Source organism: Oryctolagus cuniculus, chromosome 11, assembly GCF_051225735.1.
Source record: "Oryctolagus cuniculus isolate XC-2025 breed Fujian yellow rabbit chromosome 11, ASM5122573v1, whole genome shotgun sequence".
NCBI lineage: Eukaryota > Metazoa > Chordata > Mammalia > Lagomorpha > Leporidae > Oryctolagus > Oryctolagus cuniculus.
This window is the reverse complement of record NC_142877.1, coordinates 37,813,392-38,057,184: the sequence shown is the minus strand read 5'-3', so window position 1 is coordinate 38,057,184 and position 243,793 is coordinate 37,813,392. Positions and strand designations below refer to the sequence as shown.

The window sequence follows — 243,793 nt, the reverse complement described above, 5'->3', positions numbered from 1 at the left end:
TGCTCTCCAATGAAATTCTTAATGCAGGCCGGTGCCGCGGCTCACTAGGCTAATCCTCCACCTGCGACGCTGGCACACTGGGTTCTAGTCCCGGTCGGGGCACCGGATTCTGTCCCAGTTGCTCCTCTTCCAGTCCAGCTCTCTGCTGTGGCCTGGGAAGGCAGTGGAGGATGGCCCAAGTGCTTGGGCCCTGCACCCGCATGGGAGACCAGGAGAAAGCACCTGGCTCCTGGCTTTGGATTGGCACAGCACCGGCCGTAGTGGCCATTTGGTGGGTGAACCAACGGAGGGAAGACCTTTCTCTCTGTCTCTCTCTCTCACTGTCTAACTCTGCCTGTCAAAAAAAAAAAAAAAAAAAAAAAAAAAAGAAATTCTTAATGCAAATCTCTAACTCAGTCTCTTTTCAGGGTAACCTAAACTAATTTAACATGAAACCATTGATTATTTTTATACTGTCAATTATTTTTATGCTATGAATTTCACAGTTAGAATGAAGTAGAGCTGGTCATCTCACTTGTGTCAGTGAAATATATACAACACACACACTTAGCCCATACATCACAACACCATTAGACAATGTCCTACAATAATTCTCTAGAACACACCTCCCTAGATACACACTCCTCTTAATTTCTTAAATAGTACATAGCTGGGTAGAGTGTGCTGGGCAACTTGACTTTAAATACATTGTTCTTACTGTTTTGAAATCAGAAAAAATTGCAAAGAATTCATCAAGTGCTGTTATAATGGTTATTAATACAATTATTATTATTGCTATAAATCAAAGTATATATTTAAGAGGGTCAAGGTTTCATCATCAGAACTTGTATTTTCAAATCAGAGTGAGTAGTTTATAACAATTGCTATCTTTGAAGAAAAACAGAACATTGCATGTTGAGAGAACTGTCAAGACTTTCACTCCATTGAGGAGCTTTTTGTTGGGATCAATAAATAATCAGAGGTTAAAGGGCTTTTTTTTAAGGGTTGGAAGATAAAAGAAAAAAAGATGAACAAGATAAGAAAATGAAAAAGGCCATCTTGTAAGGAGTGATACAGAAGAGAATTGGAGAAGGAGTAATTTTGCCAAATGAGTGGCAAATTATTCCTCAACATGTAGTACATTTTTATTGAAAGAGAAGTTACTTGGAAAATGGGAGGAAAACGTCATTAAGGAAAAAGGTTGGCCATGGAATAAATTCATTTTACTTTACTAATAATTATCCGCAGAGAACCAGGACAAGGTTCCTGTTTTTAGAGCTGACAGATCTGTCAAGTGAAAGCCCCAATAATGGCTCTCAGATTTTGACTGGGTTACAAGCACCTGAGCAGGCTGGTTTAAATGTAGATTCCTGGGCACTACAGCTATTACAAATCTGGAGGTCTGATGTGGGACCCAGTGGTTGACATTTAAACAAGTTTACTAGCAAAATCTGAACCTGTGGTCTATCAAACCAAATCATGCTAAAAGGCAAGATGGGGGAATGTCCATGACACCCTTGTTTTATGTTAAGGTTAGGAAGGAGCCGATGTCATTTCCTTATTATACAAATGGATCTTCCTTACAAATATCAGTCTGGGAGTCTGGAACCTTTGCCTTCTCATTTCCTGAAGGTCATTTTCTAGAACAACATCTTTTATTTGTCAATAAACCATTCAGATTCTCATGTATATACTTTTATACTCTTGATTCCCCTGTAGAGGAAAAATCTGTGTGTGTGTGTGTAGGTGTGTGCATGTTTGTATGTGTGTGAACGTCTGTGTGTGTATGTGTGTGCTGGACTGTAAACAGTGTGTGCCTTTGTAAACAGGAGGTTTGGGGGCATATAACATTGTAGTTCTGTTAGAGGATTCTCTTTCCCAACAGACCTAAACAAAGAGAAATTTTTGTCTCCAATATAGCTTCTCATTAATCTCTATAGAATTGAAGTTACAGTCTTATCAACCTTGCAGTAGAGGAATTCCTGATAAAAACTTTAAAAATGCATTATTCACAATCATGTTCCTAACCTACCTTGTTCTGTACAATATACTTCTATTACTAGCCCTAGTCTGGGTCTCCCCCAGTGTACCCAAGAAGCATTCCATTTTAATTACATTTGTTTTATTAAAGGTATATTCAACATAGACTCTCTTAGAGAAATAGGGATTTTGTCTTGGATCTTGATGAAAAGGGAATAACCTGCTTCCTGCCCTCCATTTTGAGGGGGTAATTAGCTTCCCATGATGGATTAGACTTAAGCTTCTCCATGAAAGTTATGGTGGACATTTATGTGCAGGAATACACCCACTTAGGGGCTTAAAATCCAAGGGGACTGTGAACTGTGTTTGAAGATCACAGACAGATCTATATAGGAAGAGGGATGTTTGTTGCTTCCTGACTTTGGGAAAGACCTACATATCCCACTGTCTTTTTTTTTTTTTTTATTTTTTTACTATCTGTGTCCTTAATAGGACTGGAGATAGTCATGCATTTTGGACAACTCACTAGAAACAATTTCATTTAAATGCACATATTCAAAAGACCTACATAGTCTTCCTTTCTTTGCATATTTGTATGACATACATGTATGTTCTTTGCACAACTAATGCTGCACCAATTCACTGAGAAGAGTTAATTTCGTTATTCAAGTCAATCCAGATGCAATTGCATCCTGAGAACTCAGTTCTTTTCATCTTTCACTAACAATACTTCTTATTACCCTTAACCATTCCCGAGGATCTTTGTCACCATGATGCACTTTTAAACTGATGTACCCACTGAGGGTTATAACTTTCCCATGGATAGCGTTCCCTGCTGATCCCTCTTTTCTTGAACATGCTTTGAGCATCTGAGCACATTGCTCTATCCAGTGCTGGCAATGCAGTAGAGTTTCTATCTCAGTGCACAGCATGAAAGCTTGGGTCCATCTGTGTCACACAAAACCAAACCTCTCTTGAAGTGATTTGTTTACAGTGTCATTTGATGGAGTGGAATGTCCTGTAACTCATTCGAACTGTTACAGAAGCTTGGCTAAAAGGTCACCACTGCTCTTTAGAGTTTCCAAATCTGGGCACCATCTGGGAGCTTGTTAAAGATAAGGGTTCCCACTGGCTTTTTCCATACCCACCAGATTTACTTAGCAAAGGGCTACTTTTTCAGAGAACTTTGTGTCCACATTGACAGAGAGAGGAGAGAAGTAAGACAGAGAGAGAGAGAGAGAGAAATTATTTGCATAAAAGTTTACTTTGTGCTAAATTTGAGTGTGTGTGCCAAGTGATGGTACTATTTAATAACCAGTCTTGGAAAAGACAAAATTTGCTTTTCCATGTCCTTGAATCAATACATCCTTCAAATGCCGTCTTCAGAGTTAGTTCTAAATCAAATTCAATTTCACCTTTTTTTTTTTTTCAGAAATCCGTAAGAAACTGGCAATGTATTCCTGAAAGTCATAAAGGTTGTGCATGCTAAACATTCACTCTGTGTGACACCAATAATGCTCAAGTTGTTTTGACTTTAGAATTTTAGTCTAGACCTAGAGCCGGCTCCTGCTTGCTTTCTGCCCTTGAATTTTCCAAACCTCAAAAGCTCAGCTGTAAAACTATAGGAGACCAGCAAGAGGTAAAGGGAAGTTTCCTTCCAAGACATGGCTAGATGCTGCTAGCCAATTCTGGTCTTTCCCATGAAACATTAACTATGTCTTTGGACACTTGTCCTTGGAAAAAGTTCAAATGTGGCAAAATGTAGAACCAATGTTTCTTTACCTCCTTGCCTGGTTCCTCTCATGATATGGATGAGTTCTAGCTGGAACTTTTATGGGTGGAACACAGAAGTCAGGCACCTTCCACCACCCTCACATCTGTAGGTGAAGTGAGTAAACACATAGTGAGATAACAAAATTAAAACTCAAAAATCTCTCGTTTGGCTGGATCCGCTGAAAGGATCTGGACCAACGAGGCTTCACTGTAGCAGCTAAAACATAGGCTCATTGCCACTAAAAAATATCCTAAGAAGTGTACATGTGTGTGTAGGCATGTGTGTGCATGTGTCTGTGTGTATTTCTGGCAGAAGGCTTGAGAGAGGAGAAACTTAAATCTGGAGCCATATTTGTTTCTGAGGTCCCGAGTTAGAGACATTAAAAACACAGCAGTGTCTCCCTCATTTCAATCAAACTAGTCCTTAGGAAGGAGGAGAAATCCATTTAGACTGCTTCTGAAGCAAGGAGGGAGATCTTTCTGGCAAAGTCTTCATGTTCCATTCAGGACCAGGAAACTCAATCGTCGAGTTCAAAGCTTGTCTCGTCGTAGAGTTCAGGGCGCGCTGAATGCCTGTGCCGGGAATATTTCACTTGCAGGAGATCACCGATTTCATCAGTGGCTTCCAAAACCTGTAATGAGATTGACTTCCGTCAGTTATCTTGAAACCTAAGTAGCTCTGCTTTGTAGAGTGCAGATAAATAGCAAGCCTCACAGAGACCCTCAGTTTATTTTGCCAGCTTCTTGGGCTTTAACAAAAAGGATCAAGATCCATATCATTAAGCTGTGGTTTCTAAGCCCTACAGGAATGTTAGATGCTAACTCATTTTACTTAATGATCGAACTCCACATTATGAACGTGTGTTTAATCGTGGGCAGTTTGAGCTGTGGGATACCAGCATCTGACCCATGCCTACCTATCCTTCAAGGCTTTATTTTAAAATTTAATGACTTAGATATATCCTTGTGGAAGAAAAAAAGGAAAGGTTGCAGAATGCATTTGAAGTTTTGTCTTCATGACACAGCAAAGCAACCTGGCCAAGAACAAAGTGGAACACTGTGGGAGCTGCTCAGCCTCCATCCTCCCAGGCTCTACCCTCCCACACCTGTGTTTCATGTTCTAATAGGGCTTCAGCTCACGAAGGGCCACAAATTCACCTGCTTCACTTCTTTTACTTCAGTGGGTAAATATATTTCCACTTTTACCGATGAAATGGCTGAGAGTCAGAAGGTGAAAAAGTATGTCTTTTGTTTTTTGTATATCACCAATTCTATGGTACTGGGCAGATTTTTTAAAATGTTTCTGAGTCTGTTTTTCTTAACTGGTTAAATGAAGAGAAAGACAGTTATTAAGATCTAAAACTTCAAAAAAAGTTACTGACAGTTGTCAATATTGGAATGAGTGACTACTGGAGTTTAGGAAACTTCCTTTTGGGAAATCTTTCACATTTGTATCCATTGAGATATCTCTGGGGTGGGTGTCCTGGGTGTAGCCAGCTGAGCCACTGTTTAGGACTCTCCTATCCCATATCAGAGAGAAAGTTCAAATTTCAGCTCCTTTGTTCCTGACCCAGCTTCCTACTAATGCACCTGGGGAGGCAGCAAATATTGGCCAAGTATTTGAGTTCACGCCACCCATGCGGGAGACCCAGATGGAATTCTGGCTCCTGGCTTCAGCCTGGCCATGGCCCTGGCTTTTGAGGATATTTTAGGGAATAAACCAGAAAAAGGAAAATTCCCTATCATTTTCTCTCTCTGTCTCTGCCTTTTCAATGAATAAATAGAAAATTATTTTAAAAGAAAAATATATCCACCAACATGTTGAAGGTAATTTATTTCTTGGTGGTGAGACTGAGGATGTTTAAAATGATTTTCCGGGGGTGGGGAGGCTGGCCCTGTGGCATAGTGGGTGGAGCTGCCACCTGCAGTGCCAGCATCCCTTGTGGGCGCCTGTTCGAGTCTGGCCGTTCCACTTCTGATCCCACTCTCTGCTATGGCCAGGGAGAGCAGTAGAAGATGGCCCAAATCCTCAGGCCCCTGCACCCCTGTGGGAGACTGGGGAGGCTCCAGGCTCCTGGCTTTGGATCGGCACAGCGTTGGCTGTTGCAGCCATCTGGGGAGTGAATCAGCAGAGAGAAAACTTCTCTCTTTCTCTGCCTCTGCCTCTCTATAACTATGCCTTTCAAATAAATAGATAAAACTTTTTAAAAATGATCTTCCTGGTTTTTCTAGATTTTTCTATGCACATCCAAGTCCTAAGGAAAAAAAATACACAGTTACCCTTTAAATGTCATCTATCTGGGATAATTTCTATTGATGGTTGTGGAAGGTGGGTTATGGAACAGCTCAGTGGGGTCTGTAGTGGAGTACAACCCCTGGGATCATGGGTGAGACAATTCAAGGGGAGTGCAGGAGGAAAGTATTAGGATTTCTAGTCATTTTTTAGGTTAAAATTTTAAACTTTTTAATTCCTGTTTTATAATCGACATAATGTAATAGTTCATGGTAAAGAAAGACTACCCAGTACACACCTATACTCAAAGTTAGAGTTCCTTAGCTGACTGCCATTTGGGGGAGCGGCGTTCTTTCTTTCTTTCTTTTTTTTTTCAAAGATTTTATTTATTTATTTGAAAGGTAGAGTTACAGACAGAAAGAGGGAGGGACAGCGAGAAAGGTCTTCCTTCCGCTGATTCACTCTCCCAAATGGCCACAATGGCCAGAGCTGTGCTGATCCAAATCCAGGAGCCAGGAGCTTCTTCTGGTCTCCCACATGTGTGCAGGGGCCCAAGAACTTGAGCCGTGTTCCACTGCTTTCCCAGGTCATCAGCAGGGGGCTGGATTGGAAGAGGGGCAGCCAGGACTAGAACCGGTGCCCATATGGGATGCGGGTGCCACAGGTAAAGGATTAACCTATTGTGCCACAGCAAAACCCCGCCCCCCACCCAAAGCAGGGTTCTGAGTTGGCTGGTGTCACTCAGCAGGTGCAGTTAACTGACTTGTATATTTACAATTTTTACCCACAGGGTGGACGCATTAAGGTGAGTTTAGAGCTGTCATTGGTAAGGGATAAGCCTTTAATTAAAAAGGGAAGATCTGAAATCATTTTATGTCTGTCTTGTTCCAAACATAGGCATTGCATGCATTTGTCTAGTGTTGTTTACATTTTGTGAGCATTTATGTGCAGTTGCTATCTTAGTGCCTTGGCTGTTCAGCTGGGTCATTGTTTCTCTTTCTCTTATGTATATAGTAAGGAGCTGTTCAGATTGTTTTTACTGAATGGGGTGCATGATCTCAAAAGTTTAGAAGCATCTATCTAGATGATGCCTTGGTGTTCCTTTCAAACCTGGTTTTTTGCAGTAACTAAGAACTTGTGAAGAGAATCACAAGGTCGGATAGCTACAGAATTGTGTATATGTGAGTATCTCAATATTCCTTGGCTCACCAGAAATACAACCTTAATCCATCTTCCTATCCTCTCTGGTCATCTGTGGTAGCTTGCTCCCTGGTCACCCCCTCTGCTCATTCTTGCCTGCAGGCCCCCTCTTCATCACCTTCTTCCATTGATGTACAAACATGTTCAAGTCTTCATCCATTTCCATGGAGTTTTTCTAAACTTGACTTTTTTTATAAACAAACATTTTGTATTTCCTTCCTTGTAATCCTTCTTACCATCAAGTCACTCCATTGAAAAGAAATGACATTTAAATGAATGTACTAGAAATAAATGCCATAACTAAAAATAAAGAAGGATATGAAGAACAATAGAGTTCATTCAGCTGACTTCCCATCTCAATACCTAGAGTAAGCTCCGTTGTTAATGTGCCATTCAGCAAATTTTTGTTGTGTACCTATTATGCAGTAACACTGGTTTAAGTACTATAGTTATAATGGTTAAGAAGAAAGACACAGTCACACTCTGGGTGTGTGTAGTTCAGATTCAAACTACCTTCTTCACTGTTTTATTCTTTGTATTCTTATTTTTCTTCCCTGCATTTTCCTAAAACTGCCCAATGTGAGAACATCAAGCTTCTACTAATGGCTAATCCAATACTGTCTTTTCACCTCTCACCCTACTTAAATTTTCTGCAGGTTTTTTTTTGGGGGGGGGTCACATTTAGATCTCCCCCCTGTTCCTCTTCACTGTATCTTTTTAAAAATTTTTTTAAAGATTTTTATTTATTTATTTGACAGGTAGAGTTACAGATAGTGAGAGAGAGAGAGACAGAGAGAAAAGTCTTCCATTGGTTCACTCCCCAAATGGCTGCTACAGCCGGCACTGCGCTGATCCAAAGCCAGGAGCCAGGTGCTTCTTCCTGGTCTCTCATGTGGGTGCAGGGCCCAAGTACTTGGACCATCCTCCATTGCCCTCCCAGGCTACAGCAGAGAGCTGGACTGGAAGAGTAGCAACCAGGACTAGAACCCAGCACCCATTTGGGATGCCAGGGCCACAGGTGGAGGATTAACCAAGTGAGCTACGGGGCCGACCCCCCTCTTCACTGTATTTAGCACCACATCAGTCCAGGCTTTCTTGGATCATTCTAGCCTCCTCTAAGTCTAATTCCCTGACTGTGATCCCTATATATACCCAGATACGTGGGCACCACACAGATGTCTGACCTTGGCCTGATCCTTCTCACTGAACAATTATATATCTTCTGCCACCAGCTTTTGGGCCGGCGCCGTGGCTCACTAGGCTAATCCTCCGCCTTGCGGCGCCGGCACACCAGGTTCTAGTCCTGGTCGGGGTGCCGAATTCTGTCCCGGTTGCCCCTCTTCCAGGCCAGCTCTCTGCTGTGGCCAGGGAGTGCAGTGGAGGATGGCCCAGGTGCTTGGGCCCTGCACCCCATGGGAGACCAGGAGAAGCACCTGGCTCCTGCCTTCGGATCAGCACGCCGGCCGCGGCGGCCATTGGAGGGTAAACCAACAGCAAAGGAAGACCTTTCTCTCTCTCTCTCTCTCTCTCTCACTGTCCACTCTGCCTGTCAAAAAAAAAAAAAAAAAAAAAGTAATATCTTCTGCCACCAGCTTTAATGGCCCCTCATTTCCCTAAACTGTAGTACCTCTTGCCATGTACACTCTCGGGGCTTTAGAATCCAATTTTCTCTGATTAGTGGTCCATAGACAACTAATCTCACTAGGTCTAGAACTATGCTCATTTTATTTCTCCATTACCATTGCAAATTTGCTGTTCCTTACTGTGTAGCTTGTCTGTTTAACTGCTTTACCATCCTGCATACCTCAAGGTATCTTATGGTCCTTCTCACATGTTCCCCACATCCAATCATGTGCTAACTCTAGGCAGCGCTGTGCACTTGTAATGAATGCTCATAGGTCCATTTCTTTAGTTCCTGCTGCCATTGGCTTTGTTATCCCTTATTTTGTTCAAATAGCTCCATTTTATGTCCCCTCCTCTTGCCTCTTTTCTCTGAACACATTTGTCATATTAACTTCATAGTTATGCAGCACCACTAGTCAAAAAAACCTTGAATGCTACTCCACAGTCTCTATCAAAAAACCTGCCTCAAAAGTTACCTCTTCTGTGAATCTCCTCCATTATAATAACTCATTCCTGTCTTCATGTTCCCAAAGTTTTCCATATTTCTTTAAAATTTTTATTAATAATAATTGTACATATTTATGGGCTACAATGTGACCTTTCAATACATGTGTACAGTATACGGTGATCCAAACAGGTAATGACCACCTCCCTTTCTTTGACATTACTTTGTAACTGGAGACTTGGAGCTTTGTTCTTCTCTTTGTTTTTGCAATACACACTAGGTTGTTGTGAACTATCATCTCCCCAACTGTATTCCTTTTTCAAGATTAATTTACTGCGTGTGGTATTATCATTATTTGCTTGCTTATTATTTCCCTTCCTTAGTCTTTTTCCGGTAGAGTTTGCACATAGCAGACACTCATTAGCATTTGCAATTAACCCCAAACTGATTGGGATGACTTAGTTCTCTGATGTGACTCACTCATATAAAAGTGAAGTCAAGGGACAATGAGATGCAGATTTTAAATCATTTCCATCACTTTTAAGTCTGTCTGATAAAATATAGGTCTGTCTTGGTTTTCCAACATGTTGCTAAGCAGGGCTAGATTTTATGGTAGATTTAGTAGGTATGAAAAATATAAGGATAACAGGCAGCTAATGCTAAAATAGCATGCAAGATCAATTTTTACATTTAAGAACAAGTAAATAGCAGGAAATTTGGCTACTATAGAACCAAAATAATACCTTGACTCAGATTTTTGTTAAAATAATTTCATTTTTCTGTTGAATTAGTCCCATTTTTGGGCATTGTGGAGGTACCCTTGCTTTTTAGCAGTGAGTTTCCCTAGTGGTTTTCTAAATCACCCAAGAGAAACTTCAAAAGCCCCAGGCTGGCTTAATAAATAGACTGAGAATCCAAGGGAGCAGGACTAGAGATTCCGTTGGGCTAGGCCGTACTCACCTTGTCTAACATCTCCCGGGTATGTGCTGCTGAAATACAAAACCGAGCCCGAGCTTCTGCCAGGGGAGTGGCTGGAAATCCAACGACAACCACTGCAATTTTCTTCTCTAACATATGCCTTGCAAAAGCCCTTAGGGAAAAGCAAAAAAAATGTTAAAAAGGAGATTGGCTGAGAAAAGACAAAATTATCCTGTCTGCAGAAAAGGAATATTACTAATGACTTTTTCTTTTTTCATAAGTAGAAGAAGATTGGAGTTAAATTTCTGTCAAATAAAATTGACAGAGAAATGGTCAGTCACTTGATACTGCTTGTTATTGGGTGTGATATTATGGGTCCTGACACACTCATTAGATAATTGTGGGTACTGAGTCTTTGACATGGAGCAGAATTGCTGATGTATGTGGTATGTGACTGTTGCTTAACAAGGCTGCTTTGATGTGAAATCCTTCATCATCAGGGTTCCTAGGACTAACAACCAACAGCTATACAATGCAGTTACATAAGAAAGAGTACATATTAAGTGCAAACCTACATATTTTCATAAAAATTAGTATCAACAATGTGCAAATGTCAAGAGGTCTATATTTAGTGACTATAATTTTAAAAAATTATATTATCTTAGAGGACAGAGAGACAGGGAGATCCCAAATGCCTCTGGTTCACTCCCCAAATGCCTTTAACACCTGAGCCTGGGCAAGGCTGAAGTTGGGAGCCAGAACTTGATCCAGGTTTCCCACATGAGTGGCAGGGACCTAATTACTTGAGTCATCACCACTGCCTCTCAGTGTCTACATTAGCAGGAACCTGGAGTCAGGAGCCATAGCTAAGTATAAACCAGGTACTCCAGTGTGGGATGCAGGGTTCCCAACTGGCATCTTAATTGCAAGGCTAAATGCCCATGTCAGTGACTATAATTTGAATATCAAGATCAGAAAATTCAACGCCAAACCAATATACTACTCTAGAGCCAAAGATTATATTTTCCATCAAACTAGATATAAGAAATAGCAAATCAGATCTAAGAAATAGATGTACTAAATAGCAGTTATTTTTTATGTGTGACTGAACCAGGTAATTTCAGGAATAATAAGCCCATTGGCTAGGTTAAAGGGGAATGTGGCAGAGGGAGACAGGAAAAAAAGTTTACACCCATAGAGAACTTAGTAGGAAGACACAACATGTGGGATACAAGTCATATAATTATAGAGCTCTTCAGCACAGTATACAACTTTTGTAAGCTACAGTTCCTTCTTTTTGTTATTCTGGACTCTGTTTTTCAGAGTAACACCAGTAACAATTCTAGAATATCAAACTCAAAGTCTATAAATGTCTTTGCTAAAAGTCAAAGTGAAACAACAGACACCACAGAAATAAAAACAATCATCAGGAATTACTACAAAGAGCTGTATGCCAACAAATTCTGAAACCTAGAAGAAATGGATAGATTCCTGGAAACATATAACCTACCAAAATTGAGTCATGAAAACATAGAACACATAAACAGACCAATAACCAAGATGGAGATTGAATTAGTAATAAAGACCCTCCCAACAAAGAAAAGCCTAGGTCCTGACAGCCTCACTGCTGCATTCTACCAGATATTTAAAGAAAAACTAATTCTAATTTTTCTCAAGCTATTCAAAACAATTGAAAGTGAGGATATCCTCCCAAACTCCCACAAAGCCAGCATTACCTTAATTCCTAAGCCAGAAAAAGAAAAAAACAGAAAAAGAGAATTATAGACCAATTTCCCTGATGAACATAGATGCAAAAATCTTCAATAAAATACTAGCTAATCAAATCCAACAACACATCAGGGAGATCACTCATGGGACCAAGTGGGGTTTTATCTCTGGTATGTAGGGATGGTTGAACATTTGCAAATCAAAACATGTGATACGACACATTAACAAACTGAGGTAAAAAAACCATATGATTATTTCATTAGAGTCAGAGAAAGCATTTGATAAAATTCAACATCCTTTTATGATGAAACTTTAAGCAACTTGGGTATACAAGGAACATTTCTCAAAACGATCAAGGCAATTTATAACAGCCAGCATCCTACTGAATGGGGAAAAACTGGAAGCATTCCCATTAAGATCCAGAACAAGGATGCCCACTCTCACCGTTGCTATTTTACTTAGTCCTGGAAGTTTTAGCCAGAGCTGTTAGGCAAGACAACAAAATCAAAGGGATACAAATTTGGAAGAAGGAAGTCAAACTATCCCTATTTGCTGATCACATGATTCTACATTTAGGGGACACAAAAGACTCCACGAATAGACTATTGAAACTCATTAAAGAGTTTGGTAAAGTAGCAGGATATAAACTCAACACACAAAAATCAATAGCCTTTTATACACAGAAATACTATAGCTGAGAAAGAACTTCAAAAATCAATTCCATTCACAATATCTACAAAAAATTTTAAATACCTTGAAACAACTTTAACCTACAACATTAAAATTCTCTATGATGAAAATAATTACAAAACATTAAAGAAAGAAATGGAAGAAGGCATTTAAGAAGTGGAAAAATCTTCCATGTTCATGGATAGGAAGAATCAAAAATGTCCATACTACCAAAAGCAATTTATAGATTCAATGCAATCACAATAAAAATACCAACAACATTCTTCTCAGACCTAGAAAAATGATGCTAAAATTCATATGGAAACCAAGTGACCCCGAATTGCTAAAGCATTCTTAAACAACACAAACAAAGCTGGAGGAATCACAATATCAGATCTCAAGATATACTACAGGCAGTTATAATCAAAACAGCCTGGTACTGGCACAAAAACAGGCATGTATACCAATGGTACAGAATAGAAACTCCAGAAATCAATCCATGTATCTACAACCAACTTATCCTTGGCAAAGAAGCTAAAATTAATACCTAGAGCCAAGACCGTCTCTTCAACACATGGTGCTAGGAGAACTGGATCTCTGCATGCAGAAGTATGAAGCATGACCATTACCTTACACTTTACATAAAAATCCACTCAAAATGGACCAAAGACCTAAATCTAAGATGTGATACCATCAAATTCCTAGAAAACTTTGGGGAAACCCTATAAGACACTGGCATAGGGAAAGACTTCTTGGTAAAGTCCCCAGAAGCACAGGCAGCCAAAGCCAAAATTAACAAATAAATTACATCAAATTGAGAAGATTCTGCACTGCAAAAGAAACACTCAGCAAAGTGAAGAGGCAATTGACAGAATGGGAGAAAATATTTGCAAACTCTGCAGCTGATAAAGGATTAATTTCCAGAATCTATAAAGAGCTCAAGAAACTCAACAACTACAAAACGAACAACTCAGTTAAGAAATGGGCAAAGGATCTAAACAGACATTTTTCAAGAGAGGAAATTCAAATGGCCAACAGACACAAGAAAAAATGCTCAGGATCACTAGCCACCAGGGAAATGTGAATAAAAACCATAAGGAGGTTGCACCTTACACTGTTAGAATGGCTCTCATACAGAAATCAACAAACAACAAATGTTGGTGAGGATGTGGAGAAAAGGGTACCCTAATCCACTGTTGGTGAGAATATAAACTGGTACAGCCACTGTGGAAGACAGTATGGAGATACCTCAGAAAGCTGAATATAGACTTACCATATGACCCAGCCATCCCACTCCTGTGAATTTATCCAAAGGAAATGAAATCAGCATATGAGAAAGTGATTTGCACTCCATGTTCATTTCAGCTCAATTTACAATAGCTAAGAAATGAAATCAACCCAGATGTCCATCAACTGAAGACTGGATAAAGAAATTATGGTATATATACACAATGGAACACTAAACAGATTTTAAAAAATGAAATCCTGTCATTTGCAGCAAAATGGATGCAATTGGAAACCATTATACTTAGTGAAATAAGCCAGTCACAAAAAGAAAATACCATTGGGTCTCTCTGATCTGTGGTAACTAATAGAGTACCTAAAAGGTAATCTGCTGGAGTGAAACTGATGCCTTGAGATGCAATGATTTTGAACAGCCCTTGTCCTGACTGTTGAGGAACAATGTTTGTTTGTTTTGTTCTTTTTTTCTTTTATCTTCATACTATTCAGTGAACTCTCTACTTAGTGTAGGGTTAATCTTATGAGTATAAAATTAACTGAAAATAGATCTTTGTGAATAAGAATGGAAAAGGGAGAGAGAGGAGGAAGAAGGGTAGGAGTATGGGTGAGCAGGAAGTATGGGGGGAAAGAATCACCATGTTCCCAAATTTGTGTATATTAAATGCATGAAATTTGTATTCCTTAAATAAAATAAAATAAACATGTACTGAATGCCTGAGAATATGACAGGAACAGTTGTATTCAATGTTCAGCGATGAATAAGATTGATAAATTCAGTGTCTCAGGGGAAAAAAAGGGTCAAGATGAGATAAAAAGGCATGTACCCCCAAGGGAGTCCTCCCCTACCTTGTTTGGGCTCTGTTGCTCTCTGTAGGAAGCCTTAATTACGGAGTGGCTGCACCCGTAAGTGAAGTCAGTGCCTCAGATCTGCCCTCAGCATTAAGAGGTTGATGGTGTATTATTTTAGGTTCCAAGCTGGCAGCACTGGGGAAACCTTCCAGTCATAATTCAGAAGGAACTCTTGAGCCAGATGTGGAGAGTATGCATTCCTGTCCATCCATCTGTCTTTTGCCCTCTGCCTGTTGATTGCCTCTTGCAGAATGTAGGTTATCACATGAAGCACAGGGGACTGCAAGACTTACAGAAACACACGGCTTCTCTTACACACGACACCCCCCACCCCCCAGCTTGGGCAAGGCAAGATCTGCCCTTTGATTTGCACTGGGATGGCTACGCGGAGATGAAGCATTCTAACCGAGAAAGCTTGAAAACAGAGGCTGTTCTTTCTCTTTCTTGATCACCCTATGGAAGGCTGCCCACGGAACTGCACAGGATGAGAGCTCCTAATTGTCTGAGAAACAAGTCAAGTGCTTTTATTGCTAGAGGACAAACCACCTGACCCATGCTCTCAGACCCATTTCGGGGGCTCCTAGTGGACTATTTTCCCTGTCTGCATGCTTGTCTTTGTACCAAAGGAAGCAAGTTTTGCCAGAGCATAGAGCATAACCTATGACTCTGTTGATTTGTTTAGGCAAATCTGAGATGAAACTGGTGCACTGTTGAATTTAAAACTTACACTACTAAAACTAGCATTTTTAAGTGAATGTATATGATCGCACTGGGCATTTTATATAATGAGTCTCTAGGTTTGTACTCCCCAGAGAAAATTAGAGCTGGCATAGGCTGAAAGAAACTAAACTATGTGAAATAATAATAATAATTAGCATTGAATTGCAAACAGCACCACTCCATCTCATGTATCACCCTCTTCCAAGTACATGGCTGTGAAAGGAAAATGCAATCCCTGTACCAAGTATTACATACAATAATACTTGGTGATTTGAGTGCATATTTTATGGGTGAAGTTACATTATTCTGAACTCCATAGAAGACTCCAGTAGTAGAGTTGTAACAGGACTTTGTGCAACAGGATAACTGACTAGAGATTTTATTTTCATTCTACTTAGGTGGAAATATGAAGAAATGGCAGTTCATTAATAAAATTGAAGATTTTTAAATGAGCAAATGAAAGAAGTGCTTTTACTCTGGCTTATACAATCTACTCTCTGTTTTCAAAAGCTTTTCTACAAGTAAACTTTCAATGGGAGAAACATGGAAAGAAACAAAGCCAAGCAGCCAGGTAAGGTCTTGTTAGCACCTCTTACCAGCAACAGTTGACATGTCTTTTTCTTAACTAACCTTTTCTCAGTTTCCTAACATTTTCTCAGTTGTCTAAACTCAAACAATTAGATTTTTTTTTTTTATCACAGTGATTGATGCCTTTACAATCACTAAGGATAACATCAAAGAGAGTTAAATTTATACTGTGTTGCTTCAATGAGATGTGCATTTTTTTCCTATGGACCAAAAGTTGAAAGACTTTGCTGTGTGTTCAAAAGAGTGGTTTAGGAGGCAAATGGAACTGGCTTTAAATTCTGGGCTCTTCTGCTTAAAATCTGTGTGAATCTTAGAAAGCAGTTTTCTGTTTCTTAGAAACTGGCTTGCTGGGACCTTTATGAGTCTCAGAATCCTTATTTATAACCAGAGATAAGCACACTACCCTCAGTGTGTGACCAGTAGGCTCTAGCAACCTCATGTCACATACAATCAGAATGCTAGTCTTGTGGCACAGCAGTTTAAGTCTCCACTTGTGACATATGCATCCCATATTCGAGTGTGGGTTTGAGTCCTGGCTGCTCTGCTTCCAATCTAGCTCCCGGTTAATGTATCTGGTGAAGCAGCAGATGATGACCCAGATACCTAGGCCCTTCCCACTGATAGGGGAGACCCAGATGGAGTTACCGCCCCCTACCTTCAGCCTGGCCTCTGCTGCCTGGCCTTCCTGCTGCCCCTACTCCAGTATTGTACATTTTCACCTTGAACAGTTTAATTTTTGGTGTCTTTTTTGGTTTAGTGATAAAGTGTCTAAGATTCAAATCTTTTTTCAGGAGGTAGCATTTCCCCAGCCACTTTGAATTAACATTGATTTCCTTTTGTGCCTTCCAAAATCAGATGGTGAAAGATTTTAGATTATCTTCTACTTGGAATCACCATTGTCACCCCTCCCTGCCATTGGCACGGAGTAGTACATTGTGCAACATTTCTGTAGCACACTATCTTCTTGGACACCCCAAGCACTGTTTTCTTGACTTAGAGTCACAAATAAAGGGCCCGCTTGTGTAATTGCAAGGCATGCTAAGAAACCTCACGTAGGTTTTAGCTGCCTGTTATTTTGTTGTGGTGAAATGACACTAAAGAATGCTCCAAAGAATAAGTCTTTTGAGAACTTATAACTCAGTCTTACCCCCTTGAGTTCTCAACCACAAAGACACAAACCTCTTTTACTGGCACACTTATCTACTTTAAATACTCCACCTAACTATTCTGATAGTTAGACAGTCAAACCAAACATTTCAGCAGAAGTGTTATGTTGGGAGTAAGTTAAGACTTCTAGAATCTGAAAAATATTGTGTTTAATATTTCTTCTTACACTGTGTTGGGCAGAAAACCAAATATATATTTACATTTAGAAAGAACTCTAGTTAATTTTCTTAAAAAATAACAGAAATAATTAGTCTCTAGCAATTGGAAAAATGGCTCATATGTAAAATTGTGCTATAATGGGAAAGTCATTTTTTCTCTTTTTGCAGTTGTTGCTAAGGCTCAATTTCAGAGTTTCAGTGTTGCAATCCAATGTAAAACAATTCAAAATTGGTCTTATAATAGCGATATTAAAATTTGGTGTTAAGAGCACAAGATTTTGAGTGCACCTAAGTTTATCTTTTCCATCTTAGTTTTACTACTGTTTGCCATGTATGACTTTGGGAAAGTTGTTTAATTGCCGAAAGCCTCAGTTTCTCCATGATTAAAATGAGGATTCTCTACTCTGAGGATGGCCATGAAAGTTCAGTGCAAGAAAGCACAGAGAGATGGTCTTCAGAAGTTCTCCCTGAGAAAGATCTTTGATCTAAAGAAGGCTGAAAGCCATCCTTAATTTACAGTTGAGGCTGGAGATAAGTGTTCATGTGCACAGAGGCTGAGAGAGGTTGGCCTTAGCCCCTAGATTCTCCCCTATAAGCCTTGCTGAAAGGTCCTACTGATGGGCTGGCAGGTGGCATCTGACAAACTGTGTAAGTGAATTCAAAACTTGAACAACCAGTTCAAAGTGCATAATCTGAAATCCATGCTGAAAACCTCATAGTATCAAAAGCATCATCCTGGTCAGGTCACCTTGGTTTAGGTGTGATTCTGAGAGTCCTTGGATACTTACGCCACTTTACCAGGCATGTAAAGGAGCACAGGAACAACAGGAGAGTGATCATTGCCATAGATAATGAATCCCATTTCCCGCAGTCTCTGTCTGAAGTATTTCGTATTTTTTGCAAGTTGCTGTACTCTCTGCAGCCCTGAAAGGAGAAAGGCATGAAATCCATCAATTCCCACCAGCAGCAGGGAGTTAAAGGTCAGGGTAACTTGGTAAATATAGCTAAGTCTCTCTATAGGCTTACACATTAGCTTGTCAGGGGTCAAAATTGGGTGGGGAAATATCTCCTGATGAGCAGGTGTAGGCACTAATATCTATTACTACCTTGAGTCCAGGAAGCAGGATAAACTTGGTGCTGTGAGCAAATAAAGCAAGGCTAGGCTGCAGGGCCGATGGCAGGCCGTGGAGGAACCTAGTGCGTATAGGCTCTGTGCTGTTTTAAATGCATTACTTCAGGAGAAGGGAGTGTTACACAAAAAGTCTCTCTCTCTCTGTCTTCTCTCTCTCTGTCTTCTCTCTCTCCCTCTCTCTCTCTCTCTCTCCCTCTCTCTCTCTCACACACACACACACACACAGAGACTGCAGCTGTTGATAGGTGGTTTTTACTCAAGTTGAGATAGCCCATTAAATGAACCCTCACTACGTCTCTAATCAAAGGATACTTCATCCAACTTGAATTTGAGGAAGTAGTTGGACGTAGGTATACCTGAGGCCAGGGATGAATTGTGAAGCTTTGGGTGGTGGTAGAGTCTTAGACTCAAGGGAATAGCAGGGCTTCTTCTTTCCTCAACTGGAGAAAAAGGTTGACATTAGCATAGTACCTGTGTCCATATCAAGACTATCGGTGTTTCAGCTCAGAAGTTTATCCTCTTTCTTGAGTGTGTGCAGAAGTTACAATCACGAGATCACAAAGGGAATTAGAAAGCAGAAATTATCCTGGGAGTACCTGTTCTGAGTAAATCAGCCAGCACCAGACAGTGTTTTCTCAGTAATCATGAGTAGGATTGGATATTGAAGGTCCCTAGAAATCAACATTTGCATTTAACATACAGTTGCTCTTAAGCAGAAATGTGCAACTGTCTTCTTATGGTTTTCTTTAGCTGATCTGTGTTCTTGTTGGTCTGCTGTTTGTTGAAACAGACATCCTAATGTAGAGGTTTTTTGTAGTATTTTGAATACCATTCATGTATGTTTGTAATTCTCTGTGTAAGTAAGATGAAAGAGTAAAAATTTTAGTGACTACATCAATTGTGCTCATCTAGTCCTTAGAGAAATGGCCTGGGATTGTCCCTTCACAAAGTGCTGAGCGGTGGGCATCTTCTGGTCAGAATATTTCTCCTAGGGAACAATATTTGAGTAGAGTTGGCCTTTCCTCTTTTCTACAAGGGTAGCATGAGACCACCTTCAATTGAACAATTGAATACTCTATCGCCTGATTATTGATTCAGTGAAGCTTCACAGCCTGGTGCTAGTAGAGTTTTGCTTCCAAATTCACTGAGGAAAAAATGTAAAGATGAGATAATCCTCAAGCTACCTCTTTGCTACCGCAAGAAGGAAGTCAGTTCATGAATGATGTTGACTCAAATGAATGCCAAGGCACAAGACAGTGAAAGTCCTGAATGGCATCATTTGAATCCTTGGGTACAGCCAATGTAGGTTGGGCTATTCTTTGGACTTTACTGTTGTGTGAAGCAATAAATTTCTTTTTCTACCACCTGCAATTAGTGGCCATTAATTGGGTCAGATGGCCTTTGAATGCCAACAATAATATCAACAACAGTGACTATAGCTCACACAGATGTAATGCCATCACTGTTCAGTGACATTTAGTGACTTACTTAATCTTCACAACAGTTATATTGAAGCAGGTGCTATAATTCTATGTTATACAAGAGGAAAAACCAAGTCATCCACTCAAGTTCATTTAGGTCTCAAGTAGTTGAGTTCAGATTCAACCCATGCACTTGAGTTCTAAGATCTGTGCTATGAGCCCCTATGCTAGGATCTGTGCTAATAGCCCTTAAGCTATTACATAGCTTCACTATGTAATGCATGGTGGATATCTCTTCTCAACCTCAACAAAACTTTAATCTCTGCTATCTATTTAGATTGTAATTATACCATTTTGGTTCTGGTAGAGGTAGTTGAGAGGTTGAAGGTGGAGCAAGCTGTTAACAGCATCATATTGTGAGCAGTAGAGTAGAGCATCAAGGATTAGAATGCAGGGCCTGCCAATAGGGAGACAAGATGAACCCCTTTTACTTTGGGTGGAGAACCTGAAGGGTTGCATGCAAACAGTAAGAGTGAGTCAGTAGATAGGCTTCAAGGGATACTTTTTTATCCAATCATCTGATATACTTTCAGTAGGCTCTGTCACTATTGAAATAATTCAGATATTACTTCAAGACTTTTGTTTGTTTTGTTTGTTTATATTTGCTCATCTGGGCTAAATGGACTTAACCACTGCATCTTAATTGTGTTCCCAATATATGCAGGGGAATGTAGATTTAGTTTAATGGAATACCAAGCAAGGAGCAGGCTGTTACATGCCCTGATCATTCATTCTTGTTTCCTGTTACTCTCTTGACTCAATCTAGTTTCTCCAAGAAGAGCCCTATCCAACTGTGCCAGCACCCCCACAAGAAAGTTTTGATGGGGAAAACATCTGGCTTATTGTCCTTCTTCAAGGAAACTGATAGCTCCTAGACTGACTATCCTAGATACAGCCAATGAATGGAGGATGCTCCTGACTCAAAGTCCATTTGGGTGTTGCCCAGGGAGCCATGTGTTGCTCTGTTATAGAAACTTTGACAAAAAAAAAGATCATAAAAATGAATTAAACTAATCAGATCCTCTTTCTAGTAGAGTGCAGATGTGAAAAATTTAGAAACATCTAACAATTGATAGTATAAGTAGAAACTGAAAGAAATGTTTTTGACAGAATCTATGATACGGAGTAAACCATTAGTTGGTAGAAGCTATGGCAACCTATGAAGAAGAGAAGTGGCCAGTTCAAGGTTGTTCAGCAGCACTAGGAAGAGAAGATATAGCAGAAGAAATGTTTACCTCCTAGTGGGAGAGACAGACTTTAACCAAATAATTACACAAATTCATAGGACATTGCAACTCTGATGAACAGCAAAGGCATATTATTTGCTGTCATGAATGTTCACTTTAGGACCAAATCTGAGAATCAATAAATGATGAGTGGATGAGCAAGTATTAGCCAGGCAAAAAGCCAGAGGAGAGCATGCCATGTGTAGGAAACAGTCCTGTGGTCTGAAGGAGAATAGAGTGGTTGAGAACCAGACAAGGTGTGATTGATGCATGGAAGGCAACACAAGGCTGGAAGGATAGGTAGATTGTCTAAAAAGGAGGGGAGGGTATATATGTGAGAAAAACTATAGGGATTGAAGAATCCAACATTAGTGATTGTGAAGAAAAGGATAACCCCAAAAGGGAGATGCAATATGGTTGGTCAGGGAGGGAGAAGATACATCAAGATATTAAACAGTGTTCCCTGGATATATCAATGTTAACAGTCATTGATAATCTTCACCTTGGGGTCCTTGGACAGGACTCTGGCTTTAAATTATCAGGTAGTTGTAAGTATGGTTTACTTCAATGCATTTGTTGTTTGTTTTCTCATACACATCCTTAAAAAGACAAAAAAACACCCATGATTATAGGTTGCAATGTGAATGTAAGAGATCTTGCAGAGGGGTGGAACCACCTGTATACATTTTTTTGCACAGACAGCCTCTTTGGTGCTTTAAAAAATAATGGCTTGTAACATGCTGAAGGATATCCCTTGGATTTATACAGCCTATGGGAAGGACAAAACTAGATATTAGGAAGGAGGAGATTTGCCTTCATTTCATGACAAAATTCATACATTCATTGAAACTGTGTTGAGAAAGAACGAACAAGTAGGGAGACCATGTGGATGGAGGAAAAAGAAAAGAGGGCTACGTTAAGACTTTCCTAAAGACAATAGGAAGGAAGGCACAGATATACATCCAGGTCACCAAAATGCATTCCATATGGCCTGTCCCCTCATGTGTTTGGCTCTTTTGTTGATTGTTAACTGCACAAAGAACACACGACTTCTTCAGGCTCAGCCCAATGATTCCTAAATGTTCCCCCTCAAAGACTAGAAGGATTTTCTGGTATGGAAATGCATGAGTGACTTAAATTGATTTTCCCTGTGGCATTATCTTTGCACTTGCTTATAATAACTCATCTATCACTGGACTGCCCTAGCTACTTAATTGTCCCCGTCTGTCCCTTTTGCCTTGATTAACCCACATAACTGGATCATCAGCTTATGTTACCACTTCACTGCCTCTAGATCCATTGAGACTTGACCAAAATGATCATAATATGGATTCCAAGGTTGTCTGGTGAGAACTGAATGTTTTATTTTTGCTCCTTTCTTTCTCTGAACTGTGTAGAACAGTGTGGCTGACACACCATTATAGCACACTTGGTGATCACTATGTTTTTTCATATAGGTCACTGTAAATCCCTTTGAGATCTTCTGGGTTGGCCAAGATACAGCTCCTTCCAATTACTCTATTGCTCACTCTTTAAAATTGGAAACATTCTCATACTCTCGGAGGGCCTGGGGCAGAGGGGAATTTGTACATATAAAATGCTACTCATCTAGACAGGATGTGGGTGATTTTATTAATTATGTTGTTCTTTGAGATGCTTTGTAAAAGTAGAAGGAATATTTGGCACCATATGTTCTTTCATAGAGGGCTGGCCGTGCCAGGCTGGTACTTGGGCGCTTCAGAGATTGGGCACTATAACCACATCCACTTTGACACTCACCGTCCCTGAATGTTTGATCGTCTCCTGCATATGGTGTAGAAGGCAGAAAAGGTCCTTACTGAGATAAATTAGTGAGCCAGTCTCTCCTGTAGGCTTCTGGAGGGTTCACAGAAGTGTGTATTTTGCTGTATTCTGAGTTCCCTGGGAAGGCTGTTGAGTGGAGTTAAATGGATTGGGAGTCAAATCTCACCTGGACAACTTAAAGCCTGAAGTCTGAAATTTTATCTGCAAAACACTGATGATGAATAAGCTTATCTCATGGAAAAACTGGGACAAATAGAGGTAACTGCAGGAAATGCGCTTGACTCTATCTGGCATCTAGGAGGTACTCTGAAGGTTAAATTCCCTTTTCTGTAGGGAAGTCACTCTTAGCAGCCTCGCTGATGCCTTGGAATTGTCTAGTGAGCCTGACAAAGTCCCATACTCAGGCTGTACCCCAGACCAGTTGAATCAGGATCTTTGGGAACAGATCTGGGTACAAATTTGTGTTTATACACAGTGCAACCAAGCAGACTTGGATACTCAGAGATAACCACCATTTCTAGTCCATACCTAAGGCCATGAATTTCCTGTGTTTGGTACCTAATTAGGTCCAGGCTGAACCATGCTCTCTGGTTAGATGTGGAAAATAAGAAACGGACATATGTGGTAACCTCTTCTGTGGTATGAGTGCATCCCAGCCCTTACTGAGTGCTTGAGTTCTCATTCAGGTAGCAAATTTTTGGGGGTGACCCGCTGCTGGACACCTATTTGGTCCAAAGTATTCACTCAGCTGGAGGTCAACAGCACCCCCACCATCAATCTCACCCTTTTCACAAGGGTGGACGAAATCATGGGTGAACCCACCCCAGCTGACAGCCTAACTGTTGCTGTTGCGTCTCTGAGGGCTGGAGAGATGGGCGAGGTTAACGGAGGCCACAAACACTTTAACCTTCCCTCCAATGCTGTTAAAACAAAAACAGCTGGGGCAGAGGAAGGAAAACAAATAAAACACAAAGAATCTTACTACAAAGCCTTGCAGTCCCCTAATAAAAACAATGGTCTGTGGCGTTTCCAAAAATATGTTTGGGACAACTCAGTCTCCCAGAGGGCCAGAAGTGGAAACTACTGGAATGCCCTATCTTAAAGAGGGGATATTTTCTTCTCTGTCCATTGGCATGCAAAAGAAAAGAAAAAAGAAAATAAAGAGAAAGAAAAAAAAAGAAAGTTATTTCCCCCCGTAAGATTAAGCAAAGGAGATAGATTTGACAAGCTTGTGGGCCAATACCAGTGTCACTTTCTATTTTCTGCAGACCCTGCAAGCTCACTTTCTCACAGAGGAGACGTGAATGTGCCCAGATGCCACGAGGTGACTAACTTTATTACTCCCCAGGCTTAAAACTCTAAGAATTGAAGTACACATGCTCACTCCCTTCTTAAATTATTTAGCACATCACCACTCTTAGAATACAGACTGGACAATCTCAAACAAACTTTTAGGGAGTACTGCAATTCCTTTAAAAAAAATGTGGTTCTTTTCATTTGAAATGGCTAGTCTCCTGCCACAAAACACATCGCACAATTTAAGAAGCAGAGCAGGCATGAGGGAACCTCAAAAGGTTCATGGAAATTGGAATTAAACAGTAAGTCTGTTTTGATGCAAAATGTTTTTGAAATCCATGCATACAAGTGGCCTTCACAGAGTTCATGGAAAATATTACGAAAATCTATTCGTGGATTCCATTTTTTTTTTTTTGTACTCAAATAAACTTATCACTTAATTTCTTTTTCCCCACCAACCTTTTGAAGTTCCATCACATTGCTGAAAAATTAACCCAGGAAAGATCTAACTGATACCAAAGAATGCCTGAAGTGGTCAAGGAATAACTAACACCCCTTCTTCATCCTTCTTCTCTGTCCGCTCGTGTACCCTTGGCTTTCCCCCCTGGCATGGTGAGGGGCTAGGGGGATACTGGGGAGACACCTTGGAGTAGCAGGGACCCAGCGTCTGTTATTGTAAGCACTGGACACCAGACGGGACATTTTGTTTCAGCACACTTGGGGGCAGAGAGATCTCAGTAAAGATCAAGAGGCCGCAGAGCCGAGAGAATCCTAAGAATCACATTAGCAGTGACAAGCTTCCCAGTGGGTGGAGGAAGCAGTGTTTGGAGTGGTTTACTGAGAGAAACACACATTTTTATCAGGCGCTGAAGCGCTCCCTTTTGATGTACACATTCCAAGGTTACAGCATGTTTTATAGTCACATACACATGTTCTGAGGGCTCTCCGGGCTGCTCAGTCATGCTCCTGTGGAATGCACGCAGGAGCAGGCTGAACATCAGGGTTGGGTGACTTTCTGCACGGCCCGATTTCAAGGGCCCTGGGAAGACACGCCTGCCCCCACCTCCCCACCAGCTGCTCAGATACAACATGTAGGATTTAATCTACCACGAGAGATGTTAATGGACGTCTCTTGCATGCCTACTATGTCCTAGGAAGTGGATTTATGAGCCCTCTTCACAGATGAGGAGACTGGGCATAGAGTTCATTAAAGAATTACCCTACTGGCCCAGGAATTGGCTATGCCTATGAGACTATCCAAGTCTCCTGTATGGAAAAGCTGGTAAACTCATTCGTGAGGAGGCACAAATTCCATGGTTCATACATTTCACAAATGAAAAGCACTCACTAAGTGCAGCAGCCAGGCCAGCTGCTACGGTGGGAGGAGAAACTGAAATCATTCTGGGACTGTTTGGAAAGAAATGGTCTACTAGAAAACAGGGAAGATATCAAATACTATGCAATTGAAAAGAAGTGCCTTAAGACAAATACAGGCATTTCCATAATGCTGCTTCATAAATATTTATAGAATGCATGATATGAATTAATGTTAATTTGCATTTAAATAGAGACCAATATCTTAGTCATTAGTTGTAGAATTTTAAATGAGGCAAAATTGAGAGGTAAGGGGGCCTTCTGGGAACCCTTGCAAATCATTCTTTTAAAATTTTAAAAAAAAAATTGATCTGAGAGGCAGACAGAGCAGTCTCACATCTACTGATTCACTTCCCAAATGCCCACAACAGCTGGGGTTGGGTCAGGTCAAAGCCAGGGGGCAGGAACTCAATCTGGTTCTCACACGTTGGTGGCAGGGACCCAACCACTTGAGTCATTACCTGCTGCCTCCCAGGGTCTGCATTAGAAGAAAGCTGAAATCAAGAACAGAACTGAGACTAGAACCCAGGCACTCTGATTTGAGATGTTGGTGTCTTAACTGGTATCTTTATTTCTAGACCAAATGCCTGCCCCAAATCATAAGCCGAGGGACACACCAGAATCCTGTGGAAAAGAATTTTCTTTTGCATTTTTATTTTTTAGAATACACATAGCCTCCCTCTACACTGGAAGGAATGGGGTTAACCTTTATAGAGACTTTCTGGGAATTGTGGGGTGTACCCCCAGTTAAGAACCACTGCTCAAAATCATGCATTACACTGCAGTTTTTAATTCTCCATAAATAACGGTTGCTCATAATTGAGGACACGAGAGAAGAAACAAAGAAACAAAGAAGTTATGTGTTTAGCCAATCAGTCTGCCTCCTTTCCTATGAGGATGAGCAAGTCGCTCATCATCTCTGAGCCTCCATTCACTGACCTGTTGAATGGAGATGACAGTAATGCCTACTCTACCTGCTTCCAGGACTTTGGGGAGGATGATTAATTTGACATCTGCCTATTTAATACCTACGCCACGCAGGGGGCTGTTCTGTTCAGTGGAGAATTAAACACTGAGTGTATGCGCTATTTTCTGAGGGGTATATAAACTGGAAATATGAATAGAATCTTAACAGAAGGTAGGAAATTGAGCACCTCGGGGAAGAAGTGCTCTGAGAGTTTGGAGCAGAGACCCAGAGGTGGTAAATTAACATCCTGGGCACACAAGTTTGGTGAGGTTTCTAGAATGGTTAAAATACAGTCACAATAGTCAGACCATTGGGAACTGCAGATGCCAACCTGAGAGTCAGGACTTTTTGGTGACTAACAGAATCCATGGCAGCATCATAAGCAGAAAATGATACATTCCAAGAGTGATTAGAAAGAGGAAGCTTGTAGTGTATAGGGCATGGATTATGGTGAGGGAAAGAAACTGGAGGTTGCCAGACAAATTGGACAGCCAGGGTGGTGGCCAACTCCTGAAGTGAAGGAAGGGGATGTGTATCAACATCTGTTCTCATCTGAGGCAAAGCAGGTGGCAAAGGGCAGGTCCTGGACTGAGTAATAGGATCAATGGGATCCCCTGAAAGGACTCTGAGAAACCATGCAAATGAAGGTGGCCACCCAGATGGAAGCGCCACCCAAAGCAGCTATTCCTCTAACTTCCATAATTAAAACTTCTGGTTTCCATAGCATTTGCTAGAAAGGGATGCGCTGAAGAAGCCTCAAAGAGTTGCATGAGGGGAAAAATTGACCAAGAGGTCCTGTACCTTGGCCTTACTCCCATGACAGCTGCCTCACAGCCAAGGGCTCTGGGATTGTCAACCCAGTGTTCTGAGTTCAAAACCAACTCTGTGATTTTGAGCAAAGTACTTCATTTTTCTATAACAAATTCTTCACCAGTAGAATGGGAATAGTAACACTGATACTCATCATATTAATGTTCATTTTATATTCTTATGAGCATTTATTTTGAAGCAGTTGCTAGCATATAATAAATTGTGTGTTGCAATATATGTTTTACATAATAGACTTCCATACACATCTGGAAAAATTCTATGGCTCAAAAACATTGAAAACTATTAATCTGAACCAAAGACTGTACTAACCTGGAATTGCTCTCCCAGTCTTATCCCTTGAGAGCAATGTAACCGATCTATAGCACCTATAGCCTTTCTGGCTATTTCTGGGTCCCCCTTAGTATTTTTGGTGCCCCTGGCATGTCCTTCAATATCCTTTTATTTATCAGAATTAAGTGTTTATCAGAATCATTTTCATTCTTAATGCTTAAATTGAAACAGATGTTCACTGAGACTCTATTAAAGTCTTCCTGTCTTATGAAGGAAATCTCAGAGACATTAACCAGTAGTTAGAGCTAACAGGTGAGCCCTTAGAGGGGTGTGGGCTTTTCCTGAAGGAAGAGGGGAGGAGAGGAGAGGGGAGGGCAGGGGAGGGGAGTGTAGGGGAGGGGAGGGGAGGAAAAGAGAGATTTGATGATGAGGAGATTCCATTGGCTTTGAAGATGTAAGGGAACAGAAAATGAGGAATGCAGCAGCCTCTAGGAGCTGACAGCTGCCAAGGAATTGGGGACCTCAGTCATATGACCCCAAAGAACTGAATTCTTTCGCAATCATGTCCTTGGAAAAAGCACTTGAACTCCAGATGAGAGGGCAGCTGCTGACCCCTTGATTTCAGCTTTATGTGAACCTAAGCCAAAAAACAAACAAACCAAAAAAAAAAAAAAAACAACACCCCAATCAACAAACAAACAAACAAAAAAACAAAAAACAAACCCAAATGGTACCTGGGCTCCTGAACTAAGAAAACAGGTAGTAAATAAGCATTGTGTTAAGCTCCTAGATTTGTTATGCTGAAACGGAAAGCTAGCACATTTTCTCTAGCCCAGACACACATGCTGGGCTTCCTCAGGCACAAATCCACCTGCTTAATCTTCTCCAGCTGTGTCTGGTGAGGTAGCTGGCTTTCTCAACAAAATTCTCTGTATCAGAGTAGGGCTTAGGGGGTTTTGTGGGCTCACTGAAAATGAGTGCATGATGGGAAAAACAGAGACGGAGGTGGAACACCAGTTTCCTTTTCACCCTGAAGATGCAGTTGTGCTGAACCAACGTGAAATTCCATGTGTGTCGCATCACGACTCCTCATCTCAGTTCCATCCACACACGTGGGGAGACAAATGTGAAGAGGAAGCTTCAATGGGCTTCTCGGTGTAACAGGATATCTTGTTTGTGGGCAGCTGGAAGGAAGTGGCTACACTATCCTTTTGCCCCAGTACCATTTCAAAGACAGAGTCGTTTTACACCCTTGCTAGGGAAATATTTTTAAGGACTCAAAGCAAGTGCAGAATTTACTGAACTTCCATGAAATTCTACCCTTGGCTACTTGTTAATGTGAAATGAAGGAAGGGGTGGAACATTCTGGAAGCATTTGCCCAGCATTTCTGCACCATCAAGCAAACTTCTTCTTGTTGGCTAATTTTGCAGTTATTAGACCCAAGCTGTCCTACATGTATATAAGCAGCAATAGGGCAAGAAGGCAATGCCTGTCACCTTGATTGCTAACCCTGACCTTGGGTCTATGCACACAAAAAGACCAGGTAGAACTTTTTTTTCCCCCCAGCACAGGTGATTAATCATGGAGGGAGGCAGGCCCTAGTTGAAAGCCAGTGGAGCATAGCACCTGACATCTGTTTTGTATTAGCTATTGCTGAAATGCCAGTGGCCTGAAACCATTTAGAAAACGTGGCTTTGCGTGCCCTCTATTTCTTTCTTGGCCTTTTTCTGTGTCTCCAGCTGGTAACTGAGTGGCAAATATATTTAGGAAGCAGCAGCTACTTCCTCCCTTAACAAAGCCAGGAGCTTTCAATGCCAAGGCCCTCAGACAGTGCATTTTGGGTAGAATACTCTGTCAATGCCTCTTAAATTCATTGAGGGGCCGCAGAGGGACAGAATTAACAGCATGTCAAGGCTGAGTTTGACAGCAAGAAAAAAAAATTGTAGGAAGCCAGTTTTGCATTCACTGATTTCTCCACCAAAGTAGACACTGAGAAATGTGAGAAGACCTTTCAGAACAGTTTAATTATGTTTTCGCTCCCATCACAGTCCTTTTGCATTTCATTGTCTTCCTTGAAGAAAAGACAGAATTCCAAAGGAAGAGTGAAACTTGGGAGTAATAGCTGCTAACTGAGCTTGGTGATATGGATGTTTAAGTGCAGTTTTCAGCCTGCAAACAGCATGCACTGAAAAAAAAAAAAAAAGCACCTTACTTGAGAAGTTTGTGAGTGTATCTCATCCTGTCATCCAATATACTCCTTTCTTTCACTCCTCGATGCCCTAAATCTTCCCACTTAGTCACTGCTGTTTTTTAAAGCTATCAAACTCAAGTGTAAAAATATGTGTGCCCTGTTCCAGGGACCAAAGCAAAGGTGCAAGGTCACAGCTGGAAAGAGCTGGTGCCATTTTCCCCAAGTCCATGTTGAGTTAGGTGCAGAGCCAGTACCTAACCCGTGAATCTCATGATACACTTTCACAAATGGTCAGAATGGATGAAATAAATCCATGAAAAGGATTTTAAATTGAGGTATGGCTGTCTTTTCAGTACACATACACTGGAAGCATATTTCAAACATCACTCTTTTTTCTCTGTAGAAGACAAAGAAAAATAACTTAAGTAAAAAAAAAATTAATGAAGTTAGATAAAAGACCTTGGTGTTTTACTCGTCTTTCTCCTAATAACTGAATGAAAATCAGAAAAAAAATTTAAAAATATCCCAGATATGGGATGGAATTGTCTAGAGTGAACAGCTTTTGGTGCTTCCAAAGTAGATGAAGTGCTTAAAGTGGTGTTGATCAGGATTTTATTTTCATATCAACTCAATCTATATATGAAACATTTGGCTTTATTTCTCTATCATGGCTCAGAATTCCGTCTTCTCTTTTGTCTACTTATCCCAGTCTGTCAAGGGCTGGGTGCTAATGTGATAAACATCACAATTTAGATACCTGTTCAAGCCTGTTATCTTCCTTGTAGTATACAGTCCCAAAAGAACTCTAGGGCAGTGGAGTAAGAGTCAGGGATGACTCAAAATAAACCTATGCAATTCAGATAATTAGCCTAAATGTCCATGTCTTAAATAGCAACTTATAATTTTATGATAATGATGCTATTTTTGTCTTATCACATACCCTCTTCCAGAAATAATATCCTTGGGGTGGGTTTTTGGTATAGCAGTTTAACTGCTACTTAGGATGCCCACATCCCATACTGGGGTGTCTAGATTTGAGTCGCAGATCTGCTTCTGAGTCTGGCTTCCTGCAAATGTGTACATGGGAGGCAGCAGATGGAGACTCAAGTAATACCTGCCACCCCCATCGAGGACCCAAATTGAGTTCCCAGCTCTTGTCAGGCATTTGGGGAGTGAACCAGCAGATGGGAGAGCTCTGTCCTTCTCTGTTTCTCTGCCTTTCAAATACATATAAATGAGTAAAAATGCAAAAACCACCAACACCAGTGTTCTTAATTTCTGTAAGTTACTGTTTCCAAAATATACATTCCCCCTCTCCTGGCCCAGCTTCCAGAGCTGTTCCAATACTGTGTTATTTAACTTTCTTCTGCAGAAGTATTGCCTTCAGAGTCCATTCTCTGCCTCCAGAAAGGACATAGCACTGAGGGATTTCACAGCACAGTAATGATATTGACATCAATACCTGCCAGGTGTTGGGACTGAGTTCTATGAAAAAGGGACCAGAAGTGGTTGAGTAAAAGCCAGACTGGTAGCCCCGAGAGTCCCTATAAAAGGAAAGAGACCCATCTTCAGTCCTTTAGACTTTATTTTTCTTTTGTTCTTAGGTACTATTATCCTATTTTCAGGTCAAGAGTTCATTTACTGGGCCTATAGAAAGAGATTGGGAAACTGTCTAAATAGTCCACCGTATCTTCCCACTGTAACTGTCCACATGCAAGTCTGAGGAAAGAATGTCCTGGATGGAGGTCACCTATTCATCAGCCTCATTTCCTCCTCCTAGGCGGATGCTTAAGTTCATTTTCCAGACTGCTTTGTGGTTAGGCGTAGTCATGCGGAATGTGGGTAGAAATGTAAGGCGCCTTTCTTGTCACGGCCCCTGAAAGCATCCCACACATGGTTCTCCTTGCTCCCTACCCCCTTGTCAGCAAACTAGGAAGGCAAATGGGGAGCCACTAACTGGAAGGAGGCTGGGTTCCTGGAAGAGAACTCTCTGACCATCAGAACCACCAGGTTTTCGGACTTTATTTGAGGGAAAAGTAAATTTCTATTGGATAAACTACTGATAGATTGTGATTTGTCTGTTACAGCAGTTAATATACCTTAACTAATATGAATGGTAAGGATTAGGATACTATGAAAAACTTCCAAGGATTCAAAATCTGAAGCCCTTCTTCCTTAATTGGCTGTATGGTGTAATTGGCTGTATGGTGTGAGAGAAAACCCAAATTTTCTGTGGGAGTTTTTAAGTTTCCTCAACCTCTCATTACTAGTCGCCAAGCAATGTCATGAAAACATGGAGTTTCTTGATTGAAAAACATCTTAAGTGCAAATCATCATTAAGATGGGGGAGGAGAAGGAGGGTGGATGGAAAATGCCATTTTGGACGCTTAAGAGTCAGCCTGCTCTTCTCTATTTTAGAATGTACTTCAACTTGGACACAGCAATGGCTGGTGCCCAGCCCCTGCTGATTACTGTGCATAAAAAAGTCAAATGCATGATGAGTTTTAGATGGTGTCTCCATAAGAAACCTTAAGTGAGGGATGCAGCTAACTGCTTGGATAATTAAAGGAAAAACTCCATTTTTGCTTTGCTATATTCCGCGTTGGCTTGAACTACCTAGGCTTATCTTACCCTATATCTGATGATGTCTAGACAAATTCTTACTAAAGGTAATGTAAAATTATTCATTTATCCAACAAATAAGAAAGGGACTCTAGATGTTGGCCCACAAAGAGTCATTCATGCAATATTTGAACCAAAATAACTCTATAGGCAACCTCTAAAGAAATGATGTTGTAATTGTTTATAAATTATGAATAGATTCCACAGTTTGTTCATGAAATCTACTTAATCCCAAATACAGTATTCAGTGCCCACTCACTCCCATATATCATACTTAAGGCACAAATAATGAATCACTATCTATTTGTAGGGTAGGTTAGATGTGTATGTGACTAGGCAGGTTAGATGTGTATGTGACTAACATAATAAGAGCAAGAAACTGCAGGATACTTGAGGAGAAAAGGGTTATTTTTTAGCTGAGGCCATCAAGATCAGGCTTACAAGGATTAACAGGGATTCAAGACATAAAGAGTAGGTATAGTGTGTTGTAAGGAGAGATCAGAGTCTTTCAGATAGAGGAAAAACCATGAGTATGCATGGGGAAATACAACTTCCTGAGGAATGCTTGCTGGGATGTGGCCCCGCTGAATGGTGTCATTTATTCAGCTGACATGTAGTATTTGAGGTTGGGGACAGTTTATCTTCCCTTATGGTACTTCTATTCTCCTAGGGGTGACAGACAATAACGAAGGAATCAAATGAGTATTCTCAGTAGTAATAAATGCTATCAAGAAAGCAATGCAGGATAAGGGAGGAAACAGAGTGACTTACAGGGAAGAGGACATTGTTTTAGAAAGGGTGGTTGGGGCCCGGCGCCGTGGCTCACTAGGCTAATCCTCCGCCTTGCGGCGCCAGCACACCCGGTCGGGGCGCCGGATTCTGTCCCGGTTGCCCCTCTTCCAGGCCAGCTCTCTGCTGTGGCCCGGGAATGCAGTGGAGGATGGCCCAAGTGCTTGGGCCCTGCACCCCATGGGAGACCAGGATAAGTACCTGGCTCCTGCCATCGGATCAGCGTGGCGGTGCACCAGCCACGGCGGCCATTGGAAGGTGAACCAATGGCAAAAAGGAAGACCTTTCTCTCTGTCTCTCTCTCTCACTGTCCACTCTGCCTGTCAAAAAAAAAAAAAAAAAAAAAAAAAAAAAAAAAAAAAAAGGGTGGTTGGGAGAGGTCTCTAGGGCTTCTAGAAGGGCCACTCCAGCATGCTGTTCTGAGTCCAGATGTCCTCTGGGTCCCAAGTTTGGGCTCTGAGCCTATCTGAGCCCAGGACCACCTGTGTTTGTTTTCAGAAGCAAGAAAGGCCTGTGTGGATGAGGGGTGGAAAATGAGGAAGGCTGCACGTCTCTGGGGAATCAGAGATGGCCTGATTGCTTTCTTCCAATTTTGTAGAGAGATACTTTTTCTTTTATGAAGAAAATTTTATCAGTTTCAATTTTTGACTTCTCTGTTTTTAGCGACCTGGATTTCTTCAATCTCACTCCAGTGTTCGGTGTGTTTTGCGACAGCTAACATTAATATATAACAACACAGATTTTTTTCCTGTTGTATAGACACCACTTATCTCTGGCCCCTTAGATGTTCTCAGTGACAAGACTCAGGAGGTTTCAAATGAAGAGACAAAAGACCCAGTCTTAATTTTAGAATAGGCAAAATCACCATAAAATATGATACTGCATAACCAAATATTTATTATGTAGTTATCCCATGGTATCCAGAAGGGATTGGTTCCAAGACTTACTTAGACACCAAAATCTACAGATGCTCAAGTCCCTGTATATAAATGACCAAGTGTTTTCATATAATCTAGGAATATTCTCACATATATTTAAAATTACTCCTAGATTACTTATAATACCTATGTAAATGTAAATACTGGTTGTACTATATTGGTTAGGGAGTAATGACAAGAAACAAATCTTATGTGTTCAGTACAGATGAAATTTTTTTAAAACCGATTATTTTTAATCACAGTTGAATCTGTGGATGTAGAACCCACAGAGAAGGAGGACTTATTTTGATGCAAAACAGGTGTTTTTTTATAATGTATGGACAGTGTATAACATGAAAATCCATGCAGTGATTTTAAAAAAATGCAACAAGGTAAACTCATACTTTCAATTCTGTTTTTCAATGAGCATTTTGAAGTATCCTTGTGTATTATAACACTGTTATATAACCACGTGCAAATTTAAAATCCATCAGTGCTTGGTTCAGAAACAGAGAGCCTTCTCCCAGAGAGCAGCACTCAAAGGAAAAGAGAAGAGCGCCCCGTTCACTTTGGGCCCGGTGAGTGATGTGAGAGTAGAACTCTATGGCAGAGGTAACCACTTCCCTACTAGTGGAATGTTTTGAATACTTCCCAAGTCACCAGAAAAATAAAACATCACAAAAACTTAAGTATGGGGAGGCCTCTTGGGTGGGGGGCATTTCTATTTGGTTTTTCCTCTCCAGACTTGGTCTGAAGTTGATTTTGATTTCTAATGGGCAATGGAAACACGGCCTGAAGAGGAATTCCTTGTACCAGCACAGTCGTGGTGGTGGGAGTCCTTGGCTCTAATTTACAGACTCAGTTTCCCCATCTTTTTCTTTGTATTTTTTTTAAAAGACGTATTTATTTTTATTTGAACGGCAGAAAGAAGAAAGGGGGAGAGATGAGAAAGAGATATTCCATCCACTGGTTCATGACCCAAACCTGACGCCAAGAGTCAGAAATTCCATCCGGGTCTCCCACATGAGTGGCAGTGGTCCAAGCACTTGGACCAGACCGCCATCTACTGCCTTGCCAGGTGCATTAGCAGGGAGCCTGATCAGAAGCAGAGCAGCTGGGACTCAGACTGGTGCTCCAATATGGGGGTGGCTTAACTCGCTGTGCCACAGTGCATCTTCCCTCCAGTCCTTTTCTTACTTGCTTTCTGAACTCAGATTGACAAAAAAAATGTGAGTTTTCATACTCTACTATGCTTGTTTTTTTTTTTTTTTTTTTTGCCTATATATTGCAAGTAGGAAACTGAGGAAATTATCTGGATAATAGCTAAGTTTGAGTGATGATATTATGACTTATGTCCTCTTTTTGCAGCAATAATACCTGACTACTACATCAAAAAGCATGAAGTTCTACAGAGAAAACTTCACATTGTCATTCTGTCGGATAAACTCTTGTATTTTTGAGGCTCTTGTATAGCTAATTGTTTTATTTCCAAGGAAACTATGCATTGGAGCATGTTCTTTTTTATCTTCAGTTTAGCCCTACCTACATAATATCTAGGCGTACCCCCTCACGACCAAGTAACTCTTTTTTTTTTTTTTGACAGGCAGAGTGGACGGTGAGAGAGAGAGACAGAGAGAAAGGTCTTCCTTTGCTGTTGGTTCACCCTCCAATGGCCGCCGCGGCCGGCGTGCTGCAGCCGGTGTGCTGCAGCCGGCGCACCGCGCTGATCTGAAGGCAGGAGCCAGGTACTTATCCTGATCTCCCATGGGGTGCAGGGCCCAAGGACTTGGGCCATCCTCCACTGCACTCCCTGGCCACAGCAGAGAGCTGGCCTGGAAGAGTGGCAACCGGGACAGAATCCGGCGCCCCGACCGGGACTAGAACCCGGTGTGCCGGCACCACAAGGTGGAGGATTAGCCTAGTGAGCTGCAGCGCCAGCCCCAAGTAACTCTTTTTAAGAGCAGGGAGGCATAGGTGTGACTTTGAAGAAAAATAATCCTATTTTTCCTACACTTTTTCCTAAATTTATCAGAGGAGAATTTATTAGCAGTGATGTAAATATATGAAATCTGACCTCATACACTAGAAACTGAAATTCCATATATATTTTCGCATATAAGTAAATTCCCACTTCTGTCTCCTTTTCTATTGGCCACTTGATTACAAAAAGTCAAATGTTTCTGTGCGTGTTATAGTGATAAGTGTTTTTGTGACTCAAAGCTGGCAATTATCCCACCAGCCTAGCATTGAAGTAGCAGATGGGAGAAGGTTGATTAAATCACAAACATTATGAGTTTTTCTATAACTATTTTTTGTTAAATAAGGAAGGAGGTATCCAACGGAGTAATCCAAACTAAGTACTGGCCTGTTAATCAGAGTCATTCCAACTATTCCTGTCTCTGGTGTAGGTTGGTACTTAAAAGAAGAGTTAATTTCACATGTTTGACAATATAACTGCTCTATCACCCTGATAAGTAACTGAAAGTATAACAAGAATCCTAGTATTTGATACTAAAATGCTAAATCAATAGATGAAACTGATCAATAGATATTTCAGATTGAACTGATCATCTTTTTTAATAAAAAAAGTTGGCATCTGTTCAATACCATGCTTTCAAATTCTAACAATCATATAAGGAAGATGGGTAGCCCAAAAGGGGTGATAATTACAGTACAAAGTCATGCAGATCCCACATAATTATAGGGAAAGCCATCCCTTCCAAGTTATGAATATGAAATGTTTTGTCATCAGTTATTCTTAGAAAACACTTAGCATTGTTGCCCATGGGGATCTTCTTTCTCACCAAATTGATTCTATGTATTAAAAATGCACTGTAGAAATGGAGAATTTCAGTAATTATTATGAATACCACCTTGTCTATCTCAAGAGACATGAGTTAATACAGAAATGGCAATGTCTCTGTGAAATGCTGTCTTAGACTATTTTTATTACCACAGTGAAATCCTGAGGCTGGGTCCTTTATAAAGAAAAGAGGTTCATTTAGCTCACAGTTATAGAGGTTTGAGGGTACGGTGCTGGCACTGGGTCAGCTCTGGTGAGGACCTCATGGTGATAGCATCACAATGTTGAGAGTGTGCAAGTGAGTGGTCACATGGCAAGACAGTAGCCAAGGAGTGGGGAGGACCAGTTTTGTTTTTTTGTAGCAGTTCATAATTTTGAGGATAGTGGAATCCCACAAGATCTACTTTCATTAGCAAGACCTAATGGCCTTCCAGTACATGCCATCTCTTAAATGTTCCACCACCTCTTAATATTGCCACAATACAGAGCAACCATCTAACACATAAATTCTTAGGGGGATAAATCACAACCAAACCATAGTAGCTGCCTACCATCAAATCAAATGACTTAGTCAGTATTTGCAATCATGAATCCTTAATGGCTTTACATGAAAGCATGGAGTCAAGGGAGAGTCTGTTGGAAGACACAGATCCTTCATGAGGGCAAGAATTCTTTGCTATCCTTTATTCCAAGGTAGGTAGGCACAGGTATTGGGAAGAATAGGTGAGGTAATGTTGACTGAGTAAACAGAGTTGATATTTTGATTTAAACAGGCTGAAAGAAATGGATCAAAAAATGCTTCATGATTTTCTTTTGGGAGATTTTCTTTTTATCTGCCTTTTCTTCTTCCTAATTCTTCCTGATTTTCTGCTGTGTCCTCTCCCTCTGCCTGAATTTTCCAGAATTCCATCCCTTGTTTTCTCGACTTTTCCTTCTGAGAAAATGCTGTCACCCACATCCTTTCCTTTATGTAGGAACATGGTTCTTAAAGTTGAGCCTGCACCAGAACCACCTGGAGTGATGGTTAAGACAGCTTGCTGACCGCTGCCCTAGAGTGTGTGATTCAGAAATGCTTTCTGCATTTCTGGTGAGCCCCAAGTGAAGCTGTGGACTACCATTGCCCTCTCAGCAGGCACTCCCGTCTTCATGAAACAAGCAGTGATGACAGGACATGTGGGCAGGTTTTCCCAACACAGGTGACAGTATATGAAGCACAGAAATGTAATGAACAAGACTGCACACCAACATAGGCAAGAATTACAAGGAAGAGGCTGAACTTGGTGGGCAAGTTCAATTGCTCATCTGGCTAACAGTAAGTGTTCAGAGAGTCTGTTCAAGTCTATCAATGAAAAGATGGCTCTGAATAGATATTTTTATCAGCATCTGTGTCATGGCACAACTGGGTCTCCACATGATTCTTTTCAATTCAGCTTGAACATACGTGTTGAAAAACTATCATGTCAGGCACTGTGCTGATGATATAAAGATGATATGATAGGACAGTTTCTAGCCATAAGAAATCCACAGTCCATTAGTACCTGGTAGGAGGGATAGGATGGCTGCGCAGTTATTATAAAGCAGTGGTTCTCGAAGGGTAAAGGCTGGGCCAGCAGCGTCGCTGTCACCTGGGAGTTTGCTAGAACTGCGGGGAGTGTTTCATGCAGAACTCTCTGGGCGGTGGGGTCAACAAGCTGCTTTAACCCTCCCTCCAGGTGAATCAGATGCAGGTTCAGGTGTGAGAGGCACGTCTCCAGACAAAGCAAAGGAAACAGGTGAGGGAACTCGGGCAGAGGGAGATGTTAAGAGAACAGAAGATGGAATTCTGGCCAATAGAGATGGGAAAAGAGGCCAAGCTGAAAAGAAGAGGAAGAAAAAGGACAATAAAAGAAGCATGACAAGAGCAAAGAGCATCCCCACAACTAGGGGAAGACCACTTTCGAAGAGAACAAATGACGCAGAGAGGCCAATTGCAATCCAGAAGGAGAGTAGGTTTAGAGTGATCTTTGAGGGGGCAGGGCCTGCAGAGCCAAAGATCAGAGGTCAAGCTGAAGGAGCTGAAAACTGATTGTGGGGGGGAGAAGGGGCAGAGAAGGAAGCAGGAAGGGGTAAGACTCGGTCACTGTTCGGAGAGGAAGAAGGCTTAAGGGAAGGCTTTTTAGTATGAGGGGAACTGATAAATTCATGGTTGAGTAAAGGGGCTGGTGGGTCTAGAAGGCGGAAAAGAGGAAAAGAAAGCCCAAGGAGTAAAGGAGATGAGACTTGTTTATTTGTTGAGATAAGAAAGGCAGAGAGGAGAATTCTTTCCATAAATATTTATTGAGAACCTATGCACTGGTCTCAGTTCTCCCGGGGTTTACATTCTAGTGAGGAAACAGACAATAAGCAGATACATAATTTGTTAGGTGCCCCTAAATGCTATAGAGATGAAAGACAGTCCTGGAAAATTAGAGGGACAAGGAATGTGCACTATTTAGGATAGGGCTACTCCCCTAATGCGGTTGATTTTGAGCGGAGATGTGAGGGAAGGGCGGGGGCGGGGGTCACACAGATGTTGGTCTCTACTGCTGCTTTGGAGGAACCAAGTGCAAAGGCCTCTCCATGGGAGCTGCCCTCTGTACTCTAGGAGTGCAGGCTGCCAGCTGGGTGCATCAAACAAAGGTAAGTGTGGAGGAGCACGTTCCAGAGGACTTCAGGGGCCACAGACTGAACTTTGTGCTGAGCAAGCAGAGAAACTGTTGGAGAGTTCTGAGTCAAGGAGTAATATGGTTTGAGTTATGACTTTTCTGCCCCCCTTTCCCCCCTAAACATTTACTTAAGTTAAAGACAGAGCAGCAGAGTGACGGATAGACTCTTCCATTCACTTATTCACTCTCCAAATGGCTGAAACAAACAGGGCTAGGCCATGCTGAAGCCACGAGCCAGGAACTCCATTCAGGTCTCCCATGTAGATGGCAGGGTCCCTGGTATTTGGGCTGTTTTCTGCTGTTTTTCTAGGCACATTAGCAGGGAGCTGAATCAGAAGCAAAACAGAACTCAAACTGGCGCTCACATATGGGATGCTGGCATCCCAGGCACTGTGCCGCAATGCCAGTCCCTCTCCCTTTTTCCTTAAAGATAATTTTGGCTTCTGTGTGGAGAACAAGCCTCAGAAAGGGAGGGGCAGAAGTGGGGAGAATATTTGGGAAACTACTCCAGCAATCCAGCTGTGAGGTGAGCAAGGGAGGGGTGAAGTGTGAGGAGTGACGAGAATACGGGCATTTGAAGGGCCTTCAAAAGTTCATGGGAAAGTGGACTTGAAAGTATGACTTGACTTTGGTGCAAAAAAACATTTCTTGGGGCCTGGTGCCGTGGCTCACTTGGTTAATCCTCCGCCTACGGCGCCGGCATCCCATATGGGTACCAGGTTCTAGTCCCGGCTGCTCCTCTTCCAGTCCAGCTCTCTGCTGTGGCCCAGGAAGGCAGTGGAGGATGGCCCAAGTCCTTGGGCGCCTGCACCCATGTGGGAGACCAGGAAAAAGCACCTAGCTCCTGGCTTCGGATCGGTGCAGCACCTAGCGGCCATTTGGGGGGTGAACCAACAGAGGGAAGACCTTTCTGTCTCTCTCTCTCTCTTTTTGACAGGCAGAGTGGACAGTGAGAGAGAGAGAGAGAGAGAGAAAGGTCTTCCTTTGCCATTGGTTCACCCTCCAATGGCCACCGCGGCCGGCGCGCTGTGGCCGGCGCACCGCACTGATGCGAAGGCAGGAGCCAGGTGCTTATCCTGGTCTCCCATGGGGTGCAGGGCCCAAGCACTTGGGCCATCCTCTACTGCACTCCCTGGCCACAGCAGAGAGCTGGCCTGGAAGAGGGGCAACCGGGACAGAATCTGGCGCCCCGATCAGGACTAGAACCCTGTGTGCCGGCACCACAAGGCAGAGGATTAGCCTAGTGAGCCGCGGCGCCGGCCAGACCTCTCTCTCTCTCTCTCTCTCTCTCTCTCGCTGTCTCTATCTGTCAAATAAATAAATAAATAAAATCTTTAAAAAAAACATTTCTTTTCATATTACATGGAGTATGCATATTATGAAAAAACTATGCATGGGTTTCAAATTTTATTTTTGCACATAAATAAACATTTTTAATTCCATTTTTCTATGAACTATTTGAAGTACCCTCATATGTCAGAGGAATAGGCTGCAGGATTTATGGATGGAGTAGGTGCCAAGTCACAGAGAAAGGAAGAATCCCAGGGTGGGTAAAAGCTATTACAAATGTGGGGAAGGGAAGAAAGCAGACACATAAAAAATAATGGAATTTCATTGACCACTTATATCAAGCAACATGCTTAGCTCATTATCTACACTCCATCATTTAATCATCTGACAATATCAGTTGACAGTGGAGGAACTGAGACTAAAGGAGGACGAGTATCCTGCCAGTAATGGAGCAAATGGTGGGCTGGGCACAGACCACACTCCCACAGTCATCCATGCTATACAACCGTGGTTTTCTCTGAGAAGTGAAAGGTGCCCCAGGGTTGGGGAAAAGGGTGCAGAGAAGTAAGGTCAAGGTTGCAAGGTGAAAAATAATTTGACTAATTGAAAAATGTGCACCAGTGATTTAAACCAAATAATAAGACAACTGTTGACAATACTTTCTTAAGGGAGTCAATGTAGATTGGGGCTCCACTGCCTGCACCATGTCTAGATGGAGGAAATGACTGAGATGCAATCTTTCTGGACCTCTCCGAAAGTAACCACAATCGCTGAAAGATCTTGGTCCCCAGGCCTATGAGATAAACATCCCCATGATCTCAATTAGCTGAAATCGAGCAGGCCGGCAAGATGGAACTTGAATCATGACATATTCATTAAGCCAAGCACTGAGTTTGACACTCAGAGGAACACCAAATTAACTCAAGACACATTTCTTGCCCTTAAGGGGCTTACCGCATGGTTTGGCTGGGGGACCACCCACTATCCATTAGGCTGGAGAAACCAAATCTCCACTTTGGGCTATTTCACTGCACAGAGTGACAGGCCAGGAGTTTAAAAGGGCCTCGGTGCATATGGAATGCACGCCCGGCCTGCAGCCCCTCAGCCTGTGTGCATTAACTGTACCAGAAGCCTGGCTGCAGAGCGAAGGTGGCTGTTTGTGCATAAACATTGTCATTTCACTGGGAATGCTATTTCATCTTTGAACCCTGGCATCAAAGGGACACTGACCTTATTCCTGTAGCTTGCTTTTCTTTGAAGCGTATGGCTTTGCAATGCAGATTAAAGCGAAGACATTCATCAAGGAACAGATCTGGCCAACCGCTCCCCAAATTCAACCCGAAACAAAGCCTTGAAAGGCTCCGATCACAGTTGCAGTGGAGTGGGCCAAAGATGAAGGCTTGGAGCCGGGCTTCTCTTTTCTCAGATCCTGTAAGTCAGCTCCAGCATAACACAGTGCATCCCTTTGAGCTTTGGACAACTTTAACCCAAGAGTCAGTCTATCTCTGCGGAAAGGGCTAGCTCATGCAATATTCCCAACCTGTCCGTTTTACTTAAAGCAGTCATTGTTGTAAATGAGGCCAGCATGATCATTCACTGTGCGCCTTTGAATTCTTCAAAAGACATGTCAGGCAGAACCACCTGAAACTTGGCTCATGAGTCTCGATTTTCTATTCTACTATTTCCCTTTGTTCATTTAGTTGAAAGGAAACTCTCCTATCTTTCTCCCTGGTTCATCTCCTTCGGTTCTGAGAAAACAAACCATGTTTCTGATTTTTCTTCCCTCTCTTAAGATGGCAAGAGGAGTGAAGTGAAAAACTTCAACTGCAAGGTTAAAAGAAAAGGATCAAGTAATTAATTATAAAGCTGAGAGAAAAAACCAGGAGAAATAGCGCTTACCTCAGGGGAAGATGAGAGATGGCATTGATGATAAATGACTGGAAGGACAAATGATCATATCTTTAAATGCAATTTTTCTATTGATCTTCAATCGTGATCACATAAGCAGAACAAATCCTGTCTGTGATGAATGCATAAACCATTCCAGAGGAGGGAAGAGAATGATTGCAAAGCTGCATACATGTAAATCAATGGATCTTGATAACAAAGGCTCCAAAGTGTTTAAGGAATTCTCAAAAAATCCTTACTAAGAAATAGGCTACTTTTTGGAATAACTTTTTCCTAGTCACTCATCTTTAAAATAAGACCAAAGAGTCATTCAGGTCATTATGATATAATAAATCACAAATAGGTGATTTTCCATTAAGAAGTCCTTAAAGATCAGGGCATAATTCACACAGCCCTGTAAGAAGCCTGTGGTTCCACAACAGTATCTTTACACCACCTGACAACTCGCACAGGGATGGACACAGCTCTTTATTGTCGTTTAAAGTGCTGGAAGATAACTGCTTATCCAATATCCATAGCCTTTAACTTACTACCTCTTTTTGACACGGCTGTATGAGCAGTTCCAGACAGTGGACTGTGAGCAAGGTGATAAATATCATTTCTAGGTTGACCCTCCCTTTCTTTCCTCCTTAGTGACCATGGGGACCATGTTCTGAGAAGGCCTACCCTAAAGCTTGGAGCAGCCCAAGTCACTGCCCCTATGAACAAGAACTGTGCCAGGAGTTGGCTGATTTGTATAAGATTTGGTGCAAGCCAGAAATAAATCTTGGTTCTCATAAGCCATTGAGATTTTCAGGGTTTGTTAATGTGGCATAACCTAGATTATCCTGACTAATCCAGATATTTGGAGGATATCTAGTCCTATTTCACTTCTGTCATAAGAATCCTTCTTACAGCATCCTGAGATGTGGTCAAAGTCTCCTTTGAGAGGCAGGTGTTTGGCCTGGAGGTTAAGAAACCACTTAGGACACCCATATCTTATATCAGAGCATCTGGGTTTGAGTTCTGGCGCTGGTCCTGATTCCAGCTTCCTGCCAATGCACACTCTGGGAGTGAGCAGGTGATGGCTCAGGAATTGGGTTTCTATTACCCACATGGGAAACCTGGATTAAATTCTGGAATTAGCCCGGCCTGGTCCAGCCTTGGCTGTTGAGGTCATTTAAGGGGTAAAGCAGCAAATAGGAGCTCTCTGCCTGTATTTTTTTTCTCTCTGTCTCTCTTTGCTGCTTAAATAAATAAATTTGGAAAGATTCTTCAGGAATAATGGCAAATATCAGGAGCAACAATTATATTATATCAAACTTACTAAAAATCCTTTCCAGACAGAACTTTAAATACCTCACAAGGATGAATTCCCCTAATTTTTTTTTTTTTTTTTTTTTTTTTTTTTGGACAGGCAGAGTGGACAGAGAAAGAGACAGAGAGAAAGGTCTTTGTTTTCCATTGGTTCACCCCTCAATGGCTGCTGCAGCCGGCGCGCTGTGGCCGGCACGCTGTGGCCGGCGCACCGCACTGATCCATAGCCAGGAGCCAGGTGCTTCTCCTGGTCTCCCTTGTGGGTGCAGGGCCCAAGCACTTGGCCCATCCTCCACTGCACTCCCGGGCCACAGCAGAGAGCTGGCCTGGAAGAGGAGCAACCAGGACAGAATCCGGTGCCCCGACTGGGACTAGAACCTGGTGTGCCGGTGCTGCAGGCAGAGGATTAGCCTAGTGAGCCTCGGCGCCAGCCAATTCCCCTAATTCTTACAAAAACCTGACTCATAAATATTATTTTCCTTATTTAATAGCTGGTGCAACTGCAACACACAGATGTTCCATCACTTCCTTGGGGTCGAACAGGTAAGTCACTGGCCTAAGACCACACAATATGTAAGTATAACCCAGGGGTTGAACCCATGTGGCCACCTTCCACCTGTACCATGAGGCCTTTCTAGACTGGATTGTGATTTCCTTTTTACAAAGATCATTCAGTCAGAGTCATAAGATCTTTGAAGGCTGCATTTTATATGGAGGGAAAAAAATCAACCTGCTGTCCATCTTCCTGCTTTTGTGAAGAAGCAAGATCTATCTTAGTGGTGAGGAAGGTCTTAAACAAGTGTCATGGGGGGCCCCGGGGCCCCGTAGAAGACCCCAGGTGCTGTTCATAAGTGAAGGAAGGCACCACTTCCACCAGACCAGTCTCACTATTACCTGCTTTATATATTTTGTGGATTGATTATCCCTTATCCAAATTGGTTGGGACAAGAAGTGTTTTGGATTTTTGGAACATTTGTATATCTACAATGAGATACTCTGGGATGGGGCCCAAATTTTAACATGGCATTAATTTGTTTTATATTTTCCTTGTACATGGAGTCTGAAGGTAATTAATACGATAATTTTAGGACAACCATGTTTTGATTGTGAGCCATCACATGAGGTCAGATGTGGAATTTTCCACTTGTGTCATGTTGGTGCTCCAGAAATTAAAGATTTTTGGAGCATTTCAAGTTTCAGATTTTTAAGTTAGGGATACTCAACCTATAGTCAGTTTCTGGTAAAATTTGAATAAAGTTTTTGCTGCTTTTATAGTATTGAAAAATGCTGGATAGGCTCATATATCTACTGAAAAAGTAGGCTTGGAAGGTTGCCCTAAACAGTGTAGGGCATCATACAAACTGGGCTATGAGGTGGGTCACATGGATTGTATTGCTGAAAAGCTGGTTCTGGGGTGGGTATAATTTGCTGCTCCATAAAAGCACTCACCAGCTTGCCTGGCTGCGGAAACTGCCTTATTCATCACTGTCTCCCCAGTGGCATGTGCCATGTGGGAGAAGCTCTATAAAGCATGTGTGAACGAAAGTAGAAGAGTTACAAGGGGCTTTGATGAAACAGTTTCTCAAGAAGTAGTTCTAATTCATTTGGGTTGAGCAAAGTCACACACTTTAGTTGAGGTGATCCAATGGCAAATAATGGCTGGAAAGTTATTGTGTGTGTTTTCCCCAGATACCCTCAAATGGCCAGTGGGTTGTAAAAGGATGTTAAAAAGTTGAATATTAAATGGACTGTCTTGGTGTCAGGGAAACACAAGTGACAACCCCAAGCAAACTAAAGCAAACACACACTCACATCCATAATATACACAATACATACACACATATAAATACATACACACATACATACATATACATGCATACACACACCTATAAATATACACATAGAAATACACACATAAATCATACACACATACACAAACATATACACACAAAATATTTACTTCATTTCAACATAAGTAATCACACAAAATTATCTAAATTTGCTGATCACATTAGGAGATGAATTAGAAAGTTTTCTTCCCTTTAACAAAGCATTTGTGTGTTTGTGTGTGTGTGTTTGTGCTGACAACAGTTCTGATACATTTATCATATTGCTTGTGTTACTTTAGACAAAGGTATGAATTTGAGAAGGGGGAAGATTGACAGAGTCGGGGAGGGGAGTCACAAGTGCTCTGTGGTTGTAGATGCTCTTACCTTGCGTGGTCCCATCCAGTCCCATGATGAGTTTCATTGCTCTGATGATTTGCTCTGCCACTGGAGGGCTCATGGATGTAGCATAAACAGCACTATGTGAGTGGACCCGTATGTAATCCACAAGTTCCTTAAGCAAAGATGGGGGAGACCCAAAAAGAAGGCAAATAAATCTCAGTATCAGAGGTGAGCATCACATCTAGTCTTGCCTCCACCCATCAAGCAAAAGACATTTTATTTTTGAAGCTCAAAAGATGCATGTGACTTTAATGGGCATTACCAAAGTGCTTCTATTTGCTACCCCTTTAATCTCAGTCTCACCCTCAAAAATCTAGAAGCTATACAAAAGTGGGATACTGCACATTTGGAGCCGAAGTCTGTAAAGCAAAACCAGATTGTGAAGCAAAAATGATTCCCAAGACGTCTGTTGAATTCTACTATGTGAGAGAACTGACTTGGTATTGAGGAGTGTCCAAAGACTATAGGATATGGTTCTTGCCTTTGAGAATATTACGATTGTTCCCATGGAAATGTAGTGCTAGGAAAAGTAACAGTACATACAATAGGGCTACCAGATGCAGAGGATTCAGAGAGGACACTGCTGGCTGGAGCAGAGAGGGAAGCTTCCAAGGAGGAGATGGGATCGATTACATCTTGAAAACAGAGTTTAGAAAATGTGAGGGGAGGGAGTGCAAAAGGAAAAGCTGAACAAAGGTATGAAGGCAATAGCAGAAGGTAGATTGTTAACAAATGGCTGCATTTCCTTTATTTCCTATACCGTACATCTTTGCAATCCAACTTTGCAGCAACTTCCAAAAGATAGATGAATTGGACTGGTCACGTGTCTTTCCTTAACCAACAGAACGTTGTTCTGAACAACTTTGTGGGAGTTCACATGGGAGGGAAGAGAGAAACAAGCCATAGGCTAGTTTCTGGCATCTACAGTCCATGTATATAATTAAAATTAAGTTGCTGCCTAATCTTTTTTTTTTTTGGTGAATATAATAAAAACAGCTGGGCAGGTTTTGCCATATTTGAAGAATATGAAGGTGCTTCAAAAAGCTCATGGAGAGACTGGCATTGTGGCACAGCTGGTTAAGCTGCTGCTTGTGATGTTGGCATCCCATGTCAGAGTGCCAGTTTGGTTCTCTGCTGCTCCACTTCTGATCCAGCTTCCTGCTAATGCACCTGGGAAGGCAATGGAAGATAGCCAAAATCCTCAGGTCCCTGCCACCCATGTGGGAAACCTGTATGGAGTTCCTGACTTCTGGCTTTAGCCTGGCCCAACCCTGGCTATGGTGTGCATTTGAGGAGAGGCCCAGTGGATAGAGGATTCTCTCTCTCTCCCCCACCTCTCTCCCTCTCTCCCTCTCCACCTCCCCCCCACCGTGTGTGTGTGACTGCCTTTTAATTAATAAATCTTTTTAAAAAGTTCACGGAAAATGGATTAAAAAGTGTTTATTTTGATGGAAAATCCTTTGAAATCCATGCACACTTTTTTCATAATACACACTTCTCATGAACTTTTGGAAGATCCCTTGGATGTGCAGGATGCTGGCCTCATTTAGGGTATCGGCCATGTGGCTGGCAATCGGGAAGTTCACTTTGGAGGATCCAGGGCACCTGAACAGGAGAGCAGCAGTCACTTTCCAGAGCAGCTGCAGCCAGGCTGCCCTTCACATCTCAGTGTTCTGCCCCAATGGGCAGCAACAAGGATTTTCTTTCTCTGTAGAGAGTGAACACCTCCCCACAGGATGCTGGGGGAACCAAGGAGAAGTGGGGTGTGATAGACTCATGTGGACCTGTGTCAGGAAAGGAGTGTTTGACGACAGTGATCTCGCCAAGAGGATGAGGGGACTTAGATGTAAAGGAGGGGAAAGTCATGGACCTGTGCTAAAATCAGGAATAAGGATGGCATCTTATGGGCACACACCACAGGAGTAGTTGGGAGTCGAAGGGGAAACGTGTGCCTCTGAGATGAAGGAAGTATAATGCAGGAGTACCAGCACAGGCTCCTGAACCCAAATATTTTGGGATCAAATCCTGGCTTCGTGATTTACATGGGCAAGTGACTAAATCTGTGCCTGAGTTTTCTTCTTTGCTGAGAGATGACAGTAATGCCTACCTCAGAGTCTATGAGGATAAAATGAGTTAATGCATCAGTGGTGCTTCAAAAGGAGTCTGACATACAGTGAATACATGATGTGGTTGGTTATTATTGCGAATAGATGGCCAGTTCAAAGACTGTTGGACAAGTGGGAGGACCCCTTGGCCTGTCTTTATTCCAGCTCTCTCACCTTGCAGAAGGCAATGTTCTAGAGTTATTTTCTAGATGTTACATTCTAGACTTATGCAATTAAATGTGTTCTAGATCATGCAATTAAACACTGGTAGACCCAGACATCAAGCCAGGATTTTCAGCCCAGTTCCTCCTCCATCCTCACTGGGGTGGTGGCAGTAAGAGTGAAAAGGAAGGATAAGAGAGGGATTTTAAAGAGAGGAGTATGTGATGGCAGATGGAACTTTGAAGAGAGAATGAGACTAGAAGCTAATGCCATAACTGATATTCATCGTCTGCTTGAGGTTCCATTTTAAGAACTTTGCACATCAAGGTCTGCAATAACTCTATGAGGTAGGTCCTATTTTTGTCCCTATCTCATAGATGGAATAAATGAGTCACAGAGAGGTTCAGAAAATTATCCTGGAAAAGTGATGGGACAAGGATTTGGACCCAAAGTATCTGGCTCTAGAGTTCCCACCTTTATCACCACACCACAAGGGTGAGGGAGTTCTGATTGGCCAGAGGCCAATTCAACTTTTACTTACCCTGTGGTACTTTTTCTGATTCACAGTCTTCCTCTTTTTTGGGGGGGTGGGGTGTTGGGGAAAATTACTCAATATGCTGTATATACTCAAGTCTGTACAGTACTAAAGCACAGATGGAATCGTGTCAGTTCCCAAATGGTTCATGTCCTTGAGAGCAGGTGTGGTGTTACACGTTTCCCTTAAAAATCCATAGTGGAGAATTGGCGGGGGGCGGGGGGGGGGGGGGCATGGTGCATACTGGTGGCCTCATGGAAAGCAGACAGGGTTCAGAGACAGAGGAAGATGGTGAGGGTCCTTGAAGTGTATGGGAGGTGGTATACAAAGCTGCATTCTTGGAAACAAATGTAACAGTATTCTCTGAGCTTGGGGGCACTGCTGACAAACAGCTGGCAAGGGAACAAGGCAAAGTTACTTTGACCCCTGACTGAAAGGGCTCTTCCCAATGTTTCAGACCCCCAATTTTCCTTCAGAAATGGAGAGATCCCATAAAGTCAAGTCATGAGCATTCTTGTTTTAAATACATGCTCAGTGGTTCAGTATCACCCCTTTTTAACATCAGGACTGTCTTGTTCACAATTGTATTTCTTTTGGACTGAGTTTGCTCTCCCTGAAAAATCAGTTTGCTGACTGGGGGTAATACTGGGGGTAATTTGCTTGTGTGGTTCAGAAAGGAGAGCTCTTGAGTAACTTCTGGGGACCGGCAAGGAAAGCCTTGATTCTCGGTTACTGAGTGCCTTCCTTTATGTCCCCACTGGGTGCGATAAGTCGTGAGTTAAGAGCTGGCTTTGGTCTTTTGCAGGGTGAGTCTGGGTTGTGTCTTCCTTCAGGGTAGGTTAGAGGTCTCCTCAGACTGAGGTTTCCAAGTCCATGTTTAAGTTCAAAACTTGGATTATTTTCTTTACCCACAGTCCTGGAGTTGAGGGCAAGGGTGGGTTTTGGACAGGAAACCAGACAGGAGGCTCTTAGCATAAACATCTTGGTGCTCATTCTGTGACCCCCTGTTTACTTCAAAGGGCTGTTAAACACAGCCAGGGCCGAGCTCACAAGGCAGAGCTGGCTTCTGCCAGGGGCCTGCCTGTGCCTGGTGTGCAGACTCTGGGAGCTCACGCTCACCCCAAACTTGGCTGCGCTATCCCCCTTCCTTCCTTGAGCGTTCCAGCCCTGGAAACTATCAGTCAGGAGGGTTTTCCTTTGCTTCATTCATCTGCAAGTCTCTGGTCAGCCTGTCGAGGCTGTGGAAGCCAATGGTTAGCACCAGACAGGCAAGAGAAATCAGAATCCATGCCTGGAGAAAAAAGTGGGGTCTCCGGGGTCAGGCACAGCTCCCCAGCAACTAATGAATACAAATGAAAACAAGTGTAGGGCCATCAGCTTAGGCTTTCTTCAGAGAAGCCATTCATGGCATGGGGCTCCCTTGGGTGGAGGGGTCATTAGCTAACGTTTCATCTGAAAGATTTTGGAAGGACAGAATCCTCCAGGTGGGGTTCTTCACGGAGCACCTGTCGCAGCTCTAAGCTCAAAGTGAGCAAAATAGAGAGTACGAGACCGTGAGAGCACGCAAGAGAGCCCCGGCTTCCCAGTTCACTCCCCAAATGCCAGCAAACCAGGACTGGAAGTCAGAAACCCAGGAACCCCACTAGCTGAATCATCACTGCTCCCTCCCAGGGTCTGCAGTGGCAGGAGGCTGGCGTCAGGAGCCAGACACTACCATGTGTGGGCCTGGTAACTGCTGGGCTAAGCGCCCACTCCGTGTGCTCACTCTCCAGAGACTATATATATTAGCATTTTCTCCTAGGTGGGGAAAGAAAGCCAGACAGAAGCTCTCATTAGCTGAGATGAATTTGTCAGACATTTCTATGAGGGGAAGGCTGAGGCCAAAACAAAACCTCTGCTCTCTGGTAGCGTCTTAGCATCAAGTTGATGCTTTTCCCCTTTGTTTCTCAATGTTTCCCTCTCACTTGACTCTTCCAGATGGTAATGTATATAGCTCTGACCTTGGCCCACTGCATAAAGATTTCTAGAGCCTCTGGGACACTGTTATTGGGAATATGGTTCATCTATATCAATATTAACATTGTCTTTTAGAAAGGAAGGGTCAGGTGTTTTTTTGGTTTTCTTGGTTTTTGGATTCAAGTGATTGTTTTTAAATCTTGATTTACTAAGAACCCCATTTTCAGAAAAATGTTAAGTCTGAGTGTGTGCACTGTAACATTTTTATGGTGAATTTTGTTGCTATGTGTCTGGTGGTTTAGAATCCTGGATATTTTGCAATAACCCCCAAATTAAGATATACAAAAACATTTCAAAAAAGTCTGTGGAGAATGGAATTAAGAGATAAAGTTTATTTTCCATGTACTTTTTAAAACATCTCATATACTGCAAAATATCTTGGAAGACTGTGTGTATGAAATGCTCTAATTATTTAAACAGATAAGGATGAAGATTTTTTTAAAACTAAAATATTTTTATTTGCCAAATCCTATGTGCTTTCAGTTTAAAAAGCATAGCTTAAACCAAACCCAGAGTGAAAATTCTTCACAAAGTTATCCTCAGTTCAGGAGAATACATTGTATCATTTAAACTGAAGATACACATAATTAAAATTAACACAATTAAGAGAAATTAAAGGTACCTGGGAGCAGATACATAAGTTTTATTACATAATGGGTTCCTTGGCTCATTAGGCTGGGGAGAAACCAGTTTATCTCGGCTTTATGATCTCACCAAAACCATTCCAGCCACGTGTGTATCTATCTGACTGCTTTTTAAATCATAATGGGTGACACAGACAAGCAACTTCTCCAGCGCCCTCCTATCTCTTACTCACCCTTCACATCTTAAAAAGCGCTCTATTTTCAAAGTTTCGGATCTTGCTGCTTTTGGGCTTTCTTGCTCAGTATAGGCTAACAGGGCTCTGCCTAACACCCTTTTGCTTTCTGCCATCTAGTGGTAAGTTCAGAGTTTGCACTGTACTATGGAGAGAGAGGACCAGAGACTAGGAGGAGGAGTGGAAAAGGAAGGAACGAGTGATGCAGCCCTCTGCACCCAAATATCAGAATGAGTATTTTAAGGAACAATAAAATGAACAGACGTCCATACTTCTTCTGCATCCTGATTAATGTAAATAATCATCATTTTCGCAATTGCTCAGTATGTATCCTAAATGCATAGGAGTGATGCTGCCAAGAACGCCTATACTTTTAAAATCCTCCAGCTAACTTCAAGAGGGAGACTACGCGGGAGAACTACAGGGTGTCATTTCTTACTTCGGCTCGTCACCGGGCTTTGTGTAAAGTGTGTATCAATTGAAGGAACTCCAAGGAGAAAACTGTGACATCTACCAAATTTGACAGCATTTCAAGGATCTGCTTGCTCCAGTTTATTCAGGTGCCTTTCACTCTGGAAGCAGAGTTATGCCTGGTTAAAATGTTTGAGCTCAGAGCTCTGCTAAAGTAATCACCAAACCTCAAGCTCACAAAACATTGCAGTCTCGGTAAGAGGAGCTCCTAAATTTGAGGCCCTCTGATCCCACTGCTGTGAGCGCTGCGAGGGGAGCATTGAACCTTTCACCGGGTTTAGCTGACATGTGTAGGATCCTGGGCATGCTCTAGGTTTTCCGCATCACCCAGCTAATTCCCACAGGCCAGTGGAAGGAGGCTGAAAACGGAACGCTGGGAGCCTGGGATAAAGCAGTGCTTAGTGAGGGGTAAAGTCCACTTAAAACACTGAGTATTTTCAGCATCATAGCAGGGCGAGTGGCCAAGATGAAATCTGTTGTTTTAAATCACGGGCTTTGAATGACAGGACTGTTTTCTGCTGCACTCCTTGATCTGTCTAACTGGTTTACCAGGAGTTTTATTCCTTCTGATCACAATGGGCAAGGAATGGAGAAGTTTAGATAAGCCATTGGTGCCACCTGTGTGCACTGGTTTGCGGCCTGCTCTTCCATCTGGGGTGAGCCAGCACCACTGTCACACGATCTCTTTGGGGTGGATATAGGGTTGTATGAGATTGCTGTCAAGGTTTGGATAAGGCTGTCATATAATGGGGAGACATCTGGCCCCCTGATGCTCAAATCCGAGTTTGAATATCAGACTTTCCCTTTCCCATCCTCCTTCTCCTCCCCTGTCATCTCCATGTCTCCCCCTTCTCATTCTTCTTTTGAAAGATTTGTTTATTTATTTGAAAGGTGAGTGGGGGGAGAGAAAGAAAGAAGGAGAGAGAAAGAGAGGAGAAGGGGGGAGGGAGAGAGAGGGAGGGAGGGGAAGAGAAGGAGGGGGGGAGAGGGGGGAGAGAGAGAGAGAAATATCTTATATATCTTATATCTGCTGGTTCCACTCCCCAGATGGCCACAATAGCCGGGGCTGGGCCAGGTTGAAGCCAGGAGCCAGGAGTGCCATCTGAATCTCCCACCTGGGTAACAGGAGCGCAGTGTCTGCTTCCCAGGTGCATTAGCAGAGAACTTGATGAGAAGCAGATAGCTAGGACTTGACTCAGTACTCTGATAGGGGATGTGGGTGACCCAAGGGGCTGCTTAATCCACTGGGCCACAACCCTCTCCCATCCAGCCCCTCTTCTTTTAAAATGTCTTCCGAACATTTATTGTTTTATATTCACAAACCCATTGGTGGTACTAACACTTGAATAACAGAGCTAGCACTCATTTAAAAAGTCTAATTTCATCACATAAAATCTTTTAGGTATATAGATAAGATTAGAGAGTGGGAAGATTTGACCTATGGCTTACCCAACACTATGGAAAGAACTGTTTTTGCAGAGTATCTTAGAAGTACAATGGGTATTTCAAAAAGTTCATGAAAAAATGGATTAAAAGGTAAATTTATTGTGGTACAAAAACTGACATTCACACATAATTTTTTTTAAATAATATACATCTTCCATGAATATATTAAGATCCTTTTTATATATGGTTTTCAACTTTTTTTGCACAAAATAAACTTCTCTTTTAATTCCACTTTCCATGAGAGTGCCCACAAATGCCACTGATCCTGCCATTGTTCCGATGAAAACTCTCAAAACTCATAGCTTATAGCCTAACATAAGGTCAGCCTCCTTAACACCTGGCCTTTGCCTACTGTTACTATTACCTGCTTTGCGTTCTTCACAAAACACAAACTACTTGCAGATCTGTCTTGTAACATCCCCTAATCACTTCTGTGGCTGAGTATACATTATTCCTCTCTGAGGAATAATCCACTCTCCCATCACTTGTCGGCAAGGCTGACATTCATTCTGGAGACATCCCAGAAACTCCCCTAGTGAGTCGGTTATGCCTCTCCTTTGTACTGAATCTTGGGTAAGCTTTGGCATCTTATTATAAAGTGAGCACTCACTCCATGCTGCTCTCCACAATTAGAGAGTGAGCTCCGTGAAGTCCTTGGCCTCACCTGGGTGTGGATCCATTGTTACTCAGCTGCAGGGCTGAGTCAAGGTGAGGTGAACTGAGCTGAAGCTTCCCCGGAGTTCATAGCGGCCAGCAGATTTTAAAGACACTAGGAGTCTCTTACCTTCTTTCCAGCTATGTAACCTCCTGCGGCTCCAAAGCTTTTGGTGAACGTGCCCATGAGCACATCAACATCTCCAGGGTCTATTCCAAAGAATTCGGAAACGCCCCGGCCGGTTGGGCCCACTGACCCAATACTGTGAGCTTCATCTACGTAGAGGTAAGCTTTGTATTTCTTCTTTAGGGCCACGATCTGGGGAAGCCGCACAATGGAACCTTCCATGCTATGGCAGAAGCAGAAATGCTCGTAACTAATGAATACTCTCCTGGGGTGCTCTGTCAATCTCCCAGTACATGCACTGGGATTCTAGGTCCTCTGCTAGTTTTTTTATTAAATTGCTCTTCAGTGATCATATGTTTTCCCTGATCCAAGGTAACTAATAGAGTAACTAACATGTAATATATTGGAGTGAAATGGACATTTTGAGATTTGATGACTGTTTACAGCCCTTGTCTCTTCTGCTGAGGAGCTGTGTGTTTTTTCTTCCTACTATTTGTTGAACCCTCTTACTTAGCGTAGGGTTAACAGTCGATCATTAAGCAAGCTGAAAGTAGATCTTTATAAAAATTAAGAGTGGGAATGGGAGAGGGAAGAGAAGGGCTGGAGGGTGGGCAGGAGGGAGGTTAGGGTAGGAAGTTTCACTGTATTTCTAAATCTGTATACATGAAATACATGAAACTTACATTTTTCCATTTATGCATGAATTGTCAAATATTAAAAAGGAGGAATTGAAAACACACAAATATTAAAAGAAGGAATTAAAAACACACGAAAGAAAATTAGTTAGGACCTCAGAGTATTAACTAAGGCACAGTAAAAAGTCCTAAGGACCTCTTATTCAATACCTATTGAAAGTCAAAGGCTAATTTGAGGCACCTGGTGTTGTCTCCGCTTTCTACTCTTGGGGCAGTGAAACAAAGTTGAGCAACTATTTATGAAAACACAGATTTCTGGGTCTGTCCCCCAGAGTTTCTGATTGAGCAGGTCAGTGTTGAAATAGTACATTTTTTCCAGACTCCCCAGAGTTTCTGATCCCCATCATCAGGGACAGCACTTTGAGGACTGCTCCTGTAGATGAACCCTTTTGCATTAACCCATAGTGTAAGTTGCCAAACACTTCAAGTCCTGTCTCAGGGGAAAAATACAAAGTCAATAAATAAGTAAAATTAATAATATTTTATGGCACCTCTGGAAGTCAGCGGCTTTAAAATAACTGTTGGGGGTGGCGCTGTGGCACAGCGGGTTAAGGCCCCAACCTGCAGCTCCGGCATCACATACAGGCACCGGTTCAAGTCCATTTCCAATGCAGCTCTCTGTTATGGCCTGAGAAAGCAGTAGAAGATGGCCCAAGCCCTTAGGCCCCTGCACCCACGTGGGAGACCTGGAAGAAGCTCCTGGCTCCTGGTTTCAGATCAGCTCAGCTCTGGCCGTTGTGGCCATTTAGGGCTGTGAACCAGAGGATGGAAGACCTTTCTCTTTCTGTCTCTATTTCTCCCTGTAACCCTCTCTTTCAAATAAAATAAATCTTAATGCTTAAAAATATATATATATAAAAAAAAACCCCTGTCATCTCTCATCAGTTCTCAGGACACTTTGTAAGCTGTGTTCATAGTACACACAGTTTTGACTGCACTGGCAGGCAAGTACTATGAAAACACAGACTCACACACTCACCAGGCAAAGGAACTTGTCAAACGATTCAAGCTACCCTTCAATTTAGGTCATAAACTAATCAATTGAATCAGGCAGCTGAACTTCTTCCTAATTAGTTTATTAGGTTAATTTTCTTAATATAAGCTTCAAGGTTAGACTGATTCAGTAAAAAAGTAATATTTCCTGCCTCAGTTTTCTCATGTGTAAAAAAAGTATGATAAGGGAACCCTCCTCACAGGGCCTTTATAACAGTGACTGGAAATCATGAATGTAAAGTGACTGGTCCATAATTTAGCACTTGGGGAATTGTTATTCTTAGGATACAGCACTCAGAGAAATTGGTTGCAGTGAGGCCTAACCTGGAAATCAGGGAGCCCTCAACTGTGCTGTGCGTTGTGTCTTTCAGAATGAGGCATGTGGGTAGCATTGTGGGTGTCAAATATAACAAATGGCTTCAGGCTGTCAGAATTCTAGAGTTTTCTTCTCATCTTTAAACATTGTGCATGGGTAACACAAATAGGCTAAAACCTGATATGCCACAAATAACTATTCTTTGTTCTGGGTCTGAATTTGGCAGGGTCCAAAGCTAATGCTGAACAGTGTTTGTAGACACTCTGGGCGGCTAATTATCTATCCTTCAATGGGGCTGGTCTTGTTAATGTTAGGGGCCTGCCCACCTGGTTTATATTTCTTTCTCTAAGATTAATGACTGTAAAATACTGCTGATTTCTGGAATTAATGCAAGGGCATGTGAGAATCCTAGGGAGAATTCAGCTTTTATAAAGTTACATTCATTCACACTAAGTTTTCATTTTCTCAATGTGACCAGATTTGAATAGAACCTTTCCCTATGGTGGGGTATCGAGTCTGATGCTTGCATAAAAAAGGTTATCTATGTTATTCCTATGAATTTCTGTCCAAAAAGCAGTTCCAAAAGTGATAAAACAAGAACAGCATTTTATTCTTTCTTCCTGAATGGAAGGTTGTGTTTTTCTTTTGATTTCAATTGAATAAAAATAACTAAAATACAACTGTAGGTAAAGATAATTCTACCAGTTAATTTGAAGCTCTGTTCAGGGACTTGAAATATTCTTAAACCAGCAAGCCAGTGAATAATTTCTTTATATCTTTTCTATTACATAATGTATTAGCTAAGTGACAAGACGCCTTTTGAAATCTCCCTCTCACCACCTTTCCCTCTACATATAAACCATATTATCCACTGACCGAATTGGAAATTAAACCACTGGTTGGCCAATATATGTGGTGGAAAAATCTCTTTGGTGGTATCAAAGTATAACCCATGATTGGAAAGGAAGGTGAAAAGAATGAGAAAAAAGGAGTTAAGACTAATTAAAAGTTAACACTGTTTTCTTATTCTCTCTCTGTTTAAAACATAGAGATATAAGTTAGAATTTACTGCTGCCCTTCTCAGTCTAAAGTTACACTGTTCTGGGGAGGAGGATGGCTTACATTCCTAGAGTAGATGACATTCTGAGACTTGAGCACATGTTTACATATGTATTTTTTTTGGAAGGGACGAATATTTTTTGATGTCTTTCACTTTTGAACGTTTTGGCTCCAGAAGTGCTAGTTCATGGCCCAGGCTAACGCTCACCCCTTTGTCCCAGGATTAATTTTGGATGAATTTTTAGTTTTCTAAACCACTGTGAGCTGACAAGAAATTTAGACTTAGAGCCTTAAGACACAAAACTAGGAAAATGTGACTTTAAAACAATACTTGAAGGAAAATACAGATTAGGACACTAAAATAATGCTATTTCACTTTTAAATAAAAAGAAAAATCATGAGTTCATGGAACTTTAGGCTTCAAATTTCAGTGTCCCTATTTCATAGATGAAGAAGACACTAGACCCAGATAGGTTAATAGTAAAAGTCAAACTGATGATCTTGCATGTTCCACGTTTATGTCCCTGGATAAGGTCAGATGGGCTGACTCTTCTATACACTGAGCCTTTGTACCAACACTTGATTTTAAGCCCAGATCTGCTTCATCTCAGTTATGTGTTACGTGTTATCTGGGCCTCCATTTTTCCATCTTCACAATAATTTCAAGGGTACTGGGAGATTCACTCAAGATTCACACATGAAATGTTTAGTAAGGAGTAGACGTATGGTCCATGTGAGTTCTTTCCTCTGACACTGTCCCTTGGGTAGGTGAAGAACAAATAGCCTTGTTATACACATGGCTTATTGTTTTCCATGTTGCAACTTCCTCAACTAAAAATAAATGTAATGAGGAAGATGATGGCCTTCAGTGTGGGCTTTTTATGGACTGGACCTCTATTAAGTACCAGTTTATATGACTTCATTAATATTTACAAATGGATGAGGAAACTTTAAAAGTCCATGGAAAATGGAACTAAAAGATAAGTTTATTTTAGTTCAAACATTTTTTAAATCCGTGCATCATTATTTTATAATATGCAATTTCCATGAACTTTTTGAGTATCCCTTGTAGTCAAAGATTTAATTTTTTTGCAAAAAACAAACAAGGGTTAATCCAATTTTCCATATTTTTGAAGCATGTATGAAGGGTACACAGACTACTCAGAGACACTAGGATTAAAGCTCAAATCCCAGGTCTTCTTCCGAATTCTGTCTCCTCTATATTCTATGTAAAAATAATAATAGCTATGGATGGTGACATTTTTAATCTTATTATTTTTTGGAGTTTTCCATTTTTTTGGTCTTGGTATCTAGACTTTTCTGTTTATAGCCATGCCTAAAATGTTCCAATTTGTCTGACGGCTCTCTTTTGGAGTTACGAAAATAATTGATGTATGCAGGCTGTTGGTGGTGAAAAGTGCTTTGCATTTGATTGCAGATCACAAGCAGAGAAAAAACATCTGAAGTTAAAATTTGAGGGAAACTTTGGGTAGGTATCTACAAGGTGTGTTGTCCATGATGCACCTCAAAAAAGTGGAAGTGCATTTGTGAATTACAAATTTCACATTCCTAACCCTTTGGAAAATTCTCTGAGAAATAATTTCATCCTTTGGTGATAGCTGAAAATTATAACACTCCTCTGAAGGCTTTTCCTTTGCATTTCAGGGCCCTGTAACCCTTCACCAGGCTAGCTTTATTTTATAGACTAGGAAACCAAGGCCTTAAGACCTATCAAGGTCTGTTGAAGCAGTACACTGACTCCTATCTGTCAACGAGGCCTCTGGGTCTTGATCTCATTTAAAGGCAAGAATACTTGCGGGTGAGACAAAAAGAACCTCTTAATGAGGGAAGTTTGTGAACAGTACAGATTTTACTCTACATAGATGCCAGGTTGCTGGAGATGCTGTTGTAGTTTGCCTCCTCCAGAGATAACTTCCTGAAATCTTCCCATACACAAACTGATCCTCCCATCAAAAGGTGAGTTTATTTCACCTGCCCTTGAGTCTGGGCTGGCTCCATGATGTGTTTTAGCCAACAGGGCCCAACAGAAGTGACGCTGTGCCTAGCATCTCTTTAAGGCCTAACCCTTAAAACACTGCCAGCTGCTGCTTTTGTTCTCTATGTTGTAAGGAAGCTCCGGCTAGACTACTGAATGAGAAGAGACACTATCTACAGAAAGCTATGTAGAAGAGAACAAGGCACCCCAGTCAACAGCCAGTATCAGAAGCCAGATGTAGGAGTGAGGCCACGGACTCCTCCAGTGTTAGCCAAACTCTCAGTCCCATGAATGACCTCTAACCAATACCATGCAGAGCAACTGCCAAGTGGGTCCAGACAACCCATGGTAGCATAGGAAATAATAAATCATTGCTTATGCTTTAGGGTTGTTTGTGATTTGCCAAAAGATGCCTGAGCAGTCACCATTTCTAGTGCAACATAAATTGTAGGTGGATGCCATGAGGGCTTAGAACTGGAAATCTCCACCTAGCTCTCCTGTCCTGACATCATGGTAGAACACAGACCCAGAGTAACAACTCCTGGTTTCTCTATGAAACTGGTGGGAATATTTGACAGTAAGATGCTGGTGGTCCACTTAATTTCAGCCATGATCAAAGTGCTTAAAATGTAACTTTCCTTCAGTGGAGTCAAGTTCTGTTTATTTGCAATTGGGTTCTGTTTACTCTGGTTAAAGGAGATGCCAGTCTGCTCTCCTTCAGCCCATCTGTCCTTCCACTAGTCCAAGCCTGAAAGACAGGAGTTTAGATAAGGTCTCTTGGCTCCCCATCCAGGCTGGCAGCTGGCACAGAACACACAGGGAGAATGATTTACGCTTGAGGTTATGGTGATACAGGTTCAGTATGAAATTATTTCCCCAAAGCAGCAAGTTTAGGGCCAATGAGTACTTAATTATTCCAGAGCAGGGTTGGTTGACATCGGCTAATTTGAGCTAGATAATTCTTTTTTGCAGGGGAGGGTGGGGCTTTCTTGGGCACTGTAGGATCAATAGTGGCATCCCTGCCCTCTCTGTGCTCAATGCCAACAGTTCCCTACCACAGATGTGGCAACTGATCATTGCCAAATGTGCCTGGGGTGAGTGTACAGACAAAATCATCCCAATTGAAGCCCCTGGTATAGAGTGGTCTCAAAGACCTCATCACCAGGTCGTGATCCCCAGCCAGGCCTCAGGGGGAACTGATAAATAATATGGAAAATGGACTACTAGGAATTTCAAATGCAAACTTCAGAACTACTTCATAGCGCTGGGAGCATGCAAAACACCAGCCATTATGGAGCAGTAAATTGTAAAATTAAAATAAAAAATTATACTAGACTTATTTTAAATTTCAAGGAATTCATTTTTTTCTCTAAAAGGAACGGAGGTACATATCTGGATTAGGATAACCAACAGGAGAAATGTCCATGGTAATGGTAATAGATTCAGACATAGAATGAAATAAATTCAAGCTCAATCTACAGTATGAAAACATCAATCTGAATGGTTTAGTGGATGTTTTGTCTGCTCAGCATAAAAGGGATGGGAAAACTTGAAGCTAAGCATTCACCTTTGGATGCTCAAATCATCCCACTCCCATACCTCCAACTCTGGAACAAGAACTGCCCTTCAGGTCAGTCCTCCTTTGAGGAAATCAGGCGGGCCTTTGGTATTCTGAGGCCAATCATTGGCCAAAATTCAGTAAGCAGTTGGCCATTGGCTCTACTGTCCAATTAGTGTATCTGGGTCACCCAGGGAAACATGTACTACATACATAAAAACAAGGAGCATCATGATATTGCATAACCCAACTGCAAAAGGCCTTTGAAACTCTGGGGAATCTGAGAGTAAGGGAAAGAATCAACACAGGGCAGCAATATCTTGTGAGAACATTTTTGAGGAATGCTTCATCAGCATGTCAATCTCCAGTGTATCGCATGTATAATGTTGTCAAAAAGACAGGTGATCCGAAGCCTGATAGCTTCTGTTGGTAGCTCTGTCTCAGGTCCCTGTGTAATATCCATATGTAATCCATTTAGCTAGGAAAGGTCATCTTTTCCCCACTGGTCAGCTGGTGTATGCTAACATGTTGCTAGTTATTTACATACCTGTAGATGCCCTCAACCAGAATGAGAATCTTTTTCCAAGCTCTGCGGGTTCGAGGCTGGCCATAAATGATAGCATCTCTCAGGAGCTTTTCCAGGCTTTGCATGTCTTTAAATAATAGCAGAAAAGAAATTGAGTCACAAGTCATTTCTTTCTTGAGGAAGCATCAGATTTTTTAGGCTCATGCTCAGACTGGAACTTTTAGAGAGCAAAGAATCAGAATACTGAGAAGAGAGAACAGTCTAATTTTTAGTAAAACTTGACTCTGACAAGATGAGTAGTTGGGTTTGTACAAGTAGGAAGAGCAAGCTCTCACTGGAGGTGGATGATTTCCTAAGCTCTTACAAGGCTTGCTTCTCCTCCTTGAAAGATTTAAATTTTGCATGATATGCGTGTGTTAGGTTGAAGTGTTACTGTCAGGTTGATATGAACTCTTGGAGATAGAATTAACTGTTAGAGGTTAGCTGGGGTTTCAGAGAACAGCAGCATTGCTACCAGGCATCTCATCTTCTATACTTTGGGATTTGATTTTTGACATCCCCCAACTTCAGATATTTTAAAACTTGAAGGCAATGGGGCAGTTAGTATTCTCATGCAAAATATGTAAAGATTCCTGGAAACAATAACAGTAGCTCACAATCATTGTGCATCAGGTGCCTCATCTACGTGCAGGACCCTCTTCCTTTTTTTTTTTTTTTTTTTGTCGTACTTCATTTAATCCTCAAAAGAACCCTCTGGAGGAGGTATTAGTGCTATCTCTGTTTTATGTTTCAGGAAATAGATGCATAGATTTGGTAAACCAGCCAAGGTCTGTGATCCCAAGTGGCTGAGTCAGGATTTAAGTCCTTGTAATCACTACCATTCACTACCTTGTGTGACAGCCATTGTCCTCCGCAACCTCCATGATGATGTTGAGAAAGGGAGGAGGACCGTCTGGCAGAGAGTCTCAAGTATGGTTACTAGTGACATTTTCTTTATCTACAATCAGAGGTAGATGTCTGGTCGTCGCTGAGAGATCCTTTGGATCTCTCCGTGTAGAGATCCTTTGGAAGGGTTTACCTATCAACCCAGCTGTCTGATGGTTAATGGCAGGCTGTGTTTTAATTTTGTTTTTAGCTTTTAAAGTCTAGGGAGAGAGAGAGGGAAGGGGAAGGAGAGAAATGGCAGAGGTTTTAGATGCATGCTTTTTTGATTTGCTATATTTATTTGCACTTCTAGGTTTTCTCTTCTTTGAGAAGTAGTTCAGGCCTACCATCCAATCTTAATTTTAAAAAGAGGGAGATGCTACTGAACTTCTAGCCTGGTTGATATATAATGTTCACTAGGAGATAAAGATACCATGCTAACTGCTCACCAGAGGAGGAATCTAGCAAACATAATATGGAAGCCATACAGTTGACAGTGGTTTTTGACCACTGTAGACAAAGCTCTCAGGAAACCAGTGTTCACTGATTTACCATTCACTGGTCTAGGTTCCAATTAGCTGAGGTTCTTGGTCTCCATGTAGAGCCCCTCAGCTTTGTCTTCTAGTCCCCAGTCTGTAGTTGGATCCATTGTAGGGCATTCCCCAAAGCTGGGTAAATGCATTCATGAATCTATTAACTTTTCCCCATTGCAACACAGCCACAACCTCAATGAAGCCAAAAGGTATTTCCTTGAAATAAAAGTGTAGATGTATTTGTGTGTGTGTGTGTGTGTGTGTGTGTGTTTAACTGACCAAGTACATTTGAGCAACCCACATCCAAATATAGTTGCCTTCCTATGCACTGGAGTCGGGTATGATATCACTACAATTAGTAGTGCAAGATCAAAGCCTGCTTGCCAACAGACCCCTTGTTAGCATCCTGCCTTCTAAGCTCCCCAGAATCCATCCATTGGTGACTGCATTTTGAGTCCTGACATTCAGAAGAAGGATGTAACATACAAATAGGGGTGATGTGTTCTAGAGATCTCTCTTGGAAATACCAGGACTAGTGATATTACACTCCTTGATATTCTTGGACCTGCTTATGAAGACTTAAGGTATACATAAGGAAGAAGTGAAGGAATAGTTCTGATTCAAACATGCAAGGCCTGTGTACTAGAAATAGGCCCATTTTAGAATGCTACCAATAAAGCCCAGCATGATATGCGAACCAACAGATCCAAAAAGTGTCATTTTTCTTTGTTTATTAGCCAGAGATTAACTTTTAAGATGATAGGTCAGTTTAGATGTGGAATTAATCAATTTCACCATGATAATATGGGACCTGTGAAAGAAATGGAAGAGATGGTTGATATTCATTTTATTTCATCTCTCTCCTGCTCTCTTTTTCCTTTTTCTTTTATTTAAAAGACAGAGAGACAAGGGCAGCACTGTGGGGCAGTGGGTTAAGCTGCCATCTGCGGCACCAGTATCCCATATGGGCACAGGTTCAAGTCTTGGCTACTCTGCTTCCAATCCAGTGGTAATGGGCCTGAGAAAGCAGTTAAGCATGGCCCAAATCCTTGGGCCTCAGCACCTACACAGGAGACCCAGATGAAGCTCCTAACTTCAGCCTGGCCTATCTCTGGCTGTTGCAGCCATTTGGGGAGTGAACCAGCAGATGGAAGATTCTCTCTCTCTCTCTCTAATTTTGACTTTCAAATAAATGGATGAATCTTAGAGACAGACAACAGAGCATGCTCTCATCTACTGGTTCACTCCTCAAATGTCCATAACAGCTAGGGTGGTCCAGGCCAAAGCTAGGAGCCAGGAGCTTCTTCTGGGTCTCCCCTGTGGGTGCAGGGGCCCAAACATTTGGGCTATCTTCTGCTGCTTTCCCAGGCACATTAATAGGGAGCTGGATAGGAAGTTGAGTAGCCAGGGTCTTGAACTGGTGGCCATATAGGATGCTGGTGCTGCATATGTAGGCGGTTTTACCTGCTACGCCACAGTGCTGGCAGCTACATCATGATTTTTCAACTACCTTTTAGACTAGTTCACAGGTTCTCAGTCTCAACATTTCCAAGATGAAACTTGTGGCAGATCATATCACTGCCTCCACTTTGCAGACTGCCTCCCATTTGAGTCCTTTCCTATGGGACTTTACAGCCCTTCCCAGTGAACAGGTGGAGGGCCTTTCCCTGCCCCTTGACTTGAGTTCAGCCAAGTGACTTGCTTTGGCTAATAAAATGCAAAGAAGAGCCATTTTGCTATTTCCACACCTAGGTCAGAAAGGATCTTACATATTTCTATTTTTTTTTTCTTGTGTTTCTCCAAGTGACATGAAAAAACATGCCCAGGCTAGCCCCCTAGTGCCAGGATGACCCTGAAGAGGAAGAGAGACACACATAAGACACCTACCCAGCCCACCTGGAGTCACAGTGGGAAACAAGTGTTGGTTGTTACATGCTACTGAGGTTTTGCAGTTCTGTGTCACAAAATTAGTTACCTACTACACCCTCAAAAGGCCCTTCATGATGTAGCCTCTGTACCTGTATTTCTGACATAGTTTCCCTTTGATCCACAATGCAACTCTCCTGCGTGCTGTTTCCACTTGTCTGTCTGGGGAGCTCTCTCATCACTCACTCAAGCTTCAACTCAGACTCTGGTCCATAGTGCAGCACAAATCACAGGATTTCTCATCCCCATCCCCCCATCGACTCATCCTTAAGCAATATTCACATTGCTCATTATTTGCTTTCATATCTCTCCTCCACAGAAGGCAGGGACCATATCTTCCTTATTTTTGTCCAAGTGCACAGTATTATTTCTACATCATGAATAACCAAATCCATCTTATTTTCATGGGCAAAGAATGTACAGTAGACAGTAGGAAAGGGAATGTCACCTTTTGGCATAAATAATCATTAGTTTAGAGGAAAATTGGCTCCTGTCTGAAATAATGTTCTTTAACAGTGATATCTGATGTTCCCAGGAGCATGTTTTAGGGACATCCCAACATTAACCACCAGGTGGCAGCCAGGGAAACAAAAAGGCTGCTTTCTTCTGTGGGAAGTTTCAGGTGCAATAAAACCCTTGCATTGGTATCTTGTCTTAATTTTTCCTCTGGCCTGAGTTTCTAAAATATTGAAGGGAATCATGTCATGGGGAGAATTCATCAGCCTTTTCTATACTCTACTACCAGTTATTAGCCTCTGGAAATGGAATAAAGATGAATATAAGTATTCCTGTTTCATGAATGTCTGGAACCTGGGATTTCTATATTCCTGCACAGAAATGACACAGATGAATGTGACCTCAATCCCATCCTAACTAAAGCCAGCCCCTACTGAGCTAAATTAGCAATCATTTCAAAATAAATTTTCTACGATTTTGAAAAAAGCTACGAATCCAGAGGGTATTGTACTGATTTTGCATCTTCCCTACAGGGTTAGTCTTAGATTCGTCATAAAAGGGACACCTCTAATGTAAAGACAAGTTTCCTTCCATTCTTTTAATGACCAAGCAGGCCATGAAATCAAGCCTGGACAGGGATCTGACGTGTTTTATGCATGATGCTGACGAAAACAAAAGGAATCCGGGGAGCTTCCTAGGTAGGACGTCATTGTGATCAACCTGCCTGGACAGCCTCAGAGGCTGTACCTGGACTTCACAAAACCCCAGTGTTCACACACTGTGATCCCTAGGCAGAGGGAAAAATCAATCAGCCTTTTTCCCCTGCTGCGAGGGATGAACTCACTGACCTTTTGCAATCACAGAAGCCAGACGGGGGTGAGGGTGGGGGTGGGGGAGGGGGAAGGGATGGCTTCTCTCAGCGTGGGTTCCGAACGTGTAAGAGCCTCTGGAAGTTTTCCCTCTGGTTCTCTGATTCTTGCTCTGTTAGGCTCAGTCTGTAGGTTTTAAACCCGAAGATCCAAGGGATTGTGATGCATGGTTTTTGGGCTGTGTGGGGTGCTACTGTTACAGCAAGCCACATGCTAACATCTGCAAAGGGTTTCTTTTTTTTTTTTTTTTTTTTTTTTTTTTTTTTTTTTTTTGACAGGCAGAGTGGACAGTGAGAGAGAGAGACACAGAGAAAGGTCTTCCTTTTGCCGTTGGTTCACCCTCCAATGGCCGCCGCGGCTAGCGCGCTGCGGCCGGTGCACTGCGCTGATCCGATGGCAGGAGCCAGGAGCCAGGTGCTTTTCCTGGTCTCCCATGGGGTGCAGGGCCCAAGCACCTGGGCCATCCTCCACTGCACTCCCTGGCCACAGCAGAGGTTTGGCCTGGAAGAGGGGCAACCGGGACAGAATCCGGTGCCCCCAACCGGGACTAGAACCCGGTGTGCCAGCGCCGCTAGGCGGAGGATTAGCCTAGTGAGCCGCGGCGCCGGCCTGCAAAGGGTTTCTTAATAGTAATGCTTATTAAAGCACTTACACTCACATTATGTGAATCTTCATGGCACCTCCGAGAAGTAGGAAAGAATGATTAGATTTTATTTTTTTCAGATGAGCACACTAATGCTTGAAGTTTATTCAAAACAAAACAAATGCCCCCCTCCCCAGAATCCATTCATGTTGGTTTGTAAAAAAAACTCTGAGGCATGGAAATTAAAAGGATAGACTGTCGCCATCAGGGTTCACACAGGTGCATGCACACACACCGTGCTATTGTCTAATGTTATTGCAAAGCACAAATGACATACTATGCATTTGTAATCAGCACACATCTGAGCATCAACAATGCCTTAGATGTTGTTTACTACAAAGTCTGACTCACCAAGGAGGGGAATAGAAATGGACTGTTTAGCTGTTAAGATTGGAAGTGTGGCATTGCAGTGCAGTAAATTAAGCCTGCGATGCTGGAGTTGCACATTGGAAGGCTGGTTCAAGTTCTGGCTCTCTGCTAATATGCCTGAGAAAGCAGAAGATGGCCCAAGTACTTGGACCTCTGCCACCCATGGTGGAGACCCAGATGGGATTCCTGGCTCCTGGCTTTGGCTTGGTCCAGCCCTGGCTATTGTGGCCATTTGGGAAGTGAACCAGCAGATGAAAGACCTCTCTCTATTTCTCTGTCATTCCCTCTCTCTGTGTAACTCTTTCAAATAAATCTTTAAAGAAAGAAAAAAAATATGAAAGCACACTGGGGCACATCCTGGTGGCTGGTGCAAAGCAGTCCTTGTTGCCATAGGCATGGTTACCTGGGTCCTTGAATTACTAAATACTCATTATGATCCGACCATGGGTCAAAAACAACAGTCAGGTTTAGGTGACATATATGCCTTAGTCCTTAAATTCAAAGCCCTGATGGTGTCAGCATATCTTCTGGGTCTGAGAAAGCCATAGATAGGATCTTGTGAAAAGAGGGCGTGAGGAAACAAGGGAGCCAGAATGTTCTCAGAAGCGTAGATTGGGTGTAGTTCAAAGAGTGTTTTCCTTAAGATAAGAACCAGACACTTGGTTCAGCTGTTATCTTACTGGAGAGTGACAACACTGATGCTTCTACCCTGGCTTCCCCCTTCTTCTTCTCTTGTGACACTGGGCTTCCTCTGAAGGCCTGGGTTCAGTGGAGATCGTCCCTCATTGCCTGTTTCTCAGTGTCCTCCCTCCCCTCTGGATCCAGGGACCCAAGGAAGTTGGGGCTGGAACTAGAGTCTCCACTTTCCATTTGCTTCCTAGTGTTGTTAGTAGTTTGTTAAAGGATTTGCAGAACCTACCTGCAACTGTGTTTAGTTGTTAGCTTTAAAAACATTTAGCATTTTCATTTATGAGAGACAACAGCGAAAGTGGGAGAGTGAGAGTACGCCCATCCGCTTGTTCACGCCTCAAATGCCCACTAAAGCTGGGGCTGGCTGGGAGCCAGAATATAATCCAGTTCTCCCACATGGGTGGGTGGCAGGAATGAATGAATTCAGCCATGACTGCTGCCTCCTAGGGTCTGCCTTAGCAAGAAATTAGAAATGGTAGCCAGAGCCAGTTACTGAAGCCAGGTCCTGTGATGTGGGAAGCGGGTGTCAACAACTAGGCCAAAGGCCTGTCCCTGAAACTCTACATTAGAGACACTCTCTTGTTCCCTACTCCACAGGTTGCTCAATGAAAATGTTTTCCCATATCTTTCCATGGTAGGCACTCAACAGATGTCCCAGCTCATCAATGAAAAGACGGACAAATGATGAATGAATGCTGTGCTTTGCTGTTTCTCGGCCCTGGCTCACAGCCTTTATCTCCATTTGTTTTGTTCCTTCAGAGATACCAAGTTTCACCCTTCAAAATTCCGTCTCAATGTGAAATATTAAGTACTAATTATTCAAATAACTGTGAATCACAATAAAAGAATTATTCTTATTTTTAAGATGGTGGTGAAGACTGCTCTCTCCTGTAGGGGAAAACAAAACCATAATGGTCCACCTTGGCAAGGAAGGCCAATATTTTTCTGAAAGTCACATTTATGGAGTCTCTTCTGTAAAAGATCATGGGATTTGTTTCGCACTGAACATTTGGAGGCTTTAAGTTTTCTAGAATAGATTGGGAAAATACTTTGCTTCAGATTTTCTTGATGGGCCTGGAAATGTGAGTATATAGACAGGTGTTACATGGTTTTTGGTCAGTCAAAGAAGCAAGGTGATCCTCTTGGAAAAGTGCAAAAACCAGTGGGAATCAGATGACCTGGGCTGGGTGTAGGGGTGAGGCAGGTATTGGGGGCAGGGCTTGCTTACTCTGTGGTCGGGGGGACAGTCATACTTCAGGACATGAGATGAATCAAAGAGCCTAGAACATGTGTACAGAGTGTCCCATACATGCAGACTTTGGGTCCAGTGCTGCATATAGGGCTCTGACCCTCAGAGAGGCATGAGGGAGTAGACAGAGGACTAAGGTAGGATCCCGGGAGTGAATGTGGTGTAGGAAAAATATGGGAGCCCAGTAGTCAGAGTCCCAGCAAGGGGGATGCTGGCTGTATATCCTAACCCAGAGTGCTCTGGTCTAGGGAGAGATGCACAGGAGACGGGCTACTAACCATAGCATGCAGCATTCTACCATTCAGGGGCAAGCAGAGGGTAAAAAAAAGGCCAGGAATGGAGGAAAAACTGCCTCATGCTGAAAAGCAGCGTCTTCAGGGTGCAACTTCATAGGTTGAAGTTCCCACTGCGCCTCTGACTAGCTCTGTGTCTCTAAGAAGGTCACTTCATTACTTTGTGCCTCTATTTTTCTATATGTTTTAAGGGGATGTTAATAGCAGGTGCCTGTTGCATTCTTGGGAGGCTAAAAAGCGATGATACGTGTAAAAGGCTCATTATGGCAAAGGCTCAATATTGTTTGCTATCGTAAAAAGACAGGGGTGCAATCGCTGTATTTATTAAACGGTGATTAGGGACTAGTTTAGGGACTCAAGTAGTAGCTTCAGATTTAATGGCCATGGCTTGTGAAATAGTCTGATGTTTTAGGGTGACCTTCCAAATAACTTCTGAGCCCTCATTCTGCAGACAAGCTGGTGCTCAGCGTTTTCCAGCAAACACTGGACTCTTTGTTTCTCCTCCTTGTGGCCTTTAATTGCTGCTAGGTAGAGTTTTGGTTCTCCCTCTCTGCTTTCCTTTTTAACCCACTCCAAATTCTTGGTCTACCTGGACCCTTGACCGTAAGGCAACCCTCTTAGCTGGAGAGACTTCTCTTCAACACTTCTCTTCAAGGCTTGAGGACACCCTTTGTGATCACTTGAGGATGGAGATTGCTTAAGCCTTTCCTGTACATAAGCATGAGCTTGTGAGAATGCAGACTCCCAGGCCTCTCCCCAGATCCGCTGAATGAGCCTGTCTCTTAACAAAGACCTTGCAGATGTCTCCTGTGCATGTTAAAGTTTGAGAAAGATTGTCCTAGTGTCTATATCATATGCTGGTAATGTGGGTAGATTCAGGGATAGACTTAGTGTTGATTTCTTTTTTTTTTTCAGCTTTCTCTTTTATTTTTTTTTTCATTTTCGATTCTCTTTATATACAGAAGATCAGTTTAGCATACATTAAGTAAAGATTTCAACAGTTTGCTCCCACACAGAAACATCAAGTGAAAAATACTGTTTGAGTACTAGTTATAGCATTAAATCTCAATGTACAGCACACTAAGGACAAAGATCCTACATGAGGAGGAAGTGCACAGTGACTCCTGTTGTTGACTTAACAAATTGACACTCTTGTTTATGGCCTCAGTAATCAACCTAGGCTCTTGTCATGAGCTGCCAAGGCTATGGAAGCCCCCTGAGTTCACTGACTCTGATCATATTTAGACAAGGCCATGGTCAAAGTGGAAGTTCTCTCCTCCCTTCAGAGAAAGGTACCTCCTTCTTTGATGACCCGTTCTTTCCACTGGGATCTCACACATAGAGATCTTTCATTTAGGTTTTTTTTTTTTTCCCCGCAGAGTGTCTTGGCTTTCCATGTCTGAAATAGTCTCATGGGCTTTTCAGCCGGATCTACATGCCTTAAGGGCTGATTCTGAGGCCAGAGTGCTGTTTAGGACATCTGCCATTCTATGGGTCTGCTGTGTATCTCACTTCCCATGTTGGATCATTCTCTCCCTTTTTTATTCAACACTTAGAAGAAATCTAAGTGTTAAGAAATCAACTTAGTGTTGATTTCTACAAATCTCTAAAAGATTTTGACCTTTCCAGAAAGTTAAAAATCTACCTAGAGTTTGAGATCCTGGAATGCTAAGGTGTTAATACACTCAGCTCAGAAGATGTGGCTACCAAAGGCACTCAAGGGCAGGCTGCTGCCCACATTCTCCTAGTGTGCCTGAATCACAGTGGAGAGCAAACTTGCTGGGTTGTGTTGGAACTGACTCCTTAGCTTAGGCTATGAAATGGCTTAAGAATCTCTTATGTAGCGCCCAGGAGGTCAAGGTAACCTGAAGATTGCCCATTTCACTTAAGTTGCACTTAAGTTTTCACTTAAGAAGATGCAAAGAGATATTTTTTAATACTTGGCCTGCAAGATGCAGAGGCCAACCTGGAAATTCAGAGTACTAACAGGTTAGGACACCGTTGCTCACCACCTTCTGGATTGATTTTTTTTTTACACAAGGGACCACAGCTTTCTGGCTGCTACATAAATCCTAGCAGGGGCTGAACTTAGCTAGTGATTAAGAATGTTAACAAATGCTGTGTCTACCCTGCCTGTATTCCCCTTATCTAAGCTGTTCATTGCAAACAAAAGCCATTCTTTGTCCTTTTAGTGTCTGTGGGAGCATATTGGCCTGAATAGGGAGCAGCCCTCAACCCATCACAAAAGGGAATTAAGGGACAAATACCCCAGCTTCCTCACCCCTCAGATGGTGTACTACCAAGGTGCCTACTCTGGCCCCCAGAATTTCCTAGTAGATTTGAGATCCTGTTGTAACTGTGGTAACCACTGACAACATGCCCTTCATAGTTTGCTGTCCCCTTCCCGTTTCTCTGTTCACCTGCTGGTGCTCCCTGGGATCACTTCCTAAATAAGTGACTTGTACCTAAATCCTTGTCTCAGAGTCTGCTGCTGGGACAAACCAACCAAGACAAAAGCAACAGACTTGGCTTTGAAATTTTACTTCCACTACTCATCATCTGTGTGATCTTGGGCAGGTCATTTAATTGCCTTGAGTTTCAGTTTTCTGTTTAATAAAGTAAAGATAAGAGAAGGATGTATTTGGGCTGGTAAAATTAAATGAACTAAGCATGTGAATAGCTTAGTGTAGTGTTGGGGCATCTGTGAATAAATGATAGCTCTGACTCAGTCCCTGCCTATATCTACTATTCAGGAAGAACTAGTTTATGGTGATTGAAGATGCTGGTACATATTTTTTAGTTATTAGAAATAGCCTTTGCTGTTCTGAGTTTGTTCCCTTTCAGAATTTTTCTTCTGTTTAGTCTTCTGAGTTTTTGGTCTCATGGGAAAGGGGGAGAGAGAGAGAGCGAGCGAGCGAGCGAGCGTGATTAGCTAACTTGAAGTTAGTAGCCAAGTCTATTTACAGAGGATTTATTATGATGATCTGAGTAGGTATTGCTGTATCTTAGGCATATTTTTTCTATAATAAATTTTAAAATCCAAGGGCCCAGGATTCTGAATCATTTTCAGTTACCCTAAATAACAAAGGATATCCTCTGGCACTCCATGAAAATAGAACACCCTCACCTTCAACAGAGGAGTATCACTGATGTCTAAGGATAAGACACAAGGCATAGGACCAACAAGGAAGCAGAACAAGTCTGGAGTTGCACAAAATCCCATAATCCTGACATTCTAGAACATTCTGGCGTAGGTGGTCATCCTTAAGAACCTGCCTCACAAGTTACTAGTTTCTATCTGGACTGGTTGTATGTGTCATCCATGCATAGGAAGGCAACTTGACATCTGCATATCCTTAACAATCTCCATATTATCACTTCAATCTGTGTGGGTGTACATTAGGGAGGAAAGCGCCTTTACACAATATATCGATTTAGTATTATCCTGGGAATAGCAGGCCAGGAAAGACAGCAGCAACTAATGCCACACATAAGATCACTTCACTTTAGTCTTTCACTTTTCACCTTCTCATTTTGCTCACCTGTCAAGAAGTCATTCAGAGGACTCTGAAAATAAATTTGCTCTCAGATGACTGTTTTTACTATGTAAACATGATAGAGAAGAGAGTATGCACATGCTTCAAAGTTGTGATAAGCATGTTGGCAGGTAAGAACAAAGGCTTTTGGTGTTTGAGGATGAGATTATGTTGGTTTCATCCTGCTTCTCTATGAAATTAGCACAAACTGTCTTCAAGCCAACAGAAATTTACTACATACAGTTCTGGAGGTCAGACATCTGAAATGGGTCTGAATGGGCTAAGTCAAAGTGTTGGTCGCACTGTGTTCCTTTCTGGAAGCCCTAGGGGAACATCTGTTCCCTTGCCTTTTCCAGTAGAAGAGGCTTCTGGTGTACCTAAGCATGTGGTCTCTTCCATCTTCAAGACCAGCAATGGCTCTTTAAATCTTTCACACCTTGCATTGCTATGACACTCACTTTTTTCCTTCCCTTTTTTACAATTAAGGGCCCTTATGATTACCCTAGACCTAATCTCTCTAAGTTTAATTGATTAGCAATCTGAGTTCCCTCTGTCTCTACAATTCCCTTTGCCATGTTTCACAACATTCACAGAGCGTGGGATTTTTCAGAGGTGGGTGTACTTCTATCACCTACAGAATGCTGAAGAGGAACCACAGCTCACACCTGACACTTCCACGGATTGGATGACAGACCCTGACCCTTGCAGACACAATTCTCAGTGAATTGGGAAGAGCTGCATTTATACACACAGTTCCAGGCTTCACCAACGAGTAGTTGTACAATCTTGGACAAGGTCTATGCCTGAACTTCCTCATTTGTAAACTTGCTCCTAACTCATGGAATTTTCCACAGAGCTAAATAAGTAAATAAGACAAGGCCATTAGCTCAGCAACAGGCAGACTGTATTTTCAGCGCTAGAAGCTAGTATAAAATAACTAAGACTACCATTTATTATAACAAGAGATAATGAATGTCATCTATTTTCCAGGAATACAAAGGGAAGGCATGAAGAGTAAGTGAGTGTTTTAAGAATTTTTGTCAAATTGAAAGATGAAGATTTAACTCTTGTTTCAAAGAATTTTAAAGAAGTTTTATTGATTTGACAAGAGAGGAGTGGAGAGGAGAGGAGAGAGGAGGAGAAGTGAGCAGAGGAGAGGAGGGGAGGGAAGAAGAAAGGGGAGGGAAGAGACAAGGGAGAAACTCTTGTCTGCTAGTTTACTCCCCAAATGCTTGCAGTGGTCAGGACTGACCCAGGCTAAAGCCAAGAACCAGAGACTTAATCCAAGTCACCCATACAGTAGCAAAGGCCCAATTACTCGAGCCATCAATGCTGCCTGCCAATGTCTGCATTATCAGGAAGCTAGAGTCAGGAGTGGGAACTGGGAATCAAACCCCATTCTCTGATATGGAATGTAAGTGTCTTAACTACCAGACTAAATTCCTGCTTCAAAATTTAACTCAAATTATACTTTTAGTAAAGAATTAAGTATTTAAAACTAGCATTTATTTGTAATTTCACAGTTCACTGAAAAATTGCATGAACAAGAACACTACAAACACCATTTTACCAGGTTAGTCTACCAACACTTTATCCCTTTTTTTTGTAATTCTATTCATATCTATCAATATTTATGTGTATCTATCAATTTGTGTGTCGGTGTATCTGTATGCATAAGTCTGTGTACACACACACACCACACACACAAGCCACTTTTCTAGATTGAGTTTTTTACCCCTAACTAGTTCAGTGTATCTTCCTTAAGAATAAGGATATTCCCTTATACAGCTACGCTACAGCAGAGGTCAGCAAACATTTCCTATTAAAAGGCATATAGTAATTTTTTAGGCTCTGAGGATTACCTATGTGTTCTGTGACATAATCTTCTTTGTTCTCTACAAAACCCTTTAAAATGTAAAAACTATTCTTAGTTCACAGGCCACATGATGTCTACCATTGGATTACAGGGTAATTATTCACTTCTGCTTATTTAACATAGATACACTACTCTTATCTAACATCATCTAACCTGTCACCCATCTTCCAGTTTTGCAAAGTGGCTCAGTAATGCCCTTCATAGGATTTTCTCATCTTCCACAATTCAGTCTGGGACCAAATATTAAAATTGGTTGTTTCAGATCTTTAATATCTTTTCATCTGTACCATCTCCTCAAGCCTTTCTTCTTCATCTCTAAGATACCAACACGTTTGGAGAACACAGTTCACATCTTTTTAAATGACACTTTGCTAAGTTGGAGTCGTCTAAAGCTAAGGTTCAATGTTCCTCCTGCATGCTATGCAAGGGATGTTGAATCCTTGTCAGACTGTGACAGCTGGAGACACACAGTGTCCATCTGCCCCTCACTGCTGACATCAGTGTTTAACAGCTGTCCAGATGGTGTCTGATTTCTCCTTAGTTTAGTGATTATGAGTTCTCCCGGGTGTAATTTCACTGGAACTGTCCTGAGATTGGCATTTGAAGGAGAGCATCCCAAACAACTGCATAGTATCCCATGGGCTGGGTAAAGAGCAGTAGTTTGAGCTGCTTGTGTCCCTAGGGTACTTAGCAGTCAGAACCACTGGAAAGATTCAGCCTATGGCTGGATCAGTTTATTTGAATCTTTTAAAGAAAGTTGCTTTGTAGGCTCTTTAGAAAATGCCCCATTGTATGATTTCTGTTAACTCGTTTGTCTTTTGTTTCAGCATTTTGTTTGAGCAATGGTATGTTAATGTTGTTGGCATCTACTCCATGTATCTGTGGATAAGAGAAGCACTTTTGTGAACTGTGGGAGAGTGAGGTGGGCAAGTATTTTGCTTTTCTCTTGATATCTCAGTTTCAGCCAGTAAGGAAAGAATCACTTCAGGCCATCATCCCACTCATCCCCAAGAGAAGAGTTGTTAACATGATGGATCAGAGTCTGATATTCCTTAGCCACGTGGTACTTGTGGGCGGCAAACTATGTTTTAAGAATTCAAGAGCATTCGATAAACCCTGTTTCACATCTAATCTATGGTCCACAGGATCTAGTTTTCTGTTGCCATGCAAACCAACACAGCTAGTGACTAGGCAGATAAAGTAGCTGAGTAAAATCACCCAGGATCTTCTGTCTAGAACTTCCTGGAGGAGAAAGTTGGAAGCCACACTTGGGTGTCCAGCTTGTACCCTAGCAATGCTGACCAGAGTAGCTATCTCAACACTTAATGATCTGAAACAACAAAACTTTGCTAACTTAAAGATTTCATGGGTCAGGAATTTGGGAGATGAAGCTGGGTGATCCTGGCTCAGCAAACTTGGTAAGCTGCAATCAAGATGTTAGCTTCTGTTATTGTCATCTGAAGGCTTGACTGAGGCCAGAGGATCAGTCAACACATCCCATTCATGTGGTTATTGGCGGGAGTCCTCTGTTACTTTCCTTTGGCTGCCCAAGTGTCCCAAGTATTCCAAGACAGAATGACAGAGACAGAAGCCACACTAACTTTGAAATCTGACCTATTCTTTTGATCTGTTTTACTTACTTATTTATTTGGATCACATATACCAACCCCGATATAAGGCCTCCTGATACAGGAGGGGACTGCACAGGACATAAATACTAGGAGATGGGGATAACTGATGGCCATCTTAGATAACTGCTACCCCAAAAGCTTTAAGCTAAAGTATATAGAATGTTTCATTCAGGATTACTAAAGCATGGACTATGTCTCTGAGTTTGGTCACAATCTCATTTGTACATATGTAAGTACATACATGCATGTATGTATGTCTCTATGGATAAGTGATCCATCTATGATCTACCTAGCTATCATCAATCATCTCTACAGAACTTACTAAGCAAAACTTGCAAATGGTAGAATATGGCCAGAATTCCAAACAGTTGCAAATGCAGGATAGAGAAAGTATAAGCGAACTCTGCTTTGGAGACAGACTATGATCATAATACCTAAGTATTAAGTTTTCCAAAACTTATTTCAAAACTTACATCTCTGTTTCCATCTCTACTGGACATATGGGAAGGCAATGACATGGTTAGAGGAAAAACAGTTTTTTCAGGCAACATAATGGCATAAAGCGGAAATTCTTGGGCATTTTTTGTTGCTTCTTGAAGTACACAGAGCTTAGCTGGCATATGAAAGTATATCTAGGGGCTGACGCTGTTGCACAGTGGGTAAAGCCACCACCTGCAGTGCCAGCATCCCATATGGGTGCCAGCTGGAGTCCTGGCTGCTCCACTTCCAATCCAGCTCTTTGCTATGGCCTGGGAAAGCAGTAGAAGATGGTCCAAGTCATTGGGCTTCTGCACAGAAGTGGAAGACTTGAAAGAAGTTCTTGGCTCCTGGCTTTGGATCAGCCCTGGTGTGGCTGTTGCGGCCACTTGGGTAGTGAACCAGTGGATGGAAGAGCTCTCTCTCTTTCTCTACAACTCTGCCTTTCAAATAATAAATTTTTTAAGGATTATTTAATTTTTATTTGAAAGTCAGAGTTACACAGAGAGAGGAGAGGCAGAGAGAGAGAGGTCTTCCATCCGCTGGTTTACTCCCCAGTTGGCTGCAACGGCTGGAGCTGCACTGATCAGAAGCCAGGAACCAGGAGCTTCTTCCGGGTCTCCCACATGGGTGCAGGGGCCCAAGGACTTGAGCCATCTTTCACTGCTTTCCCAGGCCATAGCAGAGAGCTGGATCACAAGTGGAGCAGCCGGGTCTTGAACCGGTGTCCATATGGGATGCTGGTGCTTCAGGCCAGGGTGTTAACTTGCTGCGCCACAGCGCCAGCCCCATAAATAAATTAAAAAAAAAAAAAGTACATCTAAGTGATTCTACATTAACTGGCTAAAGTCTTTATTTTTTAGCCTGTTCTCTAGTAGTTTGGCTTTACATTTAGGCTGCACTAAAAATCTTACTGCTCTCTGCAGAATTACTGTTCAGTTTGAAATACCCATTTCTTCTTTTGTGATTAGAATTCTCGTCATCTTTCAGTGTTGACTGCAAATGCCATCAGTTTTATGGAATCCCCAAGGCTACATGATCTATGCACTCTTGTAAGTTAACATAATGTTTTGTTTTGTCTCTTAGTGACACTGATGACAATGATGAGGATAACAACTCTAAAATAGCAGTGCAGATATTCAGTGATTTTCATAGCCAGGCACTGAGCCAAGTACTTTATTTGTTTCCTTCAACATATTATGAATTAGCTTCATAGTTATCCTCATTTGTGGAAAAAGTAAATAAAGATCCAGAAGGTTAAATAATTTGTCTAGGACCACCTACTAATAAGCTACAGTGCAAGGACACAAATGTTTGGGTCAAATACTATACTTTCTAAAAATGTTGAATTAATGGTTTTAATTATATGTATGATCTATGATAATAGTGATATTTTTAGATAAAATTTGCTTATAGGGAAATATATAGATCCTACATTTATAAATCAATTAATTTTAATAAGAATGTAACCATTACTTCAGTCAAGACACTGCACCTTTCCATCACTCCAGAAACTTCTTGTATGCTTCTTGTCATCAGTTCCCTCTTCTACAACCTGAGGCTAGCACGGTTATCATTCCTGTCATCAAGATTACTGTGGTTTTGAGTTTTCTATAAGTGAACTCATGCAGTATGTGTACTGTTTTGCATTTGGCATATCAGTAGCTCATTCCTTTTCCGTTGTACAGTGATATTCTAAGGTGTGGATAAAACACAATTTTTTTCCCTCTTATTTCCAATTTGGAGTTATTATGAACAAAGCTGCTTTGACTGTTCTTATACAGGCCTTTTTGTAGACATAGTTTCATTTATAATGGGTAAATATTTATGTATGGAAATTCTGGGTTACAGTATAGGTATGTGTTTAAACTTATAAGACTTTGTCAAAGAGCTTCCAGAAGCAATTGTACTATTTTACAATCCTCCAGCTGTGGGAGAAAGTTCTGGTTGCTCCATATCCTTGCTAACATTTGGTGTTGTTATCTTTTATTTTAGCTATTTCTGACGTTGTGGCCAAAGCTTGTACTTCTAACCACTGCCTGATTTCACCATGGCCCTTTTCCACTTTGGTCTTTAATATACACACACATCTGTCTTCTGCATGTACATCTGTCTATCCTACCAGACTGTATGCTCTCAGATACCTATTGTAGTACACTTTCTTTTTTATAGTCCTACAAAGGCCTAACATAGTACCTCCATATATTTTGGCTTAGGCCACTAATTTTACACTTTATGGGACTCTTTGTCAACTGTGGGTCAGGAATGTAAAAGAGTGGCAAGAGGAAGAGTGAGGACCATTAATATGGTAGTGTGTTTTGGCGATATACCCCTGGGCACATTGACAGGAACCAAGTATAGCTTAGGTTAAGAGTCAAGGAAATAAAATTCTAGGTCTTATCTTGATCATTATTTCCATCATAGTCATAAGAGGACTCTGAAAAATGCAGATACCTTGGCCCCAAGCTAGATATTTGGTCTGGAAGTAGATGCAGTCCTTGATCTTTTATAGATGTTCTCAGTGGGGAGGGGCTCCATTGTACAATTAAGATCATGGACTGCTCCCCTCAGTGGAACTAAGAAATGAGAGATTAGCATTGACAGTCATCCAGTTCATTTGTTTCATATAGATACAACATGACTATGTCTGCTTCTGAAAGAGAGTTTATCATGTTTAAACATTTACCTGGATGAAACCACATTACTGAGTGGTTGTCAGCTATCATTTCCCAAGTAAATGGAGCCTTTGACCACTAATCATCTGCCATGCTGAAGAATCATAAGGGCATAGCACAATTGTGCTTGTGTCAAAGGCCTATGATCCATTCATAAACTTGCTTCTTGAAGACCTCAATGATGGCTACTCCAAACTTGAATGTCCAACACTGTCAATGTAATTTGAGTCTCCATGTGGATATGAAAATAATTTAAGAAATTTAAGTTGGTTTATCAAAGACTAAAGCCAAGATTTTTTGGTGCAAAATTAGTAAATGAGTTTAGTGGATTTTTGAATTAACTTTGAGCTTGATGTTGTAATTGAACTGAGGCTGAGGGATCCATGATGGATAATCCTGGAAGGCCTGGCCCTACACTTCATTCCAGAATATTCATCTTCACACCGATGCTGAAAATGTTTCAGTAAAGACTTAGATCTTACTTCTCTTAGTGAGAGCAGATCTTTTATTTGAATAACTCTACAAGTTAGAAAAGGGGGTTCACAGGAGAAAAATCCATGCATTTTCTTTCCTCACCCGTGGAACCACTGTTGTTTGGTTTGAGATTGCTGTGAGGTGGGCAGAGTATTTCTTCCTCTGTTGTCCATCAGGCTTATTCTTGCCTTAATGTTTGTTGATTCATTGGAGGATGGAAGGGTGAGGCAAGGAGGAGGAACAAGGAAAATTTAATGGGAAAGCAGGAGAGAAAGGTGATCAGAAGGAAGAGAGACACAACAAGTGAATCTGTATGTGTTTGTGTGTGTGCATGTGCATATGTGCATGTACAGAGAGAGAAGGGAGATTTCCAATGACAATAATGAATCCAAATCAGAACCTTTGAAACAAGAGATCCTTATACATCATAAAGTTCAACTACCTCATTTTACAGACATGGAAGTTGAGTGCAAGGAAGATTAAATAGCCTACATAAAGTGACACTAGAACTGAGGGATAGAGCCAGACAAAGAGAACTCAAGTATCCGCCACCACCTTCCTTTAAAGTATTTTGTAACACACCCCATGCTGACTCATCAAGTCTCCAAAGAAGACAGAGCCTCACCACCCAACCACACAACCCTACAAGGAAATTTCAATGAAGTTCAGTAGAGAATTTTGCGAGGAGATATCTGAGCAGTCTGTGGTTGGGGATAGTGGAAGGAGATATTATACTAAGGAACAAGCTCACTTTTTACCTGACTGTAAGACAGAAACTTAAACAAGTCTTTAAACTTTCCTAAGTCTGCATTATAGAGAGGGGAGAGTTATAACACTTCAGATAATTAAATGGCAGTTCTAAGAGATCAATCACATCTTCAGAAGCCACTCAGCAAGACCACTAGCAGTGACATTAATGTGTTTGGGTTGCACTTAGCAATCTGTTTGTTTAATTCATTTCAACCATTTGTTCCAGGTCACAAGAGGTTAACAAGCCAGTAGTGAATATAAACATAATTGTGTTCATTAGGCTAGGTTCTCAGTTTGAAGAACAAGGATAAAGCCCCATTAATAATCTGTATTTTCTTGTAGGAGCAAGCTGGACATGTTGGATAAATATATTGGTACTTACTGTTGTGTTTGAAGGTCCTTATGGTTGCGCCTGAGAGTCGGGCCCCAAGCACAACAGATGTGTGGTTTAACTCATCACTTAAAATTAGGCATCCCTGTGCAGAAAACAAATACACAGCATACAAGCCAATCAGAAAATGAAGGGAAAACAACTTTTAGGAATAGGAAAAGATTCTCTCAACTTCCACTAATGTCTTAATATCTCTTGTAGATGTTATCTCTTGTCCTATTTTTTTTCAATGTAAAATCCAACATAAGGTCCAATATAAGATCATGCATTGTGTTTTGATGTCCTGAGTTAATTTTTTTAAAGATCTAGATCTGATTAGCATACTTGCTTACTTAAAATATACTAACTTCCAATTTTGTCAGGAGCAATTTCAAATACTTTAGCATGATTTATCCTCTAGAAGTTTTTGCACTTTCGCACTGCTGTCATCTTTAGTCTCTTCTTCAGCCACTACCATTTGTTATAGTTCTTCCAAACTTCTGAATTTTACAGGTGGCATTCCCTCTTTGTCTTAGAAATAACTTTTTTGTTAAAATTCTCTTCTTATGCCACCCACCGTGCATGGGGATCACAAGCTTTCTCAAGAAGAGTTCAGGGTGCTCTTTTGTCCTTGCTCATGTATGTGCATGTCTTTCCTAGGGTATTCATCCTGGTTTAGATAGATATTGTTTTTTTCTATTAGATTGCAAACTGCATACATTTATGATGAAGAGATTGTTTGTCTTATATCCTGTATCTTGCCTCATATTAAGACATTGATTCTCGGGGCTGGCGCCGTGGCTCACTTGACTAATCCTCTGCCTGTGGCAGTGGCATCCCATATGGGCGCCAGGTTCTAATCACAGTTGCCCCTCTTCCAGTCCAGCTCTCTGCTGTGGCCTGGGAAGGCAGTGGAGGATGGCTTGGGCCCTGCACCTGCATGGGAGACCAGGAGGAAGCACCTGGCTCCTGGCTTCAGATCAGTGCAGCACCAGCCGTAGCAGCCATTTGGGGGGTGAACCAATGGAAGGAAGACCTTTCTCTCTGTCTCTTTCTCTTATTGTCTAACTCTGTCAAATAAAAAATTAAAAAAAAAAGACATTGATTCTCAAAACGTGGTTTATTAAATGGATATTGTGTTGTCCAAATAAAAGCTTGGTAACAGCTACATTTCAAATGGAGATTGAAAGATCTAACATTTTGATTGACTTTGCTAAACTATCATCAAAGAGGAAATTGGATCCATATTTAGTGCTGCAATTCTGTAATCTGAAATATTACAATGAAGAAATTTGCTGGACTAAACTGGTAACTTTATTTAAAAATCTAGCTTTCTAATCAACTTATTCTAAGAAAATTATCTTTTCAGCCAAACTCTAACAAAGGACCTGCTCAGAGTTATAAATCTTAGGAATGATACTTCAGAAAAATAATTAACAAATGCTTACCTTTCCAACTAGTACAGGGATATTCATTGAATTAGTTGCAAATCCCATTCCAAAGACCATAGCTGCTTCTACATTCAGAAATTTAGCCACAAGGTCCTCCAACTCTTTATGCTTATCCAAGGTACCTGCTCATGAAATTATACAAGGAGTGAGCCTTCTCTTTTCTAGTGGCACAACATTAAAAACTCAAATTCAAGTACATTACCATCACAGAAGTACCTGTACAAGAGTATGTGTGGCAATAATTTGTCATACATTTGTTGTATCCCCAACTTAGAAACAATCTAAATGTTATCCACTCACAATGGATAAGAATGTATCAATACATACAGCAATGTGGATATGTTGTTGAATGAAAAATGTCGGACATTTAAGAGCACGGGCTGTATGAATTGATTTATATAAAGTTCACAGAGTCAATCTATAGCTTTAGGAGTCAGGATAGTGGATACTTTTGTTAGGAGCATGAGTATAGTTTTGAGGTTCCCTTAACATTCTATTTCTGAATCTAGATGCTGGGTATACAGGTTTGTTTCTATTGTTTTTCACTTATTATTGGGGGAATTTTCTCTATATGTATTTAAAATACCATAATTCCTTTCTATCCTAACCCTGTATCTCTCTCTCAGGTTCACCACACCTAAAGGCAAATAGATCTCATGACTTCCACAGGTACCAATAAAACTAGTTATAACTTATTGAACCTTGGGATCATACCACATACTGCACTAACCCTGGGATCTGGGTTACCTCATTTAATCGTAGAAGCCCAATAATGCAAGTATTATTATTTTACAGATAAGAAATCAAAGGTAAATGAGGTCACAGATAAAAAGCTGCAGAGATAATCTAGTCTAACTTCAAAGTTCACATTTTTACCTTTCTCTGACCCTTTATTTGCTTCCACTTTGATACCTTCTAAACCCTCAGGCCTTGCTGACAGCAAATACTGATGCTTCAATGTTTCCTGTTCGTTATCACTGAGATTTCTAAATGGGCACTTTCCAGTATTGTGGCCATTGGCAATAGCCATAGTGCATTTTAATTTAAAATTTGTTCCTTAAAATTTTAATTAACTTAACTTACCTTTTATAACTGAAGTACTATAAAATATTTTCAACTAAACACAACTTTGTTTTAAATATAGGATTGTATTTCACATTAATCAGTGAAAATTTAGTGTCTGAGATGTATTCTAAGTGTAAACTATGCACAATATTTGGAAGGTTAGTACAACAAGAATGTAAAATAACTCACTATTGTTTTTTATGTTGAATATATGCTTAAATGATAATATTTGGGATATATAATGCTAAATAGAATATTAAATTAATTTCACTTTTTAAACTTTTTAAATATAGCTATTATAAAGCTTAAAATTCCACAGTGCCTTACATTATATCTTTATTGAGGAAATTCTTTGTAAATGATGTACTTGAGGGAACAGAAAAATGCACAGGTCAAAAGACACTGTACTTGCATCCACAGAATATAGGAGTTGTTGCTAAGATTAAAGTTAGAGGAATTTGTTGGTATGTTTTGGCCAATCCTTATCCTTCATGACAGACTACAATGTCATATAATGATGGTTGATATCCTTTCCTCTCAAACCAGAATTCATTTATTCCCAAAATTTTTAGAAGTGAGAGTAAAGCAAGGATTCTATCAGAGCCAATCTTACTCAAGGTTTGGGGGGAGAGTTAAATGTATAAGTTGGAGCACAAAGAAAAACCGAAATCTAAATAAAGCAACATGGGCACATTAGTCATTTGTCAGATTTGCTTTTGCTATAAGAAATTCCATCCCAGAGGGGAATGGCCCCAAGAAATGGCATATGAAAAGGCCACAGGTCTGGGCATGAGATCAGGTTCTGGCCTCAGTTCTTCTACTGGCCAGCTGGATGGACTCTGGCTACCTCTCCCTGAACATTCTGCGGGGACTGGGGAGAAGCATTTTTAGGCTTCCCTGATATAGCTTGCTTTTTCCTCCACATAAAATGGTCTTGATGCCATAGTGGCAGCTCCCATTCATTCTCTGAAACCCATTCCATGTATCATCTTTTCTCGTAAGCTTTATCAGCTTTCCCAGGCAGAACTGTTCATCTCTTCCAGACCAACAACCTTCATCATGAAATTGAACTGAGGGAGTTCCTGGGAAAATATTCCTTATCACAGAAAGACTCCTTGATGTGTGATAAAGTGTATGAGATCCCATGACTTCCATAGGTACTAGTTAAGAGTATCACAGATGTTCTCAGTGTCACAGATGCCATGACAATATTGGAAATGTTTGTGTTGGTAACCACAATGCCTCGCACAGTACTGACATATTTGGTGTTTGTAGAATTACTCTTTTGATGGAAAATGAAATGCTGAATTTAGAAATTGGGTGGCATGGAGAAGCTAAGCAAAAACCACACAGTGCCATAGCAACAAGATGACTTGGCAGTGAGTACCAGCCTGAGAGCACCTGTACCTGGAGAAGTCCTCTGGTAGAGACAGAACACACCCAGACTTTGTCTATTTGGTAACTTTCCCCATGAGTCTTTCCTGTCCAGAGAATAGAGCAACTCCCCCCAGAAGTGCATAGTGTCTACTTTCTACCTTCATCTCTCCAAACTTGCCATCCTAGGGTTTAATCTATAACAATTGCCTCACTAAAAGTCATTAGGACAACATGGGATGCATTGCCAAGAAATAGGACAGCCAATCAACTTATGAGAAGTGTGTGTGTCCAAGACAGTCTTGAGGGATTGCACACTACAGGGTCTCTACCTTTAGCCTTGGTTTAAAGCCTTGAGGGGAGAAAGGAAAGGCAGATGTCCGTCTGAAGTCTTCAGACACCAGCATTTTTCTGACTTTCCAGTAGATGAGTGGTTTGTAAGTTTTAAATAGACCAATTTCCATTACAGATGTCTCACAGCTTAGTTGAGTTATGAGCCGTTTTGTATGAAGGGGCTTATGTTCATTTGTAGGAAACAGTAGTCCCCAAACATCATGATTATGGAATTTCTCTGTTTTATATTCATAGCTCAGGTATTTTTAAAAACTTTTTTTATTTATTTACTTGAGAGACAGAGTTACAGACAGAAGGAGAGGCAGAGATAGAAATCTTCCATCTAATAGCTCATATTTTATAAACAAATTTGAGAGACCCCCAGGATGGCTGGATATTTCCACTTCAGGGAGCCATGCCTTTCAAAGTTATACTGGGTTAACCTGGAGTGAGGTGAGAGCCTTTAAGGAATAGTAAAATATATGGCTCAATCATGCTTTCCTCCTGTGCTTCCTATGCAAGAAATAAAAACATGGGAAGAGCTTGAAGAAACAAATTACTTACTATAAAATTGACTAGTTTTCTTTCTGCAAACAATCAAGCCATATAATGATTGAGTAACGGCATCAAGTTGCAGCTGGTGGTCCAAGTGAGTACTTCAGTAATTCTATCTGTTAAATTTGACATTCTGTCCTTAGTACATGAATAGTGTCATGTTTTAAACCCCAAGAAAGCATAGCTATATTTCTAGGTGATGGTATAAATAAATACACAATACTTTGATTTCTGTTTCTCTCTATGACATTTTGGTACATTTGAGTATCTGGTGGTCATTAAGAGTCATACATTGGCTAGTGACGAGTCACAAATCAGCTAGTGACAATGGATCTCCAGATTGCTATGTTATAAATATATTGACTCTTGATTGTCTATATTTATTCAGTGTGATACTTAAAATATGCTTTGTAAGTTAAAGAATAAATACAAACTGGGCATATCCTTTTGCCAGCTCTCTCAGCAATATTTCCATGTGCCAAGCATTGGGTTTGCTTTTTTTTTTCATTTTTAAACTTTTATTTAATGAATATAAATTTCCAAAGTACAGCTTATGGATTACAATGGCTTCCCCCCCATAACGTCCCTCCCACCCGCAACCCTCCCCTTTCCCACTCCCTCTCCCCTTCCATTCACATCAAGATTCATTTTCGTTTCTCTTTATATACAGAAGATCAGTTTAGCATAAATTAAGTAAAGATTTCAACAGTTTGCTCCCACACAGAAACATAAAGTGAAAAATACTGTTTGAGTACTAGTTATAGCATTAAATCTCAATGTAAAGCACACTAAGGACAAAGATCCTACATGAGGAGGAAGTGCACAGTGACTCCTGTTGTTGACTTAACAAATTGACGCTCTTGTTTATGGCATCAGTAATCATCCTAGGCTCTTGTCATGAGCTGCTAAGGCTATGGAAGCCCCCTGAGTTCACCGACTCTGATCATATTTAGACAAGGCCATGGTCAAAGTGGAAGTTCTCTCCTCCCTTCAGAGAAAGGTACCTCCTTCTTTGATGACCCGTTCTTTCCACTGGGATCTCACTCGCGGAGATCTTTCATTTAGGTTTTTTTTTTTTTCCCCAGAGTTTCTTGGCGTTCCATGCCTGAAATACTCTCATGGGCTTTTCAGCCAGATCTGCATGCCTTAAGGGCTGATTCTGAGGCCAGAGTGCTGTTTATGACATCTGCCATTCTATGGGTCTGCTGTGTATCTCACTTCGCATGTTAGATCGTTCTCTCCCTTTTTTATTCTATCAGCTAGTATTTGCAGACACTATTCTTGTTTATGTGATCCCTTTGGTTCTTAGTCCTATCATTATGATCAATTGTGAACAGAAATTGATCACTTGGACTGGTGAGATGGCATTGGTACATGCCACCTTGATGGGATTGAATTGGAATCCCCTGGTATGTTTAACTCTACCATTTGAGGTAAGCCAGCTTGAGCATGTCCCGAATTGCACATCTCTTCCCTCTCTTATTCCCACTCTTATATTTAACTGTTATCACTTTTCAGTTAAGTTTCAGCACTTAAGAAGAATTGTGTATTGATTATAGTATTCAGCCAAAAGTATTAAGTAGAACAAACAAAAAAAAATACTAAGAGGGATAACATATCAAGTTGCTCATCAACAGTCAGGGTGAGGGCTGATCAAGTCTCCGTTTCTCATAGTGTTCATTTCACTTTAACAGGTTTCCTTTTTGGTGCTCAGTTAGTTGTCACCGATCAGGGAGAACAAGTGGTATTTGTCCCTTTGGGACTGGCTTATTTCACTCAGCATAATGTTTTCCAAATTCCTAACAGGGATCACTTTTCAGTTAAAATTTAAACACCTAAGAATAATTGTGTGTTAATTACAGAGTTCAACCAATGGTACTAGAACAAAAAAAATCATCAGTCAAATCAATAAAAATTAGATTCAGGATAAAGTGCCAACATTCTGTTTGTGGACTATATACTTCTTCTGTGTTTTATTGATGCTGATGGGCTCCTGCTCTTTAGTCAGAGCACAGAGTTTGCTGGCCTTCATACTGACATTGATTAATAAGAGAATATGGTGTAATAAGCAAAACTTTCACAACTACCAGTGCTTCTTTGTGGCACATGTGAAGACTATTTTCCAAACTGTGACTTTTCATTTTTGGTTTAGATGGTCCTGTTTGTGCACTATTCCCTTGACCTTACATAAGAGCATGCAGTTGTTTCCTATGGGGACTTACCAGCTACCCCATCTAGGTATTCAGTTGTACCATTGCTATCAGTTTACCTCTGTTCCACTTTGCTTGCAATGGTGATTCCTGTGTTAAAGTCAGCATCAACCTTTCTGGCTAAAGAATTTCATCTGCTGGCCCAAGTCCTTGGCCCCCTGCACCCACATGGGAGACCTGGAAGAAGCTCCTGGCTCCTGGCTTTGGATTGGCGCAGCTTGGGCTATTGCTGCTGTCTGGGGAGAGAACCAGTGGATGGAAGAGCTCTCTTTCTCTCTGCCTCTGTCTCTCTTTAACTCTGCCTTTCAAAAATAATAAGTAAATGGCTTTTTTTTTTTTTTTGACAGGCAGAGTGGACAGTGAGAGAGAGAGACAGAGAGGAAGGTCTTCCTTCACCGTTGGTTCGCCCCTCAATGGCCGCTGTGGCCGGTGCGCTGTGGCAGGCGCACCGCGCTGATCCGAAGCCAGGAGCCAGGTGCTTCTCCTGGTCTCCCATGGGGTGCAGGGCCCAAGGACTTGGGCCATCCTCCACTGTACTCCCGGGCCACAGCAGAGAGCTGGACTGGAAGAGGAGCGACCGGGACAGAATCCAGCGCCCTGACCTGAACTAGAAGCCGGGGTGCCGGTGCCGCAGAATAAATAACTCTTAAAAAAATTTCATCTGCTAGCATCACCGAAAAGCCCTTGTGGTACCCTAGCTCTCTTCTTTTCATATCCAATCTGGTGGAGGTTCTAGAGCTGGAGTGCCTGTTGAGTGACTTTGGCCAACATTCAGAGAAAGTGTACAGGAAGCTAGTCAATTCGTGACTCATCACTAGCCAAAGTACACAGGGTATCCATGTTTGTACAGAGTTCAAAGGAATATGCACACACATACACACACACATATGTCCTTGTTCTAAAGAATCATCATGGCACATTGAATATGTAGATGAGAAATAGGAGAAGCCTAGATAAATTTCTAGACTCTGAAACCTGAATCTTTTCAACTCTGCTAGTCTACATCAGGTGGTTTTCACATCAGCTGAAAAGTCAGGTCACACTTTAATTTATGTTCTGTGTATTAGAAGCAACACTAGTGACAAGATGATCAGAAGTGACTTCCATTTTGCCGCAATTCTTTTGCATTATAATGAGGGATAGGTCGCACATTTTTGTCCAGTTGTTCTTTTGCTATCCTAAATGTTCCCATTTGTCTGAATGTAAAAAGTTGGAGGTAGACATTGATGATGTCCTTGGTGTCCCTCAATGGATATTCACAGATGCCCATATTAATAAAAGTTAATATGTATTCTTATTTTATTTTATTTATTTATTTTTGACAGGCAGAGTGGACAGTGAGAGAGAGAGACAGACAGAAAGGTCCTTTTGCTGTTGGTTCACCCTGCAATGGCCACCGCGGCCGGCGTGCTGTGGCCGGCGCACTGTGCGCTGATCCAATGGCAGGAGCCAGGTACTTATCCTGGTCTCCCATGGGGTGCAGGGCCCAAGCACTTGGGCCATCCTCCACTGCACTCCCTGGCCACAGCAGAGAGCTGGCCTGGAAGAGGGGCAACCGGGACGGAATCCGGCGCCCCGACTGGGACTAGAACCTGGTGTGCCGGCGCCGCTAGGTGGAGGATTAGCCTAGTGAGCTTTGGCGCTGGCCAATATGTATTCTTAATACATTTGGATGTAATAAGATATTTAGTCCAAGTGAAGGAGCCTAATTTGCAAATCCAGAAGCTTCTTTTCTCCAAATTACTATGATGCCTATACTTTTTCAATGAGCATACTTTTTTTTATAGAGATCTAGAGACTAAATAGTTTAGAAATGGTTGCTGTTCCGGCTATGCAACTCTGCCATTGTAATGTGAAAGCAAGCAGATACACACAAAAGAATTGACTATGTTCCAATGAAACTTTATTTATGGAAAGTTGAATTTCATGTGTCACAAAATGTTATTTGTGTTTTTATTTTTCTCATCATTTGAAACTATAGAAATGGCTCTTAACTTGTGGGCAATACAAACACAGGGGGCCGCAGGGTTAGTTTAGTGATCTCTGATGCAAATGGTCCCTGGCTTTAGCTGTGAGCAGGATTGTGCAGTGCAAAGAGCTCTTAAATGGGACTCAAGAGAGTTGATGTCTGGTCTTCTCAACCTACAGACTGGAGGAACATTGATTGGCAAGTCATTAAAAAAAATCTCTGGGTTTCTACTGTCTCGTCTTATGGTATTTGTGTCAGGGGAGAGGTGGAGATAAATGATTTAGGAATTCTGAAACTATATGAGCTTTAACTTTCCCTGCTCACATCCCAGGCATAAATTTGTTGGCATGTATTAATGCTTATGTAAAATTTAATAGTACATCTTGTTGAATCACTGTGCTGACTTGGCTTTGTTGAACCTATAGAGCCAATTCTTTACTTGCAGAAATATCCCTGCTAGTTGACATTTGGCTGGGGTATAAGATCTATCATTGTCAAGAGAAAGGCAATTACCTTGTCAGAACCCTGCTAGGTCTCAGGAAATCGCTATAAAGCTTTCAGAAACCAAGATACACATTCATTTTCCTGCTCCTAAACAATTCCTCTGAGAGACTCCTTCTTACAAATGTTAAATGAAAATAAAAGCGTTTGAGAGAAATGTAATGAAATCTCATTAATCAGTTTACAATAATTTGGTCTGAGAGGAATTGGCACTTTTTAGCAAGAAGGGTTTTGTTGTGTAAATTATCTAATTGGGGGTGGGGAAGTTTATTGCCTATTTAATTGAATCCATTGCTTTAAAATGTTCCTAGCATTGATTTGCATAAAAATGTATTAATTAGAATTGCATTTTAAAGAGAAGCATGATCTCTAGTTGGTAGCCATTTCTTTGAAACTATTCATCCCTAGAGGAGCTAGAAAGCCATAAGCGGAAGTTTATTTAAAATATGTTTTATTTAGACATTGTGAAAATTCAGGCTATCCTCTTCTTCAAAAGCTTGGGTTAATAAGACTGTGTCTAAGTCTTTGAGAAAGAAACACAGGAAGAATCTTAAATAAATGATGGCAAAGAACTTCTCAGGGAGTTAAGTTGGCAGATTTCACAAAGTAATGATTAAGGGCAATGTTCTCAAGTTGAACAACAGAAGAGAAATTTCAGCAAATTTGCACATTGCTATTAACATGAAAATCACACCAGAAACTTTAGAATAGAAAAGGATTTCCTATTACATCCAGTTGCATGGATTCCTAAGTCAATGTATTCCTTCTGGTGTTTTTAAAACAAAAATATTGGAGGCTACTTCTCCAAATTGCTATAATAATTTGGAAGAATGTTTTCAACTAGGCTGACTTTGGGTGTGCATAATATTCAGAAACCCCAGATGAGAGACAAGCATGGGATTTTCCTTAAGGGCAGAAAAGTCTCCAAGCAGAGATGAGCTTTCATTGGCACAAGAATTAGTCTCCTGGCATTTCATGAGTTTGTTTTCTTAGAAATGCACTTTTGACTAACAGTTGCTGGGTGAAACTAAGGCAGAACAAAGGATTTACAGATTGTATACATGCAAATAATACACTGGTACTACATTTCTGTTCTTAACCATTGGGTCCTCAGGAAGAGAAAGAGCAAGAAACTCTACATCCTTGTAGAGTAAAAATGTAGAAAGAGGAAGAAATGAGAGAAAGCTTCTGAATGGTTTGCCTGCATCTAACCTTTCCTGGATTTAGAACTCTTGAACAGCAACAATTCAATGATCAAAACCACCTTGCTTCATTGATTTTCTGGGGTATTTATTACCAACTTGCCATTTTCTCGTGAACAGACTCTATCTCCTATGCACATGTGATGTTCACGCCACACAAAGTAAAGGGCCATTGCATTTTGGAAAACTTTTGTCTAATTTGGTCAAGAAAGTCAGCCATATTATATAGTTTCCAGTGGTTCTCAAAGTATTTCCTAGCATAGCAGTGTTAACATCACTTGGGAATCCATTTGAAGTGGAAAACCTTGGGTCTTCTTCCAGAGCTGCTGAATTAGAAACTCTGGAAGTAGAATGAGCAACCCATGTTGCTTTCAAGCCTTGTAGGTGATTCCAGTGTGAGCTACAGTTTGATAGCTACTGGTTCAGGGTCAAGAATCTCCCACTGCCTGTAGCACAGCCCCTTCAGTAGGCTGGAAGAGCAAGATTGTCTGATGTGGTGGCGACACTTTTGAAGCGCCAGAATTCTCTTCCATAAGACTGTGCCTAAACACCTGACTTCATTTAAGATGGTAGAAAATAATTTGCTCAAGAAATATGAGATTATTTTTAAAAAATCAAAAGATCACAAAATAAATATAATCTTACTTGATACAAATACTCATATGCAATACATTTCTAAATAACTTAGAAATGCTGTCTACAATTTATTTTATTTTCCTAACAGTGTATTTCCCATTTTACAGAGGGGAAAATTGAAGCCTAGTGAGAATACGCAGCTTATCCCAGTCCCTAGCTTAGAAAAAGGACAACTAGGATTTGTACCAAGCAACTTAACCATGGTGCTCGGTGACTATAGTACAATTTTTATGGTTAAATCATGTGTGTGAAATAGACCCACCAGTTATATTTTGAACAGATCTACCCAATATTCTTAATCCATTTCTTGGTATTGGGAATTCACTTGTTTTCCTACTTTTTACATTATTAATTACACTGAAGTCATTTTTTTCTGGAACATACTTGGGCATTTTTAAATAATTACATGTTTTCTAAGGCAAAATTTCTTGAAATATAATTACTGATTCAAATGGCTTTCTGTTGCTGCAGTTTCAAATTGTCTTCCAGTTCACTGTACTATAAAGACATTTTTTCATTTACTCCTTAGAAATAATTTTTTAAATTTATGCCAGCTAGGTGAAAAAATGTTAACTCAGTGTCTTAATCATTATTAATTATTTGTGGAGCAGAATATTTTCCATAGGCTTATATTTCTTTCTCCCTTAATTCCTAAATCAATTTTTAAAAGGTTTAAAGAAATTATTTGAGAGGCAGACAGAGGTAGGGGGGAGAGAGAGAAGTCTCCGGTTTGCTGGGTCATTCTCCAAATGCACACAATGGCTGGGGCAGAGTCAGGAGGTGGGAACTCAATCTAGGCCTCCCACATGGGTGGCAGGAACCCAACAACTTGAGCCATCACTGCTGCCTTCCAGGGTCTTCATTAGCAGGAAGGTGGAATCAGGGTGAAGCCAGGTATTGAAACCAGGCACTCCAATGTGGGCTGCAGAAAGCCTAATCAGGTTCTTAACCACTAAGTGAAATGACCATCCCTGGGTCTCTATTTTCCCGTAAAATTTTCATTGAACTATAGTATACGTACAGAAAAGAAAACAAATTATCAGTGTAAAGCTCTATAAAATTCCACAAAATGAAATACACATAAAACTGCAACAACAACGTAGTAATAATAAAAAACAGAATATGTGCATCCCCTGGAAAGCACCTTGTGCCCACTTCTGGTCACCATCTACTTCCCCTCAAGGCTAACTATATCCTGTGCACTCTCAACAGGAGCAATATTGCCCCAAAAGGGTAAAATTTTGTTCTTTGGAAAGAATGGCTACTCTATTCATATATAAAGTACAGATATCCATGAGTACATGAACAGGTTTATAGTAGATCAATGTCATGAGATTGAGATGATAATGAAAAAAAATTAAGAAACAGTGCATTGCCCTGGATGTAATGTTTTGCCCATTTTGAACTTTAACAATAATGTGGCCCCTTTTCTTGTTAGTTTGTAATAGTCTTTTTGTCTATTTAGAAAATCAATATTTTATCATATATATTGAGAATAACTTTATAATTTTGTTGTTTGGCTTTTATCTTTGTGAACACTGTGTTCAACATGTACAGAGGGTTAACTACTTCTCTTCATTGGATATTTTCCCTTAAGATTCCTGTGAGTGCTTTTTCTGGTTCCCTGGAATGGGAGGGCACAGTAGACTACTGTGTGAATCAGGCTTGAGAACCCTGAAGGGCAAACACAGTGACTTGCTGTTGGGGTGGGAGCAAGCTGTCTCTCCTCCAAAAGGGAAGAGTGCCTTCTTTCATGGACCAGGGTGCCCTCTGTGGCATTGAGTCACTGGGTAAGGCATTTAAAATGGAGCCCGCCCACCTAACAGAGTGTCCTGCCAGAGTGAGCTGAGCTCACCTGGAAGAGACTGGAGGTCATCGTGGGTTGTAGAACTGAGGAAGGGTTGGCCATGCGGCAGCCTGGAAAAGAAGCACTGCTCACATCAAGGAAGCTACAGCCTGGTGTTCCTAACAGGACCCTCACTGGACAACACATATAAATGTGTCTCGTACTTGAACTATCCTAGTAGTTTTATTTTATCCATCCATTCATTCATTCACTTTTAATTGTACATATATAATCTGTATTGGTGGTGGTTGCTTTATTTTTTTACTTCCAATATCAAATACATTTGGAATTTCTCCAGATATGATTTACCAAGATGTAGTATGTGAGGTAGACTCTCATTCATTCTTTTATCTTATCAGCCAATTATCATAAGATTAAACCATGGGATAATTCTTTTCCAACTGATCTGAAATATTGTTCTTGTCATATACAAATGAGTGCAAAATTGTGTTTCTAGATTTTCAGTTTAGGCCTGTTCATACCCTACCCATAAAGGACATGAGTATTATTTTTGAATTACATATCCATTTGGGTAAGAATTGATGACGTTACAATACTGTTTTCTAGTTTTCTTCATAGGTTCTAAACCCTTTCAAAATAAGTTTATTCCCTGTATGCTGCTTTTATTCATAATTATTAATAATATCATTTCCCCTGTACATTCCCTTACTGATTATTGCTGATGACTGATTTTACTATATGAACTTAAAAAACTGGACTTTTTTTGAGCCTCTTGTGATGTCTAATAAATGAATGCAAAGTGGGAGAAAATAGAAGAAAACTGTTTTAAGTGAGCAGGTGCAAAGCCCCATTGTCCCAATTGCTCAGTTCCTTTTCCTCTCCACAGTGGTCTCAAGAACAACCCAGTTAGGAGTCCATCTTGCTTCTCTCAGGTAACAGAAAGCCAGAAAGGTGAACATTGTGCTCACCTGCAAATAATGGTTCTTTTACCTCTTCCTGCTAGTTTTATTTCACTATGACCCAAGAATATTACCTATGTTGTTTTTATTTTTGAGAATTTAATGAGTATTTTTTTTAATGCTGCATGGTAAGATTTATTTAGAGAAGTGAGAAGACTACACAGGCACATGAGAGCTTTATTTAAGGAGAGTGGACAAGGAAAGGTGAAACAAGGCATTTCATACCCTGCTCTGAGATTCTTTGTGGTATCATATTTAGCAATTTTTATGAAGATTCAATTAAGTATGCTGATATATGTGCTTTAAGGTTCAACATCCAGTAGTTAAATATTCACTTTAGAATTAATCATTAGAAAATACATTGTTAATATCCTCTGTGTATTTATTTTTGTGGCTTCATTTTTAAGGATTGAGTTATGGTCTTTTATCAATTTCTTTTTTTTATTTTTCCTGATTTTTTTTCTCCTATGGCATGTAAATTTATCTACACTTTTGGAGCCCCCCCCTCCCCCCCCCCCCCATAATTCACTGTTCCTCTAACTTCTAGTTCACGGCAAAATAAACAGCCAAACATGTCTCTGCTGGGTTATTGGATGCAGAAACTCTAGAGAAATTATATGTTTTCATTGTGAATGTTCCATATAGTTTTTATAATACAAATTCTGTTTTATTGCTTATAACTTAAACTTCTGTTTTCCTTTTTGTTCATACTGCATCATATGTTTAGGAAATTCATTTATTTATCTTTAAAGTTCATGTTATTCTTTGAAGCTTAGTTCACATAGCAAAGAAACAATTATGCATTGCTTAAGGCTTCTGCACTCTGTCCTCCATTGTTAAATTAATGTATTCAAGTAAACACCTTCCATATCAGATAAACAAATTCGAAAGTGGAAATGATTACATAATAGAAGTATATCTTATTGTTTGATTTTCAGTACTCAGATGTTATGAATAATTTGTACACAGTGCTCAATCCAGGAACTGAATATCCAAAAGTCTATGTGATTTACAGAATCCCTTTGTAAACAGTTATCCTAGTGAATTGTCAAATAAAAATTTGGAGGCAAGACAGCTTGAAAAGCGTTTGAGTACCAGTCTCGGAAAACTTTTATAAGCCGTAAGGTTTAGAGTTCATTTATTCACGACTTAGTATCATTAAAAAAAAATTTCCACTATCACATAACACTTTTAACAACCTGACTATGAAAAACTAAACTCTCACTACAGCATTCTAACAACAACAACAATTAAAAATATTTCAGGGGTGGGCATTTGGAGCAGCAGTCAAGACGCCACTTGGGATACCTGCATCCATGTGGAAGTGGGAATAAGAGAGGGAGGAGATGTATAGTTTGGCACACGCTCCCTTGGACTTACCCCTATGGGTGAAGCTAAAAACTTGCCACAGGACTTCAAATCCCATTAAGTTGGCAGGTACCAATGCCATCTTACTAGTTAAAGTGATCAGTTTAAATTAATAACTGATCATAAAGATAGGATTAAGTGTCAAAGGGATCACACAAATAAGACTGGTGTCTGCTAATAATAATTGATAGAATTAAAAAGGAGAGAATGATCAACATAGGAAGAGGCAGACTCATAGAATGGCAAATGCCCTAAACAGCACTCTGGCCTTAAGGCATTCAGATCTGGCTAAAAAGACCATGAGAGTATCTCAGGCATGGAAAGCCAAGACACTAAGGCAAAAAATGACCTAAATGAAAGATCTCTGTGAGTGAGATCCCGGTGCAAAGAAAGGGATTCATCAAAGAAGGAGGTAACTTTCTCTGAAGGAAGGAGAAAACTTCCACTTTGATTATGGCCTTGTCTAAATAAGATGGGAGTTTGTGAACTCAAGAGGCTTCCGTAGCCTTGGCAGCTTATGACAAGATCCTTGGGTGATTACTGACATCATAAATAAGAGTTTCAATTGTTAAATCAACAACAGGAATCACTATGCACTTGTTCCCTGTGTAGGACCTCAGTCCTTAATGTATTGTACTATGTGAATTAATGGTAAAACTAGTCCTCAAACAGTACTTTATACTTGGTGTGTCTGTGAGGGTGCAAACTGTTGAAATCTCTACTTAGTATATACTAAGTTGATCTTCTGTATATGAAGATAATTAAAAATGAACCTTAATGAAGAATGGGATGGGAGAGGGAGTAGGAGATGGGACGATTTGCGGGTGAGAGGGTGTTTATGGGGAGAAGAACCACTATAATCCAAAAGTTGTACTTTGGAAATTTATATTTACTAAATCAAAGTTTAAACTTAAAAATAAAAAGGAAGTGGCTGGGTTCGAGTTCCAGCTCTGCTGTGGATTCCAGCTTCTTACTAAAGCACATCTGAGAGGCAGCTGATGATGGCTCGAGTAGTCAGTCAGGTCCCTGACATCTGTGTGGGAGGGCCTGGATTGAGCTTCCACTGCTGGCTTTGGCCTGGCTCTGCCCTGCCTGTTACAGGCATTTGGGAGTGAACCAGAGAATGAGAGGGCTCGCTCTCTTTCTCCCTCTCCCTCTCTCAATCTCTCAATCTCTCATTCTGTTATTCTCTCTCTCTCCCATTCTCAAATAAAATTTAAAAAATGTTTTAGACATTTTCATGCTTAATTATTTCTCTCTGCTTCATATTTACAATATATAAAGTACACATCCTCCCACTTCCCTTAATTGATGCAATATTAGACTGACCCAAAAGTAAGTCAAAGTCTCTCTTGGTTCTGTATGCCACTATTTTTCAGTTGTACTCTGAAATAAACAGTAGTATGTCGTTTCCACCTGGAACACAGCAGTTGTACTTCTGTGCCTGTGTGTGGAAGGGTATCATTTCCAGCTGCAGCTGGGGGCTTAGTTTAACATTAGCAGGTGTGGGGTCAGCAAGAAACCTTCCTGTGGGCTCTTTCCTCACTGCTTTCCGCTGGCTAGACCTCCCTCTGAGCACCAAGCGCAGGGTGATGGTGGCTGAAGCAGGGAGGGAGGAAGCAGATGGCTGGGTAGCACCCATCCTTCTATATTTCATCCACTCAGATCACTCTAATTCAGTAGTGTTTTTAAAACTTAGATTTAAAAAATTTAACTCAGATTTCGACAAATCTCACTGTACTTCTGCTAGTAGGCAAATGTGTTCTAGTTACTTTTTATTGTCAAAATAGTATGTGTTGTCTTTTATCCTTTTACTATGTTTTAAATGTATTCTTTTGATTTCTCTTTTTGTTTTATTTTTCTTTGTAACATGAATTGTAGTTCCTTTTCCCCTCTAGAACCTTGAAAAATATTTTCAAAGCTTCAGGAATTTCCTTTTACGTAACTAAGTGTTCTTGAACTTTTACTTTTAGTTCCTCAAGAAGCTGTTTTGGTTATGAAAAATTGTTAAACTTCTATATTTCTAATATTTATTGTTTATCCATTCACACCATTAAACATTTTTAGAAATGCTCCCTAAAAGTTAGTTGTATACTTTAGAGTATGTGGCTTTCAGAATTGTGATCCTCCTAATTCTTTCATGCTATGTTATAATTATTGCTTATAGCACAGAATGCTTTCAAATGTCCTCTCTTTGTTTATTTCTTAATGGATTTCTTATATTCATGATCCAATCTTTCTATTTGCCTAAAATTAGTGTGGGTGATTTCTGTTTGGCTCTCTATTTACTTGGGAATGGTCAATATCTTCTTAGAATCTGACCTAGAGAACTGGGTGAAGCCAGTAATGTTAAGAACCCAAGCAATTCAGAAATAATTGTGAGTAAGTGGAGAAAGAACTTGGGTCATGGACAGTAACAAATGGGAGCTGCACTTCTGCCTGGACTCTCTGGTGTTGGCTGAATCTGCAGATTAGGGGCCCACATTCCATATCTGGCTCCTGTGGCAGATAAACTATTGTCTGCATCAGGCTGCCTCCCTTTGGTTTCTGCTGCTTTGAAGGGGGAGTGCTCTGTCTCCCTGAGTTGGTGTTGTGGTCTTTGAAATGTGTTTCCTACATGTTTACCAACAACCCTGGTATTACCTGGTGTTTGATGTAACAGTTACTGACTCTGTGCCTCTCATGGATGGGAGTGTTCTCCCAGTCTCTGTCCATCTCCAAATGGGACATAACAGGTGACTCAGTTCTAAGTGGAGTACAACCACAGTCACCCCAACTCCCCAGCGCCTTGTGTGCGTCCCAGCCTGTGCCTCAAAATGAAGATAAGTAAGTTCTCTTTCTTAAGAAATCTGAGCCACCACTATTCACTCTGGAGCTTTAACTAAGTATTTACTGAATGCTGGGATAAAAAAGATACTTTGTCCAGTTTGAATCATTTGTTTCACAGCTCTGAACAATTGCATTGTTCTTAAAACCCTTCTGCTAACTGTCCATCTAAGAAGGGCATGTGGTTTGTTTTTCATTAAAGGTAAATCTCTTTTTATTAGATTTGCCTGTTTCTTAGACCTGGACTGACCTTGTGAAACTTGCAGGCGTCACTGTGATGGTGAGCTGCTGAGGAGAGAAAGCTGAGCTAAACTACGAGTTAGGATGTTTCGTTAACCATGCTGGGCACATCTCTTAGATGCCAAGATCCTCTGTTTCCTCCTCCAGAAGATGAAAATAACACCATCTATGCTGCCTAAAGCTCAGGATATATGCTCCTTTTTGAAAAATAAATGAGATGCTGCATAAAAAGACAATACACCAGGCATCGCAGAGCACGCTACACATGCAAGCTTGCTGTATTCTTTCTCCCTGAAGCAGAAAGGAGTGGAAATCTCTTTCGCACTAGATTTTGCTCCTTTGAATAAGAAAACCATGTTTTCACGAACAGAGAAAGGGAAAAGTTGTCTGTTCTACCTTGTCCATTCATCCTGCCTGTTCATTCATCATTTATCCACACATTACTCATTCATTCATTCAACACCACATTCCATAAGGCCAATCCCGCTCCTTGTGAAGCTTACAGAGACAGGCCACATACACACACAGAAGCAAGATCATTTTATTCTGTGCCAAACATCAGCAAGGAAAGTCAGACAAAGAGCAGAAAAGGCTCAACTGGAGGAGGTGTAACAGTAGCTGTTTCAGAAATATGGTTAGGAAGAGACCATTTTTATCTATTTGGGACAACCAAAACACAATTAATGATTTGCCTGGCAACAGAATAATGCTTGAAATTTCAAAATATTTTTTGTCCTTTTACTTTTTGGATTTTATAACAGCTGTTTGGGCGCATATTCTATACATGATTTGAATTTGAGAGGTAGTCACAAGAAAGCTGAGACTCAAGGGGACAAAGCTTTAAAATAGTGAACATACATACCCATTTCATGTCTGGTGCTGGCCACGCCTGTGCCATACCTCTCTAAAACCTCCTTGACTGTCCTCATAGACTCGTTGTACTTGGAAACAAGGCCAAGAAAATTATATGAACCCATGTTGATGACATCTTTGATGACTCTTCCAGTAAACCTGCAGAGAGACAGGAAAGTGAACATAAAGGGTTGTCTCATTTACTTTTAAGCCAGAATCCAAGAAACACCGGGTCTGATCCAAATTATATATTTTCTTTTTAATGCATGCTGTTGTCGGCATAATGTGGTTTTCCTTTAGAGGAAAGGAACCCCATAATGATAGGGATCTAAGTACTAGAGAAAGCTATCCTGAGCTCTGAGCTATAACTTAGCCCTGATTCTTCTTGGGTGCTCACTTTTATGACACCCGCGCTATGCAGGAACCTTGTGAAAGAACAAGAGCCATGGGCATCACTGTCTCCTTCAGCAAGGAATAGGAGACTAGAATTTGTAAAAAGAAAGCTGAAAAGAGCTCTTCCCAGCTGGCTTTGTGAGTCTCTTCTGACACAGATCCCACTTTAATTACAAATAAATGATCCATCTTGGCAACTTAATTCCTGTGACTTCCTGCTCTAGCATCATGAGTGCTAAGGACTGAGTAATATAAGACCAGGCACTCCAGGCCTTGGCTTTTCACATCTGTAACCTGGTACTCATGCTAGTATTTCCTTGAAAGCCTGGCAAACCACTCCTGATGACTGCCTCACCTGAACGTCCAGTTATAGTCATCAGACACCCTCTCCAACATGTCAAAATGAGGTCCTGGGGCACTGCAGACAGGCCGGTTCCAGTTGTCTCTGATTCTCATATAAAGATTTCGCGTATAAAAATTCTCAAAGTCTTGATACAGGGGCACAAAATCCTATTATAACAAAGGTGGAAGGTTAGTTTTGGTCTATCATCTAAAAAACATTCTTATCTTTAAAAATGTATCTTAAAGAAATAAAGAGTGACAGGACACCCGTCTGTTGATTCACTCCCCAGATGTCCACAGTGGTCAGGTCTAGGCTGAGACAGAAGCCAGGAGCAAAGAACTCAATCTGGGCTTCCATGTTGCTGCCAGGGACCCAGTCATTTGAGTCATCATTGCTGTCTCTCAGGGTCAGCATTAACACGAAGTTAGAATCAGGAGTAGAGCTGGGTATTGATCTTAGGTATTCCAGTATGGGCATCTTAACCACTAGGCCAAACACCTGGCCCAGCCCCTACCCCCATTTTCTTTTGTATTTCATTTAGAATTGGAGGCTGGGCGAAGATCTAGAAGAGCTATGTAAATAATCCATCAGCAAGTCTGTGTTTTGTACAAAGATCAGTAAGCAAGGAAACAGATGAGATCCATAGATAAATCTGTGAAGTCTCTACCCTCAAAAAAACAAAACAAAACAAAAACTTAGCATGTAGTGGGGGAGGTAACACATGGGATAAAGAAGTATAACAGAGATGACAGAACAGTACATTTCATGTCCCAGAACAAGTGTTAGAGACAAGAGTCCCTGTAGCCTTTCTATAGAAGGAGAATTTCAGAGGGGTAACAACAGGTGTTTGTGTCTAAGACAATTTAATTGGTACAAAAAATAGTTGAGACAAGAATTGGTCTTAACTGCTCTAAACTGGACTATCCCTACTCACTATGTTTTCAGAAGTGTGGTTGTACTCAAAATTTTGGATCTGTTGGCAGGACTGCTATTGGCAGGAAGCTGGCTGTCACATGGCTGAAGACCTGGAGACTGAGATAAGAAGCTGGTGGAGACACCTTGCCTTTCTTGCAGTTGAGATTAACCCATGACTGGAGGGATTTTCAGTCCAGCTGGTGGTGAACGCAAGGCATGTTGAATTTTGTCATCTGGCTTGCAGTTAAAGCAAGGCAAGAAAAATGCAAAAGCTGTAACTATGGCCTAAGCCAAGAACTTTGGACATTGATAGGATTAGAGAGAGTAGCGGAGGAAGAGCCACATCTTGCAGGGGGACTCAGGGAAGCTGTAGGAGAGGTCTCGGAGAGGGTGCCAAGGCAGAATGAGATTGCTACCTGCATGGATTTTGCAGAGAGCACTTGGGGAATGGGTGTATAGGCTGGAAGTATGGAGGGTATTTAACAAGAATGCGTATGAATAAAACGTAAGGCATCTGTGGTCATTCTTTGCTCAGAACTCATGGTAGCTCTGACTTCACTTCTATTTCAAGGTCTTGCTTTGTTTCTGATTTTCAGATTGGCTTCCAGTTATCTGATACCATCTCCTGTCTACTCCTTGTAGTGAGGATGAGGTTGCAGTGTTAGCTGGGCACAGATGGTGGGAGCCTCAAGCATTACTCACACTAATTACTTATTCTGCAAGTGATGGGTGAAAGGGAATAACTGGTCGTCAGTTCGCTCATTCTTGCTCCCATCCTCTTTGGGCTGCTTGCTCTCCTTCCCCTTGTGAAATGGACTTGCTTTCCCAAATAACAAGCAGACCTGTGGGGAAAGCCTGTGCAGATGAACTTCTGCTGTTGACTTGACCGACCCCTCATTCCCTGAGCTCGTTCATTCTAGAGGAAAATACAGGGAAGATCCGGGCCTCAGCCCGTTCTGTCACTTCACCCTTTGATCCTCAGTGAGAAAGGCATCATTTCTAGGGATAGTGATTTTTCTGTAGGAAAGAATGTTCTTGGGCACATTCTGGACACGATCAGTTGCCTGTGATGTTCAAGGATGGTTGGGAGACTTGATTTGTTCCATTTGAAAACCTCATACCAAATGTGCTCTCTCCAACTAGCTGGTGACACGGGTTTTAGTTTTATTTAAAACTACAAGTTTATGAAAACTATATGGCCCTTTCATGTTCTCACAGACAAAGAGTCATATTTTTGAGACAGCAAGATTGTGTAATTCCAGAAAGCTCATTTCCAAACTATTTCCTTTTTGATTCACTTTTTTTTCCAGATTGTTTGTTTTGTGGATTCTATGTCCCCAAATGATATTTATGTCCATTTGTAATTCTTGTAAAGCCTTACTTGAAATGATGATATAAAACTATCCTATCAAGAGAAAAGAGAGGGGGCCGGTTCCATGGCACAGTAGGTTAATCCTCCACCTGTGGCGCCAGCTCCCATATGGGCGCCGGGTTCTAGTCCTGGCTGCCCCTCTGCAATCCAGCTCTCTGCTATGGCCTGGGATAGCAGTAGAAAATGGCCCAAGTGCTTTCGTCTCCATGTGGGAGACCAGGAAGAAGCATCTGGCTCCTGGTTTCGGATTGGCGCAGCTCTGGCTGTTGTGGCCATCTGGGGAGTGAACCAACGGAAGGAAGACCTTTCTCTCTGTCTTTCCCTCTCACTGTCTGTAACTCTCAAATAAATAAAATATTTTAAGAAAAGAGAGAATTAGTTCTGTAAATAGTAGTTCAGGAGTCTGAATGGAATCACAGGATTAGCTTTTGTAAGGACCCTTACCCAAAATATTTTTTAAGTTGTTTTGGAGAGATGGAGTAAAGAGTCAACACATTCTGTCAGTAAAATCAAATAAAAATAAATTTCAAACTTGGAATCACAAAATGCACAAGCTACAAGATGTGGAGGAAACACAGAAATCATGGAGTTAAAAACCCCTTTTAATACATGCAGAAGATCAGGCTGAGCAAGGTGAGTGACCTGAACTCTGCTCCGCCTCTGACCTCATCCACTTTCCCAGGCAGTGCCTTCAGAGTGACCTCAGGCTTACCCATCTCCCCTCTAAAATAACAGTGCTGACAGAAAACCTGACCTGCACCGTAGAAAACTAAGACCCACAGATCACTAGACTTTTGTGGGTGTGTCAACTAGACACAAGGAACTTGGCATCAACTTGAGAAAATGGTAGCTACCCCATATCCTGCCTCATAAAGATGCATTGTTGTGGTGCCAGAGAGAGAATGAGAAATACTTCAACCTGCCTAAGGTTTCTGCCTCCTGACACAGATCCAGAATTTGTTTCTATGTGTATGTGGGCAGCTACCTCTTAATGGAGACAAATGCTTTGAGGGCAAGTTACAGGGATTCAAACCTATTTTATTGAACCAGGGAAGCCTTCTTGTTAGGATGATCTTTATATTCAGTAGAAATTGTGTAAAGCTCTTGTATTCCCATAGGGGAAAGGAAGGACTTTTTTTTTTTTTTTTTTTTTTAACTACTTAGAATTGTTTCTTTGTGTGCGGTAACACAGTTCCCACCCAGATCTGATATGCAAGTTTGGCAGGTTACGTGTTCCTGAGGACAACTGAGCTTGGAACCTTAGGATTCAAGATTCAGTCTGGGAGTGAACTGACTTGCTACAGGGCGTGGTCTTGTTCTTCCCACCTGTGTGGCTTGCTCCCTTGCCTCCGTGTGTTTTCACTCCACCCCATTCTTCCGAACAGCCAGCTTTCTTTAGGACCTGCCAACACTTCCCAAAGGTCAGTGTCCTCTAGTCTCAGGCAAGCCTCCCACAGCATTTTAGGTACACCATAAAATGAAGCTGCACTTGACATTTCAAAACAAGAAGCACTGCAATAAGACATATCTTTATCTGTAGCTATAATTTGGTATACTCACTATCTTTTGTTTTTCTCTCTGACACAAGTGACTAGATGTAGACAATTCACAGTCACAAGAATATAATCATTTTGGTGATAGAGTGGAAAAAGGGGTGAATTCAACCTAAAAACATAGCTACAAAAATGAATTTTTTTCTTACTTACAATGTGATAGTCTTTCTTTTTCCACCTTTATGCCTGTATGGTAATTTATAATTTTCTAAGTATTACAGATAATTCTATCAAACTTTTATGTATAAAGTGGAAGAAGGCAAACTGGACTGGACAAATTGAGAGTCATATCCAGTTCCAAAACAAATGTTCTTTCCCATAAACCTTGATTCAGGACTTGGTGTTTATGAGGAAGTGAAGAGAACATGTCCACTGCCCATTGTAAGAACTATTGTCACATTTGGAAGCATGTTCCTTCTTATTTGATTTGGCTACATTCCCATTCAGTAGCAACTAGAATCATGACATTACATATAGAAAATGTATCATTATATTCATTCATGTCTACAGTGACACTTCTGTTCTCACCTAGTATTTCATATTATATCACCATTTCTTTTAAGGAAACAATCTTTTCTCCTGTCAGAGTAGAGCTCAAAATAACAGAACATGTTTGTGCTTTCCTTCTTTTTAGTTTTTCGAAAGGATAATATTTCAAACAGTTCTTTGAAATATGAGAAACCCAAAGGGTGGCTACACTTGTTTTTTAGGGAATTACATAGCGATTGAATAAAGATGGCAGACCCAGTATTTGTATGGATCATGAAAGTTCCATGAAATGACAAGATGATATATATTTTAAAAATAAAGCTCTAAACAACTAGAAAGACAAGCAAAAGTGTCATCAATGAATCAGAAGTATTGAAGAATCACTAAATAGAGAATAAAAATAAGATGTAGTAAGTGAAAATATAAAACCACAGGAAAGCATAGCTCAAAACAATATCAGAGAAGACACATATAGATATAAGCTAACATTTCAGGTCAAGAGTGAAGGACTGGCCGGCGCCACAGCTCACTAGGCTAATCCTCCACCTTGCGGCGCCAGCACACCGGGTTCTAGTCCCGGTCGGGGTGCCAGATTCTGTCCCGGTTGCCCCTCTTCCAGGCCAGCTCTCTGCTGTGGCCAGGGAGTGCAGTGGAGGATGGCCCAAGTCCTTGGGCCCTGCACCCCATGGGAGACCAGGAGAAGCACCTGGCTCCTGCCATTCGATCAGCGCAGTGCGCCGGCCGCATCGTGCCAGCTGCAGCAGCCATTGGAGGGTGAACCAACGGCAAAGGAAGACCTTTCTCTCTGTCTCTCTCTCTCACTGTCCACTCTACCTGTCAAAAAAAAAAAATAAATAAATAAATAAAAATAAAAAAGAGTGAAGGACTGTAGAAAGTTGATATTGCAGGTGATTAACTGGTGATTAACTGGGAAGCTAGATCCATCCATCCTCCTCCTATTGGGCTTTGAAGTAACCATTGGTAATATTGCCCACAGGATAGAGTTTTGTGGTGGGTTGCAGGAACTGAAAGGAAGAGCAATGCCCCAGTTTAGAAAGGTGGGGAACTTATACAGAAAGGAGGCAAGCTCCTGGGCCTGGCAACTCATCCCACTCTATTTCTGTGACCATTCAAGATAGATGGACCATCTGTCTGTCTATTATCTATCTATCTATCTATATCTATCTATCTATCTATCTATCTATCTATCTATCATCTTCCTATCTGATAAAAGTGACATCATTATCGAAACATTACCGAACAATGCATTCCTTTACAGGACAAAGAGCTCAAGAGTATGGTGGTCACAGCCACAAAACAGATTAATAAATTAGAATTCCTTTTCTCAGAATAAAATGAAAAAGGATAAAAGAGAAAAGAAAATATGAAGGAAAAGGCAAGAGACATGTAGGACATTCAGGGATCCAATATCTCTCAAACAGACATGACAGAATCAAAGTAGGCGATTAAGGAGAGGATGAAAAAGAGGAGGAAAAGATGGCAAAATAGAAGAGAAGGGGTGAAGTTTCTAGAAACAGACAGGTTTGAATACTAAGCTGTGGTGCTCAACAGGTACTAATTAGATGAAATACATGAAGTTTTGCACCAAGATACATCCTACTTTAAGATCTCCAAAAAGAAAAATCTCAAATGCTTTCAAAAAGAAGGTAAAGATAGTTTATATGTAATGGAATAATAATCAGATTACTTCAGAGTTTTCTTAGGTGACAGTAGTGGAAAAGACTATTAGGGAATATTATTTTGAGCTTTAAATCCTATAACTGTCCAAGTCAGCAACCAATTGATAAGACACCAAATAAGCATTCCCATCTATATAAAGAATTGAGTTAGAACAGAGAGTCCATAATTAAATCCACGCCGTTTATAGACAGTTCTTCTGTGACAAAGGCACCAAGAACGCATACATATCTCTTCAGTAAATGGGGTTGATAAAACTGGATGTTCACCTGCAGAAGAATGAAATTGGACCTTTACCTTATTCCATATACAAAAAAATTATTTAACTGAAATTTTCTAAGAGAATAGATCCTAAATATTCTCACCACAAAGCTAACAGAAAGAGGAACTAGGTGTTTGGCTTAAGAAATTCATGTCCCATATAAGAACATTTTATACATATAAGAATATATATAATATAAAATATATAAAATATAAAATATATATAATATAAAATATAAGAATATTTTGCTTTTCAGCTCTGGTTCCTGACACCAGCTTCCTTCCAATGCACACTCTGTCTCAGTAGTGATGGCTCAAGTAATTGGGTTTCTGCCACCCATGAGGGAAATCTGGATGGAGTTCCCAGCTCCTAGCTTTGACTTGACTCAGCTGTGGCTGTTGGAGGTATTTGAGGAGTGAACCAGTATATGGAAGTGCACTCCTCTCTCTCCCCCTCTCCCCCTGTCCCCCTCACCCCTCTCCCCCTGTCCCCCTGTCCCCCTCTCCCCCTGTCCCCCTCACCCCTCTCCCCCTGTCCCCCTGTCCCCCTGTCCTCCTCTCCCCCTCTCTTCCTCTTCTCCCTCCCTGCTCCTGCATCCTCTCCCTATCTTTCTCTGCCTCTCAAATATGTAAAAGTTTTACAAAAATAAAAGAAAGAAAAGGGTAACTATATGAGGTGAGGATACAGTATTAGTTTCATTGTGATAATCATTTCACAATGTATACACATATCAAAACATCATGTTAGGCACACTGTATATACAACTTTTATTTGTTATACCACAATTAAAAGAGAAAGTTAAAAGTATTTAAATATGTATTAAGGAAAATAAGTAAATGTACCAATATCTTGAAGAAGTAATATTTAAAATAAAAAATAATGGGGCCAGTGCTGTGGCGCAGCAGGTTAAAGCCCTGGCCTGAAGTGCCGGCATCCCATGTGGGCGCCAGTTCTAGTCCCAGCTGCTCTATTTCCAATCCAGCTCTCTGCTATGGTCTGGGAAGGTAGTGGAAGATGGTCCAAGTCCTTGGGCCCCTGCACCTATGTGGGAGACCTGGGGGAAGCTCCTAGCTCCTGGTTTCAGATAGATGCAGCTCCTTACTTTGCGGCCATCTGGGGAGTGAACCAGCAGATGGAAGACCTTTCTCTGTCTCTATCTCTCTCTGTAACTCTGTCTTTAATGTGCTGTACATTGAGGCTTAATGCTATAACGAGTACTCAAACAGTATATTTCACTTTGTGTTTCTATGGGGGTGCAAACGGTTGAAATCTTTACTTAATGTACACTAAACTGATCTTCTGTAAAAAAAAAAAAAAGAAAAAAGAAACTATCAATTCCCAACTTGACTCTCACTGGGATTAAACATGACAATAGGTCTGATCTGATTTCATCATCATTTAAAAAAAATCATCTATTATTTTTCACTTTATGTTTCTGTGTGGGAGCAAACTGTTGAAATCCTTACTTAATGTATACTAAGCTGATCTTCTGTATATTAAGATAATCGAAAATGAATCTTGATGTGAATGGAAGGGGAGAGGGAGTGGGAAAGGGGAGGGTTGTGGGTGGGAGGGACGGTATGGGGGGGGAAGCCATTGTAATCCATGAGTCGTACTTTGGAAATTTATATTCATTAAATAAAAGATAAAAAAAGTCACATGAAAAAAAAATACCACATTTAATCACATATGATGGCTAAAATTTGACTAGTTTTAATTTATAATAATTTCACATACTGTAATAGTTATCAACAAGGCTACTCTAATACAGAAGCTTTCATACTTGTTTAAAATCTATCTATAGGCTGCTCATAAGAGCCTACGTCTTATGAAAATGAAAAAGACTGAAAATAAAGATGAATACTGAAGAAAAAGTACATGTCTAAGTACTAATATCAGGCAAGACAGAACATAAGGTAAAGAACATGACTAAAGGGAAAAATCTGCCAGTAACTGTTAGAGCCAATGAGGTTTTTTGTGCCTGATAGTTACACTGTAATACATAAGGAAGAAAAAAAAACACCTAACAAATTCATAATCATTGTGGAAGACATTAACATGTACTCTTTAAAAAAACTAAATAGACAAAAGTCCACAGGAGTTAGTTACAGAAAATGTTAACCCAACAGATAATATTCATATACAGTTTATTTTTTCATGAAGGCGTGGAAAATTCCAAGAACTTCCAATACAATTATCTGTTAAACTGTGGAGAGATTCATTGAGGTGGAAGCATATGAGATTGTAATATGAAAATATTATTTTCCTATATGCTATAATAACTAATTTGTAGATAGTATGGGAAAAGCTAATATTCAAATAAGAGCATGATAAAAGGAATCATATCAAAGTAGGAAGAAATTACACAACTTTTATAAAGAAATTATGACTTTATTGAAGAACTCAAGAAATACATAAATGGAGAGACATATCCTGTTTGAATGTTATGAAAATATCAAATTTAAGTTGTTATAGATTTAAGTATTTCCAGTTAAAATAGTATCTCTTTTTTACAAAATTCAATACCAGACAAAGCAATTCTAAAGGATAGTCTAAAACAAAAATTTTAAGAATTACTGTAAAACATGCAGAATTACCTAAGAAATAGACAAACACCAGTATTGCATATTAATGGGTAAAATGTTTAGTTAATGATATTGAGACAGCTGGGAATGTCTTTAATAATATTTCCTCTATCTCACTGTATGTGTAAAATAAGTGCCTGAAATCACAAAAGCACTGAATGAATCCTAGGAAAATATATTATTACTTTAAGATTAAAAATTTGTGTTTCCAAAACCATCACTAACTTCTGTCCCCAAAGAGAAGTGAATAACAACAGAAAAAAACATTTAAAAAGTTTATTGCATATGGTTTAAAAATTTATGTGTAACTGTTAATAATGTAATGTTAAGGGCTAAGAAACAGAATTGGAAAAAAATTTAAAACACATTTATTGGTCAAATTATTGACATAAAGATATGCAGAAAGAATTTCACTACATCAATGGAAAATGAACTTAATAAAATTAGCAGTGGCATGAATAGGCAACTCAAGAAGCATAAGTATAAAAGACTAAAATACATGTGAAAATAAGCTCAGCCTTACTATTAATCAGGAAATTGTGAATTGAGATAAGAATGAAAAATGTTCATCTGTCATACTGGTGAAAAAAATAAGTTGATAATATCAACATATGTAAACTGTTGGCAAGAAGCACCCTGATAATGTTCACTTGACTTTGACTAAGCAAGCTTTTCTGAAATGCAGTTTGACAGCTTTTCACAGAAAATATGCATTCCTTGGGCCCAGAAAGCCATTTTGAGAAATTATCTTAGAATAAACACAGATGCTGCTTATGAGCATATTATTTATAATAATAAAATCTGAACATAAATAAATTATATATTCACATTATGGAATACCATCCTATAGCTGTTAAAAGGAATGAAGTAATCCTGTCCTGGCATTTAAAAATCCCTCAACATATAGTTAGGTAAAAAAGAATTATTTTACACAACAACATGTCTGTTATAATCTCATATGCAAAGGTAAGGGCAGAGTAATTGCAAATGAACACAAGTATATAAAAGGGATAAGAAAGATGCTCAAAGGGATTACTTTTATGCATTGTTTCCATAATAAAAAGAAAAGGGAAAAAGATAGGAGTTTTAGAAGTAGCAATTCATTAGGGCTTGTCATAACCCACCTGTCTCACACATTGGCTTTATACTAGTTAATTGACAGATGTCAGTTTTTGTTGCAAAATAAATAACTTTTTAATTCTGTTTTGCACAGACATTGAGGAATACCCCAATAAAACTTCACCTGCTGACAGATTTGAATTGGGATCTTAGAAAAAGAGTCTGGAATGACTTAGAGGAGAAAAGTCTAGCACACCTGGACTGGTTGAGTTGCCATTGACTGATCTGGGAAAGACTGCAGAAGGCTTAGATGTGGAGGGGAAACTCAAGCCCATTTTCAATTGTGTCTAAGTGGAATGATTGCTGATGAGTGTGATCTAGTGCACAGATGAAGAGCTTGGCCTAGGTGGAAGTCCAGACATCTCCTTCATGGTAATACCTGGCCTAAAGCCAATTATGTGGGCATAGGTGCATGGAAGTAGTGGTGGAGTGAGCAAGTGGAAGTTCTGACTCCCGCCCCCGCCCAGTTTTCTCAATGAGATAGCAAGCATAATTATTGGCTGAAAGTCAGGAAGGCACTCTGATACATGGATGTGGACATTCCAAGTTGTAGTTAACCGCTACACCAAAAGCCTACCCCGAAGTTTATCTTTTCCACCCCCAGAAACCTTCTATTTAAGGTACACAAAATTTCACACATTTCATAAATATGACTTTAAGAAAAGAGTGATTCCGGCCAGCGCCGTGGCTCTATAGGCTAATCCTCCACCTTGAGGTGCCGGCACACCAGGTTCTAGTCCCGGTCGGGGTGCCAGATTCTGTCCCGGTTGCCCCTCTTCCAGGCCAGCTCTCTGCTGTGGCCAAGGAGTGTAGTGGAGGGTGGCCCAAGTGCTTGGGCCCTGCACCCCATGGGAGACCAGGAGAAGCATCTGGCTCCTGCCATCGGATCAGCGCGATACGCCAGCCGCAGCGTGCCTGCCGCAGTGGCCATTGGAGGGTGAACCAATGGCAAAGGAAGACCTTTCTCTCTGTCTCTCTCTCTCTCACTGTCCACTCTGCCTGTCAAAAAAAAAAAAAGAAAGAAAGAAAGAAAGAAAGAGTGATTCTTCCCACTGTACCTGCTCTCCCACCCTTCTTCCTCCTCCCTCTTGTATTCCCATTCTTACTTTTTTTTTCACTGAGATCTATTTTCAACTAACTTTATTCATAGAAGATTAACTCTATACTAAGAGTTCAACAAATAGTATGAAATAAAAAAAACTGTTCTTCGACAGTTGTTTGATTTATTTTTGATTTCTTCTATGACCCACTGCTCATTCAGGAACATGTTTTTCAGTCTCCATGTGTTTGCATATGCTCTAGAGATTCCCGAGTTGCTGATTTCCAGCTTCATTCAGTTGTGTTCAGAGAAGATGCATGGTATGATTTTTTTTTTTTAATTTGCTGAAGCTTGCTTTATGGCCTACCATACGGTCTATCCTAGATAAAGTTTCATTCACTAGTGATAAAAATGTATATTCTGCAGCTGTAGGTTGAAAAGTTCTGTAGATATTCATTAGGTCCATTTGGTCTATAGTGTCAACTAACTGTTGTTTCCTTGCTGATTTTCTGTCTGGTTGATCTGTTCATTGCTGAAAGTGGAGTATTGAAGTCCCTGACAACTATTATATGGGATTCTATGTCTCCCTTCAGAAATAGCCAGTTGCCCTATAATTAGATGCATATACATTTATTATAGTCACATCTTCCTGTTGAATTGATTCCTTAATCATTGCACAGTGTCCTTCTTTGTCTCTTTTAACAGTTTTTATGTGAAAGTCTATTTTGTCTACTATTAGATGGCTACACCAGCTCTTTTTTGGTTTTTGTTACCATGGAATATCTTTTTTCCATTTTTTTCACTTTCAGTCTGTGTGTATCCTAGTTGGTGAGATGTGTTTCTTGTAGGCAACAAATAGAGGGGTTTTGTTTTTTAATCCATTCAGCCAGTCTGTATCTTTTAACTGGAGAGTTGAGGCCATTTACATTCAAGGTGACTATAAGTAAGGACTTGGCCCTGTCATTTTTCTATAAATATCCCTATTGTTTACTTTGGATTTCCTTTGTACTTTGGGAGATTTTCTGCCTTCATCTTCTTTCATAGTGATGATCATATTTCTGTGTTTCTGTGTGTTTCACATCCTTAAACATCTTTTATAAGGCTGGATGAGTGGTGATAAATTCAATTTCTATTTGTAATGGAAGGTCTTTATTTCACCTTCATTCATAAATGAGAGCTTTACAGGATACAGTATTCTGGGTTGACAGTTTTTTTCTCTTAAGACCTAGACTATATACCTTGCCATTCTCTCCGAGCCTGTAGGGTTTCTGATCAGAAGTCTGACGTGAGTCTAATTGGAGATCCTCTGAAAGTAATCTGGTGTTTCTCCCATGCACATTTTAGAATCTTCTCTTTATGTTTTACTGTGCAGAGTTTGACTACAATGTGCCATGTTGAAGGTCTTTTCTGGTCATGTCTATTAGGAATTTTTGGTGTTTTCTGTATTGGATGTCCCTTTCTCCAAATTAGGGAAGTTTTCTGTAGTTATTTCACTAAAAAGTCCTTCTAATCCAGTCTCTCTTTCCACACACTCATGAACTCCTAAGGCCTGTATATTGGGTCATTTGGTAGTATCCCATAAATCTCTGGCACTGTTTTTTAATTTTCTAATTTCTTTTTTTTTCTGTGTCTGACTGTAAAATTTTCTGAGATTTGTCTAACTTGAATATTCTTTTGGAAGAAAGGATCCTCACCAACTCTGTTGTTAAGGCTTTCCACCACATTTTTTTATTCTATTGAATTCTTCATTTCTAAGATTTAATTTTGATTTCCCTTTAAAATCTCAATTTCATGGAAAAAATGTTCATTTTTACCATGTATGGATTTCTTTAATTCATGGACTTGCTTCTGATTATTTCTAAGTAATCCTATGATCAATTTTTTGAATTCTGTTTCTGGCATTTCTTCAATCTCTTCATTTTCACATTCTAGGATTGAAGTGGAGATACTTGTTGGTTTTTTTTTCCTGTGATGGCTTTTTTTTTTTTTTGGACAGGCAGAGTGGACAGTGAGAGAGAGAGACAGAGAGGAAGGTCTTCCTTTGCCGTTGGTTCACCCTGCAATGGCCTCCATGGCTGGCGTGCTGCGGCCGGCGCACCGAGCTGATCCAATGGCAGGAGCCAGGTGCTTCTCCTGGTCTCCCATGGGGTGCAGGGCCCAAGCACTTGGGCCACCCTCCACTGCACTCCCAGGTCACAGCAGAGAGCTGGCCTGGAAGAGGGGCAACCGGGACAGAATCCGGCGCCCCGACCGGGACTAGAACCTGGTGTGCCGGCGCCTCAAGGCGGAGGATTAGCCTAGTGAGCCGCGGCGCTGGCCATCCCTGTGATGACTTTTGTCTTTGGACTATGCCTCTGGATTAGTGGAGTGTTTGCTCTTTCAGTGAATATCCTGAGGCGTGTGCTGGGTGTGGCCAGGAAGCTCTATTCAGTGCTCCAGGGTAAGGGGTGACACCCAAATTGGGAGTGGTAAATATTGCCCCCCCCCATTTTTTTTATCAGAAGGGAGGTTTTATTTGCTTTGTTGGCATGGTCTCATGCTCACCTCCTGTTCTCCAAGGAGATGAATGCCTGGTTGCTAGCACCAGTAGGTATAATATTTGTTCACGCTGCCCCAAGAACCACACAAAGGATCTATGCAATCCTCGATGTGAGCATAGATCCTGCAGCAATGACCCTCACCATGGAATCAGGGAGCCCTGAAGGTGTGGAGCTCTCCATAGTGACTGCCCAAAGACCCAGGCATACTCTGCACCCTCCCATGCAGCCACAGTGCTTTCGCAGTCTCAGTATACAAGGCTAGTACCCAGCCCCTGTCAATTCTCCCAGCCAGACTCGGGCATCTCCTCTTGGCTGGTTGCTGGGCACCGAGACACAAGCTGGTGCAGCTGTTATAGATCTCCAAAATGGTGCCCACCCTCTCTTGGCTAGTTACAGGGCACTGGTGCTGGATGGTCAGAGAGAGAGAAACATGCCTGCTTTCTTATTCCTCTAGGTTGGCAGGTATACTGTCCCCCACAGGGCTTCACGCTGGACGCATGCCAGGCTCTTCCTACAGCTTTATTGCCAATGGTTTGGGCTGTTACAGTCTGGTCTCAGCTCACTCTCCAGAGCTGGTGCTGAGGCTCTCAGCTGCTGGGTTCCTGAGTTGTGCATGTCCACACCCTCCATATAGATCCACAGTGTCCCTCTAATTTGGGTGGAGTTTCCTCTGCTGTTTTCCCCCTAACTCTTCTCTGAGATTGCACTCTCTCCATGGTTTTTTATTTATTTATTTATTTTTATTTATTTATTTATTTATTTGACAGGCAGAGTGGACAGTGAGAGAGAGAGAGACAGAGAGAAAGGTCTTCCTTTGCCGTTGGTTCACCCTCCAATGGCCGCCGCGGTAGGCCTCCTCCGATGGCAGGATCCAAGTACTTATCCTGGTCTCCCATGGGGTGCAGGGCCCAAGCACTTGGGCCACCCTCCACTGCACTCCCTGGCCACAGCAGAGAGCTGGCCTGGAAGAGGGGCAACCGGGACAGAATCCGGTGCCCTGACCAGGACTAGAACCCGGTGTGCCAGCGCCGCAAGGTGGAGGATTAGCCTAGTGAGCCACGGTGCAGGCCGGTTTTTAATTTTTTAACTATCTTCCCCTAGACTAGAGTAGTAAGCTCCCTCCCTATTCTGCCATTTTGCTGTCTCCTAAGTTTATCTTTTTATTCCACTTTTCTATAAGCATTTTGGAGTACCCTTGACTCAAAGCCCATGGAATTTCAGCTGGATATAAAGAAGGAAAAGTGGGTATAGGGGAGCCTAAAAGAGCTAAAAATCAAGGGATTGCAGGCTCCATGGACAGAGCAGGCTAAGTGATGTCAGAGGCAGTTACAGGAGTGACAAGGCTGGTAAAGACAAATCCCTCGGATGGGGGGCAGTCCTGCTGTTAACAATGAATAGCCAAGGTTGAGACGCACTGATCTGGTATTATCAGCTGCTGACCTGTAACGGTTAACTTCCAAGGGCAATCACAGGAAAGTGCTTGTAGGTTGGGACTGCCTTTCATGGAATTGGCAGTGAAATAGCTACTATGCATGTGACAGGAGATGGCTCTAAGGGATGGTGCTGCCTCCACCTGAACACAGGTGACAGCTGGACATCAGAGTACTTTCAGAATAGCAGCACTTTTCAAATCTTAATGTTTGTCCATATCACCCAAGGATCATGATTAAATCATGACTTGCTTCAGAGGTGCTGGACCGGGCCTGAGATTAACTCACCCTCAGTTTATGGTGATTAGAAAGATTGATGGGTGGCACTTGCTCCAGCAGCCCTGGCTTCATCTGGAAGCTTGTTATAGCTACAGAGTCTTGGCTACTGAAGCAGAACTTGCATGTTAACATGATCCCCATATAATGTGGAAACACGGTAAAGTTGGAGAAGCTTTGTTCTAAAACATTGGTTTGCTACTTTAGGCATCTACAGAGTCACCTGGGAGGCTTATATGAGCCCCGCTACACAGGCTGCACCATAAAGCAGTTAAATCAGGATATCTATGGGTGAAGTCCAGGCATTAGTATCTTTCAAAGCTTCTCAGTGATTCCGACGGGTTGCAAAGGCTGTGAGACACTGGTCTAACGTAGTGTTTCATGTGCTGATGGACAATGTAAGTACTGAAGGGATAGATACCCCAATGAAGCTCTCCAAGTTAGGCCCCTGCAGGTCCAAACAGGAAGATCAGCACTTGGTCTGTTTGCTCTGGACAAGACTCTGTAACACCCAGAAATTTTGATGGACCTCATTCTTCAAGTTATTCAGAGGAACGTTCTTCTGGGCTAATCCTGCTGCTAATGAGAATGTAAAATGTGGATCCAAAATGACAACTTTCATTTCATGGAAACACTAGAATATTTGTTTTAAAATTTTCCAAAGCTACACCCAACTGAGTCCTCTTTGTTGGAGGTAGGAGTAAAATATCTCTGAGAATGGATCAGAAATGCCAGGGATTTACTTGCAGAGGTAATGGGGAGTGTATGGAACTAACGTAAGCATGACTAGAACTGAATTGTTTTATACCAAGCTGGTGTCACATTATCAGGTCTTACAGAACCTGTTCAATATTGGGGCCAAATAAATCGTTTTTAAAAAAAGGGCTCAAATGGAACACATAACACTCATAGAAAGAATGCCATATAGAAGTTGTAAATACCATGGCAAGTCTACTGACTAATGCTCTCTAGCTCAAGAGATCAAGCAGAATGTAAATAAAGCATTTATTTTGTAAATAATGCAAGATACTGATTTTTTAAAATGCATATCCTCCAGTGAGAGCAGTTCGAGCAATTCTTGTAGCAATGGGGACTGGTGTTGGAGTACAGATGGCTGTGTTAGTCCCAGCACATCATTCAGGACTAACGTACTCCTTGGCCTACCTGCTGCAGCATTGGAACTTACAGCTCTCGGAGGATTACCTGGGCCTGAAAGAATCTACCTCAACCAAGACCCCTGGTGCCAGTATCTCCTGAAGCTGGGGTGTGAAGACCCAGCCCTCTTTCCTGATGACTGCGAAGGGCCCTCCCATCCCCGGCACTCTCTGTGGGGCAGGCTGAAGCATTTACTGATTCTTCACTACTGTCTTGCTCCAACCCCATTGCTCCATGTTACTTCCTTTACTCTCTCATAGGCATTGATCCCAGGACCCGAGGGAGCTTCCTGCACTCAAGCTACCGTCTCAGAATACACTCCACAGGGAATAATTTGACATGGATATTTACATTTTTTTTTCTTCTTGAATTGTAAGAAACTCTTTAGAAAAGGCAAGAAGACTGGATCTGCTGGGTTAATGAAGCAAAAATATGGAAACTCAGGTCTCAAAAGAGGTTGCAAATCTCAAGCCAGAGCCTGCCAAAAGATGTCTCATCTGAGAAATTTACATTTGATTAATCTTTTGTCCTTGCAAGTGCTCTGAAATGTGCTTGTTTATCGTGCCCTGCTCCCTAGTGCCTGATAAGCCTGTAGATTAGTAATGAGAACCTCTAGGATAGTCCAGTTAGTATGAGAGTGGGGCTGTCATGATCATTATGACAATGACCAAAAGACTCCCTTCTTAAAAAACCTATTATTGGGGTTGGTGCTGTGGCATAGCAGGTAAAGCTGCTGCCTACAGTGCCAGCATCCCATATGGATACCGGTTCGAGTCCCGGCTGCTCCACTTCTGATCTAGCTCTCTGCTATGGCCTGGGAAAGCAGAGGAAGATGGTCCAAGCCCTTGGGCCCTTGCACCTGCTCCTGGTTTCAGATTGGCACAGCTCCAGCCATTGCGGCCATCTGGGGAGTGAACCAGCTAATGGAAGACCTCTCTCTCTCTCTCTCTCTCTCTCTCTCTCTCTCTCTCTCTCTGCCTCTGCCTCTCTGTCACTCTGCTTTTCAAATAAATAAATTAATTTTTAAAAATCCAGTCATTTGCAACAAAATGGAGGAATCTGGAACACATCATGCTGAGTGAAATAAGCCAGTCCCAAAGGGACAAATACCATATGTTCTCCCTGATCGTTGACAACTGACTGAACACCAAAAAGGAAACCTCCTGAAGTGAAATGGACACTATGGGAAACGGTGACTTGATCAGCATAGCCCTGACTGTTAATGAACAACTTAATACATTATCCCTCTTAGTAGTTTTTTTGTCTGTTCTACTTAATATGACTGGTTTAATTCTGTAATTAATACACAGTTATTCTTAAGTGTTAAAAATTAACTGAAATGTGATCCCTGTTAAACATAAGAGTGGGAATAAGAGAGGGAAGAGATGTATAATTTGGGACATGCTCAAGCTGACTTGCCCCAAATGGTAGAGTTAGAAACATACCAGGGGATTCCAATTCAATCCCATCAAGGTGGCATGTACCAATGCCATCTCACTATTCCAAGTGATCAATTTCAGTTCACAATTGATCATAATGAAAGGACTAAGAGTCAAAGGGAGCACATAAACAAGTCTAGTACCTGCTAACACTAAGCGACAGAATAAATAAAGGGGAGAGTGATCCAACATGGGAAGTGAGATACTCAGCAGACTCATAGAATGGCAGATGTCCTAAATAGCACTCTGGCCTCAGAATCAGCCCTAAAGGCATTCGGATCTGGCTGAAAAGCCCATGAGAGTATTTCAGGCATGGAAAGCCAAGACACTCTGGCAAAAGATCTCTGCGAGTGAGATCCCAGTGGAAAGAACAGGTCTTCAAAGAAGGAGGTACCTTTCTCTGAAGGGAGGAGAGAACCTCCACTTTGACTATGACCTTGTCTAAACAAGATAAGAATCGGAGAACTCAGAGGGCTTCCATAGCCTTGGAAACTCATGACTGGAGCATAGGGAGATTACTGATGCCATAGACAGGAGTGTCAATTGGTAAAGTCAACAACAGGAGTCACTGTGCACTTACTCCTCATGTAGGATCTCTGTCCTTAATGTGCTGTACATTGAGATTTAATGCTATAACGAGTACTCAAACAATATATTTCACTTTGTGTTTCTATGGGGGTGCAAACTGTTGAAATCTTTACTTAATGTATACTAAACTGATCCTCTGTTAAAAAAAAAAAAAAGAAATTATCAACTCCCAACTTGACTCTCACTGGGATTAAACATGACAATAGGTCTGATCTGATTTCATCATCATTTAAAAAAATCATCTATTATTTTTCACTTTATGTTTCTGTGTGGGAGCAAACTGTTGAAATCCTTACTTAATGTATACTAAGCTGATCTTCTGTATATTAAGATAATCAAAAATGAATCTTGATGTGAATGGAAGGGGAGAGGGAGTGGGAAAGGGGAGAGGAGTGGGTGGGAGGGACGGTATGTGGGGGAAGCCATTGTAATCCATAAGCTGTACTTTGGAAATTTATATTCATTAAATAAAAGTTTAAAAAAATAAATAAATAAAAATAAAACTAAAAAAGCCTATTAATTAATTTATTTTTAAAGGCAGACTTGCAGAGAGAAAGAGGGAGAGAGAGAGAGATTTTCAACCCTCTGGTTCATTATCTAAATGGCTGCAATGGGCTAGTCCTGGTCCAATGCCAGGAGCCAGGAGCTCCATCTGAGTCTCCCATGTGGGTGCAAGGGCCTATGTATTTGGGCCATCTTCTTCTGCTTTCCCAGGCACATTCGCAGGGAGCTAGATTGGAAGTGGAGCAGCTGGGACTTGAACTGGTGTCCATATGTAATGCTGGTTTTGCAGGTGTTGGCTTAACCTGCTTTGCCACAGGTGCTTGCCCTAAGAACTCTCTTTTTAATCCCAATTTCCCATTTTCATCATTAGCTCTACTAGGACTGGGGAAACCTTCATCTCTGGGAGAAGGCTGGCTTGAATCTTGCTTGATTTTACTGTTTCTGTATATTATTCAAGTGCTTTTGTATCCTCAAAACTGGATCTGTGGCCATCTTTTTGCAATATATTCCATTGTGATGGATACAAAATTGCTATCCATGTGTCTGTCCAAGCTAGAAGTTTTGGATTTATCTGTCATTGCTTCATTTTATTTTCCATCTACTCAGTCACCATGACTTGTCGATTCCTTCCAAACGCGAGTATCTATGACTAGCTTTCTATTCTGTCTGTGTCTTCCCTACTTCAAGCACCATCTCCTTCCTAAACTATTGTAAACTTTCTTTATTGTGGCTCTCTAGACTTGAATTGGAATATTCCTTCTCTGACATCTATTAACTTTTCTGGAGTTATTTGTTCTTTTCTCATCTTTTCACTTTTTCCTTGTGGATCCTCCTTGGGAGAACTCATGTGTTTCTCTGGCTTTGATTTAGATGAGTAGGCTGAAGATACGCTGAAGATGCATGGGATCCATCTGACACTTTTCTCTGGAGGTCAAGATCTCTATATTTAGCTGTCAATTCTTTAAGATCAATTTGTCAAAAAATGAATTGCTCAGTTTCCCCCTCCAATCTTTCTTGTCTTTTCCTCATCTCAGCGAGTGATACCATCTTCTTCTACCCAGCTACCCAGATCATAAACCTGGATGTGCTTTCTTATTTGTCCATTTTCCCAATTCCCCATGTCAAATCTATCATTTCTAACTCCAGCTCATAAACATCTCTTGGTCTTATCTCCTGTCACTACCTCTATGGTAACCACTCTGCTTCCAGCCCAAGTGTCTTACCTAGATATTTTTAATGATGCCAGGGGATTCCAATTCAATCCCATCAAGGTGGCATGTACCAATGCCATCTCACTAGTCAAAGTGATCAGTTTCAGTTCACAATTGATCATAATGAAAGGATTAAGAATCAAAGGGATATCATAAACAAGACTAGTGTCTGCTACTACTAGCTGATAGAATCAAAAAGGGAGAGAACGATCCAACATGGGAAGTGAGATACACAGCAGACCCATAGAATGGCAGATGTCCTAAACAGCACTCTGGCCTCAGAATCAGCCCTTAAGGCATTCGGATCTGGCTGAAGAGCCCATGAGAGTATTTCAGGCATGGAAAGCCAAGATACTCTGACAAAAAAACAAACAAACAAACAAACACATACACACACACACAAACCCTAAATGAAAGATCTCTGTGAGTGAGATCCCAGTGGAAAGTACAGGCCATCAAAGAAGGAGGTACCTTTCTCTGAAGGGAGGAGAGAACTTCCACTTTGATTATGACCTTGTCTAAATAAGATCGGAGTCGGCGAACTCAAAAGGCTTTCATAGCCTTGGCAACACATGACAAGAGCCTAGGGTGATTACTGACGCCATAAACAAGAGCATCAATTGTTAAATCAACAACAGGAGTCACTGTGCACTTACTTCCCATGTAGGATCTCTGTCCTTAATGTGTTGTTCAATGAGAATTAATGCTATAACTAGTACTAAAACAGTATTTTACACTTTGTGTTTCTGTGTGGGTGCAAACTGTTGAACTCATTACTTAATATATACTAAATTGATCTTATGTATATAAAGAGAATTGGAAATGAATCTTGATGTGAATGGAATGGGAGAGGGAGCGCGAGATGGGAGGGTTGAGGGTGGGTGGAAGTTATGGGGGGAAAAAGCCACTGTAATCCAAAAGCTGTACTTTGGAAATTTATATTTATTAAATAAAAGTTAAAAAAAACCCTGAATTTCTGCATCAGCCTCTTAGTTTGTGCTTTGACCTGCATGTTGCCTTTCTGTCATCCATTTCGCATACAGCAAAGAGAATGATCTTTTGAATCTGTAAATCTACATTCCTCTGCCTGAAATCCTTCAGTGCTTTCCCATTGTTCTTATAGTAAATGTGCATGACTTATAAAAACCCATTGTAGTCCAGTCCCCAAGCCTCTCACACAGTCTTTTTCCCTACACACTCCCACTCTCACTCCCAACACTCTGTTCATTGGAATTCCTGGTTTTCTTGAATGCACAATGCCTTCTCTTACCTCTGGACCATCTTGTACCACGTTCCCACTCCCTAAAGACGCTTCCCCCATCTTGCCTCACCCTTTGCCTTGCTGCTTACTTCTCAGCCTTTAGCTCTCAGTTTAACTTTCTCTTCCTCTCAGAAGCCTTCATTGAATGCTAAATTCAGGACAGACATTTCTCTTTGCTCTCATGCTGCCCTCCTCTTACATGCACTATACCTCTTGTAAATTGTATTGCTTTCTTATGGTTAGCTCTCTAAGGGCAGGATCTGTGTCTGTCTTGGTTCTTCTGGTTTCCCCAGATTGTAGCATAGTGCCTGGCATAAAATACATGCTCAAAGATAATCCCGCTTTATTCATGAATTAAAGTATTCCTTTGTACATGAAGTGACTTCTTTTGAGAATATCTTCCTTTACATCCTTGCTTGTTTGGCCAACTCCTATTCACCATTCAAGCCTCAGCCCTATGACTTTCTGACTCCTTTAAAATGTGGAAGACATGGAAATCTATGACCCACGTCTCTCTCCTCCAGACCATAAATAATTAGCATTCGATTTGCTGTAGAGTGTGCTTGCATAACAGACTTCAAATTACCTGATGCCAGGATCTGTCTTTTCTGCTATAAATATCAGAACCAAGTAAGTGGTATACAGCATATGCTCAAATACTTGCTGCAAGTAGAAGCAATTACACTGTTAAAGAGGGTTCTGAATTTCTTCTGAAAGTGACACATTAGACCTAAGGCAATTCCAAAAGAAATGTTCCATATGGGGACAGGCGTTTGGCTTGGGCTGCCCACATCTCTTATCAGGGTACTTGGCTTTGAATCCTGGTTCAGCTCCTAATGTGCAACTTGGGAGAGAGCAGATGATGCCTTCAGTAACTGAGTTCCTACAACCTACTTGGGAAACCTGGATTGAATTCCCCACTCCTGGCTTCAGCTTGGCCAAGCCCTGGCTACTGTGGACATTTGTGGAAAGAACCAACAGAAAAGCAATCTCTCTCTCTCTCTCTCTCTCTCTCTCTCTCTCTTTCTCTCTCTCTCTCTCTGTGTGTGTGCGTGTGCATTTCAAACAATTAAATAATTAAAAATGTCTTTTTAAAAAAAGCATTCCATATGTTTTCTTCATGGGTGTATCACAATAATGTTTACCTTACTGTGGATACTAGTTGTTAAGTCACAGAATTTGAGGATTTCTTGTTATATTGAAGTTTGTGTCTTGCCTTTGTTCTTTATGGGTTCAAGATTCTAATCACATGGATGGTGCATACATACTCATATATAATATCCCAAGGCAATGGTTTGGTGAAAAAAAGTTATTCGTGGCATCATAAATCCTTTGACTCAGTTGGGGGAAATATATTAACATAAAGCAGAATCTTTGTGTCCTCTAGTTCTGTGCAAAAAGCAATGATATAGACTTTTATAGGTTAACTATACCTAGATCAGTGGTTGTAATCCATGAGTGATTTTGAGCTCACATGATATTTGGCAATGTTTGAAGGAATTTTTGATTATTATTAATGTGTCTTACTGCTAATGGCTAATCTAGTGCATAGAGTTCAGGGGTGCTGTTAAAATTCCTACATTGTTCAATGTGGCCTCCCACATCAAAGAATTATCCAGACTAAAATGCAAGTAGTGCCAAAGTTGGGAAACTGACCTAGATGAAAACACGCTTTTCTATTTCAGGATACAACATAAATAATATTCAATTTAAAACTAGAAGACTGGAGGACCATCCCATTTGTGTGTTCTTACACTTAGATTATAAAGTTTTCATTTTTCAAATGGTATTTTGATGTTTATCTCATGGGATTTATTATAAAAATTACATATTATAATTTACAGAGAAAAAAATGCCTAGCTCAGTATCTGGCCCAAAAAATGTTTGTAAAAAACAATCCCAAACACTCAAATGGTAGGGCTTAGGGGTGAAGATGGATGGTATTTATCCTGAAGAGTTCCTGAACATCTCATTCTTTCCAGAATCTATACCTGCATCACCACTACTGAGAACTTTAGAGAACAGGTATTGACAAAGATCCAGGGAGGTGCACATACATACCTTTTGTTCTTCTCGCTCTACGGCTGCATTGCATTTTTCTATTCCCCAATTTCTCAAAAAGTCTCTGAGATAACCAAACAGGGTTCCAATTCCATATCCCATATAAGTGAAAACCATAACATGAAGAGGTGCTTCTTCAAAGGACTCTTCAATCTCCATGTTAATATGTGGTTTCCCATTTTGCTGAAGATACAAAAGAGAATACAATTAGTACTCTCCCCTTACAAATATACGATGATACTTGGAATTTTGGACTTACAACCTTTTATATTTCAAAGAACATATTTAATATTATAAAATATTACTGTAAAATCAAAATGATTTGAAGAGGCTAATCAGACATGAAAATTTTATTTGGTAATCCCTATCAGATAGTTGTTTTGTTTTTAAAGATTTGATTTATTTATTTGAGAGGCAGAGTTACAGACAGAGAGAGAGGGAGACAGGTCTTTCATCTGCTGGTTCACTCCCCACGTGGCCACAATGGCCAGAGCTGAGCAGATCCAAAGCCAGGAGCCAGGAGCTTCCTCCAGGTCTCCCACATGGTTTCAGGGGCCCAAGCACTTGGGCCATCTTCTTCCACTTTCCCAGGCCACAGTAGAAAGCTGGATTGGAAGAGGAGCAGCCAGGATGTGAATTGTTGCCCAAGCGTCACAGGCAGAGGCTTAGAAGCCAAAGCACCGGCCCTAAGTTAGTTGTTTTATGCAAAAATCCTAAACACATACTCAAGCCATTAGTTGCAGAATTAATGAGGACTAGGGTATTTGCTGGTTGCCAAAGTTCAATCACATGGCATGGCTTACTCCCTAATTGCAAACCTGGATTCATTACCCTATTTCACCAAGTTACCAAGTTGTATCACAAATGTTGGAACAACTAGTCATTCTACTCTCTTATCACAATATAACATTCAGTACTCAGCATCACTGAGTGTATATCTAACTTTCATTTTACAAGAAATTTCAGAAAGCAGGAGCATGGAAAATGAATGCACATGAAAACAGTCAGATAACCCAAGATAAGGGATTTTTCTACATGACAGTTAGTCTGGTCTTTTCAAAAGTTTAATTATCACAAAAGAAAAGAAGAGTTGACAGGGGAACTTAAGAGTAACAACAAGCAGTGAGTGTTCCTTCTCTAGATAGTGACTGTTTTAAATTCATGTGAGAAAGCAGGAAAAAAGGATATATTTTATCCTGTAAATTCAAAGTAGACTATACATATTACTAAGGAATTATTATTAATTTTGTTAAGAATGATAGTAGTATTTTAGTGACATAAGATAATGTTCTAATTTTTATAGCTACATGCTGAAATATTCTCTACTATGAGAGTTGTAATTTTATTTCGAATGGTTTGTCAAAATTGCATAAATAGATGAAGCACCTTTAGGAAAATGTTAACAAGTGTTGAATCTAGATGGTAGTTATATGGGTCTTATTACATTATTTTTTCTGCTCTTGTGTGCTTGAAATTTTTCACGATAAATTTAAAACTTTTATTTTAGGTGACAAGATTCCAATGGAAAAGAGACTTTTAACTCCAAACCATTTTGATTATTATTTGATTTATACATAGCAACTCAATCAAGATTTACTCAGTAGATTAGTAAATAATTACTTATTTTTATTTATTTATTTGAAAGGCAGAGTTACAGGGAGAGGGAAGAGAAGACAGAGCCCCACATTTAGCCAACATAAGGGGAACATTTCCCTTGCAAATCCCTGGGAAGATCTAACTCCCTGATAATGTACCTTGGAAAGCAGCAAAGGATGGTTCACTTACGTGGGCCTTTGCCATCCTCATGGGAGACCTGGATGGAGTCCCAGGCTCCTGGCTTTGGCCTGGTCCATTCTGACTGTTGCGGCCATTTGGGGAGTGAACCAGCTTTGAAAACACACACTCTCTCTCCTTCTCTCTCTCTGTAACACTGTTTTTCAAATAAATAAAATAAAAATCCAGGGCAATTTCTGCTTGAACTAGTTCCAAAGCAAGCCACACTCTACTTAATAGATAGTCTACTGATATCAACAAAACTCTCAGTTGGTTGCACAGGCTGGTCCTGCATAACTATTTTTTCTCCCTGTGACTTGTTCTATAAAAATGTTATGACACAAAGGAGAAATTTTCAAAAATGTCCATCAGCCTCAAACAAATATCTTCTGTCTTATATAACTTCATTTTAAATATAATTTAATGTAATTTAATCATATTTCACAGAGAGAACATACTTTCATGGAGAATAAAACTTTCTGGGAATGTATAGGTCTTAACAGATGCCAAGTGACTCATTCAGTATCTTCCTTAATTTCAAATTGAAATTAGCCACACCTCTTGAAAGGACTTTCCAATTTGGGGTTGGTTAGGTATTGGAAGTATGAGATTTTTGTCCTATCAAAGTCAATGAAGCATAAAATCTCATTTAATAGTTTGTCCTTATCAAGCACTTATTATTGCTGTACACACATTTTTATCTGTCATACACTTTCCCTGTTCTACTTTTTCTTGCATAGTTTTGAGAATCAATAGACACTAAGCCACTTGCTCAGTGTACCTGAACATTTGAGACACCATAACACCCTTGGATTTGTTTTTCTTCCTGCACATCTGTCAGATCTGGAAATAAATAGGGGGTCAGGATATGCTAGGAGGACTCAACTTAACAGGCAATTACTCTCCCTTTCAATTTTGCATCTCTTTTATTGGGTGCCTATTTTATTATGTCTTAGGTCAAGATGAGGGGGGATATGAAATTCATAAATAGAGCCTCTTTCTCCTGGAATAGATAGTACAAGGAAGTACATATGTGGTGTGTTTGGCAAAGGTGGGTGCAAATTACCCTAATATAGAGGAAAATGTAAATGTCATAATGGTGACAGAAAGGGAAGGACCTATTCCATTGAGCAGTTAAGACTGCCTTCCTGAAGGAGGTTGTATTGGAGCCCAATCTTTTTTTATAATTAAAGATTTATTTTATATTTTTGAAAGGCAGAGTGACACTGAGAGGGGTAAAGACAGAGACAGAAATCTACTATTAGCTTTTCACTCCCCAAGTGCCTACAAAGCTGGCCCTGGGCCAATGCCCAAACCAGGAGCCTAGAACTCCCTTGGGGTCTTCCATGTGGCTGGCAGAGGCCAAAGTACTTGGGCTAAATTCCATTGCTTTCCCAGGCACATGAGCAGGAAGCTTGATTGTAAGTGGAGCAGTTGTGACTTGAAATGGCTCTCTGGTTTGGGATGCTGGTGTATAGGTGGTGGCTTTACCTGTTGCACTACACTGCTGGCCTCAAGAGACCAGTTGTGATGGGAGTTGGAGCATAATGACAGAGAAGATGTGGGCAGGATTCAGAGTGTTGAATTCAAATGCAGGCATTTTCATTTGGTTATTGTATAACCTTGTGAATATCAATGAATTTAATAGGGATGGTGAATGAAAAACTGTGAGAATGGAGATTTTAGGCAAATATTTGGGGAAGAACAGAATACATCTATTTGGCTGATGCCGTCACATAGACTGCAGTGGGAAAATGAGAATCCAGTAAAGAAACAGCAAGAGTGGGAGGGAGAGCAGGAGGAGAAAGGAGTTTGAAGGGGGAAGAGTAACTGGGGTTGGAATACTAAAGTTGAAAAGATCATTGCATATGCAGGCTCTCCTAAGAATCCTTGAGAAGTGATTTCATCAGGCTGTTATCCCTGCAGGTTTATCAGAGAGGGAGTGTGTTGACAATGGGGTGGGGAGCTGTGACTACTAATTAATGCAGTATAGTGAGAATGAGACAGAGAGTGGGTGGTGGCACTGAATACTGGAAGTGATAGGAGATTATTATGTTGTAATAAAGATATACTGAGTGTGTATGGGAGCCGAGGAAAATTCCAGTTGAGGCTAACTGGAGAGAAAGTAGGGGATAGTATTGTACTTGGAACAAGGCCCTTGAGGAGGATGGAATGAGGAACACTTGTGACTCTCCCAACCATAAAGACCTATAGTATCTCAAAGCACTTTGAAAAACTTGTGCTGCAGACCCTTATTCTCCTTTTGGTCCTTTAGGTATGATAAATAAAGGGTGAGTCGATCAAAAACCAAGATAATTCTGCAGATTCACCACCTATTTCACAAGCAAATTTTTGTTTTCAGACTGAAGCCACCCATGTAACAAGGAACATTCAGTCATGCTGTTGGATCACTCCTTGGAAAGAAAAGTCAAGATGAGAACAAGGAGGAAGCAGATTTTTCAGGACTTGGTCACTCTGTAAGGGCAGGAAGTATGGGAACAAGATTGGCTCTAGGATAATGAAATGCCAAAGAAAACGTAGAGAACTGGAGATAAAGGGAAGGTCATGTTCTTCTCTGAAGTGACTGGAACAAAGAGTTTTCTACATTCTGATCAGGTGTTAGCATAGAATTTCCCTCTTCTGAGAAAGAACATAGCCTTTCAAGGATACTGGCAGTTTGGGAATGCGTCTCTGATTACATTGTAGAAGTTAGGTTTTGAGCAAGAAAACAGAACCTCTGTGAGTGATGTGGAATAAAAATCTTATTGTATTAAATACTACATACAAATATGGGAGTTGGTTAAAAATCTATAGAAAGGGAGATCATTTTCCTTATGGTGGGGTCACGAATTCCATAGACCTTCATCACAGTTCAAAAAAAAAAAAAAAAAAACCTGTAACTGATAAAAAATGCAGCTTTGAAACTTTATTCAAGAAAATCTAAATATTTAAAGGAAAGTCAGAGTCAGTGATTTTGAGCCACGTCAGTTACCCCTGCACATGGCCATCTCCTGCATTACTCTCCTGCAGTTCAGCATGAAAAAGTTCTACTCTGAGAAGGCACAGCTAAGATGATGAGTCTCCCTGTCCCCTGCTTTGATGTGTCCTGAGAGCATTTCTTATCACCCTCCCATCCAGCTCTGTGCGGTAGAGTCTAAGTTTCATGTAAGTGTGGCTGAGAAGCTGAGGGTTGTGCTCGCTTCGGCAGCACATACACCTACTCTTAGCATGAAGATACTCTATATACGGCATGACATGCTGGGAATACTGGGGTCCCCCCTGTCCTTTTTCCAGCTCACCAGAAGGATAGAGGTTCTGTGGTGGAAGAGGAGCTCACGGTGACCAGAGGCTCTTATCCCAGCAGAAGCCTGCTTCTCAGGTTGGCATGTCACACCTTGAGAGATCATTGTTGTTTGCCCAGTGGCTCATTAGTTTTGGTCAAATTGAGGGGCAGACCACAAGATCCCAGAGTTCCAAAGCATTGTCTAAGAGAACTGATTTTATTTTGAGAAGAAAGTAGGGTATTTGAGACTAAACAGTGCTTTTAAAACCAAGGTTTTGATGGCAAGCATAACAGAGAAGACTGGTGGCTCCATGAAAGCAACATGATAAACAGTAGGCAATTAATTTACTAGAGAGAAGCAGGCAAATGGGTAAGGAGTGCTCTCTTGGCATCAGAACAAACCTCAAAGGTTGGCATCAAAAACTGTCCATGTCAAGGATCATGAATTTAATTGGATCAGATTGTAGAGCATCTTATGCCCCAGGGAAAAGCCAGTGCACCCATCTACAGAGCTAAAATATAAATATTTTCAAGGACAAAGGCTTTAGGCCGGCGCCGTGGTTAACTAGGCTAATCCTCCGCCTGCGGCGCAGGCACACCTGGTTCTCGTCCCGGTTGGGGCAACGGATTCTGTCCTGGTCGCTCCTCTTCCTGTCCAGCTCTCTGCTGTGACCCGGGAGTGCAGTGGAGGATGGCCCAAGTGCTTGGGCCCTGCACCCGCATGGGAGACCAGGAGAAGCACCTGGCTCCTGGCTTTGGATCAGCGCGGTACGCTGGCCACAGCGGCCATTAGCGGGTGAACCAATGGAAAAGGAAGACCTTTCTCTCTGTCTCTCTCTCTCACTGTCTACTCTGCCTGTAAAAAAAAAAAAAAAAAAAAAAAAAGAAAAGAAAAGAACAAAGGCTTTAACATATAAATGTTTTCAAGGACAAAGACTTTTTGCATTTCTGAGATCATCTCTTTCTTTTAAAATTTATTTTTATTTATTTATTTATTTCAAAGAGACACAGTGACCTCCTATCTTCTGGTTCTGGTTGGCTCTCCAGATCTCCTATAGCAGCCAGGGTTGGGCCAGGCTAATGTCAAGGTCTGGGAACTCATTATGGGGCTCTGATGTGGGTGACAGAGACCGTAGTACTTGAGCATTATCAGAAAGCTAGAATTGGGAGGAGAGTCAAGAATCAAACCCAGGCACTTTAATATGGGATGCCCACATCTCAAGTAATGTCTTAACCACTAAGAAAAATGCCTGCAATGACATTTCATTCTTGATGACCTAAGGTGAGTGTTCTCTTGTAGGGGATGAGAATTCAGAAATAGTAAGGTTTCCATACTTTCTCTTGGTTACGTATGAGAACTTTTCCTTTAGAACCCTGAGGAAGCTCCATGGTCCTGTTGTTACTGCTGAATATACTGGGCATGAGTATTGTGGGGAGCAACTCGGACTAGACTAAGTTACTGGAATTAAGACTTATTCTATGCATCTGCTCTCCCACAATATGGCGCTGGGAGAGAAGAAAACAGCTTCTACACAGCTGCCTCCAGTTCAGCCAATAAACTGTAGGACTTGCTCCTGATTGGAGGAGAGCAGCGTACTCGGCGTGTGGGCAGCCGAGTTAGGATTGGTGGAGGAGGACTATAAAGGAGGAGAGAGACGGCATGCACCAGGAACATCTAAGGGGAACATCTAAGGGGAACACCTGTGCAGCCCCCGAGAGAGCTGGCCGGCGGTGTGCTGCTCCCCTGCGGAAGTGGGGAAAGTGGCCAGGGGGAACCGCCCTTCCACGGAGGTGGAAGGGACAGTAGCCAACCCGGGAAGAACCAGCAGCAAACCCGGGGAGGGTCGAGCAGACGAAAGAACAGCGCAGGGTCCTGTGTCGTTCCTCCACGAAGAGGGGGAGCGACAAGTATCAGGTACAACTTTGAATTACAGGAATTGAAGACAGAGATTTGAGTGCATGTGTATCGTTATAAGTCCACAATTTCTCTTTTTAAATACTTGTAGATAATCTGGTGGGGTATTTTCATAATGTAGGTGCTTACGGTTACTTACCTTATGAGCATAACCTATATTCTTTTTGCAGGAAGAACCAACCTTAGTTAGTGTTCAGTTGAAGGTGACCCTTCCCTCACCTCAGGGAATAAGCTTTATTGTCCATGATCGCCATAGAAGTCTGGCCAGTGACAGTTTTAGATGTGGTCATGTGGACCTGGCCAGTGGGTACTGAGGAAAAGTCCCTTTGGTGGTTTCTCAAAAAGGCATAATTTAATAGATGGGGAAAAAGGAAAATGTCTATTTTTTTTCAAACATTGTTGTATCTGCTTTGGATTTCCAGACTTCAGCAACCATCTTGTGGTCAGTAGGGGAAGACCTTTGTTATGCATGAAAGATGGTAAACACTGCGTTTTTTGACAACATTGTTGACTTCCCCAGTCATCACATCCAGGGATCACCCAACTCCTCACTTCTTATGTGAGAATAACAAAATCCTTTTTTTAATCTAGCTAGCTTTGTTGAGTCTTCCATTATTCACAGCTGAAGGGATTCTATCAGTTCCCCTTCCCAGTCAAGGATAGGACAAACATTGTACTTCGATTATGAGGCTAACTGAAGAGTTTCAAGGCTAAGGGCAGGACTGATGGCTGCCAAGTACACACTGACAATACTCACCTCATTTATTTAAGATCAGAATCCATTTTGATTATCTAATGAGCATGCTGTTCTTAATAGTATACATTACTTACTACCGATATTTATATATTTTTATCATTAACCCAATGGTAAATAAAATTCAAAGCAGTTCTTTCCTCATTAGAATCCTGTACTTTTAATCTAATTTTTTTGGATGTCTGATTGATTTCAAAGCTGCTATTTATTATGCTTTTAAAGTACTTTGGAATGTCCATTAGATATGACTGAAATTTTGTGAGTGTTATAGCTGCAAAGATCATGAAATGTAATAAGAATGATGGAGTACACAGTTTTATCTTATATGTAAGGGAATTTAATATAATTTAAATTGATTACTTAATTAGGACAACTTAATTCCTCTAAGTTGTCTGAGGATTTTAAGAACTAAGTTTAACAGCAGCCTGGGCCGTATGTTTTATACATGCAAATATTAGAAATGTTTTGTGAAGGTCATGTCTCACCCTAGGTCACTTTTTTCACAAACAGGAAAGTTGCCCTGTTTAGAATGTGTCATTTGATTCTATATGTATTTAGTCATTTTTAATAAATCCATTTGGAATAACTCTTCCCTAATTTTATTTCTGTTTTAAGGCAACTTATATAATTAATCATTAATCTTTTGGCAGCTTACTGGCAGAACATGGGATAAGATATTCCACATGACAGATAGAGGTGGAAAACTACTACTTATTGGGCCCCAATGGAATATATAGAACAGATCAAATGAGTTGCTCAGCCAATTCAGCTTATTCAGACCACTGAGATATAAAGCTGTATAAGAAACTTAGACTAAAACTTATTTTCTATACAACATCAAAGCACCAGCAGCAACTATATCTGAAAGACTGTGTTAACATTGGCTTTTCTTTTCGTTTCTTTCCTATCAGGATGCACAAACGATAGACTAGACGCTGCCAAACAGTACTGTAGTGAGAGTGGGAGAGAGAGACATCTAAACGAGGCAGAGAAGGGGGACTGCAAATGAGGAATAACTGAAAAAGGCTTGAAGGGTGAGGAATGGGAGGATAAGAGATAAAGGCAGTAGAAATGGGTAGAAAGACCCTCAAGACAGAGGAAAGCATAAAAGAGTTGTTGATCACCTTTCTTCTGGACTACTGTACTCATCTCCTGGGTGTCTCTACTCCATCCTGACTCCTTAACCCTGTACTTTTTAGGTAATTCTACCTCTATCTCCAACATCTAACTCTCATTTATAGTAAGCTTTCCAGAGCACTCCCTGGAGATGATGGTCTAAAACAGATTTTGGAAAAATTATGTACCCCTGCCCTCTTTTGGGGATTTGTAGTATACTAAAGCTACAGTGTGAGAGCCAAGGGAGATACCTTTCTCCTTTATCACTGTATCCCTAGGGTCTGCACATGGCCTCACACATAGTTGGTTCTATATCAATATTTGCAGACTGAATTAAGTGCAGTGAAAGGCACTGAAGTAAAAATCATTTAACTTTAGGAAACCCAGTACATGGATTAAATATTTTTTATCTTTCATATAAACACAGCTATGCCATGACAAAAGCTATCTTTGGAAAACGTGTTGGTTTTCAGCATAAAGCTAAGTTGCTTAGCATAGAAGACAATGACCTGCCCAATCTCTGATTTTTTTTATTTATTTCTTATGCATGAAACTACCTTTGCTTCACATCGTGCTTTTTATCTTTTCCTAACCTTTTCTCATGCTTTCACTTTTCTATAATCTCTTCAGTTTCTACTCTTTTCTGAACTGCCACCTCTCCCCCATCTCCACTCCTGCTACAAAAGGTCTTCAAAAATTTAAGGATAGATGTTCTCACTGTAGAACATCATCATTACACTCATCATATTGTATTACAATGATATTTCTATAATATTAAGAAATACAAGTAATTTTATAAATACTCTATATCCATTTAAAAAATAGCAGAAAATGAAAGATCACTTGGAAAAATAAGAGCTTTCATTATGTCTCATGCAGGGCTTTCAAATGTTATAACACTATGACCAGTGTGGCAAGGACTGGCTGTTCATCATACTCATTTCCCTTGCTTCCTTCTTATAAGGGAGCCACATTTCTCACAACAACCTTGCAGATGAATGTTGCCATGTGACTGAGTTCTGACTAATGTGAAGTGGATAGGAACACAGTGTCTCACTTTCATGCCCAGCCCATAAAACCTCTCTCTGTTGTTGCCATCTGAATCTTCATGGCCCAAGTACCCTTGGAAGTCACACATAAAGGATTGTAGCAGCTTTGCTAAACTGGATGTCCCAACAACTGTGCAGAGTACTACCTTACTCTCCTACTTCTATCACTGCAATTATGCTTACTTTGGTTGAGCAATACATTTCTACTAGATTATGCTTTTGAGATTTATTTATTTTGACACAGTTTGATGTTTCAACATACATACTATAAGGATATCGTTAGACTTCTTCCATTCTTAACCCTTGCATAGAAGATTTTGTAAGAAGCCTGAGAATTAATTTAATTCCTCAAGGAAGCTTCCGGATCGGGATCTGCTTGGGCTGACTACCATTCAAATTTAAAAATGTGAAAGTTTAAGTTCAGAGAGTAAATTAGTTGGAGATTTAATTGTGGACTTATTGAGCATCTCTTTGTGTCAGGTGGTACATAATGGCAGAAGTATCTTGAAATTGTTAGGCTTCAGTGATCCTGTAAGCCAGGGCAGGAGTTGGTGGGGGGGATGTTTTGAGTAGATAAGTTATTTCTATATTTGCTATTCCAACTCTTTCTTTCTGTGCTGAACCAGTTGAGCATTTTAGAGCTTAAACTGCTTTCCCATTATCTTGGCTCTCGGTTTCCACACTTGAAAAGTCAGCTAACAAGCCAGGGAAGCCCAAGAGCAGAGCCACAGGCTTCAACAGGTTGGAGAGAGAATGGTGAGTGAGGGGTTCATAGAAAGGGCAGGATTCCTTCGAGAGGTATAAATATAAATAGATCCCTAGTATATTTGCAGAGGGAATGAATAAATAAGGAAAAGTTGGGAGAGGAGGCAGAGAGGGACCTTCCAGGATGAAGATCAGCATGGACATCCAGTGATGGCTGGAAACCGGGGAGAGAATCATGCAGGGATCTCTGGCTGGAACTCATCTGCAGTAGCTGGGGATGTGTAGAGCCCACTTGAATTGAATAATGGAAGGCCATCTAGGCCCAGACTTTACTCTTCAGATGGAGATGAAAAAAATGTATGGATGCATCCTTATCAGAACTGCAGAAGGAATTTGGGGGCAGAAACATTTGTAAACTGGAACCACCATGGATAACAGCTAAGGTCTCAAAAGTCAATTGAATGCAATTCAACTTTGGAATTAAGTGGTTGTCCTTTACCACCTTGCAATAGTTGCATTCTTTTGCTCTTGTTAACAACCATCTGGCTCACTTTAAGAGTACAGAGCTTTTATTAAGTTTCCTGATAAGCTAGATAAAGCAATTCACTTGCAGTTTAATATCTCTGTGAATAACTACTGTCTTCTTGGTCAATTATAATCTGCCACTGGAGAATAATTCTTATCTCCAAGAAGCTCAGAAGCTTTTATAGACTTACATGATCTTATTTATTTGCTTGATATTCTTAACAGGTAGGTGGTGAATAGCTATAATAGAATTATCTTCACTTAATGATAGAGACACCAGGGCATTAAGCAACTTGCCCAAGGTTATAAAGCAGGAATAGCCAGGACTAAGCTGAATTTCTCAAGCCCACAATATCAAGGTTGAAGCCAGAAAGAAACCTGAAGTTAGCAATTTGTGACACAATGATTGGAGCATATTTCAGAAATAAAGTAATCATGATACTGATTTTTTTTTTTACCTTCTCTGGTCGGCACTCTGTGGGAAGTATGATTGCTATGTACATGTTCTTGTGTTAGGTACACATGGGTTCACACAAGTAGTCACTCTTAGAGCTTGCATACTTATGATGCTGATGATAAGTAGGTAAATAAATTTGCAAGTAGAAATAGAATATTTCAAGGGTAGAGAGCAAGAAGTATCCAAGTGGTAACATAGTGTTGAAAAGAAAAAAGAAGGAGATTATATAATTCATTCCATATTTATGTACTTTTTCATTCATTCATTCAACAAACATGTATTGAGTATCTACTTGTGCTATGTCCAGGTGACACAGTGGTAAACAAGCAGGATATATCCCCTGGCATCATGGTCTATCCCCTTGCTGTCCTAGCATTCGTCATGCATGGCTGGTTACATTTAAACTTAAATAATTAAAATTAAATGAATTTAGAGATTTACATACTCAGTTGCACTAGCCACATTTCAAATGATAAATAACCTCATGTGTTTGGTGACTATCTTCCTGGATAGGACATAAATATAGCATTTCTATTATCTGTTGTTGAGTGGTTAGCAAATTGTGGCCCATAGGTCATCTCTGGCCCATAGCCTGATTTCATAGAAAAAGTTTTATTGAAACACAGCTACATCCATTTATCCATGTTTCATTTGTGGCCACTTTCAGGCTACAATGACAAAGCTGAGTATTCACGACGGAGACTATTGAATGGCTTACAAAGATGAAAATATTTACTGTCTGGTCCTTTAAAGAAAAATTTTGTTAATCCTGGGCTAGATGAAAAAATATGCAAAATAATATTTATAAAAAGGGAAATGATGAGTAAGTAAAGGTGCTGTGGAGTGGGTAGAATGGGGATCGAGCTTAGTTCAGGAAAAGGACACGTCTCCCCAAAGAAGATGGTGCTCAAGGTAAAATCTGAACAATCAGTAGTTCATGAGAAACAGAAAGTCTCTCTAACATAAAGAAGAGCCTAAGGACCTGTGACATGGAAGTAGGGGCAGCTAGCACAGGTGGTGAGGGGTGACCCTGGCCCAGTGGCAGTTCTAGGAGCAGAGGTTCCATCCACGTTGTCTGTTGTTAGTTTCCCAGTGCCAAGAACAGTGTCCGAAACACAGTACATGTCCAGGAAACATTTGAAAATGAATGAATATCTGCATGAATAGGCGAGGAAGTTGTGCAATTCTGGCAAATCAAGTTAAGGACTACAACCCTGATCTTAACAAGGGAAGCCACTAATGAGCTTGAACAAATGGTAGCCTGATCTGTTGTGCATTTTCGAAAGTGCCATTGGAAGACAGTGTAGAGAATGGATCTTCAGGGAATCTCATCGAACAATTTATATCTATTTGTGTGTAATTTTACAATCTTCTAAACATATACATTGTTGAAGATTTGATGAAGCCAGCTTGCTCAGTTGACTCTGATATTCCTATGCACTGACTAAAAAAATCCAAAGGATAGAATCTGTTAAACTGAACAGGAATGAATTAACAACAGAGGAGCAGTCTGTCATCACAGTGTGGTGTGCACTGTAGCATTTTTTCATGGTGCTGGGCTGCCGATGACTCATGGATGAGTTATGATGGGGGTGGGGCTCCAGGGGGGATCTGGGAGTATTTGACTGAGTTCAGTAGATTGAATTTGGTTTACAAACAATGGGTTTTCTGTTAGAATCAAAACAACTAACTTCTTCATGGACCTCAATGGTGCTGAGCTTCTGTACCTAGGTCACACCCAAAACTTCCCTTCCCCTGAAACTAGGCCACATAAGGGCTGCTATTCTGCAGCATGCAGATTCAGAGAGCCTTCTGACCCAGAGAGAGAGAAACTTACCGTGATGGCTATTCCCGTCTCTCTGTGCGTACTAGGAATTGGCTTTTAGTTGACCATACCCATGTCCCTAGTTTCTCCTCCTTCTTTACCTGTCACCCCAAATACTCTGGTTGCCTTCTGCTTGCCTTTGAAGACAGAATGTATCCTTAAAGAGATAGTGCTTCATTGAACATATACAGATTCTCTGGCTAAACTTTTTGGCTTTCATGGGAGGCAGGACATACTTTGTTTGCCATGAAAATGTTTTGCTCCTGTATGAAAGGTAAGTATATTGTCTCCAAACAACCAAGTCACTAAGACTTGATACCATAACTTAGTCCCTTGTTTCCAAAGTATCTGGAAATGTCTATATGACAGTTATCTGGTTAATTTTTCTTATCATATGGAATATCATGTACGAAAAGTAACTTTTCTCAGAGTCAAACTCATCTCAACTAGTTTTTACCTGTACTCCTGAATCAACCAGCTTTATAAGTCCAGGAGTTTTTTTAGTCACAGTTTCTGAAGCCAAAGTAATGAGTTGGCACAAATCATGAGTCACTTAATGGGATTAAAATTGATATTATACTTACCAAAAGGAGATTGATGTTTGCAACTTATTTATTTCAGCTACTGAATTATTTTCTCAGGCTATGAGGTGGAATGCTTTACTTAGTCTGTACACACCTGATTCAGTTGTCATGCTAAGAATCAAGCAATGGGAGGCATGATTCCTTAGGAAAAAGGCTGCTCCCTCATGTCACAGCTTTAACAGACCAACTCCTGATATACATCAGTTGTGGGATTTTCCTAGGTGTCCCAAATCATTGGCACGGCTGGCAAAAGGTGGTGGTGCTAAGGACTCCAACAGGACTTATTTTGATCCTGTGATGTCAGAGGGTGTGTTTTGCAGAGGCACTAGAAACTGGCAATGGGCAGACACACTCTTGTCCTAGATTGGCTATTTTGAGGTATTGGGCAAGTGACTGAACCTGTTTGAGTCTCAGTTGCCTCATATTTTCAAGTAAAACCCTGATAGCCTTATTAGCAGTAAAAAGATGTGAATGTACCAAGATTGCATCTCATGTCTGAATTTGAGACTCTGGTTAGGGAGAAATAAGACCCCCAAAAAAAAAAACCCTCAATTTTAAAGGAGATATGAGCCAGTAACTATTGTAGACTTTGATTTTGCTTTTGACAAAATGAGAAAACAGTGGGGAAAGTAGTCCACTATTGTATCCTTTTTTTGAACACCTAATCATTTCCAAATCTGCTTTATGCCTTTATAAAATATTTGCTAAAATTTTCACTGATGTATGGTGAAACTTAAAAAGCATATACATTTATTATATATTCATATACAAACATGCATATGGGAATACATATTCACATCTTTCTTTTTTTTCCTTTTTTTTTTTTTTTTTTTTTTTTACAGGCAGAGTGGACAGTGAGAGAGAGAGAGACAGAGAGAAAGGTCTTCCTTTTTTGATGGTTCACCCCCCAGGGGCCACTGCGGCCTGTGGCGCTGCAGCCGGCGCACCGGGCTGATCCGAAGGCAGGAGCCAGGTGCTTCTCCTGGTCTTCCATGCGGGTGCAGGGCCCAAGCACTTGGGCCACCCTCCACGGCACTCCCGGGCCACAGCAGAGAGCTGGCCTGGAAGAGGAGCAACCAGGACAGAATCTGGCGCCCTAACCGGGACTAGAACCCAGGGTGCCAGCGCTGCAGGCAGAGGATTAGCCTAGTGAGCCTTGGCGCTGGCCCCATATTCACATCTTTTTTAGATGCTAATCAGACACTGTGTCCTCAGAGGAGTAATTTCCCTGCTTGGTCTGGAAGTCAGCATTCATTGAATTATGTTTTTAAAGATGGAATTGAGGGACCAGCATTGTGGCCTAATGACTGAGGCCACTGCTTGTGACACCAGCATCCCAAATGGGTGCTGGTTCACGTCCCAGCTGCTCCACTTCCCATCCAGCTCCATGCTAATGCACTGAGAAGGGCACTGGAGAATGGCCCAAGTGTTTGGGCTCTTCCACCCATGTGAGAGACACACATGTAGCTTTTGGCTCCTGACTTTGGTCTGGCTTCATCCTGGCCATTGCAGACACGTGAGGAGTGAATCAGAAGATGGAAGATCTCTCTCATTTTCTCTCCCTCTCTCTTTATGAGTCTGACTTTCAAACAGATAAATAAATCTAAATAAATCTTTATACATAAACAAGTAAAGATGGAGTTGAAGCTATTCAAACATTCAGAAGGTAACTCTAAGGAGTACACATCTTAAGCTGTGAACATAAATATGTGAAGAAAAAGGTAAATGATTATTGAAGAGAGATTTACAGGAAATTTTACATCCGTATGTACCATGTAAAAACACTTTGCTGTCTGGTTATGGAAATATAAGGTAGAAATCAATATTATTTTTCATCAATGCTTTCAGAATCAAATGGAATTTCTTTTTTTTTTTTTTAATTTATGGAGCATGGTCCTCAAAGCTGTTTTAAGCAAGTCTAATAATGAAAATGACACATTTTTCATGTGTTAAAATAAACTGTTGAAGGACAGAGGCTCCCAATATTTAACTCCATATTTATTTCTTATAAAGAGCAGTTGATGGAATAGTACAAACTGTATAATGGCTTGACAAATGTCTACTACAGCTCATCTTTAGAGATATCCCCAACTCTGCAATATCAGTTTTGAGATGGAGACTAGGTTTGCAGTAGTACACGATGCTTTATGATTAATTGATCTATTACAGTCTCTGATTGAGGTTGAAGTTTAAAAAAAAAAAAAAACAAAAAAAACACTGCAGCTTTCTAGATCGGACCTTTGACTATCAAGACAGTGTGGTGGAGGTGATGATGGAGGAGTCTCATGTTGATGTGGCCTTGAATGTGGTCTATAGCTTTGCTGAGACTCATTTTCCCATGTGTAAGCAGACAGAGATTACAAAAGAATTGTAAGGATTTTTGAAATTAAGATCCCTTCCTGCTAGCTGGCTTATACTAGAAATAAAAAGAGAATTACCTCTTAATCCCCTTAGGACCATGGGTGTACAGCAGAGTAGTTTCTCTAATTGATAGCCTTTGGGTGACCCTTTTCTTTACATCATTATATGCTAATTGGCATAATGATGGGGTCTGTATTCCAGAAATTGAGTGAGTTCTTCATTGGTAAACGAGCAACTTTAGAACATCTTTCTGTAGTCAAAATTGTCTTTTGAAATCCTATTGAGGGGCCAGCGCTGTGGCTTAGCGGGTAAAGCTGCCGCCTGCAGTGCCGGCATCCCATATGGGTGCCAGTTTGAGTCCCGGCTGTCACACTTCTGATCCAGCTCTCTGCTATGGCCTGGGAAAGCAGTAGAAGATGGCCCAAGTCCTTGGGCCCCTGAACACATGTGGGAGACCCGGAAGAAGCTCGTGGCTCCTGGCTTCAGATGGGCACAGCTCCAGCCGTTGTGGCCAGTTGGGGAGTGAACCAACAGATGGAAGACTCTCTGTCTCTCTTTGCCTCTCTTTCTTTCTCTTTGTAACTCTTTAAATAAATAAATAAATAAATAAATCTTTAAAAAAAAAAGCGCTATCAAATAAAACCCATCAAAAGATGGTCAAAAATCTTTGATTAACATACTTCATATTTTGCATTTCATTGTATGTAAATTTTACCTCTAAGGAAAAAAAAAAACTAAAGGCATCATTGAAGTTTAGTTAATAGTATTCATGCTTAAGGTGTAGTGAATTGATTTTTTTTTTTTTTTTTTTGACAGGCAGAGTGCACAGTGAGAGAGAGAGACAGAGAGAAAGGTCTTCCTTTGCTGTTGGTTCACCCTCCAATGGCCGCCACGGCCGGCACGCTGAGGCCAGCGCACCGCGCTGATCCGAAGGCAGGAGCCAGGTGCTTCTCCTGGTCTCCCATGGGGTGCAGGGCCCAAGCACTTGGGCCATCCTCCACTGCACTCCCTGGCCACAGCAGAGAGCTGGCCTGGAAGGGGGGCAACCGGGACAGAATCTGGCGCCCCGACCGGGACTAGAACCTGGGGTACCGGCACCGCAAGGTAGAGGATTAGCCTATTGAGCCGCGGTGCCGGCCGTGAATTGATTCTATAACTTGCTTTGAAATGTGTATGGATTGATGAGTGCATAGAAGGGTGGATAGATGGGAAGACATAACATAAAAACACAGAACAATATTTATATAATCTACATGGCAAGAATAGGAGCATTTATGGTAGAATTCTCTTTTTCTGCAAGTTTTCAAATTTTCATAAAAAATGTTGGTGGAAAAAACATTTTGTCTAGTGATAAAAACACATACTCTGAGACCAGTCTACATTGCTAACCAAATTTTTGGTCTTAGGCAAGTTTAGTGTGACCCGGTTTACTCAAAACATGGACTTAGTACAAATCTGAAAGTTTTTTGAAAATCAAACAGTATTTACAATGTTTTTAGCATGTAGTGTGACATAAACATCTATTAAGTAGAGGCTGGCTTTGGCACAGCAGTGAAGCCACAGATTGGAGCACCTGCATTCCATATTGGAATGTCCTGGGTTCGAGTCGCAGCTGTGTTCTCCATTCCAGCTGCCTGATAATGCACACTCTGGGAGGAGAGACGTGATGGCTCCAGCACTTAGGTCCCTGCCAGCCACATGAGACATCTGAATTGATTTCTGAGCTCCTGGCTTGGCCCTCACTGTATCAGGCATTTGGGGAGTGAACCAGGAGAAGTCATATGACTATGATGGCTCTCTTTGTGTGTCTGTCTTTTACACATTTTTAAAAAAAAATTACTAAATAAAAAATTTAAAAATCTCTGATATGGGATAATTTATGAGAAAACAAATTCTATTGACTTTTCTTAGGCATCCAGTTTGGAGAACAAGAGCTTTATTAGTACCTGATGATAGACACATGTGTTCTAAATGATTAGTCATTTTCCCCCTAATCCGGGCATATTTCATCTCCTGCTAAGGAGTTCTAAAAATTACTGGGTTGAATCAGTAACATTTAATTTCTATTTTAATTTTCTTTTAAAAAGTTCTGCTTTCTTAAAGCAGAACTGCCCACTTAATCTTTATCCCCAGGCTTGGGTGCATTGTAAAGGGGACTTCAAAAAGTTCTTGGGAAAATGGAGTTGAAAAGTCAGTTTATTGTGGTGAAAAAGTTTGGAAATTCATGCATATGAGCAGCCTTTACAACATTTGGGGAAAATGTATATTCAAAAAAAAAAAAAACTATGCATAGATTTCAAAAATTTTTATACCAAAATATACTTGTCTTTTAATTGAATCTTCCACAAGCTTTTTGACATTTCCTCATAATATCTCAATATCAATTTAAAAACCTGTAGCTACCTAGCCACACAAGTAACAATAATTTTTACAAAGAGAGTAGTGAATAGTAGCCATGTTTTCCAGGAAAGCTTGAGACCTGTGAATTAATTAATAAGAGATTACATGCTTTAAGTTTAGGAACAAGCCTTGTGTCCTATGAGCTGGCCTTTTTTTAGTCTTTTAAAGAACTAGCCATATGCATAGCAAACAGACATTTAAATAAAATTTAATTAAAATCTAAATGGGATGAAATGAGTGATGTCAAGCGACAGATTATTCATGGTGAATGGTCTTTATTCATCCTACCATGTTCTTCCATATGATTGCATGTCTGTTGTGTACAGACTCTGAACTAGGTGCTGGGGTTTCACCAAGCAACAAGACAGAAATTCCTGCCCTAGTGAGCTCACAATCTTAAGGCAGAAGCAGACAAAACAAGAAGTAACTTTGTGTGTGTGTGTGTGTGTGTGTGTGATTTGCAGATGGTGTTAAGTGCTAAAGCAATGATGAGGGTGTAAAAAGGGGCAGGAAGTGAAGAGATTTACAATTTTAGAAAGGATTGCAAAATTAAATCTCCCAGAGTGTGGGGAGCAACCCGGACTATACTGTTACTGGAATTAAGACTTATTCTATGCATCTGCTCTCCCACAATATGGCGCTGGGAGAGAAGAAAACAGCTTCTACACAGCTGCCTCCAGTTCAGCCAATGGACTGTAGGACTTGCTCCTGATTGGAGGAGAGCAGCGTGCTCGGCGTGTGGGCAGCCGAGTTGGGATTGGTGGAAGAGGACTATAAAGGAGGAGAGAGACAACATGCACCAGGAACATCTAAGGGGAACATCTAAGGGGAACACCTGTGCAGCCCCCGAGAGAGCCGGCCGGCGGTGTGCCGCTCCCCTGCGGAAGTGGGGAATGTGGCCAGGGGGAACTGCCCTTCCACGGAGGTGGAAGGGATAGTAGCCAACCCGGGAAGAACCAGCAGCAAACCCGGGGAGGGCCGAGCAGACAGAAGAACAGCGCAGGGTCCTGTGTCGTTCCCCCACGAAGACGGGGAGCGACACCAGAGAAGGTGATCATTTGTGTCAAGATGTTCAGGGTGGGAAGGGACAGCCCTGTGGATATCTGGGGAAAAGGTGAATAGGAGGGAACAGGAAATGCAAATATCACAGGTGGGAGGCTGTGATGTAAAGCTTGCTTAAGGAACAGTGAAAAGTGTGCAACTGGAACAGCATGAGCTCTGTGGGAGACAGCAGGAGATGAGTCATAGATGATCAGGCCATGGAGTCAAGGTCATTTTAAGGATTTTGGCTTTAGCTTTGAAGGAAATGGGAACTGTGGAAAGGATTTGGGCAGAAGAGTGACATCTCTGGATTTCTTTGCAGCAGGCTCACTGGCTGCTGTGTTGAGTCCTGCAGGTAGTGGCAGAGAATTGGGTAGGGATGGAGGCAGGGCAAGGTGGATTTAAACTGGGTCCATGAATTCCTTGATATTCCTCCCATGAGAGGTAGGACGGTCCCTTTCCCGTCAGCCTGATGGGCATGTCTGTGATGATGTCAAGTCAGTTCACAGTCCCAGCTTGCCTATCGTTTCATTTTGAAGGTCAGTTCTTCTGGCCTGGGCAACTGTGTCATTGCAGCTATGGCCTCAGACGTCATGCAGTAGAAAAGAGCTATATCCGCTTGCATTTTCTGAATTCCTGACTAGGAGAATCCATTAGCATAATGAAATGGCTGTTGTTTCATGCTACTAAGTGTCAGGCAGGTATTTTAAACAATAGATGACTGAACCCCAGGGAAAATAGATGGAAATGTTGAAATCGTCTGGGTGAGAAATAATGATGGCCAAGACCAAGGTAGTTGCTGAGGAAGAGGCGAGGGATGGTGAGATTCTGGATATATTGTGAAGGAAGGACCATGCTTTTCTGACAGACTGAATGTAGAGTATGTAGAATGATAGAAAAGTTGTGAATGATGCCAAGTTTTTTCACTTGAGCCATAAGAATAAAATTGCCCTTTATTGATATGAGAAGGATGGTAAGGGGATCAGGTTGTTTGGGGGACAGAATGAGGGAATATCAGGAATAGTTTTTTACATGTTAAGTTTGAAATGCCTTTAAATTATGCACCTGGAAAGATTAAGTGTACAGTTGGAAATGCCTCCTGACCCCATGTGCATTAATACTCACATCTGTGTATCAAGTAGTCAGTTGGAAATGCCTATTATGTATGTATAATGATGAGACAAGATCAGGTCATCATGTGTAACATGCAGTCAAAAAATAGAAGTGGTGGGGCCAGTACTGTAGTGTAGCAGGTAAAGCCACTGCTTGTAGTGGTGGCATCCCATATGGGCATTGGTTCGAGTCCTGGCTGCTCCACTTCAAACCCAGCTCTCTGCTATCGCCTGGGTAAGCAGTTTAAGATGGCCCAACTTCTTTGGCCCCTGCACCCACGTAGGGGGCCCAGAAGAAGCTCTTGGCTCCTGGCTTCAGATTGGCAAAGCTCCAGCCATTGTAGCCAATTGGGGAGTGAACCAGCAAATGGAAGACCCTCTGTCTCTACCTCTCTCTATAACTTTCAAATAAATAAAATAAATATTTAAAAAAGATTATAAAAAATAGAAGTGGGACAATGACTAGGCCTGTGATAATTACATAATTTATAGGTCAAAAATATGAGGAGGAACCAAGAAAAGAAATTGCAAAGGAACAGCTATTGATAAAGGAGGTAAATCAAATGTCATATCCTGAAAACCAAGAAAGCAAAATGCTTTTAAGAAGAGGGAGTGATTACTTGTGTCAAATGCTATTGATAGGCCAAGTAAAATGAGGATTGGAAAGTTATCACTGATAAAAGTTTATGACACTTATTGTTGAACACCTTTTATATACCACGCATTGAACTGATTATTCTTAGAACAGCAGTAGAGGAGAAAGAAATGGTTGCAAGGTAACTTTAATAGATAACAGTTGTCATTCATTGAGTGTCTATTACATGGCTGATGTTTATTAGAAGCTTATATGATATGTAATTTAATCTTCACTGTAACCTGATGAGATATGGATCAGAGACATGAAGCTCCTCATCCAATATGACATGACTAGGATGTGGCAGAGCAGGGACTCAAACCCAGTTCTATGTGACATCAAAGCTAGTGTTCTTTCTATTGTTCCTGCTAAGGGGTTTATATTTTCCTAAGAAATCTCAAGGAGTGTTGGGATGGGAATAGCAGAAAGGTATGAATACCGTATTCATATCTTTCTGGCAAGTTCAATATTACTTAGTGTTTTAAAAAAGGGTATGAAAGGAATTTTGTAGTAAAATAAATATCAATATCCTGTGAATAAAAATAAAGAATTCTCACACCATTTAAAAACAAATGCCTAACACATATGTATCTTGTTGCCTGGGTAGCTTTGGGTTATATGTGTTTTCTCTCTCTGCTGCGTTCTTCACTCTGCCTTCTCTGGGAAGAGGTGTTCTACTGGTTTTTCTGGTTGGGTTGTGAAAGCAAATATAAGTAGTAAAGGCATTTCAGAGCTGGAGTTTATAACCGGAGATTTGAGAAGTCAGGGAGTATATGAAGTCTCTTCATGGAAAGTGTTGTGATTATGGACAGAGTTGTTTTTCTACAGAAAGTGTCTTTCATTTCCTCCAAGGGAGGGATCCTTGATATGCAAAAGTCAGCCTTTGGACTCCAGGACAACTCTGTGACAGAGAAAGATCAGTCATGTGCAGCTTACAATTAAGAGGATAATCAAAATCTGCACGTAGCCTTTTTTCTTGGGCAACTTCTGAAGGCCCAGTTAGACCAGATCTAGAAACACGGTGACCAGGCTTTATGAGTGTCTCATCTAACAAAAGCTTTGTGTTCCTCCCATGAAGTCCGAGAAATGAGGTTTGCCAATAAACACTGCCAGGTCTGTGACATTTTGTCAACATTTGAGGATCTACTATTTGAAATCAGAGTTAGTCAAAGAAATCCATTGTGTGTAGTTGGTCCTATGAGTTCTTCAGACCTGTGCATCCCAGAGCAAGTGTTAAGTTAACAACATGGAGATCTCTCCTATTGTTTTTTTTTTTTTAATTTAATTTAATTTTTTTGACAGAGTTAGACAGAGAGAGACAGAGACAGAGAGAAAGGTCTTCCTTTTTCCATTGGTTCACTCCCCAGTGGCTGCTACAGCTGGCACGCTGCACCAATCCAAAGCCAGGAGCCAGGTGCTTCCTCCTGGTCTCCCATGCGGGTGCAGGGCCCATGGACCTGGGCCATCCTCCACTGCCTTCCCGGGCCACAGCAGAGAGCTGGACTGGTAGAGGAGCAACCGGGACAGAATCCAGCACCCCAATCGGGACTAGAACCCGGGGTGCCAGCGCCGCAGGTGGAGGATTAGCCTATTGAGCCGCGGTGCCAGCCTCCCATTGCTTTTTAAAACTATAAAGTCATTCTAAAGTAAGAGGAAACAAATTCCCTGAGTCATTTTTTCTAAAATATATTTTAGAATTTTTTTCTAAAAATATATGAGAAAATTGCACTTGATTTATGACCTCTTATTGCCTACAATTCAGAGGTAAAAAATTGGTGGTTGGTAGCAGTTTTTTTTTTTTAAACATATGATTTGCATTTATTTGTTTAATTTATTCGAAAGGAGACGGTGAGAGAGAGAGAGAGAGAGAGAGAGAGAGACTGCGAATGAGAGATACCACTAATCCTCTGCTTCTGTTTTGCTTCCAAAATACTAGACAAACCCAGGGCTCAGCCCGTCTCAATCTAGGAGTGGGGAACTCAGTATGGGTCTTCCACATTGGTGGCAGGGACCCTACTTCTTGACTCATCAGCTGTTGACACAGTGTGCATTAGCAGGGAGCTGGAATTGGAAGCAGAGTCTAGACTGGAATCTAGTATCTGCATATGGGATACAGATGTCTCAAGTCATGGTTGACCCACTGTGTCACATACCTGTCCTTTGATTTAAGTTTTTGAAAATTAGATGCTAATACTTAAAAATAAGGAGAATACCTACCTACGCTGCATGACCAACACAAATTTAGATTTCCGGCTTCTTTTGAAAAGCAGAAAATCTGTCAAGATGGGGCCTTTTTAAAAATCCCATGGTATCCCTCGACTTTGTACATTGTTATTATCCCCTATTGTCCTACACAAACTTAAGTCACTGACAGCTGCTGTAGGCCTTTGCAATCTCAACCACCACTGAAATCAAATGATCTTCAATGTAGAAAAATTTTCAGTGAGAGCAGGATTCTGATAGCACTTTGATGGGTGGAGTAGATATGGACAACATTTCTCTCAGCTGTGCTTATGTGGCTTTTTATTCCCTCCCTAAATATTTCATCTAAATTACAAATTACCTGGCCAAGATATTTTTTTTTCCTAATATGATGGCAGTACATCCTTTTCACATGAGCTTATAGGTTGATATACTTTAGAATACAAGTGAAACTGCAGTTGTTTAGGCCCACTGAGGCAAAGGTAACCATATCAATGAAAAATTAAGTGTATATAGAAATAAGTATGATTGATTTCTTGCAAGGTTACCATAAATCTACATCTAATTTCCAAAGAGGAAGCTTCCCTAGAAAACTTTACCCAATAGATAAAATTAATTTTCAATTGGAAGTCACTAAATATATTTAAAAGTACATTCCTTTAATTAATAAAATTAAGATATTGACCTTACTTTAAAATATGTATTCTTTTAATTAATGAAACACCTGACCACACACATTCTCTTAAGCTGGCCCTTTCTTAATAGAAATGCAATAAATTACAGGCTTTCTTAGGTTGAATAATTTGGCAAAGGTCCAATGATTGTGCTTTTGCACAATATTCCAGGTTCATTGTATTTGGTTTTTATAATCACATACTCATCCCTAATTTAGAAACCTAAGCATACATTCCTTGTGCCAAACAAAACAAAATAAAAGTTTACAGTGTAGGAAAGGGCATCTTTGCCAAAAACAGAAAGCAAATATACAGCCAAAACAAACTCTTCCCTGAATATTTAGAAGCAAGCATTGACAATGATTATGAAGGGAGATTACAGAATGACTTTCCTAGGCATTTTAAGAAAATATAATATCTATGTGTGCATGTTCTGTTGCTTTTGAGAAACTACCACTAAACTTAAATTACTCATCGGTTATTTCCTCAGGAATCTGTAATATGGGTGGAGCTCAGCTGGGCAGCTCTTCTACGCTGCGTGCCGATCAACTGGAGCAGATCGACTCTGGGGCTGGGGGATCCACGTCTAAGATAGCTCTTTCACACAGTCGGTGAGTTGATGCTGCATCTCAGCTAGAAACACAGCAAGAATGCCTGGTTTCTCTCCACTTGGACTTCTCCTTTGACTGCTTAGGCTTTCTCCAGGCATCTTGTTTGGGTTCTAAGAGGAATGGGTTCAAGGTGCAGGGTTCTTATAACAAGACTCCGAAGTCCCAGAATGCCCCTTTTATCAGTCTGTTGGCCAAGTAAGTCATTAGGTGCAGTCCAGATGCAAGAGAAGTAGAAATAGCTCCTACCTGTCTATGAGAAATGTCTCCCAGAATTTACAACTAATGTTATCACTTCACATGTTTAAGATATTCATAATGCCAGGAAATGTTGTACTCAGTGAACTGCCTGTTCAGGGAGGCCAGGTGCCCTTGCAGAAAGCTTCGGAGAGGCAGCTTATCTCTGGAATTCCATCTGGGGATATATCTGAATCCATTTGACTCAGGGTCACGTGGGGTTTATTTCATTTAATTCAGAGTTATTCAAAGTGAAGCATGGTGGGGTGGCCAGTTCTCTGCTGCAGTTGTCTGTGATTAAACATTGTTGCATTTTGCAACCTCAGATAATGTGACAGTTTGGTGTCATTAAGAAGCAAAAAGCAAGCAAACAAAGCAACCCATCAGACCTTGAACTCATACTGACTCTTCCCTTTAATGCTGACACCAGTTGGCTCCATCTCTGTGGAAGGAGCTATGAACCCCACTCCCAACGATATCTTATGTTTAGAGAGGAATAAGAACTTAAGTTGCTGGATTGGACAAATGTTGTTTTCAAACTTAGTTTTGATACTTATAAGCTGGTGACCTTAATTAAGTTATTAACACTTTCTTTTTCCTTACTTGTAAAATTTGGTCTGATAATACCCAGAGGATTATTGCAAGATGATGAATGCCTGGCACTTCAAAATAACTCAATACTGTTAGGGTTTATTGTAGTTATTTTCTTGGTTACCTCCCAAAGTTCCTTTTAAAAAATTTTCTTTATTTAAAAAAGGGAACAAATTTCATACGTAGAATTTTAGGGGCATAATGATACTTCCCATTCTACCTTCCTACCCCCATTTTTTAAAATAATTTCTTTCTTTCTTTCTTTCTCTCTTTCTCTCTTTCTCTCTTTCTTTCTTTCACAGGCAGAGTGGACAGTGAGAGAGAGAGAGACAGAGAGAAAGGTCTTCCTTTTTGCCGTTGGTTCACCCTCCAATGGCCGCTGCAGCCAGCACGCTCTGGCCGGCGTATCGCGCTGATCCGAAGCCAGGAGCCAGGTGCTTCTCCTGGTCTACCATGCGGGTGCAGGGTCCAAGCACTTGGGCCATCCTCCACTGCACTCCCGAGGCATAGCAGAGAGCTGGCCTGGAAGAGAGGCAACTGGGACAGAATCTGGCACCCCGACTGGGACTAGAACCTGATGTGCCGGCATACAAGGCGGATGATTAGCCTAGTGAGCCGTGGTGCTGGCCCATTTTTTAAATTTCTACAAGGACATACTTACGTTTAGTGAAATAAGCCAGTCCTAAAAAGAACAATATTATATGTTTTTCCTAATTTGTGGTAACCAATAAATGTAGTACATAATAGCAAAATTAACATTTTGAGATGATTATTGTTTATAGCCCTTATCTATACTCTTGAGGAATAGTGGTTTTTCAACTTACACTTGTTGATTCTTTATCTAGTGGAGTGTTACTTTGTGATTATAAAGAAAATTGAAAGTACCTCCCAAAGTTTTTAACTATAGACCAACCTATATTATGAAATGGAGCATGATGTTCTAGAATACTGTGTTAGCAATGAAAGTTGAAGTCTTTTTCTTTTCTTATATGTTATCAATGCCTTGAACAACAAGATGATATATTCAGTTATAAAATAAAGGTCTCTAGGCCTATTTTAATGGAAGACAGTTTTTGGAATAATGGGATAGTTGTTAAGAGTAAAAAGGAGTTACGAGTTAAGATGGGGGGGGCAGCACTGTGGCACTAGTGGGGATGTTGACATCTCATATGGGTGCTGGTTCAAGTCCTGGTGGTTCCACTTTCAATCCAGCTCTCTGCTATGTGCCTGGGAAAGCAGAGGAGGATGGCCCAAGTGCTTGGGCCCCTGCACTCATGTGGGAGACCTGGATGAAGCTCCTGACTGTTGGCTCCAGCTTGATTTCCATCATGGCTATGGCAGCCATTTGTGGAGTGAACCAGCGGATGGAGAATCTCTCCCTCCCTCCCCCCCTCTCTCCCTCTCTCTGTGTGTGTGTGTGTCTTCCTTTTTCTTTCTGTAACTCTTACTTTCAAATAAATAAATAAGAAAAGTTAAGATGAATTGTCTAAAGTTGATGTCCCGGTTTTCTTCTGGATGTGTGACTTTGGGGAAATAACTTACATTCTCAGAACCTCAACTTCCTCATCCATAAAAACATGGCTAACTATATCCATTTAGGAGTACTGTTCTGAGAATTAAATGAGGAAAATTATGTAAAAGTGCCTGGCATGTAGCAGCTCCCAACAATTTTGTTTATTAGCTTCACCACCATTGAACTGATGAAAATAACTAGACTATTTCAACTAAATTTCAATTTGCACATTATGGACACAAACAGAAAATGGACTTATAAAGGATTTCTCCATGTAAATATTATACAATCTATATTTTCTGGATTATTTTAATTAATTACTTAAAATATCTCTCAATTTATGTGCTAATACAAAATAATTTCAATTCTTTTGCAGTCTAACAGAATTTAGCTGGTTGGTAGTGCTAATCATCGTCTTTATTATTTTCCATGTATATTCTGTCATTATTTATTAAGTTTAGCTCATAAACCTTAGTCATTTTTCCTGGCTGAACAATTATATTGCTTTATTTAATTTGGCTCACAAGAAATTTATAGATTAATTTTGGCAGAATTAACATGTTTTTCCTCTTGAGTCTTCCTATACATGAGTATTGTGTGTCTTTATGCTTATTCAAATTTTCTTTCATTTCCTCCAGTGACTTTTTTAAAATTTATTTTCTTTATTTTTAATTTTTTAAAAAAGATCTATTTATTTGAAAGGCAGAGTTACAGGGAAAGAGAGAAAGGGAGAGAGAGAGAAAGAGAGTGAGAGTGTGAGAGAAAGAGAGAGAGAAAGATCTTGCATCTGCTGGTTCACTCTCCAAATGGCCTTAATGGCCAGAACTGGGCCAGACAGAAGCCAGGAATCAGGAACTCCATCCGGGTCTCCCCCATGGGTGCAAGGGCCCAAGCGCTTGGGACATTTTCTGCTGTTTTCTCAGGTACATTAACAGGGAGCTAAGATTTGAACCGGTGCCTGTCTGGAGTGCCAGCATTGCAGGCAGTGGCTCTACCTACTAGGCCATAGTGCTAGCCCCTCCAGTGGCATTTTAACACTGTCTTTAAATTGATCTTCAATTTTTCTTTTTACATTTAGTCCCAGGTCTTTCATGTTTCTCAGACTACTGTGAAGGAATTTTTGCTTCCGTTGCATTTTCCAGTTGGTTCATATTTGTTCTCTCTCTCTTTTTAAAATGTATTTATTTATTTGAAAGTCAGAGTTACACAGAGAAGAGGCAGAGAGAGAGAGAGAGAGAGAGGTCTTCCATCTGCTGGTTCACTCCCCAATTGGCCACAACAGCTGGAGCTGTGCCAATCCGAAGCCGGGAGCCAGGAGCTGCTTTCTGGGTCTCCCACATGGGTGCAGGGGCCCAAGCACTTGGGCCATCCTCCACTGCTCCCCCAGGCCATAGCAGAGAGCTGGATTGGAAGTGGAGCAGCCAGGTCTCCAACTGGAATCCATATGGGATGCCGGTGCTTCAGGGCATTAACTCACTGCACCACAGCGCTGGCCCCCGTATTTGTTCTCTTTTATAATGTCCTTTACCACATAGAGTTTTAGATTTTTTAGATAAAATTTGCTGAGTTTTTATGATTTTTGCTTTTTCATCCTGCCTCAGTTCAAATGGGGAAAATCATGAGAATGATATTCAACCTTGATATATTCCTTTTCTCCTTAGCCATGTGGTGTGTAGGCTCTGTTTGTGTTCCTTAATAGCGTAATCCAGTTTTCCATGATGATTAGCTTATTAGGTCAGTGCTAATCCATAAACTATTCTCTAAAAGTCAAAAAGGAATAAAATTCAAGCAGTCTGAGAGAAATACAGCTTATAAAGCCAGTTCTCTAGCACTTACAGATAAATGTGGCTCTAGCTGACACTCTTGGTGGTGCATTCCAACTCCCATGAATTCTGATGATTTTTTTCTGAAAGCACCTGTAGCTCACCTTGAAGGATTTCTGGGGTGACAGGAGTTTGCTCAGTTCAGATGTGGGAGGGCTTAATGCGCTGTTTGGTTAGTGTCTGGGAAATTTGCTGAACAGATGACGGATAGCCATTTATTGATGTAAACTCCAGGTTTCTTGTGTCTTAGTTGGAAAAACTTTAGAGGTCCATTCTACATCATCTCCTGCCATGTCCCCAATAAGTGTGAACCTCCTAGTAGTAACCTATAATACAGTTGTTTCCCAAGGTCATCTTTCTTACTCTGTAGCACGGAGTTTGGCTGCATTGTGTCCGTAAAATAAAGTTAATAATGATGGACTAGTTTATTTGACGAAAGAAATTTCAAAATGGGAAAGCATTTAGGCTGGATGGATATTAATGGCTTTAAAGCCATATTAAAAGCATGGATATTAATGGCTTCTTTTGGTCAGATTTACAGTGAGATGTGGGAGCTAAAGGAAACAGGAAGGCAAAATTTGAAAAATTTGCAAACTGGTCAGGAAGAGAATAAAGAATAAGTGTTTAAAGGTGTGACCTAGCAACCAGTTGCTGAAGAGATTTATGCAGATCAAAGGGAGCAGTGGCTTTGAACTGGGACAATGAAAAAAGGCCCAGGGGCCAGCACTGTGACACAGCAGGTTAAAGCCCCAGCCTGCAGCACCGGCATCCCATATCGGCGCCGGTTTGAGTCCCAACTGTTCCTCTTCCAATCCAGCTCTCTGCTGTGGCCTGGGAAAGCAGTAGAAGACGGCCCAAGTCCTTGGGCCCCTGCACCTGTGTGGGAGACCTGGAAGAAGCTCCTGGCTCCTGGCTGCAGATCAGCTCAGTTATGGCCTTTGCGGTCATTTGGGGAGTGAACCAACAGAATGGAAGTCCACTCTCTCTCTGGTTCTACCTCTCTCTGTAACTGTATTTCAAATAAATAAAAAAAGATGAAAAGAAAAGAAAAGAAAGGAAAAAAGGCCCAGAGGACACCTCTTAAATCTTTGAGGCTGCCTCTGCCATGACAGGACCAGGAGCCCTCCAGTGCAAATTTATTTCAGAGACTGAGCCTTGGGCACTGTCCGTGGTCTTCCTGCCTAAGACCACCTTGGGAATCTTGCTTTCTGGTGAGGTGCGCTGCAGTCACTATGGCTGTGAATCAACAGGCCCATGTAGATAGCAGACCTTGTATCCTTGTGGTGTCGACTTCACAGACACACAGAATGCAAACACTGGAGGGTCCAGGTGGCTTCCATTGCGATTTCAAAGTAAGGCTTGGCAAGTCCTATGAAAGTGTATCACAGGGTCAGAGGCCCTCAAGAGAGCCTCCAGTGAAGCTATGTTCGGTGAAGTCCTGGGAGGAGATCTGTAGCAGAGACTCCAGATATGTCCAGCTACCAGCACTAGCCAACACTTTCTGAGAAAACCTGCAGGCACCGTGCCAAAGCAGCCCAGAAGGTAATCATGTGGACTATGAGCAGCAGAGCCTTGGCGTGCTAAAGGCCTGTGGGCCCACTCTTCACTGTAGTGTACTCAAGAAGTAAGACCTAGAGCTTTAAGACTTAAAGTGTGCATTGCTGAGTGTTGGCCTTGCATGAATCAATTACTATTTTCTGTGTGTCTTTTTCTCCCTTTTAAAATAGAAATGTTTACCCTATCCCTGCATTGCTATTGTATCTTAGATGTACATGCTTTGCTTTTTTGATTTTACAGAAGTTCACAGCTGGAAAGAATTTACCTTGAATATCTCATGAGAGTTTGGCCTTGAATTTTTGGGTGATTTTAGAATTAGCTTTGGGAGTATTGGTAATGGAATGAACTCAATTTGCATTGTGAGAAGAACATGAGCCCCTGGAGTCCGGGGTGGATAGCTATGGTTTGGATATGATTTGAGTTTGTTCCCCCAGGGTTTTTGTGCCAGAAACTTTGCTCCCAATGGTGGTGGTACTGGGAGAAGGTGTAGAATCTTTAAGAAGCAGGGCCCAGTGGGAGGTTCCTAGGTCAACTAGGGGTGAGTCCCTGGAAACAACTGTGACTCCGACTTGCTCTGGGTTCTTGTCTGGCAGCATGATACCCTTTTCCTACATCGTTTTCACCACTGTGGTGCCGTCCACCATGAGGTCCGCATGAGAACTGAGCCGATGCTGATGCCATGTCCTTCAATTTCCAGAACTGTGAGCTAAATGAAACTGTCTTCTTCATAAAGTCCCATGGCTTCAAGTATTTCGTTATAGGATTGGAGAACTAGTGAAAGCACTCAGGCAAGCTGACCACAGCAAACACCACGTGAAGGAGAGAGAGGCCACCTCTATGATTCCTCCCTGAATTCCTAGCCTACAAAACTCATGAGAAATCCAATAGTTGTTGTTCCAAAGAGAACATATTCTTAATAAATATTGATGAATGAGTGGGTGAGAGAAAAAACTGCATCTTATGGATCACTACATTCTGCATGTAATGTTACAGCATATAGGGCAAGAACTCCATAAACACCAAATTAAGACACCTGTAACCCATGATATTTTGGTATTCCATGAAAGGAATGATTAGGGAAAGCCTCACAAATTTTCTTTCATCTTTATAGGATCAATTTAACAGAAAATGCAGACCCTATCCAGTTAAAAAAAAAATAAAAAGTACCTCTAGGAGAATGCAGTAGTTAGAGTGAAGAAGATAGAAGGTCTACCTCCCTGGGTTCATGCTTCCCTAATAGATGTTTCTGGCAAACTCAGAAATAATTAGTGGCAAATAAAAAGCAATTATGTAGATTGTAACTACAAAGTAATTCTATGGAATTAAGTCAATAAGAAATTATAGGAACTATGGCATTTATGGATTAAGGATATTAGGGGCCCTTCTCTCTTTTATGTGGACAGGCTCAGAGTAGGGGAGAGGGAACCCTCCAGGACAGTAATGTTCTGTTAGAAGTGAAAGACATGATGGCATGTTGGAAATGGACAAAGAATGCACTTAATCAGTGATGACACCAAGTTTCAGTGCGTCCTCAGGGCATATGGGGTTTAAAGGAAAAAAAAAAAATTGGAAAGCTTTGGCCCCTTGGCAGTCTTGAGATTGGGGTAATGAACTTGTGTACCACAGCCAGGATGTTCAAACTGGGCTATGTTGGAACAAAGGGAGGAGGATTCCTAACCAACGATCTAGCACTGGTTTTCATATTGTTGGTTATGCCAGGAAACCCTGGGTCAATGGAATCTCAAAGGGTCCTCCAAATAGAAAAGGCATAATTGTGTTGCCGAATGGTTGTAAATCGGAAAGAAAAGAAAGGGCCAGGGAATTTCTGGAGAAACTGGTAGGGATTGTAGATGCTACACCACCGAGCATTAAGTGAGGCATAATGTGTTTGGAAGATTACTAGCCTGACATATCTGTGAGCCTTGATGGATTTCTTTTATCACCAGCAAGGGTTTTGGTCAAGATCTAGTTTGTTAAAAAGCCCCAAAGCAAAACAGAGTTAAACTAGCAGCTGAGGATCAGGATAGCAAAGCCGACTTCACTCACATCATGGCAGGGGAAAACAGGCTGCATGATAGACTGTTTGCTGTATTATACTGTGATCTCAGCAGGGGTTATTCTTTTTGGAAAATATTTTTAAGCCATAATTGAGGCTCTCAGTGGAAGCCAATTTCAACTTAGTAACACCTAAATATATCTGAGACCACAGGCTGTGGACAGTCCTTCAGAAAGAGCAAAACAGCCGTGAGAACAGGCAATAGCAGCCCCGATATTTTCTGCTGCTCTCAGGAAAACCTTGACTTGGAAGGAATTACAGTCTTGTCGTCAGATCCTACTACTGGAGCCTGGGTTCTGTGTTACCTGGAATTGCTGTAACCATCTCTTTAAGTTCCTAACCTCATAGAATGTGTTTATAAAAATAAGATAAGAAGAAAGACACATGCTGTGCAGGCCTGTCTGACCGAATGAGAGCCTCCGGGGTCACAATGATCCAGTGGGTAGTGAGTAGGTGAGTGGCCAGGGAGTTCCAGGCATTCCAGTGTAAGAAGCATCTTGGGCAGTGGAATGAACAGCTATTCAGTAGAGAGTAAATAGTGGATATCATTGTAATTTCGCTCCTGGAAATAATGAGTGTTGAGTACTTCCTCTTCACATTGCTCCAGGTTTCAGATACTCAGTTGACAGAGCTCGGTACTGAGATAATCGGTAGACACTCCCCAGGCTAAGTTGATGTCTTTTTTTTTTTTTTTTTTTTTTTTTTTTTTAACATTTTGGGAACTGTGCCTTTTCACACACAACCCAGGCTCCAGAGGACCTCCTGTCTCTTCTAACTGGACCCAGAAAATGAATTCACTGAGTGGAGCATTGACCCCATCCAGCCCTACCTGTCCTGAAACCTTAGAACAATCTGATCTTTTCCCTGGGTGGATGCTGGCTCTCTGGGATGACTGAATGATGGGAGATTGCGTGGCGTTCCCTGGGCAGCTTCTCCTTTCCCAACAGGGAGGCTACCTGTTTGGCTGCTCAGGTTTGCTCCTGACGCAGGTGAGCTCACCCGGTCTGCTCAGAGCAGAGCATCAGGGCATCATGTGGGAAGTGCAGAACCGCCTTTATATAAGAACCTCACAGACACCGGCTCCTTTGAAGAAGTTGACAATATTTCTTGAGTCCCTGCCCTCCCGCCCCACCCCCAGTACCTCCCCTCAAACCTTCCTTCACAGCCAGAGCAGAAAGTGTCACATGGGAAAACTCAAAAGTCTGTTGTAAAGGTGCGGCATGTCACCAGAGGCCATGGGTTCTGAAGTGCCTTGGCATGCCAGTGATGTCAGATTTCAAAGGACTCTGGCCTCAAATCAAGCTGCAAGCTGCGACAATGCTTCATTAAACACCAGCAAGCAAAACAAAACAGACCTTTTTCCAAGCAGAGACGTCTCTCATGTATGTGAGGACCATGCCATGTGCACTACAGTCTCGGCACAATTTACTTTCACTTCCTCTTTTTGTTCCAAAGCATTGTGAATGTAGCAGCTCTCCTGATGACCTGACAATTTAGCTGAACAGTGGGAGCATTCCGAATTTTGCCCTCCAAAGAGACAAAGAAAAGTCTAGCAGGAAAGGGTATATTCTGGGGAGTCTAGAGCTGTGTGGGTCTCAGTGTGTTCTCTCTTGTTTAGAAAAGAAATTCTCTCCTTAATCCATAGCTAAACTTTTTGGGAGCGGAGCATTGGAGCATTTGACATTAGCTGCCCTGAACACACAAAACACAACACTGAAGGCAGTTTAAGTTATTTCCACCTCAAAGAGCTTTGCAAAGAGACACAGAGGGGCTCAGATCATTCAGGATAAGGATGGGTTTGAGCGCTTCTTACCTGGGCTTCTCTCACTATTCCATTCTTGGTGCAGTGTCCGCCCTCCACACAGTTGCTCTCTGTCTTGCAGTTGTGCAGGGTACCATTGCCAACAGCACCACCTCCAGGATTAGCCATTTGGGGGGGAAGTGATGGAGAGGTCTCCTGGGGAGCTTCAGTGTTCCAGGCGCCAGGGGATAGAGGGGAAGCTCTTGAAGGCTGAGCCTGGACAGGAATCCGACCAGTCAGGCTTTTCCAGCCTATCTTTTCGCCAGATCTTTGAAACGAAAAACCAGTGGTTACCTTTACACTCCACAACTCCAGTCAGAATGTGGACTCCTCCGAGACAAACCTGCCTACAAAACTACAGAGGAAGTGGCCCATGTTGGCTCCTCCTGGGGACGGAGGAAACCTGGGGAGGGCGAAACCCAGTGGCGAGCCTCTAGGAGGCGGGCTGGGAGGTGGAGAGACTTTTAAAGACACACGCACAGGCACACTCTCACTGCCTCCTGCGCACTGCAGCGTCAGTTCCAGCACTACCTTTTTCTGTCACCTCTCCTTCCCCCCGTGTAATTACTTTTTTGACTGTCAACAGAGCTCAAACGTCAGGATGCCTTTTTGGCTCTTAAACTGCATTCAGAGGTGGTGACCGGAGGCTAGAGGGAGGAGGGCGCAGAAAGTTACTGTTTAACGAGAGCAGAGTTTCAGTTGGGGCAGATCAGGAAGGTTATGGAGGTGGCTTGTTGCACTGTGTGAATGTACTAAATGTTGCTGAACTGTACACTGAAAAATGATTCGCAAGGCGGATCGTACGCGATATTTGCTTTACTATATACTTTTTAGGTGGTGTAAAAATTAACAACTGTCAAATACTCAATATTCAAACCAATTAAAGCCAGGGGTATGATGAGGGACTGCTAAGTCAATAAGGCTTACAGGAAGACAGAATATATGGTTTCTCATGATGACTTCAGTATCTCTGCAATGTGATCGTGGGAGAACCATACACTCTCTTTGTGTCTCAGGATTTCCACCTTTAAAACAAAACAAAACAGCAGTGTGGCTTGGGTTTGGGACTGACACAGGTGTTGTCAGGTAGGCAGTGAGAGCAGGGTCCCAAGCCCACACACCTGTGGTTTACTCATTAACTCATACTCTCAATGCACCAGTCATCAGAGGTCTGTTTCTTGCTATCCTCATCAACTAGCACTGTGGTGATATGGTTTGTTGGACAGTGTCAATCATTTACAGCTTACTGAGTCTTCCAAAGCCCACTTTCATGATTGACTTGTATTGGGGATCAAAAAATATGATACCTCAAGGTAAAGAGCCCAGAAGCAGCTGGAAAAGGAACATTTCTCTCTGATCATCTCCTGACTTCCTGTGTCTTGCTTCCCCTACCCCCCCCCCATTTTTTTTTTCCTATAAGGCAAGTGACAGAAACTAGAATTTCTCTTGCCCAAGGTGGAAACTAAACCCTCTTTCCCCCCAAAGCAAGTCATGAAGTCTAAATATATATTCTAGTCTTGTTATGGGACTGTGTATTGTAATCTTTAGTTCTAGGTTCTTGCCCCCACAGAGATAAAAATTCAAACCAGAGGCATAAATATAGTACATAACTGAGCACTGGATTTATTTAAAAGAGAGTAAATACACATTCACATGTGAGGGTGGGCCACCCTATATGCAGAAATACCCATTGTAAGTGGGCTAAAATTGCCTAAGAGTTGCGGGGGAGACCAGAGCAGGATCCAGAGGCCAAGTGTAAGAGAAGGGAAAACCTCCCAGGCTATCAGTTTCTCTTATGAGATAGGTAGTGGAGCCTTATTTGGATATACAAATGGTGTGAAATTTAGCATGCACCAAGCTTTCTGAAGGTTTCATGGCACCACCATGTAGACTTTAACCCACATGGCCATCATCGTATCTGCTTCCTCCTTGTCCAGGGTGAGACACAGGTGCATCATGGGAAAGTGGGCCCACTGGATTGGCAGGTGAGGAAATAGTTACAATGCAGGGCTGGCAGAAATTGTGATTCTGTTCACTCATTCCTAACTAATCTTCCTGTTAAGTTGCCCCACAGCAGTCTAACCCTGTCATTCTGTCTTGGAGCTGACCATAAAGAAATTCTCTGACCTGTTTTGTCTGAGAGTAGATTGCAAGAGACCCATTTTGGAAGGGGTCCTGCCCCATACCCAGGAGGAAGAAATGCTACACAGAGAGGCAAAAACATCGGAACAGAGAGACCTTGCTGTGTTTTCCTACTCAGTCTATTAACATTAGGTCACACTCTTTTGGTCTAATCATATTTCTACATGGCTATCCATACTTCTTCAAACCTAAGCATAAAAAGGACTAGTTCATCCTGGGTCTTCGGGTTCTCAGTGAAGACTCCCCCTGCCACAAAACTCTATGACCAAATTAATTCCTTATGCTTTCCTCTCGTTAACATTTTTGGCAGAAGGATGTTGTTCACGACACTTTCTGATGAGCAGGAAGTGGATGGCCTGCTTTTTCATCCCTGTACTGAGTCTAGCCTTCGTTGACAATAGGAGCTTAGAAAAGCAACTCATTTACTGGCTCAACAGACAAAAACAAACAAACAAAAGCAAAAGCCCACAGGCAACAAGCACAACAGAAATGTTCCCTATTGCCAGAGCTGCATTTCTTGGCCCACAGCTTTCTTGGGCTGGGTTTGTTTCTACTCCAGAATATGTGACTTTGAAAGGAGGTGATGATAATGTTTCTCTTAACCATGATTTATAGGTAAGATTCCCCATTTTTTTGCATTCCAAAAAACATTGGAGAACTAAGATAAGATCCTGGGCCAAGTGATGAGATAGAGTTAGTATCAAGTGTGTCCTGCCCTACCCAGTTAGTATCTCCAGCTTAGCATTTTTATTACATCCCTCCCCATCTTTGTCTTCAGAGCAGAATGAGAATTCTACTGGTCTTTCTTCCATGGCTATTATCCTAGGAGTTGAAAGTTCCTGCTATGTTGGTTTATTTTTTCCTAAGACTTATGCAACAGAGAGAGAGAGAGAAAGAGAGAGAGAGAGAGAGAGAAAGAGGGAGAGGGAGAGGGAGAGGGAGAGAGAGAGAGAGAGAGAGAGAGAAGGGAGCATTAATTACTCTTGGTCCGACTGCCTCAGGTTACTTAAAAAGATTCAACATTGTTTTGATTGAAGTATATAACTACTTCATGGCATTTTAAAAAATATTCAGTTATTTATTTGAAAGGAAGAATGACAGAAAGAGAGAGGGAGATAGGAGGGGAGAGACAGAGAAGAGAGAGAGAGATTTTCAATTCACTGGTTCAGTCCCCAAATTGCAGATGACTGCAACAGCAAAGTCTGTGCCAGTCAAAGCCGGAGCCAGGAACTTCATCTGGGTTTCCCACATGGGTGGCAAAGGCCTAAGGACTTGGGCCATCACCTACTGCCTTCCCAGGTGTATTAGCCTTCCCGGGGAGCTGGTTAGGTAGTGGATCAGGCAAGACTCAAACCAGCACTCAGATACGGAATGCCAGCATCACAAGGGGCAGCTTACCTTGCTGTGCCACACACCTATCCCTGAGAAATATTTTAGAATATATTTTATCTGTATAAAAGATACATTTACTACCTTTAAAAAATGTTTTGATAGAATCATTTTATGTTTCTGGTCAGCAAGGGGTGGTAAATGGAATTGAAATGCTCACCACTTTCCCCAGTTTTCTGTTGCTACCGTAACAAATCATCACAAACTTAGTGGCTAAAGCAACACAAATGAGTCATCTTAGAATTCTGTAGGTCAGGAGTCTGACATGGGTCTCACTGGGCTCACATCAAGGCATCATTCAGGCTCCCCCAGCCCTGCCAAGAAAATCTGTTTCCCTGGCTCCTCTGAATTTCAGAGGACACCTTAATTCCTTGGTTAATGACCCCTTCCTCGTCATCAGAGCCAGACATGCTGCATCCCTGTGGCCTTGCTTTCATTGTCTAGCTGTGAATGCCCACAGCCAGAAATCATGTGATTAGATAATAATCATCCGTTAATAAAGGCTAATCTTAGCATAACCTCGATTACCTCTGCAAAGTCATTTAAAAATTATTTAAATTAATGTATAAGACTTTATGGCCGGTGCTGTGGCTCAGTAGGCTAATCCTCCGCCTTGCGGCGCCGGCACACCGGGTTCTACTCCCGGTCGGGGTGCCGGATTCTGTCCCGGTTGCCCCTCTTCCAGGCCAGCTCTCTGCTGTGGCCAGGGAGTACAGTGGAGGATGGCCCAAGTGCTTGGGCCCTGCACCTCATGGGAGACCAGGAGAAGCACCTGGCTCCTGCCTTCGGATAGGCGCAGCGCAGTGGCTGCAGTGGCCACTGGAGGGTGAACCAGCGGCAAAGGAAGACCTTTCTCTCTGTCTCTCTCTCTCACTGTCCACTCTGCCTGTCAAAAAAAAAAAAAAAAAAAAAAAAGACTATATATTTATAGTATACAATAGGTTGGGTTTTGCTATAAGTATACATTGCAGAATGTTTAAATCATGCTAATTATCATAGGTATTACCTTGCCACAGTTATCATTGTGTGTGTGTGTGATGAGAACACTTAAAATCTAATCTTTAACAATTTTCAAGAATAAAATACATTGCTATTAACCACAGTCACCATGTTTTAAGTGGATCTCTTGAACTTACTCCTTTTAACATAAATTTTGCATGTAACAGATTGCAAATAGATTGCAAAGTCCTTTTCCTCTTGTGAAAGAACACATTCGCTGAGTCCACAGATTAGAGTGTGGACAATTTGGCAGACCATGACTCCGAATTAGTGCCATTAGCACTAATCTAAAATTTGTAAAGAACCACAGAATGTCTCTTTAGTTTATTGCTCTTGTTGTTTTCTTTTAATGAAGGTAGAAAATGTGCATTTTAATTTTTTGTTGATTTTGCTTATTGCAGAGATGAAGAGAGAGAGCAAGAGTGAAAGAGAACACTTCCATCCACTGGTTCACACCAGACAGATCTGGGAATGCCATCCGGGTCTCCGCATGCGTGGCAGGGACCTGCATTAACATGAACTTGGAGTCAGGAGTTGGAGCTGGAAATCAAACCCAGGTACCTTAGCGTGGGGTTCAGCCCTCTTAACTGGCATCTCCACTGCCAGGCTGCACTGTGTGTACGTCTCTGGGGTAGGGAACTTTTTTTTCTGCTACAGGGCATACAAAATTATCAGCTTGAAAATGAATCTGTCATAGATTTATTAGGTTTCGAGTCTCACCTGTGGTTACCTTGGTGGGACCAATCTAAATGATTTCTTAGGCTTTACATGGCCTGAGGGCCAGACTTTCCTCACCCCTGATAGAGGCTTTCACAGCTTCATGTTCAGGTTCAGCATCCAAAGCCTCTTTCCAGCCATGTTTAAATTATATTCTAATTTACACCAACAAAGATACATGGCATCAGTGTAAAGTGCAGTGAATTTGCAGAAGGTTAACATACCTGGGTAACTATCACCCAGGCCCAGAATTGGGAAAGTTCGAGCATCTGCAAGCCTCTTTGTGCACTGCCCCACTCATTACTTCCTCAAAGCCACTGTCATGAGAGATTTCTACCACCCAGGAAGACTTCTGCGTCATGATTTTATAGAAACAGTACACAGTATGCTGCTCATGCTGCCTATATTTTTTATTTATAGCTTCTTTCACCTAATTAGTATGTTTGAGAGAGCTTTCCATTTTGCAGTATGTGTGGCTGCAAGTTGTCTCACTGTTGTAATAGTATCCCATTTTATAGCATTCTATAACTTCTTCATTCAATCTATTGTGGACATTTGATTTTCAGTCTTTAGTCATTAAAATGATCACTACTATGAATTTTCTAGTTTATATTTTGGTAACCGTATTATATATCTGCATTTCTGATGGGTATGTACCTCCAAGTGGAATTTCTGGGATATGAGATAAGTATTTATTCAACTGTGGAAGATTTTAATAAATAATTCCATGTGCTTGCATCAGCTTATACATCAACTAGTAATGGACATCAAAGCTGCTCCATATCCTCACTAACACTACATATGGTCAATCTTCTAAACATATTAATGGTCTTAGTGAATTCGTAGAGGTATCTTATTGCTGTTGGGTTTATTTTTTTAAGATTTTATTTATTTATTTGATATGTAGAATTAATAGAGAGAGGAGAGACAGAGAGAAAAGTCTTCTTCCATTCGCTGGATCACTTCCCAGATGGCTGCAATGGCCAGAGCTGAACGGATCTGAAGCTAGGAGCCAGGAGCTTCTTCTGGGTCTCCCGCATGGGTGCAGGGGCCCAAGCACTGGGGCCATCTTCCACTGCTTTCCCAGGCCACAGCAGAGAGGTGGATCAGAAGTGGAGCAACCAGGACACAATTTGGTGCCCATATGAAATGCTGGTGCCTTATGTAGAGGCTTAGCCTCCTAGGCCACTGAGCCAGGCCCTCTTGGGGGTTTCTTAAAGGTAAAGTTTACATAAAGTGAAACACATAAAGCCTAAGGTACAGTTAGTGAATTTTGACAAACCTGAACTTGTTTGAGCTTTAGGTTTTCATGTTGTTTCCTTGTGATTTTTTTTTTTCTCACGGAAAGGCTCTGAGGAATTAAATTCCCTGTGCCTGAAAAGGAAAACCGTATTTATTCCGTGCCCCTAAACTCCTCCTTCCAGTGCTAGGCATTCACAGGCGTGGGCTGCTTGCTGCTGGTGTCTGTGGACTGTTGGATTGAGAGAGTTAGCATATTATCTGCCTGGGTGCTCATGTACCTACTGATCTGATGTGTACTTGACCACAACAGAACAGGGCAGAGCAGTAGCTTTTACGTCCCAGCATTACCCAGTAGCCTGGCATTCAAACAGCCTGGTTGTTCAGCTCCAAACTCTTGAGCCTGACGAGAAGGACCCTGAGAGCCTGCAGAGAGCCAAGTCTTCCTTCTTCTCCTGCTTCCTGTCATATTGCAGTAGGAGTCGTGCACCTCTAGGTATTTATGTCATGGTGAACACGCATTCTTGACCATGCCTCTGGCACACACAGGCCCTGTGCTTCATGCTTAGCTTAGCTACAGGAAACGTACCAGTTGCAATTTGCATGTAATAAAGAGCATGGGGGAAAAATCATTTGACCTTGTGAAAGATGGGGGCCTAAGGTCCCATTTGCCTAGACTCTCTGAGGCTTTCTCATTCCAGGGACTTCCTTCCTCTTAGGGGCACTGCCTGCCAAGCAGGGCAAGCCTTTCTACAGCCACTCAATATTGTGCCTCTGGTCAGTATTTCTCGTGGAATCTCCCTCCTCACAGCCTGGAAGCATCTCTTCTGTAGTCCCCCAGGAACATTCCTTTCTCCCGAAACCTGGTGCTGTCATTCATGCCCGTCTCTATGTTCTTCCCAAGGATTTCACATTTGGAGCATAAAAGTCCAGAAGAGATTATTATGTTATTCTGATGTGATTATTATTATTGTTTTTACACCTCTGCACTCTAACTTTTCCTCTTTATATGAGACTAGGGCAGCTTATCAGGCTGAGAAGTAAAGGGCAGATTCATATTGCCTATCTGTAGGGTATAATAGTCTACATCAATAATTCACTGTCCTGCCTATCCATCCTCACAACACACACACACCATCACACCATCCTGGTCTCCCACGTGAGTGACTGGGACCCAGGTCCTCACACCATCCTGTGCTCCCTCTCCAGGTGCATTTGCGGGGAGCTGGAACTGCAGCAGAGCAGCCGGTACTCTAACTGCCATTCTGATCCGGGATGTGAGCCTCCTGAGCAGCAGCTTAGCCTGCTGTGCCACAACTCGCCCCGCACTTGAATTTTTACTGGAAAGCAATACAACTGATTTCTGTCCATGTAATGGGTTAAAAAGCATTCAATCCATTTTATGAGTTAAAAATCAATCAAATACAATAAAAAATTGTGCTTCCCTGGAGAGGGAGCTTTTCCTCTATTAGAAAATGTATGTTGGCCGCGCCGTGGCTCAATAGGCTAATCCTCCGCCTTGCGGCGCCAGCACACCGGGTTCTAGTCCCGGTCGGGGCGCCGGATTTTGACCCGGTTGCCCCTCTTCCAGGCCAGCTCTCTGCTGTGGCCCGGGAGTGCAGTGGAGGATGGCCCAAGTGCTTGGGCCCTGCACCCCATGGGAGACCAGGAGAAGCACCTGGCTCCTGGCTTCGGATCAGCTCGATGCGCCAGCCGCAGCGCGCCAGTAGCGGCGGCCATTGGAGGGTGAAACAACGGCAAAGGAAGACCTTTCTCTCTGTCTCTCTCTCTCTCACTGTCCACTCTGCCTGTTAAAAAAAAAAAAAAAAAAAAAAGAAAAGAAAGAAAGAAAGAAAATGTATGTCTTCATTCCCATCTGTCTCTTCATACACATCTATTGATTATTCTATGTTCCTCAGATTCTCCTTCGACTCAGTCTTTATATGTTACTGTTGGTTAGTTAACAGATTGAATAAAATCTTTGATGTGTTCATTTTATATTTGAATGAAGGCCGAGTTTTATCATTTCTTGAAAACTACATTGTGAGACATTTGAAGTAGACGATATTTCTCCTTAGCACATGTTTCGGATTGTTTCTTAGGGTTTTTCTGCATTCCATCTAATCATCAGAAGATTCTTCATGATAATACACAATAACATTTTCATTTTACACGTTAAAAGCCAAGACTCAAAAGACAGTTTAATTGTAGGTCCCAGGTAGTCAGGAAAGATATAAGGAGTAGATCAGGATTTTCAATAAAAATGGAGCTTGCTTTATTACGCTTGTACCTCCACTGTGTCACTCTGGGCTGCCTTGAAGTCAGACTGGCCGAGGTCTGTCCATTCTTGCAAAAGTAAAAATATTGGAAAACTAAAATTCGTGTAACAGTAAAAATATTAGAAGATCTTAGCTCTTCATTTTCAAGAGAAAGCTAAATGTTAGCACTGGAGGTTTACATTTAAAGCAGCAGTTTGCATCTCTGCTACACAGAGGGTGGTCTGCATTGTATTAGCCCTCAGTCCTGTGAAGGGAATGTATGACATTTGAATCTTGTGAGACAGGCAAAGCATGGACATGTAAGCTAGAAAAAATGTTTATAGCATTAAATTATCTCAGCAGAATTTCTTAACAACTAGCAGATAAAACAACACAATTAGTAATTGGTAGTCAAATGTATTATTCCCCTCCTTGATAGAAACAGAAACATATAGGAAATACTCTTTCATATCAAGTTGGTATTCAGGTTTGAAGTTGGTGAGATCATCTTGATTATTCTTTCTCTCCTTTCCAAACCACAAGGAAGCTGTGATTAGACAGTGAATGGTGTCAGCACTGGAGTATCCCCTACAATACAAATAAAAATTCCTAATTTGTTTAGACAGTTTTGACTCCATTGGTTTTTACCTGTCCTGAACAAATGATTTTTAAAAAAAAAGATTTATTTATTTTATTTGAAAGGCAGAGTTACAGTGAGGCAGATGCAGAGACAGAGGGAAAGAGAGAGGTCTTCCACCTGCTAGGTCACTCACTAGACGGCTACGATGGCCGGAGCTGTGCTGATCCAAAGCCAGGAGCCAGGAGCTTCTTCCAGAGAGCTGGATCGGAAGTGGAGCAGCCAGAACTTGAACCACTGCCCACATGGGATGCCAGCACTTCAGGCAGCAGCTTTACCCGCTACACCACAGCGCCAGTCCCAAATGTATGATTTTTGACACTTGTTATAGCTGCTACAACCACTTCTTGAAATTTTAGACACATTACACATATTAAATGAGCAAAGGGAAGGGAAGGACTAACTATGAAATTTGCAGGCCCAGTATAAAATGAAAATGTGGGCCTCATGTTCAAACAAGAAATAGAATATTGGGGCCGGTGCTGTGGTGCAGTGGGTTAACGCCCTTGCCTGAGTGTTGGCATCCCATATAGGTGCCGGTTCTAGTCCTGGCTGCTCCACTTCCGATCCAGCTCTCTGCTGTGACCTGGGAAAGCAGTGGAAGATGGCCCAAGTCCTTGGGTCCCTGCGTCCACATGGGAGACCCAGAGGAGGCTCCTGGCTCCTGGCTTCAGATGGGCGCAGCTCCGGCAGTTGCAGCCAACTGTGAACCAGTGGATGGAAGACCTCTCTCTCTCTCTCTCTCTCTCTCTCTCTTCCTCTCCTCTCTCTGTGTAACTCTGACTTTCAAATAAATAAATAAATATTTAAAAGAAAAAAAAATAGAATATTAATAGATGCGCCTCATGTTCAAACAACAAGTAGAATATTACTGGCACCCCAGATTGTACCACCTGCAAACTCCAGCTCTAACTTCCTGAGGAGTAGCCACCACCCTGACTTCTAACAGCACGGGTTTTCTTGGCCTCTTTTTGACTTTGTATTCATGGAATCACACAGGATGCACTCTTTGGTGCCTGGCATCTCTCGCTCAATACTGTGATTCTGAGATAGTAGTGTATGTAATTGTAATTTGTGTAATCTTATTGCTCGAAAACACTCATTTTATAAAATCTTTTTTTTTAAAGATTATTTTTTTTTACTTGAAAGTCAGAGTTACACAGAGAAAGGAGAAAGAGAGAGAGAGAAAGAGAGAAAGAGAGAGAGAAAGGTCTTCTATATACTGGTTCACTCCCCAACGGGCCGCAACAGCCAGAGCTGCACTGATCTGAAGCCAGGAGCTAGGAGCCAGGAGCCTCCTCCGGGTCTCCCACGTGGGTGCAGGGGCCCAAGGACTGGGGTCATCTTCTACTGCTTTCCTAGGCCACAACAGAGAGCTGGTTGGAAGCGAAACAGCCAGGACTCAAACCGGCACCCATATGGGATGCCGGAACTGCAGGCAGTGGCTTTACCCGCTACGCCACAGCGCCGACCCCCATTTTAAAAATCTTAAAATTATTACTACTAGTATCATAATAAGTTTTCCTTTCCACAAATTGTGTATGCACATACACAGACACGCATGTGCACCGTGATGAATTCAGTCTCCTCTGGATAGAAGAGGGGAAGGGAAGGTTGTACATTAACTGCATTTTGACCTTTGAATAGGGTGTAGATCACCCAGTAACCACGATGTGTTAAATTTCCAGAAGATATTGCTGACACATTTAATCACATCATCTTTTCTTCCAAATAGTTATGTTTCTTCCTTCTCGTGAGTGAAATACTTACCACAACTTTATCTGGTGTCATGCCAAATCTACATTCAACCTGTTTTTCCAGTTCTGAGAAACTGACAACTTTCCCTTGTTCCATTTCCAAGTCATTGGCTCCTAGTCCTTGTTGTGTTAGTGTGAAGATGATCATGAAGTAGTCACATGTACCTGATACGTGGAAAAACTAACAGAAATGAACCGCAAGTAAGACGTGCATCAGTGACCCCTTACCTTGTTTTGAATGCAACAATATGTCATTAAACATTTGCTTATAATGCTTTTGAAGCTTCTAAGACTATTTTATTCTTTTTTTTTTTTTTTTTTTTTTTGACAGGCAGAGTGGACAGTGAGAGAGAGAGACAGAGAGAGAAAGGTCTTCCTTTTGCCGTTGGTTCACCCTCCAATGGCCGCCGCTGCAGCCGGCGCACTGCGCTGATCCGATGGCAGGAGCCAGGATCCAGGTGCTTTTCCTGGTCTCCCATGGGGTGCAGGGCCCAAGCACCTGGGCCATCCTCCACTGCACTCCCTGGCCGTAGCAGAGAGCTGGCCTGGAAGAGGGGCAACCGGGACAGAATCCGGCGCCCCAACCGGGACTAGAACCCGGTGTGCCGGCGCCGCAAGGTGGAGGATTAGCCTATTGAGCCACGGCGCCGGCCCCTATTTTATTCTTTTTTATAATAGCCTTATTGATATATAATTTATACTCCACACAATTCACCCATTTATAGTGTAGTATTCAATGTTTTTTAGTATTGTTACTAGAATTTTACAGAATTGTGCAACCATCACTGCTATCAATTTTAGAACTTTTTAAAATTTATCTCTAAAGACTCTTTGAAATTTATTTGAAAGTCAGAGTTATAGACAGAGGAGAGATAATGAGAGAGAGAGAGAGCAATAAATTTTCCATCTGTTGGTTCATTGCCCAAGTGGCCTCAATGGCCAGCACTGGACCAGGCTGAAGTCAAGTTGCATCTGGGTCTCTGACATTGGTAACAGGTGCCCAAACACGTGTGCCATTTTCTGCTGCTTTTTTTAGGCCATTAGCAAGGAACTGAATCGAAGTGGAGCAGTTGGGACATGAATCAGCACCCATAGGGAATGCTGATGTTGCAGGTGGCAGCTTTACCCACTATGCCATGACAGCCCCAAAATATTTCTTTTTTTCATAGAAAAATTTTATTTAATAAATATAAATTTTATTTAAGAAATATAAATTTCAAAATTACAACTTCTGTTTTAAAGTGGTTCTTCCCCCAGAACCGATGCTCTCACCTGCAAACAATCCCATCTCCTAGCCCTCTCCCATCCCATTCTTCATTAAGACTCATTTTTATTTATCTTTATATATAGAAGATCAACTTGGTATATACCAAGTAAAGATTTCAACAAATTGCACCCACACAGATACACAAAGTATAAAGTACTGTTTGAGGACTGGTTTTACCGTTAATTCACATAGTACAACACATTAAAAACAGAGGTTCTATGTGGGGAGCAAGTGCACAGTGACTCTTGTTGATTTAACAATTGATACTCTTATTTATGACGTCAGTAATCACCCAAGGCTCTTGTCATAAGCTGCCAAGGCTATGGAAGATTCTTGAGTTCACAAACTCTGATCTTATTTAGATAAGGCCATAATCAAAGTGGAAGTTCTCTCCTCCCTTCAGAGAAAGTTACCTCCTTCTTTGATGGCCTATTCTTTCCACTGAGATCTCATTCTCAGAGATCTTTCATTTAGGTCAATTTTTGCCACAGTATCTTGGCTTTGCATGCCTGAGATACTCTCATGGGCTTTTTAGCCAAATCTAAATGCCTTAAGAACTGATTCTGAGGCCAGAGTGCTGTTTAGGGCATCTGCCGTTCTATGAGTCTGCTGTGTATCTCACTCCCCATGTTGGAACATTCTCTTCTTTTTAATTCTATCAATTATTATTAGCAGACACTGGTCTTATTTGTGTGATCCCTTTGACACTTAATGCTATCTTCATGATCAGTTATGAACTTAAACTGATCACTTTAACTATTAAGATGGCATTGGTACCTGCCAACTTAATGGGATTTGGAGAATCATGGCAAGTTTTTAGCTTACCCATAGGGATAAGTCCGAGGAAGTGTGTGCTGAACTGTACATCTCCTCCCTCTCTTATTCCCACTCTTACATTTAACAGGGATCAATTTTCAGTTAGATTTAAACACCTAATAATAATTCTGTGCTAATTAAAGAGTTCACCCAATGGTATTAAGTAGAAAAAGAAAATACTAAAAAGAATAAAATAGTAAGCTGTTCCTCGACAGTCAGGACAAGGGCTGATCAAGTCATTGCTTCTCATAGTGTCCATTTCACTTCTACAGGTTTCCTTGTAGGTGCTCAGTTACTTGTCACAGATCAGGGAGAACATATGATATTTGTCCCTTCGGGACTGGCTTATTTCACTCACTCACTTTCATGATGTTTTCTGGTTTCCTCCATTTTGTTGCAAATGACCATATTTCATTTTTTAACCGCTGTGAAGTATTCCATAGAGTACATATCCCATAATTTCTTTATCCAGTCTTCTGTTGATGGGCATTTGAGTTGATTCCAAGTTTTAGCTATTGTGAATTGAGCTGCAATAAACATTGAGGTGCAGATAGCTCTTTTATTTGCCAATTTAATTTCTCTTGAGTAAATTCCGAGGAGTAGGATGGCTGGGTCATGTAGTAGGGCTATATTCAGATTTGTGAGGAATCTCCAAACTGTCTTCTGTAGTGGCTTTATCAGCTTGCATTCCCACCAATAGTGGGATTAGTGTGCCTTTTCCCCCACATCTTCGCCAGCATCTGTTTTTAGTTGATTTCTGTATGTAAGCCATTCTAACCGAGCCCCAGAACATTTCATAAAAAGATTTATCTATTTTATTTGAAAGGGAGAGAGAGAGAGAGAGAGAGAGAGAGAGAGAGATTTTCCATCTGCTGATTCACTCTCCAAATAGTTGCAACGGTCTGCAGTGGGCTAGGTGGAAACCAGTAGCCTAGTGACTACTATCAACATGGGTGAAAATTAGAACTAATTTTTAAGTGAAAGGATCCACACATAAGGAATCTGTGTACAGAAATTGCAATTTTATAGAGACAGACTCTTCTTTATAGAAGAGAGGCTGGGTGTGGGAATGAACATTTACAGGAAATGGAAATGAGGGTCTTACTGGGGAAATTGAAGTAGTATAAACCTGATTTATGTTGATGGTTGCACCACTCAATAAAGTTACTAAAAATCACTAAATTGTAGCTGAAGTATTGAATTTTATTACATGTAAAATATATCTCAATAAAAAAATTTTAAAATTGCAAAAAAAAGAGATTTATCTATTTTATTTGAAAGGGGGAGAGAGAGAGAGAGAGAGAGATCTTCCATTTGCTGATTCACTCTCCAAATAGTTGCAACAGTCTGCAGTGGGCCATGTGGAACCCAGTAGCTTAGTACTCCATCTTGGTCTGCCACATAGTTAGCAGGGGCCCAAATACTTAGGCTATCTTCTGCTATTTTCCCAGGTGCATTAGCAGGGAGCTGTATTGGAACTGGAGCAGCCAGGACACAAACTACCACTCATATGAGATGCTGACATTGCAGGCAGTGGCTTTACCTGCTAAGCCACAGCACCAGCTGCTTAGAACATTTTTGTGTCTCTAAAAGGAAATGCTATAAGTATTAGCAATCACTTCCTATTTTCTTAACCCCAGCCCTTATCTAAATACCCACAAATCTATTTGGTCTCTATAATTTTAAATATTCTGGACATTTCAAATCAATGAACTCATACCATATGTGATAGTTCTGTGAATGACTTCTTTCATTTTGCATAATATTTTTGAAGTTCATCCACATTATAGTTTATATTAGTGCTTCATTCTTTTCGTGGATTAATAATATCCCACTTGAATAGTGTGCCGGCCTGCAGCACAAAGAACTGGGTTTCCTGAAACACAGAGTGGGAATGGGGACAAGGATGCAAAGAATGGAGCCAAGACAAATCCTGATCAAGGCTCCTTTATTTAACAAATCCAACAGTATTTAAATATGAACAGTTGTATACAAGAAGGCACACAAAAGATTTACATATGTAAAAGACTTTTTGGGGTTAAAAAGGTTCTTCTACTTGACAGATCATAAAATGTTATCAATCATTGATTACAAGGATACAGTAAAACACCTAAGGGATAAATGCAGGTTTTAAGCATGATTGATTATCTACATCAGTCTCTTGTAAGAAGTGTAACAGGGAGATAAGGTTTTTCCTGTCTCTTAAAAGGGCGACTGTCTGTGGTTGCTCACAGAATAGATCCACCATATTTTTTAAAGATTTATTTATTTATTTGAAAGAGTTACAGAGAGAGGAGAGGCAGAGAGAGAGAGAGAGAGAGAGAGAGAGAGAGAAGTCTTCTATCTGCTGGTTCACTCCCAATTGGCTGCAACAGCTGGAGCTGCCAGGAAACCACGAGCCAGGAGCTTCTTCCAGGTCTCCCATGTGGGTGCAGGGGCCCAAGGACTTGGGCCATCTTGTACGGCTTTCCAAGGCCATAGGAGGGAGCTGGATCGGAAGTGGAACAGCCGGGACTAGAACCAGCACCCATATGGGGTGCCAGTGCTTGCCAGTGCTTCAGGCCATGGAGTTTACCCGCTGTGCCACAGCACTGGCCTGAGATACACCATATTTTACTTATCCAGTTATAATTTGATGGATATCTGGATTTTTTCCACCTTTTGGTTAGTGCAAATCATGACAAATTTTTATTTAAAAATATGTTTTTATTTTCTTGGATATTGTGGTATATATATTTATATTAAAGATTATATTTATTTATTTGAAAGGCAAAGTTACAGAAAGAGGAGAGAAAGAGAAAAGAGAGAGAGATCTTCCATCTCTCATCTGCTGGTTCATTCCCCGAATGTCCATAATGGCTGAAGCCGGGCTTGGCTGAAACCAGGAGCCAGGAACTTCATCCAGGTATGCTATATGGGTACAGGGGCCCAAGTTTTTGAGCCACCTTGTGCTGCTTTCCCACATGCATTAGCAGGGAGCTGGATCAGAAGTGGAGCAGCTAGGACTTGAATTGGCTCCCATATAGAATGTCAGTGTCCCAGGAGACGGCTTTACCAGCTTCACCACAATGCCAGCCCCAAACGTGTTACATACTTATATTTTGGTTTTCATCCGTGGTTCCTAACTCATAACCCTCAACTCTCTTGATATTTACTAATTGACTAGACATATAGCCTATCTATATCTTGCATTAAAGTACTTAGGATTTTGTCCTTGATTCCTGAAGCAGCTTCAGAACAGGTTCAGAGCCATACACGTGACAGACAGTGACACTGGGGAACATGAGGCCCTGGAAAGCAGTGTCTCCTTCTCTCACCTTCTCCTGCCTTCCTTTCACCTACTGCTTTTTTTCTCCCCAAGGCAGTCCAGAGAACCTAGAATTTCCCTTTCCCAAGGCAGGTCCTAGAAACTAAAAACGTGCTTTAATACTCTCGCTTCCTTCTGGACATAAAAAAATCCTCTGACCTGCCTGATCTGGTCGACCATAAGACCCTCCTTTGAGAAGGGGACTTGCCTCCTATTCATGGGGAAGGAATGCTGTGCAGAGAGGCCCAGAAGAATCTGAACAGACAGGCCTCGCTGGTTTCTCTGCTCAGTCCATTAGCATTTTTGTTCACTCACATTGCTCCAAGGTTATACATGGTTCTATTATATTTATGTAGTGAAGTATGTAAAAATCCAAAAGGATAGGGTTTCAAGAACTCCCGAACAGCTGAACACATGGAGGTTCCTGGAGAGAGGTGCCTGGAGAGATCAAGGGAGCCCTGCACCCCTCCCCCGTACCTATCTTCTGTATATCCTTTGCAATATCCTTGACAGTGAACCACAACCATAATTGTGTCCCTGAGTTCTTTGAGCTGCTCCAGCAAATTGGTTAAACCCTAGGAGGGGATTGTGAGAGCCACAGAAATGCAGGTTGCAACCTGGGGCTTGCAATTGGCATCTAAAGTGGAGGCAGGGAGGCGGTCCTGGTGACTAAGCCCTCACCCGTGGACTCTGGGGCTACCTCTAAATAGCGGGATTCAGAACTGACTTGAGTTAGAAGACACAGAGCAGATTGCTGAAGAGCTGATTGCTTGCTTACTGATGGTGGTCGGGGGTGGGAGGGCTCTCCACAGCGTTTGGGGTCACAGACTTGACCTATATAGTAGTATATAGTAAGAGAAACCTACTTTGAGCAGATTTGTGTTTTCTTGATATCATCAGAAGTATATACCTGGGAAAACTTCAAAGCTCCACTCCACAAAAGTTTGTGGGTTAAGGGCTGGCGCCGTGGCTCACTAGGCTAATCCTCCGCCTAGCAGCGCCAGCACACCGGGTTCTAGTCCCGGTCGGGGCGCTGGATTCTGTTCCGGTTGCCCCTCTTCCAGGCCAGCTCTCTGCTGTGGCCAGGGAGTGCAGTGGAGGATGGCCCAGGTGCTTGGGCCCTGCACCCCATGGGAGACCAGGAAAAGCACCTGGCTCCTGGCTCCTGCCATCGGATCAGCGCACGGTGCGCCGGCTGCAGCGCGCCGGCCGCGGCGGCCATTGGAGGGTGAACCAACGGCAAAAGGAAGACCTTTCTCTCTGTCTCTCTCACTATCCACTCTGCCTGTCAAAAAAAAAAAAAAAAAAAAAAAAAAGTTTGTGGGTTAAGCATTACAGATGCTTTTGTTTTATTATTTTATCTGACGCCAGTCTCACGGCTAATGGAAAAGACAAAATTGCTCCTCTTTTTATCTGTATCACCCGGGCATGCTTGTCTCCCCCTGCTGAGTCTAAAACACAGTTGTCTTCTTTTAATTGACTTTGTAGCTTTATTAGGTTGTCCCTTCTCTCTCTGTTCCCCCTCTCTGTCCTCCTTTCTCTGTCCATCCTCCACTCTCTCTATTATTCTCTCTCTGCCCCTCTCTCTGTTTGTCCCCACTACTCTCTCTCTCTCTTTCTCTCTCTGTCTGTCTCTTTGTGCCTGGCAAACTCTGGGCTCTCAAGAAACAACACATAGGCAGACTCTGGCCTCCCAGGAGAAGAATGAAATTGGTGGGCCATGTGGAAGCTTTAGCTTTAGCATTTTTAGGAACTGTCAGAGTGTTCGCCAATGAGGCTGCGCTGTTTAATGTTCTACCAGCAGTGCAGGAGGATTCTAATTTCTCCCCATCTTCAACACTTGCTAATATTTTTTCCAAATATTTATTTATTTGAAAGTCAGAGTTACACAGAGAGAGGAGAGGCAGAAAAAGAGAGGGGGAGAGAGAGAGAGAGAGAGAGAGAGAGAGAGATCTTCCATCTGCTGGTTCACTCCCCAGATGGCCACAATAGCCGGAGCTGTGCTGATCTGAATCCATGAGCCAGGAGCCAGGAGCTTCTCCTGGGTCTCTGATGTTGGTGCAGGGGCCCAAGGACTTGGGCCATCCTCTACTGCTTTCCCAGGCCATAGCAGAGAGCTGGATCAGAAGAGGAACAGCTGAGTCTAGAACAAGCACCCATATGGGATACCAGTGCTTCAGTCCAGGGAGTTAACCCACTGCACCACAGCACCGGCCACAACACTTGTTAATATTTTGGGAAGAGTTTCTGAGGATAAACTATTCTGTGACTTTCAGTGTTTTTGGTGGGTTGAAATCCTTTCTTGTTGCCTAGGGCTACTATGAATAAAAAGTATTTTCTAATAAGAATATTTTCCCTAATAAGAATATTTTTATCTAATTGACATCTGCTTATCTTGACCACAAAAACAGAAAGATACCAAGGTAATTAATGTGTTCTTATTGGATCTGGGCTCTTGGCCTAACTAAGCATTATGGGAAGCTGACAAGCAGCACAGGACAAGCGCTGTTCTGTTTAGGCTCTTATGAGTCGAAAAGACACACCAGGGAGCAATTCATTCAGACATAAATTCTTTCTGATTCCCAGAGTATCCACTTTAATGCTTTTCAGGTAAATCTTCATATTTATGTACGTAACTGAAAGATAATACAGAATCATCGTGCAGTCTGATCTCTTAGCAAGCTGTGGACATGGGAATCTCAATTCACTTCCCGAACTCCTGTTTATTCACCTGCAGATGGGGCCAACAACAATGTTTAGCTCAGAGGATATAAAGAAGACAAGTAAGGGAGCCGCAGCTGAGGCAAGTGCACATATAACTGTCCAGACTCACCCTGCTAGGAAGGCAAGGCCAGAGGCAGCAGGGAGGAGTTGTTTAGGACATGGTTTTTGAAAGTGAACTGGATGAAAATTCAGTGTTGGGTTGTTCTTGGACGAGTACTCACTTGTAAAATCTGCTTTACAAGACTTCTGTTGATTGTTTTGAACACAGAGGGACCTTTTAGGCAAAGGAGTCAACAGGTGCAAAGCATAAAGGAGGTGTGTAGTCTCATCGCTGGGTAATATGTTGAGAAATAAAATAAACATAGGATTAAGAACACCCCGAGTGGGACCAGTGCTGTGCCTCCGCCTGTGGCACAGACATCCCATTTGGGTGCCAATTCATGTCCTGGCTGCTCCTCCTCCAATCCAGCCCTCTGCTATGGCCTAGGAAAGCAATAGAAGATGGCTCAAGTGCATGGGCCCTGCACCTTCATGGGAGTCCCAGAAGCTCCTGGCTCCTGGCTTTGGATCAGCCCAGCTCTGGCTGTAGTGGCCATTGTGGGGAGTGAACCAGTGGATGGAAGACCTTTCTCTCTGTCCTTCTCTCTGTGTGTAACTCTATCTCTCAAATAAATAAATAAATACGTAAAATCTTAACAGAAAAGCACATTCTTATTAAGAATCAGAATCAGAGAACTTGGATAGGCCAGGTGGAGGATGCTGAAGGGTTTCATGACATCTACTGTCTCTGATGCATGTCTCAGACTGAAGAGAAGACAATCTGCACACTGGGGAAAGCTCCAATGTGGCAGCCCAGAAAAAAGCCCAAGTTTAGCTCTGGCTTCACCACTAGTTAGGCTTGTGTCTTAGATCAGTCATTTAACTTTCTTGGGCGATGTCAGCAGGTAAGTTTATTCTGGGAAACAACAAGCTCCAAGTTGATAGATCCAGTTTCCCTGATGGAGCTTATGTGAGATTGCTGCTTAAGTTTAGAAAGCAACTTGTGCCTGGCCACTTTGTCTTTGGGGCAATCTTTTAAGATTTATTTATTTATTTGAAGGGCAAAATTAAAGAGAGAAAGAAAGACTTTCATCTTCTGGTTCACTCCCCAGATGGCAGGCCAGGCTGAAGTCAGGAATCTGGAGCTCCATTCACATTTCCCGCGTGGGTGCAGGGGCACAAGGACTTCGGCTATCATTTGCTGCCTTCCCAGGTGCATTAGCAGGGAATTGGATCAGAAGTGGAGCAGTCGATACTCCTGGGATTCAAACTGGCTCCTGTAAGGATGCTGGCATTGCAGGCAGCAGCTTAATCCACTGTGTCACAATGCCAGCTCTGGGACAATCTTTTTAACTTCCACAGACCTTGATGGCTTATGTGGCAAAATGTATGAGCATATAAAGATGTTATCCGAGGTAGTACTTGGCTAAATGTTTCAGATTGTTCATGTGTCTTCCTGAAATGTGCTTGACATCCCCAAGAAGTCTCTGCAATGCATTTCTTGAACATTTACTGGCATGTAACATATATAGAAAAAATGCTCAACTTCCCTGTTTTCACTAACTGAACACCCTCTAGGAATCAGTTCCTAAGTCAAGAAACAGAAGATGACCAGGACTCCAGAACCCTAATTGCTCTCTTTTCTAGAATAACCACTGACTTGTAGTATAATGGGGGTAGTTTTAAAGTGTCAAAAAGTCATTACATTCTGAGTCTTTATTTAGAGATCTTTAAATGCCACTCATGGGGCCATGTTGTGGTACACAGTGGGTTAAACTGCCACCTGAAGATCTCTCTCTCTCTCTCTCTCTCACTCACTCATTCTGCCTTTCAAGTAAATAAAATAACTCTTTAAAAATGTCATCTATAAGTATAATTCTTTGTGCATGGATAATGAAGTATAATATGTTTAGAAAATGATTTGGCAATATATCTCAATGTCCATTAACATGTCTGCAGTATTCTGTCTTCAGAAATTTATCAAAAAGAAAATTACTCAAAAAAGGATTATTTTGTTATTCATAAATCTTTTCACTTCACAGATATCTGTAATTATTAAGCCAGAAAGTAACCTAGACATTCATCAGTAGGTGAATGATTAAATAGTTTATACACAAACCATGAAGCATTAAGCAGCCACTGAAAGAGAAAGCACTTACCTTGGAATGTTTAGTAAAAAGTATTGTTGTGTATTATTTTATTTTGAGAGGCAGAGGGGGGGAGAGAGAGAGAGAGAGAGAAAGAGATTCTATCCACTAGTTCATTCCCTAAAAACACACAAGAGCTAGGGCTGGACCAATGCCAAGACTGGTAGCCAGGAATATAATCCAGGTCTCCCACATGGGTATTAGGAGTGCAACTGCTCCCTAGGCCACATCTCAGGGGATGACTTCTTGGATAAGACCCCCAAAGCACAAGCAGGCAACACAAGTAAAACTAGACAAATGGGACTATATCAAACTCAGAAGCTTTTACACAGCAAAGAAAATGATCAGTAGACAGAAGAGACATCAATGGAAAGGGAAAAATATTTAAAATCACTTATCTGACATAGGATTAATATATGGAATATATCAGCAGATTTAAAAAATCAACAACAAAAAACAATCCAGTTGAGAAATGGGCAAAGGACTTCAATAGGCAGTTCTCAAAAGAAGAAATTCAAATGGCCAACAAATATATGAAAAGATACTCAACATTAATAGCCATTAGGGAAATGAAAAATAAAAACCCATGGTGAGATTATCACCTCACCACTGTCAGAATGGCTAAAATCCAAACACAAAGAGTAACAAATGCTGGCAAGGATGTTGAGAAAGGGGAACACTTATACACTGTTGGTGGGAATGTAAATCAGTGCAGCCTCTGTGGAAAAGTGTGGGGATTTATTTAAAAACTAGAAATAGACTTGCCATATGATCCAGCAATACCACTAATGGGTATATACCCAAGAGCCTTGAACACAATGTGTCAAAGAGATTCCTGAACCACCATGTTCATAGCAGCACTATTCACAATGGTGAGAATTTGGAATCAACTAAGGTGTCCATCATCAGATGAGTGGATAAGGAAAATGTGGTGTATATATGCACTATGGTATATTATTCAGCTATAAAAAAAGAATGAAATTCTAACATTTGTAGCAAAATGGATGCAATTGGAGGATATCATGTTGAGTGAAATAGGCTGGACCCAGAAAGACAAATACTGCATGTTCTCCCTTCTGTGTAGGAGCTGAAATTAAAAACAAATACATAAAAGAAAGAGAAAAGAAATGTTTATGTATATCAGTATTACTGAAAGTTAGTTTTATAAAAATTTGTTTTATACCTTTGTGAAATCAATGGTTAAAAATGATATACTACGTGGTTTTAATGATATGTGATTACTTTAAAATAAAAAAACTAATTAACACCCTCAAATAAATATGGGTAAGGACTGGACAATATTTATGAAGGGATATTGACAGATTTCTATATCTGTTCTGCTAAAAATAATTAATGTAGTAAAATTTTATGGGAAAATAAGAAAACATAATATTTCCTATTTGAAATAAAAATATTTTGGGGTATTGTTGTGGTGCAGTGGGTTAAGACTTTTCCTGTGATGCCAGCATCTCATTCAGTTTCTGGTTTGAATTCTGGCTGTTTGACTTCCAGTACACCTTCCTGCTAATGTGCCTGGGAAGGTAGTAAAAGATAGTGCAAATACTTGGGCCCCTGCCACCCATGTAAGAGACCTGGAAGGAGTTACTGGCTCCTGGCTTTGCCCTGGCCAACATCTGCCTGTTGAGGCCATTTGGGTGGTGAACCAGGGACAGATGACCTATCTTTCTTCTTCTGTCTCTCCCTCTCTCTTTCTGTAACTCTGCTTTTCAAATAAAACTAGATTTTTTCTGAATATAGTAGTACAGTCAGAACTTCAAGAATATAAAGGATCAAGTGGTTTGGAATTTTTTTTTCCTTTTTAAAATCTAAAAGTCTTCAGCCACTAAAATGACAAAAATGTTAAAGTACATCAACTTTCAATGTTGGCAATGACTTGAGTAAAATTCCCTTTCATACATTTATAGTAGGTGCATAAATTGGTAAACTATTTGGAAAACAAACAATAACAAGAACATTGGAAATGCATAGGGCTGGGGCTGGCGCTGTGATGTAGTGGCTGAAGCTGAACCCTACAGTGCTGGCATCCCATATGGACACTAAATCAAGTCCTGGTTGCTCCACTTCTGATCCAGCTCTCTGCTATGGCCTGGTAAAGCAGTAGAAGATGGCCCATGAGATTGGGCCCCTGCACCTGAGTGGGAGACCCAGAGAAAGATCCTAACTCCTAGCTCTTGGCTTCCAATTGGCCCAGTTCCTGATGTTGCATACTTTTGGGAGTAAGCCAGTTGATGGAAGACCTCTCTATCTTTGTTGCTCTCTCTGCCTGTACCTCTCTGTAATTCTGTCTTTCTTTCTTTTTTTTTTTTTTTTTTATTTGACAGGTAGAGTTACAGACAGTGAGAAAGAGAGAGACAGAGAGAAAGGTCTTCCTTCCATTGGTTCACTCCCCAAATGGCTGCTATGGCTGGCACTGCACTGATCTGAAGTCAGGCACTTCCTCCTGGTCTCCCACGTAGATACAGGGGCCCAGGAACCTTGGGCCATCCACCACTGCCTTCCCAGGCCACAGCAGAGAGCTGGACTGGAAGAGGAGCAACCGAGACAAGAACCCAGTGCCCATATGGGATGCCAGCACCGCAGGCAGAGGATTAACCAAGTGAGCCATGGTGCTGGCCTTAAATAAATGAATCTTAAAAAAATGCATGTACATTTTTTTATTTCACTTTGACAAACTCTGACATCAACCACTCTCAACAACTAGGTCAGACTGCTCTTCCTGAAGGCTTCGGGGACAGTCCTTATCACTTCAAATAGGATTTAGCCCTTTCCTTTCTCACTCTATCCCAAAGCTGTCTCATTCAGTGTGTGGATAAACTTCTCCTCTGTTGCCCCAAAATTTTTTCTTCTAGCAGCATCACTACTATTTTTGCTCATCTAGAACACAAGGGATATAAGGTTTCCCCTAATAAGGCCCAAATAAATCTCTGTACTATCAAATAACTAGGCTTTCTCTTGTCCTCTGGACAAAGGACCAATACCACCTACATAGAAAAAATTTAAAAACATACCTAAGACCCTAACCTTAAAAACAAACAAATAAAAAACAAACAAAACAAAACAAACTCAAAGCTTTCTTAGGACTCACAAATCACTTTCTCTTTCAGATATCACAATCTGGTTTAATTGCTAAACCATTATATAATGCTCTTATGACCCGATTCCACTTCCCTAGACTGGTACCCCACTACACAAAAAGCTTTCACTCGCTTATAGTGGACATTCATGTCAGCTTTCATATTTTCCCTCCCAGATTTAAGCAAGCCTTTCATTCTGTACAAACACAACAGAAGAGGCATTGCTCTTGTGGTAGTATGACAGAAGACAGGACCAGATTTCAAAGCAGAGGCTTTTCTTTCCAAGACATGAGACAGCACTGCCAAGGGATGGGCTCCATGCCTCTAGACACTAGCAACCATATCCCTCTTCACGTCAAAAGCAAGGAAGCTCATATATGGACAAACCATACATCTCCTCACTTCACACCAGGTCGAGGACATTCTTAAGAACAAGAGACACCTGCTTCTCTCCAACAACCACATCACACAGTACCAAACTGTTTAATGAATGTACCCTCTCTCACCCTTCCCACTTGCATGGTCTTAAGCCTGGTTATGTTTCTCTGACTCTTACTATCCTTGGTATCTAGATAGCAGCAGCTTCACAAATGATGGACATTGACACATAGGGTATGCAGTTGTTGCAACCCCCAAAACCTGCCAAGTTATGGAGAGCTCCTGCTTACTTTCCAGCACTTCTGCACAAAAGGCTAAACTGATAGCTCTCAATGGGGCCCTAGAACTAGGATGATTAAAAATAATTGCTTACACTGACTCTAAATGTGCTTATCATGCCCTAGTCTCACCTGCCATCATCTGGAAGGAGCAAGGACTCCTCAACTCCTAGGGATTCCCTATTAAACATAATGCCCTCATTTTGCAACTTATTTAAGCAGCAAACTTGCTTCTCAAGTGGCCATCATTCATAGCTGGGGACACCTAAAAACTCAGTGCTTAGAGACTCTAAAAACAATAATGCAAGCAAACAAATAAAAGCCAAAAAAACAACTAGATTTCTCTACCACATAATTGAAGCCCCAGCCATACCTTACCTCTCCACCCTATCCTCCCCTCCTTATTCCTGTCTGAAGGGATATATGGGAGAGATCATGGTTTCATCTGGACAGAAAAATTGTCTTCCATTTTCAGTTTTTCATTATCAATCTTTCATGATCAATTATCAACTTTTTCCTCTTTTCATGGCCAGCCATCCTCTGTCTCCTCATTTTTGCATTTTTTAAAAAAGATTTTATTTATTTATTTGAGTGGTAGAGTTATAGACAGTGAGAGGGAGAGACAGAGAGAAAGGTCTTCCTTTCGCTGGTTCACGCCCCAAATGGCCGCAATGGCTGGAGCTGCACCGATCCAAAGCCAGGAGCCAGCTACTTCTTCCCGGACTCCCATGTGGGTACAGGGGCTCAAATATTTTGGCCATATTCTACTGCTTTCCCAAGCCACAGCAGAGAGCTGGGTTGGAAGAGGAGCAACCAGGACTAGAACCGAAATCTATATGGGATGCCGGTGCCACAGGTGGAGGAATAACCTACTGCATCATGGCGCCAGCCTTACATTTTTTAAAAACATTTATTGTTTGATTTGAAGGTTACAGAATGCAGGGGGAGGTGGGCTTTCATCCAGTGGTTCACGCCCCAAATGGCTGCAATAGCTGAAACTGGATAAGACAAAGCCAGGAGCCTGAAATTCCAACCAGGTCTCTGACATGGATGCAGGGGTTCAAGCACTTGAACCAGATTTTGCTGCTTACTCTGATGTGTTAGTATGAAGCTGGAATGGAAGTGTAGCAACTGGAACTCGAATAGACTCTTATATGGTTTGCTGGTATGGCAGGTGGTGGCTTAACCCATTACACCACAATGCCGTCCCCTAACTTCTCATTTTTAAACTCTACACCCTCCTCATCCTAATTTCCCTCTTCTAAAATTGTATCTCTAAACCAGGAGAGGGGGATATCTGGTCCACGGACTGTGTAAAGACCATGCAATCATTTGGTCTGGAAACTGCAGGTAGGAATCAAAATTCAATAAATCTATAGCAGGCTAATTTTGCAATTGACAATCTTGTATGGCATGTGAATGATGTTATAAATATCAAAATGGCCCTTGGCAGAAAAAAAAAAAAAGTTTCCCCATCCCAAAACAAAAATCCTTCATTCCCCTGCCAAGCAAATGATCTTTCCAAACAATCCAATTCCAACCCTTGCCATTGCCACAGTTACCCCTTCGATAGAGACAGTGTCGACTCTCCATCCTTTCTTAGCAAGAAGCAGTTATAGATAACTAACTTTCAACCCTCAACCACCTGATAACAGGAGTCATTCCCAATAACCTCCCAAAGAATTAATACTCACAGTCTGACCCTGAGAAAGGAAAATGACAACCCAAGACCCACTCAATTTTCTTTATGTTTTTAAAGTTTTATTTTATTTTATTTGAAAGGCAGAGTTTTTACAGAGAAAGAAGGAGACACCCACATACACACACACACACACACACACACAGAGAGATCTCCTATCTGCTGATTCACTCCCTAAATCGCCACAATGGCCAGAGTTGGGCCAGGCTGCAGCCAGGAGCCAGGAGCTTCTTCAGGGTCTCCCATGCGGGGACTGGGGCTCAAGCACTTGGGCAATCTTCTGCTGATTTCCCAGGTGCATTCGCAGGGAACTGAATTGGAAATGCAGTGCCTAGGACTCCAACCAGCACCCATAGGGGATGCTAGCACTACAGGCAACAGCTTTACCTGTCATTACAATGCCAGCCCCAACCCACTCCATTTTCTAATGAAACTCCTGAAAGGGAAGACCTTTCTTTGCTGAACTCTCCTGGGTCAAATAACAACCCAGAGCCACACAGTCAATTAGCAGAAAAATCGCTGAACACTTGATTAACCCCGCCTATATCTCTGATTTGGTCTGCAACCTGGTTGCTAACTCAAAAAATCCCAAAGACAGGCATCCTGCTTTGCAGTGAGGAAACACACACACACACACACAAACACCTGTCCATACTTGCCCCTTTAAGCCCTGGCCCATCATCACTGGAGCCCATACTGCCTATGGTGCCTGGCTCCTTTTCTCCCTTGGAAAGGCAATAAAATCTCCGATGTCGTGAAATCTTTCACAACACTTGCAGCAGCCATGCAAACTCATCTTTCAAAGGTCAATGACTTCCCCAAAGCCCTTGAACTTGAATACTTTACATAAAATTTTCTGAAGTAATAGACTGCTAAGTATAAGATTATTACTATTGAGATTATTCCATCTAATATCAAATGGCTTATAAGAGTTTACAAATGAGTCTACCTGTGTCATTTTTTTAATTTAATTTAATTTTTTTAATGTTTACTTTTTAAAATTTTTTAAAGATTTATTTATTTTACTTGAAACTCAGAGTTATACAGAGAAGGAGAGACAGAGAGAGAGAGAGAGAGAGACAGAGAGTGAGTTCTTCCATCTGCTGGTTCACTCTCCAACTGGCTGCAATGGTCGAAACTGCACCAGTCTGAAGCCAGGAACCAGGAGCTTCCTCCCAGTCACCCACATGGGTGCAGAGACCCAAGGGCTTGGGCCATCTTCTACTGCCTTCCCAGGCCATAGCAGAGAGCTGGATCAGAAGTGGGGCAGCTGGGACTCAAACCGGTGCCCATATGGGATGCAGGTACTGCAGGAGGAGGCTTTACCTCCTAAGCCACAGCGCCAGCCAATTTTTTTTTAATTTTTATAAAGGTAGAATTGTGATAGTATTCTTTACATTTTTGCTACAGACAGCATTTTCCTAAATGTTGTCTAAGAGCAACTTTGTAGGATAAAGCATAAGGTGAGGATATTCTTAATTCCTGACATCTACAAATACCTTAGCCTCACTTTCAGTGAATAAAATGCTGCAACCCCATTGCTTCAGATGGGGTGGGGCAGAAATTTAGCACCCAGAAACAGCTGCTGGCAGCTCCCAAGTGTTAATCCCATTCACACCAGTTCAACTTGCTCTGTTGGAGGGGTGGGGCTGGCATCAGCTTTGTCTACATCAGCTGTCTGCTTCATGGTGAAACGTAAAGTAAGTGTTCTTGGTTCTCCAGGATTTACAGCTTGGAAGCCCTAAGGAGAATAGGGGAAATACTTTGCACATGTCTAGAAATTAGGTATCTCAACTCCAGGCTCTGTCTTCAGCAAAAGTCCTAGATTTCATATGTTGCTCTTGTCAAAAGATTATCTGACAAAATCTCCAGCCGTCAGCCAAGGCAGCAGATGGAGTATCAGTGATTTTGCCAGAAAAACTTGTGTTACACAAACTCTGAGCTATTTTTCTTGTGTTAAGATCCCCATAACATGCAATCTACTTTCAATATTTATTTTAAAAGTGAGAGAGGGAGAGAGGGAGAGGAAGAGAGAGAATCATCCATCCATTGGTTCACTCCCCAAGTACCTTCAACAGTTGGGGTTGGGCCAAGCCAAAGCCAGCAGGTAGGGACTCAATCCAGGCCTCCCACATGAGTGATAGGGAACTGAATACTTTTTCCAACATCTGCTGCCTCCCAAGGTATGCATCAGCAGGGAAATGGAATTAGGAGCGGAGTTGGTACTCAAACTTAGGCGCTCTAATATGGGACGAGGATAGCTCAGGTGGCATGTTAACTGCCGCACCAAATGCCCATCCCACCCCCAGTGTTTTGAAGACTGAGTCAGTTAACTTTTTTGAAACATACATTTCTTTTTTGGTGTTTATCATTCAGATGAAAAAGCTCTGATATGTGATTTTCACCTCTTTATCCTTTAAGCATAGGCAAAGATGTACAGTGTGTGCTATATGGAATTATGTATGAAGTGTCCTGATTACAGACAAAAAAGAGTTACTGCCTTGGCTCTCAGAAACATTTGCCCTAAGCCCCTCCTCCCAGCCACACAAAATGTCCCACACAGATTGTCCTTGTGATTGAGAAGGCTTTGTTCCCAAATAGTACTTATAAAAATTTTTGGAATTCAGTATTACAGTGTTTTTAGTTGTGAGAGGTAGTCTTTTTAAAAGACTTAATTTTTTAACTTTTTAATGAAAGCAATTATAGTGAAAGAGAAATATGTTTGCATTGCTATTTTATGCTTTGTGTAATGCTATCTTATAGCAACCTGTGACTGAGAAAAAGGGTAGGTATTTTTATTCTTATTTCATGAATCAGAAAATTGAGGCCAGAGACGTTAAGCCATTTGCCCAGAATCTCACTTTGTAAGTGAAGTTTTGCCTGCGAGTACAAGAATCAGTCTCCCTTACTCTATAGCATATCGAGCAGGGGTGATACTTCTGAACACTGATCTCTTGTTAGTTCTTTCTATTGATGTAAGACCCAGCCCCTCCCAGGTTTGGTAACTCTATCTGTGTTCTGAATTGGATTGAGAGGTGTGGCGTTCCACACCTAAACTCTGGTTTATTTTTCATATGTATTGGTTGTTTGTAGTTCGTGTTGGAAACTGCCTGAATAAACATACCTGCCATGAAAAACAACAAATAAGAATACAGATGAGGCATATATCACACAAACAAGTCCCATCAAGGCCAATCCCAATCATGGATGCAATATTTACAGAGGTGTTTTTAAGTAGATTACTTACAGGCAAGAAGAATGTTTTGAGAGTAACAGATGGAATAAATTATGTGTCTTCTAGGCCATGGTTCAGTGCAGAAGAAATTGCTCTTCCTTAATTTTAGAACCCACTGACCTTGCTCCTCTAAAAGAAATTATTGTTCTCATCTTGACTGAAGTCTTTTATGAGAAAATTCACAAGGCATTACACAGAGAATGTGTAGGAGAAGCCCCAAAAAGACTCAAAGGACAAAAACCATATTTTGTAATTGATCGAGTTGTTACATTCCACAAATACATTTTATTTAAGAAAAAAAAAAAAGCACTGGTTCTTCTTACCTAACCTGTATTTTTGAGATTGCACCAGTGCACAAATGAATGAATCAAACTCATGATAAGAGTCATCTGACAGTATTTTCCTGGTTCCACCCAACCACTTTGCTAGAATTGACTCCTTCTCTCAAACTCCTCCTGCATCTTCTTGTGATGCCCCTGCATGTTTCCACGTTTCTCGTGTTCATGTCATATACATAAATCTTCTTGTCTTGGGAAGAGGCTGTGTTGGACATAGACTCTTCATTTTACCCCCAATGCTTTGCTTCCTGGTGCTAATTAATCCCCACCAATCCTAGGCATGGTCATGACTGTCTCAGTGCTAGCTCCTGCCTACATGCTTGTGGAGGAGGCTAACGTTTTACCAGAGGTGCCAATTCCTAGTCCTACTGGCCCTGATGCTGTTGTTCTTTCTGATTTTCAGAGAGTATAGTGACTTGATATTACTTGTTCACTTGCTCTTTCCTGAGAGTCTGCATCCACCCTTATGCCGCAAGCATAAGCATACGAAACATCATCTAGTTTTGTGACATTAGTTTATGACACTGCTTGGTTACCCTTGAACCAAAGCCGTGGCTTGGACTTTCCCTGATCTCCATTGAATCTTTCTTTGTAGTCCCACTTCACAAGCTCTCCAAGCCTACCCAGACAATCTCATCTCCCTAGAGCAAATACCTAAACAAGTATAGTTTATACACAAACTGAGCCTGTCTACACTGTCCTTGGAAACATTCCTGTTGGAAAGGCAGCCTTCTTGAGACCATAAATGATCCAAAGGAAGAGTTGCCCAGGTACAGTCCCCTCCAGCCCTCCCTCCTCCAACAGTAATGGTTTGTAGATTTGGAGCTAAAAACAACAGCAAATTAGGCTCTTTAAGATGGCATTATTCTTGGAGGGTACCTTGAGTGTGCCCAGGGGCCAAAGGTCCTTGCAAGAAACAGCGCCATATCCTGGGAGCCTCAAGGGCCTGTGGGTGCTACCCCCAGTCAATTTTAGAAGTATTGGTGGTTTTCATTACAATCTTCTGTGTTCCCTATTATCTGTGGGTTTCCTTCTCTGTCAGGGATGTGATATAAAAGAGTTTTCTATGATAATTTTCCCCCTTCATCTCCAGATTCACCAAGGATGATGGACTGATTTCATGTGTGGTTTGAGTATCTGTATAGGTAGGCATGCCCTTAACATTTTACCTGCAGAGTAGAATGGAGAAGAGAAAGATAGGAGTCTGGAAGAAACTGGTTCCACCCAGGGCAGAAATGATTTCTAATTGCCTCAAGAATGGAGAGGCCCCTGTGCTCTACCTAGTACAGTCTGGACATCATATTACCAACAGTCTGCCTTTTTTTCTGGCAAATACTACATTAAATGCTCAACTATTTCATCAAGCCATATCCTTTCAACCTAAGTGGCATTGACATATAAGTTTGTGGAGAAGATATGTTTGCTTCAGTGTAAGAGTTTTGAAACCCTTGTATAGATTCTTCCTAATGTGCATTTTCTATGAATTATGAAATGACTGCACATGAAGTTTGAAATAATTCTTTGAAGTCCTCAGAACTTGGTATTTGAAAGCAGTCCCCAGACTTCCTTCTCTGGGTACTCAGAGTTTGTGTTCATGGGTCTCTTGCTACCTACAGCTTCATAAATCATGTCAGATGTGTTGCCCCTGTTGACCCTAAATCCATTTTCATCACCATTGTCCCAATTATCATTATGCTAGAACTTGTGTGGATTCACAAGAGCTCTTGGGCTATTATCTGACTACTCTCAGCTGGTTCATCTTTTTCTCATCTTCTGAAGGCCCACGTTAGGTATACACTATTTATGCAATTTACTGATCTATGAAGTGGGGAAGTTGGAATAGTCTGTTACAAGGTCTCATTCAGCCCAAATATTTGATGACTATTTAAGTCTATACCATCATAACTGCTCATGTACTGTGGCAAACAAGGTATAAACAAGTCCAACCTGATAGAACCCTGTAATTCAATTTTTGCCTTAAGTAGAGGACATTTGCATGTGCTTCATTTAATGTCATAGAATAAAGGCACATTTGTTAGGCACAGGTTAGCTTTAGGATAAAAAGTTTTCCTTTTGAAAAACATGCAAATATATTCAGAAAATTCTTTGGGAAAAATAATGAGAAGATAATGATTTTTATGTATTTGTTTATTTTATATCTTAAAATGGCCAAAGTTTAGGTCACTTCTCTTGCCATCTGTTATATATTAATGTTAGCTGTCGCAAAACACACCAAACACCAGAGTAACGGAAAGGGTTTATTGGGGAACACCAACCGACCAGAGTGAAGGGGCGGCAAAGGAAAAAGAAAGAGAGTATAAGAGAGAAACAGAGAGGAGAGGAGCTAGCAAGGAGAGAAGAGAGGTGAGAGGAGCCGAGACAGAGAGCCAAGAGACCAGGAGGAGGTTAGAGAGAGGAACCAAGAGAGAGCAGGAGAGAAGGGGCCAAGAGAGGGGCCAAGAGAGCATGTGTGCAGGAACAGGCCCTTTTAAAACTTTGCCTGAGGGCGGGCAGGGAAGCAGGAGCAGCGAATCCCATTAGGATGGGGGTGGAGCCTGGCTCAGGTAGCTGGGCCATGCGGCCACCTGGCTAAAACTGCGCCAGTTTCCTAACACCATCCATTAAAAAAAGTCTAGAATACTTCATATAATCGCTCTAAAGAAGGGATGTTTCATGTTTTAGGTTGTTATTTCTAAGCTTCCAATGGGAGATAAATTATATCAGTGTGTCGGGGGACTGGTTGTTTTTTATTTTTAAAGTTTTTAATTTTAACAAGATCTAGTCTAATTTATTAGTTTTATTATTTTTTAAGATTTATGTTTTTATTTGAAATGCAGAGTTACAGAAAGAGAGAGAGAGAGAAAAAGAGAAAGAAAGTCTTCCAAGTCTTCCATCTGCTGCTTCACACCCCCAGTGGCCACAACAGCCGGAGCTGGACCTATCTGAAGCCAGAAGCCAGGATCTTCCCCCGGGTCTCCCGCGTAGGTGCAGGGGCTCAAGGCCTTGGGCCATCCTTTACTGCTTTTCCAGGCCATAGCAGAGAACTGGGTCGGAAGTAGAACAGCTGGGACTCAAACCAGTGCCCATATGGAATGCCTGCACTGCAGTTGGTGTCTTTACCCACTACACCACAGTGCTGGCCCCTAGAACTGGTTCTTGTTTGAGATGCTTTTACTTAATGTGAAATTAGCTGCGTAGCTTTGGAGGGAATCAAATAATGGCTTGACTTCTGGATCTGATTTACTCCTTACCAACGCTGCATTCTTGGCCATTCTGAGATTCAGTTTCTCCATCAGTGCAACATGCAATAAGCTCTGATTTTTTCCCATGTTTCCAGACTTGGGTACATTTAGTAGTATATTTGTTATACCATTTTCCAACTAACAATTAAACCCAACATTTTAAATTAAGTGTCCTTTTTTAAAAAAAATTATTTTATTTATTTGAAAGAGTTACAGAGAGAGGTAAAGACAGAGACAGAGGTCTTCCATCCACTGGTTCATTCCCCATATGGCTGCAACAGCTGGAGCTGTGCCAATCTGAAGCCAGGAGACAGGAACTTCCTCTGGGTGTCCCACATGGGTGCAGGGGCCCAAGGACTTGGGCCATCCTCCACTGCTCTCCCAGGCCATAGCAGAGAGCTGGATCGGAAGAGGAGCAGCTGGGACTAGAACTGGCACCCTTATGGGGAGCCAGCGCTTCAGGCCAGGTCTTTAACCTGCTGTGTCACAGTGCCGGCCCCAAATTAAGTGTCTTTTATTTAAACATATAAACGATGTACTATTTTTTACGTGCTATTTTAAAATAAGTTTACCTCATGTTTTCCAGCTTTTGGATGCTCTGTAAGGTGGAAGGGAGGTAAAATTTGTGTTAATGGGAAGAAGTATTGTCTTGAAAGAGAGGGATGAAAAACCCAGGATATAGCCCAGAGATACTCTCCTGTGATGTTATATGTCTCTATAAATTATGAAACAGGTCTCTGAAGATGGAGAGAGACCTCCATGGAGAAAGAGAAATAGGTGGAATAGTGGTTGGTAGGGATGGAGGATGGCTATAGCGACACTGAGGGCTAAAATGACCATCCTCCAAGGCTAGGTTGAAAAGTTGCAACAACGAAAATTACCTGAATTACTGGATCCCATAAGATTTGCCACATCAGTGCCTTTCTGTCCATGTCCATGAGGAAAGTCTCCTGATGCACTGTGATAAATTGAGTAAATGGACTAAGACTGTGTCCTTAAGTCCCCAGTTAGTGTCACTTTCATCACAGTGTTACCAGTTCATGGTTGGTTTTCATCCCACTGGAATTAGCCCATTATGAGGACCTAGCAGCATAGAAACAGAAACCTCAATCTGTCCCACCTGCTGTTTACATCTGTCGGTTTTGGATAACTCAACCTTCCCATTTGGGTTGCAGTAAGGAATCTTGATTTCAAAAGAGTTGAACACTCTCCCTTTGCAGTTGAAGAAACTGACAGATAGTTGTGTGACTTGCGTATGCTACTAACTTATGTATGGCAGAGCTGTTGTCAGGGAAGCATTTCCCAGTTTTTAATCCAAGTCTTTGCCCCAGTGTGAGATAAGAATTCAAAGCAGTTGAACATAAATGAGAGCAGGATCAGGATTTACTGAAAATGGGAGAGTGAGTATTCCTTTAGGTGTAATGGCGGATAACCCATGAGGAGAGATGCTTGCCATGAAAGGGCTCTCAGAGAGAAAGCCTAGGAGCTGGCAAGGGGGTGGCCCAGACAAGGGCTGACCCGCGTCAGTTGGCCACCTGTATGAGGTATGGAGTGGTGCTCGAATTGAATACACAAATGGAGTGGAGTTCGGGCAGGGTTTAGTGTGCATAAGGTTTTCTGGGGTGTTCATGGTATCTCCATGTGGACTTCAGCTTACATGTGTTCATTATGGCATCTTCCTCCTTCCTGGTGTAGGAGACACAGGTACGTCATGGGAAAGTGGGCATACTGGATTCACTTGCAAGGGGGTGGAGTTAAAGTGTGGGATTGTGAGAGAGAAATTGTGAAGGAATCGGTTCATTTTTCCGTAACTTCCTGCCCAGCTCCCCCATATCAGAGCTAGGATAACAACCCTAAACCCAGTGCTGTTTTCATACAACCATGCCTATCCTGTGTAGCATCTAACTCTGCAAAGAGGTGTGGTTTAAATATTCATAATCCTAAAAGGAAATACACATTTTATGTATTTAGTAGCAACAGCTTTGGGAGAGGTATGGATGGCCTAGTGCTGAATGGCTGATCTCTAGGAGTTGCAAGGAAAAGATTCAAGTACACAAATAATAACCAAAGGCTGCATGGTGAGGGCCCAGCTGTGAGTGCCTATGGGTTTTGGCATTAATTCAAGAAGCCAGTCTGAGTCAGAGTTGGCTCATTAGAGTTGGGAGGCTAGGCGCTGTGGGTGAGATAAAATTTACACTAATGAAGCGTTTGAGGAGTGCCTCATGCCATTTCTCATGCTCTGTTTCTGTTTTGGGTTTATGCAACCCCACAATCTATACTGAATCCTTTGTTGCGACATCTAGATGGATGCCACACATCCAGAAATTCTTCTTTTACACAAATGAAAATGAGGCCAGAGGCTTAGCATATGCAGAAGGGAGACTGTCCTTTAAACTTCCTTTTATACTATTTTTAATTCAGGTATAGAATTCTGAGTCATGTAGCCAAGAATTGCATCTCCTCATTTACACGTAGTTCTAACAGTTGTGCTTCATGACAGCACCAGTATTTTGGATTGTAGTGGACATTTCTAGGATAAATAATTCCTCAATCTATTCCACAATCTATCCCAGAGTACAGAAAGAATGAACGCTATCATATTCATTGATGAGACTCAGTAACCTTGATGCTAAGTCCTGATAAGAACATTATAAGCAAGGAAAGTTACAAGGTCATCTTACTTTCTAGCACAAATGCAGAACTCTCAACTAAATATTAACAAGCCAAGTCCAGTGAATTATAAAAAAATATTTTCATTTCAAGGATTTTTAGTTTTTCCATCTCAGTTTAACATTAGTGATATCATTGATGTGTTTTATCTTATTAGCATAATAATGGAGAAAAAGTATCTAACACAGGAATATGCAAATAATATGACAAAACATACTAAATATACATGAAAACAAAGCTCAGAACAAACAACTGCTCAGCAAACTCAGATGGAAGGAGACACTGTTAATCTGATAAGGAACTTTTACAAAAATGTACAGCAAGCATACTACTTAATGATGATAGGTTGAAAGCACTTCCTGTAAGACTAAGAGCATGAATGGATATGTGCTGCTTCGATTTCTTTTCAAGATTGTAATGGAGATCTTGGAAGGACAGAAGAAGGTAAATGCCTGGAAGGATAAAACTAAGTTGTCATTACTCATAGTTGAGATGATTTTCTGTATAAAACACCTACTATGGTTTGAACAAGATTTGGCTTCTGAGCTTATGCAGGAATTTATACCCTAAGTTTAATACTGTAAGTTAATGGTACTAAGAAGACAGAAACACAGTCCAATTATGGTGTATAGAAGGTGGGACTAGTAGGAAGTCCTTAGGCCAGTGGGGCCATGCACTTGGAAGATAATTCTCCAGAAAGAGTTGAATAGAAAATCCTGAGTTGGACCTGCCTGCACTGTTTTCTTCTTCTACACACACTCCATGCTCCCCACTGCTGCCCCCATTAGGAGCTAAACCAATGGAGTCCCCAAATCTTGGACTTGAACCTCCAAAGAAAGCTGTAATCTCAGTAAACTTTTCTCTTTAAAAATTTAGTTTTTTCAAGTATTTCATTTTAGTGATAAAAAATGCAACTAAACATCTAAAAGAAATTTTAAATCTGAGAAGTCATAAGATTAATAAGGTAGTAAGATACAAATCAAAATATAAAATTACTTGTATCTCTATAAACCATAGTGATTAATTAGATGAAACAGTTTTTAAATTATACTGTTCAGACTAAAGAAACATAAAACTATAAATACTCAGGGATTAATCTAATAAAAGATAAACAAGTCTTCAATGGAATTGAAATTCAATAGAAATGAGATTGAAATTGTAAAAATATATTTAAAATTTGTTTAGAAAACCTACATAAAATGCAGAGACATACAATATTATTAAATGAAAGATTCAGTAGAGCAAAGATGTAAATTCTCATCAAATTGATCTGTATGTTAAATGTAATTAAAAGGAATCAGCATTTGGAATAGATGCCACTTGGGATGCCTGCATCCCCTATCAGAGTGCCCCATGTCAAGTCCCTGATCTACTTTTTTTTTTAATATTTATTTTATTTATTTGAAAGAGTTACAGAGAGAGGTAGAGGCAGAGAGAGAGGTCTTCCACGCGCTGGTTCACTTCAGATGGCCACAACGGGCAGGAGCTACACTGATCCAAAGCCAGGAGATTCCTCCGGGTCTCCCATGTGAGTGAGTGCAGGGGCCCAAGTACTTGGCATCTTCTACTGCTTTCCCAGGCCATAGTAGAGAGCTGGGTTAGAAGAGAAGCAGCCAGGACTAGAACCAGCACCCACATGGGACGCTGGTGCTTCAGGACAGGGCCTCAACCCTCTGCGCCACAGTGCTGGCCCCTCTGAACTGCTTTTGATTCCAGCATCTTGCTAATGCTCACCCCGGGAGGCAACAGAAGATCACTCAAGTGCTCAAGTTCCTGTCACTCACCATCGAGACCAGATTGAATCCCTGGCTGCTGGCTTTGGCCTGACCCAGCCCCAGCTGTTTTGAACATTTGGGAAGGGAACCAGTGGATGGAAGATCTTTGTCTCTGTCTTTCTGCCTTTCAAATAAAATGATGATAAATAATAAATTTTTAAAATTTAAAGTAAAATGCAATTATAAGCAAAATTCTAATAAGAATTTTCAAACATAGAATATAAGCGGATAATTTTAACATTATATAAAAGAATAAAAAGGGATTTTCCCTACTGAAAGTAAAGAACTTTTTATTACTTTGAATTAATTTTTTTATGATTTATTTATTTATTTGAAAGGCAGAGGTACAGAGAGGCAGAGGCAGAGGGAGAAAGAGAGGTCCTCCATCCACTGGTTCACTCCCTAGATGACCACAACAGCTGGAGCTGTACCAGTTCAAAGCCAGGAGCCAGGAGCTTCCTCCAGGTCTCTGATGTAGGTGCAGGGGCCCAAGGACTTGGGCCATCTTGTACTGCTTTCCCAGGCCATAGCAGAGAGCTGGATTTGAAGTGGAGCAGCCAGAACTTGAACCGGCACTCGTATGGCGTGCTTGCACTGCAGGCGGAGGCTTTACCACTATGCCACTGCACCAGCCCCTTTATATTAATTGAGATTGCATGCTGTTCATGTGAAAATAGAGCTCAAACAAATTATTGCAGACATGGAAATTTGATTTACTAAAGAGCAAATAAAATTCAGATTGGACAAGTCCATACTGTAGCAGAAAGTTACCCCTTGCATTTCTCACTGATATTACAAATCCAAAGTGACTTGACAGGGTGGGGCTGGTATCCGGCTCCTCAAAATCACTCAGCTATCCTGCAAACAGAGGCTTTGTAATCTTAGAATTGTACTTTCAAGAATCTTGCAGCTTTTTTGGTCATGGTGGCATGGCTAACAAGAGTGAGAGGGTCACTACCAACTCATACATGCTTTGACTTTATTTATTATTATTATTATTATTATTATTAATTTATTTGAAAGGCAGAGTTACAGAGAGACACAGGGAGAGAGAGAGAAAGAGAGAGGTTGTCCATCTGCTGTTCACTCTCCAAATGGCTGCAGTGGCTGGAGCTGAACGGATCTGAAGCCAGGATTCAGGAGCTGCTTCTGGGAGTCTGGGGTGCAGCTGACCATCTTCCACTGCTTTCCCAAGTGCATTAGCAGGGAGCTGGATCAGAAGTGAAGCAGTCAGGACTTGATCTGGCGGCACTGCAGGCAGCAACTTTAAACGCTACGTCATAGCACTTGCCTCATAAATCTATTTATAAAAACTCAATACTAAGCAAAACTAAGTCATGTATACATAACATATATAGTTATGTAAAATGATACATATATACTATATATGTTTTGAGGATGAGACTATACATGATAAAACATAAAAAAACAGCGATGAAAGCATTATTATGTATGCAAATCAAGATCCAGTTTGAAAGGGGAATGGGAACTGGAGAAAGCACACAAGAAGCTCCTAAAATACTGGTGATTTTTAATGTCTTAAAGCAGGTCATACCTAATTAATTCATCCAACAACAGTGAGAGTTCAGAAGGAAGTGAAATACCTGGTCTCCCAATAAAGAGTGGAAAGTCTGGACCTGAAAAGCATCTCCATCAGGACCACTGGCCTCTTCTTCCACAAACAATTCTCAGCTTGCATCTTAGGGAGCAACTTTCCCTCCGTACCTCTTTCTTGCTCATCAGCATTTTGGACATATTACCTACCTTCCAGAAATCTGTGGACATTTCTTGTCATCTAATTATAATTCCAATCTCAGTTCTCTTGTTCTAGATTAATATAGTCACACACACACACACACACACACACACACAGATAATTCAGTGTATTGAAGAGAACTTAAAAAAATAACAACTTAGGAAGGTACTGGGGGGCTGGGGGCTGGTGTAGTGGGTAAATTTGCCACCTGTAATGCTAGCATCCCATATGGAAACTGGTTCATGCCCCAGCTGCTACACTCCTGAACCAGCTTCCTGCTAATGGATTGAAAAAAAGCAGCAGAAGATAGGTCAAGTACTTGTGAGACCTGGCTGAAGCTCCGGACTTTGACCTGGCCCACTGCTGGGCATTGCAACCATCTAGGGAGTAAACCAGTGGGTAGGTGATTCTCTCTTTCTCTCTCTCTTTCTCTGTAACTTTGACTTTCAATTAAATAAATAAATCTTAAAAAATAGAGAAGACGGGCAGATGCCGTGGCTCACTTGGTTAATCCTCTGCCTGGGGCACCGACATCCCATATGGGCGCAAGGTTTTGGTCTCAGTTGCTCCTCTTCTGGTCCAGCTCTCTGCTGTGGCCCAGGAGGGCAGTGGAGGATGACCCAAGTGCTTGGGCCCCTGTACCCATATGGGAGACCAGGAGGAAGCACCTGGCTCCTGGCTTCGGATCGGCGTAGCTCCAGCCATAGTGGCCATTTGGGGGATGAACCAACGGAAGGAAGACCTTTCTGTCTCTCTCTCTCTCACTGCTAACTCTATCTGTCAAATTTATATAAATTATATATATATAATAAAAAAAGCAGAGAAGACATTGTACCCATGAAGCAAGAAAATGATGCTATTAGAAAGCCCAAAATACATGAAAGCATATTTTTAATAAGAAAAAGTGAATAACTTCTGAAAATGTAGAGTGCCAAGAATAGACAGGAAGTTTCAAGAAATAGTGAGAAACAGAGGATGTATCTGGGAGGTCCAACAACCAGCAAGTCAAGGCGACAGAAAGAACAAAGAAAATTGAGAGACCTGAATGATGTAAGATGCAACATAAGGATGTCTTTTTCAGAGATGAAGGGAACAGAACTCTGAATATAAACAACTCACATCTAGATCCTGATTATAAAACAGGAACACACTAAGGATTAAGAGCCATTTTGTCAGTAGAATTCTCATCAGATTCAGTTGCTAGAAAAATAATTAAGATGTGCTTTTATATTTATGAAAAAATTTCATTTCCTCCACTTCTTTCTCCTTCCTTTTCTTGTCTTCTACTCTCCATCTGTCAGTCCAACCATACACTCACCTTCCATCCATCAACCTACTCATCTATCCATCTATCCATTGATCCATCACAACTCATCTTTCCTGAATTTTCTTTTCTAGTTGGTGTGCTTTTCCAATCTGCTCCCTTATAACACTGCCATATTCATTGTAAATAAATCTGCCAAGTTTTTCCTCTTAAATCTGAACAAGTCACTCTTCTATTATGACATTTGATGAACTGTTTTTTTTATTTTTGTTCTTATGGTCTATTTTCACCAAAATGAATTCTTACAATGCACAACATTGTAAGACTTGCTTTTTCTCAATATTTTACAAATGGTACACAATGTCAATATGGATCTAATTAACTTACTTATTAGCTACTTAGTAGTGCTTTGTGGAGATTTACCACAATTTATTCATCCACTTGCCCATTGAGTCTGTCCAGTTATTTTCAGTACTAAGTTCTAGTCTCTTTGAGTAGGAGATGTTTAGAGAATTAACAAGTGATCAGAGTAGAGACCTGGAAGACCCAAATTATCAGGACATATTTCAAGAGTCTTCACTCTGTGACTATTATAGTGCCTAATTTTTACCAAGAAAGATTATCACTTTACCATTGGAAAATACCACAAAGTATGTTTTCTCTATGAAGGGGACATGAGTTATATGTATAAGGCTATATTTTCTGTCTCAAATGGAATTTCTACTACCCTAAACTCCTTTTTATTATCCAAGCAAGTCACCAGAATGATAGATTCCATAGAGTTTATCTTGTTTTTGAACATGAGATATAATTTCTGTTTCCCCAAGAAGGTGGTCTTAAGTATATACTTCTTAGAGCTTACATGGATGAGAGATGATGGATGGTAATTAAACTTTGCTTCCTAACTAATTGTATAATGCTATAATCTGCCTTATAAAAATCCATTTATTCATTCATTCATTATTTTGTTATTTGAAAGGCAGAGCAAGGGGGGCCGGCACCGTGGCTCACTTGGTTAATCCTCCACCTGCAGCACCGGCTTCCCATATGGTTGCCAGGTTCTGGTCCTGGTTGCTCCTCTTCCAGTCCAGCTCTCGGCAGTGGCCCAGGAGGGCAGTGGAGGATGGTCCAAGTGCCTGGGGCCCTGCACCTGCATGGGAGACCAGGAGGAAGTACCTGGCTCCTGGCTTTGGATTGGCGTAACTCCGGCCGTGGCGACCATTTGGGGGGTGAACCAACAGAAGGAAGACTTTTCTCTCTGTCTCTCTCTCTCACTAACTCTGTCTGTCAAACAAATTAAAAAAAAAAAAAAAGGCAGAGCAAGAGAAAGAGAGATCCATCTTCCATCCTCTAGTTCACTCCCCAGATGCTCTCAATAGCCAAGGCCAGGTCAGGCTGGAGTCAGAGCCTGGAGATCACTCTGGATCTCTGGTGTGAGTGTCAGAGACCCAAGTATCCAAGCCATCATTTGCTGCATCCCAGAGTGTATTATTTGCAGGAAGCTAGAATTAGAAGCAGAGCAAGAACTTGAACTCAGGCACCCTGATATGGGATGCATGCACACCAAGCAGATCTTAACTACCACGCTAAACTTCCACTCTTTTTCTTTTTCCCTTAGCCTTATCTACCCATCAGACAGAATGACACAGTTGAGTGTGTGTTCTATTACTTCTAGTATGAGAAATAAATGCAGCCAGATCAGTGTTATCCCAAAGCCAGTTTTATGAAGCATGAACTTAACTGAAAAAATTACTTATAGTCTACCATTAATATATGTGTTGAATTTCATTTATCTTTATTTTATTTTAAAGGCAGAGAGACAGAGATCTTCCATCCTCTGATTCACTCCTCATATGCCTGCCATAGTCAGATGTGGCCCAACCTAAAATAAGGACCTTGGAACTCAGATTGGGTCTCCCACACGGGTGGCAGGGATCCAAATAATTAATCACTGTATCATATGCTTGCCCAATAATTAATATTTTTAAAAATAAAAATATGATATTTGAGAATTTATTGGATTGTTTTAGCAACCAAAACAATCACAATTTGTTTTTAACAAACCACTGTTATATTTTCCTCCTGACTTTTCAGAATTTTTTGGACATAATGTAGCATTTGCAATCAAGATGATTATTAAAATATTAATTTTATGATATTTGTCATCTCTTAAAAATAATTAGTTTTAAATAAAAGCATACTATTTTATTTTGACTTCAGGTTTTATTGCTCACCATTAGACTTTTTCAATCTCTATTTTTCATATTTTATTAATTTTAATTAATTTCTCAGTTAATAGAGTATCTGTTTTGTTTTCAGGAATGGTGAGTGAATGTTGCATTTTTAATGACACACACTCATACATACATCTTTATTGAGCTTTAATTAACAAAATAAAATATTCAGCTATCCTGTGTTCAGACCAAAGAGTTTTTTACACTTGTGTACATTTAACTACCACCTGAAATAAAATGCGGAATGTTTTCACTTTCCAGGGAGTTCCCTCAAATTTATTTCCTGTCCCTTTGCTCCCCTTCCCTCTATTCCTTCCCCTTAGAGCCCTTATTTGATTTCTTTTTTTCTTCTTTTTTTTGACAGGCAGAGTTAGACAATGAGAGACAGAGACAGAGAGAAAGGTCTTCCTTTTCCTTTGGTTCACCCCCCAAATAGTCGCTATGGCCCGCACACTGCGCCGATCCGAAGCCAGGAGCCAGGTGCTTCCTCCTGGTCTCCTATGCAGGTGCAGGGCCCAAGCACTTGGGCCATCCTCCACTGCCTTCCTGGGCCACAGCAGAGAGCTGGACTGGAAGAGGGGAAACCGGAACAGAATCCGGTGCTCCATCCGGGACTAAAACCTGCGTTGCCAGCACCGCAGGCGGAGGATTAACCAAGTGAGCCGCAGCGCCAGCCGAGCCCCTATTTGATTTTTATTGCATACCTTATTTCTCTGTATTTGGACTTCAAATAAATGGAATCACTCAGCATGTATTCTTTTACATCTGACTTTTTCTTAACATTACATTTTTGACATCATGTCATCATGTGTATCAGTAGTTCTTTTTTTATCAGAAGTTCAAGTTAAATTTTATATCTTGATATGAATATTGTACAGTTTGTTTATTCAACTTTTCCTCAGTGGACATTTGGGTTGTTTCCAGTTTTTGGATACTTTGAAAATGATTGATGAAAATATTCTTGTACAAGTCTCTGTGGACCTATGTTTTGATTTCTCTTGAGTAAACATATAGAAGTGAAATTGCTAGGTCATAAGGTAAGGTTAAACACTGTAAGAAATGGCCACAGAACTCTGAGATGTTCCACTTCACACCAACCAGCAGTGAATAGAAGTTCCAGTTGTTTCTGTCTTTGCCAATGTTTCTAGTTCTTGATCATTGTCTTACTTTCCTGGTTGTTCTATTCATCATTTTTCAAAATTTTTTTCTCTTTATTTGAAAGACAGAGACAGAGATACTTCCCTCTGCTGGTTTTCTCTCCAAATGCCAACAACAGCCAGGATCCACTAGGCCAAAGCCAAGAGCCCAGAACTCAAACTGGGTCTCCCATGTAGAAGGCATGAGCCAACTATTTGAAGCATCACCTGTATCACCTGCTGCCTCCCAGGGAGAATATTAATTATCCAGGAGCTGAAAATGGTAGTGACACTCAGACTCAAACCTAGGTACTCTTATATGGATGCAGGCATTCTAAGTGGAGTCTTAGCTGCTGTGCCAATTGCCCACCTCTCAACCCATCTTTTATTTTGTAATTTTGCAGTTTCTGTCACTCTCCCTGATCCTACACTGTACCCTAAGGCTCACAGGTCTAAGGCAAATCTTTTGTGAGATTATACTTAGCTTAACTTTTCCCATTGGTGTCGCAGTCATAAGCTTAGCCTGACAGTGAAGGTTCTCTGTGATCTCATCTTCAGTTAAATGTTTAATTTTATTTCCCAATCCCTCATATGTAATTTCTACACACCCTACATTCCAGCGAGACTAGTGATTGGTGTTGCTACACCTGCTGCTCCCCAAACCTGCTGAAGGATTTGTTCCTTTGCTTTTCTGCATGCTAGTCTTCACTCCAAATCATTCCCTCACCATCTCTGTTATCTATAGCCCGCCTCCAACCCTGACTCTGCTTACATTTTAACTTTCTATGATACCCACTCTCCCAAACATGAAATCAAGGTTCACGATACCTTTAGGATTGGACTTTTGCCCATTTTAGAATGTTTAATTTTCAATTTTTTTTAAAAAAAATTATTTATTTATTTGAAAGGCAGAGTTACACACAGACACAGAGGGAGAGACAGAGAACTTCCACTTGCTGGTTCACTCCCCAAATGGCCCCAACAGCCAGGGCAGAGCCAGGTGAAAGCCAGGAACCAGGAGCTTCTTCTGTGTCTCCCATGTGGGTGGCAGGCACCAAAGTACTTGAGCCATCCTCTGCTGCTTTCCCAGGCACATACCAGCAAGCTGGATTGGAAGTGGAGCAGGTGCGACTCAAACCGTTGCCCATATGGGGTGCTGGCACTGGAGGCAGCGACTTAATTCAGCACACCACAGCACTGGCCCCCATTTTCAACTTTTTTAAAAAATTAAAAATTATTATTTTGATCAACAGTGTGCATTTTTATATATCTCAAAATACAGCAGTGGATTTTGAATGCACTCACTGAAGGAGATGTTAAAAGTGTAGGATGCTGAATTTGCTAATTACTCTGATTTGATCATTACAGAATGTATACATGAGTGGAACCATCACTTTCTACTGTAGTTTATTTTCCATAAACCTTCAGGTTTCTTCCTAGCTAGAAGACAGTTTGTAGGTGAGAACAGCACCTCGTTTCTTCCCTGTTCACGTATTGTGAGCTTCAGTAGGTTAACTGAAGGAATGAATAAGCTGACTGAGTTGTGAGTGGGGAATGGCAGGTGCAGTTTATAATGAATGGTGGCCACTTCTGTAAGTGTATTTCTAAATGTGGGAAATGAAATACACACCCTACCTTACCCTACTCTGTGGCTTGTCATATTCATAATCTAATAATTGTTTCTCGGGGCTGGCGCTGTGGCGTAGTGGGTAAAGCCTCCACCTGCGGCTCCGGCATTCCATATGGGCATCGGTTCTAGTCCCAGCTGCTCCACTTCCAATCCTGCTCTCTGCTATGGCCTGGGAAAGCAGTAGAAGATGGCCCAAGTGCTTGGGCCTCTGCACCCACGTAGGAGACCTGGAAGAAGCTCCTGGCTTCTGACTTCGGATCGGTGCAGCTCCAGCTGTTGACACCATGTAGGGAGTGAACCAGTGGAAGGAAGACCTTTTTCTCGCCTCTCCCTCTCACTGTCTCTAACTCTGCCTCTCAACTAAATAAATAAAATCTTTAAAAAAATAATTATTTCTCCCAAGAAGATTTGCTGAGGTGTAAATTTGAGTCCTATCCTCTAATTTTTTTCTTCATTTTTCTCTCTCTGCCAGCCCCTCTTCTTACATCCTTGTAAGAGAAGTGTCAGTTCTGGGTCTTTCCTGCTTCAGGGACTTTTGTGTTTGTGGAAATGGCAGCTGTTGAAAGGAAACGTTTCTTTCTGTCTTTGGAGCATATAAACCAGTGGTTCTCAGACTTCTTGTTTTCAGGATCCCTTGGCAATATTAAAATGGTTAAGGACTCCAAAGAGCTTTTATTCACATGAGTTTTTAATCTGTTGTTGGCTTTGTATGAGTTTTATAAATCTCTTTAATGGCTTAAGAGAGGAACAGCTGGATTCTTGGGTCTGCACTGTATTTATCCTATCCTAATATTACACGGTATGTGGTCTCTGGGAAATCCTGCTATACACCCCTGAAGGAATGAAAAAGGAAAATAATGTCTTTGTATTACAATATCAATAGTTTTGACCTCACAGACTCTTTGGGAGGACCCCAGAGGTCCATGGATGACACTCTGAGACCTGCTGGTTTATTTTGAAGAGATTGTGTAGATGCCCTTGACAGGGATGGGTATAATGGCGGAAGGGAAGTTGCTTTTGAGGAGGAGAGAAGGGCTAGCTTCCTCTGAAGGGAGAAGAGACCTTCATCCTCTGGGTGGCTGTGTTCCGGGAGGCAAGCCAGTGCTCTGTGGGGTGTGGTTATGAAGTGCACCCTGGGCTTTGTTGTCGGCGTTGGTAAAGTTTCCTAGAGCCCAAGCCAAGTCTGAAATTTCAGAGGTGTCAAGTTCCACGAAGCAGGCTGGTTAGGTCCAATCACATTCCACTGGTGACCAGGATTGCCTACCAGGGCCTTCCTAAGTGCGCTGTAAGACTCAGAATCTCAGTAGGTACGGTACTGCCTCCCAGAGGGTTTTGAAACTTTGTGAAGGCAATTCTGGTTGTCACAATAGGGGTGGTGCTATTGACACCGAATGAGGCATCTAGCTCAGTCTCTGCACTGCAGATGAGATGCTAAACATCTGCAATGCACAGGTCAGTGTCCCACAGATTTCCAATGGTTCCAGGCATCCACGAGAATGAAAAACTTAAGCTAATCTTCCTAGTTTAGATTCCAATTCTGTATATGAGATATAAGCACAGAGCATGTTTGTATTAAATTTTAGTATACTCTACATCTCCCCAAAATAAACTAGTATACATCAAGAGAGGATTCTACTTCCATCTGTCTGGAATTTTATGCAACTTATTTTATCATTTTAGAAAAGAACATCAGGGCAGATATGTGGCATAGAGGTTAAGTCATCACTGGAAACATTCACATTCCTTATAAGAGTGCCTGGTTCAAGCCATGGCTACTTGACTTTAGATCTAGCTTCCTGCTTACGTGCACCGTGAGAGGTAGCAGATGATGCCTCAAGTATTGGGTACCTGCCACCTACATAGGAGACCCAGACTGAGTTCCTAGCTTCAGCCTGGCCTGTTACAGGTATTTGAGGAGTGAACCAGTGGATGGTAGGTTTTTCTCTATATGTCTCTCTACATTTTTCTGCATCTCTCTGCCTTTCAAGTAAAAGGCAAATGAATAAAAATTTTAAAAAGAAAATAACATTATCAAGACAAAAATATTCGTAGTAATTTAGTCTCCACAATACATAGCTGAATCCACCTGCATTTGTAGCTAAGGCATTATATGCATAGATGCAACTCAGAGTATTTCCTTACTTCTAATTTAATCATCATCAAGCTGTTGCATATTTATATTCATTTATTTTAATTAGAAATTTATCTTATATTTATTGGGGTTATAAATTAAAGTGGATTTTTTTGGGACTGGTGTTGTATTGCAGTAAGTGAAGCTGCTGTCTACAATGCCAGCATCCCAGAATGGTGCTGGTTCAAGTCTGGCTGCTCCCCTTCCAAACCAGTGCCCTTTGTGCCTGGGAAAACAGCAGAAGATGGCCCAAGTGTGTGGGCCCCTGCCACCGTGTGGGAGACTCAGACAGAGTTCTAGGCTGCTGGTTGTTGTGGCCTTTTGGTGAGTGAGACAGCTGATGGACGATGCATCTCCAACTCTCTCTCTGTCTTTGCCTTTCAGATTAATAAACAAATAAATATTTTAAAAAATCAAATGGATGATTTCAAAGATTTTGCCTTTAGATAGTAAGATCTATAAATTTAATGTCAAAGTTGTAGGGAGCATTATAAGTCGTTTACTATAAAAAAAAAAGGAGTGGTGAATCATTAGAAATCCTGGAATCTTCATATAAGTTTGAAGAGGGCAGGTAGAGCGCAGAGAGAACACTAATAAGGACTACAATAGGTAACATATGGGTTTACTAATGTTTTATTTAAACAATGCATCATCATCATCACCAGAGGTTGGATAGTAGAGTTGGTCACTCCTTTTTTGTTAGTGACTCTATCCAGGCCTAGAAGTGCAGCTCAGTTTTGTCCTGTGTGCTCATTGTCTGTGTCAGCAGTATAGCTGCTACTATTTCTAAAACTGACTCTGCAGTGTTAGCCACTGGGCCATAGGCACACGGCAGCGCTAACGAATTAACAGGGGGTAGTATTATGCCCTGTAGTAACCCCCTGGGAGAGGGGATTTAAATTTTCCCAAGGGGTTTTGTTCACAGAGATTATAGTTTTGTTCACAGACATGACTTAAAAAATTGTTATTCAGAAAGGTGATCAGGCCCAGTTACCAGATAGAATATTGTATAGAAAGCGACAGAAGGGACAAAAAATGTAGATGGCTCTGGAATCAGATAGACCTGTGTGTTTCTTTCCCCCTTACCAGCTGTAAGTCCCTGTGCAAGCTGCTAACCCCTCTAAGAGGTCAAGGTTTCCTCATTTATCAAGTGAGGATGCTACCACAATTAAATGAAAAGTAAGTACTCTAGGTATATTAATTTTTCTTCTTTTCATTTGTCCTGCCCACTGATTCACAAGTCAAACTTTATATCCCTTTTAATACTTGCTATTCATGTAAATTTCAAAGATGTGGAAGAGGACATTCACCATGGCTCCTTATCGGCAACAGTGAACCAAGTCAAAGGACAGAGTGAGCAAACCCAGTCAGCCTCTGTATCTGTGAACTCTGCACCTGCAGACTCAATCAGTCATGAATAAAAAATAAGAATAAATCGTGTTCATACTGAGCATGCCCGGGTTTTATTTCCTTGTCACTCTCCCCTGAACAATACAGTTTAACTATTTGCATGGCATTTTCATTGTATTAGGTATTATAAATAATCTAGAGATGGTTTAAAGTGTATGAGAGGATATATGTGGGTCAAATTCCATACCATTTCATATAAGGAACTTTAGTGTAATGGATTTTGGCATCTGCACTGTATCCTGGGACCAATACTACATGTATATCAAGGGATGACTCTTCCCACATTCTAGAAAGAGCTGCAAAAAAATTTATGCAGGCCAAGAAGAGTTGCACTGTCTCCACAATTCCTGAAGGTCACCCAGTGTCCCTTCCCAGAATATAAAAGATGACTGAGAAAAGTGTGGATGTTCATAGGAAATGTGGGTGTCAGTTTGGTGAAGCAAGTGTTTGTGATAATGATGTATTCCAGTCTCTGAACCAAAGCTCTAGGGTCTGTGAGAAAAAATCACTCATGATAAAGACTGGGGCGCTGGAGAAAAGGGATTGTGAGGTCTTGACTTCTAGACAGTTGTGTGCCCTGGCAGGCAGGCTTTCTCATCTGCCCCAGAACCTAACTGAAGGGGTAGGGAGTGGTATAAAGACAAGAGGGCGGGAGAGAGAGAGGAGCGATGGTGGAGAGGTTTGCATGGTCACGGTGGGAATGCAGTTCTCCATGGTGGAGTCGCTGAGAGCCACCCATGGGTGTGTGCTGACTGCACTGTGGATGACTGCCAACAGGCTTGAAGATCCTCCCTTGGTCAGAAGAGGGAGGAGTGTAGTTGCTCTAGGGGAAATCTGAAATAATTGAGCTTAGGCTGACATCTTGTGGCTCAGCTTGAAGTGGGCATGTCGTTAAGAAATTTAGCGGACTGGAAGAGCAGTGGCGTGAGAATAGAAAAATAAGAAATAAAAACCAACTTACCCTCCTTCCTTCAGAGCCTCTAAATTTACCATGAGAATAGCAAGGGAGTAGTGATTTCATCCTCCTGAGCCCACAGTTTATTGTGAAAACAAGTCACCTATCCCGCCAGGTGGGATAAAGGACTGCGTATGTCAGGTCTTCTGATGGGATTTTTCCGTGCCTGGTAACTGAATGTCAATCTGAATGTCAAGTTCTTTTTTTCTTCAAAATTGTACTTAAAAACCCCAGTGCCAAGGGGTCCTTTGGGTTTTTCCTCTCTTGGAAGCCCTCTCCATCCTTCTCTGGCTGGAGGTCTTTGACTCTAATAAATCTTTTTAAATCTAAAAAACAAAACAAAACAAAAAACAACTTAGGTCTTTGGACAATGTGATGATATTTTTTAACTATATTTTAAAGGATAGCTTTGAGAAAGATAATATTTAGCTATGGTGACTATGGGTTTAAGTTTATTTCTGGCTAAAACAACTGATGTACACAAGAGGTATAAGAATACATATGACTTAAATCTGCTTCAAATCAATTTCCACTATTAGAGACTCCTGTACTTAATGTGAAATGGTCTGTTTCCATCAGTTAGACAGAAGTGATAAATTCTGGTGTTCCCCAGTATACTGGGGTGATTGTAAGCTCAGACACTATGCAAAGACCTGGAAGGAAAGGGTTGGCTGGCTCCATATAAGGGAATACAAATGCTAATTGCTTGATTTGGTCAGTGTACATTGTAAACCTGTTGAAATACTGTAATGTATTTCACAAAATTGTGCAATTATTATGTGTTAATCAAAAAATGTTTTTAAACAGCCAAGCACTCTGGATGCCAACAGGTATTTCTGAGGACCCTGAGGAGTGCCAGAGTGTTCCACTGGTCCCCTGTACTCTCACCACTGGATGTTCTGGACTGAGGCTCTCTCCCCTCCCGTCTCCTCCTGCAGGTCTCTGAGTCCTTGTCCAAGATGTAATGATTCTCCTTGAGCTGCTTCCCTAAAAATATGGGTGAAGTTGCTTCCTCCAAGCACAACTTCCAAAGAGATTGTGAACAGGACTTTGCTGATACTTGATAGTTTGCTGATACATAAAGAAATTTAAATGCATGAAAAGGAAACTTTAAAACACAATCCCAGCTTCTATTTTCTTGAAATTCGCCAGTTGCCTCTTCTCTTCAGTTTCTCTGCTAGCCACCACACCTAACTGCCAAGCTACAGAGATCGGTGCTTCTCCCTCAAAATGAGTCTAAGATTTAAATGTCCTCCAGAGTGAAAGACTCCCAAACCATGCCTCTAGTTCCTGCCTGCAGGATGTCCCACATCATGCACCTCTTCAACAATGCACATCCATCACATTCCACACAGCCATCATGGTCAGATGTTTAAAACAGGACACTTCACATCTCATTCCGAAGCATTTGAATTTAGGATACATGGTCAATGTTTAGAGTTTCCTAAAGAATAATGAGATCTTGTTTGACTTATGTATTCTCACGGAGACAGCTCTTCTCAAAACCATGAATCTAACCCTGACTCTTAATTTCAGCTTTTACCTCAAGGGAAACACAAAGGGATGAACTTGAAAATAGAGGCTTCTGGGGCAGACTTTTGGTGTGGCAGTTAAGATGCTCTGTGAGACACCTGTATAACATATTGGAATGCCTGGGTTTGCTTCCAATTCCAGCTTCCTGAAAATGCAGACCCCTAGAGGCAGTGAGTGATACTCAAGTAGTGGAGTCCCTGTCACCCATGTGGGAAGCCTGGATTGAATTCTGGTCTCCCTACTTCAGCCTGGCCCAGCCAGGCAGATATTGGGGGAGTGAATCAGCAGATGGAAGATCTCTGCTCCACCTATCAAATAAAATGAAAAGTTAAAAAAAATAACCAAGTTCTTTTTTTGGTTTTACCATATCACTGTGTGATGGTGGCAAAAACATAAGTTAGCCTCCCTAGGACTCAAAATGAAGTCGGCAATACAGCCTTTATCTAGGGAGGATTGAGTGAGATGATTTCTGTGAAAGAATCTTTAAATTATATCTCTTGACTTTTCTTCCCTAAGTGTTCTTCCTTCCTTTTTTTTTTTTTTTAAGATTTTTAAATTTATTTTTCTGAGAGGTAGAGATATAGACAATGAGAGACAGAGACAGAGACAAAGGTCTTCCATCCATTGGTTCACTCCCTAATTGGCTGCAACAGCCAGAGCTGCGCCAATCCGAAGCCAGGAGCCAGGAGCCAGGAGCTTCTTCAGTCTTCTACTGTTTTCCCAGGCCATAGCAGAGAGCTGGATTGGAGCAGCCAGGACTAGAACTGCTGCCCATGTGGGATGCCAGCACCGCAGGCAGCGGATTAACCTACTGCACTACCACACTGGCCCCCTCCCCCAAGTGTTCTTAATGCATTTGGAGCTGGTGACTCAGGGTTCTTTAATTGCCTTATATGGCCCTGTGTAAAATGTAGGAATATTAGGGGAAATGCTAAAATTGCTCATGAAATTTACAGCAATTTACTTGTGTATGTGGGTTAAGGCTTTGAAATATATTAACTTCTATTTTGTTTTTCTAAGTAATGCCTTCTCCTTCAACTTAAAATACCCACTGCCTTGGGCAGATGGGTGAAGTGAGGACCAGGGTAGAGGCTGGGGATAAGGAGAGGAATAAAGATTGCTATAGCAGGAATCCAAGGAGAACAACATGACTCATGAAATTCTCCTAAAATTGTTGTTGTTTTTTTAATGTTTACTTATTTGAGAGAGGGAAGAGGCAGAGAGGGAAGAAGGGGGGCGAGGAGAGAAATCCTGTCCACTAGTTTGCTCCCTCAATGCCCACAAAGGCTGAGGTTTTCCTAGACCAAAGTCAGGATCTGGGAGCCAGGAAGTCATTCTAGGCCTCCCAGGTGGGTGGCAGGAATTCAAGTGCTTGAGCCATAATTGCTGCCTCCCAGGGTACAAGTAAGCAGGACACTGAAGTCAGGAACCAGAGGTGGGCATCCAGCCTACATACTCTGATGTGGGGGCATGGGCGTCTTAGCTGGTGTCATAATTGCTGAGCTAAATGCCCACCTCACTTGTCTGGGGGTCCCTAAGAGAAGGCAACTGCACAATGACGAAGGCACAGGGAGACACTGAGTATCCCCCAGGCTGCCCTTGTCTCCTGTACAGCATCCTGGTGGGTCTCAATGTTGCCACATGCTCCGGAAGAGGAGTATCAAGGATTGTGCAAAAACAGTCATGGAAGTGGAGAAAGAAGCTCCTTCTAGGGACCATCTAGGCTAGGATCATGAGCATACGCTGGGTGGTAGGAGGATCCATAGCCCCCTCTGAGCTGATTAATGTGTATGGAGGAGTGAAGGAAACACTGGTAGCACTGTGGGGGAATTGAGGTGGAGAAGGTGTGTCACCAAAAGTGAGTCCAGAACCTAGCCAGTTAACCATTACAGTACCTGGAGCTCATTCCATTGGCACACCCTAGGAGTACACATAGGACACTTACTTCAGGGTCATCCCTTTATAGTGGCAACAGAGGTGGGATACTGACTGAGTACTGCTTCTAGGGGTGTTAATTCTCCAACACTTTCTGCACCTACTTTGAACATCTCATGGTGGATTTCCAGTTAGAGTCCTGGCTGCTCCACTTCCCATCCAGCTCCCTGCTAATGCACCTGGAAAAGCAGAAGATGGCTAAAAATCAGACTAGGTCCGGTCTCAGAATCTACTCTGGGGAATTGAAATTAAAACAAAACCTAAGAATATTGAGTCCAATTTTGGATTTTTGAAGCTGGATTTGTTGCCTCACTTGTCAACTTTCTTTGGGCTCATAAACCATGTTTTTCACACTCTTCAAAACCCAGGTAATTGATCCAAAGCTGTAAAATCAAACTGGAAATGGGCCATCGCTTTATTTCAATAGGCACATGTATATACTCACTAATACATTTCTCACAATAAATTGTTATTATCTAGTATCACTTGGGTTGCTGCTCTCCAAAATATTGATGCTTTGGAGTTTGGCGTAACCTAAAAGAAATAATGTTAGAAAGTATTAAAAGTAAGAAAGATGTGTGTGCTTCCTTTAGGAAAACTGGGAGATTTGTGCACAGTTTAATTTGTCAGGGCTGGATGAGATATTTTGATGGGTGGGATTCATTCTCCCTGTGCAATTTCTTGAACCTCTCATTGATCCTTTCCCCCTTTCTTTCTCTCTCTTCCTTTTACCTCTCTACATTCCTTTCCCTGTTCTTTTGTCTTGCTCTGGATGCCAAGCTCTCACCCCGCTTTAAAAGAAGACAAATAGCAGAAACCCGTCACAGGGAGAGAACGCCCTTGGATAATAGCGCCCCTCTCAGCTCTTTTCTTCTTGGGAGTAAATTACATTGAAGACATTGACTTCTGGGTGCTTCCTGAACTGAAGTTCTCCTGGTTTGAATGCTCTTTCCTGGGCTAGTCTCTTCTGTTTTAATGTGTTATAGTCTGAAATCTCAAATTATGTAGGAGCACTCAGATACAGATCTCCCAAAGGAGAATAAACACACTTTGGCTTACTTAAGACACAGGTGAAGACCAGTCTCTTCTCAAACTAAATGACTCTTTTTTTCCTTTTCATTCCAGGATCAAGGCAGATTCCACCCACCTTTGACTGGTGTCATGGGAGAGTAAAGAGTGACATAAAACCATCAAAATCACTTGGAAACTGACCCCTCCATAACTAAGCAGCCAGCATGAAATATGGTCTTTATTTTAGGAAAGAAGAAGAGAACCCCTGAGGGGATTTGACCAGTAACAGTGACACTGGCCTGAAACGCTGAGCAATATAGGATGATATTTGAAAAACTCAGGGATCTTTTCAGAATGGATGGAGCTAAGAAACAAAAGAAGGGAGTTTCTGTTGATACTGTTGATGTTTTCTCTGAAATCACAGAATCAGAAGGCATGGTTCATGGTCTCATAAAACTTCCTCAATAAAATTCAATAGGGGATCAGATCTTTCAGAGTTCTTAAATTCTCCCTCGGAGGACTAGGGGGTGGTGTTTTATGGAGGTGATAGTACGCCTACATTTTCTGTGGGGAAAGGCATTTGCCAGAAAACCATAGGATGTGTGACTGAAATACAGTTTTGTTGCTGCGAGCATTTCTTAACATTTTATGGTTTGAAGTTTTATTTCTTTGCAAAACAAGTCTTACCCTTTTACTTAGTCAAGCATGTTTGCATAGCTCCCTTACAAAAATGCCAGAGTTTCTAAATTCTGCTGAACATAGAGGAGCCCTTTGATGAGGAGAGAATCAGCCGTCCTGTGGTGAAAAGCCCACGTCCCACATTGTGGGAAATTTCCATTCATTCGGTTGTTAAAATCCCCGTGTGCTTCAAGTGTTAATCTGAAGGCTCTTCAAAAAATTCATGGAACATGTGTATTGTGAAAAAAATCTATGCACACATTTCAAATTTTTTTGCACCAAAATAACCTTATCCTTCAATTCCATTTTCCATGAACTTCTTGAAGTCCCCATAGGATTAGTGTGTTAGTGGAAAATGACATTTCCCACAACCTCCATGAGTTGGAAAGTTTGGTTTTTATTTGATTTGACCACAGTTGTAAAGACATTTAATCTCCTTGCATTGATAATTTATTTCTCCAGCAATCAAATGCACATAATGAACATATTTTCCTCCTCTGGGAGACATAAGAAAATTAATCAAGGCTGAGGAAACATGAACATTTTGGGATTTAAAAGGTGTACTAAGTGTTTTTCTGTATTATTTCACAACTAATGGGGTGAAAACGTCTCCTTTATGATTCACAGCTGAATGGAGTGGTGGAAGTGTTTAGGGCACGGTATTCACTGAGAAGTTAAAATGTTCTAAGCTGAGAAAGAATTGGACCCTGGAAACAATGGGCTGATCTGTACTCTGAATTTAGGCATTGGGGAAACAAAGCCAGATGTTGTGTGACTGCACCTCTGGACAGGTATGTGCTGAGGACCTGTAGCATCGACTTCCTTCAGGGCATGGTACTGCACTTAACCTGCACCTCTGAGACCTTCTTCCTCCACTTCTAGGACAGAATTTGCTTTGATCGCCCTTCCTCTCTCTCATCTGAGTCTTTACCCTAAGATGTGAATTTATATGATTTGTCTTTAGAAAGACTCTCAAAAGGCAGTTTTGATATTTGACATTATCAAGTGCTCATCAAGAAGGTGGATGAATAAGAACATTTAGTATTGATGGGAATACTGGAAATTGTTATAACACTTTGAAGAATAATCAGCTATGTTTGGTAAAGTTGAAAATCTGTGTGTTATCCAACAAATTGCCCTCATGTTTCCCAAGTATGTAAAATGATAATAATTTTCTTTCTTTCATAGTTAATATGAGAAGATGATTTTAAATTTATAAATACACACACATATATATGAAAATTAACCTACAAGTTACATTTTTTAAAAAAGATTTATTTATTTATTTGAGAGGCAGACTTACAGACAGAAAGTGAGAGAGAGAGAGATCTTCAATCCACTGGTTCACTCCACGAATGGTTACAATAGCTGGAGCTGGGCCCATCTGAAGCCAGGAACCAGGAGCTTCTTCTGGGTCACCAAATGGGTGCAGGGGCCCAAGCACTTGGGCCATCTTCCCCTGCTTTCCCAGGCCATTAGCAGGGAGCTGGATCAGAAGTGGAGCAGCCAGGGGCCGGCGCCATGGCTCGCTTTGTTATTCTTCCACCTGCAGCCTCGGCAGCCCATAAGGAAGCACCTGGCTTCTGGCTTTGGATCAGTGTAGCTCCAGCCGTAGCAGCCATTTCAGGGGTGAACCAACAGAAGGAAGACCTTTCTCTCTGTCTCTCTCTCTCTCACTGTCTAACTCTATCTGTCAAAAAAAAAAAAAAAAAAAAAAGTGGAGCAGCCAGGACACAAGCTGGAAAAATATGGGATGCTAGCACTGCTGGCAGAGGCTTAACCTACTATGCCACAGCGCTGGCCCCTACAAGTTGCATTTTAAGATCTCAATGATTTGCAGATTTGTGGTAGTACCAATGTTATCACTGTTAGTTTCCCACCTTATAAAAATTATTGCAATATCAACAGGGGACATGTAAAGTGACTATAACAGCAACAAAAATTTCAAAGAACCTAAGTATTACTGAAAAATGGAGTGGATAAAAATATTATGCTATAATCATACAATGGAGTAATTTATAACAGCTACATTCATCAACATGGATAAACATCTAACATAATTAAACAATTTGTAAATGCTCAAATTGTGATACCAGTTATATGTAGGCCATAAATTTGTAAGCAAAACTGTATATTTTTGGAATGAACATATATGGAGAAAAATATGAAAAGATGCATTTGGATAATAATTTCAAGAGAGTTGTTAGCTCTAGTTGGGAAAAAGAGTTCTATGGTCAGGGATGAGATGACCTGGGGCTTCAAATGGATTGACAACATTTTATTTCCCAAGGTGAATAGGGTCTAAGTAGGTGTTAATTGTTTCATTCTTTGTCTTTTCAGTAAATGTTAAACATGGCACAATAAAGCAGAAAAAGCAATGAATATCAAGAGTAGAGACTAAAAAGCATATTCATGAATTAGCTTTCCACTTACACATTGACTGAGAAAACTAGTTATTTGTTAACTTGGAAAGGCCCTTTGATGTCAACACAAGACATTTAATGTAATCATGTTTTGATTCAGTTTAAATCCTTGTTAAAGAACTGAAGAGAATTGAAATCTAAAAGCAATGAGAAAATTCATGTAGCAAATATTTAGTGCTGGTTGCTCATAGGATTAATGAAGTCAAGATAATTACATTATAATTAATAAGATTTCAGTTAAGCTAGTTATTACTTTGTGTTGTGTTCCCCCAGAGTTCCCCCAAACTGTGGTCCTTGTGTAGGTCTTTAGGTGTGGTGACTCATTGTCCATTTATGTACGGACTCTTCATGATGTGGTCTGCCTATCAACCTACCGATGCTCAGGTTAGTATTTTTGGTTCTTATAAAGTTGGGGTGGGATTCAATTAAAAGTTCCCATCTTAGTCCAATCATTCATCCAAATGACATTTACTTAAGGCGTACCTCCAATATGTCCAACACACTATAAGACACAGGCTTAGTCCCTTTAAATCTTCTTGTACTAAGAGCTTAGGGTTCTGTCCTCAACAGGTCTACTTTAATATCAAAGTGTTTCAGCCTTCTATATTTTAAAATGCTTTTCCCTGAAGCTTTTTACAATAACCTGTAATGTAGAAACAACTGTCATTCTTACTTAATATTAACAAAACAAAAGGGCATATTGTTAATAACGAAGAGAACCAGTTTTCACTGAGCTCAACTTCTTTTTCCACTCAGTGTTAGTTATGGGCTGATTTAAAAAGCAGTCCTATGATCTTAGACACCATGACTTAATTGCTTGAGCCCATAAAATCCAGAGGAGTTAATGTGGCTCTTGTTAAAGGAATATTTTCAGTAAGTGACTGGTCTGCCAGTGCTGTGGCCTTGTCACATGACCACAGTGGGTTTCTGAAATGGAAAGTTGCCTTAGGAAAACCTCTGTAGTCATGGTGAGCATTTGCTTGTTTGTCGTTCTGCATCTGCTCAAATTCCCCATCATAAGAATGGCAGTAGAAAAATAAGAGTCTGAAGAACTAGAATATAGGAATTGTAATGGATCATTCAGTTCAGGAGTCTGTAAACTTTCTCTAAAGGGTTGCAAATATATTCTACTTTTCAGACAATATGGTTTGTTTGGCAACTACTAGACAGTATTTGTAGCATAGAGGCATTGATAGGCAATTGTGGGGAGCAATTCGGACTAGACTGAGTTACTGGAATTAAGACTTATTCTATGCATCTGCTCTCCCACAATATGGCGCTGGGAGAGAAGTAAACAGCTTCTACCCAGCTGCCTCTCACCAACTTGACAAGCTGCAGGAGCTGCTCCTGATTGGAGGAGAGCGGCGTGCTCGGCGTGTGGGCAGCCGAGTTGGGATTGGTGGAGAGGACTATATAGGAGGAGAGAGACGGCATAGTGGGGTGGGTTGGTTGGAGAGTGCGTTGGAGAGTTCGCGGGGAAGTTCGTTACTTCGTTCTTTCTCATTTCTCTCTACTCATTCTTGCTTTGGGAGTTTGCTGTTTACTTATTCTTACTTTACTATAGAAAGGACTTGTAAAAAAAGGGAACAACAAGCGCCCGGTCCGGTGCGGCTCCTCCGCGTGCGGAGGAGCAGCAAGTGGTGCCGTGACTCGGATAGGAAACCTAGGAGGGAAAGACCGGGAAGAAGTGGGAAATTACTGGAGAGAGAGACTAGCAAAGAGCCTAGGGGAAGGCCGGACGGAAAGAGTGCCGGTGAAAAGCTAGTCAGAACCTAGGAAAAAAGCCGCGGGGGAAGAAAATTAGAAGCTAGGAAGGAGGTATTAACTGGGAACGTCTGGGAGACTCAGTCTTCCATTACGCTCACTGCTCCAACATGTCACAGACGGTACAGACAATGGAGTTCTTTGGCTACTCTTTGCCCACTGGCTACCTCTTCCTCCTCCTGGGCACCATCCTCTGTTTCTCCCTAAAGATCATCTATGGGCTAAATATGGTTTCTCTCTCTCTCTCTTCCTACTCCCCACCTCGTCGCAGCTTTTCCTCTAAGCAAGGGAAACGAGGGGGGAGGAAAATTCATGCATTCGTAAGAGCAATCGTAGAGACGTCCCCCTGGTTTCCACAGCAGTGGAGGCAGGTGGGACGGAAAATGCGCGAGGCTGGGGAACCGATAGAAGTGCTGAAGCTGTGGCAACTCGTTGATCAGGTGCTTCAGAACCCCACGGAAGGGATCGAGTTGTTGCTTAATGAGGGGAGTGAAATGCAGGAAGAATTATGGCAGGACAGCCAGGCGAGCAACTATTGTAACGAACAAGTGAGAAGAAAATCAAAGAAGGATTTAGAGAGCCAGGAAGCTTATGGGGGGGAGAAGGAAGCTGAGGAGGGAACCTCGCCCCCGAGAGAGATGCCTGGCTATACAAGGCTGGCAAATTCAACCATAAAGGATGAATCACCACCCCGGTATCGCCCATTGGTACTACCAAAGTTTCCTCCTGTAAAGAAAAGCCCCTTTTTTCCCCATGAGATTGAAGAAGAGTGGGAGGAAGAAGGAGTGATGGAGGGAGTAGGTATGCAGGAGGAGCTAGAAAGGCCAAGAACCGAAAACAAGCAAAGGGGAGCTGTTTATAGAAAACCTGCTTGGGAGCAGTACCAGGAACCAGGCCAGGTGTTTCCTGTAATTCAGGATCCACAGGGAAACAGGGGATGGACGCCTCTTGACCATAAATTACTTAAAGAGTTGCAGCAATCAGTACAATTGTATGGGCCCCATGCAAGTTACACTCAGGCAATCCTTGATAACATCGGGCAGCAAGGCCTAATACCTGAGGATTGGAGAAACTTAGTAAAGGCGGTGTTAGGCGGGGGTGACTTCCTCTTGTGGCTAGCTGCCTATAAAGAATTTGCGCGAGAATATTCAAAGCAGAACTATCAAACAGGGAATCAAGCATGGGATGAGGAAATGTTAAATGGAGAAGGGCGATTTGCCTGTCCCGATGAGCAGGCCCGATTACCAACAGCTGTCCTCTTACAGGTGAGAGAGATAGCAAGAAGAGCCTGGAAGGTGATACCCAGAAAAGGAGAAGTAAGACACAGCCTAACTAAGATAGTACAGGGCCCTACCGAACCTTACGCTGATTTCGTGAACCGATTAATGGAAGCAGCAGGAAACATTTTTGAAACCGTGGAAGAAGCAATGCCCTTAGTCAAAAGATTGGCGTATGAACAGGCCAATAAAACATGTCGGGAAGCTCTTAGACCATGGCAGCATAAGGACATCCCTACCTTTTTGAAAATCTGTAGGGATGTCATGGATGATGTAGTTTCTGGATCACATGCTGCAGTAGCAGTAACCCGACAATTTAGACAGAACATGAGGGGACGTATATGCTTTAGATGTGGTCGAGAAGGGCATCTAATGAGGGAATGTAGGGCCAGATTTCCAGCCCGAGATCGGCAGGGCATAGAGAACTCGAGAAGACCAGGCCTTTGCCCACGCTGTAGAAGAGGAAATCATTGGGTCAGTGAATGTTACTTTAAAATAAACAGCGCAGGCAATCCCCAGAGGATGCCAAATGAGCCGGGCCCCATAAGAAGATCAGGTGTATATGGTCAACAGCAAAAAAACGGAATGTGGGCCCCTGCACCCCGGGGCCAAAACAATCGGTGGGTGCCACGGTCCCAAAACCAAATATTTACCGCGCAGAGTTACGAGCCACCGAATATTCGGTACTGACACCTCAAATGGGGCCACAAGCCATAGAGGTGAGGGCAGAAACAATTTCAGCGGAGCATAAGGGACTTGGAATAATCGTAGGAAAAGAAACAAATGCTTTGAGAGGCCTAATGGTCATCACCGGAGTCATTCAATTACCTTGTGATAAGTTAAAAGTGCTAATACAATCTACAAAGGGTATTATTCAAATCAAACCAGAAGAACCTGTGGCTCAAATACTGATCATGATTGGAGCGCAGGATGTTAATGGACCCCAAGGGGAGAAATTTGCAGCCTTGTCCCTATCTCTAGCAGATCGACCTCTGTGGACCTTAACCATTAGAGGAAAGTCAATTCAGGGCCTGCTAGACACAGGTGCGGATGTAAGTATAATTTCGGAAAATGATTGGCCGAAGTCATGGCCCCTTCAGCCAGGAGATAATACTTTAGTAGGCCTAGGTGCGGCCATGACACCATCAAGGAGTGCTCAGGTGCTTCATTGGCAGGATCAAGAAGGGAACAAGGGAAATGTGCAACCTTATGTTAGTGCACTCCCCATCACATTATGGGGAAGAGACATTTTAGAACAATTGGGACTGACGTTAACAAATGAGGATCAATTGGAGAGTTCTACAGGACGGCGTATTATGTATAAAAAGGGATATCAGGAGAGAGGATTAGGCTCCAGAGAAGGCAGAAGGGACCTAGCCCAGCCCATAGGCGATTTTAAAAGACAGGACACGGGTTTTTCGTGGGGGCCACTGAGATGCAGCCGCTGCCATTGTCATGGCTGGACAACAAGCCAAAGTGGATACCACAGTGGCCCCTTACCCAGGAAAAGTTGGCTGCGGTAAATGATATAGTATCACAACAATTAGAGGCAGGCCATTTGCAACCATCAACCTCCCCATGGAATACGCCAATATTCGTGATAAAGAAAAAATCAGGGAAATACCGGTTGTTGCATGATTTACGGGCTGTTAATCAGCAGATGCAACCCATGGGGGCATTGCAACCCGGACTCCCGGTTCCTACTATGATCCCAAAGCATTGGCCACTAATAGTACTCGATCTGAAGGACTGCTTTTTTAGCATACCTCTACATGAACAAGACACTCAGAGGTTTGCTTTCACCGTACCTTCCATTAATCATCAAGGTCCCGACAAAAGATATGAATGGAAGGTGCTTCCCCAAGGAATGACCAACAGTCCTGCCATATGCCAGCTATATGTTGACCAGGCAGTAGAGCCGGTTCGACAACAGTGCCCAAAGGTACAAATTTTACACTACATGGATGACTTGTTAATAACGGCTGAAAGTGAAAGTCACCTAATGGAAGCATATAAGCTGCTGCTATTATATTTGGAAAAAGTTGGGTTACAAGTAGCGCCAGAGAAAATACAAAAAGGGGAAGTAGTACAGTACTTAGGACTTAAAGTAACTTCTGAAAAGGTAACCCCATTGGAATTTGAAATTGCAATAGATGGGTTACAGACCCTTAATGACTTCCAAAAATTATGTGGCAATTTAAATTGGTTGAGGCCCTATTGTAAATTATCTACCGAAGATATGATGCCATTATTCAATATCTTAGAAGGAGATGCCCAGCTTGATTCCCCTCGTAGATTGACAATAGAAGCCCGCTTGGCGTTACAGAAAATTGAAAAACAAATTAAAGCAATGCAGATGGAAAGATGTGATCCACAACAAGCCCTAGAAATATTAATTTTTATGGAACAGCTGTATCCCTTCGCAGTCATTTGGCAAGGAGGACCCTTGTTGTTTGTATACCCACATTCACATGCACCGCGTGTACTATACACCCAAGGCATTGCGGTGGCTGATTTAATATTAACAGCAATAAAAAAGGCGACAGAAATGGCGGGGAAGACTCCAAAGCGATGTGTAGTTCCCTTTGCTCAAGAGGCAGTAGAAGCCTTTACAAGGGAATGCTGGCAATGGGCATACATAGTTCTCATTCTACAAATAGAGATTGACAATCACTACCCTCGCCATCCATTTGTTAACTTCTGCACACAGGTTTCAATAAAACGGGTGCAGAAGGTGCGAAGGGATCCAATTCAAGGGGCAGTTACCGTATTTACGGATGGAGCTAAAGGCGGAACAGGAGCAGCTATATTTAACAATCAACGATATTTTGTTTTAACAGCATCCCCTTCTCCACAACATGCAGAATTAGCTATTATCGCAACAGTATTACGCAGAGAGAACGCACCCATGAATATTTTGTCTGATAGTGCATATGTGGTGAATGCAGTTCAGATGCTCGCTACACAGTGCCTTATTCTTAAATCCTCCTCAGTCTATTCTTATCTAAGTGAAATTCAGGGGTTATTAAATCAAAGAGAGCATGCTATTTACATAGGCCACATAAGAGCTCATTCTAATTTACCTGGCCCACTTACTCGAGGAAACATGATGGCAGATCACTATTCAAGATTCTTGCTTGCATGCACCGCTTTGGAACAAGCTAAAGAATATCACTCTAAATGGCATGTTAACACCCACACTTTAAGTTTTAAATTTAATATTCCCCGCAAGCAAGCAGAAGATATCATTAGATCCTGTGAAAAGTGCGTTGTTACCATAGTTCCAAAGATTCCTGCGGGAGCCAATCCCCGTGGCCTTAAACCAGGACATATCTGGCAGATGGACGTTACACATATCCCCTCTTTTGGGCGACAAAGCTGTGTTCACGTCACTGTAGATACATACTCAGGTGTAATTATGGCCACAGCCATGAATAAAGAAGGAGTACAACAAGTAATCCAACACTGCTTGCAGGCTTTTGCAGCCTGGGGAGTTCCTCATGTGATCAAAACGGATAACGGCCCAGCGTATACATCAAAGCGTTTTGCTACATTTTTGAAAGAATTCGGAATCTCCCATATTACCGGTATTCCATACAATCCACAGGGGCAAGCTGTGGTAGAACGCGCTCACTTATATTTAAAAAATTTAATAATTAAACAAAAAGGGGGAATAGGGGAAATGGCCACATCCAACAAGGACGTCTTGGCCCTAGCTCTTTATACAATTAATTTTTTGAACAAGAAAAAGAACGGTAAAACACCTGCAGAAATGCATACTCAATCAGCTGATAAGGAATCAATACAGTGGGTAATGTGGAAGGATTTACAGGACAACCAATGGAAAGGCCCGTTCCCCTTACTCAGAAGAGTACGAGGCGCCGTTTGTTTTTTTCCACAGGGTGCGGCACAACCAATATGGACCCCTGAGAGAAGAATTCGGTTGATAAACCTGCCAGCAGAAGATCTAGAAGAAGAAAACTCCATTTGAGGAAGAAAACAATGAATAACCAATCCCTGGGATCTTTGGAATACGGGACATTTTTCAACAAACTCTGAAGTAGCACGACAAACAAGAGTCAATAGCATGAAGATCACACTGAACTTTACACAGGCGCGTATCAACGCCAAAAAATAAAAAGAAAGGGGGATCTGTGGGGAGCAATTCGGACTAGACTGAGTTACTGGAATTAAGACTTATTCTATGCATCTGCTCTCCCACAATATGGCGCTGGGAGAGAAGTAAACAGCTTCTACCCAGCTGCCTCTCACCAACTTGACAAGCTGCAGGAGCTGCTCCTGATTGGAGGAGAGCGGCGTGCTCGGCGTGTGGGCAGCCGAGTTGGGATTGGTGGAGAGGACTATATAGGAGGAGAGAGACGGCATAGTGGGGTGGGTTGGTTGGAGAGTGCGTTGGAGAGTTCGCGGGGAAGTTCGTTACTTCGTTCTTTCTCATTTCTCTCTACTCATTCTTGCTTTGGGAGTTTGCTGTTTACTTATTCTTACTTTACTATAGAAAGGACTTGTAAAAAAAGGGAACAACAAGCGCCCGGTCCGGTGCGGCTCCTCCGCGTGCGGAGGAGCAGCAGGCAATGAAGGAATGGTTGGGAATGGCTCTGTTGGCAATTGGTCTATTTTCATAAAAAGCACAGAGATAGACATGGCCTACTTGTAGTAGTTGCTGAACATTAATCCAGTTGGATCTGTTTTCTTTTCTTTTTAGTAAAAAAGAATGCTAATATGCCAGGGCAAAGCTCATGCTCTTAAAGTAGTCTACAGGAAAAGTTAAGATTAGAAGATCAAGAAGCAAAACAAAATTTAACACAATAGTTTTTACAACATTAAAACACGTACATGTTATAACACTACACATTTTCCAAGAACTCACAGAAAGTAAAATACCTATATTAAACACATATTGATTTCCTTTTGGGGAGGTTAGTAAGAAAGGGAGTGGGAAATTGATAAATAAAGAGTAGACCTTGAATGATCAATGAATGGACTATGTTTTGATTGCAGCCTTTGCTCAACCCTCTGCTGCTAAGTCCCCCCATTAAGAAAAGACATACACAAAATAATGTGAAAAGTTACAGAATTGAATCTTAATTTGAATCCAAAGGAGGATAACCAGCTGCATAAAGACTCTGTGGATGTCAAACATCATGAGTTAACATGAGCATAATGACATGATCTCAACATTCAATTCTATTAATTATTTCTAATTCCAGTGTTTATTGAATGCAATCTAAGTACTGTTGTGAGCTATGATTTTTAAAGCTGTGAAAATAAACTTAATATCAATTCTAGGAGTTCCCTCTCTGTAGGGAAAAAAATAATGGCTGAATCAATGAAATTCAAGATGTGATCTGTGGACCACTGCTGGCCAGTGAATATTTTATGTCTGGTCTGGGATAGGATTAACATAGCAGTTGAAAGCAAGTATCTAGAAACTTTCATTGCAATTTGACTGTGCCACTTGCCTTACTGAATGGGATGTAGACCAATCAGGTGTTATCAAATTCACATGGGGATCCATGTATACATTATGTATTGATCAGACAAGGGTAATTTGCATACGCATCACCTCAAACAAAACATCACATTATATGTATGACTGTGTGTCAATTAAAAAAAAAACTGAAAAGAAAGAAGAACAAATCACCTGGTGAGTTGTAATTAGAAGAAGCTCTGTAATTGTTGAGCATAGTAGGTCGTGTTCTGTAATAATTTCCCAAATTCAGAAGTTTGTGATGGATTGTAAAGCAATGTATTGTTTTCTTTTATAAAAAAAGGAATTCCTATTGAGCTTAAATATTGTGCTTTAAGGAAATAGTAAAATATATGTGTTCCATAAAGGGTAATCAGTTGAATTCGATTATTTTCTTTTTTTGTGGACAAAATTGTGGAAGCTGATCAAAAACAACTGCTCATATATGTGAAGGTATGTGATAGTTGAAGGAGAATGTTTGAACTATGAAATGAATGTTTCTGCAAGGTCAGCAATCAGTTGGATATTGACTTTAGAGAAGAATATGGGCAATCAGTGTTGCTAATTTGTCTTATACTTAAGGTACTTCAGTGATTTTAATACTGTTTTGCAAAGAAAAAATGCAATAGGTCTTGCCAGGGCAGATAATATCAAAGGGCAAAGGCTAATGTTGGAAGCCTGGAAAAGCTGGGTCTCTAAAGAGAAGTTCCATGACTTAACAACTGTCACTGATAGAAAGCGAGACACAGGTGAACATGGGAGCTTTTCAGGAGGCAACTCAGCAGGACCAATTTAGGGACCACAAAAGCATGATCCAGAAGAAAAAGACAATGTAAAACTTTAGAATCTATGAGCATGCAAAACTATTCAGTTTAGAATAGGAAGAATTTAAGTCAAACTACAAGGAAAGGTGACTAATGAATAAACATAAAATTCAGAGTGACTGCTACAGAGGAGGAGGCAGTTGCTGGGGCCAAACAGAATGTGTGAAGAGCTGCAGAAGAGAAGGGGGTGGTGTGAATTCCAAACATTAGAAAATGGATTGCTTGATTCGATGAGTTTATGCTGTACATACGTGTTGAAGTATTGCACTGTGCTCCACAAAACATATTCTTACATGGCATGGTGCAAGTATTTCATTTGAAGCAAAACTTTAAACAAAGCAAAACAGAAGGCTGCTTAGGTAACTAGTACTCTGTTTTCTAAGATGAGTGATAGTCACCCTGGCATTGTTATTTACTTTTCTTTCTGCTGTGTGTATACATTTTATGTATTTTCTCTAATGAATCTGATATTTTGTTAAAATGGGAAAAGTAACCAGACACAAGAATCTTGACTTAAATTGATGAACTTCTATAAGGATTTTCTACTAAAATAATGATTCAGGAAATATCACCTCATTCAAAGATGAACTATCAACCAAATAGCTTCAAAGTTGCACAAAGATACAAGAAAAATGTAAATAAGAAAAGGGGGGAAAGTTAACTGAGAACACTTGCCAGGAATACATTATCAGAGAGCAAATAACGACAACTGTAACCCATACCAATGCAATGCATACCCATGCGGCTGCCTGCAGAGAACCACTCACAGACAGGGAGACACCAACTTGAAATGGAAGTTGGTAGTGTTGGTGGTGCTGAGCTGGGGGGTAGATCAGTGTAGGGCAATACCCAGGAGGAAATGGTTTTGGGAGGAACAAGCCACAAGAGGGTGTGATCTGATCATATAGACATCTCGGGTTCTGTCCAGGATTCCTGGCTTACAATTCCCATAGCCCTGGCTATTTCCTAAATCACTAGAACAATAAGGTTAGAGTAGTTATCCTTTTGTCCTTGGTTCCTGAAACAGCTTCAGGACAGCTTCTCTCCAAAGGTGGTGAGAGACAGTCTGTTGTCATGTGGGGCATGCTGGGCCTCAGAGGCAGCTTCAGGAAGCAACATCTCCCTCTGTGACCCTCGCTTGCCCTCTTTTTTTTTTTTTAAGATTTATTTATTTATTTGAAAGAGTTACACAGAGAGAGGAGAGGCAGAGAGAGAGGTCTTCCATCTGCTGGTTCACTCCCCAATTGGCCGCAACGGTTGGAGCTGCGCCTATCCAAAGCCAGGAGCTTCTTCATGGTCTCCCATGCGGGTACAGGGGCCCAAGGACTTGGGCCATCCTCCACTGCTTTCCCAGGCCACAGCAGAGAGCTGGATTGGAAGAGGGGCAGCCGGGACCAGAACCTTCACCTATATGGGATGCCGGCGCTTCAGGCCAGGGCGTTAACCCCCTGTGTGGCAGCTCCAGCCCCCGCTTGCCCTCTTTTCACTTGCTGCTTTCTCTCCCGGAGACAGGCCAATGAAGCAGACTTGCAGGGCAGAGAAAGTAACAATGTGCTCCTGCCTTTCTAACTCCGAGCTGGCCATAAATACTCTGACTTACCATGCGTGATGGTGGAGCACAGATCCTCATTTCAGAAGGGTTCCTGCCCCGACCCTGCAGGAAGATATGCTGCACGGAGAGGCCACAAAACTAAGCAGAAAGGGCTTGCTGGGTTTCTCCTCTCAGTCTGTAAGCCTTCCATCCTACCCTCTCTTTGCACTCATGCTGCTACAGGGTTGTCCTTGCTTCAACCACACAACGAAATCTCCAGAAAAGCAAAGCACAGGGTCCAGAGAGCTTCCGGACAGCTGCACACATAGAGGGATGTGGGAAGGTGACCAGGACTCATCCACCTGCTGTTCTCCCAGGCTCCTAACATGGGACAGAAGCTCTTGTGTTCAGAATTCTTCCAGAGATCATCCTATGAATCTCTTTCTGTGGCTGCTTACTTACAGTGTTTAAAATATCCCTTATAATAAGCTGGTGAATGTGTTTCCTTGTGTTTTGTGAGCTGCTCTAGTATCTTTAGCTTAAAGAAGGGGTCCCGGGAAGCAGTGAGTTAAGAAATTCCTGATACTAAGACTTGGTGTCTGATGTGGGGGCAGATTGGGGACTGAAAACCCAACCTGTAGCGTCTGATGTTACCTCCAGGTAGATGGTCTCAGAATTGATTTAAATTAGAGGACTGGGTGGGTGTTGCTGTGTAGCAGGTTAAACAATAGTTTGGGATACCTGGTTCAAATCCTGGTAACTCTGCTTCCAGTCTAGTCTCCTGCTAATGTGTTCGGGAGGCAGCAGATGATGGCCCAAGTGCTTGGATTTCTGTTACCCATGTATGAGATCTGGCTCCCGGCTTTGGCTTGGCCCAGCCCTGGCTGTTGTAGTCACTTAGGGAGTGAACCAGCAGAGAGAAACACTCTCTCTTTCTGCCTTTCCAATCAATAAATCTTAACAAACCAAAAAATTACAAAGAACCAGAGGGCACTCCACTGGTGTCAGCATCAGAATCATTGCTGGCTTGCCAGTGGAGAGAATGCCCACACATCCGGGGATCACAGAAGTGATCTGTTTGTGGGTGTGCAACAGGAGGAACTGAGTTTGAGTTTGTCTCCTCCCCCGCCCCATATCTTTGAAAGGACAGAAGAAGGAATTGTCTGCTGAAAGAATGTCTAAAAGAAATTTACCTGTTCAATCAATATCAGTATGGCACATTTATAAAAGGGAAAATCTTATAACCTCTTTCCTGATCATGGATGTTTGAACCACACAGGTGGTGTCCTGATGGGGTGGGGGTGGCAGACTGAAGGGGTTGGAGGGGGACTTTGGCTTCTGGTCACATAGGGCTGGGAGCCCCCTGCTTTCCATGGTGTGCTCCATTCTTCTTCTTCTTCTTTAAAGAATTATTTTACTAATTTGAAAGATAGAGTTACAGAGAGAGGAGGAGAAGAGAGAGCGAGCGAGTGAGCGAGCGAGCGAAGCAGATCTTGTATCTACTGGTTTACTCCCCAAATGGCCACAATAGCCAGGACTGGGCCAGGCTGAAACCAGGTGCCTGGAACTCCATCTGGGTCTCCCATGTGGTGGCAGGGACACAAGTACTTGGGCCATCCTCTATTTTTCAGGCACATTAGCAGGGCGCTGATTTAAAAGCAGAGCAGCTGGGACTCAGATTGATTTAGGGGCAGATATGGGATGCAGGCAATGGCTTGTGCCATAACGCTGGCCTCTGGTCTGCTCCATTCTAGCACAACCCACCCAAAAGAGCTTGTTCTATGGACATAGCTACCCTGTTCTTCCCGTGTCTTTCCTTGTCTGGCCTTCCTGCTGCCCCTACCCCTACCCCTGGATGAATCAGGACTATCTGGGCTTTCCTTTCCAGCTGGTTCCCTTCTGACTTTTGTCCCTGTTCTCCCATCTAAATTCATTAGACCCTTAATTCCTAGTGATCCTTATTCTTGCTGTTGCCTTGGCCCCAGATTCTTAACCTAGACCTCCTAGACTCTTCTCTCCCCTATCCAAGCCCCCATCTTCTCCTCCCCAAGGCTTGGATGCTAACTTGGGGCTCCTGTCTCCTTGCCCTGTTCCTCATAGCTGCACCCCTGGGTTTTCAACTCTAGGGAAGCCAACAATATAAACTGGGGCAGAATCATCAGGCAGCTGAGTCTTGTTTGCTGATACCATGGAAACACGGGGTGCGTGGGACTTAGCAGGTTCTTTACAAGGGAGGAGGTCAAACGCTAGATGAGGAGTCAAATCTCGACTTCTCTCCACTCAGTGCTTTTGGGGGGCTCTTCTCGGCACCTGGAACCCAGCTCCTTCTGCGTACGGGAAAGGAGCCCGTTATTGCCTCCTCAACACCTGGGACGGCAGGTGGGACGGGTAAGAGGGAAGCAGGAGCTGGGGGGAGACTAGGACAGTTGCTGCGGTGGGTCTCCCTGGTGCAGCGTCAGCCTGCGGGGAGTTCTCGCGATGGAATCTCGGCGCGGATGGGGTTGGGGGTGGGAGTGGGGACTGTGACCCTTAGTGAACTCGGCGATTGGCCAGGCAGGCAAAGGTGGCTGATGGAAGGCCTTGCTAGGGCCTCTGCCTGGCAGAGCGCCCCTGAGTAGGAAGGGCTGGCTCTGGGCTCCCGCTCCGCACGATCCTCCCTACAGGACGCCGTCTGCCTGCATCTTCTCCTGAGACTCAGACGCAGACATGGTCTAGAGTCCACCGGGACCCATGCCCCACTTCCTCCAGCTTCTCCAGTCTCGGCTGAGTGTTCCTCCACCCTGATTTCCAGGAATTTCTCCTGGCGCCAGCCTCTCCATCCAGAGTCGTTGGCTTCCCTGCCAATTCTGTGTATCCTGCCCACCTGGGAGTCGGGATGACTGTGATAGGCAAGGCCACTTGACTTTTTCTCTGCACGGTATCGGAGCTCATGATAAAGCTTCACAATAGGATTATTTAGAAGGTGACGCTGGGGGAGACATGGGTGTCCCCGGTCAGCATGTGAGGGACCACAGAGACACTGCTGTTGGGCAAATGCTTGCAGAGAGTCTGCGGGGGCTCCTGGGAGAAAGGCGTGGAGAGCTGCGTTATTGCATACTTTACCATGGCCCGCGCTCCCGGAATGGTGTATAAACAGCCTTCAGGGAAGCTGTCTTTCTGGCCACTCCTTAACTGACAGAGGTCCGTGTCCTGAAACCTGCAGGTCAGAAACTGATGCCAGGCTGGCGTCGTGGCTCACTAGGCTAATCCTCCGCCTTGCTGCGCCGGCACACCGGGTTCTAGTCCCGGTCGGGGCGCCGGATTCTGTCCCGGTTGCCCCTCTTCCAGGCCAGCTCTCTGCTGTGGCCCGGGAAGGCAGTGGAGGATGGCCCAAGTGCTTGGGCTCTGCACCCCATGGGAGACCAGGAGAAGTACCTGGCTCCTGGCTCCTGCCATCGGATCAGCGCGGTGCGCCGGCCGCAGCGGCCATTGGAGGGTGAACCAACGGCAAAGGAAGACCTTTCTCTCTCTCTCTCTCTCTCTCTCACTGTCCACTCTGCCTGTCAAAAAAAAAAAAAAAAAAAAAAAAAAAAGGAAACTGATGCCCACCAGGGGAGATAGGGGGCATAACTCAGGAGGAAACAGCAAGTGCTTGAACATGCCCAGGCTATGTCTTACAGGGGACAAGAGTTCTGGACACACGTTAACTATTGCCTTAATTAATCTTGACATACTTACTGTGTATAAAGAAAAGCTATAAAGTTTCTCAAAACAGATTGAGAGGATAAATAACATCTTAGTGAAATAATTTTAAGAGACCATAGGGTTATAATTTTTTTAAAGATTCTTGCCTTGTGTTTCAAAAATTAAACCTACAAGAATAAAAAAAAGGAAAACGAAATAAAAGTTGAAAAATAGGATTCAGATTCTACATTAGTGCTCTTAACAAGGGCACCCAGGTGATTTTCACTGTAACCTGTGCTGCAGACAATCTCTTCGTGCAGAGAGAATTGAAGTGGCTGCCTGAGAGGGGGCCTTAGCGCTTCAGCTGTGAGGTCGTGCAGCTTTAATGGGCTGCGGAAATAGCCACCAAATGCTTTCACAAAGAAGACATCCAAGTCCAGGGGGCTCTTTGGCCCCCCACATTGAAACTGAAAAAGGTTACTCCATCTAGGCTCTTTCAACTTGTGAGGCTTCCTCTTCTGGAAATGGAAGCTTTGGGCTTATGCCTTAAAGGGCCTACCCCAGCAAATGTGCTCACTGAATCAGTGGGCTTAGTGCTGGGCACACTGTGGCCACATCAGTGGCCCCGGGCAATCTGCGTCTCCTAGCGAGAGACGTTTTCCACATTGGTGCGCCTGACATCAGGTTTTCCCTTCAGTGGTATCTTCCCCACCGGAGAAAGCCCACATGCTTGCAGCCCATTTAGACCCTCTCCTCAGCTGTGGGAACTCCTTCAACACACCAGGGAGTCTTAGGAGCCACTCTTGGGTTTTAATGTGATGAAAGGTGACAGGAACATGGCTGCTGGTTAAGCAGTTGCTGTGTTATGCACTGAACAGAACATGGGTCCCCAAACTCGTGCACATGTTTAAACTCCCCAATGTCTTATGTTAATGTTTACAGATTGGTGATAATGGTTAGTGGATTATGGTAATTATGAAGGCTAGGCCATGAGGCCACTGGGAGGTCTTAGGTCATGTGGGATTGCCCCGGGAAGACAGCTTTTGTGAGAGGTTTGTTTATTGGAGTTCTTACGTCTCTCCTCTCTGCAGCCTGGCTCACTATGGGACTTCCTCCATACCTGCTCCACCGTGGCCAGCCTCCACTGGACACCAGACTAAAGGGACTGCATGATCCTGAAGTGTGAACCTCCACACTGTAAGCTGAAATAACCCCTTCCCCCGTTACCTCCAAGAAACTCCTCCCAGCCGTTTTAAAGCAAGACTAAGCTGGCTGATGTTACCGGGATGTCGCCATGAGTGCACAAGCACAGCTAGGCGATGGTGGTGTCCTGTTGAGCAGAAGCAGCGCATGGGGGCCAGACAGTGCCACTCTGTGACCATGAAAGGTTATGGAAAATAAAAGCTGGATCACTGTTAATCTTAATGGAGACAAAATCATGAAAATTGTTCAGACCACAAAACTCAAATATTTTCCTTTCTTGGTCGAAATATGAATAGTGCCTATGTGCTCTCCAAGCACGGCTTTGACTGTATGCTCCTATCGGCTTTTGGATAAGATCAAGATATCTAATGAATCCCCCCCCCCCCAACTATTCAGTACAGGACAAATTCCTGCTTCCTGGAATCCCCTCAAATTGCCTCTTACAAGCCCAACCTGTAAGTTTTTCCTTGTTTCTGCTGACTCTGATGCCTCATAGTTCTGGCTGATGTGTAATCTCCCTAATTTTATTTATTTATTTTTAAAGATTTGTTTATTTGAAAGGCAGAATTACAGAGAGGCAGAGGCAGAGAGAGCAAGAGAGAAGTATTCCAACCACTGATTCATTCCCCAGATGGCCGTATTGGCTGGAGCTGTGCTGATCTGAAACCAGGAGCTTCCTCGAGGTCTCCCATATGGGTGCAGGGGCCTAAGAACTTAGGCCATCTTCTGCTTTCCCAGGCCGTAGCAGAGAGCTAGATTGGAAGTGGAGCAGCTGAGCCCCAAACCAGCGCTCCTATGGGATGCTGGCACTGCAGGCAGTGGCTTTACCCGCTATGCCACAGCGCCAGCCCCCTGGTCTCCCTAATTTTAATGAACCAAAAAATCATACCTGTTAAACTATAGTTGTTTTCCATGGGGTCTTTGATCATAATGCCTTGACGTGAGTGAGGCGCCCCCAGATTCAGCTGTAACCAGTTGAAGGTTTCATCGTCCCATATTGGAAATCTCGATTCAATGTGAAATGTGTACACCTGAAACTTCCTGTGTGTCTACCTGTTGAGTGTCAGCATGCCCTTGGCAAGGTTCTAAGTTAATGTACAATCAGTCTTTAATTTTATCAAAGGTTATCTGTGTTGGTTTATTTTGGCTCTCTAATTATTAGGTCCTATAATGCTTTTGTTTAATGATCAGATTGTATTGTTCCTTAAGAAAATTGGTTTTTGTCATTCTAATACCTGTTTCCATGGTTTCTGTGCTTGTCTAATGTTTTGTATATTGTTTGTCTATAAGAAGAAATGTCTTGGGGCCTGTGCTGTGGTAAAGTGGGTAAAGTCACTACCTGCAGTGCTGGCATCCCATATGGGTGCTGGTTCAAGTCCCAGCTGCTCCACTTCCGATCCAGCTCTCTGCTATGGCCTGGAAAAGCAGTATAGGGTGGCCCAAATCCTTGGGCCCTGCACCCATGAGGGAGACCTGGAAGAAGCTCCTGGCTTCTGGTTTTGGATCTGTCTATTACTGGAGAATGGCAGGGCCTTTTGTCTTTGTGCAAGAAAGAATTCAGGCGTGAGACAGAGAGTAAGTAGAAAGCAAATAGCAAGGTTTACTAGAGCAGGGACATCTGTAAGAACAGATGGGCACCTTTCCAGACAGAACCTGAGAGAGAGTGCCCAGTTGCTTAGACTGGGGGAGAGCGAGGTTACATGGTTGAGTGGAGAGAATACACCTGGCCAGGCCAGGCGGGTGGCTCAGCAGAGAGGCAGAGGGCTGAGCGCAGTCCAGTCTGGTTGAGGTGAGGCCAGGGTTTTATTTTTTTTTTATTTTTTTATTTTATGTTTATTTTTTTTAAATTTATTTAATGAGCATAAATTTCCAAAGTACAGCTTATGGACCATAATAGCCCCCCCCGCCCGTGTCTTCCCTCCCATCCACAACGCTCCCCTCTCCCACTCCCTCTCCCCTTCCCCTTCACATCACGATTAATTTTCAATTATCTTTATATACAGAAGATCAATTTAGCGTATGTTAAGTAAAGATTACCACATTTTGCTCCCACACAGAAACACAAAGTGTAAAATACTATTTGAGTACTAGTTATAGCATTGATTAAACACCTAAGAGTAATTGTGTATTAATTACAGAGCTCAACCAATAGTTTTAAGTAGAATATAAAATGCATTTTTTGTATTGTTGTGGCTTCCCCCCGACCTCCCTCCCTCCCGTGGCCCTCCCCTCACCCACTTCCTCTCCCATCCCGCCCTTCATCACGTTTCATTTTCAGTTACCTTCATATACAGAAGATCAACTTAGTATATACTAAGCAGGGATTTCAACAGGCTGCACTCACACAACCAAACCAGGTATAGGGTATTGTTCGACTAGTAGTGTTGTTTTTGAGTTTCATAGATAAACATATTAAGGACAGAGATCCTGCGTGGGGAGCATGAACCCAGTGACTCCCGTTGTTGATTTAACAATTGGCACTCTTATTTATGACGTCAGCAATCACCCGAGACTCTTGCTATGAGCTGTCTAGGCTATGGAAGCCCCTTGAGTTCACCAACTCTGAATTTGTTTAGTCAAGGCCATATCACAGTGGAGGTTCCTTCCTCCCTTCAGAGAAAGGCGCCTCTCTCCTTGATGGCCTGATCCTTCTGCTGGGGTGTTGTTCACCAGGATCCTTCATTTAGATTGTCTTTTGCCACCGTGTCATGGCTTTCCATGCCTGCGAGACTCTCATGGACCTTTTAGTCAGATCCGAATGTCCCAAGGGTTGATTCTGAGGCAGGAGTGCTGTTTTGGGCATTTGCCATTCTATGAGTCTGCTGTGTGACCTGCTTCCCCCGCAGGATCATTCTCAACCCTTTTGATTCTATCTTTCATTATTTGCTTACACTGGTCTTATTTGTGTAATCTCTTCGACACTTACCCTATCTTTTGGATCAGTTGTGTATTTATATTTGTCTCTTTACCAAGTGTGCTGGCATTGGTACCTGCCTCCTTGGTAAGATTGAGTTTGAAATCCCCTGGCACATTTCCAGTTCCACCATTGGAGGTAGGTCTGAGTGAGTATGTGCCGTCCTATATATCTCCTCCCTCTCTTATTCCCACTCCCATGTTCCACAGAGATCAATTTCCTATTAATTTTTAAACGCTTAAGAATGGTTGTGCATTGATTGCAGAGTTCAACCAGTGGTCTTGTGTAGAGCATACCGAGCAACAACAACAACAAAAATACTAAAGGAACAAAATAGTAAGTTTTTCCTCAACAGTCTAGACAAGGGCTGCTCATGTCATTGTCTCTCATAGTGTCCATTTCACTTCAATGGGTATCATTTTAGGTGCTCGTTTAGTTGCCATCGATCAGGGAGAACATGTGATATTTATCCCTTTTGGACTGGAGGCCGGGGTTTTAAAGGGGATGAGTCTTGCCTTCCTGCTTCTTCTCCTTTTTGGATGTAAATACAAAAAATTCCTTTCTGAGTTTTCCCCATGAAGTTATCAGGCAGGGGGAAGCCTGGCTGGTGTCGCCCAGCCTTAGAGGAAGGATGGTTATCAGGTAGAAGGGGTAGGGCGTTTGAAGTACAGACACTGGGCTGCACCTGGAAGGTTATTGGGATGACTTTGAGATGCATATGCTGGACCTAGTTGTCTCCTTAGGCCTTAGTCACACATAAGCTCATATCTGACTTCCTGCCTAACAGAGGGACTCCTGCTAGACTCTTCTCTAGCAGTCTGAGCAAGCTGGGTGGTAACTTAGCTGTTAATTCATTCACAGAAGTAATATTAGGCCCAACCAGCATCACCCACAAGCCTGAAAACTGCTGCAAATAAGTTCTTCATACTTGGAATTCTTCTCCTTGGGGTGGGGTTGGTTGAGAGCCCTGGGCTTGGGTGGTGCTACGGGAACAGCCTCTTGGGAGGAGGTGAGGCCTGTGCTGGGCCAGTTCTCTGGCTGGCCTCTTCCCAAACCAATCTGCTTATCGCCAAGCCCTTGCACTTGGGCTGCAGTTGTGAGCCACCCTCATCCTCAGCAGGGACTGAACTTTTGTTCTCATCTTTTCTTGGTCTCTTGTTTTTGAGGGCTGGTGATGGTGGGTCACTTGATTAGGAAGTACCAAATGTTTCTGGTCCAGTTTTGAGAAGGCTGCATCAGGATCCCATGTACTGGCCAGAGCCTTGAACGCTGACTCCAGAGCTGTGATTCCGGGGTGGTTGGAGTACTCTGTAGCTGCCTTGCTGGTTCTCTGGGAAGCTTTCCGACGGCTCTGGTGCTGGCTGCTTGTCTTCCTTCACTGTACTTGGGCAGCAGACTCAGCTTTCAAAGCCTTTTGGGCCACCGTGAAGAGGTAGGGCTCTGTGTCATCCAGTGGCTCTCCAGGAAGTGCAGCATCTTCTGCTGAAAGACAGAAGGAAAGGTTCTGGATAACAGGGTGGACCACGTTATTTTCTCAAGTAATGTTCAGGAGGTCATTGCTCACCTTCTGAGTTGTGGGGTCCTTAGACATATGCTTTTTCATGATTTTTGAAGCCTTTTCAAATTCTTTGTATTTGATACAAATGACAGCAGCCTCCTTGACCAGTTTTCTACTGGATTCCATCACTGCTTCTGTCAATGTAAATTCCATTTTAATCATCTCCAGTACACAGATAGCTGATTCCAGTGGTGTGACTCAGCTTCCATATCAAAGGAGCAATCTAAATGCTCCCCTTCTTCAGTGCCTGACAGACACCGAGTAGCTGGCAGCTCCTTCCCCAAGGGCCTGACATGCAGAGCCTACATAATATCCCGGATCTGTCTGAAGTCCCTGTACCAGCTATGCTGAAGGGCCTGCAGCGCCTCAAGGAATTAGAACTTAAGCCTCCTGCAGGTGATGGCTTCTTCATTTTAATGTCTTTAAAGATACTACACTTTATTATAATTGACATCAGTGTAATATCAATGACAACAATAGCACAAAGGAGGGAGGAACTGGAGCTCCTTTGCAGAGAATTTTTACCTTTTTACTAGAATTAAGATAACATGAGGCTGGCGCTGCAGCTCACTAGGCTAATCCTCCACCTTGCGGCGCCAGCACACCGGGTTCTAGTCCCGGTCGGGGCGCCGGATTCTGTCCCGGTTGCCCCTCTTCCAGGCCAGCTCTCTGCTGTAGCCCGGGAGTGCAGTGGAGGATGGCCCAAGTGCTTGGGCCCTGCACCCCATGGGAGACCAGGATAAGTACCTGGCTCCTGCCATCGGATCAGCGCGGTGTGCCAGCCACAGTGCGCCAGCCCTGGCGGCCATTGGAGGGTGAACCAATGGCAAAAAGGAAGACTTTTCTGTCTCTCTCTCTCACTGTCCACTCTGCCTGTCAAAAAAAAAAAAAAAAAACAAAAAAAACAAAAACAAAACATGAACCTGAAGTAGATTGTGAGAAAAGACATATTTTAATCCCCAGAGCACCCACTGAAAGAACACCAATATAGTTTATAAAAAACCAAATTATCACAATTGAAATGGTAGATGAAAAATATTTAACACCGAAGAAAACAGTTATGAAGAATGAAGAATAATGACAGGGAGCATGTAGAGAAAAAGGTAAAATAGTGGACAAACACAGCCATGTCACATTAACATAAATGCTCTAACTACTACACTCCTAAGTCACAGACTGCCAGATGGGAAAGAAAGATTGCCAAAGGGAAGAAGAGATACACCTGGAATTCAAAGGCATCGATTGAAAATAAAATAAAAAAGGTATCCTGAAAATAGTAACTACAAGAGATATAGGTGAGTTGTTAATAGCAGATATAATAGATTTGTTTTTTGACAGGCAGAGTGGACAGTGAGAGAGAGAGAGAGAAAGGTCTTCCTTTGCCGTTGGTTCACCCTCCAATGGCTGCCGCGGCCAGCGCACCACGCTGATCCGAAGGCGGGAGCCAGGTGCTTCTCCTGGTCTCCCATGGGGTGCAGGGCCCAAGCACTTGGGCCATCCTCCACTGCATTTTGAGACCAGAAGTGTTATTAGAGATCCCAGTGATAAAAATTCAGCATGTCAGGAAGGTATTAAAAATTATAAAGGTTTACATACCTAGTGACAGTCTTATAATTTGAATTAAACACTGATAGACTTGAAAAGAGCAGTATAAAATCCAATGTTTTTGGAGAACTCAATGGCCCACTTGATAATTGACAGATCACATAGATAGAAAATTAGCAATTATATAGAGGACTTGAGTACCACTGAAAATCAATTTTACTGATATATGGAGATGTCCACTCAAGGACTGCAGAGTATAAATTCTTTACAAGTGCATATGTGACATATTTCAAGGATATACTACATGCTAAACCATGAAATAGTCCCACTCTATTTAAAATGATCTAAATCATACAATGTCTTCCAACTACAGAGTTAGATAGAAACCCCAAACTGAAAGAAATCCAGGAAATCTCCAAATACTTAGAAATTAGCAAAGCATTTCTAAGTAATCATGGGTCAAAGAAGAAATCATCAGGAAATCAGAAAATATATCAAACTAAAAAAAAATCAAATTTATGAGATGTAGCTATTGCATGAATTAGTTTTCAACAAGAAAAAGAATCAAAGTTAAACTGGTAACTTAAGCTCCTCTTTAAGATTCTAGGTAAAAAGAGCAATGTAATCTAAAAAGCAAGCACAAGAAAGGAAATAGTAAAAACTAGAGCAGAAATAAATGAGAAACAAAAAGCAGAAAAAATATGAGTGAAACCAGAATGGGTTCTTTGAAAATATCTACAAAATTGACAAAATTCTATTAAACTAAGCAAAATGAAACACAAATTTGTAAAAACAGGAAAGAGAGAGGGAATATCACTACCAATACTAAAAGCGAATTAGAATGGAATACAAAGAAATATTGTGAACAACTTATGCCAGTAAATTAGGCAACTTTGAAAAAATTGACAAGTTCCTCAAAGTAAACAACTTATGGAAGCTCACTGTGGAAGAATGAGAATATATGAATAAACCTATGAAAAGTAAAGGAACTGAAGTAACAATTATTTTCCTACAAAGAAAACCTTATTTGCAAGTTATTTCACTGGTGAATTCTATCAAATAATTTAAAAAGTACTACAGATCCCTTTCATGTTCCCTCAGAAAACTAGAGAGAAGGGAGCACTTTCTAGCTCATTCCAGGCTAGTGATAACCCTGACACGAAGAGTTATTACATGAAAAAATAGATAAAGGTTAATATTTCTCACAGTCAAAAACACAAGTATTTTAAGAGAATAATAGAAAACTGGATCCTGCAACAGAGAAAAAGAATTATGTACCATCACCAACTAGAGTTTATCTCAGGGTGACAGGATAGATTTATCATTCAAAAATCATTTAAAACAATATGCCATATTAATGAAAGTACATAATTAACTCCATAGATGAAGAAAAAGCATGAAAAAACCCCAACATTTGTACATAATAAGACTACACATACTCAGAAGCTTCTTTATGCTAATAAATGGTATCTATGAAAATTCACAGATAAGATGCTTATATATTGAACATACTAAATGCTTTTAGCATAAGGTTCTGAACAATTAAAGGTCACTACTTTTGTTACTTCTGCCAAACATTATAGTAGAGTTTTTAAACTAGTGAAGTAAAGCAAAATCCAAAAATAAATTTTTCAAGGAAGTAGGCTGTCTTTTATTCATAGATGTCATAATTCTGTATGTAGACAATTTTACAAGTTATAGATGAACCAGTCAAGTTTGTAGAATATGGATCCAACCACAAAAATCAATTGTTTTGATATAGAGCAATAAATAATACATAAATAATCTTTCATAGTAAGTAGCATGAAGAATGTGGACATTTATGAAACCTGTCAGCTGAATATTATAAAGTGCTGCCATGAGAAATTTGAAAGTTATGAATAAGTGCAAAGACATTTCATATTCATTGATTAAAAGACTCAGTATTAAGGTCAAAATTCTCCCCAAATTAATTTGCAACTTCAAAATAATCCCCATAAGTAACCTAGTAAACATTTTTGTTGGGCAAGTTGATTCTAGAGTTTATGGAAATGCAAAGGGTTAAAATAGACCAAACAACTTTCAAAAAGAAGAATATAAAGTTGGAGAACTTTCAAAACTGCTTTCAAAACTTAAAATAATGTTCTAGTAATCAAGATAAGGTATCGCCACAAGGTCAGGCATATTGATCATTGGAAATTGTGTGTCTAAAATAAATCCTTAAATTTGTGGTAAGATCGTATTTGAAAAATGTGCTATCTTTTTAACAAATAGTGCTGAAATAGTAGAATATTTATAAGCCAAGAAAAAAAGGGAGAATCTTACCTCAAGCTGTACACAAAAATGAACTAGAAGCAAATCATGGACCTAAATATAAGAGGAAAAAAGTCTTCAACATTACAGTAAAAACAGGGGAGAGAGCGGTGTCATAGCACAGGTTAATCCTCCACCTGCACTGGTGGCATCCCACATGGGCACCAGTTCGAGTCCTGGCTGCTCCCCTTCCGATCCAGCTCTCTGCTATGGCCTGGGAAATTGGATCGGCTCAGCTCCAGCCATTGCAGCCATCTGGGGAGTGAACCAATGGAAGGAAGACCTTTCTCTCTGTCTCTCCTTCTCATTGTCTATAACTCTACCTCTCAAATAAATAATTAAAATCTTTGAAAAAAAAAAACGGGAAACTTGGATTGGGAAAAGTACTTATAGATACAGCAAAAACAAAATATTAAATGGATTTCATAAAAACTAGAAAGTTTTGTACTCCAAAATACATCAAGAAAATAAAAATAGAAGCCATAAGGTGGAGAAAAACATTCCCAAATTGCATATTTGAAAATAGATTTAAATCAATGTTTAAAGAACTATTTAAGCTTTATAATAAAGAGAAAACTAAAAAGTGTTCAAAAAGCTTGAACAGATATTTCACCAAAGAAACAAAAGACTGGATAATGAGCACATGAATGATGAACACATTATATTGTGTTCAAGGTTATCAGATATTAGGGGAAATCATATTCAAACCGCAGCAATATACTTCTATATATCCACTGAAATGATTATTTTTTTTTAAATCCAATTTTTAAAAGATTTATTTATTTATTTGAAAGTCAGAGTTATACACAGAGAGGAGGAGAGGCAGAGAGAGAGAGAGAGGTGTCTTCCATCCGCTGGTTCACTCTCCAATTGGCCAGAGCTGTGCCAATCTGGAGCCAGGAGCTTCTTCTGGGTCTTCCCACAAGGTGCCCATGCAAGGTCTTGGGCCATCTTCTGCTTTCCCAGGCCATAGTGGAGAGCTGGATAGGAAGTGGAGCAGCTGGGACTTGAACTGGTGCCCATATGGGAATGCCGGCACAGCAGGTGGCGGCTTTACCCACTACACCACAGTGCTGGCCTCTGATTATGGTAAAACAGGTAAGAGCAAGCGTTGGTGAGGATAAACAGAAGCTGAAATCCTCATGCTTTGTTGATGAAAGTGTAAAACAATGCAGTCACTTTGGAAAAGAGTTTGGCAGTTTCTTAAAAAATTATACTTGCCATACAACTCAGGAGTTTGACTCCCTAGAATCTACTCAAGAGAAATGAAAACACATCCATATATGATGTGTATGAATGTTTTTCATGGTGTTGTCCATAACAGCTCAAGACTAGAAGCTATCCCAATGCCCATCAGATGGTGAATGGTTAAATCAGTATACTATATCCCTACAATGGAATCCTATTCAATAATTAAAAGGAACACATGGTGGTGGTAGGGGCAGTGCTCTGGTGTAAGGGGCTAAGCCTCTGCCAGTGGCCCTGGCATCCCATAGGGGCACAGGTTCTAGTCCTGGCTGCTCCTTTTCCAATCCAGCTCACTGTGGCCTGGGAAAGCAGTAACAGATGGCTTAAGTGCTTGGGCCCCTGCATCTGCATGGGGGACCTGGATGAGGCTCGAGGCTCCTGGCTCTTGTCTTTGGATTGGCCCAGCTCCATCCATTGAAGCCATTTGGAGGAGTGAACCAGCAGATGGAAGACCTTTCTCTCTCTTT

General features: G+C 41.6%; 1 protein-coding gene, 3 long non-coding RNA genes and 1 pseudogene across 13 annotated transcripts in view; 3 read left to right on the top strand and 2 right to left on the bottom strand.

Moving 5' to 3' along the window:
- Positions 1-736: 736 nt before the first annotated feature.
- Positions 737-160,283, bottom strand: SPTLC3 (serine palmitoyltransferase long chain base subunit 3). The gene is made up of 12 exons (XM_002710970.6): positions 159,788-160,283; positions 125,180-125,362; positions 101,695-101,849; positions 100,957-101,105; positions 83,047-83,171; positions 81,611-81,704; positions 61,879-61,984; positions 54,718-54,937; positions 46,367-46,493; positions 18,061-18,196; positions 10,194-10,323; positions 737-4,364 (listed from the first exon to the last, which is right to left on the bottom strand). The coding sequence occupies exons 1-12, from the start codon at positions 159,902-159,904 to the stop codon at positions 4,251-4,253; spliced, it is 1,656 nt and encodes a 551-aa protein (XP_002711016.4). The 5' UTR covers positions 159,905-160,283; the 3' UTR covers positions 737-4,250.
- On the top strand, positions 10,331-218,295 carry LOC149123418 (uncharacterized). 5 transcript variants are annotated; one of them, XR_016215984.1, is made up of 7 exons: positions 18,242-39,080; positions 39,524-39,633; positions 44,645-44,696; positions 150,080-150,200; positions 164,707-164,862; positions 175,766-175,901; positions 215,033-218,295. It is a non-coding gene; the product is annotated as an uncharacterized LOC149123418 (long non-coding RNA). The 5 variants fall into 5 exon arrangements; XR_016215986.1 differs by lacking the exons at positions 18,242-39,080; positions 39,524-39,633 and adding an exon at positions 10,331-15,930; XR_016215985.1 differs by lacking the exon at positions 175,766-175,901.
- LOC149123419 (uncharacterized) lies at positions 51,668-103,118 on the top strand. Of its 5 annotated transcripts, none has more exons than XR_016215993.1 (3): positions 51,668-53,143; positions 54,729-54,873; positions 68,906-69,127. It is a non-coding gene; the product is annotated as an uncharacterized LOC149123419 (long non-coding RNA). The 5 variants fall into 5 exon arrangements; XR_016215992.1 differs by lacking the exons at positions 51,668-53,143; positions 68,906-69,127 and adding exons at positions 54,167-54,641; positions 76,049-76,160; XR_016215991.1 differs by lacking the exons at positions 51,668-53,143; positions 68,906-69,127 and adding exons at positions 54,172-54,641; positions 88,934-94,028.
- An 11,956-nt stretch (positions 218,296-230,251) lies between the features above and the next one.
- Positions 230,252-243,793, top strand: part of LOC127490997 (uncharacterized) — a 46,225-nt gene continuing 32,683 nt past the window's right edge. Inside the window, exons 1-2 of one of the 2 annotated variants that reach the window (XR_016215983.1) lie at positions 230,252-231,291; positions 233,658-233,763. This is a non-coding gene — a long non-coding RNA (uncharacterized LOC127490997). The remainder of the gene's footprint in view (positions 231,292-233,657; positions 233,764-243,793) is intronic. The other variant, XR_007919419.3, reaches the window with a different exon arrangement.
- Positions 237,243-243,793, bottom strand: part of LOC100349652 (telomeric repeat-binding factor 2 pseudogene) — a 31,261-nt pseudogene continuing 24,710 nt past the window's right edge.

What these genes read in the sequence shown, in the direction of transcription:
- SPTLC3 (XM_002710970.6), bottom strand. Translation starts at nt 159,904, where the DNA reads ATGGCTAATCCTGGAGGTGGTGCTGTTGGCAATGGTACCCTGCACAAC. An exon ending in CTGGTTGAGGGCATCTACAG is followed by an intron (nt 54,938 to 61,878) that starts GTATGTAAATAA and finishes CTTCTGCCATAG; the next exon opens with CATGGAAGGTTCCATTGTGC. An exon ending in CCCGGGAGATGTTAGACAAG is followed by an intron (nt 4,365 to 10,193) that starts GTGAGTACGGCC and finishes ATCTCATTACAG; the next exon opens with GTTTTGGAAGCCACTGATGA.